We start from the raw sequence: 288,358 nt of genomic DNA, 5'->3' as shown, positions 1-288,358 counted from the left end.
AGTGGTCTCTTTTTACTTACAAATCTATACAGCACATCACAGCATCTTCTGACTCACTTTTCCAGATAGCAGATCTTTATCACCAAAGACATTCAAGATCTTCAAGACTGTCTGTATCTTCAAGTTTTTTTATTATGACCCTTAACGATGAATGCACAGATGACAATTCTAAATATTTGCAGGTGAAATAGATAAATGATGGTATTATTCACTAAAACAGCTGAAGAGCCCTCCATAACCAAATTGAACCTTAGAAACTAAATTTTGAATTTATGATCTCTGTCTAAAATGCTTACCTAATGTTCTCTTCCGGTATTTTAAAATTAAATTTCTATTGATTCAAGCTCAATTATTATTTACTTGCACAATAAACATGTCACTTTACAAATAATACATACAAAAACTTTCTAGTCAGCAGACACTTTTGTCATCCCACAAGCTCATGAGCTGGTAGAGTCGGCTCTTTGTTCGGAAAAAATAGAGACCCGGGAGTTTAAACTGATCGATTAACCTCCCTGGTTTCCTCAATCCATAAAATGGGTACATTAATATCTGCCTGCTGGCAAGGGCAGTGATAGCTCCTACAGGCTTAGGGTTTGGAGTACTACAAACCAGAGGCAAATCTATAGTCTGTGTTCTTAGGTAATGATGTTCTCTCTGCCTTGGTTTCTTTAAACGTAAAATGGGTTTAACGCTAGAAATCTACCCAGTGTAAGACCTCTATGATGTTATATACAGTTGCTAGCAAGTACCAAGAGCTTAATGAAGGCAGGTCCTCTCAATACAAAGAAATGAATGAGACATTGTAATTAGAAAAGCACTTTGGACCAGAATATTTCCTAGGGATGACCCATTTCGTGATTATTGTAAAGTTAAATGCTAACAGTATGAATGACCTTTTATGACCCATTTAAACAAAATCCTTCCTTCTCTATCTTGCAGCCACAGAGTCAGCACTGGGTTTTTATGGATTGAGAATAAAATTGGGCCAGGACATGCATTATACTTCAAAGTGTATAAACCTGTAATTGTCCCCATAGCTCTCTGAATTTTTAGGACACTTTTTCGTTCAATCTGGTGATTCTGTGTGGAATATCCAAATCTGTTCTGAGTTAGCTGGAACTTTTACTGTACCAAAACCGAGGCAAGCTAGAACTGTAGGTTCAAAATAAAGTCAAGCAGAAATGCGGCTCTTCAGCTATCCAGTTCAGTGACCATCCTACCCCATAACGGCAGGACCCTTTTGCAGTCCCCACACTGCATTGTGAGAATTGTTCTCTGCACTCATCAGCTCTCTTGAGGCTGAACGAAATACAACTAAATTCACAGTTTTGATGGCATTTTTCTCAAAAAGAAAAAAAAAGTGAGGAGCTATTTTGACCAATTCAGATCCAAGACCTTTATTTAACATGTATATTCTATTCATCCAACAAATACTTACTTTCAACTGAAATATCAAATAAATGTCTCAAATTTCCCTCTCACTTTGGGCTCTGAGTGCCTGGATCTGGCATGACCTTGAGCAAGATTTTACTCTCAGATTTTCCATCAATAAAGCAGAGATAATGACAGTATTTGCCCACTGCATGGGGGAATTGTAAAACTTAATTAATTGAAATCTTGGATGGAATGTGCTAGCAACACCAACATTCTGCATTACTTCCTGACCTGTATATGAATGAGCGTTAATTTGAAAAAGACAAATTCTCCAATTTATACCATGATTGTAGAGTGGAATTTTACATACATACATACACACACACACACACACACACACGCACACACACAAACACGTGCTCATCCATATACATATGTATATGCATATGTATAGCTTGGCATTTATACGAATGTGTGATTTCAGCAGCAAATCAGCCAAAGGAAAAATTAGCTACAGTTTTTTCCAAGGGAAATAATTTTCTGTTCATGTTCTGTTATTTTCAAAAGACTCTAATGCTGTTATTTCAAAACTAAATGTCCTCAAACAAGGCAAAGACAATTCTTCGTTGAATTATGCTTACAGATGCCAAATTTTCAGTGTTGTGTTAAAGTCCTACAGGAATAACCCAAAATTTTTAAGAATGTATATGGAAACAGTCTTTCAAAGTGAATTAAAAATATTCTACCCTTTTAGGATCAGATAACCTTAAAAACATAAATAAACATTCAATGAGAGAGGGAAGGAAGGAGAGAAGATAGAAAAGAAGGGTGTATTTAAGGAACTCGCTGTCATCAGCCTCCTCCTCAATAAAAAATTAAAAATCATCCATAAAATTTATTCTGCATTCTTGCTTGACTTAAATCGGGCAGAGTCATTTTGCAAGAAAATAATAGAAAGGGAGAGCGCTGATGTAATTTAGTAGCAGTGTTAAGAAACTGTGTTTTCCTCTTTGCGCAGGTCTCCGGTTATCATGTACATAAAGTCCTGCCTGCCTTTTTTTCTGGGACACAAACAGATAAGGTATTTTTTACAGATCGATGTTTTCTCTGGATGAGACTACTTCTCATCTAAATGCTGTAACGGTCTAGTTTGTTTCTATAGATAAGGCTTTTATTTAATTTAGCACCTGTTCACTTTGGCCTCAAAATATGGCCTCCTGTCATGGGAAAAGTATATGCAACGGGTAAGGATTGAACCCCACCTAATACTCACAGTGGGAGGCATATATAGATAGGGCTGTTTATCTCCTAACATGAATGAACATCTTTTGTTAATTCAAATAACTTATCTTAACACCTAATAAGTGTTGATGTGAGACAGAAACATTTCTATAGATATACTATGAATTTTAATATTCCTAACTCTATTTTATTCCATCACTTCCTACCTAGAGAGTATATTTCCATTAACATGCTAGATGAAGGAAGAAAGAGACCATATGTAAAACACCAAAAGGGCCTTGAAAAGAGGAAAAGAGGGGAAAACTCTCTCTAAGTCAACATATTCAAAAAGAAAACAAGCATAGAAAATATGAAAGTTATCATTATTGTTGATGAACAGATACAGACTTTAAGAAGCTTTTCATGGTTGAAATCCAGTTTTTCTCTGTCTTCCTCATTAATTTAAGGCAGAGATTTTTGTCTGTTTTGTTTCCTACCAGATCTTCACAGTCTAGAACAGTGCCTGACACATAACAGGCACTCAATAAACCTTTGTTGAATAAGAAAACAAAGGAAGAGAACTTCGCAAGGCAGGTTATAAAAGTAAAGACTGGTAAAAAACAAAAGAAATTCCAAAGAGGAGCACCTGGGTGGCTCAGTGGGTTAAGCCTCTGCCTTCGGCTCAGGTCATGATCTCAGGGTCCTGGGATGGCGTCCGGCATCTGGCTCTCTGCTCAGCAGGGAGCCTGCCTCCTCTCTCAGTGCCTGCCTCTCTGCCTACTTGTGATCTCTGTCTGTCAAATAAATAAATAAAATCCTTAAAAATAAAAGAAAAAGAAAAAGAAATTCCAAGGAGCCCTTCATTTGTCACCTTGAGATTTGCTTAAGAAGTAGAAGAGGAAAGAAAATGACGGAACAAAACTAGTCAATCAATGGTTCTCTGGTCAGCCCATATAGAACCTGAGAGTAAGAACACAGAAACTGCCCAAAGGATCATTGGATTATTACTCTCCTTTTTCACAAGAGTAAGACCTCACCTTTAGCAAGAAAGAAGTGGAGTTGAAGGAGTCAAAAGTAAGACCAAAAAAATTTGCCACAGAGTAAAGAGCTCAGTGAATGTCTCTGAATAAATGAAAAGCTGTCTATGCACCAGGCATGGGCCCGGCCCTGGGATGGCAAACCACAACTGTCCTCAAAGAGTTCACAGTCCAGACAGGGAAGACTAAACGGGAGACTATCCACTCTCGTGTCCTGAAAGAAAAGAGAGGAAAAATAGGTAAGAAGGGTGACAAATTAAAAGGGAAATAAATCTCTCTTTTTTCCAACATGTGGCACGTTTGAAATTGGTGCAAAATCCTACATGTTTTTAAAAAAGGCACAATGGATCAGAAGAGAGAAGTCTCTGAAAAGCAAGTTGATAAATTTGAGAACTGTTACATGAAGAGAGAAAAATGAAGAACTAAAAATCTTCTGGAAGGATGAAAGCTCAAGGGGATGTGATTGGAGGCTTAAAAATTTACAAATAGCGTCTGCCTTCGGCTCAGGTCATGATCCCAAAGTCCTAGGATGGAGCCCTACAGCGGGCTCCCTGCTCAGTGGGGAATCCGCCTCTTCTCCCTCTCCCTCTGCCCTTCTGCACCATTTGTGCGTGCTCTCTCAAATAAATAAATAAATAAAATATTTCAAAAAAATGTACAAATAAGTGGGAATGAACAGGCACTTGTTCAAAGAAGTTTAAGAACTCTGGAATGAGGGACAGCTCACATACCATTAGTATGTTTGTGACAGAGTTTCAGAAAATGCTCTAACCAAACATAGTACAAAGTGAAAACATACAGAGATTGGGACATGTACAGAAACATCTCTAGCAGGTCAACTTCTGAGGTCAAATCTGGCCTAGGTCCATTTTTTAAATTTTTTTTTAACTCTTTATTGTGGGAACTTCAAGCATACATAAATTTTAATATACAGCCCTAATAATTATCAACTCATGGTCAATGTTGCTTTATTTACAACCTTTGTTTCATTTATTTCCACTTCCCCACTTTAATCCCTGGAACTTTTCCTTTCTTTAAAGATTTTATTTATTTATTTATTTATTTATTTATTTATCTATCTAGTTTGTTAGTTATTTAGTTATTTGAGAGAGCACGCCAGAGAGAGAGCGAGAAAGAGAGCACGAGCTGGGGGAGGGTACAAGGCAGAGTCAGACTCCCCACTGAGTGGGGAGCCCACTGCAGGACTCCACCCCAGGACCTCAGGACAATGGCCTGAGTCAACCTGAGCCAAAGGCAGACGCTTCACCAACTAAACCACCCAGGCTACCCTTCCTGGACCATTTTGAAGCAGATCTTATACAAAGCATCATTCACTTAGAAGGACATTTTTTAAAAACATACTGTAATACCAATATCAAATTAAGCAAAAATGGAAATAATAATTTCTTAATACCATCAAATATCCAGTCAAATCTAAAAATTCCTTGACAGCTATGCAACAGAATTTTTCAAAATTAGGAACTTATTGTCACACTTGGAAATAGAGATATTTCTTTTTTTTTTTTAAGATTTTATTTATTTATTTGACAGAGAGGGACAGCAAGAGAGGGAACACAAGCAGGGGGAGTGGGAGAGGAAGAAACAGTCTTCCCACTGAACAGAGAGCCTGACGCAGGGTTCAATCCCAGAACCCTGGGATCATGACGTAAACTGAAGGCACACACTTAACAGACTGAGCCACCCAGGCACCCCTGGAAGTAGAGGTACTTCAACCCAAAGTCTAGATTTCTGACTTTTCTCTTAATGAAAATATCTAGCCACTCAGGGTACACATTCTAGAATAACAACACTGAGCAGGACCCGAGCAGCCACTCCCCCTTTTATACAGGTCTCACAACTCCAGATACAGTCCTATTGTCCTGCCCACCGCTCATTCCATATGTCTACACTATCTACCTGGTTCCTGGACACAACAGAGTCTGCAATCCTAAATCTAAGCTGACAGAATTATGGGTGATTGCAACCAATCCTTTAGTTTTGGGGGTTACCGATGACATAAGTGATGACCACAGCCAAGCTGTACAGTAAGGTGCAGATCGAACAGAAAATCACGACCCTGAAGACAAATGGTCAGATCTGAAGGTCAACCCAAGGGCAGAACAAGAGAAGATGTAAAGTCAACAGACAAGGAAGCCAAGAGGGGGATGGAGGAGTTACGAAGCACAGATTGATTTGATTAGTTCAAGAATTATTTGGAGAACCAAATTATGTGCTGGGCTCTCTTCTTTGCAATGCATTCCAAGATCCAGAGATGGGTAATGTTGCTTTTAAAGGAGTTATGCCAAGTCCAACACTACATAAAGCTTTCCCCTCCTCCCCACTCATTTGTCAGTTTTGAAATGTGAGAATGCAGCCACAGTGGGTTAAATTAAAAGTACAGTCACTGGGGTGAGGTATTAATTCTCTTAAAATTGAAACTAAAATTAAAATCTGAAATGAGATTCCTTACACTCACCTCTATCTGTATGTTGACTCCTTTTCAGATATGCTGGAATGCTCAACACTCAGTGTAAGAAAATAAAATGGTGTGCGTTTGACAACCAGATGCTATTCAAAATTAAAAGAGCTTAATTTTAAGACCAGCAGAAGAGAAGACATGCAATTTGCTTGCGATGCACACAGTAAATTAAAAACTAAAAAAAGGCAATGAGTGTGAAATATTAAATATTTACTTCTCAGGGTATTTTTGTGCACTCTGATATTAATGGGTAATAATAATTACTGTGCCTTATCCAAGACACACCTAGACTGAGAAATTAAATTCCCAGCATATGGGGGTGGGTACCGGTCAATACCTGTGCTTAATTCCCATTATATTAATAGAAACAGAGGAAATGTACCAATGAAAAAGAGAGAGGGAGAACCCCAGAAACTTAATATAAAGGGAACTCTGGAAGGGTTTGTTTCCTTTGGAAGTAGGTGAATTAATTATATTAAAATTTCTCAAAATAAATATGCATCCAGGACAGAGAAGCAGAGCGCATAAAGGATTTCATAGAAAAGAACTTACAAAACTGACATTTGTCAGTCTCCTTGTGTGCTAAAAACCTCAAAGTGGCTTGGGACTCTGTGGGAGTTCAGTGCAGGAAATCAGCCTCCTTGTGAGAACCCCTCTCTGCCCAGTGGTCATATCTTTAATGAGGAGATGCCTGGCCTTTCTGCTCTACTCTCTACTTGCCAATTCCAATCCCCCCATCAAATCGTCCACACAACCACAGTGCATTGTACACCAGTCCCTGGGGCAAACACAACTCAGAGCCATACCTACATGTCACACATAGAAAGGCTATGTGACCCCAGCCAATGATTAATGTAATTAAGGAATCCAGAGCTGTGGTCCAACTTCTGTTATTTAAGCGCTTAGATAGCCTAAACGTAGACTTCAGCATTTGTATTTGTAAAGAAGGAAAGTATAATCTCTTTTTACTTCCTTCATAAAATCAAAGGACTCGAAAACATGGCATGTCTGTGAACGTAGGGAAAAGCTCTCTACAAGACCAAGGACCATAAGAACCTAATACTATACATTCTCCTTTACAGAGCTTTGACTCACTTTTTTTTTTTTTTTTTTTTGGTCTTTTGACCTTTTTTCTAAAATTAGAGCCATACGCATCAATGTATAAAAATTAAATAAGATAAGCAGACAGAAGGGGGGATGGCATTCATGTTCTCACCACCCCAAAATAACACCCACGAACACAATGCATATAGATCAGTCTAAGCCAGTGCTTCTCCAACAAGGGGTAGGGGAGCCAATTTTACCCTCCACTCCCAGGGGGAGGACATTTGGCAATTTCTGGAGAAGTTTTTGAGTGTCAGAAATTCAAGAGGGGAGGGATGAGGCATCTAGTGAGTAGAAGCCAGAGAGGCTGTTGAATATCCCACAGGGCACAAGAATGCCCTCTACAATAAAGAATGATTCAACCCAAAATATTAGTAGTGCCAAGAATGAGAAATCCCAACCCACAATACATGTGTATGTAACCTCACAGGTAATGTTAATGCCAGAACCATTCTAAAAGGTCTTCCACCAAATTATGCTAAGTGGAATGGCATTCCCAGATTCCCAGAATTTACCCGATATTGGTACTATTATAACAACAGAAAAACAATGTAATTAAATTTGTTATTGAAATTATAAAATGAGGGGCACCTGGGTGGCTCATTTGGTTGAGTGTCTGCCTTTGGCTCAGGTCATGATCTCAGGGTCCTGGGATTGAGCCTGTGTTGAGGAGTCTGCTTCTCCCTCGGTCCCTCCCCAGCCCTGCTTGTGCTCTCTTTCACATATAAATAAATACAATCATAAAAAGAAAGAAATTATAAAATGTTTCTTCATACACAATTAACGAAGGAGGGATTTGTGATAATATACACCATTTATTATTTACTCTCCCAATTTATTCTATAACTGCAGGAAGCTGGTGAGGTAACAAGGGAGAGAGGGATGAGATGGGTTTTACTCAAGCAAATTTAGGGGTGCCTCTTTGTCAGTTATTCCTACAAAATATTATTTCTTGGCCCTGTGATGGAGTCACTCCGACATTAGATTGGCCATCAAGAAAACATAAGAGACTCAAATTATTACGGGGGACATGTGAAAGTAAAAATATTCTTTTTTTTTTTTTTTTTAAATATTTTATTTATTTATTTGAGAGAGAGACAGTGAGAGAGAGCATGAGCGAGGAGAAGGTCAGAGAGAGAAGCAGACTCCCCATGGAGCTGGGAGCCTGATGCGGGACTCGATCCCAGGACTCCAGGATCATGACCTGAGCCGAAGGCAGTCGTCCAACCAACTGAGCCATCCAGGCGTCCCAGAAAGTAAAAATATTCTTATGGGTAACAATCTTCTTGCTTTTCTTATAAATAACTAGTTATAGAGTTAAGAAAATAAATAGACTATATATTTTTAACTCTAATAAAAGGAAATATTACTTTTTACAGAGCTAAGAAATCAAACATTAAAACTCCACCAAAACTTATGTTGTTATTATGTAATAATTAAGTTAATAGAAATGAAAGGAGGTCAAATAGGAGAAACATCCCACAATTTTTTTGATCTAAAGAATATTGTAGGGGCGCCTGGGTGGCTCAGTGGGATAAGCCTCTGTCTTTGGCTTAGGTCATGATCTCAGGGTCCTGGGATTGAACCCCGCATTGGGCTCTATGCTCGGCTGGAAACCTGCTTCCCCCTCTCTCTCTGCCTGCTGCTGTGCCTACTTGTGATCTCTCTCTCTCTCTTTCTCTCTCTGTCTCTCAGAGACAGAGAATAATAAATAAGCAAATAAATAAACAAAATCTTTAAAAAAATTTTTTTCATTAAAAAAGAATATTGTATAAAAATGATACCAATTAAATGGAATCATTACTATAATCAAAATCAGATCTACTGCCTTATTTTTCATTTAGTAATGTATAGATCTTTTATATGTCCACATATATAACTCTGAACAACTCCTTTAACAGCCCTAGAATGCATGATTGTAAAGTGTTTATAATCTACTTAATCACCTGCTGTAATATTTATATTATTTTCAGTTAATTAAAGTAAACAATGCTACTCTGAACATCTTCATTGTTAAATCTTTATTTTGATAATTCAAATCTATCAAAAATACATTTTGAATTATGTTGTTAACTTCATAGAAGTTGAGTAAAAGTCAAAGTATAGGATCCAGACAGTCAAATTGTCCTCCAAAAGATTTTATTCGAAGGTAAAATTTAAGTTCACCTTTATATTTGCTGTTTTCCCTTCTCTAACAAATTTACTCTATTCTCGAAAGTAGTGTCCACTGCCTTTCCAGACGAGCATGAGTATTCTCAGTGATGTGCTCTACTCTATGGGACAAGAGAAGCCACAGCCTATCCAAACTACCTAAGTTGACCTGACTTCCAGGTTTTGGTTCAACCAAATTTGATTACTGATCATTGAATTACTTAGGTAAAATTTCACAGACACAGACCCATAGCAAATCTGATTCATCCATGAGGGGAATCCTAATTAGCAGTTTATCCTTCCTTCAAACCAACCTTCTATCTAACCTCATCCAATGGTCAATGTGTCAATTCAGTTTACATATGTAATTAATTTTTAAATGTTGTTTCCAAGGACCCCCTATAGACTTCCTCTTTTTTCTTTCTTTCTTTTTTCCCTTCTTTCTTTATTTCTTTCTTTAGGATTTTATTTATTTATTTGATAGAGATCACAAGTAGGCAGAGGCAGGCAAAGAGAGAGGAGGAAGCAGGCTCCCTACTGAGCAGAGAGCCTGATGTGGGGCTCGATGCCAAGACCCTGAGATCATGATCTGAGTCGAAGACAGAGGCTTTAACCCACTGAGCCACCCAGGTGCCCCATATTTTTTTTTAAGATTTTATTTATTTATTTAACAGAGAGAGAGAGAGAACACAAGCAGGGGGAGTGGGAAAGGGAGAAGCCGGCCTCTGGCCCAGCGGGGGAGCTCCACATGGGGCTCCATGTGGGGCTGGATTCCAGGATCCCAGGATAATGACCTCAGCTGAAGTCAGATGCTTAATGACTATGCCACCCAGGAGCCCCTAGGTTTCCTCTTTCTGATAGGTTCTCAGCAAACACTCATGAAGACACACATTATTTGAAATTTTAGGCTTTCCTTTTGTTGATTTTACTCTCAAGAATTTGGTCTTCACTTTTCTTCAGAGACCTGCTCTGCCAAACTGGAAGACATAGGAAGTTGCTGGCCAACTCAATGCCAAGGTCTTGGGGGATTCAAATGTAACTACCCTGTGCTTTTTAGAAGTCATTACAGAAGACTACATTTGTGCCTGGGCAGTGTGCCATCTACATGAAATACTTGCAATCAGGTGGAAATGATTCCCCAAACATGAAGAGGTTTCCTCGTTTCGAAATTACAGACCATGATGCCATGCTGCTGCAGTTCTTCCCTCTGGCCACTAGGGTGCCGTTTTCTGCTCCATAAAGGAATTGGCAAGAAGGGGCCTCTAGCCTATAATACCAACTTCCAAGTGTGAATTTATTCTTTCCTGCCTTGCTAGCAATTTTTACTTTTCCAGCTTGGCACATAGAATCTTGCAAGTCTCCCTGGAAGGTGACTCATATTTAAATATGAATAGGGCAGCTGGCTTCTGTTATCTTAAAGGGTTACATTATGTCATTGCACATTTTCAACTGGGGTAAAAACAAACTGTGCTCTTTGCACACATCAATTCCAGTAATATATATTTATATAAGATCACAGGGACTTATAAACTGTCTGAAATTTTTCCAGCCTTAAAAATTAAGACCAATGTTTCTTAATAATTCGGCAGCAACCAACCCAAATAATCCCTTTGTTACCTGGTGTGTTATTTCATAGTTCCTAAAAAATGATGATGATGATGACGCTGATGATGATGACAATGACAAGAGCAGTGATAACAAATGCTCACTTGTGTTGCCATTTACCATATACCAGGCACCATACCAACAGCTTATATGGAGTCTTCACCGCAATTTGAGGAAGAAGATGTACATTTATTGTTCCCATTTTTCAGATGAAACTCTAAGGGCTTCGTGAGGAAAAGGTCTAAACATGAGAAAAAGGCAGAGACAGGGTTTAAAAGTAAGCAGGGTTTTTTTGATTGCTTGTTTAGGATTTATTTATTTATTTATTTATTTATCTGAGAGAGTATGTGCAAACGGGGTGGGGGGGCAGAGGGAGAGGGACAAACAGACTCCATGCTGAGCATGGAGCCCAATGGGGGCTTGACCCCACAACCATGAGATCATGACTGAGCCAAAATCAAGAGTCAGAAGCTTTATTGACTAAGCCACCCAGGCACCCTGAATGTAGGCAGTTTTAACTCCAGAGCCTAAATTTTTAACTAATATGATATACGTTCACCTGCGTATCTCAGTAGATAATTTTCTGAGGCTCTACTGAGCAAGTCTTTAATTTTCCTCGGGACTTATCTCCTCTGGGAGACCTCTCCTGGCCACCCGAGGCTAGATGAGATGTCCTGAACCTTCCTGAGTACCGCATGCACAAACCTCCGTTAGACCATGAAGCACACTCTATTTATGGGTCCCTACTCACCGCCTGCCCCCACCGAGGACCAAGCACTCCCTAAGCACCCAGGACTAGGTAGGCATTTAGAGTCTGATCGAGTAAGGAACATTTGAGCAAATGAATCCTGTTTTGTCTTAAAACAGCAGTATAAAATCTGAGAGCTATATTCTTCTTCCACTTCCATATTACCCCCACCATGAAGTCTACCTCACTAAAAAGTTCTCTGAAATCCTGCCTCTTTCTGAGGTGTGACAAATCCAGGGTCATAGCACCTGGGTTAGAGTTCTGGCCTGTCACCCCCTTGACAGAGACCTAGGGCTTCACCCTCTGGCCTCCATTCCCTCAGCAGTGAAATGGGTTCTGTAACAGCACCTAGTCCACACTATAGGCTGTGATGTGGGTTAAATAGTATAAGGTGATTGAGCAAAACCTTAGTAAAAGGTAAGTATTAGTAGGAAGAGCAATCGTATGAACAGATGTCGGTATAGGAACAAGGGTACTAGAAGCAGTAATAGTCCCTGAAATGCTGAACATGAGCAATCAGGAAGGGAAGTTGAGGACACAGCCTCACTTTTTTTTTTTTTTTTTTTTAACGTTTATCAGCTCTTCAGTGCTTTCCCTTTAAAGGGTATAACTTCCTCGTCAAAAATAGTACCACGTCTTCTTTAGATACTAAATAATCATTTTAAGAATTACAAAAGGGAGGCACTTGGGGGGCTAGTCAGTTAAGCATCCAACTCTTGATTTCAACTCAGGTCATGGTCTCAGGGTCATGGGATAGAGCCCCAACATGGGCTCCATGCAGGGCGTGGAGCCTACTTAAGATTCTCTCTCTTGGGCGCCTGGGTGGCTCAATGGGTTAAGCCTCTGCCTTCAGCTCAGGTCATGATCTCAGGATCCTGGGATGGAGTCCCGCATCGGGCTCTCTGCTCAGCAGGGAGTCTGCTTCCTCCTCTCTCTCTCTCTGCCTGCTCTCTACCTACTTGTGATCTCTGTCTGTCAAATAAAGAAATAAAAATCTTTAAAAAAAAAAAATTATCTCTCTCCTTCTCTCTCTCTCTCTGCTCCTTGCCGCCTGCTCCCATTCTCTGTCTCTCTGAAAATAAAATTAATAAATGAAAATTTAATAAGAAAAAATTTTTTTTCAATTACAAAAGAATAATTCTCATGTGCCAAGAACTATGTAAACAGTTATGTGCATTATGTAATTTAATCTTTCAAGCGAAATCCTATTAACCTCAGGCACGGATGAGGGAACAGAGATTCAGAGAGGTTCAGTATCTGCCCAGGACCACACAGCAGACAAGTTACAGCACCAGGATATGAATTTTAATCTATTTACTTAATGGCCTCTCCCTCCCACTAGACTGAAAGTACCATGAGGCAAGAGACAACATCTGTTCTCTTCAATATTGCATTCACAGCCCATCACGTAGTGAGTCATCAGTAACAGAAAACTTTGGAATGTGTGGAAAAATGAATGAGTAAATGGATGAATAAATCCAGAACCTAAACTCTTAACCAATTAAGCCTCTTAATTATCTGAGATGAATGATATTTTTGAATAACACATCACAGGCAAAATTAGAAGCTGACTGAGCAATTTTATACTAACACTAACCAAAAAAATCTGCTATTTATTGAGTGCCTCCTATGTTGTTCCTGTCCTTAAAAAGCCTCATAAAGATATATTTAATCCTTTCTCCGATCCATAAGGTAGATAGTATTATCATAATTTACAAATACATTGTGTCGCCCAGTTGTGCAAGATTTGAATGCAGGTCGCGCCTGGGTGGCTCAGTGGGTTAAGATTTGAATGCAGGTCTTATGGTCCCAAACCCAACAATTTTCTACATCGGATTTCCATCTCAAAGGCAGCTGTGTGCTCTACTTACCCTCAGAGAAACACGAGGTTCATGCCAACCAATCTTCAGGAGTTACAAGAAGCTTCACAACTCTGTTGACTGTGGTCAAGAAGAATCATCCAGGAGACCAGATTACATTTGGTACCCTGTGTGTGCAGAGCTTGTCCCCTCCCTGTATTTTCAACAGGGTTGAAGGAATCTTCAGAGTCATGTACCTTCTGCTGACTATTTCCTTCAGGGAACAAGCATCCAGGTTTGTCCTCGGAACTTTGAGTGTGAACAGTGACTCTGCTCCAACACGTGACATTCAGTTTTAAGTTAGTATACCCCCATGGCTCTGAAAAAACTGGGCACCAAGCTCTGGATTTGCTTACGCCAATAGTAAGCTCCTGTACAAACTCCCCATTTCTCTGCTAGTGACCAATCCTAAAGAGCCCTTCCACTTCTGCTAAATGCTCCAGATGATGCCGTCTGATGAAAAGAGATGAACGTCAACCAACCTTTCATTTACTTACTCAACAAATACTTGTTGAGTGCCTACTGTGTATCATACAGGGTCATTTTTGTAAAGGGCACAAAAGAGACACCAGATAAAATAAATGGCAGCCGCTGCTCTTGCTGTTGATTTTCCTCCACTTTCTGCTCCTGGAGGCAGAATAATCATCCCCCAAAGATGCCTGCATCTTTGTTACTCTACCTTGCAAAAGGGGCTTGGCTGATGGGAAGGATGTTGAGATGGGGGACGAGCCTGGGTTAGCCGTCTGGGCCCAGTCTCAGTATGTGAATCCTTACCCAGAGCCTTTTCCTGCTCCTGGGAGAGGCAGAGAGAGATGTGACCATGGAGGAAAGAAGGGTCCCAGGGCTGTAACATGAATGGCTTTGATGACAGGGGAAAGGGCCACAAGCCACTGAACGTGGTCAGCTTCTAGAAGCAGAAAAAGACAAAAAAATAAACAACCTCCTAGAGCCTCCAGAAAAGACACCGTCCTGCCAACACCTTGATTCTGGCTCAGTGAGAACTAGAATGGTAGGATAATTAATTTACACTGTTTGTCTGTGGTCCTTTGTTAGAACAGCCATAGGAAACCAACACACACTGCAACCGAAAGGAGCAGTTCTCTGAGATTTCTAAGTGGTAGGAAAACTGATTTTTTTTTCCAAGTGTTTCAAGGGTATATATCAAATTTTACGCCTAAAAATTGAAAAGTACAAGAATGTAATGAATAATTAAGTAAATATTAGTGTTGGATACAGTTAGTACCAGCTGCAAAAATACCTATCCCACATATCACATTGCAAATCTTCCAGAATTAATATGCAACATTAGTGGATTAAAACGAGCTCCCTCACAAGTTGAGGTAGATGGCCATTCCGCATAGCCAGTCAGCAGAACTCCACAATGTTCACCAAGAAGAGCCACCTCAATCACTTGATTTTTATTGTTTCACTTCAAGTATTTTCATTGGTCACAGTCACCTGTAAATTTGCTCATCAAAATGTGTTTTCCATTCGGATCACTTCATCCACTGGGAGGGGAAAGAAAAAAAAAAAAGATTGGCGCTATGCCAAAGAAGGAAAAAAAATTAATTTTCTTGCGGCGGAGGATCTTGTTAAAATGAAACATCTTTCCCATGAAATGGATGCTAACACAACACAACGGAATACTAATAAAGTCCTTTCATAATATTTTTCCTAAAGATTACTTGCATTTTAAGAATTGCCTTTTATATCGCCCCCAAGTGATGCTTAACAAGATAAATCGCTTCAGAACAAGAGTTACTTTTTCCTTGCATTTCTGGGTAACTAACGGATGCTTTTGTGAAGTTATCTTGAGCCACGGAAACTTACCAAAAGATAGGATCGTTTATAGTTAAAAGGAATAATTTGTGTGATTTAAAGAAGAGCTAATAAAGCCCCCAATTTTCCTAAGATAGCACGAGTGCCTGGCAGGACCGTATTTGTGCTTAACAACTGGGAAGAAAGTACTCGTGTTTAATATTTCACAAACAATATATTCGTTTTATGCGCATTTAATACATGCAATTTTAAACCCAAGCTTTTAAATATTCACTAGTCATCTCATAATGAAAATTGAATGCATCATGCTTTTGGGCCTTGGGGGTGGAGGGGATGTGTAGATTTTTAAGAAACTGCACATTTCCCCTCTTCTCCCTCAAGAAAAGCCGGGGGGGTGGTGGGAGATGAAGAAAATGTTGATGGTGTCGGGATATTGGACCGTTGGTGAGCAGGTGTGTGCTATTGAATGGGCCTCTGGTGAATTGGAGGCTTTTAAAAGAGATTGATTCTCTTAACTAATTATTTCAAACATGCTTTTAAAGGTATTAATTACTTGTGGAAAAGATTCTCCATTTGCTTCTAAATTGTTTCTTTGGGTGATTCTTTGCCTGCAAAAATGTCTGGGGTAAAAGGGAACGTTCTGTCACCGTAATTTTAAATAACATATTTAAACGATACATTTAAATGTGATCTTTGAAATTATATAAGCTGTATTCCAATGTCATTAGAATTCTTAAGACACGTTTAAAACGATATGAAATAATTTAAATTCTGTTTTTTATGTAAAAGTAATTTATTCATGTGTAAAATCATTACATGTATTTATATATGATCTACATACATAAATATATATAAAACCATTTGTATACATAGATGTGTCTGTAAATATATTTATATCCATATATAAATGTATATAAGTGCTAGATTGAACATCTCCTAAAAGACCTTCGGTTTTGTTTTATTTGTGCATGTGTGTGTATGTCACATAATTCTATGAAAAATCCTACTTAGTTTATTTTGCAGAATTGTGTAAAAGATACTTAGACACTAACCAGCTCCTTCTTTACCTTCAATCCCCGTCTTTAGTGCTACAGAGTTGTTTATTCAATGACTTTTCAGTTTAATCGGCTGAAGGCATTTCAATCTGCATCAGAAAAAGCATCTTTGGTTGGCCTTGATCGGAAACATTTTAAATGCATCAAATCTAGTATCACAGGGGTAGACATCCCTGTAATCAAGTCATTGGAATATTACACACGATTCCATCCTGCCTTGGGACTTAATTGTTAGAGTGTTAGGAGCCTGGGGCATTCAGGTTCACATGAAAAAAAAATTTGCAACCCCTCAGGCACAGAATATTTTCACCGTGCGGAAGGAACAGTTTCCAGTGACAAGAGGCCATTTTGCCAACTTGCTGTCCAGAACTCAGATTCATGAGTTACAGAAAACAGAAGAAAGAAACTTAACACTCTTGGCAGTAGGGTAGGGATTGGTCATTTTAAATGCTCCTTAGTAATGCCATAAAGTAACAAAATAACACTTAAAAAAAAAAAAAAAAAAGCTCACAGGCACCTGGATGTTTGAGCAACTACTTTATTCTAACCCAGCATCTGCCAAAATGTGTAGGAATATCTTCCCTATGCCAAGATTTCTCTATCTTTTTCCACATAAACATTTGAAACAAACAAAAAATACGTTAAAAAACTAACTGTATCAATTCGATTCGCTTCTGTTAGATTTTTAATAATACTACCTCTATTCACCGTCACCCATACAGAGTTGTAAAAGCTTTATCGCTAATGTGAAACATATAGATAAGAGAAACACAGAAAGTAAAAAATCGACATCAAAAATCATCTTTGGTTCCCCCCAAATACATTGTAAGCCATTGAATGAATACCTAATTGTTAAAACCAACACAAAGGACTGAAACCTTTCTCTCGACGTTCCCAACAGGATAATATAGTGTAACAGTTTATAAACACAAGCCAGGAATTAAAATTAAAAACTACCCCAGGTCAGAAATGAGACCACTTTATAATTAGAGAAAAAACTACCAGTCCCCAGTGGAGATTAAGAAGGGGATGGTTTCTGAAAATGTACATAAGAGGGACAAAAATAAACAACTTCCACAGTCTGGTGGCACAATTCTGTTCCCTTGTGATGGAAACACAAAAAGGAGTCTCTAACAAGCTCCAAAAATATGTGTATGTGTATTTTAAGTCAAATTTAGCTTTCCAGACAACTACGTTTTTCTGCTGGAAATAATGAACTAACATAAAAATGATATAAGGATGTGTGTAAAAAGGACATTTAAGAGAAACAGGTTGAAGAGCTTCATAAATTTACCAAAGATTAAATTAAAGCTGGATGTGTAAGATGTAGTGATAAAACAATCAGGGGCTGTTCCTTCTTTTAAGCAAGGATGGTTTGGGCTTTATCGGAAAGCAGGCTTGCATAACTAATCAGAGGCATGGCCAGCCCAGGCTCTGAAAGGGGGAGTCCCAGGCAGCCCCTTGCGGTGCATATATGCTCAAAACTCATTACGTTTGATATGCCTTGTTCTTGACCTAAATGCAATAGAAATTCTTCCTTGGGGTGCATGATATACATGAAAAAGTACAACTTCTTTTTTAAAATGCCATTAGAATATTTTATTGTGTGTGGACATACACTCTTGTTACTCCTAAATGCTATTCTATTGAGTACAGTTTATATTCACTGGCAAAGCGAAATCTCCGGGGAAGCCAGAGAGGGAATGCAATTTCTGGTAATAACAGCTCACAACAGTGAATACTATCCACTTATCCCCACAATTTCCAGCTATTTTGGACTCCTTTCTGAATTAACCTTTCATATCAAAAGGAGCAATTGTGCACACTAGAGACTCCAGCACAATTTCATGCATAATTTATTCACTCAGTTCAACATTAAACGCACAGTCCTTGACTTTGTCAAGGTGGATTCTGTTGGCAGACTTCACAAGCAGCAAAACAGGAGAAATGAGATCTACAGCTCAACCTCTTCACCTATTCTGTCTGGCAAAAGACGGTGAGTGGGGGCGGAGGGAAGGGAAAAAGAAGACAAGACTGGAGCCCAGCATGTTGTCATCTATAGAACCCCTAGCAAGCGCATGGTATTTTCACATCAGTAGTCCCTGAAAGGTTGTTTTTTGTTGTTTTGTTGGTTTTTTTTTTTTTTTTAAGTTCAAAACAATTGAAATAAACTTGAATTCTGCTTCACCAACAAAAATGTAAGGTACTTTGTTACCTTCCTGACAATTCTGCCATCCCCAGGAAAAACAATACTTATATCTTGGGTTGCTTAGGAGGCATGATTGGAAGAAATGACTTGAGGCTCTTATTAAAATACACCCACACATTAGCTTGAGGTCATATTAGAAGGGCTCATTTCAGAAATTTCAATAATGCAGACTTGCCAGTGAGATCCCAAACCCCAGCTTTGCCCTCCCAAATTGGCCTTCAAGAACATAGACTTCCATTTTCTCTCCTAAACTACCCCTCTGAACCCTCAAATGAGCGATGTGTGCAACGAGTTGTAAAAACGGAACCCGGATACCCCAGGAAACTCTTCTGCCTTTTTGGAGTCGGTCGAAGCTCAGAGTAGATAGGAAATCCATTTACTTTCCTTTAAAGGCCGTACTCAGGGACACCTGCGTGGCTCACTTGGCTAAGCGGCTGCCTTCGGCTCAGGTCATGATCCCAGGGTCCTGGGATTAAGTCCTGCATCAGGCTCCTTGCTTAGCAGGGAGCCTGCTTCTTTCTCTGCCTCTGCCTGCTGCTCTACCTGCTTGTGTTCTCTCTCTCTTTCTCTCTCTCTCTCGCTGAAAAATAAATCAATAAATAAAATCTTTAAAAAATAAAATAAAATAAAGGCCATACTCAGAGCCACTCAATCCCATACCTGAGCTCAACCACTGTCCACGTAGAAACTCTTTCTCAGTCCCCTGGATTACAAACGATTCTGCTCATACTGTTACGGGGGGATTTTTCCTGTTAATGATCACTCTATGAACACTTAATATCTGCCAGCAACTTCATTAAGGCTTCACAATCATTACGGGATTGATTCTGTCCAAGCACCCTGAGATAGTTACCAACATCTGAAGCTGAGACTCAGGGATCTTCATCGGCACGCGTACCCTTGCCAGCCTCACTCTCCCTTGAAAGACAAACCATGAAACTACAGCAAGAATTAAATTTTAATACCGAAACAGAGCGAAGCGATTTCCCTAAATACACTAGACGAAGTGAATTGGTCCCTCACTTTAGCACTTGCTCATTAAAATATTACCTTCCAGAAGCCAAGGCCCACTTTCCAAATCTGTGAATAATATGAGGCCCAGGAGTATGCAATGAGATGCCTTTTGGAAATACGACAAAACGCTGGAAATTTTCACGCAGGACACCTTGGCAAAAGTCTTTAAATCTAAACTTTCTTTACCGGCTGCCCCCACAGTCTAGTTAGAAGAAGCCCGAAACACATAAATTGGAGCCTTACCAAAACGGAGCCTCACTTTTATAATTTGCCTTTAAATTTACTGCAAGACCATGAAAATTAAATGCCTCTGGTACCGTCAAAGTAGCTCACTGAGAGTTCAGCCATCCCTCTCAGTTAACATTCAGCAGCCTTTTTATTGTCTCGAGACTCTGGATTTGGACCAAATCGTTGAAATCTGTGAAAACTTAGAGGTGAAGCAGGTTTTCCATTTATGAGTTTTCAACCCAGAAAGTCCCATCCTAATGATGACATAACAAAATGACCTACCAAACTGGAGTTTCGAGACGTCATTTTGCTCTCACGTCCATTGGCCTGCCCCCCTGCCACCGCTTGCTGCTCCCAGCCACCACCCCTCCATCCACCCCCCCCTCAAATCACTGCAAGTTGAGGTGATTGGCAGGCAGTGGGCACACACAAGGCATGTTGGCCACATTGGACTCAAAATGCCATGGCAGTGGCTGGAGTCCTTGACATGCCCACCCCTCCCCTTTCTTGCTACAACATTCGGGGGGCCATGAGCCCCATAGAAAGGACCTATAATTTCAGGTCCCTGGAGCAAGATCTCATGCTTCTGGAGTGACAGTCAAGTCACAACACTTCTAGAATTCTATGTGTCAGAGGCCAAATGCTGTGTCAGGGCTCTACATCCTGACAGACACTTGGAACAGTGTCAGTTCCTTGGCTTCCTAGCTCAGCAACCTTGGGCATGTGTCTTTTTTACAACTCAGTTTCCATGTTAGGGAACAAGATGAGTAATATCTACTTTAGGGGACAACTGTAAGAATATAACCTTGTAACATTTTGGGGTGGGGGGGCGGAGAGAGCAGGGAGGGACAGAGAGAGAGGGAGAGAGAGAATCTGAAGCAAATTCCACGACTTCTCCATGCCCAGCACAGAGCCCAATGGCAAGCTTGATCTCAGATGCTGAGATCATGACCTGAGCCAAAATCAGGAGTCAGATGCTTAACTGACTGAGCCACTCAGGTGCCTTTAACCTGGTAACATATTTAAGTTGTTTAACCTATTGCCTGGCACAGAGGAGCTCAGTATTCACAGGTGACATTTATTGGCTTTTCCCCATATGACATAAGCTTTCATTTTAATCTTCATAACACAGAGGTTATTTGTAATATTTGTCATACAGGTATGGAATCCAAACCCAGAAATTAAGTGACATAGGTAAATACTGCTCAGCAGATAAGCGAAGAGTTGGTATTTGAACTACTATCTCCGACTTCAAATCTCGAAAGTTGACGCCGCCATATTGTGCTTCCACATGAATAAATGTCACTAAAAGGAGCTCGGCAAGAATTCAGAGTATTGAGGAGGGATCTGTGAAGGCCTATAAGCCTAACTTGCAGCTAAATAAATTTAATTTGCTATTTATTCCCACATCATTCTCCAAGCTATTCCATAAAAGGGCCATCCAAATTGGTGCTCCATCAAGACCCCCTTTTCCCCATGGAGGCATCCAGCCACCAGCTGCTGCTTAGGCCTGTGACCTTTGCAGAGACCTTGCCCTTAGCAGATGGGAGCCACGTCCTCTAGGACAGAGACTTCCAGGAAGTGTGTTAGTCAACATTCTCCAGGGAAATAGAATACATAGAATGTGTATAGAGGAGCAATTAATTACAAGGCATTGGCTCACACAGTTAGGCTTACAAGTCTAAAACTGCAGTGTAGGCGTAGGATGGCTGAACGTGCGGTTTCAGCCTGAGGGCCGGCAGCAGAGAGAGAGACAATGGTGCAGAGGAAGCCCAGAGGCAATCTGAAAAAGAATTCCCTCTTATTTGGGAGACTGGATTTTTTGTTGTGGAGGTAATCAGTCCTTCAACTGATGGAGCACAGCCCATCCACATTATGAAGAGTCATCTACCTTGCTCAAAATTCATGGATTCTGATGTTAATCTCACCCAAAAACATTCTCCAAGTGGTCACATTAAAATTAGCCCTCACAAGAGGCTGCCCCCAGCCCTCCCCATCCAGATGGCCACTGACTGATTAATATAGGATTCAAAGGGCTCATGCAGAACGACTTTATGGACCAGAATGAAACTAGACGTCACATGAGATCATCTCCTCGCTTGGAGTCTCTCCTTCCCTCTTCAGCTTCCATCTCCCTCTCCCTCTCTCCCACCCCCCTTCCTTAGCAAATAGATTTAGTGCATTAAACTTTCTAAGTCCTTTTCGCTGACCCTTTTGCCTCATCTCCAAGAGCCCCCAAATGGAACATCAAGTTCATTTAACCAAATGCCTTAATGCGGCATTCAAACCCCTCCAACACTTTTGAACGCAACAACTTTGTTAAATTTACCCAACACCCCCTTCTCTTCACCCCAGGGAGGTATCTTAGTCCATTTGGGCTTCTATAACAAAAACAACATAGATTGTGTGGATTGCACAGCACTGTTGTCTCGCAGTGTGGGAGTTGGAGAAGACCGAGATCAAGGCACCAGCAAGACTAAGTGTCAGGGGCGAGCCCAATTTCTGGGTCATCCATGGCCATCTGCTCACTGCGTTCTTACAGGTGAATGGGTCAGGAGAGCTGTCTGGGAGCTCTTCTGTAAGGTCACTAGCTCCATTCACGAGGGCTCTACCCTCATGAGTTAATCACCTCCCAAAGTCCCCACTTCCTGACACTGTCACACTGGGACTAGGTCTCTACATATCGAGGCACCATCAACCACATGACCTGCCAAACTCAAACACCAGATGACAGCTTTGGCTTTGGTCTCCTTCAGCACTCCATGTCATCACCAAAGGTCTGCTGCTTCCACATCTCTCCAAGTTGTCCTGTCACCTCTTCCCCACTCACACCTGAAGCCCTCTCTGCTATCCTCACACCCCTGGACTGTTACAGTCCTCATTCCCTGCTTCCTGTCTCTCGCCTCTGAGCATGGCCTCCCCCACTGAGCATGTCATGCACCGTTACTGATGAGATGGTCCCAAATCTCATTAGCATGAGAAGGTCCCAAATCCTTCTCATGCCCAACAGACCTCTATGGCCTCTCTGCCTTCCCAGATAATTTAGCCCAGGATATTTTGACCTTCCCACTGCTCCCTGCACATCCTATCCTCTTACAACCCTCCCAGAACCACTCCCAGGCCTCGGTGGCTTGACAGCAGCTGCTCTATCTACATGGAAGGTACTTTGTCCCTTGGCCTACACACAACCCCAGCGAGCTCCTACCCACATCATTCGTCTCCCAACTCAACTGCCACATTCTGTCTGCTTGGGTTCTTCCAAAGGCAGAGCTTGAAGAAAGCACTTGAGCACAGATGGTTTGTTTGGGAAGTGATCACAGGAGGGCAAAGTGGGAAGATTGAGAAAGAGAAGGAACAGTGAGAAAAGCTCCAGTGTCAAGGTCATTGCTGTAGGCAACACCAGGATATCTGGAAACCACACAGAATTTTTCTTACAATTTGTTCCTTTGGAGGTGGAATGATGGGAATCTGTCTGTGGACTTTCATTTCCTCCATTGGGGGGGGTGGCCCCTGGGGACATCAACTACCTGCAACTACCTGGGCAGTTCCCCACTATACTTCCAGGTCCTGATGCATCAGAGAAAGCTCTCAGGGAGAAAAGCTGAGAGGCACCACTCACACCATCAGTGGGTCAAGAGCTAGCCCCTGCCTGGCAGCTAAATCAGAGATGGGCAAAGAGGAGGTGACCAATGTCCCCCCAGAAGCACCTGCTACTGGTTCTTTGCATAGCTTTCCCCTACCCCTCCAAAGAATGTTCTCCTGGAGCCCTCGGGGCTTAGTCATTCTGATAGCACTTAGCAGAGTGGATTGTGATCATCTCTTCGTTGCTCTCTCTCTTTCTCTCTGTCTCTCTAGACCCTGAGTTCTGAGAGCACATGTCCTGCTAGTTGGAGCTGTTGGTCTATACTTGAATTTCTTACCTGTTAAATGAATCAATCAAAAAAGTTTTCCTGAAGCCACTCCATCCTACTGAAAGTCTGATTCCACAGTTTGAACACAGATCAAAAGATAAAAGAACCAATTCGTTAACACGAAGCTTAAGATCTGTAGCCCTCCCTGTCAAATACACACCCACATAATTTAGACTGTTCAAAATGCTATCATAAAGTTCTTTGCTTCCTGTCCTTTATAATTTGAAAAGTAATAAATAACAGAGACAGAGGGAGCAAAATCCTCAAGGCTGAAAGAATGTAAAATGTATCCCTATGTATCGTTAAAGTCAATATTCAGTATATCTTTACTACATTTTTTTAAATAAATTTTTGTTACTGTAAACTCAATGGATAAAAAGGGAGCTTTAAAATAATTTAAGTGGCTATCTATCTTTTCCTATTCCAACCTTATTCAAATAATTTGAAGACTTTTTTTCTCTACCCTTCTTTTCCTGTTTGCTTCATGGGCCCTGACATAAATTCAATACAAAGACGGGTGGTTGTTCAGAGGGGCAGCCTGGAAACGTTAACTGGCTGATCACGGTAACAGTCTCATCCTAATTCCAGGCAGCAGCGCACCTCCCTAAAAGAATCATGTTCCCAAATTTCTATACATTTAAAATAGAATTCCAGTATCTTTGACTGAGTATACCCGTTTGCATCATTTTTCCATTTTAGAAAACATATGGCTGGGGGAAAAAATGTGCATTGCACACAAAAAGGTACACAACTCATGATACACAATTCATAAATAATCTTGAAAGTTAGAGCAAAATTGTTGTGTAGCTGTTGACTTTTGGAAAAGCGAGGCATGCCATTCAACAGGTATTCATTGAGCACATGCCACGGGCTGGCCTTGTGCTAGTGGACGTATTTCTTTTTAAGCGCGCAGAGCCTTTCTGCCATTTTGGACTCCCAAAGTCCATAGTGCTCCAATATGTTAACATCAGACTCTTGTGGAAAGTCAAAGCTAATGCTATCCCTCTAATTATGCCTACACCTGAAAATAAGTATTTTCTCCCTTCGAAGATGTTCACTATTTGTTAAAGGCGTTCGTCAGTGCAATTAATGTCTGTATTCAGATTTACATTTCAGTTGTTACCTGCTCTTTTTTCACCCAGCAGTATTTTACCCCCTTCTGTATATGTATTATGTATTACACATAAAATATATATTATATGTAAAATATATAAAACATGTATTATATATAATGCATATATAAATATATATATAAATATATTATAAATATATATTATAAATTATATATATAAATATATATAAATATGTGGCATATATAAAATATACATAAAAGATATATTATACATAAAATACACATAATACATTTATTTATGCATAAAATACACAAAATAATAAATTAACACTATAGATAAAATATACATAATATAAAACTAATAACTTTAACAATTTTGAGTGCACAAGTCAGTGACATTAAATACTTTCACAATGTATGACAGTCATCACCACCACTCGTGGTGGTGAGCTCTCTCATCATCCCAAACAGAAATTCTTTACCTATGAAAAAGCAACTCTCCGTTCTCCCTCCCCCTGATAACCTCTAGTCTGCTTTCTGTCTCTTTGAATTTGTCTCTTCTAGGTACCATATATGTAAGGACTCGTACAACATTTGTCCTTTTGTGTCTGACTTCTTTCACTTAGCGTGATGTTTTCAAGATTCATTCATCTTGTAGCATGGTCAGAATTCATTCTCTTCTGTGGTTGAATAATTTTTCATTGCAGGTAAATGTTATAGTTTGTTTATCCATTTACCTGTCCGTGAATAATGGGTTGTTTCCATCTTTTGGCTATGAGGACAAGATTGCTGTGAACACTGGTGTGTAGGTATCAGAGCTCCTGCTTTCAATTCTATTTTGAGCTAATTCTTGTACATGATTTAAAGTAAGTCCAACCTCACTCTTCTGCATGCACATACCCTTCACCGTAGGTTGAAAAGACTGTCCTATCCCATTGAAGAGACTTGCATCTTTGTTGAAAATCAACCGGCTGTATATTTAAGGATTTCTCTTACATGTTTGCATTTAGTCGCAGTGGGCCAGTTGTAAAAATTAAGCACTGGAAAACCATTTGATAAATCTCCCACACTCTGCAAAGAGAAACAATCTTTGACATGGCAAAAAACATGGGACTTTTAGCATGGTATTTGCCAATGTTGTTTAGATACCTGATTTTGAAAAATTCACATATTAAAAATACTATCTCTTTGACCTTTTTTTTAGAGAGAAAGAGAGAGAACGCGTGTGTGAGTGGGAGCAGGAGGTGGAAGGAGAAAGGCAGAGGGAGAGAGAGAATCTCAAGCAGGCTCCACGTCCAGCTCAGAGCCCAACACAGAGCTTGATCTCTCAACTCTGAGATCATGACCTGAGCCCAAAATCAAGAGTTGGACGCTTAAATGACTGAGCCACCGAGGTGCCCCTAAAAATCCTATTTTTATTTAGCTCCACATCTAAACATGTCATGCTACATGTGAGCTAGAGCAGAAGTATTGCCTCACCTTGTCACTTCAAGGTAAAGGTCAATTTCTTTGGATCTACCTGCTGTAGCACTCTTGAGCTCAGGTGAGCTCAGGAATGATTCTATTAGCTGTGACTTTTAACCATACTAGATAATTTCACAATGAACAAAACATGTTCTAGAATTCTGAGGCTACAAGTTACAAATGGTGGGATCTTTCAGAGTAATAGGTCCCAACTTCCACATTTAGCTGACTCTACAGTCCAGTTGGATTCAATCCATTATCAGTTATTAGCTAAGGGATCCTGCAGACATTATTACATTAAGATTAAGTTATACAGTCCCTGGACCCAGAAGATGTAATGGAAACAGCTACCTCAAACTTCATCTTGAGTGTGGCATTTCCCTTTGAAAACTTCCCTAGGCAAAACAGAACCAAACAAAACAGAAAACCATAAAAATAAAAGTTGTTATAAAATTTAAAAAAAAATTGAGGCAATTCATGGGTAGACCTTCCATAAAGGAAGACATTATAAAGCCTGTGGCTCAAACGGGTACATGAAAAGATGCTCAACATCACTCCTCATCAGGGAAATGCAGATCAAAACCAAAATCAGATATCACCTCCCACCTATTAGAACAGCTGGTATCCAAAAGCCAAGAGATAACAAATATTGGCAAAGACGGAGAGAAAAGGGCTTGTGGACGGTTGGTGGGAATGTGGTACGGACACTGTGGAAAACAGTATAGAGGTTCCTCAAAAATTTAATACAGAACTACCGTATGATCAGCAAGCCCACTTCTGAGTTTATATCTGAAGGACATGAAATTACTATCTTTTTTTAAAAAAGATTTTGTTTATTTATTTGACAGAGATCATAAGTTAACAGAGAGAGGCAGGCAGAGAGAGAGAGAGGGAGAAGCAGGCTCCCCGCTGAGCAGAGAGCCTGGGCGGAGCTCGATCCCAGGACCCTGGGATCATGACCTGAGCCGAAGGCAGAGTTTTCAACCCACTGAGCCACTCGAGCGCCCCTGAAATTACTATCTTGAAGAGATATCTGCATCCCCATGTTCACTGCAGCATTACTGAACAGTCAAGTCGTGGAAACAACGTCAGTATCCATTAGCCGATGAGTGGATAAAGAAAACACAATGTATATATAAACTATGGAATATTATTCAGCCATAAAAAAGAAGGAAATCCTGCCATTTGCAACCACATGGATGGACCTCGAGAGCATTAGGCTAAGTAAAATAAATCAGACAGAGAAAAACAGATACCATATGATCTCACTTATACGTGATATCTGAAAAAACTGAACTCATAGAAACAGGGAGTAGAATGGTTTTTGCCAGGGGCTGGGGTTTGGGGAAAATAAGAAGATATTGGTCGAAGGATATAAACTTCCAGTTGTAATATGATTAAGTTGTGGTGATGTAATACTGTACACCTGATGACTATAGCTAAAGATGCTGCATTATATACTTGAAAATACCTAGTAGAGTAGATTCGAATGTTTTCATCATACACATAAAAACAGTAATTATGCTAGGGGATGGAGATGCTCACTAACTTCATTGTGCTAATCATTTTGCAATATATAACTCCATCAAATCATTGTACTGTACAGCTTAAACTTATAGAAGATACTATGTCAATTTTATCTTGATAATACTGGGGGGGGGCGGGTAAGAGAGAGCGGCATGGGAGAAGAAAGCAGCTCTTAATGATGCTTTTTGATTTGCTTGGGGAAGAGACAGCAGGAGGTCAGGTGTAGGTGGTAGGGGTAGAAAGCAAGAAGGAACAGACTTAATCGCTGCTTTATACAATTCTTTGCATTACCCATATAAGACAAACATCAAAACATTTTAAAATTTGTGACTTTAACATATTAATGACTGAGAACATTTTTGTTAAAACATTTAAAATGTTTATTAACAAAATGTTTAAATATGATAAATGAGGAGCACCTGGGTGGCTCAGTCAGTTAAGCCTCTGCCTTTGGCTGCTGTCATGATCTCGGGGTCCTGGGATCAAGCCCCGAGTCCAGCTCCCTGCTCTGCTGCATCTCCCTCTGCCCCTCCTCGCTGCCTGTGCTCGCTCTCTCTTTATTTCTTCTCAAATAAATAAAATTTAAAAAAATAAAATGTAATACAACATTTATCTTAAAACACATGCATTGCAAAACAAAACAAGAAGTGACAAGTTTGTGCCATTATTTTTAGTTGAAGTTTCTGAGACCTATCCAGAAAGTTGGTAATATATTTAAAGGTGATGAGCCAACTTAAAGGATGAAATATTTCATCCTTAGTTTCTTTATTTGTAAAATGAGGTTATTAATAACAGCTTCAAGGTATGGCTGTAAGAAAAAAATGAGATAATAAGCATAGAATCACTTAGTACGATGCATAGCAGATGGTCAGGACTCAACAAACGTAGTTCTATTCTGAATATGTTAGTTGTCTTTTCTTAGGGAAATGGTGAGGTACATTTATATCTTCTCTGGTTATCTTTGTGGAAAGTGAAGCAAGATAGTCACCCATCGCTTTTCGCTTGATACAGTCTATGAAGGTAGCCTGTGTTATCTTTCCTTCTTAAAGAAAATTGATAAAGGATAAAGCTAAAGTTATAGACTGGTTCATCTCTCACTCACTTAAACTCCAGAGAGGAAAATCTAGTTAAGAAAATAAACAATTTGTTGGGGCGCCTGGGTGGCTCAGTGGGTTAAGCCGCTGCCTTCGGCTTGGGTCATGATCTCAGGGTCCTGGGATCGAGCCCCACATCAGGCTCTCTGCTCAGCAGGGAGCTTGCTTCCTGCTCTCTCTCTCCCTGCCTCTCTGCCTGCTTGTGATCTCTCTCTGTAAAATAAGTAAATAAAATCTTTAAAAAAAAAAAAAAAAGAAAAGAAACAATTTGTTAAACTTTATAAAAGGTTTTATAAAACACGTGACTTGGTATATAAAACTAAGCACTTACAACTGATTAACTGTATAACTATATTGTATCATTAATTTTTCCCATCACATCTCTTCAAATTTATTGGCAAAATGTCAAGTAAGGGGCGCCTGGGTGGCTCAGTGGGTTAAAGCCTCTGCCTTGGGCTCAGGTCATGATCTCTGCTCAGCAGGGATCCTGCTTCCTCCCCTCTCTCTCTCTCTTTCTCTCTCTCTGCCTACTTTGATCTCTATTTGTCAAATAAATAAATAAAATCTTTTTTAAAAAGTCAAGTAAAACTATATTGTCATCCTATTTCCCTCTTATTGGCACTCAGACAAGAGAAATATTCCATAGAGTGTGAACCAAAATTAAGCTCATTCAAAAAGATCATTACAATCAGCTTCTTTCCTTACAACTAAGGGAGCCGGAATAAATATGAATTTAAGAAAACAATTTTAGAAGTGGAAACTGTCAGTAATGAGTACATTAAAAAATAACTTCTAATGTAATCCACAGAAAAGAGTGAAGAGCCAAAATTTCAACCAAATATTATTAGGTGAAATTAAAATCACTACTCCAAAGGACCCAACTCAATACATACCCCATTTTCATCAATCAATTAAGGTATAACTAGTAAAAATATAATGCTGCCTTCTGGAAGAATGGGAAGTTTAGAGCCAGCAGTCTCACTCTTAACTGAGAGGAGAGAACTTTGAAGGTACATTAGACAAAGAAAAGATCTCACATTGGCCTTATCCAGCATTTAAAGGCTAAGAATAAAGACATTTTTAAAAGACCCTCTAAGTTTGATATGATACCTAGCCAAAAAGGGTAGAGTTGAGCCTCCTTGTGTGTATATTTGGCTGGGAAAATGGATGAAGTAAATGTATTACCATCTGGTAAAAGTCAATAAATTGAGCAAAGAAATTATTATTATCAGAATCAGTCTATGGCTTGATGACTACACTCTCACGTTGTGATAGGGAGGGAGACATAGTGTTTATTTTAAAACACCTGAACCTGCAATATAGTTTAATAGTTTAGATCATGTCATCAGGAGTCAGATGGTCCAAACACCAGATCTACGGAGCAAGCGACTTATCTTCTCCAAGCCTGAACTGCTCCTCTGTAAAATGGACCTAAAACTTGTGCCTGCCCCAGTTCGGTGGAACAGAAGACAGAAGGCCCCAGAGAAGTGGCCAACCGTACTCCAGACATTTCAGTGATGATTTCTATCATTATTTCAAGGGAGAAGCTCTGTTGTATGGATATTTGGATTTAACGTTTCTTTCCTTGGAAAAACACAAGACGCGTCTTTTTTTTGGCTACGCCCAGCGAATGGGAATGATGCTCTGTGGAGAGGCTTCACCCCCAGGTACTAAGAAATGATTCGGTCGCAGTTTTTGTTTTCTTTAGCACAGAGAGAAAACACCACCCTTACCAAAGGAATGACTTCCACCAAAACATCCCCTTGAGTGTTTCATTTTGCTTCTCAGTGTCTGGATTTTGGCGTTTGAGAACTAAGGAATGACCACACAATTTCTGGGCACGGATGTGACCCAACTCTGTGGCACATACAGGAATCCACTGCCCACCCACATGCCTTTGCCAGGACTAGCGTCTCCAGCCACAAATTCTGCCATGGCTGCAACCATAAGAACAACAGTCTTGCTCAAAGTAAGGAGTTCAGAGTAAACGCTGCATATTCAAGGAGCACGAGGCGCGTGATATCCACACAGAGAAACAACTTCAGGTGAGAGATGTGTAAAACGAAAAGAAAACCCCAAAACCAAAAAAAAACAAACCAACCAAAAAAGAAAAAAAAATAACTACCTTAACTCCCATGAGGGAAAGCATTAAATCAGTTTTCACTGAAAAATGCAAGGCCATTTACATTTTCCTTAATACCGCCTAAGTGCCTGTTACAAAGGCATTGAAATACTGTCTATTTCGGAATCACCCCCAAGTGAAAATGGTTTTGAGATGTCTTCTGTATTCTTTGCTGGGGCCTGAAAAGAAATCACTGCATTACCTTGCATTTGCTCTTACACTCATTAGCCTTCGACAGCACCATCGTTTAAGAAATTTATCATCCCTGCTGTCCTTCGCACAATGTATTAGTGCAATACATTATAAGAACACCTCACTCTGATGATGTATTGCTCCAACGATGGCAACATCTGGGGACAAATGGGTCTAAGAATAGATCTGGTGTAAGAGAATAAATGTAGAGCTCCAGCTTGGTAGTGTTACTCCCAAATAAACCAGTATTTGCTATTTTCAACCAATCCCTTATAACAATCTTTACAATTTCCCTGATTAAAAAAAAAAAAAAATTAGTCATGACGTTAAACTGATTTTTCATGACAAATAAAGAAGGTTTCTAAAATTAGTGGGTTGGTACATTGAGGGATAACCTCGCACGAGCTTGATGATAAATTTCGATCGTGGCTTCCAAGAAAACTCTAATAGAGTCCACCTCTCGCTCACTTAAATTTTTCACTAGATTCTCCAAAGGAGAGAGAAGATATTAATGTCTGGGGTCTTCAAGGGTATTAGAACCAAAATTGAGTCACAATTAATTAGTCTATACCAAAGTCTAGCTTTCTACGTGGCTGATGATACATTTTTTCCAAAGCTCAATTCTCCCATTTTCATTCTTCAAGTTCAGGGTACTGTTCTCTCCATTACTTTGCCTAAACAGGACGCAAATATTTTAACTAACTACTGAAATAAATCATGATGAACATTCAACCTCCAAGAATATATGGCAAATAAAAACGCTTCAATGGCCCGATTCATGCATGCTAGAGGAATCTTCAGGGTCACAGACGTCTTTCTTAAAATGGGTACAGAGTGGGGCCGCTGGGTGGCTCAATTGGTCAAGCGGCTGCCTTTGGCTCAGGTCAAGATCTCAGGGTCCTGGGATCGAACCCCACGTCAGTCTCCCTGCTCTGTGGGGAGTCTGCTTCTCTCCCTTTCTCTGACCCTCCTCTTGCTCATGCTCTCTGTCTCTGTCTCTGTCTCTCTCTCTCAAATAAATAAATAAATAAATCTTTTTTAAAAAATGGGTAAAAAGTGCCTTTTTTACAAACGTCCCAGCACAGTCTGAGCACTGGCCCCATTTCCCCATTTTAAGCACTGTGCCTCTGAGAGTGAGTGCCCAGGGATGCCATGGTACAACTTTCTATCCTATTCCATCAGCCCATAATGTTTCCTTAACTGGAGTTTTTCAACATTCCTCATGCTAAGAGAAGAAGATTGGGAGACTAACATGCCAGGCATGCACACCTCACAACTGTGTCCAATTAGTCTATTTCCTGTAACTGCGTTAACATACCAATCAGCTCGGAGTCCGAGTGTGGTGAACTCAGAAGACCCCACCAGCTCCTTTTACTCCATGCCCACCAACATGAATCTTGGAAGAGACTTGGGGCACTCTGGTCTCTCAGCCTGCTGTAAGATCATCATATTATCTGACCTTAACAAGCCAACTACTTTCCTCCCACAGGATGTTGTGGAGGGAGGAAAAAAAAAAAACAAAACAAAACAAAACCCTGCTCTGTCTAGACCACTTGTCTGTGGTAATCAGGGATGCCTCTGTGCTCTGTCATCTTTTCGTCTCTGCCGGGGCACTTCCCCATGTTATCTGGTACAGATTTACTAAACTACCAGGAAATCTTAGTTTGGGTGGAAGAGAAACATAGAGGTAGAAAGAAATGCAGACAAGTCAGAGAGACTGAGAAACAGAGAGGGACAGAAGGGAGGAAGGAATAAAAAAGACATGGGTAAGACAAATAAACTGCTGAGCTTCAAATTGTTTTATATTTAATGAGCTAACAACTATCTTAAATCAGAAATCTCATCCTCAGAAGTTGAGAGAAAATATGTTCAATGCCAGCCGAGCAGTGCGGAATATCATCTTCCAATGACATTATTTCCTTTCAAGAAATACAGAACCTTGGCAAAATATTTAATTAACGAACATATCATTGTGTCATTGAGTGATATTTCCTCCTTTTTCACTGTTAGGAGTTATGAAACCTTTGCTGCTCACCACTTCCATGGTCCTGGCTTGTTCTTCCTTTTTTTCTCTCTTCTCTTCCAAGTTCTTTCTGAGAACAGGATTTCTGATTTAAGGAGTTGTGAGCAAATTAAATAAAGCAATGGGATGCCCAGTATTAACATACAACCACTGTATTTATTCCAAGATACCTTTTCCTCCAGAATCTTTTAGGCAAATGTGCCTCAAAATGTTACTTCACCCAGCAATGCTCAAATGTCCCGGGGTTTGGCCGATTTTATTTTATTTTATTTTATTTTTTAAAGATTTTTATTTATTTGACAGATGGAGATCACAAGTAGGCAGAGAGGCAGGCAGAGAGAGAGGATGAAGCACGCTTCCCACCGAGCAGAGAGCCTGATGTGGGGCTCAATCCCAGGACCCTAGGATCACAATCTGAGCTGAAGGCAGAGGCTTTAACCCACTGAGCCACCCAGGCACCCCTAGACAATTTCATTTTAAACAACATGCCCTCTGCACTTAACTGGAAATTAGCCCGTGGTAGTCTCTGTGGGAACCTCATAGCCTCTTCCAGCCCCTTCACCCCTGTCACTAGGAATGGAAGAAGCATAGGACCACAACAGACACAAGTCATCTTTCTCTCACCTCCTCCCACCAACTCCTCTGCAGACCCCAAAAGTCAAGTGTTCTCATATTATCTGCTCCTCTCTCTCCTTTTCCTCAGTATCTCTCTTTCTTTGCCATCAATGCTAAGACTCCAGATTTGCATGGGTAGGAAATAGTCAGATGGAGCCTCTCATTTCTGGAAGACGAACCAGACTTCTATTGGGATCGACCTAAATGGTAGAATTGTACACTGAGGTTTGAAGTAAAAGTTAGAGCCAACAAAAGAGCATTCTGATGATTTCCTTTGCCTCTTCTCCAGTCGACCCTGCAGCGAAGGATAGAAATTGGAACAAAGCAAAATTCAGCAGGGAGACAGCAGAGCGTGATGGTTGAGTGGACCTGGGACATCAGAGGCTGAGCTGCTTTCTCCAACTTCCATTTCATTTGATTGCATAGGGTAACTTGTTAATAAATAGCACCTAATTTACTATTATTCTTGGGCTGCTTGCCTAATACCATCTCCTAGCCTCTATTTCAATGAGAAAGGATAGGTCTGGCCAGTTTTTTAATCTAGGGCAAATAGAAAAGGTGACTTTGAAAAACAAAGAGACTAAGACATGAAAAAACATAGTAAACTATTGTTTTATAACATGGCCTATCAATGACCAGGTGCAATGATTCCATTGATCGGATACTCATTTAATATTAAGTACCCACTATATGTCTAGACCTGGGCCAGGCACTGCAGAAATACAGAAGAGATATGGGACACAGTTCTTTGAATCAAAGAGCTCCCAATCTAGGGGCCAAAACAAGATGGACCCTGAAGACTGGGATTGGGACCTGTTAATGATTGAGGAAGATCTGGAACAAGGGAACGCTGTGAGTGACAACAGTTGGGAAGAGGCTAAGAGGGAGGAGCTTGAACCAAAGCTGGATGGGAAATTTAGGTGAGACTGGCAGAAGAGAAAAGTGTGGGCATCCTGGGAGGAAGCCTCCATGTGAGTGGAGGCACAGAGACAGAAAGGAGCATGGACAGAGCTGAAGATGGAGAGCAAGCTCGCTACAGAAGACAAGCCGATGTAGCTCGGTTCACAACGGTGGGCAACTGTAAGACACTGACAGTGACTGAGTTCAGAAGAAGCACGAGGAGAGGGTGTAGCAGAGTTGGGATTCATATTTTTATGTACTATCAACACCGCCTTCCAGATGTGAGTTGTCATTGGTGCCTGTGATGACAAGCGGTGACCCGAGAAGAGAGCCGTGACTACGAGGAATAAAGAAAAAGAAAAAGTTATTGGAAGATTCCTAGCCTCGGAGACTGGAAATTATTTTGGTAGTTTCCACTCTAATGAATAACGTTTATGGAGGAAACTTCAGGAGAGAGATTATGAAATTAGTTAAGGTTTTGCAATTCTGATGTCCTAACAAGATGTTTTAGAATCTAGGGCAACATCACATTAGAGGGAGTTTGGATTCAATTCTTCTAACCATTTTCTTTTGTTTTTGTTTTGTTTGCTTTGTTTTGTTTTTCCTCTAACCATTTTCTTAATTTGGGGCAATCATGTGAAGATAGTGACCCCATCCAGCTTTTTTTTTTTTTTTAAGATTTATTTATTTTCTTGATAGAGAGAGAGAGTGTGTGTGTGCCCTTGTGCCCATGATCAAATTGGGGGGAGGAGTAGGAAGCAGAAGGAGAGAGAGAATCCATCAGACTTCTCCCTACTGAGCACGGAGCCTGATGCAGGTCTTTATCCCAGAACTCTGAGATCATGACCTGAGCCAAAATCAAGACTTGGACACTTAACTCAGACACTTAACTCGGACACCCAGATACCCCCACTCCGCTTTTTCTTATGAGAAATGTATCCATGCAATGATTCCTCCATCTCCAGACTAAAAATAAGTAAAAAATTCTTTAGAGTGACAGAAGCTCTTGCATTTGAAAATGATGGCAGCTACCATTTTGTTGTGCACCCAATTTAGTTAGAATCATTGAATTCTTTAATGATATTCTGGAGAAACCTCCTGGGAAGGCAAAGTGAAATGGTGAGATGCTTAAGTCCAAAGGGACCTCATCTGGCCCATTAGAATTGCCTTTGTAATACATGATGCAAGCCAGAGTACCATATAAATTTTGCTCTGAGAAATGAAATTAGTCCCACAAATGTTCCCAATTGAAAGACCAAAAGAACAACAACCATAACAAACAACAAACAACAAAAAACAGCAACAAAGAAACCCACCATGAGGGACTATTAGAAATAATCCATTGTCTCCCTTCTGTACTGGTTGTCATACCATGCACTTACTTAATGAAATCAAATAATGTACATTTAGGGGCCGTAATATCATTTGAATTCTCTGAGTCTCCATAGAGAATCAGTGTGTAGAAAATCACTGTATATTCCAGCCTCAACTCAAGGACAACAGATTACTGGAGAAAGAAAATATTTAGGTTGGCAAAATAAAAGACGTTTCTTGTTAATGCATTGCCTTCCGCAAAAACTACCTCTCAGCAGGTGACACAAGACTCTGTCACCTACCAGGGTGGTTAACACAGGTTTAGATCTCAAAGTCTTTCTTCTCCTTGATAGGGACAACTTCTTTAAAAGTGTTGACGAAGATTTCACAGGTTTCTTTGAAAATAATTATTAAAAAAGAAATGGCTCCCAGGCTTTAGTCACGCATAGCAATAAGCCTCCACAGCTGTGAGCAAGTTTTTTAAGTCAAGATTTTTGCTTCCAAAAAATAGATTTGTAGAAGTGCATTTAAAAACCTTATTAATTGGAACAGGCTACAGGCCAATTACTCCAGTGGCTTGAAAACAATCCCGAAATAATAAAATATATAATATGCTGACTTTTTCTCTTGTTAATATCATCGCAATCTGAGAAATCCTTTGAGGCGTTGCACTAAAAAATGATTTGGATCCTTAATGACAATTAATTACAGAAAATCAAAGGCAAGTTTTGAAAAGTAAAAAATTATAATCAGGTAGAGTAGACATCCATTTGGCAACATTTAAACAAGCTATATTTTTCTGACTGCTCTTTTAGCATTTTGCCATTTCTTTACTTTTGCCACAGATGTTTTATTTTATAAGTTGGTATACCTCGTCATCTTTGTAGACTAAAATTTGTAAAAACAGGGTGAACGATTATGAAAACAGCCAAAGGTTACCAAGGCTGAAAGGCCAGATGCCAGCTTCTTTCATGAAAAGGAAACAGGTCGACCAAAAATAAAAGAAAATCCAATACAAAAAATTATGTACATTTTTGACTGAAAATGAAAACTCATTATACTAATTAGAATAGTAGGCAAGGTGTTTTTGTAGCCTTGTACATGCGTCTCCTGAGGTCCTCTCTTCCCTTCCTGGCCCTACACACACACACACACACACACACACACACACACAAGCAATTCTTTCCTTGCACAGACAATGTGGTGAGAAGAGAAAGAACTCTGAAGTCATTTCCCTCGAAACATAAAATTCCCACTTTTAGCGCCCTCCTCCAAGGGAGGGCATCATCATCTCCAGAAAGCAAATTCTTACAGGCAAATATCCCAACTAGGAGGGAAAAACATTTCCCCGGCTACCACCAACACTTTCAAAACTTGGTTCTGTCATTATCTCCCTCCATGGAACACAGCAACGGGCTTCAACCTTAGAGTCTCAATCCTTTCACTGGTGAGTAACCGTATGTTTCTATAACAACACGCTTCCTAAGGCTGGGGAGGGCTTCCTCTGCAGCGTGCCTCGTGAATTGGAGAAGGAGCTCTATCAACAGTAGCGGGGAGGGGGATGATGGTGATGATTTATTATCATCACTATTCTGATTAGCCAGTGGGGAAGGGATAGAGAAGCACCCAGCAGAGGCTGCAGAACCTGCTGGATCCCCCACGGCAGGGGTGGGGGGGGGGAGAGAAATACCCCTCCTTGACAAGTTTGCCTGTGGCCAGGCCTCATTTGCTGCTGCCAGAGACGCCATGGTTTGGGGCTGCCGTAACCAAACAGGCTGGCTTCTAACCAAAATTGATCTCTCACGTCCTGGAGGCTGGAAAGTCCAAGATCAAGGTGGGGGAAGATATGGTGTCTGGTGAGAGCTCACTTCCTGGTTCACTGCCTTCCAGCGGCATCTTCCAATGGTAGAAGCAACAGGGAGCTTCTAGGTAAAGGTATTAAGCTCATTAATGAGGGCTCTACCCTCATAAACCCAAGTCTTTCCCAAAGTGCCCCCCTACCCCCGCAATACTATCACCTTGAAAGTTTGGTTTAAACATTAATTTGGGAGGACATAACATTAAAAGAAAGGATAAAAAAATAACTTGTATATATATATGCTCAGTGTTCATTTCTCCAAGATTCACCCAGGGATTTGTCTAATCACATAACTACTCACAACCGGTGCTCAGCTCAGGGTCCTGACCCGGTAGAAATGCCAGCTTTGGCATGGCTGTGATGCACACAGGATACCAAGGCTCCGCATACTCCTTGCCTGTGACTGAGAAGCCCAGCGAGAAATTCCAGAGCCTCCAGTTCCTGGACATGAGGCAGCATTTTCTCACCAAGTGTTCTAAATTTGAATAATTGTTATGCAAGGTGTTAATCGTCGTGAGAAAGACTAATCAGACACACCACCGGGCCCTCTTATTGCAAGACTTCTCAGAGCCTTTAATGTGCTCGTATAGAATATAAGCTCTCCAGAGAGAAACTTCCTTGACCATCTAACACCCTTTCCACAGAGCATTTCGGAGGATTAGTGGTCTCCTAAACACTTAGGAAAATGCTCCGGCAAGTCCCAAGATGGTTTTCATCTTGATTTGCTTCTTTTGTCTTAACTTGCATAGATTCAGGAACCCTGATCTGCATTATCTAATTAAGGGAGGAATTTGGAAACTTGTAATCATTCTCAGTAATGTAGGAATAATGTTTAAGGACACAGAACTCTGAATCTTCAACTGAAGCTACAAGTCCTCGGCAGATGCAGAGAAATGGACAACTCACACAAAATCACACACTTGACTTCTATGAAGAACTTTTTCCCTCAAACTCCCACATAGATTCTTGAGGATCAAGGCCAAAAGTTACATTGGGGGTCGGAGGAGAGTCAGGACGATTGGTGCTGTTCCCAAGCATACTCTCCATGAGTGGCCCCTTTTCAGGCTCGATGGAGAAGGTAGTCAGAGTCTGTGTGCTCATTCCCCTCTCTACCCCACAGAGCAGAACCAGGGCATTTGGATTTGGCTGGAACGTGTAGGCTCAAAGAAAGACAGTCTTTTTGCCTAGACATCAGGCAAATGTGTCCCAGCACAGAATATATTTATATCCCAAGGAAATAGGGATCGTGGTCTTTAGAAGCAAGCAATCTCTCAGAAGTCTCCTTGTGGTAGCTGAGGGTTGATTGCGCTTTTAATTCTTTCTGCCTTCTTCAGTGACCAGGGTGTGTTTTATTTTCTTTGTAGACACGTCCACATCCTGGGCTGAGCCGTGGGGGAAATGTCAGGATAACGGCCCAGGTATTCTACCCTCACTGGAAAACAGGTTACTTTAGCCAATTAGATTTCCTCTGTCCTGTGGATAAAACCTGGAGAAAAACAGACTTGGAAGATGGGTAAGTAAAGATTCCTGATGACAGTGTTGGAGCCCTGGGGCCCAGGCATACCCTGAAATGGAGCCCAATCCAAAGTCTCAGGAATGTCTTTTCTGCCTAAGCCAGTTTGAGTTGGGTTTCTAAAGCTTCAATAAGAAAGTGGCTAAATAATCCACTCCTGTTCTTAAAAATTCATGCAAAATTTGCATTCTCCTTCATAATACATCCATGTTTGTTTTAAAAGAAAAATATGTTAAATTATTTACCTTTCGGTAAAGTTGACTTTCCAGGAAGATGTACCATGTTTATCTAGTGCCTTCTCACCCACCTGACTCATTGCTAAGGACCCCAGTTTTGAGGTGCATGGTTGTGGAATAAGAATGTAAGAGTACCTTTCTTAGTCCTTTTAATCTTACTATCCTGAAAGTTAGGGAAGGAAAAAGCCAAATAAAGGAAGATGAAGAATTGTATCATAGGGAGACTGACTCGTGGCCTCCTTTGCTTGGATCGCCTCTGACTACAATGGGTCTCAAGTTTACTGAGCAGCTACTATGTGCCCCATGCTTTGTATGTGTGATCTTAATTCTCATAACATTTGATGTGGTTACTATTATTATCTCTAGTTTATAGATGAAAACATTCAAGATTCGCTTCGAGGAAAAAACATTGTGCAAGATTACAAACTTAATAAGAGAGCCAGAATCAAAACCTAGACAGCTAACCATCATCCTTATCTTTATCATCACATGTACCATGCTCTAGGTACCTTCGAAGTTTTTACATAAATAATTCATCAGATGGATACTATTATTCTTAATAAAAAATGGAGAGACCGAGGTGAACTTACTTGTATAAAATCTCAGTATCTTTCACCACCAGATGGTCTTGCTCCAGAGTGTGCAAACTTGGCCAATCTACCCTCTTCTTTCCTTGGCCTTTTAAGGTAGATAAAAAGACATAACAGTGCTTCCTTCCAAAATAGAAGAGGCCCAAGGATCCTTATGCCATCCCACCCACATAAGAAACCAGAGCTTCTAAAAAAAACAGATAAATCCCAATTTTTCATTGAAATCTGAAGAAGCAGAAAATTTGCCACACAAAACCCCACTTTTCTATCACACACAAAATTGCACCTTTTAAACTGTAATCTGATGCATGTCTTCTGATTTGCCTGAAGCATACCAAGACTCCTGTAGTTAGAGAGGAAAGAGGCAAGTGAGTGTATTAGTTTCCTATTATTGCTTTAACAAATTACCATGAACTGAGTGGCTTAAAGTGGCACAAGTGCATTATCTTACAGTCTGGAGGTCACACATCTAAAATGGGTCAGGAGGGCTGTGTTCCTTCTGGAGGCTCCAGGGGAGATCTGTTTTCTTGCCTTTTCTCCCTGCTATAGGCTTCTGTCTTCCTTGGTTCATGGCCGCTTCCTCCATCTCCAAAGCCAGGGGTGTAGATCTTCAAATCTCTCTTGGACTTTGGCTCTTGGCCTCTCTTCTTCACTTATAAGGACACCTGAGATGACACTGGGACCACCTAGACATCCAATGTACCACTGTACGTTCCTTAACTTAATCACATCTTCAAAGTCACTTTTACCATGTAGGGTAACACACCCCCAGGTTCCAAAGATTAGAACGAGTACATCTTTGAGGAGATGTTATTTTAGCCACCACAGAAGGCAAAGGAAGTTTCAGCTTCCCCAGAGGCCTCCAGACACTGCTTCTAGAAAATAATTCCAAGCCTCAGGCTTTCAGTAAAATAGCAACTATTTACTCCAGCCCAGGATCTTGGGAAGGAAGCAGCAGGCCCTGGGGCTGTCTGGGAGGGATCTTGGGCAAAGGGGTGGAGATAATTGGCCCTGGCTCTTCTGGGCCAAAGGTCATATTGCCTTTTAACTTAGACCCTGCTGTGGTTGGTCAGGTGTGGGCCCTGTAGCCACTAATTTCATCTGCTACTTCCAGAGTCAGTTTCTGGAGAGCTCTCTTTAATAATTGTGTTTTAAAACACAATATGAATAATGATTATTTCCTTGTTTAGGTCTGAGATCCCTGAGCTTTCCATGCCTTCTAATAGCAAGTGATTTATTTGTTTTATAGCTAGCTTTCTTGGATCCCCGCCCAGGTCTTGTTTGAATGGGCGTTATCAGATTCTTCCAATCTTTGTTTTCTTGGCAATTAGGGAAATGGAACTGAAATACCCACAGTTTTCTTTTCAGCCACTTCTTAACCAATGGACTTCACTTCTATAATAAATAAAAAAAATTAAATCTATGTTCATTTCAGTCTCCCATGCAATTCTGAGATATCTTCACTCCCTTGAATTTCAGATTAAATGAAAACAGTTATGGGCCAAATTAGACTTTTCTGAAGATTGCAGACAAGTTATATACATCTTGAATAAATAATAATAATAAAAAACTCTCCCCAACTACATACTGGGGCTAAATGTAAGAATGTCAATGGGGAGGCCTTAACTGAAGGTACTTCCAAAGCTTTGGCCAAATCCTTAGGCATTCACAGAAGGTCCGGAATGGAGTTTAGAAGACAAGCAAGGAAGAAGTGGATTGCTCTGCATAAGAAAATAGGAGACTTTTTGTTTTTCCTTTTTATCTCCTTAGAAAGCAGTCATAGATGATATGTAAATAATTGAAAATAAAAGTGTTCCAATAAACTTAGCAAAAACAGGTAATGGACCGATTTGGCCCCTGGGCCATAGTGGGCTAATGGCTCCTCTAGTTCTTTACACCAATAAGCTCATTTTCACTTATGGCATGTTTTCCCTTTATGTTTGAGCTAAATTAAGTGCCGGTACTGAATTAAACCATATCTCAATAAAATGGGCTTCCTTTGTGTTTTCTTATATACTTTAATTTAGAAGCACAAGAAGCATTCAGAAGCATGAATCTCAGGAATCTTCACCACAGCGTCAAAGAAGCCAAAGCACAAAAAAGAAAAGAGCCATCAAGTAACACCAAGTAACACTTTTACCCAAAGTGTAAAAGCCAGTGTTCTATATTACGTATATTTCTCAGAAACAAATTATTCCTACGAGATTACATAGGATGAAATTATAAATAGGTTATTGAAAAGGAGTCCCGGAGGTTTAGCAGAAACCCTAAGACATGATAATGACATCAGTGTAAGCAGCATCCATCCCTGTTCCATTGTCTGTCGAGAGCACCAACAGAGAATAGAAGAGACTGGCCCCAGGATGACCCCAGTCATATGTCCCAAGTACAACTGTGCACCCTTTGAGAGGCAGCATGGGAACAGGAAACCACAGGGACTTTGGGAAGCATCAAGTCCTGGGTTTGAATCCCACTTCCATCTCTCAGAAGCTGTACATCCTTGAACTACTTGCTTCATCTCTGTGAATCTCAGTTTCCATCTGCCTCAACTTCAGAGGACTCCTAAGACTTACAAAAGAGTGGACACGGGGAGGGAAGGGCAGGCACTCAATCGATATGCTCTTGCTCTTCCGTTCGCTATGGTTATCGGTTTCCCTTGGATGACTATTTAACCCAAGAGGCTGAAGCACTGCACAAATGTGTATGAGCGCAGCTGCTCATTTAGCATTTCAGGTTTTTATTAAGCAAACTGATAAGACTTATATTCTGTAATTGGTACGTGTTCTTTTTTTGCCTAATGACACTAATCTGTTTTTATCTTAGTCATTTAACTGAGTTTCGTGATTAGCACAGGCAAGGTTTTAGGGATTTAAATCATTTGTTTGATGTTTTTGCTTTTAGGCATGTTTGATTATTTATTAAAATCGATAAAATCAGCTGTGTCAACTAGTTATTAAAACTATAATTCTTTTATTGGCTAATACCAGGAGGGCTGAAGCAAATGAAAAACTGAAACATTACATGAATTCTTGATTATAAAGCAAGCTTCTATAGGGGTGGCCTACATACTTTGCATTAACTGCAGCCTGTTTAGAAAAAGTCTGTTCTATCTTTAGTCAATAAGGAGAGGACCAAGTGGGTAAGCATATGCGCGACTCATGTTCTAATTTATGCTTTAAAATAAATACAAGTTTGAAAGAAGCAATGTGTTCTGGTCTTCAGAAAAGAAATATGAAATACGTGCTAACAGAGAGTAGTGAATAGTATCCAAAGATGGCTTCCATCAATTTCTTCCATTCCTGGGTGCACATGCCACACCAATGACCAAGAGGTAGATTCAATTTCCCCTCCCCTGAATCTGGGCCTGTACTGTGATCTGCTATGACAAATGATAATGGTAGAAGTGATATTCTGTCAGCTCTGTTCAAGGTCTTCAAAGGACCTCTTAAGGGCCTCACTTTCAGTGTAGGAAGCCAGATGTCAAGCTCTAAAGAAGTTTAGGCCAGAATAGTAAATGAGAAGACACACACAGAGAAAGAAAGGACACATGGAAAAGTACTGAACTGGAATGCGAGACAAGCAGTCACATCTTCTACATTCCAGCCCAGCCCAGCTCAGCCCAGCCCACCCATATGGAACAGAAGAACTGCCCAGATGAGCTCTACCAGAATTCCTGATGCAAATTTTGGGAAGGGTAATACTTCATAATTGTTTCAAGCCACTAGTTTGAGGGTGCTCTCTTACTCAAAAATATATTACTTAAATGGAGGCACGATGGATCAGGGAATGAAGACAACTCTTCATGCAAGTGCTCAAAGTCAAATGCCTGGTTGAATGGTGAGCCTTTATTGACCTAAGATTATTTCTTCCCTCCAAAACAACCTCAGAAGAAAGAGTACCTCTTCTGAAACATTGTAGGGGAAGAGAGAGAAATGCCCAAGGTGTCACACAGTTGTGGAAAAGTTGGTCCAGGAGTTGGCCATGTGAAATAAGAGTGACTGTCAGGAATGGTTTAAAAGCCTTGATGTCATTAATAACATACTTGTCCATATGAAGAGTTAATTTTTTAGCCAGAAACAGCCCTTAGATCCTGTGTCTTTGTGTGTGCAGGGACACACCTGCAAAATAAGCAGATCCATTACTAAAAACATAGAACCTACTACCTTCATCTCAATTATGTGAGTATTTTAGCCTCTCCTCGTCTCCTGAAAAAAAAAAAATTGCTTTTAACTTTATAAAGAAATTAAATACCTAAGAGAAGAAAGAGAATAGGTAGTAAATACATAAAATATATGCAAATTAAAGCAGTATGATACCATTATCACTTGTCAAACTGGCAAATTAAAAAAATTAATTCCCAATGAAGGCAAAATAAAGACATTTTCATTCTAAAAGACTAAAAGAATTTGTCACCAGCAGATGCTCACTAAAGAATATATTAAAGAGGGTCCTTTAAATGGAAGAAAGATTACCCCAGATGAAAGAACAGAGATGCAGAAAAGACTGAAAAGCAGCAAAAATGGAAAATAGGTGGATATGTCAAAATGGATAGTAAATATACAAAACAACAACTCGAATGTTTAATTTGCTTTTCTCATGCATAAGATTAAAGTGCACAATGTCATATTAATTCATAGGGGATAAATAGCATTAAAGTGGCTAGCATTAAAGTCCTCAGATTATCCATAAGCAAGTTAAAAATACTAATAATTTACTTTGTTAAGTCAAGAATAGATGTAATAACCATATAAATAACAGAAGAATGTCAATAAAACTTTCAAACTCCTTGAGAAAAATATGAGATGATTCAGAGCTCTCTAACCCAAAATGATATTATAAAAAAAGTAAAAGAAAAGAAAAACAGGCTAGACAAATAACATTCTGTAATATATCAATAATTACATTAACTATAAATGTACTAAATGCTCTATTTAAATGACAAAGGCTATTCGACTAGGTTAAAAAACAAAACAAAACAAATTCACTACAAGCTATTTACAAGGGATAGGCTAAAAGCAAAATTTTTAAGAGAAGAAAATTTTATGCCATATAAACTAACAAAAGGAAAGTTGTGAAATAACAAAAAATACACTTAAGTCAAAAATACAACTAGAGTTGAGGAGGAACCATTTTAATAATCAATATGCAACCCACCAGGAAAATACAACTATTCTAAATTTATATGTACCTAACAACTGAGCCTCAGACCATGTGAAGCAAAAACTGTCAGAATTAGAAGGAGAAACAGACAAATCCAAATCATAGTAGGGAATTTTAACATACCTTTCTCTGTTACTGACAAAGAAAATCAATAAGGTTGCATATTTGAATGGCACAATGAGCAAACCCAATTTGAACCAAGTACAAAGAATGCTGCTCAAAAGTAGAAACCATACTCTTCAAAGACACAGAGAAATGCAATGAGAACTGAACATACAGGGGTCCATGAAGCAAGTCCCAGCAAACTGGAAAACCCTATAACCATACAGACTAGGTTCTCTTACCACTAGCAATTAAACTGGAAATAAAAAATGTAAGTAGAAAATCCCACATATTCAGAATTCAAAACATGCATTGAATGGCCTCTACTTCTAGCTATGATGGTATTGCTTATGGATACTAATCGTTTTTACAAACATTTGCAAGAACTGGACAAAAATGTAACGACAATGGGCAGATACAATTCTACCACTGTGGGTAAGATAATCATAAGCCACTTGGTGGTTGGCTTTTTTGTGTGTTTACATTTATCTTCCCAGTTTTCTAAGTTCAGCAAGACTTCCATTTTCATTTGACAACCATAAAGAGTTGTCACAAATAAAGCATCATTAAAACTTTTTCATTAGTTATCTTCTTGATTGATAGTTACAATAACACAATCATCCTCACGTGAAGGCCTTTGGCAATGTTTGATGTTATTAAAAATGTATAAAAATATCCTTTGACCCAGAGGTTTGACTTCTGGAAATTTATCCCTCAAAACATATTCATGTATCTGTCCAAAGACTATACAAGAGTATATTGTGTGTGTAGATATATATTCTGAAGTAGCTGTGGATGGAATACCAGAAACATCTTAAATGTCCAGTAGTAAGTGACAGCTCAAGAAACTACGATCCAGGCATTCTCACTTTCTGAAACTTTGCTTTATGCCCCTTCGCGTTTATGAATGACCTACGTTAGTACTTCTTTTTGCAAATCAAATGAGATCTGAAGAGGATTTTCACTTTTGCTAGAAAAGTTGAAAAGAGAAAATCATGTTGTGTGTTTTGCAGGGAGCCCTTACAGAGGCAGCACGGGGAGAGAGACCCCACCAGCCCAGCTCCTTCCCCGGGAAACACACTCAGCATCTCAGCATTCAGCCGCCATCGCTTTGAACTGTGTTGGCAAGCATTTGTGCTTTATCTCCATTTATTTTGTTCATCTGTTAGAAAGATGTGTCCTCAGGTATTGGAAAAGCCTAAGAAGTTATCTTCAGGGTCTAAGGAACACTCGAGATTTTTCTGTATAAATTATATGGTAATTGCTTCTTCATTTTACACCATTTTGAAAGCTTACAAAATGTTTCATAGGATGCTCTGCGTCAGATAGTGGAGGCAGCAAGTACACGGATAGACCCGGATGTCTTTCAGATACTAACAAAGAATGAGATGGGTGTATGTATGCTGATAGACTGTATGTCTTGGGCTAAACATCTTGGTTAACAAGCAGAAGAGATCAATTCTGGAGAGCTTGAGGGAAAACAAAAGAAATTGGAGCATCATAAGTCACAGAATGGCCAGGAGGTTGGAGAGAAGATGACAAATTAGTAACTCCAGACCACTCAACATCAGCTTTCACTCCATCACGTTGTCTGGATATCATTGTTTCAATCCTCAGTCCTTTGGGTTGAAATTCACTGTGAAGAGAGAGTGAGCTTTGGTCCGGGGTCTCGGGCCCAACCCTTGATTACCAGATGATTTGCATTCCCGCAAGGAACATGCAAAGTGAGAAAGTGATTCCCCAAGATAAAATCAGGGTGTTATTTGAAAGGGAAAAGAGAATGTTGTACAGAAAAAACAAAAACAAAAACAAAAACAAAACAAAACATCCTCCACGTACTGTTACAGGAATAAAACAAAACACAAGAGTGTCTGTAGAGTAAATCACCACTTGTGTGTTTAGAAATGGGAGAATATATATCACGTATCCATATTCACACAGGAGCTCTCTTAAAAAAAAAATTAGAAACAACTTAACATCTGTATCCCCCATGAGGGATAGGACCGTGTCTATTTCCAATGACTAACACACATGAGACTCAGAATAACTAGATGCAGAATGAATAAAAGAACATAATTCGAAGGGGGAGAGCAGGGAGAGATAGAGAAACTTCCCTTTCATACATACATGTATTTTTTGTTTGTTTATTTGTTTTTGGTCTGGTGCCTGGAGTTCTTTCGCCACTATGAAAGGAGGTACAGAGAATTGGTAAATAAAACAATGCATATATGTCTGGATTTGAAAATTCCTTACTCTAGGAAGTCTGGGAACTGTTGTTATCAATGACCTGCCTGTCCCCTCCCCCCCAACGGCTGCGTTGTGTACGTGCCCAGAGAGAGGCTCACAGAAAGGCTTCATTGTCCAGTGGAACAAACCAGTTTCAGCGGGGGAAGCTCTCCACACACCCCCCACCAGCCACACACACTGCAACTCAGCTACTCGGGGGCGGGAAATAATGCCTGTGGAAAGATAAACAGTCAAGGGTGATTTGGTCATCACACTGGGGCTCCAACTCTTTAGAAGTCTGCACTGATAGCAAAAACATTGCTGAGTGTCTAAATAATTTGAATGATATTAGTAGGGAGACCCTGGGTGGAGGAAAACAACAATGGCTTGCTGACAGCAACTGACAATGGAACAGAATTTTGTGGGCTGAGATGATTGTAAAAGCAAACAATGGTGATATTGTCCTTCTGGTGTTATTGTGTAACGCTCTAATTTATGGATGAAGTGGAATTTCAAACAAAATAAACAGACTTGAATTTGTTAACTAATACAGTAAGCAGAGAACATTCTGTTATGTGAGAAGAGAAATGGGAATGTTTTCTCTGCCCCTGCTATTTGCTAAACAGAAATATGTTTATATTTGGCATAAAGTCTTGCTTTCCATTGTTTTCGCTAGTTTTTTGAGAATATCCTTTTTCATTTCGTCTTGAAAACAGATAAAACGTGGGTGAGGGAGGAATATTGTCGATATAGATCACCATACAATTATGTTATAGTTTCAGGAGTTAAAAAATAAAAGATGGTATATATCACCAGCCGGAGAAAACTTCCCTGCATGTGTCAACTAATTGCCTCTTTCCCTTGAAAATGCAATGCGTGTCTTGTCACAGATGCGGGGTGATGGGACAGCTCTTTTTCTATCACAGACCGTTTATGGTGTCATGTAGGACAATTTGCTTTCCCTTACACTTATAAAGGAGGAACCGCTTCTCTCTACGCTAAAAACGTCAGGCTTGTGTCTCAGGAAGCATTAATAGTAAGTTATTACTTACAATATCATTGCTAATGATGAGTTATTATTTATGAAGCTGTTTATTATATCCTAGGATTATTATTTATGAAAATTAGGATGCTGCTCAGAGGGCAAATCACATCTCTTGCGTGTCAGTGCTGGAAACAGCATCGGGCATGTGGTAGGTAACCAACAGATATTTGTTGAATGAGTAAATATTTGATTCTTCTATGGGCAAGGTGTTGTTCCCAGTTGGGGATACATCTGTCAAAGACAAACCTAAGTATGAGACAAAATGAACAAACACTATTTATTCATAAACTTGCAAAAGAACCCATCAGCTGTCACTTTTCTTTCAGTAGAGATTCAAGGGTGTTAGAAGGGAGAGTGAGCTTTAGAGAGTCAAACAGGGAAGGCTAAGACAACCTCTGACTGGTCAGGGTTCTGTGAAGGTGGGATTTTTGGAAGCCAGAATGATTTTCTATAGGTATGCATGGTGGTTCTAGGTTGGCTACTAATGTGGGGACATTGTTGAAGTGAATGCTAGGGGCGGAGAGTTTCTTGTGCTCAGTCACTTCCTGGAACACTGTGGTATTCAATGGAGTGCATTTTTCATGGTCAAAGTCTCGTGATGTTCCTTCAGGGGAAGTTGCCTGTGACCTGCGTTCTCCCTACCCCTACCTCTCTTTCAAAAAACCCCCCAAAACCAAAAACCAAAGAAATGCACAAAACCCAAACAAAACCAAACAAATTCTGTCTCTAAATTGGCAAAAAGCCTCCTAGAAAACCCAAAAGTTAAAAAATAAATAAATAAATAAACCCCAAGATTTATATATTCAGAATAAAAAAATGACAAAATGCAACAAAAATGAATGAATGATATAAATACAACTATTCATGAGAATTCATCAGATGTAAGTGAACGTGCATTTTTATATTCAAGCCTTATTTAATCATAGATGTGATTTCAAGGCAAAGACAAAGTTCAATATTTTATTGGAATTTAGGTAAGATCAGTAAAAAATGTACCAAAGAATCAAGAGCATGCTTTCCATAGGTGTCACTATGCTTACTGAGCAAAATAGCCATGGTAAAACAAAACAAGACAAAACAAAAACAAAAAATAAAAACAAAAGCAATTTCCAAATGTTATTTGATGTTAATTGCAAGGATTCACAACCTTTCTGATGGCTCTGACTTTATTTATAAATTTATGAAACTGCCGTCAGGGAGACAGTATTAGTGACCATGGGAAATTTTGAGAAATTAAATAGACCCTTGGCCTCGTGCCCAGAAAAAAAATGTCAGCCCTACACAGAAAACCAGGCAAAAGATAAAAAAGATTCCATTATATCTATAACACAATCTTCTTATGGCTTTAGTACAAGTTTCTTCTCTGCTAACAGAAGTCCCTGCAGAAGGTTTAAACAATCTCAACAATTTCATTATGTGAGCGTAGCTAAATCCAATAATGTAAAAGGGTTTAGAGAGCCTTCCCATATGCTCAATTCCATACCCTTTCCTTCTAGGGGAAGTCAAAGAACTTGGCTCTCTGGAAACTGATTCTACTCCGATGGCCCAGAGCACAAATCTTGCTTTGTTGACATCAACGTAAGCTCTCCTGAGGACACACAAAGAAGAGAAGAAGCCATTAGAATTTCTCGTGACCCTGCTCCGGGCCAAATCCAGCTTCGCTTAAATGAATGAAAATGCTTGTTACATGGCCCAAGAAGCCACTTTGTCCATTTGAAAATTAATTAGACCATAGCTGGATGAACAACAGTAAGATGTTTTCACAATGTTCTTAGATGGGTGACCCTGGCGACGGGCCCAATTTTAACAAGTTTACCCTAACACTAAAACATGGCCTTTTGGCTCGGCTAGTGCCTACAATTATAACGTTTTCCTGAATGGTAGCCAACAACTAGGCACGATCCCAAAAAGAAAGGAAGCAAGGAAGAGAGTAGCTACAACTTTTCCAAGCAATCGTAATAGAGGTTGTTCTTGAACGAAATTTTTTGTCTCAAGGAGCCAATTTAGTTACCCATTGCACAGCTGGGTTTGGAGAAAATGGTAAAATCTTCTATCTCATGATCCACTGTAGATTACGTCTTCTTAAGAGCAGAGACTCTGTTGTTCCCTGTAGTACTTTAAGTACAGTGGGACCACATAGAACTAGAAGCATAAAACACAGGCCTGTGTGTAAGTCTGTTTTCCGAAATGTCAGGAAGAGAGTGCCCATGGCAGGCTGTGGTTAAGAGAAAAACGTTGAGTGTATAAGACTCGGAGCCGCTCCACTCCCAAAGAGCCTAAGGGCTATTTTTAAAAGTAATCAGTATGTCGCTACAGTTAAGAAGGTTGTTAATAAATATCAGACATGACAATATGACTGATGCTAATTATCTGTAATGTGTGGCTAACGGCTGAGATAATAGGAGTTGGACCCCTTGTGTGGAAAATAACATCATCACAAGAGAGGAGCAAAAATAGATTTTGGAAAGCTTGCCCAATCCGCAAGTTCTTTATCGATAAGAACTGGTCTCAAAAGTTGATTCTGTCCTCCTGAGAGCTGACTAGGGCCAGGGATAGACATCCAACTGCAATGGGGCTGGTACATTGCTTTTCTGTCTCCACGGGGCTCCTTCAATCTCTTCTCCACATGCTCTCTCTTTCTGCGGCAGACGATGGAGGGTCCTTAGGCATGACCAAGATGACTAAGAAGGGACGCCATTCGGCTGATGAGGGGAATAGTTCAAGGGTGGAGAGAAGGACAAAGAAAAGAAGTCATGTCAGTTTTAGTTGCTTAGTACGTAGGAAGATTATAAAAGCTGAAGAAAAATAATGGAACAGATTATCAGGAATCCTCGAGAATTCCTTCCTCTTGTTTACCTCTGACTGGGAATTTATACAATTCAAGTGCTGAAGCACCAATACTTAAATATACTTTTTCAGTTTTCCTAATGTAGCTCATTGTTTTCGGACAGCTCTTCCTGCCCTCCTGAACTCCAGACCTTCTGGACATACTTGTACGGCCTTCATAGTTACCAACCATCATCCCTCCCAATGCTCCCTCCAAAACAAAGTAATTAGGTCTGGGCTCTGGAACATCTAACGTGGTCAGAAATCTTTTGGTGAGGTGGTTGTATGGGTGTCAGAGAACAGGTGACTCAGGAAAAGAAGGACATTTCATAGCCCTCCTACTGCTTCCATGGAGAGAAAGGACTGATGTTGATTTACATAAATTTGGTTCAACAGGTGATTCCTTGAATTGAGTACAGAAATCACATTGTGGGGCGCCTGGGTGGCTCAGTTGGTTAGCCAACTGCCTTCAGCTCAGGTCATGATCCTGGAGTCCTGGGATCGAGTCCCACATCGGGCTCCCAGCTCCAAGGGGAGTCTGCTTCCCCCTCTCGTGCTCTCTCTATCTCTCTCTCAAAGAAATAAATCAAATCTAAAAAAAAAAAAAGAGAAAGAAAGAAAAAGAAAGAGATCACATTGTGTCCTCCTACGGAGTCACTGGACTTCACCAGATGAAACCTGTCCTAAGTTACATGATAGAATTGGCCAGTTTTCTCTAGAACCTTCAGGAGGTCACGCCTGCGAGCAGGGAGAATAACCTGATTTCCTGAGGGCAAGCTGGCTATTGTGGGTTTGCCGAGCTGTCGCTCTGTCCTTTCAAGGAAGCCTCCCTTAGAAGTTAGGCTCCCTGTAAGGCAGATTCTGTTCCCATACTTTCGGCCAATAGTTGGAGTGTTTTCACCCACCGCCCAAACGAAAACTTTCACAGAACATCCAACAGGTATGCAAAACATTAGATGGTGTCAAGTTCCTATCTGCTGTATGTTCTCTTCCAGCTAGAGGAGAACTGACAGAACGGGCCATTTTGACAGAGTGGACTGACCAGCAAAGGATCATGAGGAGGCAAAACGGAGACTGCCAGGCTGGCTAAAAGGTCATATAATAAACAAGAAAGGGACACCTGGGTGGCTCAGTCAGTTAAGCATCTGCCTTCAGCTCAGGTCATGATCCCAAGGTCCTGGGATGGAGTCCCAAGTCAGGCTCCCTGCTCAGGGGACAGTTTGCTTCTTCCTCGCCTTCTGCCCCTCCCCCTTTCCCCGTGGCTTTCCCCTCCCTTTCCCCCTCCCCCTGCTTGTGCTCTGTCCCCCCATCCCTCTCAAACAGATAAAATCTTTAAAAAAATTTTTTTTTAAATGAACAGGAAAGATTAAAGAAAAAGTCTTATCTGACAAATACACAAATGGGATTCATCACAGGCAAACTAAAGTGTTGAATGTAAAAACAAATCAATAATAATAATAATAGCAATTTGTATTTTTCGCAATGCTTTACAGTTTTCAAAGAACTTTCAAGTATGTTCTCACAGTGGAATCTCACGACACACAGCAAGGAAGGGGGTTGGTATTATCACGCCCAGACTGCAAATGCAGAAGCGGATTCTCCAAGGAGCCGGGAAATTCTGCCAGAAGAACCAAGCAGAACTGTGGTAAGGGCACACAAGATAAGGCGAGAGGACATAGGTTGGAATTTTGGCTCCCACTTTTTCTTTTCCAAATGGACTGGAGCAAATTGTCGAATCAGTCTGCTTCACTCACTTTATTTATCTCTAAAACTGGCCAATGTACAACAGCCAAGCACTGTTCCAAAATACATTAATTATTCTCCCAACAGCCCCATAACATAGAGTCCCCATTTTTCAGATAAGAACGTTGAGGCAAGTAAAGATTTACTCGCTGAAGATGACACAGCTTGTAAGTGACATCGGTGGGAATCAGACTCAGGCGGGTAGCTCATGCCCACTCACCCCCCGCCGTGCTCTTGTTGGCTGGTGAACCGTAAATCACATCATGAGACTCTGTTGTGTTTGACATAGTGAGAGCTCAACATAAGGTAAGTACTCCTTCCTTGTAAAAAAAGCTTTTTGTATTTATTAGCTGTCTTTCTTATGCAACGGGTTTCCACAAGGGGACAGGGGTCGGTTTTACCCACCATTATAGTCCTAATGCATAGAACAGTGCCCAATCCAAAACAGGGGCTCAGAAGTTATTTGTTGGTGAATGAATGAGTGAGCAAAAGAGTAAATGAAGAAGGTTCAAACTTAGAAGTCTTCTTTGAGGGAGGTGGGGGCCAGAACAGAGCAAGAGCTATTCCCTCTGAACACATTGTTCAAGACTGGTGCATCTCACAATTCCATAGAAATACCACTCATATAAAAGTTAAGAGTCTGATGAAAAGGGGTCTTTGGAAGCAGAGTGAAATACGTGGTTGAGACTTCAGAGGTCAGTCCCTGAGTCAGGCAGAAAGGTGGCAGAGGGCAGTTTTGGGTATGTACACACCTGTTCACCTGCCACTGCTTTCCTCCCCTGCCTTCAGCCTCGCATGTACCCCCACCGCAGCCTCCCTTCCCTCGAGTTTAGAATCTGGCTGTTCCCCTGCACACACCTGGAACCCAAACCTCCTGACTCCTATCTCAGTTTCCTATCATGCCCTGTGACCTTAAATGCCCCCAGAAGGATCCCATAAACGGACTGGGATCCAAATGAAACAACTCGATTGAACTTAGGCAGAGAACTGAGAGTGTCCTTTAAATGCCAATAGGCATTGCCTTTGGCATAACAAAGGAGTTAAAACATAATTAAGATCTGAAGACTGATTACAGGAATGGGTATGATTATTTTTATTATTTTTCCTCTTTCTATCTCTGTGATAGCATGTGATCAACCTCTGCCATGCTCCGTTGCTTAGTAGCAGACAGTCGGAGTTTTAATTATATACTAAAATAAGCTAAAGAACAGAAAACTGCTTTATGTCTAATACGTATATATCAAGAAAGGCATGTGACAGCATCTAAATTGCCTTAGTCCCTGATAAAGAGTGCCTCCGGTAGGGTTGTCATGAAAAGATCACGAATGGAGTAGGAAAGCATTATTAATAAAGCTGCTACTCTATTTATATGTCCTCCATTGTTTGTGATTCCTTGTTAGAAGCGAGAAATGAATTTTTATCTACCACTAATTTCATCAGGTTTTTTTTTTCCCCAAGTCAGAAGGAAAAAAAAAAAAAAAAAAAAAAAACTTTTGTCAATTGCACTGCCAACCCTGGTCCTCCAAATAGAATTCTTTTCACTCCTCCAGATCTGCAATTCCCAAAATATTGTATCTCGCAATAAAAAATTAAAGAATTGGTTCATTCATTCTTTCCCACATTCCACGAAGTTGTGTTCTGGCAGCAAACCCCAGCGGCATTCTCTGCCCTCACAGAGATTAGATTGGGGACGGAAGGGGGAAATAATCAATCAGTAAAACAATGAAAAGATCATCACAGACTATAACAAGGGCTAAAAAGAAGGAGAGTGTATGACTTCAGATTAGGTTTAGCTGCAAGAGACGGAGGATTCACAATCATTTTGCTTAGACCAAGGCTGTGGTTCAGCCACAGCAACTTCTTGACATTGGTACCCCTTCCCCTTGATCCGCGCCTCGTCTCTTTGCTTGGTTCAGGTTACTATGCTGGACCCGTTGCTCTGTGTGTTGAATAATGATTGTGGTCTCAAAAGCTTATTTCTCCTTTTACATTAAAGAAGGCTCTTCAAGGGACGCCTGGGTGGCTCAGTTGGTTGGGCGACTGCTTCCGGCTCAGGTCATGATCTTGGAGTCCCGGGATCGAGTCCCGCATCGGGCTTCCTGCTCAGCAGGAAGTCTGCTTCTCCCTCTGTCCCTCCCACTTCTCATACTCTCCCTCTCTCATTCTCTCTCTCTCTCTCTCAAATAAATAAATAAAATCTTAAAGAAGGCTCTTCAAAATGGATAAGGCACATGGGATGCCTCGGAGGCTCAGTCGGTGAAGCCGTTGGGCTCTTGATTTGGGCTCAGGTCATGATCTCGGGATTGTGAGATCAAGCCCCACGTCCTGCTCTGTGCTGGGCATGGAGCCTGCTTAAGATTCTCTCTTTTCCTACCTCCACCCCCCAGCTGCTTGTCTCCCTCTTTTTCTGTAAAAAAAAGAAATAGAGAGAGAATGGGTAAAGCAGCTTCATGAATTCATCAAGGACCTAGATTTGTTGTTCATCATTCTAAACACATGGCTTCTACTTCACAGTTCAGGATGATGGTGGCCTGGGTTTCAGCCATTGCAACTATAAGAAGGACAAAGCCAAGAAGAGGACCATAATTCTCCCCAACACTTAAAAGATGTTGTGGTGTTTTTCCCAATAGCCAGATGCAGCAAGAGAAGCTGGAATATGTAGCTTTCATTCTAAGTGATCATTGGCCCGCCTGGAAATTGAGCAGTATTTATTACCAGGGAAAAAGGGAGAGCAGATAGACGGTACCAGATATTGCCACGCAGGGTGATGTGAGGGGCAGTCAGTGATACAGGATGTGTTAACTAGGATAGTCTTAGAAAGGAGTTAACAATCAAGGTGAAACCCAAAGGATGCAAGTGAGCTCCCCATATGTACAGCAGGGAGAGGACACCCAGCAGAAAGAATGTCTTATTTCAAAAGAGATTGACTTAGGCTTACAGAATAACCTTGACCTTATTTTACAAATAATATTATGCAACTAGTAAGTTTTTCTGGGCTGGATGATAGTCTCTTTTTTTCTATAATTCTTAGTTCTCCAGATTTCAAAGCATGTTACATGATGGGAATTTTCGAGTTACTGAAACAGCCAACTACTGGCACCCAGTAATTTTGAACCAGGTAGGAAGAGAGTTGAGAATGCATTTAGTAACAGACTATTTGATGTATTATTTAGGGGTGTGTCTCTTGGGGGAGGGGAGGCAGCCAAGCCAGAAAAAGTGTGCATCTAGTATGTCTTAGAAACCACCGTGCGTGGTGTAAATAATGCTAGATTCAGACAAAACTACCTACAAATTAGGGTATTAAATCACAACTCACATTACAATAACATGATTTGGTTTGGTGTTCACTGGAATAGAACTGATCGTATGGAACTAATGTGATGTTTTGTGTGAATGTCACATTAGTTATGCATTTGTTACATGAGATCGTGGGTGCCAGAATGTAATTCATTGGAATAAACAGAAGAGCCTAGTGGCATTAAAGCCTAAAGCTATAAAGGGGAATTTGCCTTCATTAAGCCTTCTCATACTATAATTAAGGTGACATTACATCCAGCGCATTTTCTTAATAAATATCTCACACTGACATCAAACAAAGGAAGAAATCAGTAATACTATTTATTTCTGCAGATTTCATGCGAACAAAGATCATTATATAGTAAGTGGTTTTTGTCTAAATATATCATGCAATGACAACACATCCTAGCACTGAATAGAGAGATGGTGGGTTCAGCTGCATGGTTGCGTATGTGTGTTTCAAGCCTTTCTCTTGACTCTGTTGACCAAACCATGGAAGAGGGGAACTGTGGCGATTCTTATTATGCTTTCGGAGCAAGAAGCTCTGAGGATGTGTGTGTCTTTTTAATAGATCAGATTCCCTTCATCTATATGTGGCTAGCTGTAAACCTAAGACCTAGCTATGAGACCAAAAAACTCATGTCTGTTCTAGAGCTGTTACAATGTGAGCTTTATTGTCATGGGCAAAGACGATGGCCTTATTACGTCTGTTAACTCCACTTAAAACAAGGTTTGACATAGAGTAGTGGCTCAGAAAGGTTTAAATGAATGAATGGTAACTTTCACTCACAGTTTCCACTTACTCAACAGCTAAGTCTCTATCAATGTATTTGATGGAAATGCAAAATATAATAAAACTCCAACAGAAATAAGAATTGATTATTAAAAAAATGCCATAGAGAATTTTTATTGCATATATCCACTTCTCCCCATAGACTTCCGTACGAAACCTGGAATAGATCTAGTGAACACGGATCGTGGTACACATCTTGAGGTGTGCAAAAAAGGGAGAACTGGTTTCATTTTTCTAAAACTAGATTTAATTTCTCCTTTGAATCTATCACCTCCTATTAAGGAAGTGGAAGATTAATCTTTGTCATTGGTGAGTTCCTTTCCTTTTCCCATGGGGTTTTTGTCAGAGTTTCCTGCGAATATAGAAAAGAGGCTTTGGACAAAGCAAAGCACTGTGTCTCCGTGGCACTCTCTCTCGTCCTGGGTGATGGCTCCATGTGGGTGAATGATGAGTCTTTTTTCATCCTCCTCTGCAAGGTCCTTCCCTAATTGGTTATTTCCTTCTTCGGTTCCAGGTCTTTCGAGTGGGTGATGCTGTCGAAAGCCTGATCCCACCTCAATCCTGCAGTCATCATGTTTTCCTCTAGAACACTGCTTCTTCTCCAGGAACTCACCTGGGAAGAGTTTCATGTCCTCTCAGCTCTCAGATCCCATAAAACTACTTTTGGTTTTTTGCTGTCGCCCCAGCCTTTAACCAAAATAACAGTGCACAAGACCTGTCTTTCTGTCTCTACTCTCATTACTCTCCCTCGGACCCCCTAACCAGAGAGTCTTTGTATCCAAATATTTATCCTAGGCAGTGATAGTCTTTTCTATTTTCCTATGAAGACCCTCCACGGCTTTTCCATTTCTGAAGAAACATTCCTGTTCTGTGTCCATAAGCTCAGGACCGTTGAGCTTCAACGAGTGTGGGTAGACCAAAGAGAAAGTTACAGTATTGAGGGAAAGTCTGGCTAGCATTACAAAAATATTATTCCTCTCAGTGAGTGTTCTGTAGGCAGATGAGTGGGACTGAACAAAGGAGGAGGGAGGCAGGGCTGGGGAGTGGGCAGAAACCGGGAACGCTGTTGGGCTGTGGAGGGACCAAGTTGAAGGTTTCCAGAGGCATGTTCTAGAGTTCAAATCTTAGAGGTTGGGATTAGTCAAGAGGACACAGCAGCCAGGGAAGACTGGGACCACTCGCCAGAATTTGAGTAACAAGTTCCAAACAGAGCCAGATTTATAGGAGGAAAGTTTTACGAAAAAAACAAAAAACAAAAAAACAAAAACAAAAACAACAACAACAAAAACAACAACAAAATGAGACCTCAGATCCTTGCCACTTGCATCCAGAGTGGCATCCATGTTTCCCTGCTCTGGAATCAGAGAAAACCTGGGATCGCTAGATGAGCTAGCTGAGTACCAGAAATAACACTTTCAAAAAAAAAAAAAAAAAAAAAGAAAAAGAAAGAAAGAAAAAGAAAAAAAAAGAAATAACACTTTCTGATTTCCAAGGCCAGGTCACAAAGAGCCATGCTGTTTGTATCTGGGTTTTTGTTTCTTTCTTTTTTTTCTTTTTTCCTTCTTTCTCTTCTTTCTTCCTTTCTTTCTTTTTTTTTTTTTTGAAACATTTGCTCTGGGGTTTCTCCTTCTCAGAAACGAGCCACCATGCTGGGAGAAACCCAAGCCACGTGGAAAGGCCACGTGTGGGCACTTCGGTCAACGGTCCCAGCTGAGCCAAGCCTTTTGAGTCAGGCAGGCCAGGCGCCAGACTTGTGAGTGAAGGAGCCTCCAAGTGATCCTAGCCCTTGGCCATTGAGTCACCACCGGTCCCTGGACTCTTCCCAGCTGAGGCCCCAGACAACACGGAGCAGAGAAAACACAAGCCACCCCAGCTACGTCCTGTCCAGATTCCTGACCTGCAGAGTCTGTGAGCCCAATAAAATGGTTTTTGTTGTCTGCCATGATTTGGGGCTGTTTTTTGCCTTTTTTTTTTTTTTAAAATGCAGTAATAGATACATGGAACAGACTGGAACCAAGAAGAGAAACAGCGGAAAAGTAGCAGGCTGGCTGGAGATGCCCATTGCTTTAATAGAAGGCCAACCCAAGGAAAAAAAAATCAACCTCCATGGCACAGAAGAGCTAACATTTATAGACTGTCAGTCTGTGACAGGCACAGACCCTTTGAAATGTACTGATTCAGTGAGTCCTACGCTGTGCAATGTAAGAAGTATTACTTACTGACATTTTATACAAGAGGAAAAAGAGGCAAACAGAGGTTCGGTATCTTGCCCCAAGTGACTCCTCAAAGTGGAGGGCAGTGAATCCAAACCCAGTCTGCCTCCAGCACCCATGTTCTTAACCACATTAGAGAGCCTGGTATATGGGCCAGAATCTGTGTGGGTCCCGCAGAAAAATCTGCAAACCTAGAGAAGGTTCTATTAGCACTTTTGATTTATAAGAAAAAACAACTACTGGCCTTTTCCCTCAAGAAACTCTATTTAAAGGATAGGAAAAACCACTTTTGACATTCTCATACCGTTTCAAATGCTATGACCAAAAGCAGGTTGGGCTTTACGGCCGCTAGGATATGCGGGCTAGTAAGAGTTGCTTTTTTATGGAGAAAAGACAACTCTGGATTCAAAGAGAACACTGGGGTATAGACACAACTGGAGAGAAAATCACAACAACCGTCAAGTATGAAAAGATGTATTTTGCATTTTCTCTCATGAGACTTCACCTCAGCCTCTGCAATGGGCCCTGTTACTCCCATCACCAGGACAAGGAAACTGAGACTCAGAAAGCTGAAGGTATTTGTCCAAGAACGTATCACATACCCCATAGCCTTATATAAGGATAACAACAACAACAAAAATGCCTTTCTAGACCTCTTTTCCTACAGCGAATCACAACCCACAGACAATGAGTTTGAACAAGTTTTCAACGTCTCCTGTATGATTTTCAGTTTTGTGCAGTGTATGTTGTGTGTATATGTGTGTGCGCGCATGCACGTCTAACACTCTATGCTCAGCAGTTCCTCATCTCAACCTGGATGTGATTAAAGTTCCGCTGACAACCAAAGAGATAATCAAGGCTATTATCCAGCCTTTTATAATAATCCCCATAAACAGAAAAAAACCTGCCTGCAGGTCTCGCTAACCGAGGTGAGATTACATTTGCCAAGCTGTTTTGCTTCTTGCTGTTACAAAAGGGCAAGACTGTCTCGTGAGCTCCATTGTGGATATCCACAAAATCCTTATCCAGCTTTTCAATTCTATTCTGCGATGCTCATATAAGCCACAAAGGGGGATGTGATTTGCTGTTGCTTAAGCAGGGAAAAAAAAAAAAGAAAGAAAGAAAAACTCACTGATTTAGATGACTTGAGTAGAAAGGCCAGTAGGAAAGGGTGAAAATCCTGAAGTAATGTCATTGAAGAAAAGGATGAGGAAGAAGAGAAGGAAAAGCAGGAGGACATGGAAGAGGAGAGAACATTTCTTCCTTTGAACCGTAGACTACAGAGCATATAGTATCTGTGAGTATAACTAAATTGAAAGATCTCAAAATAGAGACTTGAAATAAGTCTCTATCTGGTCCACACAGCTGTCCAGGGCCTGGTGGGAAAGCTCTACTATTGTCATCAGGGTATCTACTCCTTCCAAGGAATGGAGGGCTGCTCACATCTTGCTATCCGGAATGGAATAAACTGGTCACACTGAGTCACAAGGAAGGCTGGAAAGAAAGCAAGCCAGCAGTGTGGCTAGGATCTGAGTGAAAACTCAAAGCATTATATCACTAAAAGGAAGAAGAGACAACAGATATTGGGGAACAATTATCAATTTATGCCACGGTCCAGGGATTGGGAAACCATAGTCCAAATCGGGCCCACTACCTGTTTCCGAATAGCCTGGGAGTTAATATGGCTTTTACAGATGAATATTTACAGTCAATTATATGCTAAAGGACACTAACTTTGAACCCCAATTGAGCAAAACATTACTCCCTCCCAAAAAGGGATTTTATTCTTTTCATGAGTAAAACTGTGTTGCAAAAATTATACTAGATTATCATTATTTATACTTTGAAACTCATTCATACAAAATCCATGGAAATTTGTTTTCTCCTTCTCATTCACATTCCAGGATCCTACCCTTGATTTTTCCTGTTGGCCCAGAAAGCCTACAGTATTTTCTACCTGGTTCCTTAGCGAAGAATTCGCTGACCACTGTCCTTGTCTGGACTGGATTAATTTAGTGACATTTCTGCAACGCGTGGAGGGAAGAATGGCCTGTGGGTGGTATAGGAACCCAGGAGCCTATGATCCCAAGGAGTCTGGCCAGGGTTTCTAATTGTAGTAAAATGTCCTTAACAAAGTCACAAATCTAGCAACTTCTGTTAGCTCAAGCCCTGTGGGAAATAGGAATGTAAGAGAAAATAGTCTCTGCACAGCCACAGTCAAAGCCTGAAAGCTGTTCTCTGATAGTCCTCCACGGTGCATTGCCCTCATACAAGACACAATTCCCTTAACTGTCAATGACTTGACTGGGTTAGCCCATCTCCCAAACCCATGGCAGGGCTGCAGCAGTACACGGGAAGGGGTTAGGGAGGAAAGAGGACTGGGTAACAGCACTGTCTCTAGGGCCATTAATACCAGGGACCACAACCTCCATTCCAGCTCTGAAGTCCCCAAGGACACTACTGTCTTACAGTTCGGTAAAACAAGGATTTTACAGATGACCCTGGGCCATCAAGCTCAGGTAGAATTATAGTCATTATATTCTGTATCAAAAGGCAGGCAATAACACACTTGAGAAAGCCTGTCATCAAAATAGCAAAGAGACAATTTGGACCATTTAAAGACTAGTTAGATTATTTAATTCGTATAGAACTCGTACTCTCCCAAGAACTCATGGGAATAGGATGTGATGATGTCCTTGTAAATATATATATATATTTTTTAAAGATTTTATTTATTTATTTGGCAGAGAGAGACACAATGAGAGAGGGACCACAGGCAAGAGGAATGGGAGAGGAAGAAGCAGGCTTCCTGTGAAGCAGGGAGCCTGATGTGGGGCTTGATCCCAGTATCCCGGGATCATGACCTGAGCCAAAGGCAGATACTTAATGACTGAGCCACCCAGATACCCTGTAAACATATTTCTACAGTCTCAGCAAACAAATGATATTTTTTTCCAATCTAATATTTTTTCCAATCTTATTTAGATTGTGTTATTTAAAAAAGACTGCATACTTATTGATAATATTATGGCAAAAATTGCCAGTACTTTTCCACTGATTGAAAATATGATTATTTTATATATAAGTGACTGGAAATCAGCCCATTGGTTTAAAGAAAGGAGGAGGAGGCAGAGAAGGAGGTGGGATAAGGTGGAACAGGAGGGGGAGGAAGATAAAATCAAATGGGCTGTGAAGGAAATAAACAAGATGGTGTATTAGAAAAGAACAAACAAAACTTCCTTTCTGAAAGGTGGTCAGTGCCCTCTGAGGAGGTAAAAGTTAACCTGGTCCTAAACGATAAAGAGTCCAGGGGTGGAAGAGCTAGAAGTAGGCACCCACACATGAAAAGGAGAAGTGAACAAGGGCCATTGGAGGACCACCTTCCCAGTTTTCAGGGCTGCCCCTCTCCCTTTCAGAAGGACAGAGACCACCTGACTCAATGGATGGAAACATGATGAGGCATGACCTATCAGTCTGTCCCATGCCCCTGGCAACAGTGATGGGTCCTGGGATAAGCACACTGGCCAATCTGGGCCAAGGAGACTCTAGGAGGAGAGCAACACCTCTTCCAGGCTGGTTGATAAACTGCAGGGGTGTGTTTGGGGCCATGACTCATCCTGCTGCCTCACCGGGAGAGCCTGCATGAGAAGGAAGCCAACAGAGAAGACAGCCGAAGTGAGTAGGAGACACCAAACCATTCATGATATTGTCATTTGAAGATCTGAGGTCACCATGCCAAGTTTCATCCATGGAGTTTTTTTGTTATGTGACCAGCAAATCTCCCTTTCCAGTTTGAGCCAGATGGGAGTTTGGTTTCTGTCACCTGCAAGAGAAAACACCCTGACAGCCCGGGGGGCTTTGGAAATAATGGAAGTAAGAGTCCTTGTGTATTGAGAGGCACTTGTGCTTCGAGAGTCCTCTCAACATCTTGTTGAAGAACTTCGGTCTTAGGATCTCCATGTGGGGGAGGGGTGTGAGCTAGAGAAATGTTTGTGGAAAACTAGCCATGAATGATGAGGAGGGAGATACAGCTCTAGGGAGTGAACACCTTCTTTCCCTCCCTTTCCACCGTCCTGCCATTAAAGTAAAGAAAAATCAAATCAATGCACATGGGAGGAGTAAGAGACTGGCAGAGGGAGAGCTTGCCCAAACCTCTTGAGATCTACATGCTTGAGTACTCGTAGTTTTGTCTGTGCACAATCTCTTTCCCATTTTAGGCTCAGCATCACTCCTGGCAATCTGGGTAAATTAACCCCACCTTCCTTTCCTATAGTTCACACAGTTTAGGGCTGCTGAGGGAATCTAGAGGAGTGGACCATGTGACCCAGACCTGGCCAATTGGCATGTTCCATCTTCCCGCCATGGTCCTCTTAGTGGGCCTGACCAGAACTGATCCAGGGACCTGACCATGGACACTGGGAAGAAAGTGCTGGCTTTCAGCTGGACTGTGGGGGTCCACAGGGAGAAGATTCACCCGCAAAGAGGAGCAGAGAATCAAGAAAATGAGAGACAGGCTGACTGAATGCCTTTAAGCCCTTAAATTCAGACACACGTGAAGTGACATTTACCATTTCAACTTTGCGGTCCTATAAGCCAACGAATTCCTCTGTCCCTCCAGAGCCAAGTTTCTCTTTTCACCATTTATTTCCAGGCAAAGCGTGGAGGCTGAAAAAAACAAATCATAAAAAAGGTGTTGAATGAAAGAAATCTCTGATCTCTTTTGTAAGGGATAGGAAGATGTGTTAATGTATTTTCCCTCAGACTTTGTAATATGGCTATTTAAATTCTATAACATTCTTAATACTATAATATACCAGATCCATGACAATTAATGTGGCTTTTGTGGGTTGGCCTACAACCAATTAACTGAACTTTTGAGATATAACCTATCTGTTAGGATTTGCCTGCATTCAAAAAAAAGAAATCATTGAGGATCGCCTGGCTAGCGCAGTTGGTGAAGCCCGTGGTTCTTGATCTCAGGGTTGTGAGTTCAAGTCCCACTTTGGGTGTGGAGATTACTTAAAAATAAAATCTTAAGAAGGGAAAGAAAGGACAGGAAAGGAAAGGAAAAAGAAAAGAAAAGAAATGAAATGAAATCACGGAGAAGACTCTGTAAACTCTGACTACCACGTGGTTCTTAACTCCCTTCCACCAATAATCAGTGAGCAGGACCCAAAGTTATAAACCCCTTGTACTGTAACCACGATCTGCCCCCTTCTTCCCACACATCAGGTATTTGTATTTAAAGGGGTGGGATACATGCAATACGAGGGACTACTTTTTACCAGTCATAGAAAATATTACACACTGAGGGCACCTGGGTGGCTCAGTGGGTTAAGCCTCTGCCTTCGGCTCAGGTCATGATCTCAGGGTCCTGGGATCGAGCCCCACATCAGGCTCTCTGCTCAGCGGGAAGCCTGCCCTCCCCTCTCTCTCTGCCTGCTTCTCTGCCTACATGTGATCTCTGTCTGTCAAATAAGTAAGATCTTTAAAAAAAAAAAAAAGAAAAAGAAAAAAATGAAAAGATACACTGAATGTGAGCATAAGAAAATTTGTATTTCCATTATAAATGATGGCATAAATTACTTTTTAAATTCAGGAATAATAATATTTTAATGGCAATAGTTCCCTTAACCAGAATGTTATATTTTACAGTAGAAATCCAAACCTCAGCTAATCTGCTTATTCAGGAAGAATTCTTTGGTGACAATGGTTTCTCCCCACAGAATAGTAAATAAATGTAAGCATACTTAGGAATAAAAGAAGTTATCTTTTATCAGCTCTATATAATTTCCGTAAGATCTCTGGAATTTCCCAAACTATGTTCTTTGGAACCATGAACTAGTGTTTTACACACACACATACACACAAAATCCTGTGGTCAAATAAGATTGTGAAACATTCAATACTACTGTCAATCCTGAAAACTCTCAGGGCATACTAGCACATTGGAAAATGTGAGAAGTCTCGCAGTACAGATACCTGTCCAAATGTGTTTCACACAGCATTTCCCAACATTAAGTTCCTAAAAATGAAATACGGTGTTTTGCTTCCTATCCCAACCTCCAAACCCCAATTCCCCAAAGCAACTTTTGGAACAGCTTGTGGAACTAGTTCCATAAAGCAAAGTTTGGGAAACACTAGTTGAGTGGTTTCTATCTACACAGATTTTGCTGTCTGAATAATATGGAAGACATTTTGAGTGACAATTACACCCATTTGGATTTAACTTCAACTGACTCCATAATTAGAAATTTAAAATGCAAATTTTTCAAAAGCAAACTGCCTTTACCATTTAGAAATGTTGCTGAGACTTACTTGGATTTGCGTACAGTTATATTACTTTCCAGTATATCTGGTATAGGTAATAGGCTCCAAAGACCTATAAATATTGAACACAAATAAGATTAGCCTTGTCTAAATTTTATCTATAAACAAGGGCTTGACAATTTTAATATGACAAATGTGCTCTAGTTCATTATTCTTTCTTTCTTTTTTCTTTCTTTCTTTCTCTCTCTCTCTTTTTTTTTCTTTTTGTACATGCCTCTTGGGAAAACTGGGAATGGAATGGAAGCTTTTTCATTTACATTCTGCACAAGATGTATATTACGGATTCATGTTAGTATGGGTGAGGACATGAAGCCATTGCTATTGAGCCTCAGATGTGGCAGCAAAGAATTAAGAGATCATCACCATCTCTCACTAAATATAATGAAAATCTAACTTTACAACACTCCTCTTAAACGAGCTTGCCTCATGCTACTTGGCTATGCATTAAATCTTGGCATACACAAAAAATAAAAACAGGGTAGTTCTAAAGGTTCATTTCTGTTGGCTGGATTATGAAGATTAACTCCTCAGATGGTGTTCCAAGAAAGTCATCAAATGTAAGTATAATTGAAAATAAAAACCTAAAAACCATTTAAATATTGATAGGAAAGTGAACAGACAGGATATAGTCAAGACATCGCTCTTTAGATACATAACATCAGTGTCTATCATAAAGGATTAAAAAGTTTAATTCTCTAGGGACTATAATGGAGATTTCAACTTCAGTAAAGCGCATTTCCTGAGAATAATATAGCATAATTATTCTCATAGCAGAGGCACCCGTGCAGATTATACACATTTAATACAATTTAAATTTTAGGTCATTTGTGCTGATGGTGTTTTTAAAAGGTGATAAATTGGGTTTATTATTCTGTAAAATATTCTAACCCCGGGTCCTAGATACAGGGCAGTCCTCTTCTCGAAAGCACCCTGTGGCTTCTGTCACCTTGCCGGTTCACACGAATATTAGCTCTGTGCTAAAATGCAGCGTTTCTCACAACATATGCCACCATTGATACACACGATGACTGCGTGAGGTCCAGGGAGTGGGCGCCATTTTCTTAATGGAGGGTATTATGATCATACAGTCACAGCTACCATTTACTGAGCATTTACTATGCGCAGCCAAGCAAAAATTCTCTTCTGTCTGTTTGAATGGACTTCATAAGACCACCACGTGGTCGCCGCTGTTAGGTCACCGAAGAACAGAAAGGAAATTGAAGCATTGAGAGGCTAAGTAACTCACTCAAAACCACAGAGCTGGAAATCAGCAGAGGCAAGACCGAAATTCAGATCTAGCTGCCAGTCCATGTTTTGTCACTTCGTGGATAGATTTATCGGTTAAGTGGGTTCATTTAATAGAAAATTTAATAAATCTAAATCTGTGAATATGAAATAAAGACACACAAGCTGTAGGCAAATGTGTGATGTTCAGGTAACAAGGCTTTAACATATAGGATGTGGGTTTTTTGTTTTTTTTCCTTTTGGCAGGGGTTAGCTGAAGATTAAGGATCCTTAGAGCTTGTGAGGTGATCGTGAAGAGGCAAATGCCAGGACAGGGTTACAGTTCTGCTGCAGACCTCCTGACATGAAGAGCTCCAGCCTTCAGCTTACCTGCTTTCAAGGTTGCCCAGAAAACTTCTTCTTGACATAGGAAATCTTCCTACTTTTACACGTTTTTAAGGCATCACATAATCACTTTTCTATGGGAAATATAAATAATTCAAATAATTCTGAAAAAGAAAGGGCTTGATTATTGTATATTACAATTTAAGAAAAAAAAATCTAATTTAACAAAAAGCTGACAATCAGGTCAGAAGCATTACGGGAAGTTTCTTGCTCGTTTTCTCCAGAGGTTAAACCAGAATATTTTTTAAAGAGGGCAGAAGTTTAAGGTCTAGCTAGGGAATAAAGACATGTTTTGTCTGACACTTCCCAAGTCAAATCCAACATTTATCAAATGATTCTTAAGTGCTGTATTTAAAAAAAATACAGCCAGGAGCTGGCAACCTGGGTATATTAAGCTTTCATTATTGTAAATTTGTATTTTAAAAACCCAATGTCTTTTTCGTAAATATGCAAGGGCTTCTCTGACAATTTCTCTTCTTATAAAGCCACCTCTCACTAAAACATGTTAAATAAAACTCCTGTATCTAAAATGAATTCTTGGCATCTGGGAGTTTAAAATCTCCCCCAAATTCAGAGGTAGCTGGGGGGAAGCTGTATAATTATAGTTCATCTGAGTGCAAGTCATAATCAAAAATGTTGAAAACTGAGAAGTAGTGTATTAGAATGGCATTTCAAACAAAAAAAGTACTTACTGGCAATTTAAAAATTTTCCTGCAATTCGTTATTCATTCCATCGGAAGAAAATGTGCACTACCATTTTGGATAAGGCAAACAATACTCAAAATTGTCATTAACTAAAAACAACTGGCCACCACTATGTGAAAAACCAAATGCTTTAATGAGGCTATCAAGAACAACAGTTCAATTGTTTCATTGGATACATTAATATCGATCCATAATATACAGTGCTATGGACCATACAGAAATGATTGCTGCGTCCAACAGCAGGGGACTATATTATTAACATTACAGTACCAAGCGTCCGCAAGAGACAGTCATTTGTCTTTTTTTTTTTTTTCCAAGAAATAGGGTCTTTTAATATACTGCTATCAACACTAACTTTTCCCCAGTGCATTTTTAAAAAATATTAATAAGTGCATTCCTTTGTGCTTTATTTTATATCTCTTAACTTCCTATGTATTTTATTTGTTCTTATTGCTTTATTATTTAAAAACAACCAGAAAGAACTTTGTCATCCTGTGTATGTCCAGGTTGGTTGTAAGGGTTTTTGGCAAAGTCAAAGGGTTTGGTATTTCCATGGCCTTATCCGGAGGCAGGTGGACAAGTTTGGCATTTTGGTCACTCCATAGGGAGGCCCGACCCCGAGTCACAAGTGTGCTCTCAGGGATGAGGGGAGTGGTGTGGATCATTCTCTCGCGGTCACAAACGACGACCCCAAACCACCGCTTCTTGGCTTAACTAGTCCCTAAGACAAATCCACACTCGATTTGGCAAAAAAGAAATAAATAAAACCACCCCCCGAGGCTGCAGCATTCTCCTGGGCTTCCTCACCCGCCACTCCGAGAAATTGTCTCTTAAGAAGAAGGGGATGGGGAAGCAGGTGGCAGTGAGCTCAGGAGTTGCAAAAGTCAGGACAGTGGTACGAGATGCCATGCTTCCTCTAACAGAGCTTTGTGTAAGGTCACTTAGCCCTGGCCATATTCCCTGGGCCAGGGGCTCGTCAACCTTGCTCCGTTTTCAAGAACCCTCACCATCAGCTAAAGAAAACAAACATCATACCGTAGCGATCTTGGACTTCTGCACCCAGCTCCCCTCCTCCCATATAAATATGAAGAGAAAAATAGACAATGCTATGATTGTATCAGTGAACACTATGGTACAGTTAGCTGTTCATGCAGATTTGCATCACTATTCTAGGAAAAGAGCTATACAATTAAGGGGATTGAAAGAATGGGAATTAATTTTCCCTACCCCCTTCGGTAATAAAGCTATAAAACTGATCGCATCATCAATGTTTCCAAGGATTCTCATTGCCCGAAGTGCATGGGAACTGTGCAGTTGATTATTTTCATGGAAGCCATCCATTCATTCACCTGACAATCACACCTTCTCTTTGAACCCTCCAATACCCATCCGCCAATTCGTATTTGACATTTAAACTCATTTTCTTAAAAAAAAAAAAATTCCTCCTGAATAAGATTTCCTGATGAAAAAAGTTGGCACTCTGTCACTAAAATATATTTAATATGAAAAATACCATCTTGAAACTGTCTCCTATATTACGGTTCAGTCAGTGCTAGTCCAAAAAAGACTACTGCTATATTTAAGGCACTTCATTCTGAATGGATATGCTTTATGCCACTTGCTATTCAATTGTAGGCTGCTACTGAGAAATTCCATTCAACAGCCTGGCTCTTAACACCATATGTCAGCTGTATAAAACACGTAGGCCAGATAGATTACATGTAACACTACTGTTATTGCAAAGGACCACACAAGTAGATAATGCACTGAAACTAACTTACAACTTTGCTGCTTGTTGAAACACTGTTATCCAGTAACAGTAATTTGCCAATACAGTTATTTCTCCTTCCAAAAATTCAGCAGCTGTTTGCTGAAATAAACCCCAATTTAAATGACCATTATGGGCGTATCAATGCTATGGTGATCATTCTCCAAGAATATTGCTACTTTTATATCACTAAAAATAAATATGTAAGTTTATTTTCTCTAGAAAGCCAGTTTTTGCCTATTAATACTACACCTTAAACGTGTGGAAAAAAACAGTTCCAAGTGAGACGGTAATATACAAAATATTTGCAAAGCTCTCTTTAAACACAAGACCTTGCATAAAAGTTTTCTTTCACGTGGGTACAAAGAATGCGGAAAACCACCAGTGAGTTGTAAAAATATTGAAAACTTGCCATTTTAAGATGCATATTCTTACAAATTAATACAAACATACTGAAAAGAACAATGATAATAAAGAATCTGTACAAATCAAATGAACAGTAAAACATAATTTAAAAATAAAAATAGGAAAGCCAATTAGAAATGTGCCCAGTTTGGTTTTCTTTATCAAAAGTGAAATGGGAGAGAGAGAGGAAAAAAAATTTTAAAAAGGACAACTTTCAGTGCTCCTCAATATTTTGAGAGGACATTCATTTCCTTTTGAAATAAAATATATCTTATGGAAAACTGAATCACACTAACTGATGAGGAAAACTGTAACAGAGCACAGAGTGAAGAACAGCAAGATTAGGGCCCATGTGTCAGGGCCTCGCTCTCTAACCCTTCAATTTCACTTGCACCTAAGTAAGGGATCAGTTACATTTTCTAACCAGACAATCCTCATGAAATTGGATGCACTTTTTTTTTTTTTTTTTTTAACAGAATATTGTATTGCCTTAAATAGCTTGCAGTAGAAAGACTAAATGTTGTTAAAACGGTACTGGATCTTTAAGGCAGTACCAATGAATCAATACATTTACAAAGTAAAAAATGGTTAGTTTGGATTTCTTCCTTTCTTTCCTCAATCTCTTACTCTCTGCCTTTTTTTTTTTTTAAATTTTTGGTTGCTTTACATTCTTTCAATTAAACTTTACATTTAATTTCCAAAGATGTCACAGGCATTAAAAAAAAAAAATCTCAAACCAAGTTTCCCCTGAATAAAAATGGACAGAAATTTCTCTGATGCAAAATCCTCTTGCTCAGAAAGCTAAAGTCCGGGGCGAATTCAGTTCGCAGATAGTGTACACTCATTGTACAATACTTTGGAGGCATCTGTAGTTGTAAAATAGAATATACAAGTCTGTTTCACAAAATTCTAAAAATAAAATATATCCTGGGCTATTGATAAAGCATGAAAAAAACTTCCATATTAAAGGAAAAATTATCAAGAAACCCCCTTCGGGGAAATTAGGAAACCTACGAATCGAGAAAGGAAGCAGTTTCGGAAAGCGCAGGGCAGGCCGGCCCGCTAACAAGCGTGCTCGGCTTCTTCCATGCTCATGCTGCTCCTTCGGCTGCTTGTTTTGGAAGCTCCGGGGGACACTGACGAGAGCAGCGGGTCAGTTATGCCAACGGGAGAAAGGGTGTCATCCATCAGGATGTCTTCCAGTTTGGATCCCATTTTCGTGGGGACGCTATAGGCTTGGTTCCCTTCGGTCCCCGCGCCAAGGTTGTTGTTGAAGGTGATGGTGCCGTCTGTGAGATCAAGCGTTGTTGTGCAAGGTAGGTCTGCGTGGTGCTGAAGGAGGTCTTGGTTGCAGTTCTCGAGAGTGGGTTCTTGCTTAATGATCCGATTCACCAGGTCGGGGGAGCAGAGGCCCGTGGATGGAATAAGCGAAAGTCCGTGAGCTCGAGCCTGCATTTCAAGTTCCTAAAATGAAAGCGAAATGTTTCAAGAGGTGGAGGATTTTAGGGCAATCCAAGGACTGTCTGTGGTACTGTAAGGGGGTGTATGTGTCGTTATATACCTGTTCAGACTCACAGGCTGTACGACACCAACAGTGAACTCTAAGGTCAAACAGGGACTTTGGGTGATGGTGTCGTGCAGTGTAGGTCCACCAGTTGTAGCAAATGTACCACTGTGGTGGGGGGCGTGGCTGGGGGGAGGTGGAGTACCTGTGGGAGAGCAAGGAGCCTACAGGGAGTCTCTTTACCTTCTCCTCAATTGTGCTGTGAACCTAAAACTTCTCTAAAAGTAAAGTAATAGGGGCATCTGGATGGCTCAGTGGATTAAGCATCTGCTTTTGGCTCAGGTCATGATCTCAGGGTCCTGGGATCGAGTCCTGTGTAGAGTTCTCTGCTCAGTGGGGGTCTGCTTCTCCCTCTCCCTCTGTGCTATCTCTCGCTCTCAAAGAAATAAAATCTTTTTTAAAAAAAGTCTTAAAAAAATCTGACAGAGGAAAAAACAACTACAAAAATAATTTTTTTGCTCTTTTCAATTAATAAATGTTATTTCTTCCAGTAGAGCATTTTAAATGCTACACAGATTTCATTAGGTATTAAATACAAAGACTGTCTCTCCCAGATGTTCATATTCCTTAAGATAAATTTTAAAAACACAGAAATAAAAATAAATATAAAAATAAAATTTCAAAATGTGAGCTGACTGAAAGAAAATGTTTGGTAAATAATACAGTCCTGGGGTCCCTAAACTCTGAACACATATCCAGGGGTGCTGCAGTGAACTCGTAGGGCACTGTGACATTTTCAGATAACTGGAGAAATAGCACACTACTCCAAGAACTACCAAACTCAAGAAGCCTCATGGTCTCAGCAGTAAACTGTGCGACATGCTTCTCCATAGCATATCATTGTAAAGCCAGGTCTTTGGTGGTCACTGTGATAAAAAGTAAGAACTGCATAAAAAGCAACACAGGATGAGAAATGAGGACGGCACTGTCCAACTGGATTCCGCAGCTGGAGAGGTTGTGCAGTGTGCAACAGACACACACAGCCCATTAGCAAGTAACACAGTTATTAGAAAATCAAATAAAAATACTGTTTTTTGGGGTGCCTGGGTGGCTCAGTGGTTAAAGCCTCTGCCTTCAGCTCAGGTCATAATCCCAGGGTCCTGGAATTGAGCCCCGCATCGGGCTCTCTGCTCTGCAGGGAGCCTGCTTCCTCCTCTCTCTCTGCCTGCCTCTCTGCCTACTTGTGATCTCTGTCTGTCAAATAAATAAAATCTTAAAAAAAAAATGCTGTTTTTCTTTCGGTTTTTCTGTTTTGTATTTTCAAATAGCCAACTGAGTTGTTAGGACCTAAACATTCATTAAGTTGGTTGGAACTAACAAAGAAATGGTAGCTATTCCTTTGGCCTAGGGCACAGCTAAACAGTTACTAAGATACGAAGGGTATCATGACCTAGTAAAGGGAGTGGGAATGGCAAAACTTGTGGAAGTTGTATACAGGGAACTTAACTTTGAGAAGTGTTGCCTAACTCATCTTACCAGGCCCAAGGGAAGTGTTGTGCTTGGCTGGTTTTTTTTTTTTTTTTTTTAAATTCCAAAAGAAAGTTTTTATAAGGAGGATGAATAATTTCTCTATATACTTTCTCCACATCCTTCCTGTTACGGGCTGAACTGAAAAATTTGTTATGTTCCAGGGTGAGGGTATCAAGCCCCGCGTCAGGCTCCCAGCTCAATGCCCAGTCTCCTCGAGAGGCTGTCCCTCTGCCTCCCCCCTCCACTGTGCTCGCCCTCTTGGTTGCTCTCTCTCCCCCTCTTTTCTCTTTCTCAATCTTTAAAAAAAAAAGAAAAGAAAAGAAAAATGCATATGTTCAAGTCCTAACCCCCAGCACCTCAGAATGTGTGTTTTGAGATGCTGTTTTTTAAAGAGGCAATTAAATTCAATGAGGTCATTTGGGTGGGCCCTAATCCAAACTCCAATAGGACAGATGTCCTTAGAAGAAGAGATTAACAGATGATCTCACCCATAGGTGGAATTTAAGAAACAAGGCAGAGGATCATAGGGGAAAAGAGGGAAAAAAATGAAACAAGACGAAACCCGAGAAGGAGACAAACGGAAACAAAGTGAGGGTTGCTGGAGGGGTGAGGGGTAGAGGGATGGGGTAACTGGGTGAGGGACTTTGGGGAGGGCATGTGATGTAATCAGCACTGGGTGTTAGGTAAGATGGATGAATCACTGACCTCTACCACTGAAACCAATCAGACATTATATGTTAATTAATTTAATTTAAATTTTAAAAAAAGAAGAAGAGATTAGGACACACAGACACACCTAGGTTAAGACCCTGGAAAGCCTTTCCTGCAAAACCAAAAGGCATCCTCCCAGAGAAGTATAGAAAAACTAATTCTGCCCACACCTTGACCTTGGGCTTCAAGGCCTTCAGAACTGTGAGGAGGAGATGCGTGTCCCCACCTGACCTGTGGTATTTGTTAGAGCGGCCTGAGCGGACTAATGCACTTTCCAACTGTCACAGCCTCTCCAGGTTCCTCTCTGCAAAATGCCTTCCAAGCAAGCTCTTTGCACTCTCCCTGAGTATCCCTGGACCCTCCTAAAATGAACCCAAACGACTCTCTATGAGTGTTCTTTCTATGCTTGTCGTACCCTAATATAACAGCGACAGAATATAAATGTGAAGTCACCTTGCCACACGAAGGAGGGACAAGCAGCCTCCAGTGTGATCCAGCTACTCAACCTTTGCCCACAAGCCTAGAAATGCACTTTCCTGAAAAGTCATGTCCAGTGTGCAGTCCAGATTGTTCTCTGGATGCCGGACACATAAAAGACGGGAGCCTGAGATGTCACAAAAGTATGTTCATGTTCCTTTACTCGATCTCCAGAAACACAAGTCTCTTTGGGCGTCATTTTAAAGCCTTGGGCTGTTTAATAAAATTATGGTTCCAAAGATATTAAGGCTTCATGCTCTTTCTTCTGTGAAAATTTCTGCATGCATCACTTGGAGTGAAAATGAAAGGGAGCCCTTAGGCCCAAGCTTAAAACATGCACTATTGTAAATCTACACCAACATGCTAATATGAACAGCTCCCCCACACGTGTAGTTTGTTTCAAAAAGAAAAAAAAGAAGTTGGATGAAAAGAGGCAAACATCTCACCCTGATCTCTTGTTTAATTAAAAATGTTTATCAGCTGATTAAAGCATTACTTAGATTTCTAAACAATGTGGTAAGTCTCATCTGGAGAACTCAGGCTCATTGCATGGCACGGCCTCCCTAACTAATAATCTTTTCCGTGATATGCTTTAAGTTCTACAGGCTGTCCCATGCTATCACCGGAAGAAACCTATGATGCTGTCACCATGGCATTTCCAATCCACATTTTTCACAATATTCGTATTCCACACAAAGAGATGAGTTTGGATGCTGAAAACAAAACCTAGTCTTTCAAAACAGTTCCTATGTTTTAACATTTGTATAAGGAAATAACACATCAGTATACGCTACTTTTATAAAAGGGTATGCTAAGTTCAAGAGAAAAGGACCTATGGCTACTTATGATCATACGAACATAAAACAAATGACAAAAACTCAAAAAAAAAAAAAAAAAAAAAGGATTTTCAAATGACATGCTACCTCTGCTTCACTGCGGACATTCTAAGATGCACCCCCTAGAGGAGAATGGTCTTCTGCCACCGTGCTGAAGATCACAGTCATGCCATGAGAGAAGTGATATTGGGAAATGTCAACCATGTTCTGGGGCATTCAAAAGGTCGGAGACTATTATCATAAACAAATTACTCTGTTAGAGAGGTTGGGTGTCCAGGATTCACACCATCAGGTGGAACACACTGCTATCTGAAGGGTCAGGCTTTGATGGCCACAAACAGTTGCACTGGAAACCTGAAAATATGGTAAAAGGCGGGTCCATCTACTCAAGAAGAAGGTACTCTGTTGTCTCTTACCAGTGGACTGTGCTCTAGGTCAACAAGTAAATGAAAATTACTCTTGCCAACTCCTTTGTTCATGAGCAGGGAGTCCATTTTTCTTAGCCTTCTTCAGGACAGTTTCGGAGGAAGTTATGATTATGCCCTTACCCTCAGCATGAGAGCCCGAGTGCCTAAGAGGAGTACCATGAGCTCATACTACAGAAGGACTGCCCCATTTCACACTTAATAGTACCATGTTTACCCAGTACACAGAATGACAGATGAATTCCACATAACAAAATTAGTATTTCTCACTCCAAAAATAAGTAGCGTGAGTTCAAGATACTATAATTTCACTGTCTGCAATGACTTCTAAAATTTTTATCTTGGTAAGATCTTCTGGATGTCTCCAAGTTCCTTATAAACATAGGCTTTGACCATTGGCTACATACCCCCACCGAATACTGAGGCATCTTGGTATTTAACAACTTCAATTCTTATTCTTTGAAATAATTTTTGCTATTGACTGAATGTTTGTGTCTCACCCCACCCCAAAATTCCTATGTTGGAATCTAATCCCCAAGGTGATGAATTTGGAGGTAGGACTTTGGGCAGTAATTAAGGTGTGAGAGTAGAGTCCTCATGAATGGAATTCATGCCCTTATTAAAAAAAACACCAGAGAGCGCTTTCCCCCTGTTATCATGTGAAGACCCAGGGATGCCACCTCTGTCTATGAAACAGGAAGCAGGCTCTTACCAAACACCGAATCTACCTGCACCCTGATCTTGGACTTCCTAGGCTAAGGAACCCTGAGAAATAATGTTTGTTGTGTAAGCCACCCAGTCTGTGGTCTTTTGTTACTGCAGTCCAAATGCACTAAGCCACTGAGGTTCTATAAAGTGGCTCTGAACCTTGAATTAGTATGTACCAAACGATCGCTTCTAAAAGAAATATGGAGTTAGGTTTCTATGAGTATCTTAGTCACATTTTCATTAACGAGTCAACATGTAACCTTGTTTTATGTTTAAAGACACCTTAATACACAATGTTGATTTATTAATATGGAAATCACAGCCAAGAGCACTGGAACTTACCTACAAAGGAAACTTATCTCCAGAAGACCCCTCCCAGCCTTTTCATGCTTAGGAATACCAGACAACTTCAGTAATACTCTTAGGAGCCATTTTAAACAGCAAAATTCACCCATAAAACCCACAGAAATGTGAAAAGCCTGGGACTAAGGACCATGAAAAGGATGCTTACGGTGTGAGCTAAAACAAGACAGCAGGTTATTGTCTTGTTCAACCTTAACTCAGATTAGCCACTCTGCCCATGTCCACGAAGGGCCATGAGAGCACCATGAATGTTGATCTTGGGCTTACGGTAAATTTTTATGAGCGGCAAATTCACAAAGAGGCAATCCATAAATAACAAGTAGCTACTGTATTAGGATCATGTAAATCAAGTCCCCCATGGCTCATTATATCCCCTTTCCTCCCACCTCCAAGTCAGGGACGTATCGCAAACCCCTCACAACACGTGCCCCCTACCTGTATTCTGAGCAACAAGTGCCGGTTGGCGTGCTCCAGCTTCTTCTGTCGGTTTTCAAGTTCTTTTGCGCGCTGCTGTTCTCGCTGTAACTTTCGGATATAGTCCACAGATGCTTTTAAGATGGTTCCCTTGTTCCAGCGCATGTCTCTATAACGAAGAGGAAGAAAACAACCTTTTTTGGGATTCAAGGCACAATGAAAATTCATCATTCAGGGCATTTGATGTCTAAAGATATCTTAACGATGACACGAGATGACAGGTACCATTCACGGAGTGCTTATCCTGTGCCGGACACTGTCTGCCCACCTCTTAGACATTATCCTACTTAACCCAGACGAGCACGTTGGAAGGGAGGGGCGTGGTGCACGGGTTGAAACATACACTGTTTGGAGGAGTATGCCCTTGTTATAGAGCCACGACAAGGTGGGGTCAGGACTTAAATTTAGTTCTGTTGATTACAAAATCGATATTCTTAAAAACCATATTAAAGAGTTACAGGTTTCTAGGACTATCAAAGTTAACTCATTCAGGCAGGCAGAATAAGCTACAGTTAAAAAAAAAAAAAAAAATTCCGTGAGATCCTACTACTTGACCATGTGAAGCATAAAAGTGGTATCTTTGGATTTTCTCATGAATATCCCGGCCAAGTTCTCAAAGCTCTCCCCATCTCCTCATCTATAAAATGGTAATACTACACATGTATGAACAGCCTTGCATGTACATTACTGAACTCCAAGGAGGCCTCTTAGATGAATGTGCTATGAAAAGTCTAGAAGGCAATTCAAGTAACAGCAGACACTGTGTTAAAGTTTCAACTGAATAATTACAATAGCTATCTTTAAACAACATTTACTATGTGCCAGGTATCTTTTAAGGTTTTTCAGAGCTCATTTGATCCTATCATAACCACCTCAGTGTCTAGGCACTAATATTGTCCCCATTTTGTAGGGTAGGAAACAAAGGCACAGAGAGGTGAAGTAATTTGCCCACAGCTAGGAAGTGGTAGAGCCAGGAAGCCTAGAGGATCTGGCTCCAGACTCCAGGCACTGAACCATTCTGTCATTCTTCTTATGTGACTGAGTCCTCAAAAGAACCAGACTAGGAAGAATATTCTGAACACCCTTGCCTTTTTTTAAACAGATGAGGAAAATAACTGTCTTCCCCAAGATCACACATCTAGAAAGGGACTCTTCTGGATTTCAAATCCAGGCAGCCTGAGCTTGGTGCCTTTCAGTTTTTTATGACTGTAACTGTAATGTACTCATGTATATGAGGAAATTAAGAACACCATTAAAATGTAGGTAAAAGTGAGCTGAAAAATGTAGAGCACTCCAGAAAAATAATTAAGAATGAAATTATAATTACCTATGTAATATTTCTGGGGCACCTTAAATTAATCTGAGCTCTTTCATCGACAGTGTTCATGATGACAATGACAAGGACAATGAAAAAATAAACAAAAACCACTTCACGGATGAAAACTCTTCTACCCCACAACCTACGGCTGCTGGAGGAATATTGGAAGTATCAGCAGGGATGTGTGAATGGAGCATCATTAAAACAAGTCACCAAGTAATTGATCCTCCTATGGATTAGATGAAGAACAAAACAGAAGTCCTCCTCTGAGAGGCAGAGAATTCCCGGGGGATGATCCCTGGGGTCTGAGCACTGAAGATGGCTACCCAGGGAGGTGTCCTGAGATACGGGGAACATGGAGCTGACTTGTTTAATGTTCAGGGCTGAGATCAGAGTAACAGACCCTTTAGCAGCCAGAGAGAAATGTAACCATAATGAAAGATGCCTTAACTAGGCCAGTGAAGTTGAAAAACCTGTACTGACCCATGACACATGTAAGCAGTTACTCAGTTTCTAAGAAGTGACTGTTCTAACCAATTATCTTATTAGGTTTTGCCTCCTGTAAGACCCAATCAATCGATTATGCTTTTAGGCTTAAAGGAAGGGTATTCAAACTTTTTTTCCCCTCGTAATTAGAGAACCACACTTTTTTCACACATAAGTATTAAAAGATCCCCAATATAGAAATCAACAATAGGGATCTGCTATGGGGGAGGAGAGCATATGGGGCAAGAACCTGGTCAGCCGGACTATGTTCCTAAAGCAGCTGCAGAGCCTGTTCCAGAAACTGGTATGGAAAACCCCCATTAGAGATTATAGTCCATTTATCTTAAAACAATGCCTACAATTAAAGATCATTATCAGTTCAGATTATAAACACGTAAGTATTCTAATACAATAGAGAAAGAAGATATGCAAATAGAGGCTTTCACTGCAGCCCCATAATTTCATAATACGTTGCTAAAGAGATTCACATGCTACAGTTTAAAAGAATATGCTAAAAAGTGAAAGCTGATAAAGAACAGGAAAATGGGAATTCAATTTCAACTATCATGCAAGACTGACTATAGGAAATGAAGGTCACAGCCCCTTAGTAGGATAAATTTGTGCTGCAGAACTGAGAATCTGAATGTTTTGAGTTTCAAAATGGCTTTCCTTGAAACCTGGGAAAGCAAAATCTTGATGATGGAAATTCTGCTTGAACATCCATCAAGACCACCTTACAATGGGCAATGATTTTATTTTATTTTGTCACAAATTCCCCGACAATAATGTGAATAGCAAATTTAATAAGCCTTGCATGAATAATGCTTGATTTCATCTTTACATTTTATTAGGTAGCTAAAAGGTCATATTCAAAGGCTAATTTCATCGGATGCCTGTGGGAGCCATTAAAATGTATACACTCTAGCCCTTTACTTCAAATGGGCCACTTTCTAATGGATAAAAATTGTATATTTGTTGTCCTACTTGCTGACGTTGCTGGTAGGGAAATTATCTTTACAACTGTTATCTGTCTGAACAGGGGTAGGAGGTGAGCAGAGACTGGAAGCTGAAACCCAAATTAGCTGACGTGTACTTAAAAGAGGATGAAAATTACTTTTTTCCAGGTTGGTAAAACACAGCGAGGGCATGCAAGTTTTCAAAAACGTTTTTTTGACCTATTTTTTTTTTTTAAGATTTTATTTATTTATTTGACAGACAGAGATTACATGTAGATAGAGAGGCAGACAGAGAAAGGAGGGAAGCAGGTTCCCCGCTGAGCAGAGAGCCTGATGTCAGCTGGATCCCAGGAACCTGGGATCATGACCTGAGCCGAAGGCAGAGGCTTTAACCCACTGAGCCACCCAGGTGCCCCAATTTTTGACCTTTTATCTGTTGACTATTGTTAAACTTGAAGTCTCTAATCCCAGCTCTCAGGGCCCATCGGTACTGTATGAGTTGCACACAAGTTGCCAGCAAATCCAGTCTAAACCACTACTGAAACCTCTGTCCCGCCTGAACGGTGAAGAGAATTTTTCTAGCAGCTTGGGGATCATTTGCCAAAAAGTCTCAGACTTCAGAAAGCCACCTCCTTATATCCCAAGCTCAGAGCTGATGTCCAGTAGCCCTTGAATGCAATTCAGTTGATTTCTCTCAAATTTTTAGTCTGATGAGACTAACCAAAAGAAAGGTATGGGAAATATACCAGCCATGGAACCAAAGGCAGAGGGGTATTTCTGGACTCTAGTTTCTGTAGCTGTGCACTTTTTGCAACATATGAATAAACATTAAGGTACCAAAAAAATATACGACACAGATTAACATGGAATTGTACTCACGGATCATTTGACTTGGGAATCAAAGTACCTAGTTCTTTAATGCGGTCATTTATGTTAAATCGTCTTCTTCGTTCAACTTCAAGAAAAGAGCACAGGAAGGGATGATTAGTAACAGGGCCACATACACATTTAGTAGATACTGCTAAAGCCATGTGTGCCTTAACTGTGCTGGCCCAAGGCCATATAACCCGAACTGGTATCTCCCCGTTGTTGTCATGTTTTCGGTACTGAGTTAAGTGGGAACAGCCAGGACTCAACCCTGAGTATTCAGATTAGGGGACAGCAAATTTTTACGGGGCCAGATAATGGGTTCCTTTTGGCATTGAGGGCCAATTGGCAAAATTGAGGATATTATGTAGATACCTAAAGAATGGAAGAGAAAATACATTTCCATAGATTTTTTTTTCTTTATTGACAAAATTCAAAATGTGGTAATATTAACTGGATACAATTTTTTTTTTTTTTTTTTTGGGCCATGCAAGTCTACCAACAAGAAGCCCAGGGGGCCAGAATTTAGATTTTATATAATTTCTACTTATCGCAGAATATTCTTCTCACGGCTTTTTTTTTTTTTAAGCTATTTAAAAATGTAGAAAACATTCTTAGCCTCTAGGCTGTACAAAATTCCCTGCTCTGGGCGCAGTGTTGCCCAACAGAAATACAATGCAAGTATTGTATTTCCGTAATTTTCAATTTTCTAGTAGTCACACTGAAAAAGTAAAAAGAAAGAGGTAAAATTAATTTGAGTATTTCTGTAAACCCAACATAGCCAGAATACCATCACTTCAACCTGTAATCTATGTAAATATTAATAAATTAAATACCGAACATTCTTTTCTTGGCACTAAATTTTTGAATCCAGTGTCTTTTTTATACTTCCCAGTGCATCACATTCAAACTGGCCACATTTCCTGTGCTCAACAGACAGCTGTGTTGAGCAGCGACAGGACTGAGTAACACAAGCTTAAGAGTCAAGGCAGCTTGTTTCACTATACTCTGCGTCCTGGTGGCATCCCAGTTCAGTTGCATCATTAGTTAAATTATCGTCTTCTTAGGGGAAGATGAAACAGTAAAGCATATGTGTTAATAAATGTCTCTAATTTATCTACTCTGGGAAATAAATTCCAAATAACTTAAGGTCTAACAAATTGGAATAAGTATGTTAATATTTCACTTTAAAACAGTATGTCCAGATACATATTTATATTTGACCAACTAGCATTCCATACACTTAGGTAAATAATATTACGTGTTACTTTCCCAACAAATACTGTATTTTTTCCCCTTAGCTGAGCCATCACTTCTAGGATTCAGTCAGTTACTTAAAGCCTTATCATTAAGCTTTTATAAAATAGAAATATTTTTTTGCTCATCTATTCTGTCTGTCCTTGACTCAAATGGAAGCTCATAAGAGTGACTCAAATGGAAGCTCATAAGAGTGGGAAGCCCGTCTGTCTGTTCACTTCCATAGAAAAATGCCTCGTACGATATGGGGAGCTCAATAAATAGTTACAAGTAAATAAACGAATATAGTATTGTGCACGTTTTGGCAGCTACTTTCACAAGGTTAGTTTCTAGGAGAGGAAAAGTTATGCCAATGGACAATCTAACCTTGAGTGTTCATTTCTAATGGTTAGATGAGATTTTAAAAGGTTTTTTATAGCCCTCAGAACGTGACCTGATCAGGTGTATACTTTACTGACAACCCTAAACGTGAGAGTTCAGGTGCCTAAACAAAGGTAATGTTTTTAACAAGATACAACTTAGTTTCCCATATTTCAGTCAGGAGAAGTTTTGGATAATGCTTAATGATCTTAATTCTAAGTTATCTGAAAAGAAGAAATACATTCATTCGAGTCCAATTTCTTGGAAGCTGGAGGAGACCTTAGAAATATTAGTGCAAATCTTTTGGTGGAAAGGAGCAAAGCTTCTTGTACCTGATATAGGAACTGAGAAAGGCAGAATCTATTAAAAGAAAGAACTCACCCCCCTCTGGGACCGAGCGATTCTGTTTCTCAGTACCTAACCTGGAGAAACAAACTCCCCTGTACACAGAGAGGCATTATGCAAATGTTCACTGTGGCTCTATTTGTAGCTGGGAGAAACTGGAAGCAATATCAACACTTGGTAGTAGTAGGATTATTGAATGTTACACAGTTATGCTGTGGAATAGTACGCAACAGTTGTTAAAAAGGACACAGATAGAGACTAATAACAGCAAAAGTTCTTCAGGATGGACTGCTGAGTAAGAAAGTCAACAGCAACAAATATGGCTAACATGACAGTGGTTGTGTTACAAAAAACACTATTTATTCGCTATGTGCATGTGTATGTGTGTGTCTTCTTAAACACAAGGGCAGAGGCTGGGAAGGCCAAGAGCAAACTGAAAACAACAACAATGGTAACAGCGAGGATGATGGCTCCAGGGGCCAGAGGAGAACTCTAGCTTTATTCTATCATTTTAAATTCTGGCTCATTCTATCGTTTTTATGAGGACAAAGTATTTATATGTAACCTACATTCTTAAAACTCAATTTAGGAAGAAGAGGACAGGAGGCCGTGAGAGGAAAAATTCACACACTCGCCAATGATTTCCCACCACAAAACCCAATCTTTTTTTTTTTTTTTTTTAAACTGTGTAGCCTCTTTTACTTTTGTTTATGAAAAAAATCTTAAGTTCTCACAGGAAAAAACTTAAGGATTTGATTGAGGAAATTAAAGACATAAAAAATAACTTTAAATGTTGGAAGATTTTCTTTAAGTCACAGTTTAAGTCCGAAATTGGGGAGGGTACCTCACTCACAGATTCCCTTCCATTTCATTTTTTTTTTCTTTCAAATCTCACTGGAGAAGGTGATCCCATAATCCCCTTTTGTTAATAAGTTCCAGTGTGAGCAACACTTATAATTGGGTAGTTGGGGATCAAGTGTCCCTCTCACCAACCACACACACCAAAACTATTACTATAAATAAGTAAATACTCTTCAGAATACTGGGGAGATTTTCAATTTGATGAGAGATAAATACAGGAAAACCTTAGTTTCTCTGAAAAACATTTTTTCTTCCATAAATGTACCTTTAACAGCTATGCATATCAATTTCCTCCCACAAGATTTCAAACAATTTTGATATAAGGGGGAACATCCACTCCAATTTCAAATATCATGAACATAAAACCAACTTACTCAAATTGTGATTGTCCTTTTTTTGCCTCTCTTTAGCCAACGCTCTTGCTTCAGATTCTGTGGGAAAAATACACGCTGTGCACGTGAATGAAGTAATTAGAAATGGGAACTGTTTAAGGCACGCAATGATGTACACTACAAAACATCTCATTTTCTAGTTAGATATGGAAACTTACCTGACCACATTCTAATAATAAAAAAAATAGGGTTTTTAAAATCATGATTCTTCAAAGGCTTGTATTTTTTCAAAAGCAATATATATCAAATAAATGCAAAGCCATGGCTTCTACAAAATTGTACAAGACCAGTAGCAAAGGTATCTAACATCAAACATACAAGAAGAAAAGTAACTAGAAAACTATGGAAATTTGCTATTGATATTCTGTTATTAAGAGTTGAACTTTCTTTTCTTTTTTTTTTTTTTAAGACTTATTTATTTATTTCAGAAAGAAAGAGAGAGAGAGAAAGAGAGAGCATGAGCGGGAGGGGCAGATGGTGAGGGAGAATCTCAAGCAGATTCCATGCTGAGTGCAGAACCCCATGTGGGGCTTGATCCCACAACCCTGAGATCATGACCTGAGTTGGAAGCTTAAGCGCCCTGAGCCACCCGATGCCCAGGGAGTCAAATTTTCTTTTCATGCAACAGAACTTTTTGTTATTTCTTCCATGCCTTTGTAACACACTGACATGAAAACCGAGGAGAGAAGCTATCATGTCAGATCTCTGACGGTAGAAATGGACTCTTTTTTGCTGGGGGGGGGGGGCTTGGAGCTAGGTTCCAACAGAACTTGCTAGAATGAAATGATGACCCTGAGGAACTCAGACCCTACTAGCCTGAGTTCCTATAAACAAAAATAGGGTACAGGGTACAGAGGTGTTTGGTGGCAACTCCATTTGAAAAGATACATTTGCAGTGCAAGTTCTGTGAGATCTCTGTGGGGGGATAGCTTTGCACCTTACAGAAGGCAAAACAAAACAAAAGGACAGTTGTTTGATTAATCCTGGCATTCTGCGACCTCTGTTACTTTCTTTTCACAAGTGACACCTGAAACATTACACTACCATCATTCAGAATTGTACCCAAAATTAGAAATCTTTTTAGCATAACTCATAGCCACTGAAGCTTATATATGTATATATATTTATTGTATGTGTATTATGTATACTTATATACACATAAATAATTCAGAGCCTGAATTATTTCAATTGGGATGATTAATCCAAACCATTTTCTAATTTTTTTTTCATCACATGAGCATTATAGTCAGCTTTTAATTATATACCCTCCCCTTCAGTATTTTAGGTTTTTTTTTTCCTCTTCTTTTCTTTTTATCTTCAGTTTTGCCAGCCCTACAACCATGGTTTTCTGCCCATCCATCTCAACCCACCAACTGTGGGCCAGCTTTGGTCAGGGCAATCCAGTGAACTTCTCTGCCGTCTTATAGCTTCACCCACATCCTCCCCAAGGTGGGTAGACTCTTGACCTTGGTGGGGGGTTGGTTCTTCCCAAGCTTAGAGAGCCCCTCTATAGCCTCAGGATATTCTATAGTATTCTTCCTCTCCTAGTAGCTAAACGCCCATACACGGTTAACAATCCTTCATATTAAACCTTTCCGGTTTAAATCACCATGTGGACTCTGCTTCCTGACTAGAACCTAATGCAGGTGGGAAAGAGAATTTTTTCCCCTTAGTCAGACCTGACTCCTAAGCCTTTTCTCTTTTGGCTACTTCACTCTGCCTTTCAAGCTAGCAGTGTTCAGAACCCCAATTCCTGTCCATTTATTCCTTTTCCTGGCATTTTACCCTTTTCCTGTCTGGATTGGTCATTTTCTAAGATAAAAAAGTGATTCTAGAAGTGTATAGTTGATCTGCTTCTTTTTAAAAAGAAAAATAAATTTATACCCCCTTACCCATTTCTCTCATTCCCACCCCTGGCCTTTGTTGTTTTGTTTTTGAACAAACAATCCAGAGTCTACTTTGGGGGCACCGGGGGACTTAGTCAGTCAAGCTTCCGACTCCGTCTCTTGGTTCCAATTCAGGTCATGATCTCAGGGTTGTGAGACTGAGCCGCACGCCAGGCTCCGTGCTCAGTTCGGACTCCACTTGAAATTCTCTCCCTCTTCCTTTCGCTCCTGCCCCTCTCTCCATTCACGCTCTCTTTCTCTAAAATAAATAAATTTCTTGTAAATCTAAAAAAAAAAGTTTACTTCACATGTAAGTTGTAAGAATTCTGTTCATGCCATATTAACCATATTTAATCATTATTATTATAGATCTCATATAGCATTATTTTCGGAGACTTCACGGTACTTTTCCTTTCTGGGAGGATACCCACTTTTTGTTGACTTTCAATGCGTTTTACACAGTAATTAACTTATTACCACTCTTAACCCCCCAAATTGTTTTTTTAAACTTTCTCCTGCCACAGTCTTCTGAAATATTTTCTTCAAAAAGACACCCTTGAACAAACAGGATTTTTTTTTTGCACCAAATATATAGTTCATATTCTCAGACCGTTCACCTAATCCTGCAAGATGCAAGGACCAAACATTAAAAAGGGGGATGAGGTGAGGGCCATAAAACTCATCATGGTAGAACACCAGTTCTAATGGAGTTTTGTCATGTTTTAATGGCCAAATGCCTTCCCTAAAGCATTGAGCAAAATGGTGAAATAGATAATTTCACACTTGCCTCAGGAACAAACAATACCCATTGCTCCATTTCATAATCTATTTTTTTCCTCTGTGTAATAAATCTTTTGCACATGATGTAGCAAAAATAACAGGAGGCATCTAAAGATGTAAGAAATTCATTCTTACCCTATCCTGACAAATGTGGGCTTGATGTGTGTAAAGGAAAATTCAGACCACGGTTCTCAAACTGGAATGCCTCTAGGGGCTTGGCAAGTAACACAAGCACCAGACGGGGTGGCGACATTTTATAATTAAAAGTGTTGCCTTCTGCCTCCCCACCCCAAAGGGGAGAGCAGCCACAGACACAACGATGGGTGTCATGGCATAACAGTGGTGCCTTGGAGTGACAGCAGCCCCAATTCCAGGACCTCAAGAAATACCGGAAACCAGGATTTCCAAGTATAAATCCTCCATCTTAAAAAATAGTTTCACCACTGTGCAGATCTAAGAAGAAAAGTATGTCTACAAACCGGGAAGAGTCTGGAGGTCACAATTCTGATAACTTTGCTTGCCAGAAAATTAACAGAAAATCCCCAGGAAGAGGCACACTTGCCAATATTTACCTGTGAGCTCCCTTTTTATGTTGGGAAGGTTGGCTGGACAGGAGTTGCTGATGGTGAGGCCTGGGGGTGGCAGGCCTTGGTTACCGTAGAGATCAATCAGATTTCCAGAGACAGGTAACTAGAGAGAGAAACAATAAGAGAATTGAACTGCTTGAACAATTCCTAGGTTATTCAGCTAGAGCCCAGATCTATTCCAGACTTGACTTAAAAGAAATGGTTTGAAGTTAAAAACAAAACAAAAAAAAAAATCATTTTTTAAAACAGGAAAGCATGACCTGTTTACCTTTCTACTCACTTAGATATGGGGACCTTTAGCTTATTCCTCTGAAATAAGAAAGGGCACAGAATCTCACCCCTGTAAGACGATTCTATGATCAGCTTATAGTTATATTTTGAGCATGGAGGCAATGGACACTGTGGCAACTCATTATCTAGCACATTCAGCAGCACAGAGTAGATGTTTAGGAAATGCTGGCTATTACTGTAAAGTGGGGTTCTATGTGGCCTGACTTCTTCACCAAATCAGGTTTTTCATTAAAGGCACCTTTTTTCCTTCCCTCTCTTGCCCTCTCCATTTTAAAAAAATCTCTCTTTATTTTATAAGGAAAACCAAGTGCAAAGTGTTCTCTACTGGAAAAGAAATGGTTTCCTTATTGCTGAAGAAAAGCTCTTTTCCTTGAAACTGAAATCTTTCGTAGAGCCACAAGAGGGAGCCCACTGACTTTAATAAAAATAAAAATTTACACTAAAAAAAAAAAAGTAAAGAAATATCTAGCCCTCTCAAGCTAGCTTAGGAGTGCTTTTTTCTCCATTCTGAACTAAATATTTTGAAGTGGTAAACTTTCTGCCCCGGATGCTGATTTCCTTTTTCCGTCTATGAATTTCCCTGCACCTCGTTCATTGAAGAAGCTTGAGGATACCCATGTTTGTGGACCTCAGAGGTCCCAGATATTTCGTCTTCTTACCCTCTGAAATAAAGTTCTGATTATTAACAAGAGGGACAGAGTTAAGTGACCTCACTACAGTCAGTGCAGAAGTTCCCTCTTCCCAGCTTAATTCAAACAATTCCTGTAACTATCATTACCAAGGAAGTCTTAGAGCATTTGGCCCATCCTTGATCAGACACTCTAAATTTTACTCTAATTTTGAGAAAAGTACCTTGAGATAGCATTCAAGCTGTTTCGTGACCAAGAGGTATCGAGAAGAGATTCTACTGCACATCTCGCCTTCCAATTTCTCCAATGGCCACTAACATACAGATAAAAATACCCGCAAAATACAGATACAAATGTGTTTCCTTTCACTATTTGCCTTGACCATCTATTCCCATTGCGGCTTCTAGAGAAGTAGTCCATGAAAGTACAGGGAGACGCCTGTACTTTCTGACAGGTAAACAGGACACTTGCTCTAATACGACTGGGTCTGAGAACAGGAAGGACAGACTGATCAGCGGAACGCGTCTCTCTCTTGTCAACTCCATCTTTTCTTCTTTTTGAAGGCAGGATTTATATTATGTATATAAAATGTAATACACCTATCCCACCTCACCGATGCATATAAACAATGCACTGTGAGCATTTAGAATGCCCTTGAAGCACAAGTCAAGCCCCTCTAGCTAAAAACCTGATGACCAGTGACTTTGATTCTTAGCTGTCCTTTTGCTAAGTGGTTTCATGTGAAGTAGGTCACCTTCCTGGGGTCAGTCTTGCTCTGTGAGTACTCAGTTCCATTCTTGTACAACTTAAGACAGCAAAGTGAAAGGTATACAAATGTCTTAATACAGCAGCGTAAAGAGAGCATCAAAACTCAAAGCTGCTGGGACATCTCGTAACCCGCTGAGGGACTCCCAAGATTTATCCTATAACTTATCCTTTTGGACTTTGAGATTCTGGAGGAACTACTGAGTGTTAATAAACCAAGAATGTGGCTTCAAAATTCAACGCAACAAGCTAAAAAGATATATCCATACCTCTAGAAATACGAATCATAGCTATCATCTTTTCAAACGCAAACTGTAAGCAAAACAAGGCAACTGTGTTATGATGATGATTTGTTAGGGAAAATGTAATAGGCAAGAGATACATACAGTAAACTTTAAAAAAACAGAACAAAACAAAGCCCCTCTAATGCATTAACACTGAATGGATAGATATCTAATTATAAGCTTCTCTGGGACAAGACCATGTTTTCTAAACACATTCTAAAGGAAATGAAGTGCATGTGTACTTAATAAATGCAGAACCACATGAAGGGAGGGAGGGAGGGGGACAGACAGAGGGCAAACGAAACACAAACTGGGAATGAGGCAGAGACAAAGACACGAGAGGAGGGGTGGAAACTGAAGAGAGAGACACATGTATACAGGAAGGGGAGAGAGGCGGACAGACGGATGGAGAGGCATTCAGGATGGGGGTGGGGAGGAAGAGCACAAGACTAGGGACACCCAGACACGAATGGGATGGGCAGACGCGACTGCTGTGACTGGCATGGACTGACAGCCCTGCGTGCCAAGAAGGGAGACGAATTGTAATCTCTGTAATGAGATGCCTTATCGGACACTCTACTGAGGCCAGATGTCATTACTTTCAGACCAAAAGGCAGCTTATAATCGTCCCCCAACTTCTCTAAAAGATTTCCCGCTTTGGCTGCTTTTCTGATACTTGCCGTTTAGGAATTGGCAGCATACATCCTGCCGGAATATTTTGCTGCGAAACATTTCTCTGTGGCCTCCTACTCTGGGTCAGGCACAAAACTAGAAAGGCACTTTGTGTATGCTGTCTTAATTGATTTTTACAAAAGAAAAACCATGGTTCTAGCTATGTCTGAATAGAGCTTTGTGGTAGGAGGTTTGTATACTATGTTAATAGCAATATTTGGGGGGCAGGGTCAACTGCTGATAAACCAATTCAAAGCTGCAATTTTCAATTAATCTCCAACTAATTCTAAGCAAATAAAAACCTAGCTGCTCATGAGCCAAGTATGGATACTCAAATTTACAAATTAATGGTGCAGGCTGGCTCAGGAGGCAGAGAGCTGCGTTAAAACCTGCCTGTGTTACTGACCTGCTGGGTGATACTAACCTCCCTGAGGCACGCCCCGCCACACACCTTTGCAAAGTGGCAATCCTATCGCCCACCTCTCAGGGTTTTGTACGAATCAGAGGTCAACTGGGTGAGACACTGTATTCAAGTGATCAGTACTGCCATGGTTAGTAATACAATTTTCTACAAAGTACTGTATTCCTAGTCTATTTTCAACAGTCAAGCTAATTTCCACTTTGATCGGCTGCACCATGTGCCATGTTAATTGCTAAGTTAATTGCTGTCAACCTTTGCACCAATTTTACCAGACTGCAAAGCAAATCCAAACACGGAACTACAGGGTTGGGGTAACCACCCAGGGTTCAAATCAGGGCTTCTCCATTATCAGTGGAGGGCATCTGTCAATTGGCTAGAGCCATTTCCAGGTGTCACAACTAGGGGGGAGGGTACCACTGACATCTAGGGGGTAAAGGCCAGGGATGCTGCTAAATGTCCAACAATGGGCAGGACAGCCTCACAAAAAAGAATTATCCATCTCAAATATTAATCATGCTGAAGGTAAGAGACTCTGCCTAGGAATGTGCCTTACGTTTTTTATACTAATGGCTGCCATTTGTTGAAGCTACTAAAAGGAAGGCTGGTGAAAAATGGCTTTCTAATTTAAAAATCAGTCACACATATTTAAGAAAGGATTTTGTGGTTTCTCTTCTGGGTTAGAAAAACTGCCCCATAAACACTATAACTGGGTCAAAATAATATCTTTGGAGCTAAGGAAGAGGAAGAGCCACCTTCTGCTTACATGGTGACGCTGTGTGTTTGCTAGGTTTTTATCCAGCACATTCACCTGATTGGCAAGACTTTACCTCCAGCAGACAAGCAGTACAGAGGACAGAAGCTGCAGCCTAAGAGGGACAAAGAAAGAGAAGGTGGACACATATCTGTGTCCCAAACTTGTTCTGAATTGAGTTCTTCAATGTGTTCCTCCACCAAAATGAATATTTTTCCAAGGAAATGATCATTGTAAAATGTTATTATTTTTTTCTTTCTGGATGTTCCCCTTCACTGAATATCAATTGAGCACTGTTAGCACAAGTAAACTGGGACTTTTATTCTTTGTTTGTAATGGTACAAGAGGGCCCTTGTGTTCTCAGAATAGTTATTTCTAGACTCCAATTCCCTTAGGATAGTTTCCTCTCTAAGTGCTCCCTCCACTTTAATTTTTTTTTAGGAAGTTAACTTGAAATAAAGCATATCAAAGAATCAGATAAAAGGGGAAAAACACCCAACATGAAGAACATTAAGTTTAAACTCTATTGAGGGGGAAGAAAATTAAAATGTTAGTGAGTTGTGGGTAGCTTTGTTATTTATTTTGACAATCCAAACCCAGATTTATCAAGAATAAGAGCTAATAATTAACTTTTAGTAAGAGCACATCAGAACCAAGATTCTTCTAAGTGCTTTTTGTAGATTAGTGCTTATCATTTTCATAGGCATCCTATAGTTTTAGATGCTATTATTATTCCCATTTACCAGACAAAGAAAGTGAGGCAAAGAGGTCAAACAGCTCACTCAACAGCAGGTACTGAATCCAGCTATGACTCTCAGTCTGTGATCCTGACCTCTGTTCTATACTGGGTCTTCTATAATAGCAAAATGCTAAAATGGCTTTGTCATGAGCTGACTTTGATGGGTCTACACTTAGACTTTTTCGGGTGGAAATATAAAAAAGTAATGAATGCCTGGACAATCAGTGGTATCTGAGGGTGGCTACGGGTTACTCCTCCCCAGCTGGCAATTAATTCAACTCTGCCCAGCAGATCTTTTCTACGTAAGAACACCCCTAAGATGGTCCTTCTGCCCCAGAATTATCCTCCTCCATTCAAGGTCTGACAGGGTCTCCCCTTCCCAGACTGGTAAGCCCCCTGAGAACAGGAAGCACACCCTACTCGTCTTCATCCACAGCACCTCGTCTAGGGCTGGGGACATATTAGGTCATTTAATAAATACTAATTAAATCTTTAATGTTAGCTTAGAGGCAGTCAGATTTCCATTCTAATGTAGAATGGCTGAGGAGGAGACATGGGTGTTTAGTCTAAAGGAGAGAAGCAAGTGGGGGTCTTGAGAAGTGTCCTCAGAAGGGTTATCATGAGGACAAGTTCTCCATGAGGGCAATCTGACCCATGTCTGGAATTCACAGAGAGACACACTGTAAGTAATATCTGGATTATTACGTATATTGTTACTCTGAAGTAGAGCTGGACACATTACAGATGCTCAGGACTATCACCTGAATAAAACACTGTCAAAACTATTTGCTGTTGTAAGGAATTATACTGAATGGAGATGTTGTTGAGTACAGCTTAAGTTTCAGATGCTCAAAGTTATAGTTTATGAGATGACCATGGGAGGTAGGTACAATTATCAGTCCAATTTCAGAGATGGAGAAATGCAGGACTTTAAGAAGCTAAGTAACATGCTAGACCACACGGGGAATGGCAGACTTTAGAGATGTACTGAGATACACTTACATCTCCAACTTCTAACCTCTGTGCTTTCCAGCCTGTCTTGCGAGTTAGTGCATATCCTCCGTTGGAGGCTTTCCAGAAGATGGATGTCTAGTTTTTCTGTGTATGTGGATGGTGCACAGAAGATATGCAAGAGGAGACTAAGGCACCGAGTACTTGATTGACTCAGATGACTTCCAAGGTCCTCACCATTGGAGAAAATTTTAAAGATCATTTATGAAAAAAATCATATTAACTCTATAGTCCTCCTAACGTACCTAGATACCACCCGACACGACTGGCAAAATGACCACCTTCATCCAGCAAAGTTCGTTTGGGATGACTGGGCCATTGCTAATGATTGCTGCTAGGGCACTGAAAACACCATAAATATACCCACGTTTCTGGGTATACTTACAAATTTCACAGCGCAAGCTCTCCCAAGTATCTTCCTCACACTGGTCCTAGGATTCTGACCGCTGACAAGTACAGCCTGCCTCACAAGAGGCCCAAAGTTGGAAGCAGGAGGGTTCTACAGAAGCAAACCAAGGGCTCAAAAGAGGGTGGGGAGAGTCTGACATGGAAACATCTGTCAAGATGGCAGAACATCCAGTTCTTTCAAAATCGGAGGGTAAGTTTAAATGGGCAGGAAGTCGACAGAAACTAAAGATCGTAGAAAAGACTTTGGAGTTTTAAGGGTCCTCCTTACCCTTCAGGTAAATGAACCGAAAGAACTGGACCAAGATGGAAAAAAAGAAAGTACTGCCTATCAGACTTAAGTTCACTAAGAATTTTGGTGTAAATAAGTAAGGGCTATCATATTCCCTGGCTGAGAGAGTTTGTCATCTGAATTTATTCTTTAACAAATTTTCTATTATGGTAAAAACACATATGACATAAAACTTAGCATCTTAATAATTTTGAACTGTATGGTTCAGTAGCATTAAGTTTATGCACACTGTTGTGAAACAAATCTCTAGAATTTTTTCATCTTGAAAATACCAAACTCTATACCCACTGAAGAACAACTCGCCTTCACCCCATCTCCCTTGTGGGAGTCAATCTTTGCAATACAGGTTATTAAAGGATATGATGGTCTCATGGCATAGCTCTCATAGAAGAGAGGAAAAGACTGGACAAGGTATTCAAAGCCTACTGAGAAGTCCTGACTCTGACACATCGAAGCTATGTAATCCTGTGCAAGACCAGCTAACCTTTCTTAATCCTAAAAATGAGGGCAATGATACCACTCCAACTTGACTCACAGAATTATTGCAAGGACTAGATTCGGAGACTTTATTACAAGGACTAAATAAGATCTACGATAAGACTTTGGTAAAATGGAAACATAAGACACCATTGAAAAAAAGAGAAAAACCCAGTAGGGGCAAGGTTCCTAATGACAGAGAGAAATAAGTTTAATAAACCACTGATTTATTAACCAAAATCAGAAAAATTTTGCTATTGAAGAAAGGGAAATCGAATATCAGTCACTCTATTACTTGTGAATAGTAAGATGCTGCCTTTTAAAAAACTGCACTCATTTTTCAGGCCAACTAGAATGCTAGTGTAAATAGTACTATCCATAGTATTTCCCTTGGGGGCAGTGTACTAAGTTGGGCATTAGATGTCAGGGGGAATTGGAAGGCCTAACGTCCTATTGAAAGTGGACTTGGACTCCAGGGAATGTAGAGCTTTATCATGGGGTTACCAATAAACCCATGAGAAATTCTTAATTTCTGACGTCAAAGTCACTTATTTGCAATCCTGACACAATTCTCTGTTATATTCTTAGTAAGTGTATCAATCAGTCACTTGAGGAAATAACCTAAGAGATCAGGAAATGGAAATATCTGGAAATATCTCAAGATTTTCTTAAGAAAAAAAAAAGTCAGCAATACCGTATTTGCCATTTGCAAAGCAGGATCCATCAATCCCAGGATTTCTTCATTATAACTTGATTCTAGGCTAATGATGTCATCGATTACATCATCCATCTGTAGGAAAAAGGGCAATGTAAGAGAGATCAACAAAAGCAAACACTGTGCAAAGCCACCCAAAGAGAGAGCCATGGTCTTTTCTTACCCTAAGCACTAATTCTCTTCAGTTAGATGCTAAGAAATTACCTCCCTCTTCTTCCCAAATATGAACATTACCGTTAGGTCACGGACACTAACAGAGGATAAGGACGCCATCTGCAACCAGCACTTAGTGAGGGATTACTAGGTGTCCAGCACTGGGTTTAGGGCTTTGGATGGGTTAAATTATTCTCCCCTAAGAATACCTCTATCAGTGCAGGTTAGTAAATCAATTTGCCAAGTGACATAAATGAGAAGCATCTTGCCCAAAGTCATACACGGAAGAGGGTTAGAGCCACAACTTGAACCCATGCTCTCAAATGCTATTCCCCAAACGGGAAAGGTGAACCAGGAAACCTTATCTTGAACAATGGCTGCCATTTCTCTTTTTTTTTCTCTCAAGACTACACCCCATAGCCTTTGTAGACCCTCCCTTCAGTAAGACAATCCAGATGGTAGTTTAGACCTTCACTCTCTTAGGCACATATGGGGCATTGCGGCTCTCGGGCTGCTGGCTAACCCTGCACTGATCCTGCAATGACTTGTAAAATAAGTTTCTCCTTGTACAGCTGCCAGTGTGCTCGGTACTCCCGGAGGAGTACAGCAGGACGAGGTTATCATTACAGTCATGGAGCTGACATTCCCACTAGATCAATTTTATTCCTGAAGTACCAAAACATCAGTTATGATAATAAACAACAGTGATTACATGTGCATTGCAGCAGTTGCAAAGACAAGGCTGTGAAAACATTTCTTTGTAAACACCTGATGTATTTGAGCTAGCTAGTGTGTGTGTGTGTGTGTGTGTGTGTGTGTACGCATGCATGCACAGATCTAAATAGTGCTTCACAAGTACACAATGAAATCTCAAAACTCAGAGGAATGCTCCTTTACATGTTTTTACCATTTTCAACTAAAGGGGACAGGCTCCAGTGCCACAGAGCTTGGAATCCTCCTTCTCCCACTTGGTCTATCAGGGGCAAAGCCCTCAATTTTAAAGAGCCTCAACGGGGCCAGTATGGAATATGGGGTTAATAATACTCATTGCCTTACTGGATTCTTGTGAGATTTCAGGATAAACCATATAAAGTGTTCAGAGGGCTATGGCTAAACACCCCAAAAAATGAGCGTCATTAAGTGACCCCCTAAGAAGAATAATTGCAGGTCAGTTTTGATTAACTGCCAGTGGTTTATTAAGTTTCATTTCTAGATACACCAGTTTTGTTTGTTTGCTTTCAAGAGATGATTTTCTAATTGAGTTGAACAGGCAAATGGGTCAGAGTACTTATGATCAAGTCCCCTTTCCTTGTAAATTTTTTTAGGGAAATAAATTTAGTGGGCTTGGTGTGTTTGTTTTTTAAAATAATTTCTTTTTCTTATAAAAAAAGAACCACTAATGCAAATTAATAACAGGAAATATAGAAAAGCAAAAAACAAAAAGAAAAAGAATTTTTTGGTGCTTCTTCTTCTTTTTCTTATACATCTAGACACTTATTTTAAAATACATAACTATGTTAATAAATGTAGCATTATTTATTTAAATCTATTTTATAGGCTGTCATAGAAGAATCTCTCATCACTTGGGAAAAAATCCATAAAGTATTACTAAATCAATAAAGTTTGAAATGCGTGTTTCCTGAGATTCCATTTCATAAAACAATATATAGAGCTCTCTCTTTCTCTCTCTCTCACACATACACACACACAATCATGTGCATATCGTGGTTTTACTAAGAGCCTTTTGAAGTTGCTACCCTGCAAATTTGTGTAACACACTGATGATATCGAAATGAAGTACAGCGTATTATATTTTATGTACCACAATTTATGTATTTCAAGTACTTTTAAATGACTTGAAGCAACTTAGGGAAAGTGCATTTTAAGTTTAATTTCCCTGAGTTATTTCATCAGGAGACACTATGAAGAAAATGGTCCTGTTCATAGCTTTATTTAAAAAAAAAAAAATCAATGAGGGGAACAAAACCCTTGAGTCATCAGAAGGCGTGATGAGCCACAAATATAGGTTCTCACTACAAAGTGTGACATCCTTGAGCTGCCGGGTCATTCGGTACCTGCATGCACGACGCTCGTGAATGCGTGTTCATAGTTGGGCATTCGCTTTCCGCCCTGTTTTGCTCTTCAAACTTATAAAATCCCTGCAAAAACACAAGCAAAATCAGCCCATGACTTGGATTGGCAAATGACTTTTCAATGACACGTTCACACGAGGCTGATGGCGCGGCAACAAGATGGACTAACAAGCTTTCAAACAAAGTGGAATCTGACCAAGAAATAAAATAGCGCAGAAAGAACTTCCACCAGATCAGCTTGAGAGATGACAATTATGGACAGAGAAAAATAAGACAGTTGGTTTGGGCACAGAGGAAAAGACTGAGTCCCTCTGGAAATTAAAACTCAGCAACTTCAGAAGAGTCACCTCTGAAATCCCATGAACATTTCAGAGTACGGTAAAACTCCATTAAAATGAGGCTTATCATCTCATAATTTGGAAATGACGGGCATTAAGTCACAACTCTCCCCTCAGGTATTTTTAGGCTTCGAATTTTGATGCAACAATTCACTTGAGGTGTGTTTGAATCTCGTCTCCAATCCGGCCTTTACAAAAGCGGGTTTCACGGCAGCGGCAATCTTATTACGAAACGGAATTTATCTAGCAATTAAAACCTGAGCTTTTCTGTTAAATTCTCATGCGCTACATTACTCAAATCCGTCCACGCACATGCTGTGCTTTTTTTTTTTTTTTTTTACTTCAAGTCAGAGAGAAATAAAAATAATATTCCAGACATTCACAACAAGCGGAATTTCTAAACCGCCTGTCCCACACCTTTTCTATTTTTGCTTTTCCTTCTCCACCTTGCCTTCTCCTCTCTCTGCGTTTTTCCGGCTTTGTAAATGGAAAGGCATTGAAGAGAAGAGAGCGCTCGGCTCACGGAGCGGAAACAGGGCTGGGGGCTGGGGGAGAAAGTGTCCTCCTCGCCTCCACGTCCCACTCTGGAGTGCCCAGGTGTCCCAACCTGAAGCACAACCCAACAGGACCCGGTGACGGCGTGAAGAGGCCGGAGCGCGGTAGCCACACGGCAGAATGTGGGACAAAGGCTGGCGCGTGTGGCCCCGCAGACAGACTAGAGTCCACAGTCAAGTGTGGGAATCATAGCCGACAGACATTCATTTAGTGGAAGAAGACAGGAGAGGGGAGGAGACATGAATTACCTCTTTTTCACAGTTGGAGTTAAGTGTGAGCATAGCCATGGGGCTGTTGGGTGCGCTGCTCCCCGGCACTGGTGGCATGACATGGTCGCCAGGCTGGTTTGGACATGGCAAGCTCAGGACTTGGTTGGCATGTTTATTTGCTAAAGTGGTAGAAAGGTACTGCTTTACCTGCTGCCTTTGGGCTTGCTGTATGTGGTACTTGGTGGGGTTTTCGAGGTGGGTCTGCACCTGAACATAGCCACGGAGGGAAGAGAAGACAGCGCCGTTATTTGTGAGTTTCGGTCGGCTCTTTTCTCACGCACAAACATGAGACTGGCCAAGTCCACCAACAGAATAAATTATTAAGCCCCTGTTATGTACCAGGCACTGTGCTAATGGATTTTGATATTACTGAAGTTTAAAGGCTAACACTCAGGATTTGGGGTAATACTTTGCCCTGTTTTAGTTCCACTGCTAATTAGCTGCACATCTCTTTGAAACCTTGTGCCCTTTTGCTCATGTCCAATAATTTAAAATTCACAACCATCTGGAGGGCAACACTTTCCCCAACACGACCGTCAGGGTTTACTGAGATCAGAAGGACAACCTAGAAGAAGGAGCCTAACAATTTATTTTACTTTCCTTGGCAAACAGAACAGCTTTCTGTTTAAAAACAACAACAACAAACCTCCTTAAGAGCCAGCTGTAAACGGTTGTAGAAAATAAACAGAAACATTCTGATGATTAAATCAACTAGTTGTAGATTAATTCCTCCCACTTTCATTTGGACATGATTATTCAACATTTTAATTAAGATCTTGAACTCAACATAAAAAGCAATTTACGGGAAGCAGTTTCTTTCAAAATACCTCACACTTACATGTATGTGTTTTTCAAGGCATGACTGTGAAGCCACCAGGTTCTTTTTTCTCCTTTCTTAGAAAAACTAATACAGAATTAAAAATACTTTTAAAAAAATAATCAATGATACTCAATTTAAAGTCACTTTTTCCTTGATAAACACAATTTAATCTTATGAGCTCTGAACAGGAGCTGATGGAGAGAGCACAGCCAGGCACTAGGGAAAAAAAAAAACCCTACTATATTTACTTTGTTCAAAACCACATTGAATTACCTCTTACGGTATCAAACAGTAAACAGCATTAAACTAGTAGACCTGCACTTATTGAAAAGAGTACAATAACATGAAAAGGCAAATTACTCAATTCACTGAATTACATTTCAGACACTGCATATGAATAAGAATAAAGCTCACCTGATAGTGATTGTATTCTAGCATTTCCAGCATAACAACGTTTTAGGTGGCCCCAGTCCAAAGAGAGAAACGGTAGACTATTCACTCCCTCTACTTTCTGTAATTCCAGTTCAAAGACTGACTGGCATAGAGAAGGCACTATAAACAAGGTATCCCGAGACACCACCGGAAACTTTATCACAGCAGCCCTGCTTATAATAACCTAAGCTAATTAGTTATGCATGTAAAAAAAACCCATTCGCACAAGGGGCTTTTTTTTTTTTTTTTTTTTTCTTTTGGAAGCCCTACGAGTTTGGTCTTCAATATTGGTATCAATTTTCCCCCCTGGCTTGACGTCATGCTTTTTTCATAAATATAAAAGAACCTTTTTAAGTGATGAGCTATCAAAGTCAAACTCACTGTCAGATCAAGGCCAATTCACTATTCATCTTTAGTTCCAGTAGTATTAATAGACAATGGTATTTCTCTTTCAGCAATAGGTTAAGAGCTAGATGCCCCCTTTGGAGAAGATACCGCCTAAAAGTTACTGTTAACACTTGAGACTTTTCTAATGGCCACATAACTCGGTAACTGCCAACTGCAGGAAGAGTGTCTGTGGAGGAGTCTCTGTGCTGCACTTTCAAGTTCAATGGCCTCATCCTGTACCTGGTTTCAGTGAGCATCTTATTCTTAGCTGCATGGAAATGTAACTTCCCTACTGACCTCACATCAGAAAGAAGGGAAAGTATTCTAAACAGAACAAGAAACACACACGTGCACATGTATAGGACTGGATGTGTATTTATGCGGAGAATAAGAAATAAACATCTCCCCAATTTAACCAAGATGGGAAGCATGAAAACTTTTACTAAAAATCGTTTATTATAAGAGTTCTCATATGCACAACTGATGTATATTTACTCATTCACTTGTTCATTATTTACTGTTACTATATGCTGAATGCCAAGCAAGACACGGAATAGACGTTGTGCACAAACAGACCTGACAGCTTTCTGAAATGTGCAGTCTGGTGTGAGACAAAAGAAGAAAAAGGCAAATGAGTATATATGTAAAAGTTAGGATAAATGGTCGATATTCACTGCTGAAATAGGGAGCTATCTTAAGGATAAAAATTTTGAAATTCAGTAATTTGGTCCGAATGCTCCGGAAAAATGAAGTCCTTTACGTTGCCAATCTCAACTTGTTTCAAATGACTGATCTAACATGCACACAGAGGTTCAGAGAGACATTTTAAGTGTACGAAAGGGTCCAGACACGATAATGATGAGGACAACAGACATTACTAAAATAAACCCAAAATGAGGGCAATGGGTGTAATGTGCTTATTTCACTATTACACTAAAAAAAGAAAGGGCTACACATTTAAAAATAAATGCTAATTCACTGGCAGATCCTTATTCTTTAATGAATTAAAATTTGATGCTTTAGTATGGAAGGAAGAACCTGCTCTGTGTTCAGCATTGACAGTGGGCTCTTTACTATATCTAGGTTGGGGTAATCAGAGTGGAATGTATTTTGTCCCTTTCTGCCAGTGTCTTTTTAGTTTTTAAATAAGCTAAGTACAGTTTGGCTACCAACACTATACAGGAGGTAGAACATCTCCAGCTGTTTCCAACCCAAACACTGAAAACAGGTAACAGCAAGGAGGAAGGCGAGCTCGAGGTAATAGGGGGTAGTGAGGTCTGTGGCAAACTAGGACACACATGTCTAAAAGAAAAGAGCTGACATAAGCTACAACCGATTGTGGCCATATGAGTATACCACCCCAGTCTAGACCTTCCAATTTCGAGATACAGATGGTAAAGTAAAATTTTTTCAGTTAAGTCTCCCAGATGAAAAAAACAAAACAAAACAAAAAAACTGATGCCCAACTGTTTGACTTCTCATCCTGCATGGGACAAGGCAAACACACCTGTGGGCTGGCCTCAGTCTGTAACCCAGAATGTGGTCTCAGCTTCACACCGTCCATGCAGATAATCCCCCATCGACATTCCCTGGGGCAGGATGAGGGGGCAGGTTCTAGGGAAAATTACTGCCTACATCCAGGCATTTCCTGGTGCCCCCTTGACAGTCAGCATGCCTGAGAGAACACTCAGCAGAAGACTTAAGGATTCAAAACCTGTGTTCGAATTAAAGGACTTTGCATCTTCACTGTTAAAGGGACCCTTTACAAGTCACTAACTCCTCCAGGCTTTCATCTCCTCCCATGCTCAAGAGGGATGGTAAGTGGGCCTGCATCATGGAGGTATTACAGTATTAAATGAAATCACACTTCTGACAGGCTTACCAATATATCTGAAAAACAGTAGTTCTCAAACTTTTTTTTCCTTTGTTTGGTTTTGGCTTTAAAACCATTTTCAGCCCTTCAAGTTCAGATTGTCTCTGTAAGTTATATCCATCAGTGGTTACTATTTTATGAACTAGAGCAGCAAGTTTAAAAAATGTACACAAGCATACATTCCACTGGCCATCAGAAGAATGACATTTTAACGCTCGTGAAGTCTTCGTAAAACTCCTCTGTAAAGTCACAAGATGAGCATGAAAGAAGGAAAAGATGCACTCTGTATTATTAAGAAAATAGTTTTGACCTGGCAGAAGCACTGCAAAGGGTCTTGGGAGACCCTCCGGGCTCTTTGAGAACAGCGGATCTAGAACCTTATCACCTCCCCATCCTAGCCATGCTAGTCACCACTGTGCAGCAGTGGGGTGTGACACAACCTGTGTGTCTTGCCTGCCTTGGCCGGAAGACACTCAACCCTCTACCTTCCTCACAGCAATATTAGGAGGCTCTAAAGTCCTAGGACAATTTTAAAAGCCATATAAATAAGATCTTCTGTTTTCAACCATCCTACACCACAGCTTTTTAGTTAGTGACTTCCCCTGTGTTAGTTTCTAAATAGCCAACCAAGCGAGCATACAAAGGAAAACATATATGTAACATTAAACACTGAATTATTTCCTGAGAATTTCGGCATGGGGTTGAGCTTCAAACTAACTACCTGACTTCATGAATTCGGAGAGCAAAGTTAGGTATTGCTGGGCCCTGGAAGCACAGTCAACAAAATAAAGCTAGAGCACTTCTGACTCCATCAAGAGATACTATTTTGTTGATAAAAGGGATATTTCGTATAAATCAAGTATGTTAGCTATCTCGTTGTAGTGCAAAACTCCAAAGGCTGTGAAACTCTTTGTCCTTGTTACTGCTACTATCTTTTCGTGCCTTTTCCTTTCTTCATTCAGATCCTGAACTGATACCCAGAGAAGTGGAATGGATCACCTTCTGTCACACTCGTTGTGCCACTTCCCGGGTGACAATGACAAGTTATTTTCCATCAGTTTCATTCGAAAGAGATCCGGGAGCACATCAGTGTGAGATGGTGCCTACAGATATTACCATCTTTTTTTCCGCAGCAGGAAAAAAAGTCCCATCTTAAGGTCCACGGTTCTTCTATTCCCTCTATTTGGAAACCAGAATGTAAATAAAACTGAGGGAAGATTCCCGTAGTTCTTTTAGCTCACAAATTTATTATTTTTTTAACACGTCAATGGAAAGTTCAGATTTCTCATTTAATGTTTAGGGAGATGATGTGTCCTGTTGCTCAATAAGGTTCAGGAATCTTAAAGGGATTATAATTCACTCAGTTGCTGTCCACTACTGACTGCCTCCCACTACCAGTCCTTGATATTGTTTTTTTAAAATGACGATTTATAGAGATGGTCAGTTATGCAATCACCATCCCTGAAAAACATGGTAAAACAGAGGAAGCTAGCTTTTAAAAATGACTCGGGCCAAGTCTTGTCCAGGGTCACATTTGACAGCTGCAGGGCTCTTTTCAGTCCCACAACTGTAATGTTACCACTACAGAAACCTCAAGCCCAAAACCCACGTTTTCAGACACTTAGTCATGTTTTTCTGTACAGACTATATAAAGGTATCCTTAATAGAAAGTAAGAATGAGGATATGAATCCTGACCTAAAAGGATTAAAAAAATCGGATGCAAACAAAAAGCAAAACTAAAGAAGACTCACATAAAGGAGAGGTACAGTGGATCAAGGCTGATGAGCCCAAGACCTTCTCCCTAGCATGGGGGGTCTGCACACCAGCCCAACTGGGCCCGCTCCTTATTTTCGTAAGGCCCATAAACTAAGGATACATTTTATATTTTTTAATGGTTGGAAAAGAATCAGAAGGAGAACAGTTCATGATACATGGGAATTATGGGAAATCCAAATTTCAGTGGCCATACATAAAGTTTTCTTGGCACACAGCCATGCCCATTCATTACATATGGCCCAGGGCTGCTTTCTCGCTGCAGGGCGGAGATGGGTACAGCCTGTCCAGCCTCCGGAGCCTTAAAACCTCCTACCTGGATTTTTTTTTTTTTTAAAGATTTTATTTATTTATTTGACAGACAGAGATCACAAGTAGGCAGAGAGGCAGGCAGAGAGAGAGAGAGGAGGAAGCAGGCTCCCCGCTGAGCAGAGAGCCCGATGTGGGGCTCGATCCCAGGACCCTGGGATCATGACCTGAGCTGAAGGCAGAGGCTTAACCCACTGAGCCACCCAGGCACCCCTCCTACCTGGATGTTTACAGAAAAGGCCAACCTCTGCTCTGTAAGGAAGTCTTACCTAACTGGAGTTAGGCTTTCTTATTAAATAGAAGTTTTAAGAAGGAAATGATGAGGTGCCTTTTCTAAGGAGAAATAATGTAAGGAAATACAATTTTGTAGTTGTTTCACCAAAAGTTGTCTAAAATGGACAAGCAGCCACATGTAGGAACCCAGGATATGCTTAAATTATCCTTGTTTTAAAGATACACAGAAACTCTGAAAAGAGAGTTCACAGACGTGCCAGGGTTGGAAATCAAACCAAGATCTTCATCATTCCATCCCGTGGCAAACTACAGCGTTGCCCTTGGTCACTGATGGATTTTGATCTAGGGCTTTAACTTAGTTAAGGGGGAAAGATAAAAGCATGTAAATCCAGAGGTATAGTCACATACTCCAGTGTGCACACACAAATATATATAAATTTGTATACCATTTCTTTGGTCTGTATCCTTTCACACAACTTCCTATCATATCACTTTGTAGGTTCATTAGGCTTCTGAATTCAGAGATATGAGTTATAAATGTGTACAGAAGGAGAGGATGGCAAATCCAGTTTTCTAAAATTATGATGTGTTAATAAAATAAACCAGACCAGCTTTACCAAAAATTCCTTACAGCTCTTTTATCCTTAGCTGATGACCTATAAAACAGTGTGCTTATTATAAATATAAAGCACAAGGTGGGCATGCTTTGGGTTCATGGCTAACAATATTTAGTAGCCTTAGGAAAAAGAGAGTATTATTGTAAGTAAATTTCTACCATATACATGATCTTTCCTCTCCCAGACTAAAATAAACCAAAGGTCTGAGTATAAAAAGAACATCAAGTGTTATCTCATCCAAATAGAAATATGAGATTTAAGAGTGGTAGCTGTCTGCCTGCAGAGTATTTATAATCCCAGAATAAAAAACACCACTTTCAGAATCAAACTCCTATGAGAGAAGCAGCAAAATCCAATAAATGTAATGCTTTACTCACTTTAATAGAAAACTACGCATTTATAGGTCCTGTACTCTGAAGGTTATATCAGTCATTATGCATGGATATGTCATATTAAACAGCAAACTTTTAAAACATATATTACAAAGAATTAGCACTCATTCACTCAAAATTCTCTACCCTGTACCAGACACTGTGCATTTTATATTCGCTCCAAGTTTAGGTCATTTAAAAACAAAACAAAGAAATCACTTGGATAACCACATAAGATTTCTTGAAAGCTTCTTCATGAAGTTGTTTTTTTTTTAATCATATGATAACTGATTGAATCAGAAGCAACTAAAAAGAGATCTCATTTTGATAGTTTGAAACTCTTTCTTTGAGTCACTGCTATCTGAGCCTATACCCAACTGCCTTCATACCATAGACATCAAGAACTAAATATAGGTTTGAGTGCAACCTTAATGTGTATATAAATCACCTGGGATCTTGTTAAATGCAGTGTGATTCTGTAGGTCTGGGGTGGGACCCAAGATCCTGAATTTATAATAAGTTCCCAGGGGATGCCCACCCTACTGGTCCATGGACCACACTATACCTTGAGTGCAGGGCTATAATACGTTCTCACCTGGACTTCTCCCCCAAAAGTGATATGTTCATGATGCATTCAATAAATATTGCCTAAGTGCCAACCATACACTAGACAACCGCCCTCATCTTACCCAGGCTTTTCCTCAGGGAAGGTCCTACAGAGAAGGGGACAGGTAAGCACAGGCCAGAAGGTGGGGAGGAGACGGGCCGGGCAGGTCAGTGGGAGGACCATCCCAGCAAACTGCAACAGTCCTCAGGTATGAACAAGGCTCACCTACTCCAGGAACAGCAAGAAGGCTCCTACTACACAGTCCTCTCCCGGCTTCCAATTTAACGCAAGCACCTCGTTCTCCTCTTACCTCTTTCATCACTCCTTCTCAGTCTCCTTGGCTAGTTCTCTCTTCTGCTCTTAAATCTCAGAGTGTCCCAAGGCTCAGAGCTTGATTTTCTCTTTGGACGCACACAGCCCCAGAGAGCTAATCTCAGGGATTTCAACACTCGGTTTGGGTATCTCCAAACTCCGGATTCACTTCTACCTGCCTAGACCACAGCACCATTTGGAGCACTGCAGGCATCCCGACCTTTACATGGTCATCATCCCCTCCAAACCAGCTCCTCCACCATCTTCCCCATCTCAGTAGACGGCAACTCCATCTACACAGGAAATCACCTTTTTAATTCTTGTAGGTCAAAAAAGTGGTCCTCATATGGTTGGACCTAGCTGCACATTCAAAAATTGGTCATCTTTGACTCTTTTTTTTCTTCATACCCTCTATCTACTGCATCAAAAAACTGTTGGCCCCTTCTTCAGAACATATCCAGAATTTAACAGATTTTCACCACCTCTATGTTACAATCTGATCCATGCCATCATCATTTCTCACGTGGATTACTGAAAGCCACTGGACTCTTCTACTGGCTTTTGTCTCTGCCCTCTTGCAGTCTATTTCAACACACCAATAGAGTGATCCTTGTAAAATATGTCAGATCATATCAGCACTCTGGGGGGGAAAAACCCTCTGTAATGGTTCCCTATTGATCTCTGAGGGAAAACTTAAAAAAAAAAAAAAAGTACTTACAATGGCTATTAAGTCCCTAAACCAGTGCCACCCCTCATACTTGTTAGAAACAGAGCCTCAGGCCTCAACCAAGACCTAAAGAATGAGACTCTTTGGGTGGGGACCAGAAATCCATGTTTTAACAAGTGATCTGGGTAGATTCCTCTGCACATCAAAGTCTGAAGACCCCTGCGCTCTTTGCCTACTTCTCCCTTCACCCTGGGATCATGACCTGTCTGATTTTATCTCCCACAACCATTCTAAGAGCTTATTCAAAATCCCAACCCATTCCCTGCCAGTGCTCCTGATCACCATATAACCTGCTCTCCTGTGTACAGAACATGGCTTGGCGCGTAGTAGGCACTCAGCAAGAGTTTGGTCCATCAGTGAGTGAATGGAGCGACTGTGGCTGAAGGGCATGAATGGGGGGGGAGAGAAGAAGCGACGGACAAGGAGTCAGATTGTGCAGGTTGAAGGCTAGGATTCTGAGAGCCTCTAGAAGTGTTCTGAGGAAATGGAGAAGTGACAAATGTCCTCTCTTCCTGACTAATTCAGGAAGCTCTGGAGGAACTAAGTACCCAGGCTAGGCAGTGATTCATAGCCAGCCTCCCTACTCAGAGAGCTAAAGGAGCCTTTTCTCTTTAGGGTCTTTCCAAAGACTGTCAATTCTTAGAGCTCTCATCTACAAGGCTTAGGGTCCTGAGGGTCTAGGACACATGGCCAGGAGCCTGGAGATTTGCCTCCATGTCGAAACCACGGCACACCATTAGTCACAGTTAAAGTAGAGGTCCCCAAGCACGTGGTCCATGGGCATAGTTCACAGGCGTGGCTTACAATTATCTCAGTATTTAAGTAAAAATTGGGAATTTTCACACCAAATTTTGGAATTCTGGTTTCTATGGATAAATCAGAAGATCTAGCAACACTAAAGCACATTCTAGTGGGCCACCAATGGATGGAGCGGAACAGCAGCTTCCCTCTTTGGATGGGCCACTTACTCTCCATTTTTTTCCTGCGTTGTACCACTCCCTGTGGCCACAGTAACAGTTGTGTCCTCCACTCACCAATCTCCCTGACTCCTGAAGGCAACTGAGCTGCAAACCCTGCTTATCCTTTAAACACTTCCCATTCCCAGGGTCATTCCAAGTCTGATTGAATGGGTAGCATACACATGCTTACAAAGCCACATTAAAGGAACAATCTTATGTGATAGAGGAGAGAATATAAGATAAATTGCTATAACCTGAATACCTAAAATAAACAGTTGTAAACTTCCTGAAGATACATGCACGCCCATTCAACAATTAAACAATCAAACACTTTTCTAAGGAAAAGATACAGGAAAAGGTTTAAGTATGAGGATGTCCATCAGAGCATTAACAGAATAGTCAAATTACTACCCTAAAGCCCATGGCTGGGTTCTGTAGTAGTTTATGAGGATACGGCCATGTCCATTTGTTTGCATGTAGTCTGTGATGGCTTTCAAGCTAGAACAGTCCTAGAGCAGAGTTGAGCAATAGACCTCATGTCCCCCCCTTTACAGAAAGTTTGCCAACCTTAAATCTTTAACAACAACAACAAAATGGAAACAAAAATCTAACAGCAGGCAATGGGTTAAATTAATTGCAAGATGGCCACACAAGTTCAGGGTTCCCCCAACCTTGGCCAGTTGGCCCTGGGGTCAGATACTTTCCTGTTATGGGGCCGTCCTACAAACCATAGGACAGTCAGCAGCATCCTTGGCCCCTCCCCAATAACATGCCAGTAGTGTCTCCCCTGCAACCCCCATTGTGACAACCAAAAATGCCTTCAGACATTCCAAACATCCTTGGGGGAGCAAAACTGCTCCCAGTCGAGAACCACTACATGTAGATGGATACAATACAGTCATTAAAAACCATATCTTAGAACATGATTTAATCAGAGGGAATGTTCAGAATGTACATAGAAATCCAAAGCAACTTAAAAACACTAGATACCCTGTGATCCTAAACTGGCTTTAAAATGTTACTTATATATAGCATAGGCAAAAAAAAAAGAGCAATTACCAATCAGTAAGCGATCTTAATCATGACTATTCTGGGATGATGCAATTATAGGGGGCTGTTAATTTATTGGGGTGTTTCCCCATCTTCTATAATCTACAGGGCATTAATTGTGTAATTTTTAAAAAATCTAGGGGTGCCTGGGTGGCTCGGTCATTAAGTGTCTGCCTTTGGCTCAGGTTATAATCCCAGGGTCCTGGGATCGAACTCCACATGGAGCTCTCTACTCGGTGGGAAGTCTGCTTCTCCCTCTCCCATTCCCCCTGCTTGTGTTCCCTCTCTCGCTGTGTCACTTTCAAATAAATAAATAAAATCTTTTTTTAAAAAATCCACAAATTGCACGAAAACTAAATTCTGCAGATCTGGATGAATAAAAATATATTCAGGCAGAATTCCTCTACTGAAAATTTTGCAAACGATACATTAATCCATGAAGTTGTTATATAATGATGAAATCTGTCTCATTTCCATTTTCCTGTTAAATACTTGATCAGATTAAGAGGACCCTGTTATTCATGAAATTTTTAGTCCAACATTCTAGCCCCAACAGTTTGAGTTTGCATAATATTTGACACATTTTTATGGTTTTGTAAAGGGCTGTGATTACGTGGTCCAGTGGTACCCTAATAATAACCCATTGTAAGGGCTCCTAACGGGAGCTGTGAGTGCAGCATTCCACGTGCTATAACTTTTCCATCTGCCCCAGTTTAGCAGGGCCTCAGAACTGCAGATGCCTTTTTTTGTCTTAGTATTCCCCCCCCCCAAAGGCCCCCATTGTTTGCAGTTTATCGGGTATTAGAGATCATTATGGCACAGGCAGTAAAACTCCTTTTCATAAGGGCCGGCACTCTTAAGAAACTGGCAGTGGTCAAGTTTGTCAAAGATGAAAACATTGCCCTGGGCTTAAGCAAAAGGTCAGTCAGAAATGAGAGCTGAAGGCTGCCAGTTTGAAGGTCAAGTCCACACTGGCTGCAAACTGGCAAAAAGCAGCCGCCTCCTAATAACACCGACTTCAGGGTCCGGATCATAAGACCGAGGGGTCTCCTGGTTTTTGAGGAACTGCATTGTCTTAAGAAATTCCTAAGACTCGTTGCCTAGATTATGGGAAGAGGAAAACCTGGTTTGGAATGAACCACCCCATGGGAGGGCTTTCGGGGCATGCTGGGCTCTGCACTGAGCCCTCAGAGGGAGACAGGCGGACTCTACCCTGCTTCCCTTCTCGGGCGCTCAGGCAACCAGCACACACACGGGCACTCAATGAACATATGGAGAAGAGCAACTGCAGCTGGGCTCCTGGCCCCACAACAAACCTCTTTCATTTGGGGAAGCAGAGACAAGTGCGACGGAAACAAGTCGACAAAGAATTTCACACAGTGACTCTTGCATTGCAGACAATAAAAGAAAGTTATTGGGAGAAGAGGCTGCTTGGTGGCGACGGCATTCCAGCTGAAGCCTGAATGATAGGAAGAAGCCAGGTTCGTGGAGAAGCCAAGGAGCTGAAATTCCAGGTGGGAAGCAGCCCCGCACATGGGAGAAACGAGGATGTCAAGGCAACCAGAGTCCAGCGGGGCTAGAACGGTGACCAGGTCGGCATGTGAACTGAGACAGCCAGTCGGGGCTCCCCGGATATAGGATTTTGTACACTCTGTGAGAAATCTGATTTTTCTTCTCTGCTACTTACAAGAAACCTTTCTTTCTTTGAAGGTTTTAAGCAGAGAAGTGACATGATCTGATGAACATCTGTAACACATCACTCTGGAGCTGAGGTGGGTGGGAGGAAAGAACGGACACAGGAGGAACAACTCAGAGCCTTCCACAGCCCCATATATGAGAAAGAGTAATGACCTCGACCTCCAATATTAAGATGCCATTGAGTATGAAATATATGTTACCAGGTCCTATGTCTGGCTTGCATCCAATTTCATTTAAGAAAAGCACGTACAAAGAACTAACAACAACAAAGAAGATCTTACACGATGCTCTGAAATGTCTCACACCACCATCAAGAAGTTAGGGTAAATGATGAATATAGTTATAAAATACCCCATATAGACCTGTTTGGGGTCCACAACCTAAGTGTATGGTCAGTTGTCAGAGTGCAGTGGAGAGAACTGATCTACTATGGTAAATATCTGGCTGAAACTTCAGATAGACCTGAGTTCAAATCCTAGCCAAGTTCTTAAATGCTTTGAATCTCAGTTTTCTATTTGCAAAAATGGGATCATGGATATGTACCTGGTAGTTGCTGAGCTTAATTACTGTAAGTGACAACATGCATGAGAAGTGCTGAGCATGAAATAAATGCTCAAGAAATAAAAACTGTTCACTACTATTGTGAGCCCCAGATTTTTTGTTTTCCCATTCAAGCAGACCGATATTGGGTCATTTAGCTCATCCATATCAGGGGAGGGGGCGGGGGGAGTCAATCCACCTTGAAGGAGAGGAGAGGGCAGAAGGGAATGGGGACCATGTTCAGTCTCTTCCAGGCAAGCTTTTATGACCTCCTTTTTAGCTGACTCAAGTACCACAGATGGATACTCAAGGTAAAGTAGATAAACAACAGTCTTAGTGCCTGGAACACTTGCTGGCAGGAATGTCTCATGGAAGGCTTTTGTGATATTATTTCTCTCCTCTACTTGCCAAATCGGCTAGCTCAGTCACTGCTTCTTAAACTAGGCTTCAGGGAACCTGGGAACTTCTGAAAATGACATGCAAACTTTTGAGGTGTATTTTTCCTAGGAAGAGGTCTAATAAAAGAAAACAGTCAAAGATGAACTTCTGTCTAGGATTTACAATGTAGAGGGAGGGAGGTACATGAAACCAGATGAGCCCTGAGTGGTCATTGTTGAAGCTGGGGATGAAGACGTGCAGGGTCCATACATTATTCTTTTTTTTTTTTTTAAGATTTTATTTATTTGACAGAGATCACAAGTAGGCGGAGAGGCAGGCAGGGGGTAGAGGGGAAAGCAGGCTCCCCACTAAGCAGACAGTCTGATGTGGGGCTTGATCCCAGGACCCTGGGATCATGACCCAAGCTGAAGGCAGAGGCTTAACCCACTGAGCCACCCAGGTGACACTACACTATTCTATTTTTATATGAGTTTGAAACAACCTATAAACATTCACATACAACATACATATTTATGTATAAGGTATTTTCATGGGTACTCATTTTTTAACTTCATTTCTTATAAAAAGGCAAGTCTTACAGTAACATATTTACTAAGCAAGCACTTAGTTAATCCATCAACATATCATAAGCATAAATGTCTGTTTTTTGTTTGGGTTTTTTTTTTTTCCTTGCTTTTCTGGACTTATGCCCAAACTTGCTTCTCAAAATGCTGATTTTATGTTCTATGAATTGATCGTGGATTCAGTATGGTCCCTGCCATTTCTCTGTGGTGGTGTCAGCTTAAGCAACTCTCAGAGAAACATCTTGTTTACAAAAGTAATTTGGATCTGTCCATCGAGTGTTCTCACTGATCAAAGCAGAAATGTGTATTTTAGCCACAAATAAGACATTTATTTGCACATAGGGTACAAAACTGAATTCAGACTGACCTTTGCAGATCAGGATCTGGACTATCTCTTTCAAACAAAATGCCCAGTGATGTATATTTATGTCAGATAAAAAGGACAAGCAACTGAAGCTTAAGTTTATAAAGGTATTTAGAAGGAGTTGTTTTTATTCATTAAAAAACATTTGCAAAAAATGATTTCATCACACTCTCAAAGCAAATTCTCAGAGGGACATATATATATATACATATATATGTGTGTATGTATATATATATATATATATATATATATATATATATATATGTAGGAGGCACTTATTATAAAACCAAAAAATGGGATAGTCCTGTTTGAGTTTTTGTGTTTGACAGAAACAATGAATAAAGGGACTGAAGGTAAAAAGGACAAAATACTTCTATGGGAAAGAAAGGTGAGAATTTTGTAAAGTATAAGAAAATGGGAATATACTGGGACTTCTCACAATGAAGATAAAGAAATAAAAAGTAACACCGAAATAATGATTAGCACTTACTAAGCACAGGGATTTTTTCTAAAAGCTTTCAATGGATGTGCTCATTTCATCTTCGCTCCAACCCTATGACATAGGTAGGAGCTGTCATTATTCCCATTTTAGGGAAGAGAAAACTGAGAATTCTTCCTAGCCACTGCCATGTTATGAGTTATCTACAGAATTCATTTTTCAATGTAGTATTTCTGGTTTTGATACTGTACAGCTTTTGTACTAACTACTTCTTTTGTATACATGCTTTCACGCTTTTGTTATAAACAAGGCTCTCTTTAATCTTTGATCTTCACCTAGGTGGACACGGGGCATTTAAACCAAAGTTCTACTCAATTCCTAAATGAACAGATGCAGGCGCTCAGGCCAGCAGTGGGTCAAAGAAGACAGGACTTTACAACAGAGAAGTTAAAGAGAACATTTGTTACGGGAAAACTGCCTCAGGACTCTGAGTAATTTAAGAGTTGATGCCTTTTCTTTCTTCTTCTTTTTTCTGGGGGGGGGGGGGGAGGGGTGAGGGGGCAACAGGCAAACAGAATCTTCCAGACTCAATAGGAATTTTGTTAAGCAAAAGCATCTAAGTATCATGCGGTTTCTAAAGGAAAGATTAAACTATTGTACAATATAGTAATTCTTTTATGAGAAAGAAAATAGGCCACTGTATTAGAGAAATGCCAATTGCCACACACCTAATTATAAACTGTTATCAAAATAGTTAGGGATGAAGAGAAATGTGCAGATTACCCTTTTGTAAAAAAAAAAAAAAAAAAAAAAAAAGACTCACTGGCTGTACTATATAGTTTGGATACAAACAACAAAAAGTGATGGCTTTATCGGTTCCCAAAAGTCCATATATTGCACACAGTAAATGGAAAGAAAGCCCTCAAAATGAAAGAAAATCCCTCATTCCTGTCCTCAAGGAGCTTACAGCTGTAGGGTTAGGGTGACAATGGGAGGAAAGGGACACACACACACAAATTTGTACTTAAGTTACCCCTACCCTTTAAAACAGCAGTTCTCAACCATGGGTGATTTTGCCCCATGAGGAACATCTTCTGGTTGTCATAGCTGGGGGTGTCAGGGGTTGGAGGAAGGCTGCAGTCCCCCAGTGGGTAGACAGGGGCGATGATGCCACACACAGTACCACAGTACGGTACCCACGTACCCTCCCTCATGGGAGGGAATTACCTAGCCCCAACATCGACGGTGAGAACCCACAACTAGGAGATGGGGGGTCACTTCCTAGCACCAACCCTCTCAGAGGTAGTTTCAGAAGAAGGCAGTGAAACCAGTCAAGACACAGGAAGGGCACAGATACCCCATGAACCACAGATGTGCTTCCTTTTGGTATCTGAGCTCTGCAGTGAGCCAACGGTCACTTCACACCCCGTCTTGACACGCAAAGGACAACTTTTTCGTTAATTGCAAGGAGGAGGAAATGTCATCACAGTGAATGGATTAATTCAAAATCCTTCATATTGGGCACCTGGGTGACTCAGTCGGTTGAGCGGCTGCCTTTGGCTCAGGTCATGATTGAGTCCCACATCATGGCTCAGGTCCTGGGATCGAGTCCCACATCAGGCTCCCTGCTCATCAGGGAGTCTGCTTTCTCCCTCTCTCTTTACCCTCCTCTGGCTTGTGCTCTCTCTCACTCACTCTCTCCCTCAAATATATAAATAAAATCTTTAAAAAAAAAAAAAAACCCTTCATATCAACTAGACAGTGATGTGGGAATGAAAAGTTATGTTAGAACACAGATCCATCAATTCAACACAATAATAAACTATCCCTAAAGCTATGCAGAATGAACACGGATGACTCCAATTATTCAAAAGACTGCTGGGAACCTGCTTTGGTGTTTCTGAACATGAACTGTCAATCCCATGGAGTGTCACTCACAAGTCCCTTCTGTCCGACAAAATATGGAGTAAAGGAACATGCCAGTCCTTGCAAACAAAATCATTTGCTAGGGCTTAGTTTTACAGGGCTTCCTGTAAGTCTTCTTTCTCATCCCAAACTGTCAATAGCAAAACAACCATAGTTCCTGGTCTATTCATTTTCTACAGTGTAAGGTGGAATTATCCTTTTCTTTTTTTCTATTTTTGGGGGAAGGGTGGGGTTCTTCAAAAATAGTTTTATTTGAATATAGTTAACACACAAGGTTACGTTCGTTTCAGGTGTACAACACAGTGGCCAAGTCTGTAGGTCATGCTACTGTCACCCCAAGTGTAGCTACCTTCTGTCACCACACGGTGCTATGACAGCATCATTGCCTATACTCCCCAAGTTGTGCCCTTTATTCCGTGACTTATTCATTCCATTACCTGAAGCCTGTATCTCCCTGTCTCTTTCACCGATTTTGCTCATTCCCCCACTCCCTCCTCTCTGGCAACCATCAGTTAGTCCTCCACTTACAGATCTGATTCTTTTAATTTACTCATCTGTTTTGTTTTTCAGATTCTACATATGATTGAAATCATATAATATTTGCCTTTCTCTCTCTGCCTTAATTCACTTGGCATTGTATCTTTCAGGTCCACCTGTGTTGTTGCAAATGGCAAGATCTCATCCTTTTCTGTGGCTGCATGATACCCACTATGCATCCTTTTCGATGTATTTTTGAGAACTTTTGATTCATTTATTATTTTGCATCTGACACACAGTCTTTATTTTCTAATTTCTTAGAAAAGTACAAATGGAAATGTAGTGATACAACTTTTAAAGATGAAGAATGGGAGAGAAAGAGTCACACCGGGCAATTCTTCCCACTTCCATACATATTAGAAATTTTCCAGTTATAAAAAAAAAAGTATAAATAGACACACACACATATACAAATGTGGCCATGTGTGTTTACATAAAATAATCTAATCCTGATGACTTCAGTGGCAAATTCTTTGTGGTCTCAAGGATTTTAGATCTAGCTTTATTTTTCTATCTGCCTCCCCATCATCTACATTTAAAAAAAAAATCTACAAAATGCTCAGGAAGGAAAAACAACTCCCTCAAGTTGTAGAAATAGCACTAATTAAACAATATGCTTCCCACATAGTTTGTCTCAAAGGATGTCTATAAGAGACAAAATCACCCCGAAGACCTTAAATGGACTTATCTTTTAGCTAAATGACAAGAGGTTTCAACTGGCAAACTGAAACTTCTTTGTATTATGTGTTTTATCTAATTAGCACTCTAGGAAATGCATTTGTGGCGACCAAATGTGAGCATTTCCCTTTCTTCCATCGGCCTTAAAATATGGAGGGATGCAGTTACACCTCTAATATAAAATAGTGTGTGTGCAAGAGAGAGTGCTCTCTTCAAACAAAAGAAATGATTAAGGAAAAGTACGTAATAAAAGGCCAGGTAATATGGTAATTTTGACTTGTTTTTCCTTTAGAAAGAGCATGATTATTTACTTAGCAAGAAGCCTTTTTCCATACTCAACATGGTCATTGGAGTGCATGAGAATGAGTTAATAGTACGATGTTCACCCTATCTGTTCAGGGAAAAATTATTAGGGAAGAAAATTAACTTCTGCTGAGCATTTCTTCCATGTGAGGCATAATACAGGCCTTCAAATACATCAATCTTGTTTGATGCACCCAAGGTAAGTGCTCTTGCTTATCTGCTCTTACAGACGGGGAAACAAGAGCAGAGAAGTTCAATAACCAGCCCTATCTTACCTGCTTATTCTCATACAGTGACAGACCTAAACCTAAACCTTAGTTTGTTGGGCTCCTAAACCAAGCGAAATACCCAGGATGCATTATGGCTTCACTTCTCAGGAGTGATCAGTATCCTGCCCAAGTAATATGGTAAATATGCTTATTTAAAGACCACCAAAATTGTTACTGCAAAAAGGAATGCACTAGAGAAAATTTGCCAAGGGAATTTTATTGAATTATTATCATCTTCAAGCCTAGGGACCAAACAAAAGTTTTATGACTTTTCTTACTAAAAATGTGGTTGAAGATAATTTAAGGAATAAAGGTGAGCAATGAAAAGGAAAAAAGTATATCACAGATAATCCCAAACTGAGAGATCAATCCTGAAAGCATGATGGTGTTTATCTTTCTATAGGTCAAAGTAGAACTGTGATGTGGTCACCAGGCAACGTTAGCAGGACTAGAGCAAAAGTTCTCGTGTTCAAAAAGAGCAAGGTTCCTGCCTTCCTTCCTCCATCTTTCCTAAAGGGGGATTTATACATAACCCTAAAACAGAAAACATACTTGCTAACCTACCCCACAGAGATCAGCTAAGATTACACTCAATACAATCTCTGAAAGTAGAATTCAGATTTGGATTATTAATTTAAATTACATTCTACTACTCCTGACTCTTTAACTGTATGTTGTAGGGCCCGCATTCTAGAGAATACTTGGGGCTGTAATGAGCCCTTTGCTAGGTATCCAGGAAGTAGAAGTAGAGCCATCGATGTGAGGAATACAAGGAGTGTGCTATAAGGAGAGACTTAGTGCTGAAAAATCCTGGGCTTTCCCCCAACCCTTCCACTTCTGCTACATTAATGTCAATGTCTTTTCTACATTGTGCCATAAGTGCAACTACCCTCACCCAAGAGAGCATTACAACCTAGACTGGTTCAAGGGCTAATCATGGCCAAAAAAAGGACAGGAACTGTATCAAGTCAAATATCCCCATATTTCAAAGGCAAGAATGCTGAGTAATACCTAAGCATTTTCCTGAGTCCTCTGAGATCTGAGTTCTCAAACTATGTACCCTAACTTAAATTCCAGTAACTTGAGTTTGCACAAATGAGATTCTTTTGGTCATTATTCCCAGCAATAGCCCATTGAGGTTTTTTGAAAGCATCCACACACATACATTTCTGTATTATAAAACCACCTCCTTGACAGAAGCCCCTTGACAGCAGAACAGACTTCCTTCTCATTCTTGTACTCTAGTACTCAGCACAGCGTCTGGCATGCATGAGACGGTTAATAAACACATCGCAAATTAACAAGTGGTGACAAGAGAAACTCATAGGAGAGAACAAGTCTCCTAAAGATTCAAATGGTAGACTGACAGATTGACCAAAGAGGCTGGCTAATAAACCATGGTATCATTTAATTCTAAAAGAACCCACTTGTAAATACTGTAATTGATTAATATCCACAAAGTAAATACAGTATCTTTTTTAAAAAAATTTTTAATTTTTTTAGTAAACACATAATGTATTATTAGCCCCAGGGGTACACGTCCGTGAATCGCCAGGTTTACACACTTCACAGCACTCACCATAGCATATATCCTCTCCAATGTCCATAACCCTACTACCCTCTTCCTCCCCCCCTCCCCCGGGCAACCCTCAGTTTGTTTTGTGACATTAAATAAGGACAGTATCTTTCTAATAAATGTAACCCTGATAAAAATGAACATGTTTTACTTTAAAAAATACTGAGGCAAGTGGTGATAGTCACAAGGCAGCCATAAGCTTCTTATCATGCACATCAAACTACCTCATCTAGATACAGGGTACTTATTATTAGGTCACGTATTTGTATTCCCAATATCAATTTTAAAAGCACTGCTATGTGGTAAATGTTTGACTAACAAACAAAGCTTGCCTATGCCTGGCTGGCTTGGTCAGAAGAGCATTTGACTCTTGATCTCATGGTACTGAGTTCGAGCCCCATGTTGGGTATAGAGATTCCTAAAAAAAAAAAAATCAACTTAAAATAAATAAAATGTTTTAGAAGTTCAAACAGCTTCAATTTTGCTCACTCAATTGTGAACCTATAAAATGTCACATCAAAAAGAGTCAGAAATGTGTCTACATTTAAATCAATTACAGAAAGGTATAAATTGAATATATTGATTTTTCTTATTAGAGAATGGAGAGGTAATAAGATACATCTCTGGGTTCTTAACCCCTAACATCCAGATGCCAGAACTTTAGATAGGAACATGTTCACCATCATTTTTCATAATGGTAAAAATGCATCAGCAAGTTCCAATGTTTAGAAGAAATGGCAAAGAATATCTCATTTGAATTGTTATCATGATGAAATTATTTCATTTAAATTATTATCATTATGAAATTATTAAAATGATACATATGGAGAGTATACTGTGTAAACACACTTTATATGAAATATAAAAACACATATGATATTGGAAAAAACACAGTAAAATTTAAAAAGCTATGATTCCAGTTTATTAGAAATAAACTGGAAGGTTAGAAAAGATTAAGAAAAGTGCTTTTGTTGGGGTTTTTTTTTTTTGCTTTTATTTATTTGACAGAGAGAGACATCACAAGTTGGCAGAGAGGCAGGCAGAGAGAGAGGAGGAAGCAGGCTCCCGCCGAGCAGAGAACCCAAAGCGGGGCTCGATCCCAGGACCCTGGGATCATGACCTGAGCTGAAGGCAGAGGCTTTAACCCACTGAGCCACCCAGGCACCCCTTAAGTTTTAATTTTAATTCTAATTAGTTACCATACAGTGTAATATTAGTTTCAAGAAAATTGCATTTTAAAAGAGCTTTGTACCTTTGATGACATTTTCACCTTTTCTAAGAACTTTCCAGCATTTGCAATATGACCATTATAATAACAATTTGCCAATCACTTTATTTTTTTTCCTTTTTTGTCTGTAGAGTCTGCCTCTTATCAAAGACAGTGGGGAAATGTAGGTATTTCTTCTCTGGCCTCCCTTGCCACTCAAAGTGAACACATGACTTAGGATTCACCCATCAAATGTGCCTGCAGTGGAATGGGGTACTAGAGAGAAGTAGCAGGTACAACCCTGGATGTTCATGTTGCAAGAAGATTCAGTTCCAACAGAAGCAATGGAGCAGGCTCTAGCAGTAGCTCTCCAGACCAGTTCTGTGGTCTATACAGTTGGAGGTTCTGTACCATGCCACATTGCTCCAAGCCTGGTTCTCCTACCTACTTCTGCAGATATCCCTACATCCTGTCTTTTTTCTTTTAAAATTAACCAGAGTTGCTTATTGCTGCTAGTTATTAAAAACTCTGACACAGGGCTAAGATTTTATTACTTTTACGGATACATATATCAGTGTGTTATAAATATGTATTTATTATAAAATATTACATATTTATTTATTTATTAAAGATTTTATTCATTTATTTGACAGAGAGCGATCACAAGCAGGCAGAGAGGCAGGCAGAAAGGCAGACAGAGAGAGAAGGGGAAGTAGGCTCCCCGCCGAGCAGAGAGCCCAATGCGGGGCTTGATGCGGGGCTCGATCCCAGGACCCCGAGACCATGACCCAAGCCGAAGGCAGAGGCCCAACCCACTGAGCCACCCAGGCGCCCCTAAAATACTACATATTTAAATGTACATGAATGTATGCATCTATACATACAAATATATTTACATAGATATAAGGAGGAATTATTATTCATTAATCTTTATGTAGTAGGAACTTTTTACCCAAACAAGAACTGTTTGGCATAATTCATTTTTATTATGTCTGATTATGACTGTTTGGGTTTAAGGAATACAAACTCAATTTTAGAAAAGAATCCTAACAATATGGGAAAACTGCAAATGAATAGGTTCTCTTAGATTTCTTCCCATTGGAAGCAACTGAAATTTGCTGTTAACATTTCTCGCTGGGTTATATGTTACAATTCAATGTTAATATGTGAAAGCAGGCAGTATCTCTGATTAACACTGGAGGAAAGGGTAACTGATCATGTTTAATATCCATGCACGGTGACCCACAGGACATGAGTTGTTTGTTACATAAACAAGCACACCCATTCAGGGTGTTTACCTTAGAACCTACTAAACTAGGATTTAGATCTCCTCCTACGCTTAAACATTACACACAGAAGGTGTTCAATAAATACCGGTTCAAATACTGAACTGATGTGAACTCTCCCGAACTTGCTCATTACCTTTGAAGCTTAAGTCCCCCAGAAGAAGTCAATCTCCAGGTTCCTCTTCCCAGTCTCCTATTCATCAACCGGCCAACTATTACAGCCCATCCCCGTGCAGACCAGCCAGCCCCTGCCAATCACCCTTTCCCACACACTTTCTCATCTGCCCCTGCACAATGATAACAAGGACCCAAAGCTCTAGCGGGGCAGGGAAGATGACTGCCTCCTCACAGGTGGGCAAAGCATCCCTTCGAGCCAGTAACAATGTGTCCAAAGACCCCAAATGCACAACAGGAAGGCCAAGTTCATCTACTAGGGAGTGTTCACTGCACAGCCCAATCTAAACAGCCTCTTCTAAAATCCACATTGTCTTTTAAAAGCAAAATTGTTCAATTCTACTAGCAAGTATTGATGAGTATGAATTATGTGCGGGTGTGTCTGTCTGTCTGTCCAATAAAGGGACAGGAGACAAGGGCAACCACAACAGAAAATACATGAAGAAGGCGAGGAAAACCATTTCTCCCAACAAGAAGCATTTTATTAATTCACATTTCAAAAAGAGAGAGCATTCCCTTTCTCATTTCAAGTGCGGTAACCCACAGTGTCATGGTTAATAAAAAGCACAATATCAAACCGATACGGCATTCGTGAAAGCCAGTTCCAGCTTTATATCGTCCCGAACAGGGAGAGGTTGAATAGGCACCACCACCAAAACAACTCAGGGCCCTTCGTTTTATCATGCTATTAACACGTCTGTTAGAATGCTATAAAATCACTGGCTTAGTTTACATGCTGATGACACCCACGGAGCTGCCCGGCTCTCCCCTCCTGTCCAGTGAACTGTGCTACTATTTATACCTGAAGAGAATGGACTGTATTATCATAAACGAGACGCAGCCCTTCACCGCGCACGATGATCGAGTATCTCAAGGGCTGAAATCTGAGTCACCTTCATGCAAACTCAGCTATCCACCATTGTCATGGCTCCATTACCTCTGCTTTTTCTCTGGAACCGTAGAAAAAGCTTACATTTCGAATGCAGGGCAAATGAGAGCTCTCAAGGAAGAATTCATCTACTAAAGAAAAATAAGGACCTATAACATGACACGTAACTGGTGACATGCTTCCTTCACATACTTAGACAGAAATGTCACCCAACCATTAGTAATATTGGTGGGTTGTTAACACTGATAAAATAAAAGCTCCTTAAAAAAATCTTAAAACAATGAAGACAAACATACATCTAGAACAAAAGCCTGTCCCACCTCCTCCTTCTCTTTTATTTCTAGTCTCTGAAAGTGATTAGTTTTAGAGTCCATGTGCATTTTCAATGGTTCTAGCCTAATTCAAAGAGAATTACATAAAAATGTACTCACATCTATAGGATACAGGCATTTAAAACAAACACCTGGTTGGGTGATGCCTATGTTCCTGCAGTTTGCTTTCTTAAAACAATAACAATATAGGCAGCTTTCCATGTCAACACACCTTGATATACCCCTCCCTTTTAAAGCAGCTACCTAGTGTTCCATTCTAGATTTCTAGACTTAAGGACATTAAGACGGTTCCAAATTTTCACTATTATAAGCAACGTGGAAAAAAAGGTAAGTAATGCAGATGTATATATCACTGCATTCATGAATATTTTATACCATTATATGAGCTTTTATCTTTAAGATAAAGGACAGGTGAACAAAGAGAATGCCCATTTTATACTTTAAGAGATGCTGCCCAAATTCCCCATGAAAAGGCTATTATACTTATATTCCTAACAGAGGATCCAAGTGCCCTGAATCCAAAAGGTTCAAGAAGCTTTCTAACAACTTTTGTGAGCAGCTTGAGAAATGAGTGTCACATTTTTCCTTAGGAAAATATATGAAATTTGACTTCAAAGAAATTGCAGGGAAAGCTCCTGCCCCAAAGATAATTACAGTATAAGGGAAAATTACAAAAAAGAAGGCAATTAAAAATGGCACTCAAGAGAGCTAGCTAAGCAAAGATAGTATGACAAGCTTCTGTGATAAATACTTTAGTGGTTTCTTTAGTTGAGATAAGCCTCAATGCATTTTTTTTCTCCTTAAAAGGTGTTTAAAAATTTAAACAATTTAAATTATTATTTTTAATGTTTTATTGAGATATTATTAACAAATACTCTTAGTTTCAGGTATATAGCATGATTCAGTAAACGTATATATTGTGAAATGATCACAGTAAGTCTAGATTACACCCATCACCCCATAGTTAAATTTTTTTTAAATTTGTACAGAATGATATAATAGCAATCTTTCCACTCCCAGAAAGAAAATATAATTAAAATATTCTGTTTGTTTTGGATTAAATATTAGAAATAACAGTAAGTCCCTCAGGTTCAGGTTTCCTTGTCCAGTCCCATTCCCTAGTCTTTCTCCCCAGATGCAACTGTTACCCAGAATTTGTTGTGTGTTCATTCAGTCTATGTCATAATACATATAAAACATAGCACCTATAAAATATGTTATTTGCCGTGATCTTCTTTAAAAAAATACATAAATGTTGACCATATGTATGATTGAGCCAATTTGCTTTTATTACTTAAGCATTACATTTCTGAGATCTGTCCAAGATGATATACACATATCTAATTTGTTTGTTTTTTCCACTTTATAATGTTCTGTGTAATCCATTCCTGTACTGATAGACATTTAGGTTAACTGCAATTTTTACAATCACAAAAAATACTGAGTGAGCATCCTTGTGCATGTCTCTTTTATGGTTTCTTTAGAGGAACTGCTACATAGTAGGTTCCATGCGTGCATTAAAAACTTCATTAAATGTTGCCAAATTTTTCCCAGGGTATTTGTAGAATCTGTGACCTTGCTAGCAACGTATGACGGCTGTGATTTCTCTGTTCTGTCCCAACATGGTATTATCAGGCTTTCTAATTTTTGCCAACCTGATTGTATGTGAAACAGTGTCTGGTTATTGCTTTAATTTGCAGCTCTCAGATTATGAATCATGTTGAGCTTTTGCGAATTGTCTATGTATATTATTTGACCTTTCTACACAAAGCTTTTCTCACTGATTTTCAGGAGTTCTTTATTTATTTCATGTGCTAATCCTATGCTTGTTATTTATGTTATCAACATTGTTTTCAGATGTATTGCTTGTCTTTTAACTTTGTGTTTCTATTTAACTACATCTACCCTCCTTGAAAAAAGGATCAGGAATAAAAACCCTTAGGAAGGGGCACTGGGGGTGGCTCAGTGGGTTGAGCCTCTGCCTTTGGCTCAGGTCATGATCTCAGCGTCCTGGGATTGAGTCCCGCATTAGGCTCTCTGTTCAACAGGGAGCCTGTTTCCCTCTCTCTCTCTGCCTGCTGCTCCGCCTACTTGTGATCTCTCTCTGTCAAATAAATAAATAAAATCTTAAAAAAAAAAAAAAACCCTTAGGAAGAGATCTTCCATTATCATTTATTACATTTGAACTGTGCGTTCATCAAGCTTCCAAAGTAAAATTTTAAAGAGTTTAAGAAAACAAAGAGGGGCGCCTGGCGGCTCAGTGGGTTAAAGCCTCTGCCTTTGGCTCAGGTCATGATCTCAGGGTTCTGGGATCGGACCCTGCATAGGGCTCTCTGCTCAGCAGGGAGCCTGCTTTCCTTGCCCCCTCTTATGCCTCTCTCTCTGCCTGCCTCTCTGCCTGCTTGTGATCTCTATCAAATAAATAAATAAAATCTTTAAAAACAAAACAACAACAAAGAAAGCATACCCTGATTTTAAATTATTTCCCCCAAAATATTTTTATAATCTTATTAGGGAACTAATCCATAAATATTATAATAAAGGTGTCGATCTATAAAATCTGGCTTCTTAACATTGGAAAATCAGCTTTTCATAAAAGATATTATTTATTTATTTGAGAGAGAGGGAGAGAGAACACGAACAGGGGAAGGGGCAGAGAGAATCTCAAGTCAACTCCTTACTGAGCACTAATCATGGACCTCCGTTCAGCGCTTGATCTCACCACCCTGAGATGGCGATTTGAGCTGAAACCAAGAGTTGGACGCTTAGCCAACTGCACCACCCAGGTGCCCCATCAGCATCTTTTTTTTTTTTAAACAAGAACTTCTGTATATAAAAAGATTCACTATTTAAACACAATCACTCAGAATGATAATCAAGCTTAATACAGAAGATTAAAACCTTATATGATAACTAAGAATCACCTCTGTGGCAACTCAATTTGCCTTTCAAGTTCAAAGTCACAGAATCATAGCATCAATGTCCCAACTTTTATAATACCGTCTCTTGAAAGTGTAACTAAAAACAGAATTTAGCAACCGGTAAAGGAAATCACCATACCCTATAATAATAAGCATCAAAGACATATTTTCTAGAGTCTAATTTCATATTAAACATATTTTATAACATAAATAATCTCAAGTTAAAAGCAGAATTGACACTACAAAGGAACTAACTCTGATACAATCTTCAGAAATTGTGTTTGCTCAAGTACAAACAAATACTCTCAGACTGTTCCTTATTCTTTTCTCCAGAAGGGAAAAATAAGCTCTACGTGGAATTACCAGATAAAAGGATAATGTAATACTGAAGCTTTTGATGCATTTTGCCAAATTTTCACCACAAAAATACCAATTTACATTGTTACTGGCAGTGTGTGAGTAGCCATTTCCCCACATCTGCATAAGAATTGAATTGCAGTGTCGTGAACAAACCAAAAACATACAGATAATAATGTGGCGAACAAAAATTGTACTCTTATTTTATTTTGATAATATTTAACATTGTTACTTTACCATAAGCTTTTTAAGAATAATGATTTGTAATGCTTGTTAAAGAGCAACCTTTTTTTTTTTCATTGTCAAATTCTTAAAAAACTCTACCACCCAGTATTTTTTTTTTTAATTGGGAAGGGACCAAGAAAAGGAAATATGAGTCAGTTTTTAAACTCATGCCAAATCAAGGAGTGATATAGCATGTAAAATAGTTTTAACTGGTTTTGTTTTTAAAATTCCATCAAGCAAAGCAAAAAAAATGGAAACCATTCTTCACCACTCAACTGCACTAGAGACAGGGAGAAGACAGAGCTATGCCCAAGGAGAGCAAGGCTCCCTCTAGAATGTTTTCTTGCTGTTTAAAATACTACGAAGTCGAGTCATGCCCCCAGAGTTAAGTGGGTGGCCTAACCAACCGCTCTGGACATTTCTCCATTATCTTTCCATCTCATGTATCCCTCCCACATGCCACAGCAAGACCGAAAGGCAAGAGGGAGAGACAGATGCAGCAGGACCTTCTGCAAAGAAGTATTAGAAGAAAAAAGAACTGGATATTTTGGGTTATTTTCCTCATTCCTGAAATAAAACCGTTAAGATGATACATAGATCATTTCCTTCTTCCTTTTAAAACTTGTTTTTAATATTTGTTTTTAAGCTTCTCCTGAAAGAATTTCTCTCCGAGAAATTCTGAGATGGCGACTTCAAGAAATTCTCTTTGAGTCCAGCAGAAACGTTTTCTCCTGTGTTCATACAGACATTATTTATTCTCAAGAACAATTACTCTGTTCAGGGGAGTTTGCTCTCAGACATTTAAAAGGCACATGCATGGAGAGATGAGTGGTCTTGAGGAAAACTCGATGCTAGGCAGTACAGCCAATGATCTAAGTAAAGCAGATAGTCTACTCAACTAAAAAGAGCACTCAAAACTGCCAGGGACAGACAAGCTGGGGTCTTCTGCCTGAAATCAAAGGTAATTCCAATTTCAAGTCGCTGTAAAGGCCATTAGCCAGGGATCGGAGGAGGGTACTACATCCAGCTCACAGCCTAAGCCAGCTGGATTACCTCAGAGTTGTCTATCATGTGTCCCTCCTCATCAGAATATAACCTTCATTGAAGAAGGACCCTCATGTTTGTTTATCTGACTGTTTCGCTGCTGTATACCCAGTATATATTTGTGCCCGGTGCATATACGCTGATTTGAGTTGAATTACTCAATGAATAGATGATCCGTTTATATTGACTCAAGCATCTGACCCACAGGGCCCCGTCTCTAAATACCATGAGACTTCTTCATTCAGTGGTTCAAAAGAGAACATTTTGGACATAGAAAGTAGGAATTCCAGAGATCAATGGCCTATTTAAGTTGCATTTCAAGTTTTGAATCCCTTTCATTCTTTCAGTGCAAAGGGTATTACAGCACAGTGGTTAGGAACAAAGAGTATTTGAGGAGGCAGGGGAAGGATCAGATACAGGACCCATCACTTCTAATTGTGTGGCCTCTGACAAGTTTCTTCACCTCTCTCCAAGCCAAACCGGTGGTGATGGCACGTACCTCACAGTGACAATCAAAGTATCAAGTATAACAATTTGAAAGAAGTCCTTAGCATGGTGACTAGCATATATTAAATAGCCAATAAATAAAAGCTGTCTCTTTTATTGTATACATGTGGTCAAAGAAGCAGAAAACGGAGTGCATTGACAGCTCTTATTATAAATCACACCCAACAGACTATAGGTTGCCAGTCTCCATTCTAGACTCTCTCCACTTGGGCATCTTATAAAACAAGCAAACAAAAATAAAACCATGGCCCTCCTGGTCGGTTTCTGCAATCCACTTCCAAAATTACCCAGAGTTTGATCAGTCTTGTGACAAGCTCTCTGAAGTTAATTCTTAAGTGTTAAGTAACTATATTGTTGTAGGCTTTGTAGAATAAGGCTTAGAGAAAATTAAAGATTAAACAAATGGACTTGTATATAACTCATTCCTCAGCTATTTGGGAAAACTCTGAAACATCTCAGAATAATAAGAAATAAATTATCTTAAGAGAAAGACACCTAGTAGAATGCCAAATCATGGCATTTATTAACCAGAGTGATAAAGCAAAGTTTCAATTTCACTTCTCTAAAGGCTGACATCATGTACACAACTATTAACCATTAAATTCCACTTATAAAGTAACAACAAAAGAATGAACTGAAGTGCCGACATTACCTGTTCAAGACTTACGGTAAGACAGTCTGTATCAGTGTCAAGACAAATCAGCAGAAAAAAACAAAGTACAGAAATAGGCCTACGCATTTATGACCAACTAATTTTTTGAGAAAGATACAAAGACAATGCCATAGAGAAAAAAAAATATTTTCAACAAATACTGAAAAAACTGGACATTCATCTGTAAAAAAAATATTTATTTTAACCCATATCTTATAACATAGATGCACACTAACTCAAAATGAATCATAACACTTCAAATTATGAAACTTCTAGAAGAAAATTGCTATGATCTTAGGTTAGGCTGAGAGTTCTTAGATATTGCACCAATACCACAATTAATAAAGGGATGGATTGATAAATTGGGCTTTGTTAAAGTAAAAACTTCTGTTCTTCAACAGACACCACTGCGAATGAAAAGATACACTAGAAACTGGGAGAAAATACTTGCAAAGCAGACATCTGATATAGGACGTCTTGATTCAGAACAAATAAGGAATTCTCAAAATGTGATAGAACAAAGAAGGTATATAAGAAATGAGCAAATGATCTACACTGACATTTCACTGAAAGAAGATCTATAAATAGCGAACAGATACATGAGAAGATGTTCCACATAATCAGTCACTCAGGAGATGTGAATAAAAACCACAAGGTGACAGCATTATACACCTATCGGTAAACACACCTCTCAGAAATTAAAAAGACTGACCATAGCAAGCCGCTGAAGAGGATATGAGGAAATAAAGCTCTCATACACTGCTGCTAAGAATACGAGTGGTACAACCACTTTGGAAGAAAGTTAGGCAGCTTCCTAAAAACGTTTAAAAAGTGAAACATATGCCTACTGTATGGTTCAGCTGGTCCCCTCCCCAGAGCTGACCCAAAAGAAAAGATAGAATGTATTCATGGAGAGACCTGTACACATGTTTAGGCAGCTTTATTTATAATATTCCAAAATGGAAAACAACCCCAAATGTCAAAAAATAAGTCAATTTTTTAAGCTATCATTTATGTTGTATCTCTTTTGTTCACCACCATATCCCCGGTGCTTAGTACTCTGCTAGGCACATAGTCAATACTAAATCAGTATTTGTGAGAGGAATAAAAATTCCAGAAAGGATGAAAGGAGACAGTAATTAATAAACAATTATAGGGAACACTGCCTTAAACCAATAATGATAAGTTGTCTCTAAAGTTTTAATTCAAAATTTGTAGTAATAGGGTTATAATACCAGCCATTAACAACGACTACACACTTACATTTTTACACAAAGAGGCATTATTTTATATCTCCAACAATGTTACATCATTATCCACAACAACCTTACAATCACTGTTTTTACAATGTGTTGTATTACAATAATGATAATTATTATTGCCTTTTAGCCAAAGGAAAAATAGAGGCTCTCAGAGGTTAAGTAGTTTGGCAGCCAAGATCAGATCCTTAGTATGTATATAGGAGAAGCAAGATTGGAACCCAGGTGATCTGATTCTAGCACCTCTTGACCAGACACTCCCAAAACATACCCAAAACGAAGGCAGAGTTAAAAGCTATGACTTCTAGAAGGGCACTGAGTTTCTGAATTCCAGCTTCAGTAGATACTGGAAAGGACCACTGAATCTTGCCTAGTAGCAACTCAACAACATCCTTCTGCTAACCACTGATTAAAATAATAATAATAATAAAGAAGCCCCCAGTGATAAGGCTGCTGCTTGGCATAGTTAACAAAAGGAGCTGCCTTTAGAGAAGATGACCCCGGTCACCCCCATCATCCAAGAGTTGGTCAGGGTCAGAAGCAGGTCTCAGGTCACAGAACAGAGCATAATCAATAGGCCAACAGACAAATCATGCCGATGACTTTGAACTCATTGATCCAGTGTTCTAAATCAGACTTTGCTTATCATCAGAAACCACAAGGGAGTTGCTGTTTTGTTTTGTTTTAAATAAAGATTGAAAGAGTACTTCCACATCCTATATCTGGGCCCAGCTATCTTTACTTTTAAGAGCTCTCCAGGGTATCCCAATGATTTGGTAGTTTGGAAATGACGGTCCTCAACCACATACCAGACCACATCCTAGGGAAAAGAACTGATACACATTGAATCTTCATCTCTATGGTCTCATAAAAATTGAAACTAAGACCCATAAAAATGTAGTCAACTTAAAAGAGCAATCTAATTCCTAAACTCTTTGAAGACTCGGAGACCACAGCTTGTAAACTCCGCCAACAAAATGGGAAATGATGAAACATGATAAAAAAATATCTTTATTGCATTATTTTCACTATTATATATTTTTGTAAAACAAAAACAAAACAAAGTAACTTACATTAAAACTCAAAAACAAACTCATTTGGATTTTTGTTTTGTTTTGTTTTTCATCTTTAAAAAAAAAGTATATGTTAAAATGTTCTGTCCAGAGGAAATTCCAATTAAATATCATGGACTGCCAATGACCAAGTCAAAAAACAATATCTCTAAAGACAAAGAACTGAATGTGTTACCATCTCAGGGTTCCAGAGGCTATGAGTATAACTAAAGCAACTATAAGTAGTATTTTTGTCAGAAGATCAAACTAGCGTCATATACTTTAAAAAAAAAAAAAGGCCTTAGGCTGGTTTTCAAAGGAGTCTATTTTATACCAGAATAACCTATGAGCTATCTGTTTAACTTTTCCTTTGGAGGAAAACATAAATCACCCATACAAGCCCACTGGACAACTAGGTCACTCAAACATAAAATCGTGGGATGAAAAGTAAGCCATGAATTCAACTGTAATTCCACTCCGAAAACACTTATTGAGCCTGTAGTAATGCCTCAGAACTCTCTAGGCAGTGAGGCCCCAGCCATAAGCTAAGCAGACAAGATCCATGTTATCATGAAATTAAAACCAAGCTTCAAGTATAAACCTATTTAGTATAGAATAGTTATGAATTTATATGCATGGAAGAAAAGATGAAGCACAGCGATCCATCATTAGAGATGCAAAAGAAAAAACTGAGGAAAGTAACCATCACACAACATGAATGTATTTCTCTGTGGTAGATCTTATGATTCCAATGTCAAAGGTCTCAATTCCACTGATCTTAATTTTCGCCAAACCATGAGGGACACAATCTAGAAGGCACGTCTGTCTCCCTCTCCACTGCCCACTGTATTAGGGCCACATCTCAATTTCCAATGCAAAGCAAATGGAACTACCATCATTTGCTCCCACCTTGCCAGACTGGGCCAGGCTTCCATCTGCCTCTATTATCCCCATGTGCTCATGGAACGGACGGCTCCCGGCGAGAGCCTGCGAGGCTGACACATTCTGGGATAAACAGGTCAATTAATTGCCATACCATGAGCAATTAATGACTTGGGGATGGGAAGCTACACTCAACATATGGCACATCTTGGAGGCTCAAAGTACTACAGATAGGTGGTGACATGTTAAAGGCCTAGATTCAGAATTTACTATGATATTAATTAGTTTCTTCATCTAGCTGCAATTTATGCAGACGTGTAGGGCTATTCACAGGATAGGACCAGCTGCCTTGTCTCAAAATGACCATGGGCCATGGGGAGAAAAACAATTAAGCAATCACTAATCTCCATGGTCACTATTCATTCCGAGTAGTCTCTGATGAAGATCATCTTAAAGAAATACAAACTATGGTGGGTGGGAGAGGGACGGAGGAGCGGAAGAGCAGCCAGTGGCACAATGGCCCAAAACTTGGGTTTCTAAATTGAAAAGACTGTGCTCACACCCATAAAATTGATCTAAACCTTGGCAAAATGGTGATGGCAAAAACTGTTATTAAAAAAGACTAATAAAGCTTGCATTATTAATAACACACTGTTCATCTTTAGAAAAATAGGCTCTGAATGAAGCAAAATACTACTGATTTTAACACATAGGCAAAGACTTACTTCACATATATCAAATTTTTAAACATCACGTCAACTCACATGATTGCTAATTTAATTAATAAGCAATTCCTTTTATCTAGCAGGTCTAGGAGTATGCTGCTTGAAATTACAACCCAAACCCAAGTAACAGATAGATAAATAAAAGTTACACTGTGGCAGCTTTCATCCAAAGAGCTCAAGGTACTTCACAAATATCTCACTCCATCCTTACAAGTTTTTTTTTTTTTCTTTTTAATTGAAACATCTTTTCTGGGGAGACTTTAAAAGGGGCAGGGGTTTCTGGTGTTTACAATACTTTAAATCCACTTTTCCTCTGTTAAGTATTGCTTTTCCAGGAAAATTCTTCTCATTTTAATAGGTAACAAATTCAGGACTTTCACTTTTATTAAATCTAAAATAGACACTAGACAGTCATTTTTCACTTATCCATCGACCATATTTGCCCTTAGTGAGTGCACGCCCCCACATCCTTTGTTTGCCTTAATTATGTTACTTTTGTCCTTGAACAAATCATCTAGTGAAATACTCAAAACACAATTTCCTCTTAATATATTCACCTAAGTTCCTTCCTCTTTACTAAAGAAAGGGCTGGCTATAGGTTTCTATCTACCCTTGCTTCTCTTTTATCAGCTTTTGTCAACTTCAGCTCAAAAAGAAGGTCACTGTCTTGCCAAACGTCAGCCAGTGTCACCTTCTGAGTCAATCAGGATGAGCATTAAGAACAAAGATGTGGGAGGTGTTTGGTTAACCAGAGCCAAGAAGCATGAGAAGAAATTCAGGTAATCGCACCACGCATTTTTTTGCAAAACTAATTAAGAAGACACTGTTGGAAAAAAAGGGAGAAAGGGTTTGGGAACAGGAGAATATAGGCACGAACAAGACAGGGAGATATTAAGATTTTTTAATTCTGTGGAAAAAGATTATCAATGACATAAAAATACACCAGTTGCAATGGGCCAGTTGAGGTGAGCCTTGACAGAGAAAAGATCACCCACCCACCCACTGTGATCAGAAGTACACCATGAGAGACTATGGACTCCGAAAAACAATCTGAGGGTTTTGAAGGGACAGGGGGTGGGAGGTTAGGGGAACCAGGTGGTGGGTATTAGAGAGGGCACGGATTGCATGGAGCACTGGGTGTGGTACAAAAACAATGAATACTGTTATGCTGAAAATAAATTTTAAAAAAATCTAAAAAAATAAATAAATAAAAAATAAAAAGAAGTACAGCAGAGGAAGCCTCCCTACAGCGTCAGTTCTCATTCTCCATCTAGGCCAATGGTGATCACATTCTCCAAACACACAAAGATTTCTTGGCGGACATCATGTAAGTGAGATACTCTTTGTGGTTTTCTTGATTCATCAAATCTAAGAACAGGAGTGCCAGAAGTAGGGAGGGGTATAAATGCCTTTTTAAGAGAGAGGTCTTTGCTATAGAAAGAACCTAGATGTCCATAAACAGATGAATGGATAAAGAAGATGTGAGACACACACACACACACACACACCACACACACACACACAGGAATACTATGCAGCCATCAAAAGAAACAAAATCTTGCCATTTATGATGGAACTATAGGGTATTAGGCTGAGCAAAATAAGTCAATCAGAGAAAGACAATTATCATATGATCTCTCTGATATGAGGAATTTGAGAGGCAGGGTGGGGAAGTCATGGGGGAAGGGAGGTAAAAAGGAAACAGGATGGGATCAGGAGGGAGACAAACCATAAGAAACTCTTAATCTCCTGAAACAAACTGAGGGTTGCTGCAGGGTGGAGAGGTAGGGATGGGGTGGCTGAGTCATGGACATTGGGAAGGTATGTGCTATGGTGAGTGCTATGAAATGTGTAAGCCTGATGATTCACAGACCTGTATCCCTGAAACAAATAATACATAATATGTTAATTAAGAGAGAGAGAGAGAGAGAGAGAGATCTTCGGAAACCCTTCTCTGTTCTGCACTCATGTACTAGGACAGAAACCCACCAGTAGTAAGTGGGTCTCCCTTTTCCTTTGCTTCCTATTCTCACAGAACCCTTTTCTTCCCTTCATAGCACTTTCCTTAATTCACTTTTTTGGGTGGTACTGGGAAGATTATTTGATTAAGCACCCATCCCCCTCCACCATCACCCCCACTTAACAGTAGGCCCCAGAACAAAGACCCTGTCTGGTTTTGCTCAACACCAGATCCCTAATCCATAGATGTTCAATAACTACTTGCTGAATAAGTAAATGAATATATACTTATTTCTGTTTCCTCTCTGCTCACTCATTTGACAAATTGACAGCTCTACCCTTCCCCCTCCACTACCCAAAATCTACTCTTTCAAAGTCACAGCGATCTCCCAATGGAATAATCCAATGCACACTTTTCAATCCTTAATTTCTTGGACATACATGCCGTATCTGCAACTGACAAGCTGTTCTTTCACCTCAAAACTTCTCTGCCATATGGATTCTCCAGATTCCATTCCTAGTTTTTGTATCTCTCCATTTCTCCATACTCTGTTTTTCCCTCTACTGGTGTGTTCCAGAGTTCTTCCCAAGACCTAGATCCTCTCTCACAACAATCTATCTGGTAAACCCACTCTCTGGATTAAAATACTTACTCATGAGTCTTAAACTTGTAGCTCAAGTTCAGACTCAGCTCAGGAAGCACAAGGACTCCTGATCCTGATCACAAGAGCCCTGCCCATCTCTCCAGTCTCACTCCCAGCATAGCCAGCTTTCTCTGTGTCCTTGGCCTGCTTTTACCTGCCACAGGGCCTTTGCACATGGATCTCCTTGAAATACTCTTTCCACATCCCAACACCAAATTAAAATCTACTCACTCTTCAGACTGCAGGTCAGGTATAACTAGGAAACTCCTCTCTGGTTTTTTATACTGAATCTTCCATCTCTAGGTCCCCTAGCACTGTGCCCCTCTCTTTTTGGCTACTCCATCAACAGAGCAATTATGTATCCATTTCTGTGATTATGTGATGAACATTTGCCTTCTATTAGCAGTGAGCATCATGAGGGCATATAAAAATCCTCAAACCAAGAGCAACACCCTAAACGTTGGTGTCACTTAATAAATACTCATTTTATATATTAACTGCTGCTCGATAGCTTTATAAAAATGAGAACAGAAATTAAAGGCTGTAAATAGGTAGATTTAGCTTTGCTACTTTGCTCGTTCATTCAGTATTCACATTCACTATTCATTAATCCAGTAAGAGTTTATTTATGAGGCCTTCCCATATATTGGACACAGAGTAAAATGCTCATGATCAGAGGTAAACAAATGAGATGTCATCTCAACTCTCAAAGACTGGAAGCCTATGTCCACAGACCAGAGGTCAACAAACATATTTTCTATAAAGATCCAGAAAGTAATTGTTTTCAGCTTCGTGGGCCTTGAGTTCTCTGTTGCACACTCATCCCTCCACTATAAGGCGAAAGCAGCCAGAGACCGTTTGAAAATGAATGAGCACGCCTGTATTCTAACAAAACCTCACAGAAATAGGCAGAGGGCAGAAAATGGCTTGTGAACATTGTTTGCCAAGCCCTGGTATAGACCAATGTCTTCATCTCTACTACGTTCGGTTCTCCTCTATGTCAAAGGCACACAGTATATTACCCTACCTTCCTTCTCCTTTCTATCTAACAAGGTTCGGCTCACTTTACCCCTTAAGGTTTTAACCACTGCTTTCTACTTACGTCTTCTAAGACTTCTGGAGTCAACGCTTTCATAATTTATTCCCCAAATTATTTTGATAGCCTCCCCACCTCCCACTGTATTCCTCTAAAACTCAACCTCCCACCTCCACCAGCTCCCAGAAGCATCTCTTGAACATCCCTCTTTTTCTCTAAAATGAAAATATAGGAACCAACCCAGAGAAACAAATAGAAATATGTGCCATCAGGGGCTCCCCAGCATGCACACCATCAGAGCCGAGCTCGGCAGGGTCACAGGGACAGGCCCTGCTCGCCTGTCCCGCCTTCACCGCCCGACTCCCTCTCGGCCCCATCTTCTATCATCTCACATTTCACTGCTCCACACCAAGAACCAGAGCAGGTATGGTTGCCTCGTTCCTCTCCTCATGCCACCCTCCCTGATCCTTCTAGCGTGGCCTCCTTGTTCCTCAGGGCTCCACTCAACATTAACCACCTCACCTTGGGGGGCGGAACCGCAGTCCGTCTGCAGGCTCAGGGTGCTTCGACACCAGGCAGACCGACTGCCCTCCCAGCGCTGGGAAAGTGAAGGCTTCAACGTTAGAAGGCTTTCCTAGTGCTGGCTAATATTTATTGAGTCCCTTCTACTTGTCCTTCAGGCCTCCACTCAAAGGCAACCACCTCAGGAGCTGTGCTATGTACTTTACATACATTAATTCCCTGAAGGGCCACAGCTGGGGGGTTGATGGAGGTGTTTCTGCTCTAACTTCATCTATACAGTCCTGAAAAATGTCACGTTTTGCAAAATCACACACTGTAAACAGGGCGGCATATAGGAAAAGAGGTTCGAGGCAGACCTCTCCAAACTTCTGGACCTTTGTAACCAGAGCACGAATAACAACAATCAGTAAACCCTAATTCAACACGAGCTGGTTAAATTTCTACCGGCATTCGCGGCCAGCTTCACAGACGGTTTTTAAACCCTGAGACTCCTGCTTCCACCCCTCAAAAGGTAGAGTACGGAGGGTAAGTGCTTCTGATGGAGATCATTTCTTTAAAAATTACAACCCGGGGTGCCTGGGTGGCTCAGTGGGTTAAGTCTCTGCCTTCTGCTCTGGTCATGATCCCAGCGTCATGGGATCGAGCCCCGCGTCGGACTCTCTGCTCAGCGAGGAGCCTGCTTCCCCCCGCTCTCTCTCTGCCTACTTGTGATCTCTGTCAAATAAAGAAATAAAATCTATTAAAAAAAAAATCACAGGGGGCGCCTGAGTGGCTCAGTGGGTTAAGCCGCTGCCTTCGGCTAAGGTCATGATCCCAGGGTCCTGGGATCGAGTCCCACATCGGGCTCTCTGCTGGGCAGGGAGCCTGCTTCTTCCTCTCTCTCTTTCAGCCTGCCTCTCTGCCTACTTGTGATCTCTGTCTGTCAAATAAATAAATAAAATCTTTAAAAAAAAAAAATCACAACCTCATCCTGAATATGGCCTTTTTTTTGTGAGTGATTGCATCACTGTAAAGAGAAATATCTTAGCAGCTGCCTCCTCTGCACGCTCGCCTTCTCCAGAGAGTGGAGCCTGGTGGGAAAGACAAGCAGTTCCAGGAGCCTGGATTTCACGAAACCTCCAGGAGGGGCGGACACTTGGTAGACAATCTGCCTATTTTAAAGTCTTCTTCTATGGCTAAGGCTTTCTCTATGATAAAGCTTGCCCTTAGCTGCTTCCAGCATTTACATGCTGTGGAGGATGAATTCCAAAGGAATTCCGTGTTACACCAGCACAAGTTCTTCATTTACCAAGAACACTGGAGGTACGCACGTTAAAGAAACATACTGCAACAGGATGGGTGGGGTGTACTGATACTGTGCCCATTTTACAGATAAGGAAGCTGAGGGTTAGACTAGAGATTAGATCACCAGACCAAGATTACTAAAGACAGAGCTGGGATTCAAAGACAAGCTGCATAATTCTAGATCTGTGCATTTAAGGAAGAAGAGAAGGAAGGAGGAATTGCCGTATCACTGAAAAAGTAAAGCCTTTGATAGAAAACTGGAAAAAATACACATTCTTTCTCTCTCAAGAGAATTCAAATCAGTATTAATATATAAACTAAAGTAAAATTAATAAATCTATAGAAGTGAATCACACACTCCGTAAACAAACATCCTTAGCCTCCACTCATTTTCTGCTTAGTATAGGGAAGAAAATAAAAGCGAGCTATTGAACATTCTGCGACTGCAAATTATGTCAGACAGGCACCCGGGTGGCTCAGTGGGTTAAGCATCTGCCTTCAGCTCAGGTCATGATCCCAGCGTCCTAGAATCGAGTCCCACATCCGGCCCCCTGCTTGGCAGGGAGCCCGCTCGCTCCTCCCTCTCCCACGTCCCGGGGGCGGCTTGCGCTCTCCCTCACTCTCCTTTTCTCTTTCTCTCTCTGTCAAATAAATAAATAAAATAAAATATTTTAAATAATTATGTCAGAAATGAGTTTTCACATTAGAGATTCAGTAATCCTGAGATTTAAAGATTTAAAATGGATTTCAAGCCGTTTGTGCAAAGAAACTCGTGGCAGTTCTGGGTTCACGCTCATCGTCTGGTCCTATCACACCTGTGCTCAGTCTCCACTCAGAAGCCCTCGGGAACATCTCTAAGACACGGTGAGTGATTCGTCAGTAGTGACACTGTTTTTATTATTATAGGAAGTAAAGCACACATAGGCAAAATAATAGAACATCTAAATGATAATACAATAGAACATCTAAAGGTTTTCCAACTCACCTTTCTCCACCCTCAAGGAGAAACTGGTCACTTTAACTACAGTGGAACTGTAAGCCTTATATACACTGAGGTCTTTGTCACGGTAGCTGTTCGGTGTATATCATGCTAAAAACAAACCTAATGTTTCTTTCAAGGGCTTTCAAAGTCCTTTGTCCTATTCATCTCACCATGAATTAAATTCCAGCGATGTGTAGGTGGGCCCTTCTCAAGCAAAAAGAAACAGATCACTGAATGCCAGGGGTTAGGAGGCAAGTTTGAGTCAGATGTGGAGACTGAGGCCCAGGAAGGCAACTTCCCCAAGGTCATACTACAGGTTGATGTTTGATTTCATGGCTGTAGCTTTGATTGTAAAGTAGCAAATACTGTAAGTTCGGCTGAAGACAATGGCAATTGGTCTTATCTCAAGATAATACATATCATGGAAATAAGATAAATGGTGTAATAGCAAAAAATGAAGGTCAGTGAGTAAGCTAGTGTTGAGGGCAGAACACTCAAGGTGACACATGTTTCTAAAAGGAAAGAAAATAAAAAGGGAAGACTAAAATTTTATCTGAATTTTAAGAGATGTGGTTAGGACAGCAGGATCTTAGACAAGAAAAAATAGGTTGTATCATGTTAGGAAGAAGTCAGGTAAACCCAAGGCATGTGAGTCAAAAGACCTGTATACTAGAAAAAAAATAATTATGACATCTGATTAACACAGAAGCTGGTTTCCACCAGTTGACTGGCTCCATAAATCAGGTACTAGGGCTTATGGATGAGATGCGGTGATTAAATGTTTTGAACCTCTACTTACCTAAATATAGGAATGCCTTCAAAAGTGAACAGTTCATAAAATTATGGATGGTCACTTATATTTAACCAGAACCAAAACTGCTAAATCCTCAGCTTGTAAGTGAAAGTTTAAACTCAGAATCAAGGAGCAATTTTGATAGCCTGATACCTACTAATTTTATTTAAATCTAGCTCCCGTGTATACCAGTTTCCCCAGGATTTTCCAAAAGAAAAGATTTAATCTTTACTGTCAATCATCAAAACAGTTTCTAAGAATTTAAAGTAATGGGGGGGGGCACCTGGGTGGCTCAGTGGGTTAAGTATCTGCCTTCGGCTCAGGTCCTGGGATGGAGCCCCACATCGGGCTCCCTGCTCAGCAAGGAGCCTGCTTCTCCCTCTCTTCCTCACTTGTGTGCTCTCTCTCATTATCTCTGTCTCTCTCTCAAATAAATAAATAAATACTTTTAAAAAAAGTATTTAAAGTAATGGATGTAAATTAATTTGGGGGGAGGAGAGATTGAAAAACTGAGCCAAGCATCCCACGATCTTTCCCCTCCAAGAAAAAGTCACTGGGAAGCGAACCAGCATCACCAGATGATTTTCAATACTAAAAATTCCTTGCTGCAGAAACCTAATTGAGGAGTTACCAGTTATAAGGATCTTTATACATCTCATAGACCGCCGGAGAAATTAATTCCAATTTGTATGTAGAATCAACTTTCCTTGTCTTTTGCCAAAGCATTAACCTCTAATCATCTCTCAAGCACCTATTATGTGGCTGAGTCACTGTGGACATGGTGTGTGTCCCTGGGTGAAACGGAAACGACAGTGATCAGCAGTAACAAGTCCTGTGCCATGTACAAAGCTAAGTGCTTTGCAAGCATCATGTCACTGGCTTCTCACAGTAACCCTATGAACGAGGGACTTCTATTAACCTTGTCATAGAGACAAGGGAACTGTGGTTCAGAAAGGATCTGGACACTGCCGATCTGACTTGGGATCCCATGTCTTTCCAGGTGAGAAGGGGAACAGCACATAATCAAACACCTTTAGAAAGGAGTTCTTTGAGTGATTTTTAATTGAAAAATGGTAACTCCACTAGAAAAGCAAATTTTTGGTGCAGAAATTTTCCAGGGGCATTTTAGGGTTGTTTCTGATTTCCTCCTCTAGTAGGAGGAAGATAAGAACACAATCTTTATCTTCCGGTGGAAACAAAGGGCACCTGATGGCTCCTGTGTGAGCCAGGCCTCTCTGAAGGTGGACTTAGGTCCACACTCTGGTTCTACAAGTCAAGAACTCCAAGCATCAGAACAAGTTGGTCTTTCCTGTGGAGTTTCCAAAAATGAACCTTTGTTTTATTCCAACCAGAGGGCAAGTTGGCCACATGCACCGCCTATACTGCCTTCAGGCAGAAAACTAATACTGGAAAAGAAAAAAGAAAGAAAAACACTTTCTGTTGATGTCAATGCTCCAGTGTGAAAAGCAAAGCCAAGACCATGGTCACGTCAGTAAAGACCTTTGATGTCATGGTCTGACCCATCAAGGGCCTGCTTCTTGTGAAATTATAGATGCTAGGGTCCCTTGGACTCTGAAAGGCCATTCTGTGTTACCACTTAACTAAATCCAATTTGACAAAAGGAATGTAGTTTCCAAAAGCAGAATTTAAGTAACAGTTGATAGTTAATGTTTCTTAAAAAGAAACGACTCTTAACCTTTCTTAAAAGTCAAATACCTTAAGGCCCCCCATTTAATTAGAAACTGAGCTTTTCATTTTTGTTAAAAAAATGAATAGAAGTAAGGGAAAAATTAATTCCATGGTGCTTTTATCAATTTGGACTTGGTTCACACAGCAGCGTCAACATTTACTTGAAGGAGCGATGTACGGTATGTATGCAAGTGAGATATAAATTTAGTTGCCATGTACCTGTGGATGGGGGATTTTTTTTTTATTTCTTTTTTTTAAATTTTTTTATTTCTTTTTTTTAATTTCCATTCAGTGTACCATAATTCATTGTTTATGAATTTTTTTAAATTTCTTTTCAGTGCACCAGAATTCATTGTTTATGCACCACACCCAGTGCTCCATGCAACACATGCCCTCCATAATACCCACCACCAGGCTCACCCGACCTCCCACCCGCTGCCCCTTCAAAACCCTCAGATTGTTTTTCAGAGTCCATAGTCTCTCATGGTTCGTCTCCCCTTCCAATTTCCCCCTACTTCCTTCTCCTCTCCATCTCCTCATGTCCTCCGTGTTATTTCTTATGCTCCACAAGTAAGTGAAACCATATGATAATCAACTCTCTCTGCTTGACTGATTTCACTCAGCATAATCTCTTCCAGTCCCATCCATGTTGCTACAAAAGTTGGGTATTCATCCTTTCTGACGGAGGCATAATACTCCATAGTGTATATGGACCACAACTTCCTTATCCATTCGTCCGCTGAAGGGCATCTTGGTTCTTTCCACCGTTTGGCGACTGTGACCATTGCTGTTATGAACGTTGGGGTACAGATTGTGGACAGTGGATTTATTGACCCTTCAGAGCTCCTCCAAAAGCATAGTGGTTTCTGTAACTTAAAGTAGAAACCACTGTATAATTTTAGAATTTCATATTTCTCATATCTGAGGGATTTTACAGGATTAATCTATTTTTAACAACTTTGCACAAGTATATGCATATAAAGGGATTTACCCCACATACAGGTGGCTCTAAAGGGCCACTGGATCACTGGATATTTTGCAACTTCTCTCGCTCTCTCGCTCTATTTTTTTTTTTTTTTTTTGAGAGAGAGAGAGAGCATACATGCATGCGCAAGGGGTGGGGGGAGAGGGAGAGGGAGAAAAAGGATCTTAAGCAGGCTCCACATCCAGCACAGAGCCCGACAACAGGGCTCGATCTCAGGACCCTGAGATCATGACCTCAGCCAAAATCAAGAGTCAGACACTTAACCTACTAAGCCACCCAGGCGTCCCTATTTCACAACTTCTACTTATCTATTTTACCTGAAAGCAACATCTACTTTACTTGCCTTCCTCCTCCCCTCTTCTCAAGTAAGTGCCTACCTATTATACCACTCTTGGAAAGTTGCCACAACTCCTTACGTATTTACCATAGATCTAAGAAGCCCTACAGGAAAGAAACTTGGTTGACTTTATTTGTACTAGCATTTCCCAATTTTCCTCAGGTTTCTTACAAACTAACTTCCAGACTTCCACAACAGTGAATTTCAAACCTGAGCATGGCATTAGAACTTTCCAGAGGACTGGCTACAACAGAGATTAACGGCCCCACCCTCAGAACTTCTGGCTTGACAGGTTTGGAATGGACTCAAGGAATTTGTGTTTCTAAAGAGCTCCTGGGCATTGCAGGGCCTCTGCATTGCAGGTCCCCTGGCCACACATTGAGAGCCACCAAGTTACAGAATATTCTTCCAGAAACACCATTTAGGGTTAAGTTCTACACACATTAGCTTCACGTCAAACTGAATAAAATTTTTACGTCAAGATTAAATGTCCTTCCAGAATGTTATGGATTTTCTCCTGTCTATGAGATATTGGTAGTCTTAAGTGTCCATAAAAATGGTCACAATGACCCATACTCTTAAACCTAAATTATTAATTCTATAAAGATTATGCCAATTAATGAGTTGAAAAATTCTTGAGGTATATGATTTTAATATAAACCTGGAATGCTATTAGGAAAATTGAAAGCAACTTTATAATGGCTTATGTGTTTATTAACTTACATGAAGATGATAATAAAATAAGTAATAAACATTGAGAAAATATATAACTCCAAGCTAAGGCAATCATAAAATCTAACAACACAATGATTTTTCTTTCTGGAAGTCACAGCATAGTTAATATTTTTGCTCTCTTGACTTTCGTGCTTGTTGTAATTGAACAAGAATGTTACTTTGTAGGCTTTTAGTATTATATAAAGAACAAATTAAATCTCTCGAACACAGTTTAATTCCAGTATAATCAACTCATTGTTCCCATTAGGAATAACAAGGTATCTAATAAAAGATAAATTATCATTTTAGGTGTATTATTTCTGGTTTAACAAATGGTCAAAACTGGTATCAAAACAGAAAACTTGGGTTCCCAATGAATAAGAAAAGGAAGAAAAATGGTTTCATTGAATTATTAGCTGTGTTGAAAATGCCTAAAAATATACTGCAAGTTAATGGAGAAAAAGCTGCCTTAGCAACAGGAGCATGGACAGAAATCATGTAGAAAATCCCACCAAAAAAACTAGTTTTCAATAACCTACATGTCAATTTAGCTACTAACGAATATATAGTACATTAGTTAATCCTAGGATTAACCAAACTCCTTTTACTTCAAAGTCTTCTTCTGCATCAAGAACATTTTATCAATGTTAAAATGCTTAAATATTCCTGGGGTTTGAGACATCTTGAACATGCTAGACAGGCGCTAGGTAAGTGTGACACATGGAGGTTTGAAAAGAAATCAGGTTGAAAGCACAAATAAGACGTGTGACTCACAAGTCAAGATTTGTTACTGGGCTCAGGCCTGAATGGAAGGCTGTTGGCAGAGAAAGGTCCAAACGCCACGCCACCAACGGTGACTCTTCACTGTGCCTTACTGTGAGAGGCTGTTTTTGACATAAAATATCAACCATACATGAGGTATGTCAGCTAACCTGGCCTCCAAGGATTGCAAGAAGGAAAATAATGATTGAATTTTTTAGGGTCTCTTTGGTGGGGAGGGAGGGTGCGAGGAACCAATCTTACTGGGCAGGTGTCATGGCGGCATAGAAAGATGTCAATGTGGAGATGATATTAATTACTGTATTTTGGTAATTAGTAACTAGAAATTATTGTATCATTCATTGTCAACAAAAATAAGGCAGAATCTTTTACTGAGCACTTTCCACCTATCTGACGCTGTGTTAAATGCTTTGGGTCCGTGCTAACACAGAAGCCACACTGATAGTGCTGGAAATGTGGCCAGTGTGATGAAAAAATGAATTTTTTACTTTTATTTCACTTAAATCCAAATTTAAAGATGTATATGCAATTTAGTTATCAGAAATCTGTTAAATATGTTTATTTAACGTAAGAAAACTTGGGTATATGAATCTACTTTTTCAACCGTAAACCTCAGAGAAGTTAAACACAGACTGAGTAATTCTGATGGAAGTTTAGCCTCAAACTGAAATGTATTGACAGAGGGAAAATACACACTCAATTTGAAGACTTGGTATGAAAAAATCTAGTACGAACCTAGCATGAACTATGAAAAATAAAAAGAATGAAAAGATCTTGTTAACAATTTTTATATTGGTGATATCCTGAAATGATAATACCTGGGATATACTGGGTTAAATAAAATACATTATTAAATTGCTTTTCTCTATTTCTTTTCACTGTGTTTAATGTGACTACAAGGAAACTTAAATTGCCATACATGGCTCCCATTCTGTGTCTAGTGGGCAACACCAGTTTCAGTGTACGATCTCATTTAATTCTCACAAAAACTTCTCCAGAGGAGGTACTAAGATCTCCATTTCACAGATGAGGTCACTGAGGCCCAGAGAGAATAGTAAACTTGCCCAGTCACCCAGTTAAGTGTTGGAGCCAAGCTAATCCTAGGTTTTCAACAGGGAAGCTGATTATGATCGCATCCCAAAGCATGAAGGAGCAGAGCAGTCAGCACGAATGGAAACTTAGCTCCCAAATAGTAATTTACTACATTGTATGGATCCCAAGACTACAGGGCTGAAGTCACAAGGTGCTGTACTTCTCATAAATGCCATCTTTTCAGATTAACCTGCCTGTCATAAATATCACCAAACACTTAACAATGCAGGAGGAGCAAAGGCCATTACTACAGCCCATCTTACCAGACGAGGGATTCCAATTAAATTCCATCAAACCACACTGAGCCAATACACTTTGACAAGCACCTCACATCCAAGACCTCCAAGAGCCTGGAATTTTTTTTTTTTTTCCCTAATTTGCTCCCCCTTTCTCTTCACCAAGAGACAAAAGAAAACCCAGTAAAATGCTGAATGGGGCAAAAGCAAACACAACAAAGTTAACAGAGGCCTATAAATGGCCCTTCAGAATTTGTAAAAACACAAAAACAAGAGGGCGCATTTCCATCACTGCACAATATCACTTTTGTTTAAGAGCCAACTCTCAGGCTTGAAACGTGTTGGTAATAAATCAGCAGGCATTATTTTAAATCAACTGGTTTTATGAAATAAGCCAAGAGTTGAAAGACCAGGACTAATTACCAACATTCCTTGATGAATTACTTAGCGGCGTGTGCTAAGTCAATGTGCGTCTACGTCTTGATCCCCAGTTTTATCCCATACTTATTTCCCAGGAGGTAAAAAGAACATGTGGCTAATTAAGGCACCGATCTCCACAGCCAGAAGTACTCAAGGTAAGATTTCTTTCAAAAAAAAAAAAGAAAGAAAGAAAAGGTTCTTTGCCTGGTACTTATTAATCTAATTTTTACTACTTCACTAGAAAAACAGAGCTAATCTTGTCACCTTTAGGCAGTCTGAACTACCATGCAGTGCTCAGAAAAAAATGTTACATATTTGTAATTTAGCCAATAAGAATTTCTTAAGCCCTTCCTAACCAGCAGGAATGTCTCTGGTTTGTCGCTTCTAATTAAGTCTCAACAAAATTTCTAGCTCCTAAATTTTAATTATACAAAACTCAGGGCCAACAGGGGAGATTACAACAAAGCTATGCCTGGTGATAAGGTAGCAGAAATCTGAATTTCACTTTTCATGTTGGGCCTCTTAACTACTTTTGAAAATTATTCACAACCTGGTGATTCAAATCCTTTTCTTCATGTTTAATTTCCAGGACCTGTACACCTTGCGATCTCTCCTGCGGGAAAGGCCATGAGAGGTGTGCGATGTGTGGAAGTCTAGCCAACTCACTTGACAGACCAACTCTACTGCTCGGAAAGCTGTGGGCGAAGAGAACTTTGTCAAGAATCCTGAATAAAAGGCACTGGAGATACTCACTTTACATTAAGAATATATGCACACATTCTTCTAATAAAAAAAAAATAGAGCCTCTCACCACCACCACCTCCAATCCCAAAACCTGTTCCAGAGGTGTACGCTTGTACATTTGTACATCTGTACATCTGTACATCTGGTACAGATTCATCCAGACCCTTTACTAAAACATTAGTTTTTAAAAGAATGGTTAAAATGATTCTTTTTCACAAAATAAATCTCTGGCAGCCTCCAACTTCATCTGCTTTATATGCTCCAGTTTTGAGTCATCTCATTTGTGCAAAATTATAAATTAATATGCAAAACATCCAACTTCATAAACAAGGTCTGAAAGACTAGGATATTGTCAGGAACTACAGTGTCCTTAAAGTTCAAGGTGATATCCAAAGAACTCAATAAAAAGAGACATATTCAGGACAAGAGCTAATATTCTAGTCCTGATTGCAGTTATACCCTTGCATAAAGCCACAGTGCTGATTTACATAATTTTAAACACAGGTCCCACCCACTTATTTTAGTAGGGCAATAGTAAAATTAGATTGTGCTTACTCGTGTCCACAATCTCTGTTGTTCAAGGGCATATTTATAGAAGGTGGTCTTTCAAATCGAAGCCCTTCCCCTCATTGTTGGGAATGAGTAGGAAACATTCATGAAGAGGACTTGTGACCTTTCTGTAGAGTGATGTAAGAATTATTACAGCTGACACTATTCACTTAAAATCTGCTTGAAAGCCAACAGAAAAGCAATCAGAATTGAAGCTCCAGTTTTAGGTGCTAAAATATAGCAAAAGCTATTAATACTGCAGGGGGGCAGGGTAAGAAAACAATAATGCAACCATAATTGTAGGAAAAGATTCCTATTTTATTTTTATTTTTTATTAACATATAATGTATTATTAGCCACAGGGGTACAGGTCTGTGAATTGCCAGGTTTACACACTTCACAGCACTCACCACAGCACATACCCTCCCCAATGTCCATCACCCAGCCACCCTCTCCCTATCCCACTCCCCCAGGCAACCCTCAGTTTGTTTTGTGAGATTAAAAGTCTCTTATGGTTTGTCTCCCTCCTGATCCCATCTTGTTTTATTAGGAAAAGATTCCTATTAAAAGATGTGTGTGAGTGCATTGAAATCAGTGTTTCAAAAGCAATTTGCTGCAAAACAAATACATTACTAAAATGTACACAGCTATAAAGGACATGAATTGGGACAGCCTGAGCCAACAGGATCCTTAGAACATAAGCGATCCTGAGTTACGATTTCTGGATGCTGTCACAGAAACTTTCACTGTAGTGCTACATTAATCAATAATGATACTATAACTAAACCAAAAATTGCCACTGTGGTCACTGTGGCCAGGTGGTCTTTTATGAAGTAAGAACATATTCCGATCTTTTATCTGGCAAATCATGGAGACTCATGGATCCACTCTAATTATTCAATATAGATGGCCCCATAAACCTAAATGCTTCAGATCATGTATCCTTCCATTAAACCTATAAAATTCCTCTATAGTTTCTCTCTAACCTCCCACTTTGTGCTAACACACTCTGTTACTGGGGATTCCTTAGAAATATTTACAGTATGTCCTTGAACTCTGTAGAAAACCACAGGGGATATGGTTATAAGTAACAGGGTAGGGTGTGGAGCCTGCATGACAAGAGTGCCTCAGTTTCCTCATCTGGAAGACAGGGCTTACCCCATCAAGCCCGTAGGGTTGCTAGAGGAATAAATCAGATATAGAATAGGACGTATTTAGCCTACCAGCCAATAATCGATGTCTGCATAGTCACTGTCTTTCCTCCTCCAAGTTACTTTAGCTAGTACTGCATTTACACCAGTCATTCTTTTTTATTTACTTATTTATTTATTTTATTAAGTAAACTCTACCCTCAGTGTGAGGCTCGAACTCACGAACCCAAGAGATCAAGAGATGCATGCTCTACCAACGCTGTACTGGCTGGTACCCCTACTGGCCGGGCACCCCTCCACCAATAATTCTTATTAAAATTTTAATCTGTGGCCTGAAGCTGTGCAACAAACATCTGCTGCAGGCCTTAGGCTACGATGTCACTCTAGAGAGTAACAATACTACTTCTCCCTCCTGAAGCTTCCCAGGCCATTTACTCTAAGAGAGGTACTACCACTAGTGGTTAAACAACCTGAGCCATGGAGTGCTAACTGAGCAGGTTCGTTTCCTGACTGTACCACCTGCTTCCTCGACTTTGGATGAGCTGCTTACCCTTTGCCTCAGTTCCCACATCTGTGACATGGGGATGCGAATGCTAACTGCCCGGAGCTGGACATGCCAACCATGACCAACACCCTAACTGCCCTCCTAGGGAGACACAGACTGGCTGGAATGTCGGAGTCCCACCGACAAGAGCCTTGCTAAGTGTTCTCTAAACAAAGAGAGGAATTGAGGAAAGTGCTGAGCACTCTATGGGCATATTTCTCAAGACTTTTTTTCATCATCACCACCACCACCTCCACAGCAAGGAGACTTTTTTTTTTTTTTTTTTTAAAGATTTCATTTATTTATTTGACAGAGAGAAATTACAAGTACACTGAGAGGCAGGCAGAGAGAGAGAGAGAGAGAGAAGGAAGCAGGCTCCCTGCTGAGCAGAGAGCCCGATGCGGGACTCGATCCCAGGACCCTGAGATCATGACCTGAGCCGAAGGCAGCGGCTTTAACCCACTGAGCCACCCAGGCGCCCCACAAGGAGACTTTTTAGGCATTTTTTTTTCCCCCAAATTGCCTCTCCTAAATCCCACACCCATGAAATTTTAAGAGGCACCTAAACTTGGTATACGAAGGCTCCTTAGAAGCCCAAACCACTGTAACATCTATGATTTTTTGCCTTCCAAAGACCAAAATTGGTCCCTTGTCCAACTGGGGACAATATCATTCTTGTTGGCAGCACACACTCTACAGAGCCAAATTTTAAAAGCCTACTTCAATATTCAGACCCCACTCCTAGACCCCTACATCACTATTCTCCATAAGATGCTACCCTAGCCTCCACTAGTCCTGAATGAGGAGAACTGTGTCAATGAACAGACACACACCTGTCAGCATGGCTTCTTACAACAGCAGAAAGAGAAGGAGCTGAGCAGGCACCTGTGCACACAAACCTACAAGAGGACTTTGGTAGCTCAAGATGACAAAGATCTTTGTGCCTAAAGAGAAGGTGTCCCTCCCAAACCTGCATGGTCCAGGTGTCCACTGAGTGTATCTGACCCATCTACAACTTAAGGAAATCAAATCACCCAGATTCTACTGTTTCCTCAGTCACATAAAAAGGGCCTTGTGGTCACAGGAAGAGAAACTACTTACATTCTGTGCTAATATTACCAAGTGAACAGGTGATTAGAGCTGATGTTTCAATGTTTTCAGAAAAGTGGAATTAATTCATACACTCAGCTGTGTAAAGACTAAATATTTTGTTTTAGGTAGTGGCTCCCCATGGGCCCGCCCATTTAAGCGGACGAAGCCTACAAAGCTGAGCAGAGATGACGCTCTTCAGTCAGCATATCATCACTGGTTCCTAGTCACTGAAAGCAGTGCAGACAGAAAACAGTATCTAAAATCAATCAATGTACATTTATAGGTATTCTTACACTACTTACCGTGTTAAGTTTGATTTTACCAATCTAAGAGAAGCCAATGGAGCCGCTCCCTGCGCCAGTCCCGAGATGACTAAATTCTTACCCACAGGGGTTTGTAAGGCAGCATGGGAGGCAAACAGTCTGTCAGTCAGTGCCCATGGAAGCTAGCACACACCTGCGTCCCCGGAACCAATCTAACTGCTTCCCAGCACAGAGGAAGAAGTCCCCACTCTGCTTTAGGAAGAAAAGTTTGAAGCAAGAGTCTCAAAGTAGAGAGAATCCCAGAAGAAACTCTGTTTCTTTTGTTCTGTTTATAAATGTGAACAAAGAGAAAGGCAGGATTTACAACTACAGATCAAAACTGCCTAATATATTTCTTCAGCCCTCGCTCCCACGAAAGGCAACTGTGGGCTGGGAAAACAGCAGTGGTCAGGGAGGTCGTACCCTAAACTGCTAAGAGCAGCTCCTTCCAGGGAGCTTGAGGGATGCAAGCGATGAGAGGGAGGAAAGAAGGGAGAGTTTCCAGCTGGATTTTTCTTCCCCGCTGTTAAAATTGGTTCCATGTTAACAAACGTGGTCTATGATTTTTAAAAATCAATAAAAATGAGTTTTGAAGAGAAAAAAATTTACCTTATGTGTCACGATGAGCATATCAAAATGATACAAACAGAAGACTCAAAGACCCCATAGGGAAATGAGGTCTCTGGGAGGATGAGAACTTGTTGGAACCTGGAATCTGCTTGTCCCCCCAACAAAGAAGGATACCAAGTCTGATCCAAAAATGAAAGGACTCCAAAGTTTATAAACAGTTCTGAAATCGGGCTCACAGAATGTCTATGGCACACCATCTAGTGACAAAAATACATGATGGACCACAGATGAACAAGAATAAATATGTGATGGCCCAGACTATGGTAACAGAATTCTCAGATGTCCTTTCTTTTGGGGAAAGCACCTGTAGCAACAGATTTCGTAACTAAGAGGAACAATGTGAGCCTATCTGAGACCCCCGCACCTGTTCCTGCTTCTTGTAGCCACCATCATGCTCATAAGGTTCTGTATTCCCGGCTCAATAAATCAGGAACAAAATTTACATGCATAGTGGAGTATGGAAATAGTCCCTTTTGCTAATCTGTAACCCACCAACCCCCAGGAACTCTACATATCCTTTTTCATGTTTCTGTATTCACCTAAAGGAGAAGCAACGCCTTAAAAATGCTACATCAGGTCTTCTTCGTAAGTTATGGACAAAAGGCCAGCAGATAAGTCACACACCTTTCCCTGACTAGTGAAATCTCATGGAATCTCGGTGTAGAGCAAGGTGACAAGGAAGCAGACTTCCATCCTGACCTACCAGACTAACTATCGAAACAGGATGCCACATTATTACACAACCAAATAAATGCCAAAGTAAATTGAGTTGACAATGTAGCAGCCCCTGGTAAACTGCTTGTACGTTTCACGGGACACCAAGCACCATTTCAAATTTTGCAGCAATCTGCTCAACTTCTTGGATTATCTGAGAGTTTAAAAAGGGAAAAAAATTTTAAAAATATAGGCTTGCAAATGACTTAAAATATCCTAAATCTTTGAATTTTTAAATTCCAAGGTGAAGAGAAGAAAGGGATAGAGGAAGGAAGGGAAAACCTTGGTGATTCCCTACACAATTCTGAACAGAGAAATGTCTTCAAACTATAATGTTTTCAAGGTATGAGCTGTCAGAGCCCTTCTTGTGGGAGGGAATGAAGAGAAAATTTCTGATGAACTTGCCAATCCAAGGTCAGGGCAACCAGGCGCTCCTCCAATCAGTCCGTGTTACAGATGGGACAGTGAGAACACATGCCTGGTGTGTGCAGATCTTAACACAGTGCGTGGTACTATGATGCCTCTTTAACTATGAGACCTGACATGCGTCTGCAGAGTCCACCCCTGGTTCCTCTGCTTTTGTTTGAAAGAAGCCAGATCAAATTGCAAAACTAAGATATGCATGACTCCCATGTCAACAAAACCCACCTGTGGAAGAAACTGCTTCCACTAATGGTCCTTAATGATTTTTTTTTGTCAATTCATAATTTGAAATATGAGGTGTGTTCGCTGTGATGAACAACGCATTATGTACACTAAGTGTTCGTTAATTTATGATAAAAAGCATCCTTAATTATAATACCCAATTGAGTCAGGTTGTTTTTAAGAAACCCAGACGATATAGCTAATATTTAAATACACAGCAGTAAGACTGATCAGTCCATATTACCCACCATGAGAGTCAGTAAGAAGTAATTAAATAAATATAGAAACAAGAAGCTAATCCTACAAAGCTTTGTGAATTTACAGACTAAATGGTGAAAATGTGAGGAATAAGTAGTAATGCGTATTTCCAACCTCTAATCTGAATTCCAAAGACTGGACCTAAGTTTATAGGAAGCTGTCAACAATTTTTAAACATGCTTTATAAAGCTCCATTTTTTTTTAAGCCTAACTCTGCCAAAAAAAGGAATTAATCTGAAAACATGAAGTTAGCTTTTCAAAAATCATTCAACCCACTGATAGTAAAGTGTTGGTAATGAGTTTGTGTGTGTGATCTTCCATCAAGTTCTCGAAAACCAGTAGGAGATGGGGAGATTTAACCAGGATTCTCTAGCACTTGTAACCACAGCTGAGTATACACATCGACCTCCACTGAGAAGCAGGTATGTTCTGTTTTGACAATTTAAATCTTAAAAGTTTAATGAAGAATTTATTGAGGCTACACTATGAAAAAATATTTGTTCAACATAATCTGTACGATAATGCACTCAATTACTAGACTTGCTATTACTCATTCCTTAAAAATGTATATTTGTAGAAAGAGTCCAAGTCTGAAAAAATTAACTGTTTTTAGTTAAGTTAACCATTTAACTTTACAAAACTATGCTTATGATTTTAAAAACCATACGAGAGAAAAGAAAAAAAAACATTTCTCTCACTTACCTTTCTATAGTAAATCTTTCATAATAATATTTTCATATATAAAAGTTTTGAAAATACGTAAACTATTTTTAAGTAACAAATCCTCAAGTATCTGGGGCCATCCCTTACATACTACCATCCTCAAAAATATTTTTTGAATTTCTTAGAATGTCATTTCATAGGCAATTACATATTTTACTTGGTCTTTTATCAAAGGGCACTACAATTTGTCTAAATAACTATCAAACCCATCCGCAGTGCTAACCCAACTTTTTAAAATATGGTATCACTACTTTATACTACACACTGAAATATAAAAATGTACAAGTCAAAGAAACTATATCCAACCTGAAACACAGTTATACCAATTGCTCATTTTTAGTTACATTGGGACTTCTACTTGTAATAACTTTATTTGTGCTTCAACTTTGGCATTTTTCTGTGATACCTAACTTGAAGGTTGTAGCTCCAGTCACCGTTACCAGTCACCGTTACCAGGACACAGCAACATATAAGGAAAAATGGGTGTATTATACAAACCACATAGTATAGGTTTTCATTCTAAGCATTTTCAAAACAACATTTTAAGTAATAGAAACATTTAGGAATGATGTTCATTTTTAAGAAGATACAAAAACGGTATTTCAATGTATTTGCATATGGGTGATTTCCGCACCATCACATGTAATTGCCTGAATAGAAATACTGTTTGCAAGTAATATACTTTAATACAATACGAAACATTACCTTTGAATTGGACACAAACCACTACTAGCACAAATCCATGTCATCTCTTCTACTATGTATCCTTCAGATTTAAAAAGTAGACTATTACGGTGAATAAAACAGACATATTTCTCCACATTTGATTATAATTTAATTCATATAACTTTAAATTCATCTAACTTTAAAAGACATAGACAAAACAATTGTGATTCCTGTGAACACCAGACAACGTAAATCTTAATAATGAAACCTTAGTTTTTGTCAATTTTCACCCAAGCAGAACGGAAAGATTTAATGTATAGTCTAGTCCCAAAAGAAAATTTGTCTTTATGGGGGCAGCAGGGAGGGGAACAAAATAGCCATTAATTGCGGCAATATCTAGAACTTCAACTACATCAGAGTAATATTTTATGCTCAACTGTTTGGATCTCTTTTGCCCTCACCAAATTTCTGCTTGTTTTCTTCATGAAAGAGCTTCATTATTTCATCACTACATCTTAATAGGGTCTTTGCAAATAAAAAACAATTGACTTTAAATTTGTTTTTCAAGAATCTTTGCTACTTCCTGGGAAGAATGATATATTGCTTCCAGTTATAACACATCACCCCTCTATTTACTTTCATTGTAAACGTTAAATAGTGGGAGATGTTTTTTATCTGAGCACACGAATGAGTGCGAAGACCAACAATGAATCACCAGAGTGCAAAGTTCACATTGTTTAATGAACACTAACACTTGGGACTCTTTCGAATGAATCAATTGGGTGAATGGGTTTAACAAATGTTCTTTTAAGTAAGGAAGTTCCCTTACTAGTTCCCTTTTAGCTTTCCTTGCCTCATATTTAAGAGTTGGAATGTTTATCTTTAAACAAGGAGCGTGGCCAACGTGAGGTGGAGGGCATGTGTGAGATGGAATTCTATTCTTAGACTTGTTACAGTTTTCCCCAGTAATTAGGAAGCTATATGTCCCTGATAGAATGATGTTAACAAGCTCCTGCAGTTTCTACTCTAGCAGGAAATCAAAGAGGCCCCAAACAGACCACTTCAGTTAAAGGATTATGCATTCTGGTTATTAAAGTGAAGAAAGCGCTCCTACAGTTTTATCCCAGAAGAGACTTTCTAAACCAGTCAGATTCTACAGCCAAGCTCACTTACTAAATAAAGAAGAAAATTAAAAGGCTCGCCATGGAATGTATGGAGGGGGGAAAAATACATTATTAGATGAGATTCATTTCAGGTAACATGTACATTTTGAAATTCTCCCAACGAAAAAATGGAAAGGTATCATTACAACCGATGCCTATTCCTACCTGCTGTTTCTCATGCAACATCGACTCCCCCCCCCCCCCCCCCCCGCTTAGTGAGGGCTACTACTCCATTCGCATTTACTCTGCGCCCTTCCTCGAACATGCAAAGCCAGGTAGCGTCAGTAGAGTTGGCATTGACAAGACAAACAGGATTCAGATGGGTTAATCTGACCAAAAACACACTCAGATAAATAAAACACCTAGGAAATGGACAATGTTGGTCTGGAAGAGGGGTTGGCCCAACCGACAAGAGTGACGCTCACGTACCTTGAGGACTTCCATCGGCACCTGGGTGGCGGAGGGAAGGGTGGTGGGCACGCTGACGTTTATGGCTGGGGTCTGACTCACAGGCACTCTCTGTTGCATGAACTGGGCCGCCTGCAGCTTCTGCTGCTGCTCCCTGCGCTCCTGCTCCTGCATTTGCTCACGCATGAGTTGCTGGCGTAGCAAGATGCGTGATGTCATACTGGAGGAGCTTATCGGAGGCTTGGAGGCCCCAGGATGCTCCTCGGAACTGCTGTGGGAAAACCAAAAAAAACAAAAAGCACAACATTTAGTTTCCTAATGAGACCTTTCATCGGCATTTTAGGGGGGATCCTAAATTGCACCAAACTATGAAATGATCCTGTGTGAATATAATCAAGTCGCAGAATGGTACTCCACATAATTGAAAATCAAGAGGTGACAGGATTTAAGTCATTAGGAGTTGAATTAAAATAAGGCAGCTTGATTGCATCTAGGCATTTTTATCATGCAGCTTAATTTTTTTTTAACATTTTATACCACATACTACTCATCACCACCAAATATAGCGCCGCCATATGAAGTGCCAAGAAGCAGTGCGTCTTAATGGCACCCAGATTTCCACATTTAAAAATAAATTGCTTGATTTGCTTTTTCGTAACTGACTCTAACCAAATAACTACTCCTACACATTATCTAAATTCCTTGAAGATGTCGAAGATGTTTACTAACGTGGAATAATTTCAAGAAAAGGTGAACTTTGTCATGGGGAGATTCTGTGAGGAAATGGGAAGTAAAAACCATTCACAAAGGAATCATTTGGACCAGGAAGGTTAACCCTGGGCTCACTTCAGGCTTCGGGGAGGGGGCAGAGGACAGGCTGGTTTGACAACACAGTTCTCCGGCTGGTGTTCTTTGTACGGTCTTTTCTCCTGATTCATCTTGGCAAGCTCTCCCCTACACATGTCTGTGAGATCCCCATGCGGCCTACTTCTGATGGTTTTGGTGCTCACTCTCTCCAAAATTACAGAAAAAGCTTAAACACTAGTCTTAAGTTAGGAAGAAAAGAGCTCCTAATTTTCCTAAATATGGGTTGCGACTGCTTATCTTGCCAGCTTTACAGCATCAACAAGTTTATTCAACCTCCCTCTGCCTTAGTTACCTTATCTGGAAAAGAGGGATAATAATAGTTTTTTCACACATTTATTCATTTATCAGAGAGAGAGAGGGGGTTTTAAAAACTTCGGTTACATTCCTTGTATTTTATGTCCTACCTCTTCAGGATTTGGAGACAATTCAGTAAAATAATGCACAATGAGGGCCATGTAGTACTACTTCAATAAAGGTTTGTCCTTGCTATTATTACTAGATAGAATTTTTTCATTGATTATTTATTTCCAGCAATTTGGTTTTCTTTAAAAAAAAAAAAATCTCTGCTTAGGGCAAACAGTGCAAAACCTTGATACCTAGAATCGGAAAAACAGTAACATTTGAGAAAATATTCACTCTCAAGGAAGTCGCTCATCAAGGGAAATATGAAAGGCTTTAGCTTCCTTCCTTGAGTATAAAGCTCAGTATGGTCTTTACCCTCCAACAAAAGACAAAATAAAGCCTTTAAGCCATTGGCCGTCCTCACGAACTCCTTAAAGACAAGAACCTTCAAATTCTGCAGGTAGCAAAACATGCTAACAGATGAGATGTTTGTGTTTCTCTCTCACACGGTTCCAGAAAACTACATGGTAAAAATTATACTAGCAGTTAACTTACTACTCACCATAGGAAATCAATTCAGGGAATTATGATAGTATCAAATAAGGTAGTACTATCCAACCATTCAAAATGCTGAAGAAATAATATGTTTACAGTTATAATTAAATCTACGCAATATAATGAACTTAGAAAAGTCAGCTGCAAAAAAAAATATTCACGGTATGACCCAATTTAAAAAAAAAAAAAAATGTTCACTACCAGAGTAAGTATACCAATAATGCTAGTCTGAGCCATTGCTGGCACAATCCTTTAAGGCATATTAAGAAAAGCAAAAGAAAAACAACTTTATCAAAAAGCGTTAATATTGTTCAGACAATCTAACTCAGAAATTTCATTGATGGACAGTTTTCCTAAGAACATAATTCAAAATGTGGAAAACTTGACATTGCAAAGCTATTTACACATTGCAAAATATTCTGAACCTTGGGGCACCTGGGTGGCTCAGTGGGTTAAAACCTCTGCCTCCGACTCAGGTCATGATCCCAGGGTCCTGGGATTGAGCCCAACACTGAGATCTCTGCCCGGCAGGGAGCCTGATTCCTCCTCTCTCTCTGCCTGCCTCTCTGCCTACTTATAATTTCTGTCAAATAAACACATAAAATCTTAAAAAAAAAATTCTGAGCCTCCTAAATCTTCCCCCTCATATGAGAATGACTACATAAATTATTAGGGGAGAGCCTGGTCAAAAGGCACAAACTTTTAGTTATGAGGTCAGGTTCTAGGGATCCAATGTTCATCAAGGCAACTACAGTAACAATACTTACTGCACACTTGAAATTCGCTATAGGAGTGGCCTTACTCATAGCAAAAAAAAAAGAAAAAAGAAAAAGAAAAGAAATAGTAACTACATGATGGATGTATTAATTAGCTTGACTGTAATCATATCACAGTGTATACACATGTATCCAGTCATCACGTTATACACCTTAAATATATATATATAGCTTTTGTCAATTATACCTCAATAAAACTGGGGAAAAAATAAAGCTATTTATGAGATTTCAGCATAAACCTGGTTTTAAAAAACTAAGTTGTTAATACATGAATTTGATATCATACTATTTTAAAAAAATGCACAACTACAGAGCAAAGTAAGAAAAGTAGGTAATAAGGATAAAATAAAAAGTAGCAATCAAAAGAGTATTTATGTTTTAATTTAAAATAAGTAAAGTGTGTGTATGTATGTACACAAATAGACATGCCTAGTAGGGACTGTATCAGGGTGATCTTAGCTGTCAGATGGAAAGTAAAACTAGAGGTTAATTTCTTTCTTTTCTTTCTTATTTTCTTTCTTTCTTTTTCTTTTCTATTCTTTTTTTTTTTCTGCTTTCTTTCTCTTTCTACTCCCCCCTAAATTATAAAAAAGCCGAAATATTTTTCTCAATGGCAGAATATATGTCTCTAATTTAAAAACGCGAGGAACATGAACTAAATTACGAACATGAAGGAATGACTTGATAATCAAAGTCACCCGTTGCCTGAAGGAAAAGAGACAGGGTCCATCACAGACTGTATTTTGACAGTAGGAAGAGAAAGTGCTGAGAGTATCAGTGGCTTGGTTCTCCTGGAGATCTTCAGCATTCCAGAAGACTTAAATCCTCTGTCCTTTACAGTTTCCTATAGACGCGCACAGATTAAACAATGTGAATACCCCACTTATTTTAATATCATGTACTCATCCACACAGTAGGAACACCTAGACGTTACTCAAAATAATCTATTCACCAGGTAAGGCTCTATTTAGAAGAGCATAAAAAGCAAAGGTATTTTCACATTTTTTAGTGTGTGTTCAAAGCTCAAATGCAGCTTCTTGAACGAGAAAAGGAAGGTGGTGGGGGAAGAAGGGAGAACAGCTCTTAAAAAATAAATAAATAAATAACAGCCTTACTATTCAAAGCCTGTCAGGTTAAAACATTCCCAGAGAGACTGATCCTTTTGATAAAAACAGGAGCAAACCTTTGTGCTGTAGCAAATGCAGCTGTGGAATAATCGCACTAATTAGCTGCTCAAGACAAGCCATTGGCTGTGATACTGGGGGAAAAAATCCTTTCAATTAACAGTAAAGCATTCTTGAGACATCTTAAATTAAAATTACCAGTTATCAACCACAGTAAGGCTTCAGACTTTACGTTCCCAACAATATCATTTAAAGCATTTGCTGAGATACCCTATCAGAAAAAAAAAATGCATATTTATACAGTATACCCCTATAAATAAATTGAAAGTCCAATAAGGAAAATGTAGCAGAGCTTGGCTAATTGAAATTATTTTAATAAATTTTCTAAAAAAAAAAAAAATGCAAAAGGAAGACTGTAGTCACTTCACTGCACACACTCCCTGCAGGGTCTTTCCCTGCAGGGTCTTTCTAGATTGTTAAAGATGACTCCAGATCCTCAGCTTTATTTGACATTTTTTAAAGACCTTTGTCTCTTAGAATTAATTAAATCAGCAATCATAGACAAAAATGAAGATATCTACCCCTCAAAGTGGGAGCAAGACAAAGGAGCATCAGGTTTTAAACTCAAAGTCGCGGCTTATGTGAGAACATCACACGTGGCTACAAAAGCTTATGTTTAAAATGAGGACCTGATGCTTTCGTCATTAAAGATAAGCAAGGAGAGTCGTCCAGATGAATTTAAAAGCTAACTGCACTCATCTGGGGCTCAATCTGCATTGGTAATCCTAATTCAGTGAGTCTGATGCCTTTTAATCAGATTATGTAAAGGTCATTTATTCAACAACTACTCAGGGAGTGTTCCCTCTGTGCCAGGGGAACAGAGCACTCTATGCTGGGGATACCTGGTTTCTAACCTCACACTGTTTAAAGCCACGGTCACAAACATTTTTCTGAGATGCCCTAAAATTAAATCAGTTATCCAGATTGTCTGACTCTTAAATAGTTCCACCTGGGAAGGTGGATCACTCTAAGAAATCACCCTTTCACAGCCAAGGGAAAGAGAGGCAAACGCCGTTACTAGCATTTCCCTGAAGCAGTGAAGCCTGACACACAACTTCCCAAGAGCTGCGAATTTCTCAACGGGATTCAAGGAGGAGGACTATCAACTGGACCCAAGTTCTAGCTCAGTCACTGCAGAGCAGCCGGATGGTCCCTGAGCCATTCCACTGCTCTGACCCTCTCCAAGCCCCCCTCCCTAATGCACGGCTATGACTGAGTGTGCCAATGTCACCAACGTTAAAGTCCACAAGACAGCATCCATCCACACACGTGACCTGAGTTCCCACTTCTATGGCTGAATTTGTATTTAAACCTTCAAAGCTCCCCCCTTCTCTGGGATGGTGTAGACATTGGATATGTGGTCCAAAATGTTTTGTAAATTCCTTAATTCATACAGTCAATTCCATGGCTTTCATTAAATTCTTAAATATACCAGAAATTCCATGAGAGGGCACCTGGATGGCTCAGTGGGTTAAAGCCTTTGCCTTCAGCTCAGGTCATGATCTCAGGGTCCTGGGATGGAGTCCTGCATTAGGCTCTCTGCTCAGCAGGGAGCCTGCTTCCCTCTCTCTCTCTGCCTGCCTCTCTGCCTACTTGTGATCTTTCTCCCTCTCTCTGTCAAATAAATAAATAAAATATTAAAAGAAAAAAAAAGAAATTCCTTGAGATCCAAATGACATTGACCCAGCCACGCTTCATCTTTGACAGTGATGCCAATATCCCTTTAATAGGCCTTATGGTTCAGCTTGGTCTCCATAACATGGTTTATTATCCAAGGTAGGAAACCAGATGTCAGTTGCAATGTAGTCTCTGGGCTGAAGGAGACGACATACTTTTTCCTGTGTTTCCTCTCTTCAATTCCTCAGGCAGAGTCCAGCTCTGCCACTTATGAATCTGTGACCATGGCCAACTCGGTCAATCCCTTTGAGCTTCAGTTTTCCTTATTTATGAAGACTGTTTAATACACCTGCCTATCAGCGTTGTGATGAGGATTAAAATCTATGACAGATGTAAACAAAATTAGCATGACTGGAACAGAGTCCATTAAACTGGAACAGAGTTAAAAAATTAATAGTAGAAGAAATAGCAAACCATGAACTTGCTACTTCTTTTTTGATGCAAAGAAACAATTTTGTGGGACGCCTGGGTAGCTCAGTTGGTTGAACAACTGCCTTTGGCTTCGGTCATGATCCTGGAGTCCCAGGATGAAGACCCGCCTCGGGCTCCCTGCTCAGCAGGGAGTATTCTTCTCCCTCTGACCTTCCTCCTCTCATGCGTTCTCTCTCTCATTCCCTCTCTCTCTCAAATAAATAAATAAAAATAAAATCTTTTTTTAAAAGCAATTTTGTATAAGCCTATATTCAAGTTCGGATGACAGCAGATTTCCCTCTTAAGATTTAGGGAATCCCTATTTAATTCAGAGAACAGGACAAAGTTTTTCAGGGGTGGAGGGAGATTATTTATCCTGCAATTCTCCCCTGAGATATAAAGTAAAAATTCTAGCGTTTTCCTCCAGGGAAAATTAATCTTCAGTATAATCATTAAGTTAACAGAGCTCAAAGCCTAGCATTTGCCTGTACACTTGGAGTATAATGTAACGATGTTCAGGAAGGCACAATGGCTGAGGTTCAAATACACAGTGGAGACACAAGAAGGCACACAAGTGAGAATGCCAGGTCAAAATCAGGTTAAGGCACCAGAGTTTCCATGTAAGAGTGGCTGCCAAAAAAATCAGCTGAGAATGCCATTCCAGTCTCCATCTCTAGAAATTCTGATTTCAGGTAAGATGAGGCTCAGGGATCAATATGTCTATAAAAATTTTGCAGCTGACTCTGATGCCTGACCATGTTCAGAAACTAAGAGTAAATTAATACCTAAGGAGTTCAGTAGGCCCTGAAGCTCACACCTTGTATTCTTAGATGAAAACACTTTCTTCCACATCTGAGGAAATTCATGCCATCCCCTACCTCCAGCAAGCCTGCCAAGAACTCTGAAGTCTTTATTACCCTGATTCCAACACGAGGAATGGAAGGAAATGGGGGCTACTCTCTCCTGCCAAATGGGCTATAAAACCAAACAAATAAAAACATCCATCCAAAAAGTGCCAGTGGATCTTTATGGTTACAACACAACTATGTTATCCTAAGAAAAAGGAACCAAAAGGCTGAATTTACAGAAAGTGCCCCCCCAAATCAGTTGGTTCTGTCAGCAAAAAGAAATGATTAAGAATCTTGTGTGAGTGCCTCCAAGTGCAGAAACCACTGAAGCAAGAGTTGGTCAGTGGATTTATCTTTTTAAGTGGCAGTCTAGGTATTCGATACTTCCAAATGATCAGCCTTCCCATTATCTGAACCTTCCCATTCCTTCTCAAGTAATCGCACTGTGAATATAAGGATGACCTTTTCACCACTCATGGTAGAACCAAGTGCCCGTAAGGAAAGATTTTGTACCTTGTACATGTCAGAGTACTAGATTTCATAGTTCGGCTTCAAATACGGGGATCTTCTGGACTTCTGTCATCATCAACTCTGGGTTTTAATGGTCAAGGAAAAAAAAAAATGAAAACCTGCCAAAATGTTTCTGGTAACATTACCAGCTCAGATAATACATACTACCAAGAACTCTGGCACAGAGTTTCTGGCACAGAGAAAAGAAAAAGGACTGCAAAGTACAGCTTGTCTTTCTCCTCTCCTTTCCTTCACCAAATACTTGGATGCTTCCCAAAGGTCAGGTTCTGCTAGACAGGAGGGAGATGATGGTGTCCTAAGTGGACAGCACTCCTATGCTTTGAAGCTCTGCACCTTTCATTGTACGAAAGGAAGAGAACATCCTAAAAGAATCACCACTAATCCCATGTAAGTTAAAATCTGAAATCTTGGGGTGCCTGGGTGGCTCAGTGGGTTAAAGCCTCTGCCTTCGGCTCAGGTCATGATCCCAGGGTCCTGGGATCGAGCCCCCCATCGGGCTCTCTGCTCAGCGGGGAGCCTGCTTCCTCCTCTTTCTCTGCCTGCCTCTCTGCCTACTTGTGATCTCTCTGTCAAATAAATAAATAAAATCTTTAAAAAAAAAAGTCTGAAATCTTGACTTTTCCAAACCTAAGCCCTAATTCGTTGGTTAAAAACTGGAGACTCTCTGCATCTATTCAGAATTAATATTCTTAAAGCTGGACCTCCAGTATCAGGAAAGATAATCTCCGTAATTGATTAGGTCAAAATGAAAGAGAACCCTAAGAAGACTCCCAGTATATCAATATTCTTCAAAAGAAGGTTCAAAAAATGGTATTCTGGGGCTCAGAAAGAAAATATTAGAACATTTCTTTACATATATTTTAACCTTCATTTTTATTTTCTACTTTTGTACATATCATATAATGTAATTATAATATAATGTAACATAAAGTAATGTGTATAATATATAAACATTATAAACATGTTTATAATTTATAAATAAAATAAAAGTATGTTGAGAGTTCACTTGAAAAATTTTAACTAGGAAGGATGACCAAAAATGTTCAAGAGACTTCTGTAACATACGACCAATGTTCTTATAGGCAATTTTCATCATCAGACTTTTTTTTAAGTTGATTATTTTCCCCACTCCCAGAGTTTCTCAGTTCTATACACTCTAACTAAAAGATGACATTGAATGATACAAGCATGCCATTTCCTCATTTTATGACCACAAATGTTCTCTGTTTTCCACAGATGCCACTATGGGCTGGCATAATCTTCACACTCAGTTCCCTTCAGGAATTGCCTCTGAGAGCCAGGCCATCAAAAGGTTTTAAAGCCAGTAAAGTTAAGATGCCCCACACTCGAGCTTGCTTTCTTTCACATCAAGCTTCCTTCCACTAGACCACATTCTAGAATTCTCACTTACTCTGTCCAACTATGGAAGCCCATTCACACACAGCTGCCATGTTTTAAAATGCTCTGAAAAACTCATCCCCTCTAAGGTGTAAGTAATTTGTATGACATGACAGGATAATGTACCTACAATGTTTCAAAATGAAGAACTCTCTTGATGCATGTTTGGACGTAGCTACTACCAAGATGCAAAGGTCACAAAACGGTGTGGAAATCAAAACAAAGTACAAATAATGGCCTCAGGAGCAGCCTAGCATCCTGCCCCACTTCTTTGGTAAAGCACCTTGATTTCACCTTGAAGGACCAGGCTCCTCACTTTCAGCTCATGAGGTTATGATGTGCTACTAACCCCAGACCAGACATAGAAACACAACCCAAGATTAGCCAATGAGCATATCCACCGAATGGGCTTGTGCTCCAAGATGGTCAAGTAGGAGGCAGCCCTACACCTTTGACTACAGTTACTGGGGTAAAAGAACTCTCCTTATACAAAGATTTGGAGGGCGGGGGCTTGGCTGCATTGCACCCCTGTCCACACTGAGCCTCGAGGAAGCCTGCGAGCCACTGGTCAGGGTCCATGGGGTTCTGTAGCTGCCTTGGCTTTGTATGATTTTGTTATTAGAGGAATAAATGTACAAAACCTGGAAAAAAAAAAAAAAAAAACAAAGATTTGGAAAGATGGTGGGATATTAAGTCTGCAATTTCCTGGGCCAACTGAAAAGAAAGCCAGACTAGGTGAAACAGTAATGTAAACTGAAAGAAGCAGCAGAGGACGGAGAACAAGAAGGATGACATTGAGCATCTGAATGAAATGGTCCTTGAAGCCCTGAAAACCCTGAACACTGGACACTGACTTGCAAAGACTAGTCAATCTCCATTTTTATTAAACCAGTTTGATGTGCCCTGGATACCACAGTTGGTTTTTGTGACACTTTGGAAAAATATCAGTCATTCTGAAAAAGATAAAATTTCAGCCTAAAATCTACAACTCAAACAACCCAATATTCATTTTCCTATTTTCTTTTCATTTTAGCTAGTACGCTGCTATTCATGACATTCCCCAGATTTTCAGGAGCTTGATTAGCTTCATGCCTAAGTTCTACCATCATATCTCCTGGACTTCAGCTGTAATGACTAGAGTCCAGCAGCCACTCTGGACTGTAAGGATGAGGCCCAGACTTAAGAATGGAGCTTAAATGTGCATCGTCCTTCATGACCTGGTCTCCATAAGGACAGGATTTTTTTTATATTTCATTCACATATACCTTCCCCAGCACCCAGAGGACTACTTGGCACCCAGTAGGCTCAAATAAATATCTGTTCAATGAATAAATGCAGTGTTTCTATCCTAATAAATACCCCACCTCTATTAAAATCAGATATTAGAATCTTAGTGTTGGAAGACCTTTCATCAAACCATTTTGCTTGAATCACCCAGTGACAGAGAAACATTCTTCCAAAGAGCTCTGGGCTCTAGGGAGCTACTATATTTCCTAAATTCTAAGACAAACTTTCCCTCTATATTTTAAGATTTCTCAATTTAGGATGGATTTCATAATCAATGTATATATTTAGTAGATCTTTTCCCCAAATAGATGCCTTCTAATTATAATCAATAGTGAATTGGATATAAGGAAATATATCTGATAGACAAATACTGTAGCAGTGGAGGAACTGTGCCCTCCCAAAGCTCAAATGAGTAACCGTTGGAATAATTCAGGAATGTGTGCATTGGAGAGGCCCACTCAATAAAAAGGCAGAGAAACAAACATCATGCATTCAGGATCTTAAATGAAAATCCACAGAGCATCATAACAGAGACAAGCATAAGTCCTGGAGTCAGAACACCGAAGGTTGAAAAGCTGGCTCTATTATTTCTCAGGTATATGACTTGGGTAGGATTTTTTATCTGACCAAACCTCAATTTTCTCATCTGCAAAATGGAAGTAGAAAAAAGCACCTTTGTCACAGAGCAAATATAAAAATTAAATGCTTTAGTACAGGTAAGATACTTAGAATGGTGGCCGGCACACCATGGACAAGAAGTAGACATTATATGACACTATGTTCTAATTCTTCATTTAGGATCCTCTGAGCATCTTCTTAACATCTCAACACTAGTGAAAACTAACAAGTTATTTTCTAGGAAGCCAGAACTCTTAGAATGTTGCCTTCTGCTATAGTGCTCCTCTGCTTTCCTAGAGGAAAGTACAAAGGAAACAATTAATTCACAGGGAGTGCCCTTCCTAAAAGAACAGGAACAAAGAAGTTAACAGGCAACAGCTCAGTGAAGAGTTCTGTCAAAGACGTGTGCTAAGAACTTCCTTCTGGGAATTTAGAAGGGAAGCCTGCTCCTATGAAGAGTATTTCCTTTAACCAAAGAAAGAAATTCAGAATCAATTAAGCAAAAGAAGTTCAAATTAAGAATTAACTGGTGTAATTTCAAGGGTGACATCATTACTGTCCTTAGGCTGCATCAGAACGGCATGTTTTATCCATTCATGCCATCCATTAATTTGCATAAAATTAATATTTAAAACATTAGTAAGTTACAGATACATTCTTGGGTATGAATCAAACAGAGCAGCCATCATCTCCTTAACTATTATCTGGTTTGCGAAGCAGAAACTTATAACCTTTCTAGGATAATGGCATTTTGAATACATAATTAAAATACACAAACTGTGTTCGTAAAATGCTCTATCATTTTAGAGAGGTAAGTATTTAAACTGTTTCAATGACCTATAGAATGAAAACAGTATCAATGAAAACAAACTCAGTACAGCCAAAATAGCATAAGAAATTAGAAATCATTTAAAAAGCTACTCTGAGAACTTCTAAAGATCTACGTACTGAACATTAGGAACTTCAACGGCGCTTGAATTTGTGGGAATTCATTTTTTAAGAATCAAATTCTAAAAATAGTTCTGCTACATTTAGTATTTTTCCATGATTCTTGCCGTCTTTAAACACACCTTCACAAGCTGCTGAACATAATGCTTTTCTGACTTAATCAGAACCTCTCTCATGACCCAGGAACGTTCAGTAAATAATTATTAAGCTCCAGAGGTGGCTTTTGCATAAGTTGATTTGCTTGAATGCCTATTCACTGAGGGACACAGCTTTTAGTATTGTTTCCAAATCTTATCACCTAACACTGAAAGTAAATGTTAAGGTGGGGGGGGCAGCTATCATCTATTTAGTCTTTCTCTTTTTAAGTATTTCTTTGAAACTGCCCATCGCAAACTTGTTCTACATTGATATGCCAGGCAGATGATTCTGATGTTTGGATGTTTTGTTTTTCTCTCAAAGAGGAAAAAAAAAAATCAATATACAGAAATGCAAACAAGATTATTTATAAATGCAACTGCTATTATTCCACAGTTAGGTAAAAAAACGAGAAAGAGAGAGAAAGCAAAAAATCCGAAGTGTTTGCAATAGGACAATTCTGACAAATGTTATTGCTAAGCACACTCGTTTTCCTGAAGAGAACCCTTTTTTATTCATGACGAAGCTGAGCTGTAATCTACCCCATAATCATAAATCAAGCTCTGTTCTCAGATTTTTCAAGCGGTCATTTTTTTGGCATTATTAATTTAAGATCAACATTCAATTTTAAACAAGAAGACAAAGCTAAGAGGCCAGCATTTTGATCCGCCACCCCCACCCCCTTGGACAAATTAGTTGTTATCCTTGTCATAGCCACATACTAGAGGCTACAGCTGAAGCTGATTAAAGCCACAGTCACAAAGTAACAGTTCCAGTATTTTTAACTCCCAATAAAACCTTTCCGTTCTCTATCCTCCCCCTTAAAAAAAAAAAAAAAAAAAAAAAAAAATCGCTCCTGTTAAGTGGTCCCGGGATTATTTCCAGAATAAAACTTCACTTACAGATATAAGCTTTCAAAGGAGCAAGGCATGAACATCTGAACTCTAAGCGCCTCCATCTTTTTTCCTTTAAGGTGTTCTGCAAGCCCTTGGCGAGGAGTGAAAGTCAAAGTTAGTTCTGGCACCGGCTGTGTCACTAGGGGTGGCTCCTGATAAGGCCCTGGAAACTCCAATCCAAACACAGCTCGTGCTAGAACGGTGCCTGGTCTCTGTCTGCAAGAGCAGACCTGTTTAATCCAGTACCTACTGTACCTGCAGGACAAAACTGCTGCTTCACCCCTGCACGGGGGGCGATGCAGGGACCCAGGAGGCCTGCAATTCACCCCAGCAGTCAGGCGAGCACCTCAGGATGCTCACTTAGCCCTCCCCAGCACAGGTGCTGGTGGAGGCTTGCAGCGGCTGTGCCTTAGTAGAGAACTTGAAAGGGAGGTAATTTCACATCCCGGTGAATTTTTAACACTTAATACAGTCCCAGAATCTAGGAGGGCTGTGAGATCGCTTGTGTCCCTTTTCAGTCTGGGCGATCTGAGACATTTTTGGAACTGCAGCTGGTAATTGGCCATGCTCTCCTGCTGGCAGACTAGAGATCCAGTCAGCATTCCTCACTCTTGGACCCCAAGAATATGAGGGGGGTCCCTGCCCTGTCCTACTAGGAACCAAATGCAGGCTGCTTCTAACTGTGGGCACTGTCTTCTAGGATGGACACATCTTTAGGCCGTATATCTGTGTGCTCTTAGATTGTCACCCAATTAATTCTGGACACACCGGTGTACAAGAAGAAAAAAAATAACAACACATGTTCTCCGACAACACTTTAAAAATTCCAACATGACAACATCAATATTATCAAATATTGATGGAGCTCCTACAGACTCAGCACACCAAAGATGTCCTGTAGAGTTATGAAAATATGTATGTTTCTCTTGACACATCATTCAAAGGTCAGAACAAAGATATGTGACATGAGCTAGCTGTGTGCCCAGGACAAGTGACTTCACCTCTCTGTGTCTAAGAGCTTATCTCCAAAGTAAATGATTAGAAAACAATGCAATCTCGACAAGCCATAATCAAACTGAATTCCATAATGTAATGAAATTACCTTTGTCTTAACTTCCCTTTAATAATAGGAAATCTCTAGCCAGGAGTCTCAAGCAAGCTATTTAGACTCTTTAGTCTGCTCATTTGTTCATTCATTCATTCTTTTGTTTAATAAATATTTATGGGACACCTACTATGTCCCAGGCTTTGGTAAACTCTTGGAGTTTATGGATTAGTGGGACACATATTAAGTAATCATGCAAACAGATAAAGATACAAGTAGTAAATGCTACAGAGATCTAGAAAGGCTTAAAATCCAAGGGTCAGAAAAGACTTCTCTTGGGCAGGGACCTCTGCAATGAAATCTGAGTGGGGGCACCAGCCGGGGGAAGGAGGACATGGAAGAAGAGTCTTCTGAGCGGTAGTAACAATAAATACATGCAAGAATCCTGAGGTGGGAATTAGGAGAATGATCCATTATGGCTGGAGGACAGAGAAGAAGGGAAAAGGGTGGTGTCCATGAGACTAATGCCGTGACCAGAGCCAGACCATCACAGGATCTGGTAGGCCAGGGAGAAGGAGGTGATTTTGATTTAAGGTGAACAGAAAACCACTGAGAGGCTGTATGAAGGAGAACAAAGGGCCCAGAGATGAGTTTTTAGAAAGTTCCCTCTAGCTGCTATTTTGAGACTCAACTAAAGGAGGGCCAAGATTGGCTACTGCAATAGTCCTGGTAGGAGGTAATGATAGTTCATGGGAGGTGGGGAGCCCTGAGGGTACAAAGGGTGAAGAGAAGTACAGAAAAGTGAACAAAGTACTGGCAAAACTAAAGACCAATAAATAGAAAGACAAGGGGGTAGGGTAGGGCATACAGGTTCCTAATGCAATAACTGTATTCATTAACGAGAGTTACTGAGCACTTCCTACACACCAGGTATTGTGCTGGGTATGGGAGCAAAGAGATGACTAAGAGGCTACACTATTCCCCTTACTAACCTACCTGACCTCCCTTCTCCTAAGTCACAAATGGCATAAAAATAAAGGACCCAGGTTCTGCTGTCAACTTATGCAGGCTGAAATTCTACCACTTAGTAACTCTGTGGCCTTGTGCAAATTTACCAAACTTCCTGTACCCCAGATTCTTCACCTGAGGAAGGGGAATGGAAAGTGCCTATCTTAAATGTTACTGTTAGAACTGGAGAAGATAATATAGTGATGTGTTTGGCATAGTCTTTGGCATATAGTAAGCTCTCAATTAAAAAAAAGAAAAAAGCTCTTAGGGTTATGACTGTGGTTAGGGCTGTTATCCTTGATTCACACTGACTGATCTAGAGAACTACCGGAAATAGGACAGAGTGGGGGGGGGGGGGGACAGAGAAAATAAAGAGGAAGGGGTAAGAAACAACTATATCGGGACCTTTAAGAGATTATCTTTTAAAAGTCTGAATTGGACTCTCTCTCACTTTGGGCACTATTTGAAATTGCATTAAGTTACAAGGTACCGGGTAGCTTTTAGAACTGAAACCCTGATTTATTACATGCTTACACACAGGGAAAATCTGTACCCTCCATGGGCTCTCAAGTGTTGACCATGAAACCAATGGTATCAATTCCAGCCATTCCAGCAGGGACACCAAGTGGTGCGCCAAAAGCTCCCCTGGCACGTTCAGCCAATGACATCAACTTATCTTTCATCCCAGATAATTCACCACCCCAAGAAGGCTGTCCATTGACTGTTTATATAAGTATTTAAATAAAATTACTTTTAAGAGGCATGTGTTCCACTATTCATGGTACTTTAGAAAGATCTATATTATACTAGAGTTCTTGGAAAATCCTTTTGGCTGCAGCAATGAAATACCCACCAGCCAATGGAATATAAAGCTTGACTGAAACATGCATATATGCCACCATCTACAAAATTCACAAAACCTTACATACATTACCCTAATACTAAAATACTGGTCTGCTAAACACCAAAAATAAATAAAAATCTGATTTAAAAATGGGCAAAGAATCCAAACATTTTTCCAAAGAAGATATACATATAGCCAACGGACACGTGAAAAGAGGCTCAACATGGCTCACCATCAGGGAAATGCAAATGAAAACCACAATGAGATATCATGCCTACCTGTCAGAATGGCTAGTATTGATAAGATAAGAAATGACAAATACTGGGAAGGATGTGGGGGTGGGATGGGGAAGGCACCATTGGTGGAAATGTAAATCACCGTAGCCACTATGAGAAACAGTATGGAGGTTCCTCAAAAACTTAAAAACAGAACAACCATATGATCCAGTAATTACACTTCTGGTATCTACCTGAAGAAAACAAAAACACTACTCAAGAAGATATATGTATCCCTATGTTTACTGAAGCATTATTTAGAATAGGTAAGATATGAAACCCTAAGTGTCCAATGAAAGATGAATGGATAAAGAAGATGTGTGTGTGTGTGTGTGTGTGTGTGTGTGATGGAATATTACTTAGGCATCAAAAATAATGAAATCTTGCCATTTGTGATGATATGGATAGAACTACAGGGTATTATTCTAAGTGAAATAAGTCAGAAAAAGACAAATAACATATAATTTCACCTATATGTGAGATCTAAAAAACAAATGAACAAACACAAAGAAACTGACTCATAAATACAAGAAAAGAAAACAAACTGGTGGTTGCCAGAGGGCGGTATGGGTGGGAAGATAGGCAAAACAGATGAAGGGTATTAAACTTCCAGTTATCAAATAAATAAGGCATGGTTCAGAAAGTGCAGCATGGAGAACAGAGTCGGTAATATTATAATAACTTTGTGCAGTGGCAGATCGTGACTATACTTACCATGGTGAACACTCTGTGATATATTTGTCAATTCATTATGTTGTACACCTGAAACTAATATAATATTGTATGTCAACTATACTTCAACTAAAAATTTAAAAATAAAATAAAATACCAATCCTCAAGCAGCCACCCAATTATTCAACAAATGTCTCGGAGCAGCGGGAACCATGTCCGCTTGGTTCACCACTGTGTCCCTAGAACCTAGTGGAATAAACTGTCAGTAGTTGATGTTCAGTAAACATCTTTAAAATGAATTAATCTACAACATGAAAGTAACTCTCTTGTACACACCTATATTAACCAGATGAGTATCCTAAGTGCATATGCATATGTATACATATGTATATATGTGTGTATCGATATATATAGATGGAGATAGATAGATAGATAGATAGATATACATATATGCCCTAAATTTAAACATGAACTTTCAAATGCCAGTGAAGGAAAAGGAAAAATAATATTTAAAAAATAAAACACCAAATGTGGACTAAAAATATTACCTGTATTCTAATGCATTAAAATCTTAATTATTATTCCTTGCCCCAAATCCCAGCAAACCAACAAGGGTCATCAGAATTCTTACTGACCTCTCCAAGGATGACCTTAACTAAAATGGAACTATCAACTATCCAAGTGACAGCCAGCTTTTTCTTTGGATGCTAAATTTGGGCCTTGGAATCTTTTTGGAAGGAAAAATTCAATCACTACGTTGAATGAGTGAGAGAAGAGATAAGAGGTTTTACTTGTTACTTGTCCAAAACTTGGCTGAAGAAATGTAGAACCATTACCACGGTCAGATTTCTCATTTTATTTGGATATCAAATGTTTTATTGCCCCCCAAAGTGCACCATTTTCTTCCACCTTTTCTTTTGATAGTCATTGCTTTTTTCTGTAAAATTGAACTTCTGCTCACTGGCCTAATGACAGTCCACGGTTGAGGGCTTATGATGTGCCCAGCACTGTACTGATGCAAGAACCACCTCCCACAGGCAATTTAGGACACATCTAACCACTCTTCAAATGTTTCATTATGATCGCAGCCAACAGTTCCCAAGCCTGTCTTCCTATCAGAAGCACCTGGGGATTCCTCTCCCCACACTACTCCGTTGGAGTCAACTCCGGAGCATCCAATGTCGAGGATCTTGTCCCAAACAAATGACTGAATGAGACTCCCCAGGTGTAAAGTTTGGAATTCTGTGTTTTTTTAAAAGATTCTCATAAAAGTCAAATGTAAAGTCAGGCCCAGGAACCCCTAATATATAATGTATTATAACACATACAATTAAATACAATCTATTCTATGTAAATCATCTAAAAGAGGCAGGAAATAACTCCAGAAGGTAAGTGCTCTTTACTTGTTGCATAAAGAAGTTTCTACTTGTAGAGTTTAATCCTTTAAAGCATCCAGCTGGAATTACTGTGAGTATGCTTTGAATGTTCAGTGACAGCCTTACTATGAGGTAATTCAAGAGTACCATGAACATGACTATGAAACTCAAGAAATACTCTCAAGGTAACAAAGACAGCCCCTCTTCTCCCCACATATCATCATGCTCCACTCTGGGAAAAGTCAAACGCACTGTAAGGCCCTGCGACACAAACACTGACTGACTGGCCCAGCACATTTGAGAGGCCCCTTCCGGCGCTGTGTGCAAGACAAAAGTGAAGAAGCATGGGGCTCTGGTTTTCAGGGGCTCCCGCCAAAGAAACCCAGACTCCCATACACTTGCCTATCCGAAGACTGGGCAGAGAGGACATCACCAGGGGCCCTGCTCTCCCTCCTCCAATGACTCTCCCATGGCTGGCTGCCCCTCATCTCTCAAAGGAGGGCTTTACAGGTTTGACATTTTTCCCTCAGAGAGATCTTTCCTACCCTCCCTACCGCAAGCAAAACAACCCACTTCTGGTTGTCTGCTCTCCAAGCAAAAATTTGTTTCTTTCTTTCATAGTATTTAATCCCACTAATAGTCATTTTATTTGTTTGTCTTTTGTCCTTGATGAAGGCAGGTTCCTTTGTATTTACTTTATTCTCAGTGCCTGACATATAGCAAATGCTCAATAAATATATGCTGGATGGATGGATGGATGGACAGAAGGAAGAATGGATAGAGGAGTGACAAAATGAGGGGAAAAAAGATCAATAAGAAAGGCCCTCCAAAGTACAGCCTGATGGCATTTAACTAATTAGGAAGAAGGAGTCAACAGGCATTAATGGGACAATTACATACTCTGGAAGCTTTTGGTTGCTGAGCACAACAGATCTTCATAAGTAAGTACTGTGATACAAAGTTACAAGAAAGGGGTCCAGCAGTTCTCAATTGAAACCCTCACAGCCTGACTGGAGACGATTTTTAATGACTACCTATCTGGAGAAATACCCAGTCAGTACCATTCAATCACGATTATCTCTTTCATCCTGTTTCTATTTCCTTCTACCAAGAACAGATCTCCCTGTAAAAATGATGGCACAGCATCTTCTGAAAGACTACTCATTGTACCTAGCACACAAAGAAGTCTTTTCAGGTTGATAAGGAAAAGCAGACGAGACCAAGATGACCCCAGGTAAACTTGATTTAGGCTCACTGTGACCTTAGTAAAGAACTATTTAGATGCTTATGCAAACATCCAGAGAGAAAAACTAATGCTTTTCAAGACTGTTTAGAAAAATATGTCCTGAGAATAAAAATATAATTGACAAAGAGTCATCTCAAATGTTTTCTGAAGTCAATTTTTAAGCAATTAGTGAAGGGAGAATCCATGAAATAATTGTTTAGCCTTTCATTTAATATAATAATCAATACAACAGATTAATTTCCTCTCTTGAGCCTTCTGATATTCTCTCTCTTGGGGTTCACTTCAAAAGAAATATTTGTTCCTGAATAAAAGGAGATTAAGAGGCTGTTTCTTTGTTATCTGGGGTATTTTGCAATAAGCAGACCACAATCTACAACACGGCCAAGTTCCTGAGACAACACAAAGCTGGGGAGGCAAACACAGACGAGATTATGTCACTTTGACTGGCATTTCTTCAAATGAGAAATTTAGTAAAACTGCAATTTACTTTCTTTTATCTAGGTAAATAAACAGGAGAAGATAAGGCTGTCGCCATTGTGGGGGCCCAAAGTTACTTACAATGTGACATCAGGATAAATAAAATCTTCCACTTCAGGAGTTTAAAATCGTGGTGTCTTTCTCTCACTTTAGGGGCTAACTCCAGACTCATTAAAAAAAAAAAAAAAAATTTGGCTTTCCTTTTATTGTAGTCACTATATATATATATATGTATATATATATATATTTTTTTTTTTAAGTAATTAAAGACTGAAGAATGAACAGGCATGCAGGATGTCTTTGCCATCCTCTTAAGGGTGCTGAGGACTGATGCAGGAGTGTGTACCAATCACCACTATCTAAGGCTCCAGCTTCTTTCTTCTTCAAAGCAAGAGTTAAGATATTAAAATATTTTTAAAATATTTTATTTATTTATTTGACAGAGATCACAAGTGGGCAGAGAGGCAGGCAGAGAGAGAGGAAGGGAAGCAGGCTCCCCGCTGAGCAGAGAGCCCTATGCGGGGCTCGATCCCAGGACCCTGAGATCATGACCTGAGCCGAAGGCAGAGACTTAACCCACTGAGCCACCCAGGCGCCCCGAGATATTGAAATATTTTTAAAGTAACATCATATTTGGCCATTCAAAATGGCTTCCTCAGACCACCTGAGATGCTAAGGAAGGTGAATCCATCCTTCCCAAGGTTCCCTCTCTGAAAGAGTTATCAGGGCATCAACAACTGGAAGAACCACCTAAATCCTTTCCAGTCCACAGAGAAGCTAGGAAAGGAGACAAAGATAAGATGAAAGGGATGGATATTTTGTCAGCTAAACCTTCTAATCTATTCATGTAAATTTAATACTTGTATTCCAAAAACTGAGCTGAAGGTAGGGATAGACTGCTTCTGTGGACAATCAGGCTATGGTAGAAGGTGGTATGGAAGTCCACAGAGTGAAGTATGGTTTGTACAAGATGAGCTAGAGCCCCAGAAAAGTGGTTTCTATATAAATGAATGAATAGTTGCTATATCTCTCCTACAAATACAAACAGAACCATTTTTCATTCAGAGACAACACAGTGTGGTGGTACGGTATAGAGAACACACACACACACACACTGTGTTGATCTCATAGTTTTACCTAGGGCAAGTCATTTAATTTCTGAGTCTCAAAATTTGCATCTGTAAAATGGGGGCATGAATATTACCTGTTTGATAATTAATGTAATGATGAAATGAGGTAATGTACAAAAAATACTTAGCGGAGTGCCTAAAAACAATCACACTCAACCAAAATTCTGCAAGGAACAGAGATTTGATTTCAGAACACTGTAAGGAATGAGAAGTCAGCCTTTGGAGCCTCAAAAACTTCTAAAAGTTATTATTTAGAGGCAACAGTGAAGGTGCTTTTGAAAATTGATTTTTTTTAATTAATCTTTTTTTTAAAAGATTTTATTTATTTATTTGACAGAGAGAGAGATCACAAGTAGGCAGAGAGGCAGGCAGAGAGAGGGGAAGGGAAGCAGGCTCCTTGCTGAACAGAGAGCCCGATGTGGGGCTCGATCCCAGGACCCTGGGATCATGACCTGGGCTGAAGGCAGAGGCTTTAACCCACTGAGCCACCCAGGTGCCCCTGAAAATTGATATTTGAAGAGGTTATACAGACTAAATATTCATAAGCTCAGGAAATATTTATGAATAATATATTTGTGATTTTTGTAAATAGTATATTCATAATGAATAACCAAAAACTAAGATGTTAATAATCTGTAACTTTTGATAGTGGACAACTTACTGCCTTTACAAATGGTTGTCTTAGCTATAGGGAAATATTCTAGCCCAAGGAATGCTCTGCTTTGATTCAGTATGTCAATTATGTTTTTAACTTGTATTTTTACTATATAAATATGCCCAGAAGTTAAGCAGGAAATCATGTATTTAAATAAGCAAAACTCTAACTAATAGAACCTCTTTGTGTTCAACAAATCACCTTATGATAAATTTGTTTTACTAGTCAAATTTCCTAAAGTTCTAAAACATCTCAGTACTGACTCTTATTCTAATGACATCCTGTTTTGGTTATGCTGAGCAAACAGGATTTAAAATGAGAAAAATAATATTTGCACATAAATCCTTCCTGTCTGTTGATTAAATCCAATCAATCATAATAAACTCAATACATATTAGTGTTCTGTACCTAATTTACACCCTAGGTAGTCTTTCCTATAATCAAAGTGTATATTTATGTGGATAGTAAAATGCTAAAATAACCAATATTTTAAATTAATGGCCTGTGTAATTTCAAGTAATACTGCCATAAACTAATAAAAAGGAAAAAAATTTAATCTTTGCTTTAAAACATTAAGTCATGTGTCCTTAAAAAATAAAAAGAAGAAGAAAGAAAGAAAGAAAAAGAAATAGTGCCAACAAAGCTACCTAATTTTAACATCTAGTAAGTATTAATTACCTGCCAGATATTACAGGCAAGGATGGCAAAGCAGATGTAGAGAATAATAACCATTCCTATTCAGGATTTTCTAGCCTCTACTATCAAACAACATTGTTTCATTTTTAAGAGATGTGGATGAAATCATGAAAGGAAAAAAAAAAAAAAAGGAAAACTCAAAATACTCTCATTAAAACTCATTCCTTCTAGCAGTTAGGGGCCATGGGAATAAGCCCCAAGTGAAAAACATTATGCATCTGGGACACTTACTGTGGGCATCAGGGTGAAAATACTTCTCTCACCAAACAAAACCTGGATATGGCCAAGGATACGGCCCCATACACAAGCCAGACAACACTGAGGATCCCAGCCCCAAAAAGCACCAATGAGCTGCCTGAGTTACCGCCAATATCGACCTTCCCACCAATCAGGAGGAGGCACTTTTTTTTTTTTTTTTAATGCCTCTACCTTATTAGCATAGTGGACCAGACCCAAGCGGGAACCTACCGGAGAGAGAACTTTCTATATAGCAGCAGGGCCTCCCCTGTGTTCTGGGAGGCTGCCCTGATCATTCTGGCTGATGCTGTTTCCCTTCCACTTGAGCTATAGCCCCACTAAAGCTTTGCTTGTGCCTTTGACTTTTGGATCTGGTCTCCTTTCCATGGATGGGAGGTCCAGGAACTCAACTCCGTTAACAATTCAACAAATACTTTCTGAGCACCTACTATGTCCCAGACACTGTTTGATATACTTGATATAAATCAGTACTACCAGGGACCTTAGAACCTGGACAGAGAAATGCTCAAATCATTTATTAATTTACATAGACAATTTGAAAATTGTGTGGCTTTGCAATCTTTAAGCACTATCCACAGTGATACTCCCATTAACAAGGATGTTTGCTTTCTAATACTGGATCAAAGATCAATGTATTTTCATTGACAAGTGTGGCAGGCAGGGAATTTGAATATTTGGGGAAAATGACATCCTGTCTCTCTCTATCTCACTTTTTAAAAAGTTGGGGGGTTGGTGGACAGAATACAGAATTCATCATATTGTCACAATGATAACTGCACCTTGTATTTGCATATCACACCTTATGTTTATCTAATCTTTTTTTTTTTTAAATTTAAATAAAGACACTGAGGGACACTTAGTGAGGTGAGTAGCTTGCCCAAAGTCAAGATGTTAATAAGTGGTAGATCTGAGGTTTGAAACTCCAGAGCCCACATGCCTTTTTTTATGCTTCTGTGTTCCAAATTTACCTGAGGCACCCAACAATCACAGAAGCAAACTAAGTCTATAATTAGCACTGTGCACTACAGACATCTCTTTCGTAGTCTATGCCCCACATCCCACACTAGATTCTGAATTCCATGAAGGCATAAACCATGTGTTTAGTTCACCTCTTCTCTCTTGAACCAGGCACCTTTCCAGATCCAGAGAAGGAGCCCAATAACTATTTGTCAATGGGCTAAGTGATTAATTAATTGACCATGGTGCTTTTTCTGACCACTTCTGACTATGATTTACCTTAAAAAAAAAGGAATGACGCGTGCTTCCCTGCTTATTTATGCCAAGCATGAATTAAATTAATGGCATTTGCAAGAAGGAAACATAAACACACAATTTTTGTCCTCAAGTTACTTTATCTAGTTGGAAAAGAGAGTGAGAAAATGTGGGATATCAGCACAATTTATACTTGTTAATGGAGGAAGAAGTAAGGAAGTGCTTGGAAAAGTATTATTTGAAAAGGCTTTTTAGGGGAAACAAGGCCTTTTGGAAATGAGGAAAATGATGAAGTTCCGTTGGCAAAGATGGTAAATCTTAAGCCGTCTGCCAGTGTGGGACACAGATGATCTTAAATCCAGACGCACAGACTCCACAATAAATAACCCTGGAATTACACAGTGAGAAGGCCATTCAAATTTCTTTCATCCCAGGAAAAGTCTCTGTTTGATGCTAAAATATGTCTTCCATCTCTCAACACTTGCCCTTTGTAACCAAAAAAGCTCGGACCTCAGGCTCAGGCACTTCCAGAAAACACACCTTATAAGAATCTGACAGTTTTCTTCTAGTTTCGTTTCATTTATTTTACGTGTACTTCCACTTGTGATTTCCATTATATCCTTTCTTGAAAATACAGTCCTAATTTTTTAAGCCCCCACAGAGTCAAGGGGGGTAAAAGTCATGAAGTTTGCTTGAGAATGGCTGAAATTTAGGAAATGCTGGTCGAAAGAAATGAAGACTGTGCCAGGATCCTTCCGAGGAAACAAGATTAAACACAACCAAGAGATAGGGGCCTACTCCGTGGCAGTAGGAAGCTCCCAGCTACAAAGAGTTGTAGTGTGATCAAGAAAATCATCCAGGGTTCAGAAAACAGAGTAAGGGGGCCTAGCCCTCATCGCTCACCTAACTGTGGAAAATGAGCATGACTCTCAGATATGATTCCATACTGGAAGAGTGGGGATCTGGCCAGGCAGGATGGAGAATATCACACTGCCAGGCATGGCAAGTGACATGCCATGTTTGTTGACTGTGCCTGTAAACGAGCCCTCCATCCAGGAGTGGGGAAAGGCAAGGCTGTTAGAGCACAATGTCAGGCATGCTTGATGTTGATGTTTCAATGTATAACGACTTCTCCTCTCTCCTCTCTCGCTGTGAAGGTCATTTCTACCTGTGTTACCTCCTAGGGCACAAATATAACTTGTAGTCTACTTTTATTTTGGTCTGTTTTTGTTTTTTTTCTCCTAATTTCATAATGAAGTACCAAGAGATTTTTAGTACAGCTTTCCCCCCCCTAGCTGTATAATACTTTCACACACTAGATGGAGCCAACTTTATAATGCTTTGGGATTCATGGACAGGTTTGTATTGCACTTGAAAAAAAAATCCATGCACAAAGTTATGGGAGAGCTGTGTACACCGAAATATATTTTAATTTCAATTTTTCAGATTTTAATTTAGAAAAATGAAAGGTTCCATCATCTTTACCAATGTGAATATTTTTCACCACTCCTAGGCCCAAATCAGTATCAAACTATCAATAATGCTATAAAATGTATACTTAAAATATGTGCATCTTACAGTTTATTGGCACTTTTAACTCTGATTTTTTAACATGTACTTAATATATATTTTTTTAATGACAGTAAATCTCAAGAATTACATGCTTACATGCTTTTTTGTTTGCTTGGGGAGAAATGGAATCAATTCGTAAATGCAGTAAGCGTGATTTGCTCATCAGGCCCATAAAAACTACCTTGAAGGGGGGAGGGATTAGGGCAAAGAGAGATGCAGCTAGACAGAAAGTAGACTTATGGTCCATGAGAATACAGAAAATAGTCATCAGCACTTATAAGAGGAAAAGGCCCATCTCCAGGACCCGGAAAGGTCCGCTACCAAAAGACAAGAACATACCACTGTCCACAGCCACCTGGGGCTGGTGTGGGGCAGCAGGGAAGGAAGGAAAGTTACACAATGGCTCTCTCCTGTCAGTCACAGAAACTCAATGCCTCTTCACTGAATCCTAACACTTCAGAGCAGTGGTTCTCAACTGGGGGTGATTTTGTCTCCAGGGAACACTTGACAATGTCTGGAGACACCTTCAGCTGTTACAGATGGAGAGGCAGGTCCTACTGGCATCAAGTAAGCAGAGGTCAGAGATGCTACTAAATATCAGATAAAAGACAGTTAAAGTATGATGAAAAGCAAGAATGTGATTAGCCTGAAATTCAGGGTGGCAGTTAGCTGAGTAGGAGTTAAAGGGAAGGATGTGACCAAAGATGAGACTTTTAAATATTCTGCGTCTGTAGATACAGTGGGTACATGTTTGTTCATTTTATTGTTCTTTATAAGCCAATAGGTTTTAGACATATTTAACAACTTTAAAAAAATTACAGAGTCTGAAGTGTAAGGGAAGGGAAGAAAGAGGGACAGCAAGCATAGGTCACTCATTAAGGGTAACAGTGAACTTTGACATGACTGGCTAACATACCACCAGGTCAGAGATGTCTTTTACTCTTTGCCCCCTTAACCTTCGACTGTCCGGTTACTTATCACATCTTTCCCATCAACCACCAAATTGCATCTTCTCTGCCCTCAAGGTTATTCCTCCATGATTCAGCTCTGGCCTGGACTGCTAACCTGTTCACTCTAACTGCCCTCAATATATTCTATGCTACTACTATTGAGAGTGCTTCCTAAAGCATGGCTTGCTGTTTTCATACAGCTATTTTAATGAAATTGATGTGTCGTCAACACAGAATAAGTGAATTTCAGGTTTCTTTTTGAGACTGACAATCAAGGCCCGCTTACCTCTCCAGTCTCAACTATTGTAAGTATTCCAAGCACTACAAACAACATATTCACTCCCTCATCCTAGCTACATGCTCTTGCTTGGGTTGTTCCTCTTGCCTAGAGCACCCTTCATGTGCCCGTAATCTCTTTCTATGAAAAATCATATACAGTCCTCAATAAAATGAAATAGAGATGCATTACCAAACACTGGCAAGAAATGGAGCAAGGAGAACATCCGGATGTTGTTGCTGAGGGCATAAACTGGTACAAAGACTTTAGACAATTTTTTATATGCACCTCTATGTGTACTTCAGCATTACTCACAATAGCCAAAATATGGAAGCAACCTAAATGTCCACTAAATGAATAAAGAAGGATGAGAACACACACACACACACACACACACACACACACACATTTATACAAACACACATGCACAACAGAGTATTACTCAGCCATAAGAAATGGATGAGATCCTGAGGGTTGTTGGGAGTAGGGGGAATAGGGATAGGGTCGTTGGGTTATGGACACTGGGGAAGGTATGTGCTATGGTGAGTGCTGTGAAATGTGTAAGCCTGATGATTCACAGACCCATACCTTGGAGCAAACAATACATTATATGTTAATAAAAATAATTTAAAAAAAAGAAATGGATAAGATCATACCATTTGCACATATACGGATGGACCTAGAAGGTATTATCCTAAGTGAAGTAAGTCAGTTGAGGGACACATGGGTGGCTCAGCTGGTTAAGCATCTGCCTTTGGCTCAGGGTCCTGGGATGGAGCAGCACCTGGGGCTCCCTGCTCAGGGAGGAGTCTGCTTCTCCCTCTCCCTCTGCCACACCCCCTGCTTGTGCATGCTCTCCCCCAGACCCATGAAATAAATAAAATCTCTTAAAAAAGGAGAAGTCAACTGAGAAAAACAAATAACACATTTCACTCATATGTGGAATCTAAAAAATAATAATAATAATAATAAAGAAAAAAAAGCAGAATCAAAAAATACAAATACAAAAAATATAAATGACCATTTCCAATGGGGATAGCAGTGGGGAGGGTACACAAATGAGTGAAGGGGGGTGGGAGATACAGGATTCGTACCTGTACTGAATACCAGTTATGAATAAATCACAGAACTAAAAGGCACAGCACAGGGAATATAGTCACTGGCATGGTGATAGCATTGTATGGTTGGATGGTGGCTACGCTGGTAGCAAGTATAGCAAAAGGTATAGAGAAGCTAAATCAGTAGGTCATACATCTGAAACTAACGTAATATTGTATGTCAAATATACTCAAAAAATTTGGAAAAGACAAGTGAACATATGCATACCTTACAACCTAATAATTCCAAAACCTTTGGGTACATATCAAACAGAAATGGGTGTGTGCATTCACCAAAACTATATGACAATAACGTGCATGACAGCACTGCTCATGATAATGCAAAACTGTAGGCAACTTAAACACCCATCAACAGAAGAGATAAATAGTGACGTATTTTTATAAGGGAATATTCCATGGGAATGAACTGCCACATACAAAAGAGATGACACTCACAAAAATGCTGAGCAAAAGTATACAGACATGAGAGTACACACTGTATGATTCCAATTGCATAAAGTTAAATGACACATAGACGTTATTAATCGATGGTGTTAGAAGTCAGGATAGTGATTATTTGGGGGGAAAGGCTGCCTACCAGAAGGTACAAGAGCGCTAATAATGGTCTCATAGACTGGGTATTGATGACTTGGTGGAAACTGATCAAGCAGTACACATATGACTTGTATACTTTATTGTAGAAATAGTATACTTCAATTAAAGGTTTGTTAAAAAAACATTTCAAAACTCTACCCATTTTTCAAGATTACTCCTTAAAAAACCTCCTAGACTTTTCAAAAAATAAGCATCCATGATCCCAATTAGATATACCTTCTACCTAAATTCCCATATGATAATTACAACCCTAAAGTCATCTTAGAGTTTTTTGCACCTGTTTATCAATGTCCAATTGTTACACTACCAGACAAGTATTCCCTTTATGGTTTCCCATAAAATATTGCATTACAGTAGCTCATCAATATTATTTATGAGATGTGAGTGACATGCATTACCCCTTTCAAAGCAAGTCCACACTTCTGAGTGTTGGGCAAATGCTGGCATTCCCTTTTTGAAATTATTTGGTTTGTATTTTCTTATACTAAAATTCATCTTTTTGGTGTACAGTTCTGCAAGGTCTGAAATTACAGATTACTATAACCACCACCACAACCAAGATACAGAACTTCTACTACCTCAAAACACTTCCCCGAGATGCCCTCTGGAGTCAAAATATCACGCACCCCCAACTCCCAGAAAGCACCTATTTTTGTTCCTACAATTTTGTCCTATCCAGAATGCCATATAAATGGGACCAAATGCCTGGCTTCTGAGTCCAGCTCCTTTCCCTTACGCAAGTACATTTGAGAGCTTCCGTGTTTTTGCAGGTGTCAGCAGCTCCTTCCTGTTCATTGCTACTTAGCATTCCACTGGATGGTAGACCCATGGCTTGTAATCCTTCCACCAGGAAAGGACATTTGGGCTGTGTCCAGTTTTTGGTGATTATAAAGAAAGCTGCGATCCACTTTAAGGATTTTATTTTTAGTAGCTACTTGGAAGCAACTCATTCAAGGTCACACTGTTACCAGTGATAAAGAGAAATAATATAAACTTTTTTTTAAGTGGGAAAAGTAGGAGTCGACAGTATTTTCCCTTATGGCAACTCATCCAGCTCACAATATATTTTCTGTAAAGAGATTTCGAGCTATCTTTTCTATATTTAGCCCACATTAATGGGCCAGAGTTTGTAAGTAACCCACTAAAGCACTTTTCTAAGGGCAGCTTCTTGCCAATGTGACCCGATGGCCGTACTATTAGAAATAACGTGTATGTCTTGATCTACGCGCAGCTATTCATCAGTGTTATGTAAATAAGCGAGTATGCCCTGCCGCCTTCTGTCTTTCATCTGACCTACTGGACTCTCCTGCGATGCACAGAGGGGACAGCAAGCGACAGCCTTGGTACTCCGGAGCTCCAAAAACATGTGAGCAAAAGGCCTACTTCGACGATTATGGAGAGGGGTGGCTACAACTGCATTTTTTTTCTGTTGATTTCAACACAAAAAGCATATGTCCAAATCCTCAGGGGCAGAGTGGCCACATCACAAAATTTCCATTAGCTGGCATTCTGAGGGAGGCTCCGTCGGAGAGGAGCCTAAGCCACTGCACAGCCAAGGTTGAGGCCGTGGGGAAAGGGTTATATCCAAGAACATTTCTGGGAGGTGTCTGAGCTGCAACTGCCACCGTGGCCAGAGGAGTCATCTTGGTTTGAGCCTTTAAAACTCAAAAGCAGCATGGGAACTCTTTTTGTAGTACCCCATGACGGTCACTAGGAGAATCATAAGAACCTTGTCCTTCAGCCCTTTTCCAGTGCTCTTAAGTCATAATAGCAGCTAATTATGGAAGGTATGCTATGTACTCTTACACTAAGCATTTCCACGCAGTACCTTATTTTAATCCCCAATGAAACCCTCTCGCTTAAACACTATTAGTATGTCCCTTTCACCAATGAGGAGAATAAGGCTCTGAAAGATATTAGCACTTGCTGAAGGAATTTCATTCACGGCAATCTGAATCTGATCACATGTTCTGAACCCAGATGTTCTAGCACCCCAGAGCCCGACCAGTAAATACATTCATTCATTCACAAACTCAAAACATCTATTATTATATCCATCCAAGGAAATAAATATGAGTAAGATATGCTTCTCCCCTCCAGTTGTTCATTACTTGGGAGAGGGTGCAGAAACCTATAAACAATAATACCTTAACCTTTTTGGTCAACTCCTTTTCTGAGACTCACATGAAAACCGCGGGCTCTCCAGAAAAAAAATCACACAGGCGGACAAAAGTCCACCAAATCCTTGAGCCACAACCTAAGATTCCCTGGAATACTTACATAGCAGATTGTTCACTGAAAAGGGTGTTGGTTAAGCTAGAAGCAAAATGTTATGTGAACTCAAAGGAGAAAGCCAGGGCACTGGAGTCCTGAAGACGGAGAGGAATTTACCAGACAAGAACGGAAGGGAGGAAGGGAGAAAAAGAAGGAGGGAGGGAGGAAAGAAGGGGGCTTCTGTGGAGAGGTCCTTGCTTCAGAAAGCCTAGGGCCAGGGAAAAGATCCAAAGACTCCTGAAAGAGGAGGGAAGCAGGGGAATGAGCAGCAGGATACTGAAACAATCCAGGCAAGTTTCCTCTTTCTAGAAACAGTGTGGTGAGAATAAGCTGTGAGCCCAGGCTCTGAGGTCAGGAAAAACTGGGGTCAGAAATGACTGGGTTCAAATCCAAGGTCATTCCTGTCTCACTTTAGTTGTGTACCCAGGGGAAAAGTATTATGACCCCCTCTGAGCTTCAGTTTTTCCTTTTCTGTAAAATGGGGATAAGGAGAGCCCCAACATCACAGGCTACTGTGAGATAACCCATGGAAAAAAGCATGACAGGCACTTGGCACAAAACCTGAAATGGTGCAAGCATTCAATACATTGTAGCAGCTATTATTACCAACCTTGTCATCACCGCGGGCCTGATGCTAACAGGGCCCCACAGAAGAAGCTCCTCCATAACAGCAACAGAGCTGAACTCCTCCTATGTGTTTGGGTCAGCCTACTACATTCTTACATACATGAGGTGCTACAGAAGGTCCTCTGCTCCCCAAAACTCTCAGTTCCAAAAGCCACCTCTCAAAATGCTCTCTTTACACACTCACACCTGATTTCTTACTCTTATTGATCACATCAAGACATGAGAGGCATATTCTAGAGAAGATGGTAAAAAACAAAACAAAACAAAACAAAACACAGAAATTATGATGACTGTTGGAATACCTCTGGTGGGCTTGTTTTATATTTGTCACATCATCTGTGTCTGCTCTTTTCTTAAGTGAGATTAGAGGTCATTATCAACAGCTAAAGAGATGTTCCATGCTGTTGTCATTACTACCGTGTCCATAACAAAAGTCTGAGAGCATATATTCTTGCAAAGTCCTTCTGCACCAGTTCATCTATGTCACTATTCCTGGCATGGCATTACTATGCAAAAAGAAGAAAATGGTACAAATAGTCTACTCAGTTCTTAGTCACCATGTGTTCAGTAATATTTTATCTTAAATTCTTCATGTGGTCTAGGAGCTAACATAAAAGTAATATACTGGAATCCGTCCATGAGTGCTCGAGGAAATGTGGAGACTATTTTGTTGTGATTCCTCAGCCATGGTAATAGACAGAACATTCATGAAACCCTTGCTCTTAAAAATGTTCCATGGCCAGCCAATATTTGCCATAGTGATACTGCCATATAGTCAGCACTGGAAAAATAAAGTCATGAGAAACACAACCATTCCCATCTTCCTCCCAGAAAGCTGGCCAGGATATCTGCTTCTCTCTCGGCCGTCTAGGCTGACAGCATCCACAAAAGTCAGAATGTTCTCTCACTTTAAAACACACAAATCAAAGGAAAACATAGGGATTCCAACGATCCTTCCAGAACCCAACAGACCATTACAAAGTCACCAAGCTTCCTTTCAGCTTTAAATCTGTTCTCCTGCAAAAGCACTAATGTACATGAGTTCATTCCATCAAAAACAGAAATAAGCACTAGAAAACCCAATTGTCCTAGAGCAAGCAGAAGAACGTGTTCATGAAGGGGACAGAAGGGAGGAATCAAGGCCGAAGAGAAGAGAGTATTTCTAGCACATCATTAAACAGAACGTGACAGGAAGAGCTTATAGGCTGCAAAGCTAGTGGAATGCGATTCTGACGAAAATACCCAGGTCTTACCAGCATCAAAAGAAGATTCACGTTATAAGGAAGGGGTTCCCAAACGGCTTCCAGAAAATCTGATAAGTTCTTAAGAAACTGAACCAAAGCACTGTTTGAAGCATGCACAAGAAAACGAGGGAAGTGTGGGTGATGAAAGAGTCCTTTCTCTCCATCCAAAACCTGTCAGATGTGAACAGAACTTTTACCACAGAGAACACCAGCAGTGACCAATGCCACCAGCACGGTCCACTTAGCCCCAGTGCATTCTCTTCATGCTTCTCTTGCCTACGTTGCTAGGTATACTTTCCTGTGAGCAGCACATTCTGGGGGTTAGAGACACAACCCCTGGACTCAAACTACCAGGCTGGACCACTTCCTGGCTCTCCGGTTCTATTCATCTACAAATGGACTAAGTAACTAAATGAGTTAAAGCAAGTAAGACATTAGCACTTGACACCGTTGTAGTCTTTCTGATCTTCTCTAGCTCCGGTATCTTTCTTGGGAAGCAAATAGAAGGTACAATATCCTTCCAATGTGACTCCCACTGGGTTATAAAAGAGTTGAAAATATATGCTGGCTTTAATTTTATTCACTCTTTAACAGATATTTATTAAGCTCCCACTATGAACCCACAGGTACTACGCTAGGAGTTGGGAGATAGCATGAACACCGGATACGAAAGCAAAGAGCCAGTCCCTGCCCTCTGTCTACCTCCCAGTGCATGCAGGGTCCAGGAGCAATTTTTAGTAGAATTTAAGGAACTGGCCCCTTATTGATTAGGCTTATGCCTTTCAAAGGAAAACATCAAAGAATCCCTGGTCCCTTTCCTGGGTCCTAATAGTCCCCAATTATACTCTGTAGATGTGCCTTGTTAAGCATAGAGAATACAGACTCACCATTTAAGAAAAATTCCTTGTACACATGCTTCCCAGCTGGTCGTGTCACTAATGTATGGGACTGTGAAATATATACTTAGCTAAGAGCCTGCTTTGGAAATGCTTTATATGCTCTTAAAACCATTTATGTGTCCATCTTTAATTGGACATATATTTACCAAGAGCCAAAGACCGGATGTGACCTTGGGTAGAGACTGGAGAGAAAGGCATGATCTTTCTCTACTGTAGCATCTTAGCATTGCAGAAATGAGCTCACAGACGTCCAGAGAGCAAAACAACTAACCCTAATTCCCACCATTAAAGAGACCCAGCCCTGAAATAAAAGTCATGTCTAATGCCAAATCCAAGCGTGTTCCCTTCTCAGGGATTCTGCTCTTGCTACTGTCCCCACAGCCCACGATGCTCTTCCCCAGACAGCTGTGTGGCTCGCTCGACTCACCTCTCAACTCACAAGGAACCTCAGAGGTGAGGTCCAACCTATCAGGCACAAATTAAATAGGAACCCCTTCCAGTGTTATTCTTCTTCACAGCGCTTACCACAGCTTAGCAGAAGGTCAAGTCCAATCGGGCACATATTTTTGTCTGTTTTATTCCTGTGCTCTTCGTCCACAGGAACAGCACCTGGCCCAGAGTCAATGCTCCATAAATACTGTGGTATGAATGAGCCCCGGGTGCTTTTATCTACAGCTCTATCTTTGTGATACTCCTGCTGAGGAAACTCACAACCCTGAGACGGGGGGAGGAAGGGCAGCAAGAATCCAACTCAGGAAATGTGAGTGCTATGCAAACAGCTGATGGCTGGGAAGCACGTGGCATGCGACGACAGCAGGGAGAAAATGTGCCAAAATATGAGATATACTTAAGCACCATAATGAGTTGGAGCGGTGCCTCAGTGGGCCACTAAATAACAACAGGTTTCAGATGAAGGAGTTGGAGAAATTCAGGGTGATGGCCTTCTGCCTTAATGTCGTCGAGGTGACAGAGGTGGACGGAGACAGTGAACAAGACACAAACCCATCCAAGGGCAAATGTTCGCTCATTCCTGTGGTCTTCAGACTTCTCAAAGGAATATGGGAATTGTGAATTATATGTGAAAATAAACGTTTCCACATTAATTCAGAGTTGTGTTCAACACTACTTGGGCCAGCCTAACATCTAGCATCAAGATTCAGACCAGTGGCACACCTACTGTGTACTCCAGCCACTTCCCCAGGACCCACAGTAGTGCCACATGTAGGACATGAAATGATGCCTTCTCATGGTCTTTGCAATTGGCCAAAAACCTCCAAGCAGGTTCGTGGCATCCTAATCCTCCTTCTTAGAACTGAATGAACAACTATTCTCACAGTTAGCTTTGCAGTTCTTAAATGCAAGATCATGGGAACTCAACCCATCTTTGGTACAAAACAATGTTTCTCGGGATCTCTCTGAAGATTCACAAGCAAACAAATGTCAAATAATTATGGAGCTTTGAAGGGTACTAGCACCAGGTAGGCACTAAAATAAGCCAGGGAAAGAACTGATAGCATTTTAAACTCCTGTTAGATAAAAAGTTAAAAATAGGAGAGTGGCTTTTCTCTCTTCCCATTATTTTATTTTTTATCTGTTTATTCCCAAAAGGACTTAGAACTTCTTATGTAAAAGCACACAATATGAAGACAAAACAACAACAGAAAATTAATGTGTGTGGGTGAAGGAAGGATAATTCAAGAGAAAAAATGTGATGAACTTAATAAGATTAGTATACAAAATACAAGTAAGAGTCGGCATGTTTTTTAGAGGTGGGTCACAAATCACTTTCTAAGCTGGGGACAGAGAGTCTAATGTCTACAGGGGCCAACCAGTTAGAATAAAAGAATAAAACAAACTGAGTGTCTGTTTTATTTTAAGGAAAACGGCATTATATTACTAGCTCCCAAGGTTGCCATGGAGACATGTGAGCCCAGTGTTACCAGATCTGATTTTTCAATAGATGCTGGAAATTCAAACATACTTGTGTGAAGTCTTCCCATTTTCCAATGTTGGTGAGCTAGTTTTTCTTTTGGCTAAAAAAAAATATGTGTGAGTTAAAGAAAACAGGCCTGTGACCATAAAGAGGAAGAAGACATGATCAGTTACATGACTAACTATATCCATAAACTAACCCAAAGCTGCAAAGAAGTACAGTCATTTGTGGTATCTAAACCAGAAAGACACTTCTCCCAAGAGTCTAAAGAGGACACCGTAACATCCACAAGATAAGCACCCCATACAATCAAGATGTATAGGGCTAAGAACCCTATCTCGTAACGATCTTCAACAGAGGCTAAGGGCATAATACTAAGTATAATTTAGTAGAATCAACTGCCAGGGTGGACAGGTGGCAAATTCTCAGGTATAGAGACTTCTACTGGTCTCACTTATTTCAAGTACAGATTTTATAGATTTCCCTTAACTGATTTTAACCAATTACCCTTTTTAACATTTGTAAAATTCTCACACCTTTCTTTACTATTATTTCACAAATCCAAGCAAAAACCGTCTTGGAAAACAATTTTTCAAACAGCATTCTCCTCTTCCCACAGTGGTTTAGAGTGTCCATAGAAAGGGAGGAAACCTTTTCAAACTGTAACCCCTAAATACTGTTTTTTCACAGCAGCTTTTGGTAAGTATTGAGTAATACCATGCTCAAGGTTAGAGTCCCTGACTAGGACTCAACGTGAGGTATTCTATGTGACCATTAGGTTCAAAGCCGTTCACTTTAATGGACAGTCCATCTGGCAGTGGGACTGGACTTTGTGAATTGCTGAAGGAGCTGGCACACCTCCAGCCACTGGCCAAGGAAGGATACGCACGTAGGACCAAATGTCTCCACAAACAAAGCATTGTTCTGTATCTGTCCCAGGTCACGAACAAAAAGGACAATCAAGTTCTATGCCACAGAGTGATGCTTCACAGAATCCCTGGGGTGGTATGGATAGGGAGGCTGCATTCCAACCTGGGCCCTTAACATACCTAGAACTAGTGCAGCTTTATTTCATCTCTCTCAGTTCTGCTAGAACGCTTCTTTCTAAAATGCAGATTTGTTCAGATGTGACGGTTATGTTAGAGAACAATTTGCCCATAACTCAAATGAATTTTGGTTTGCCGTGCATTGTTTTGTTTGCAAGAAACATGAGATGAACACAGAAAATGCACCCAGCAGAATCAAGCCATGTAGGCATACACAAAACGCATGCACTTCAAACATCTACCAGCTACCATAGTTCACCATGCACATGACGCACCACACTCATCCACTTCTAGAGGCACAATTTTCCATCAATTTCAGATAGGTTTCCTTCCACCTCTTCACGGTAATGTACAAGCTGCAACCCTTCTCACACCCAATGCCACAAGCAAACACCAGGTCTTTTCAAGGCAAACTACCAAGTTTATTGCTGTATTCATATACTGCTTACCCACTCAGCAAATGTACAAATGTCTGCTGTTTTTATTAGGTTCTTGTCCTTTCTTCTTCTAACATGTCACTGACATAGTTTCTAAGTATAAGACCCCTAATCCTCTTTTTCCTATAGATTCCGTGATTTTGCCAAGCCTGGTGATTTTTTAGAAGGGCCTATGTTGTGTTACAGCAGAAATGACCATATTAGAATGTATATAAAATATTTGAAAAAAGGAGTTTTGCTAGAATGTAAGTTCTACACGAAGCTAACATGCTCTGAACTCCAAGGGACACCACTTAGATGAAAGTGGTATTTTATGTGTATCTTCTTTATGATCGATTAATTAATCTGGCATTCAACAAATAATTACATGAAGCCTCATCTATGTCATGAAAGTACTACATTCCAAAGAACATACTTGCTCACTTTGGAAAATTCAAAGAAAACCAAAAAATGCATAAAACTAAAAATCATTCACCATCTTATAATGCAAACACTTTCATGTTTTTTTCAGTCGTTTTTCTTTACATATGTACTACTACCATCCCTACTATGTGTGCTATTTCATTTACCTATTATCTTGATTTGGCTTAAAAATTGACTTGCCAATTCTAACTCAAAGATGCTTATTTTTCCGGGTGGAAAAAAAAAGGCTTTGCCAAACTGAGTCAATCACTTAACATTAAATGAGCACACACCACCCGCTTAGCGCTATGCTCTGTGACATACAAATTAGAATAGTCAACAGACTGTGCTTAACAACCAAAAGAATTTCTTTAACTTTCCGAATTTGGCATAATTACAACATTTCCTGCCCTTAAGATTAATCATTATTTTCATTTGTGTTCTAAGATTTGTTAAAAATATAAATTATATAAATAGCACATTTAGAAAAGAAAATGGACTTGTATTATTGGTTTCCTGCAAATTACAGCTTCAAGAATTGTAATCTGCCCTTTGCTCTGTCACCTGTTTGAATGCCGTGCCACCAAAATTACCTACACAAAACAAGCTGCGTTTGAGTATTTCTAAGTAGTAAATACACACATTAAGGTCTCATGGAGACTGCCTACTAATTTTCCCTCTTTATTTTTTCCAGCAGAATTATTTTAAGATTTGATTTTTTTATAGATATAGATTATAAAAATTTAGTAAACTATGTGTAAAATATAGATATACACACATGTATATACATATGTATATATGTGTCTGTATCAAATACTGGGCTCAAATATATATATTTTTATATATATATATATACAACATGGAAGATTATACATATAAATATATGCAAGTATTACATGGAAGATGTAGGTATAGAAGCACAAGACACAGACAGATACAGATATAAATATACATGTATATGTATGTATGTATGTATCATTGAAAGATCAGGCTCAGATATATATATTCTTGAATTTTCTTTACTACAAAATGTGAAATATGTTTGCCACTGTATCTGTTTAAGCTAAATTCCCTAACTAGCAACAAGCAACTAAGAGTAAAAAGCTGTTTGGGATTTCATCCCCTCTTACTCTTTGACAAAATGCTCACAAACAGTAAGAAATGAGGGCAATAGAACAAAATCAAAAGAGGCTAAATACTCCATAACACACACAATAATTTTCTTGGAAATCACTGATAAATGATTTCACTCTTCACTTTAGAAAAAGGGGGCAGGGGGCTCTTGACTAAGTCACTGATCAAGTTGCAATCCAGGTATAGGGAGGGAGCATTGGAAAAAGTCACAAGGCTCTATCTTCGGGTGCCCATCTCCACCACATTTGACACTTCTCTCTCTTACTGAAAAAGACAACTGTCTTGTAACTATAACAATTTCAGGCGGAGGTAGTCAAACCTTTAGTCCCGATTCCTCCGTGTGTGTGCCACGTGATGGATTAAGGTTCCAGCTTCCACTGGGCTGTAACTTCCCTCAAACCTCACAACGATTCACCTTGTTTTATATATTCCTGGGGAGGCTGTGTTTGAGAAGGGCTGAAAGTGAACCCTGTAACCTTTCCACCAAAGCACACCTCACCACACAGGCGACACACCCTTGCCCGCAGGGCTGAGAGCAAGGCCTGGGAGTGGGGTCTGAATTCACCGTCAGTAAAGGAGATATCTATTTGCATCCTCACACTTTATCTCACAGACTAGTCCATGATATATTCTTGCTTTTACCAACAGGAAAAAAAAATCCTAAATAACTGACCAGCTGGATTACTGCAACTTTTGCTCCCCTTTCTCCAAATATTCAAGAACGACTCACGGTCCAGAGAGATGAGCCCTGTTTACTCCCTCCAACTTCATGAAGCCCTTAGCAGAAGTCTTCAGTCTTCAGACTCTGCGGGCTATAGATACTTCTAGGTGACACACACAGCACTTAGGACATGGGTGCTTTACTTTTTAAAGTCTATTTTATAGTCTCCTAATGTGAATGTTTTCCTTTTTTTAAAAAATCAGCTGATATACTCATTTTTATGTTCCCGTCTTTGCTGAGGTAGGACCACATTTAGAACGAGATCCATTTTCTGTTTCCTGTGTACTGAACATAAATGAACAGAAATCTTGAGGTAAAGGCTCTTCTGAGTCCACAGAGATGTCACTGTCACTCGGAAAAGCTAATCGGCCACCAGCGACGTGGCCCAGCCCTCACATCACAGTGACCTCCCGGCAGCCTGAAAGCAAAAGGGGGAGAGGGAAGGGCAGCACCTCCGAGCCCTGGCTGGCCAAGGATGCAACCAGGCTCTTCCACACCCTCCAGCCCAGGCTCCTCTGCAGGCTTTTCCATTTAGAGAGCTCGTCAGACCCCTCTGATTCATCAGAGTGGCCTAAAAAGATACAAGAAGATAAAGTCCTCGACTGTGCTAGGCACCGGAAGGAAAAAAGCAGCCACAAAATGAAAACTGCCTTTTAAAAGTAGCTATGGTTAAACATTAAAAAAAAAAAAAAATCACATGCTTTTGCCCCCATACTATAGCTAATGAAAAGGGGCATTTAACATCCAGTGGGAAAAGCAGTGTTTTTATAATTTCAACAGCAATTACTACAAAGCTCATTTGTAAGAGCTTGGCGAATCCTCACTTATTCTGACCTCAAGAACCCACATTCTCTGGGGTTAGAATCCAGAGACTTATTTTAATGTTCAATGTTCTCCCAAGTCCCTTTAAGAGGGGGGAAAAAAATGAACTTCACATCGAGTGATGCATGACATTGTTTTAATCCAAAAAAAAATTAAAAAGTGCAGGTTGAAACCATTATAACATGTCATAAAGCATCAGTAATGGCCACTCAGCAATAGCTAAACCATTTTTAAGGTCATAAACAAGCACATAAAGTGTGCTACACTAATTTATTGGAAACATCCTCTTTAAAAGAAAGGGTCACAAAGGGCTTTGGCTCCATCACATTGCTCTCTCACACCAGCCGCCAGCCGCAGAACTTACATATGACCTTTGCAATTCCCCTTGCAAATTCTTTCAGCACTTGGGCATTCCACTTTCAAACCTAGGGGGAGGTGAGGCAAAGCTATAAAAATCAGCCACGGGAACACTAGAATATGCTGGAATAGGATAAATGTCTTTCTCACAGGAGAAATGCAGGCACTATTAATTTACAGAATCCAGTGCAAAAAAAAAAAAAAAAAAAAAAGACAACTCGTCAGACCTCCTTCACCGCTTATATTTTAAACCCAGAAAAGCAAAATCAGACTTACCCTGGGAAGCCATCCTATAGGCTGACTCAGAAAAGGCGCCTGTTGACAAGCCAAAAACAGCTCCAGACCAATGCTCCAAAAACTCGCTGGGTTTAATCCTCTCTCATCCACCTACTAACCCCTGCTACTACGTATGCATCTGGCTTTTGTTAAAGAACTTCTGCAAACGTACAGCGGATGAGTAATCGTTCAGACTTCGTAAAATATGCCAAACCCATCGCTAATAACAGTAGTTTCATTTACTCATCACATTTTTGAGTGCCTTTATTTTATTTTTCTAAGCAAAATTAGTGTTTTTTGCTGATACAAATTCCCTACCGCTAGGGCATGCACACATCACCCAAAAAGCAGTAGGTTGCCTAGAGTGTACCTAACTTTCTGGTCCTTGTCAGCAGTCAGTAATGTTGAACTAAGACATAAAGGCACAGCCTGCTTGACAAACTATTTTTTAGAATTAATATTGCCACTATTTCCCCAAATAAAGAAAACCTCCAGCCAATTCTACTTTTTTTTCCCCCCCATGGAGAAAGACAACTGTTTTATCATCATCTTTATTAGAAAAACCGAACAATAGGAAGCATAAATTCATCCCCCAATGATTCCCCATCCAATCTCTGCTCTTAGAGGTAATCACTGTCAAAAGCTATTAATGTATCATCCCGCAAATTTCTACTTACATATTATACATGTGTATTCACATACACACTTCAAAGACACCCTTGGGGACTGAGAGCTCTTGGACATCAGAATTTTCCAGATTTTATAAAGGTAACAGAATATACACAGTAGAACATCCCCAGTGAGATGGGGCAACAGCTCATAATGAACCGCATTAATATTTCTGCTGGGAAACATATGAATATTCAACGTAGTAAGATAATAAAGACTTTAAATAGCCTCATGTCATTTCAGGTCAGGTAATTCTGCCAAATGAAGTAAAAAAAAAAAAAATCTTCAATATTCGGACTTCTGGATTTCAGAATTGTGGATAAGGGATTTTAAACTCATAGCTTTTCCCCCAGCTACTTACCAAATTTTCAAGGGTTTTTTTATTCCAAATGTTCATGATAGGAAATTTAAGAAAAACATACACGAGTAGAGTTAAAGTTACCTGTAAAATCCTACCATGCAGAGAATTGCAATTTTATTCACTAATCTATCAAGTGCCTCCAGGGAGTACAGACTCAGTATCCTATGGGCAGGTTAAAAAATCAAAGTAAAGGTATTTCCTGTTTTCATACCACGTCCAAAGTAATACCTGTTTTAAAAAATTAAAAGGCACTGTGCTACCAAAGTTCAAAGGAAGTGTTAGGTGGACATGTATTATTTTTCAGTCTACCTGGCTCCTTTTAAGACACTGCCTGTGTTTTGGAAAATTCCTTTTGTGGGTTTTTTTTTTTAAGGTTATTTTATTTTTATATTTTTTAAAGGTTTTATTTATTTTTTCAGTGTATATCAGAAATGACTTTTTATTTTTATATGAAAACAACTTAAATTTTGTTTAAAAATTTTGTCAGAGAGGGAGAGAGAGAAAGAGCACACGTAGGGGGAGCTGCAGGGGGAGGGAGAAGCAGGCTCCCCGCCAAGCAGGGAGCCTAATGCAGGACTCGATTCCAGAATCCTGGGATTATGACCCAAGCCCAAGGCAGGCATTTAACCAAATGAGCCACCCAGACATCCCAGATTTTTTTTTTTTTTTTTTTTTTTCCAGAGAGAAAGAGAGAAGGTGAGCAAGTTGGGAGGAGGGGCAGAGGGAGAGAATCTCAAGCAGACTCCTAGCAGAGCATGGAGTTGACATGGGCTCCATCTCATGACCCTGAGATCATGACTTGAGCCAAAATCAAGAGTCAGATGCTTGACCGACTGAGCCACCCAAGTGCCCCTGAAGAATTCCCCTTCCTATGAGTTCTGAGGGACACAGAAATAGCTGCCACAGTGGAAGCCAAGTACTCATTTTCCCAGACTCCCTTGCAGCTAGGATGAGACAGGGGCCTTCCGTTTCAGAAATCCGATGGACCTGGGTCAGAATTTGCAGAACTGTACTCCAGTGAGGAAAGAAGCAGCTACATCTGGAAGGTGTAGGGGAGTGGGGCTGGGCTGTGTGGTCTAATGGTCTGGAGTGGCTGGGAAAATGGTGCAAGCCACAATGTCTACACCCAGAAGCAGCTACATCAGTGTCCTCACTGGATTGGTTCTATGGTGTGCACTGGGGTATGGGTCCTCACTATTCAGCCCCCAGCCTGCTCCACTGGCCTCCCAGGGATCACAGGCTCCTGAATATTCTGTAATAAACTCTCTTTCTACTTCAACTATATAAAGTTTAGTTTGTTAAAAAAGTGAAGAAATGTGACTGCTACAAGGAGAAAATCTCTTTTAACAAGGCAAGGCAGCGCAATGTAGTGAAAAGAAAAGATAAATGAAAGCCAAAGATAGCAGCTTTCAAAATTTGACTCATATTTCTACCCTATGCCAAGTGTCTCTGGGAGCATGGGCAAGCTCATTAGTTTGGTCCAACAGCAATTTCCCTATCTGTAAAGTAATAACATTCACCTTGCAAAACCGCTCCTGAGAAAGAAATGAGCTCTTTCATTTATTCAATCATTCATTCAACCAAACCCTTTGTTGAGTTTCTATAATGCAAAAACACTGTGCTAAATATCAGGCACTAGGGTGGCCAGATGTAGCAAATAAAACTATCAGCCACCAAATTGCGTCTGAGTTTCAAATAAACTACCAATCATATCTACTATAAGCAAGTCCCACATTTGGGATATACTTATACTTTAAAATGTCCTATATAGGGAACACACATATATTAAAATACTGTTTGTTTTGCTCTGAAATTCAAATTTCTCTGAGGCCCTATATTTCATCTGTCCTATATTTCATCTCAGTAAAGAACAGTGCTCCAGAGAGGCAGTGTTCCTGTTGCCATGGACCCTCAGTCCGGTAGCACGGGGCGAGAGAAGGTAGGCAGACAAGTAACAAATGGGCAAACAACAACACGGTGCGAATAAAGAGCTGCAAAGGCAATGATTTGAGCAAGAAGATGGAAATAAAGAGGAAGGTATGTTTAATTAATAGGATTATTAAGGAAAAGCTTGTCTAGGAAGTTGAATCTGAAGGGAAGATCACACTGAAGGAAATAAAAAAAACTTCCTTAAGACCAGAAGACCCTGCACAAGGCCTAGCACACAGCAGATGCTCAATGTTCATTTCAGTCCTTAGCAGAACCCGGACTTCCAACTGTTTCTCACTCTACATCGGCCCCGGCCCTGTGGGGGTACAGAAAGAGGCTAAGAAAGGATAGAAATTGACCATCAAAGTCCTCCTGCTCCCTAGGGGATAGAAGCCACCTTCAATCCACAGCATCCTGAAAGACTCCAAGCCAGGCCTTTCCAGCCCAGTCCTCCTGAACGCATGACCCACAGAGACCACAACAGATAATGAAATGAAAGGGTTTTTTTCAGCCACTGTATTTTAACAGGATTTGTTATGTAGCGATAGTGAGCAAGCGTTGGCAAGAATGGGGAGCTTCCAGAACGCGCAGACACTGCTGGTTTGACTGGGATGACTGCTTTGGGAGACTGCTCGGTAGTGCTTAAGAAAGCTGAACGTACACCCACCCCATGTACCGCCTGGTTTCCATGGCCAACAGCACAGTTGCAATTCTGATTCTAATCAATTCCCATACGACACCCCCTCCCTCTCTTTTCTGCTGGATTTGCAACACCCCCTCCACCAATTATACACAGTCCCCAGGTTAAGCTTTCTAAAACTCAACCTTCACCACACCATTCTGCTTCTCAAAACGTCCTCCATATATATACTTAATAAGTCCTTGCTGATTGATTTTAAGATTCAAATCTGGGGAGTTTTACTAACCTGTCACTGAGGGGGAAAAGACAAAAAACAAATAACCCAGGCATTCAGAGATTTAGAGGGCAGCTCCTTGAAATGCCCTCCAAAAAATTAAGCCTTTGCCAGAAATTGTGATCACTGTGAACCATGTGCGGAAATACGTCTCAAGGAACCACGCTAGTTAACTACTGCGATCTATTCGAACAGAATGTTGCACAAAAGGCTGAGTGCTATACGGTGGTGACAGCCACCATCACAGTGCACAGCAAAGAATGAGTTTCAAACCTGAAAGGTCTTCCAGTGCACAGCAAGGGAGAAAACCAGTTGATTCCCAGCATGGAGAGGAAGAGGTGGAGGGAAAGGAAGGAATGGGAAGGGAAGACAACCTTAATCTCCTCTACTGTTTCCTCTGATGATGGTCTGCAACCGTGTCATGGGCGGTGGTGATAATGGGTGTGAAAAAGCATAACTGTCACAAGTGCCATTTGCTCTGTGTCTGACCAATGCTAGAAACCATAAGCTAGGGGATGGGGTGCACACAGGGAAATATGAGGACCCTCAGCTAAACTGGACAAATTTAAGCTCCATGCTGTGCGCTCTGAAAGGGAGAGTCCGATCCCATATTTATTCCTTTATTCATCAACTACAGAATGAACACCTACTGTGTGCCAGACATTGTTCAAGGTGCCCAGGATATAGCAGTGACCAAGAGGCAAAATCCCTGTAGAGCATCTGTGGATAATAAACTCCATAAATAACGAAGCCACAGAAGATGTTAAAGGTGTACAAGTAAAGCAGAGCAAGAAGCATCAAAAGGACCGAGATGTGGGCAGGAGACGGATGCGGTTTTAAATATGGTAGTCTGGGTAAGCCCAGAGGGTGACATCGGAACAAACGCCTAAAGGAGGTGAGGAGAGGAATTCTGGGGATGGTTGGAGACCAACCAGATGGGACCGTGCCAGGCACACTAGAGCTGCTGGGAGAAGACCAGTCTAGTAACTGCAGAAAAGCCCAAGGGGCAAAATAAGAGGAGATAAAATCAGATTAAATAATAGGGGCCAAACTAAAAAACAGCACTGTAGGCCCCTGTCCATCAATCAATGATTCCCCAGCCTTAGCAGTCACAGATCACTTGTAGAAGCTGACGGAAGTTGGGGCACTTACCCCAGAAAAGTGCACATATACAAAATGCTGCTCTACGTTCAGTGTTAATACCTCCCCGGTGCTTTAGCCTAGACTCCCAGGACCAGAACACGGTCCTGCAAAAGACCATTGTTCCTCCTGCTGGACCAAAGAAATGCACTCACTAAGAACCCTATTTAATGGCATCCCAAAAGGGGACAGTGATTCAGGACAGTAAACAAGCGCCTCCCATCTCTGAGGTTTTATGTGTTCCAGCATGCTCACCGGTCTGGGGAGGCCACACTCAAAAGCCTTGATGACCCTAAGGGAAGCCATCCACACCTGTCACCTAGGGACTCTTTGTCAGCCATAGCATTCAGACACGAAGCTACATCAAGAGTGATCCTAATATCCAAACAGAGGAAGGTATGCATCAGTAGCCCAAGTGGGACTGGATGATACTTGGAACCAAACAACCAACTCGCAGTTCGTGTACGTGTATACATATGTACGTGTGTGATTACAAACATATTCACATATTTTAATTCTTTTCATGTAAGTTAAGAGAGCAGGATTATACATCTGTTTTGTTATCTCTGAACCCCAAATGCACAAAGGAGATGCCCAGTAAATAATGGTTGAATGAATGCATAAACCCAAAGAATTACTTCTTTGCAAATCATTCCAGAAAATAAGCAGATCAAAATGTCACCATGAGATGGACAGAATAATTATGCTAGAAAAGTTAGGGAATATGGCTATATTAGGATTAAAAAAGCCCACGTCATAAGAGTCACTGTATTCCATGTCATAGAGCATGTCTATGGAATATGAGAAATTATACCACCTTTCTGCCACAGTGATAGAGCCTTCTTACTGATGTTTCTAAAACCAATTGGGTCACCAGTTTGTCTGTTTTCTCAAATACATCACAGACCGATACATTTGTAAGAAAACAAAATAAAAATGAATCCTCAAATAAAAAGAAAAACAAAATACACACACAAATATGCAAACCCAAGTTCATATCAGATTCAACAGACCCAAAATTACTCCTTTCAATTGCTATAGATATTTCTAAACATTCCCAATTTTTCTTCTTAACTTACTGCACACCAGCAACACACAGCTCATGAACCAGTGCAGCTCATGGGTCCCACTTAGAATAGCATGAGTCTTAGATCATACACACGTGTACACACGTGCATACACACACGTGTGCACATGCTAAGACCAGTATTCAATGCAGTTGCAAATATTTTTGCTCTCCAGCTGATAATAAAAAAAAAATTCTTCTACCCATTTAATTTCTGTCAAATATTTATTTCAACTGTCAAGTTTCATCATGTCAAGTTCATGATGCTCATAATATCAGAATCCAAGAATCTGTTAATATTCGGATTATGCCCTTCTTCAAATCAACCCAAAATTTAAACAAGAAAAATTAGGATCAGATTGTTCATTTTATAACAGATCCCACATTTATAGTAGTCATAAGATTGACTTTATATACTTAAATGCCATGGTGATTTTAAGCCATTTACAAAATGTAATCTTTATATATTTATCTTCCATATTTATGTATCTGCAGTTTTATAAAAACATTTATTGTGTAAACTAGCAATGATGGGGTTTTTTAAATGCTATTAAAATTAGGTTCACTTGGACAACAGTGTTTTCCTTTCCTTATTCTAGGTTAGTTAACATTCTCTACTTGAAAATTATCTATCCAATCTAAATAAAATTTGATGAAAAATAATTTATAAATCAAACTAACATATGACTTTCTAAGAAGCAGGTTACGCTTTTTGTTTTCATTAAAATAGCTCCAGATTAATGAGGGATGCTACCTAATCTTCTTAAATCATACTACATCTAAAAAAAAAAATACAACCTTTGAAACTGCACAAACATAATCCTGAAAGCTCTAGTCATTCACAAAGCTTTCTTAAGTCAGTATGAGTTCATGATTTTCCTCAAAGTCCAAGTTAAACATGCATTCCAGGGTCGCCTGGTAACTCAGTTATTAAGTGTCTGCCTTCAGCTCAGGTCATGATCCTGGGGTCCTGGGCTCGAACCCCACATGGAGCTCCCTGCTCAGCGAGAAGCCTGCTTCTCCCTCTCCCATTCCCCGCTTGTATTCCCTCTCCTGCTGTCTCTCTCTGTCATATAAATAAATAAAATCTTTAAAAAAAAAAAAAGTTGCATTCCAGAGAAAAGCATGCTTGAGGCCATGCAAGGAGTCAGTATGGATCGACTAACTTATTACCTAGTACTCAGGAAAGTAGTGTTAGTTTTAGGCCGATTGTAAATAAAAGTGAGGATATTCTTGATTATATTTATAGCATGAATTTTCTAGAAGGAGTATTCAAGACCATAGCCTTCAAGCTTTATAGAGCTTCTATCACATCATTTAGAGAAGGAATAAATATTTACTGAATAAGAGAATGAAATGGTGATTCCCCACTTCTTTCAGTCTACCAACGAATTGGGAATTATATGCCAGAACCTATCTACCAAGGCAATGACTCTTCTGCCCCTTCTCGCCAAGTCTCTTCCTACTGACTGCTCCTTCCAGGGAGATTATATTTCCCTCCCACTGATACCAGGCTTTGCCGTTGGCATCTTATGGCCAATGAAACATCTGTACAAGTGACATGTGCCACTTCCCTGGGGAAGTTCTAAGAGCCAGGGTGTGATTCCACCATTTCCCTTTTCCTTGTGTTTAAGGTAAATATGTCCCAAGTAGTTGCTGATCTTGAAGCATTAGCTTCAGAAGGAAAGAGGCCGAGAACATAGCCACTGCCAAGCTGAGATTTTTTTTTTAAGTACCTAAAACTTTGCAGGACTTTGTTAATGCGGCAAAATTGGCTGCTGACTAATACAGTGACCTTCTCTCAGTGTGTATCCACGTCTTTGGGAGAAAAGCCCATACATGGTGTTTGTTGAAGACCTAATGGTAAAGCAGAGTTTTCTTAAGCTCTTACTATAGGAATAGCTGACAGACACACGTGTGGAGAAGGACTACCCCATCATCCACAGGTAGCATAGATTATACTAGGGAAAAGCTGAAGCAGAGCAGTATTTTCCTTCAGAGGCTGTGAGAAGTGAGGAGAAAGCAAGCCATGACAGTGGTAATAAGGAAGGACATCAGCAAAATTTAAGGTATGCGGCTGTTTGTTCAATTGTCCTCCTCTACCCACAGACCAGGAATTCTAACAAGCAAGGCCCATGCTTGATGGAAAATTTCCAGAAGTGTAATATGCAGTGATGGCACATGAAATGTATTTGACAGCAAAGGACAAACACTTCAAATATTGCTACAAACTCCTTACTCCAAGGACTTTGTATCTTTTCACAAAGTAAAGTAAAAAAAAGTGAGCTGATTAAAAGCAAAATAAAAGAAAACATAAGTGAATAGCATTATAATGGTGAACCTCTACGGCAAAAACTGAGAAGATAACTTAGTAATGAGTAGTGTCTTAAAAAAACTCTGTTCTGCAATCTCTGCCAGTATACCTGGATTATAACAGGCAGGTAACAAGTGTGGCACGGAGGCAGGGAGAGGGAAGAGAAAGATTTTAACAAAGCCTGTGCAACCTCTAGGAAAAAAAAAAAGAAAGAAAGAAACACTGCATACAAGCAAGAGAATGCAAGGAGTAAATTATGTGACTGCTTTGTTAGAATTTACAAAAGTTTAATTTAAAAGCAACTTCCATTCTTTGAGTACTTATTCTATGTCAAGCACTATGCAAATCATTCATTATTTCATTCACATCTTTCCAAAGCCCTGCAAGACTGCAATTCGTATGTCCATTACAAACATGGAGACAGACTCAAGGATGTAAAACAAACAAACAAACAAACAAAAACTTGACCAAGATCACACACAGTTAATGGTTTGTCCAATACCAAGCTTATGCCCTTAACCTCACAGTTGGCAGTCTTCAAATGTCCAAACATCTAAAAAACAGCAACAACAATGACAAATGTTCATAGGTACACTATTTGTAAATACTCCAAACTAGAAAATGCCCATCAAAAGTAGAACAGATAAATAAATCCCAATAGGTTCATAGAATTAAATATTATATAGCAATGAAAATGAATGACTTACAGCCACAACCGCAGCAACACAGATGAATTTCACAAACATAATCATGATTAATGGAGACTAGGCACAGGTGAGTACCTATTATATGATGATATGATATTCCATTTCTAAAAGGTATAAAGCAGGCAAAATTAACCAAAGCTGTTAGGAGCCAGGATGGTGGCTATCTTTCGGAGACTTTGCAACCAAAGGGCACAAGAAGGCAGTTTTTGGTGTGTGGGTAACATTGTGTTAATTTGGCCTGAGTGCCAGTAAACATGGGGCCAACTTATAAAAAATTCATCATGCTATACACTTATAATAAGCAACCTTTCCTCCACATATGTTACACTTTATTGAAGTGTTTTTCAAAGTAAAAACATGAGCACCTACTTAAGGCATTTTCTGGTTTGTCCTTTTAATGTGTTTAGACTTAAATAATCTTTAATAAACCACATACTATATTTTCTTAAGCTCTATCAATTGTAAGTATGAAGGTAAAAAATAAACCACCAGATTTAAAAGTTAATAGGTGGGAGTTGGGAAAAAACGACTGGCTCGGAATCAAAAGATCTGTCTTAGTGTCTTCTTTTGTTCTCTAACTGGGTGCATACTCTAGAGCAAGGCACTTGACCTCACCTTAGTCAGTTTCCCCCTCAGAAAACTGAAGGGATCAGACCAGATAATTGTCAAGGCACCTCATTCTTCTGTCCTCCTTTTTTTTTTTTTTGAGTCCTACACTTGCCATTATCACATTGCTGCAGCAATCACACAGAAAAGGGGAACAGAAGAGCAACCAACCGCTTGCAACCCTATCACATGATTCTCGGATAGAAGGAAAGAAACTTGACATGTACAACTATCTAATCAACACTTGATTATCAATGTAGATCTGCACTGCTCTGCAGACGATTTCCAAAAACAGAACTACCACTCACCAACTGGGTCCCACAGCAGCTTTGCTCACATATTCTAAAGCTCACACACACACACACACACACACGAAGAAGAAGAAGAAGAAAAGAAAAACAGAATGGCCAATTTATCAGACAAAATCTTTTACGGATATTTTATTCTAGCACCGCGAGAACCACTAACCTCCTCCTTTACTACAGATAATTGCAAATTCCCAGAATTCCATAAGATTTTTTCATATGATCAGAAGAATGCAAAGAAATATAGAATAGCCTATGAACTCTTATTTCATGCTCCTTTGTACAAATCCATTAGACATTTCTCACCTACATGCTTTTTGCAATGCAAGCAAACAACCTAAATCCATTGGTGGTACCCAGTATTAGTCAGGGTCCAATCTGGAAAGAAACTACACAGTAATTTAAATACGGAAAGTTTAATATAAGGAATTCTTAACTATAACAGAATTAGCTAGTAAGACATCAACAGAAGGTGCACCTGGGTGGCTCAGTTAAGCATCTGCCTTTGGCTCAGGTCACGATCTCGGGGTCCTGGGATAGACCCCCGCATCGGGCTCCCTGTTGGGCGGGGAGTCGGTGCTTCTTTCGCCCTCTGTTCCTCCCCAATCCCTGCTCATGCTTCCTCGCTCTCTCTTTCAAATAAATAAAATCTTCGAAAGGAAAGAAGTAAATAGCATTCTAAAGAATGTAAGATTGGCAGATATATGGAGCAGCCATATCCTCGGTGCTGAGTCACGGTGCCCGAGGGAGAGCCTTCCTCCCCAGGGCTGAGATCAAGGTCCATTGTGCTCACGCATGGTGGGGAATTCACTGCGACATCACCTGTGTGAAATTTGCCAGAAATCCACCCTCTACGGTGCCAGGGAAAAAGCTGTTCACAGACAAGTGGTTCAACAGAGGCACACTGCTCCGAAACCACTTAAGTGGGGATGCCAGAGGAAGCGGCTGGCTATTGACCACGGTCCCGGCCACCATGCTCTGCGGGAGCCTGACGCCGCAGAAGCCCCCAAGCTGTAGGGGCCAGGGCATGGGAGAGGCATGGGTCCTGCAGGAAACGAGCACTGGCGGTGCCTCTCGTGCTCCAAGAGTCAGGCACTGGAGAAGCCAGGAAGGAGAATTCCTCCCTCCAGAGTGCTCTCCTGACAGTGCTTAACATCATGCCAGCTGCCAGAGGAAGAACATTCAGAGTCCCGATCCATTTTCACAGAGCAGGCGAGAGAGGGTGCACTCAGACCTGAAAGGCGATAAATTGATGGCCAGCTCAGACCCTACAGCAAGCAACTGCAGTATGTTCTAATAACCCAACACGCAGGCGTGCCACTGATATGAACTTGATCCCGTGAGTACTACCCTGCCTACAGATGACAAACCTGATTTAGAGGGAGGAAAACTCTCGGGTCAAGAGGCAAACAAGTCCGATAGTAAGCACAGAGAATAGCGCTATTTCTGGGTCAAATGCAGGGTTTTGTTTCCTGGAATACAGCTGAATTGTCTCCTTCTTGACTGTGTTCTGAGTTTGTACTAAATCACTTCATAGATGGTCCTTCGCCTGGCACAGACGTTGAGAATACCAGTCTTCTGACAAAAGATGACAGGCTTTGAATAACAAATCGCTCACTGAGCCATAAATAATGTTGCTCATATTTTGACCTTTGCTTAGCCATTTACATGAATGTGGCAACTGTTTTGTAACGAGATAATTTCAGGCCTGTGTATGTGTCAGCCGTGGCCTTTTGTCCAAGCTCCGGTCATTCTAACCAAAATGCAGGATAGAGGGCATATTTTAAACCAGAGAAGAAATCATACTCAACTACTCATATGCTTAGAAGACCAGCATTAATAATCATGTAGAGTCACAAAGGGTTCCCAAAATAGGAAAGACCCAAAATGAAGGGAACTTGCCAAAACTCACTTTGGTAAAGATCACAAAATGCAGGCTTTACAGAGAACCTGAGATGGGGAGAAAGATCCTGATGCTAAAATAAGTAAATAAATAAATAATCATAATCCATTATCGCTGGAAAGAGGGGGAGCGGGAGCATAAATTCTAATAACCCAATGCGCAGGTGCACCTAACTTCTAAACCCAACTATACGCTATTTGACTGAAGTTCTAAACCCAACAATATGCTACATTCAAACAGTGAACCTGAAGGAGAAAGACACAGAAAAGCTGACTGAAAAACAAAAGGATGGAAATAGACCTTGTGGGCACTCACCTGAAGGCCCCCCGGAAGCCAGGGCTGAATAGTGGATTTCAGTTGGGACCAAAAAACAACTTTGGGAATAAAGTAACAAAGAAATAAGGAAATCACAGGGGAAAGCAAACAAGTGTTTTTTTGTGTTTGTGTGTGGGCGTGTGCGGGGTGAATTCAAAATCTGGGAAATAACTTAGTCACCATTTCACAGCACAGTCCAAGGGAGGCTTAACAGCCGGTGAGATGCGCAGGAACTGCCTCTGGCATTATTCCCTATCTCACACTCCGCGGCTTTGATTTCCCAGCCCTTCAGTTTCCAGTTTCTTGTTTTCCCGTTTGATTTGGTCAGGCTTGGTCTTGAAGGTAGAGATGTGATTCTTTTTTTTTTTCCCCCAACTTGATTACCCCTAATATCTAGAACAATGCTAGGAACAAAATGAATACTCAAGAAATATTTGTTGAGTGAATCAAAAAAAAAAAAAAATCCAAGAAAGGTACTTTTCATTTGATCACCTAGTGAATATCAAGGGTCGCACAGCAAGCACATTCTAAACCAGGGGTCAGCAAACTATTCAGGTAAAAGGCCTGGTAATGCCTTTGGCTTGGTGGGCCACATATGGTATCTATTGCATGTTTCTTGTCTTGTTTAGCTTTAAATGGTTGAAAACAACTACGTTTTTTTCCTAAAGATTTTATAAAGAGAGACTGAGAGAAAGCATAAGTAGAGGGGGAGCTGCAGGCAGAGGGAGAAGGAGGCTCCCTGCTGAGCAGAGAGCCCAATGTGGGACTTGATCCCAGGGCCCTGGAACCATGACCTGAGCCGCAGGCGAGGCTGAACCAACTGAGCCACCCAGGTGCCCTGAGAACAACTATTCATTGTAAAACCATTTTTAGTTCTATGGCTGTACATAGAACAGGTGGTAAGCTGGATGCCAGTTATGGTTTCCTAACCCCTACTGTACCCTAGCATATATAAACTCAGAATATAAGGCCAACATATTTTCAAATACACACACACACACATACACACGCACATATATCAAGAAAAGCTGGCTTGTACTTTTGTTCTCATGGATATATTTTTTTTTCCTATTCTAAACGGGGAATTCAGGATCTCGAATTAGCCTCAATGACTATCTACTTAGGTTTTAATTTTTTTTTTTTAAATCCAAATCTAACTAGATGCTCTTGATGGAAAAAAATAAAGTCAAGGTCCTGAAACAGGAAAATGCAAAGTGCGCAGGTCGCTGCAGAGAAGCTCGCATCCACGCTTCTGTATGATCCGTGCCATCTCTCATTGTTTCCCTTACATCTTAGCAATTAGATTTTAAGTTTCAGCAGCCTCATTAGTTTTTCAGGCTTTATGACTCAAGCACAGGGGTGGGGGAGAGGGCAGCGACCCACAAAACAAAGACTTCAATGTCTCCAGAAGCTGAGAAAATTCCAGCATTGTCAGGGCAGACACTATTTATAACCCATATAATGTGTACGCTCCTGAATGCATTTTCTACGGAGAATATCCGACCTACACTTCTGAATTCCTGGCTTTAGCCAGGAATTCAGAAGAAGTCAAGCCGCTAAGAGTCTGACGACTGAGTGGGGATCGGGAGGTGGAGGTGCAGTAAAGAACTCCTTGCTATTAACTATTTTCTGAAATCCGGCATCATGTGACAGAATTAAAAGGTTCCTGTTTTTGACTCACCTTTGACAAGAAAGTACCTCAGTGCTACGAGTTTTGAGTTTAAGTTACTGGGAAAATGTGGGGTCAGAAAACATCCTACAACTAGGCTGAAAAAAAAAAAAAAAGTTGTGGAAAACCCATTTAACTTTTTTCTAGAAATACTCATACACACACACACACATACACAAGAATCAATGCCAAGTAATGTTACTGGTTGTGTGTCTATGTAGCCTGTAATTATGCACATAGTCTATGTGTACGTTTACCCTTTCCTCTTTTTACATGGTGGGGGTGTCTCTAGGAAGGTATCTTGACATGATGCTGCCCACAGTGGAGTGTGCTGGGCCGTCTAGCATCGCAGCAAAACCTCTGCAATGATTGATTACATGGACTCTTGCAAGCCTTGCTCATTACCTCCATTCCATTCATGGATCCCAACCAAATTAATTTTCTCCTGTGCCAATTCTATCACATCCCCAGGGTTTACAAAGAAGTTTTACCAGGCCATCAGAACCCAAAAGGGACTGAACATTTTTGTTCTGGCAGAAACTTAAAATAGAGCTTAAAAATAAAACAATGAGAATGAATTTTTAGCTCTGCAAAGCTCTTAGTTTCTAGAAATTTCTTCTACAATCAAAAAAAAAAAAAAAAACCCTACTCTACTCTTGCTTTTACTGCTACATTTAAACCACAAGCTATTACAAACAAACCTAGAAATTCTAAGATTTTAACTCTGTATTGGACCTAACATATTTCAGAAAAAATAGTCAAATCAAAGTATAAGCTGGACAAGGTTTACCAGGACATTCCTGGCAAAGATTACCCTGCGAACACCACTGTCTAGTAGAAATATAAAGCATGACATGCATATAAATTTACATTTTCTTGTAGCTGTTTTTTGAAGGAAAAGCAAAATAAAATAGGTCAAATTAATTTTATTTTATTTAACCTACTGTGTCCAAAATAATGTTTCAACATTAATCAATATGAAAAATTAGTAACCAGATATTTTACATCCTTCTTTACTACTGAGTCTATGAAATCTGATGTGCATGTTATACTCATAGCACATCTCAATTTGGATGAGTCGCATTTCAAGTGCGACAACAGCCACATGTGCCTAGTGCTACCATATTGGACGACAAAGCTCTTAAGGCTTCTTTCATGCTTCTTTGAGCTCACTCTTCCAACCCAGTTGCAGTGACGAGGCTATCATTGGGAGAAGATATTCTGAGAAGTGTTTCAACTTCTTGGACAAGTTCACACTCAGGCTTCACTCTCTGGCACGTCCACACTTGGGGCCATCTGTTACAATGGAACAATGCCCACCCGAAAGAAGTTACCAGCTTCCAGAACCAGACGTGCAACGACAGCAAGAAGATTCTCCTAGCTTAAGCAGTTTCAAATTCTGAACTTCTGAACCCCATTTTTCCCAGGTGCTGCATCTGGACATTTTAGCCCGGCTTAAATTAGTACCATTTTTGAGATACTGTCTTTGAAAGAGAAAAAGAAAAAAAAAAGTAAGGCTGAACCTTTTTTAGGATGGGCCTTTGAGAAAGAAGGTTACAGGAAACACAAGCTAACCCGGGAAGAGACACTGCACCCGTTATATGGCATTTTTAAAAAACAAATCGTGACTTTAAATAAGTCCCTTCGGTGTGAAGCTTTATGCCCATCCTCCCTTCAACTGAACGCTAGCAGCTTTTCTCAAGCCATTATAAGGTTCTAATCTATAAAAGTTTATTTTTTTCTTCTTGAAGGTGAATGAATCCTCTTATTGAAATTTCAGCCTATTAATCAGATAGGATTAAGGAAAAGTGGAGCTGACAAGGGCTGCTTTTTATTTTAAACATTCTCCTTTGATTTTTTTCCATACCATGTGCTACTAGTAAGAAATGTTTTAATTCATTTATTTCAAGAAAATTAGCCTATCAGAGCCTATGGATTCTAACAGTGCTTCCCTTGTGAGTAAACACTTTACTTCTCTGACTTTAAAATGCATCTCTGATCCCAAATCCGCTTTTATGTTTTATGAAAATATTCACAAAAATACTGCAAGTGTTTTACTTAAATAAAGTACCTTCCATTACTACTTTTAAATAGACAATGAAAGTATGTAAGCCAAAAGGCTATATTGTACTTCATTCATCACAGAGATCTTTGTTTACTGCCTAAGTTACAGCAGACACCATATAGGTGCTACAGAGGTACTGGGGCAATGGAAACAAAAAACTCAACTTATATATATACTTTTAATGCCATTCCGATCAAAATCACACCGGTATTCTTCAAAGAGCTGGAGTAAATAATCCAAAAATTTGTATGGAATCAGAAGAGACCCCGAATCATTAAGGAAATGTTGAAAAACAAAAAATAAAGCTGGGGGCATCACGTTACCTGATTTCAAGCTTTATTACAAAGCTGTGATCACCAAGACAGCATGGTACTGGCATAAAAACAGACACATAGACCAGTGGAACAGAACAGAGCCCAGATATGGACCCTCAACTCTACGGTCAATTAATCTTCGACAAAACAGGAAAAAATATACAGTGGAAAAAACACAGTCTCTTCAATAAATGGTGCTGGGAAAACTGGACAGCTATATGTAGAAGAATGAAACTCGACCATTCTCTTACACCGTACACAAAGATAAACTCAAAATGAATAAAAGATCTCAACATGAGACAGGAATCCATCAGAATCCTAGAGGAGAACATAGGCAGTAATCTCTTCGAGATCAGCCACAGCAACCTCTTTCAAGATATGTCTCCAAAGGCAAAGGAAACTAAAGCGAAAATAAACTTTTGGGACTTCATCAAAATCAAAAGCTTCTGCACAGCAAAGGAAACAGTCAAGAAAACAAAGAGGCAACCCACGGAATGGGAGAAGATATTTGCAAATGACAGTACAGACAAAAGATTGATATCCAGGATCTGTAATGAACTCCTCAAACTCAACACACACGAAACAGGCAAACATATAAAAAAAAATGGGAAGAAGATATGAACAGACACTTCTCCAATCAAGACATACAAATGGCTATCAGACACATGAAAAAATGTTCATCATCACTAGCCCTCAGGGAGATTCAAATTAAAACCACATTGAGATATCACCTTATACCAGTTAGAATGGCCAAAATTAACAAAACAGGAAACAACATATGTTGGAGAGGATGTGGAGAAAGGGGAACCCTCTTCCACTGTTGGTGGGAATGCAAGTTGGTGCAGTCTCTTTGGAGAACAGTGTGGAGATTCCTCAAGAAATTAAAAATAGAACTTCCCTATGACCCTGCATTTGCACTCCTGGTTATTTACCCCAAAGATACAGATGTTGTGAAAAGAAGGGCCATCCGTACCCCAATGTTTATAGCAGCAATGGCTATGGTCGCCAAACTATGCAAAGAACCAAGATGCCCTTCAACGGACGAATGGATAAGGAAGATGTGGTCCATATACACTATGGAGTATTATGCCTCCATCAGAAAGGATGAATACCCAACTTTTGTATCAACATGGACGGGACTGGAAGAAATTATGCTGAGTGAAATAAGTCAAGCAGAGAGAGTCAATTATCATATGGTTTCACTTATTTGTGGAGCATAACAAATATCATGGAGGACAAGGGGTGTCAGAGAGGAGAAAGGTGTTGGGGTAAATTGGAAGGGGAGGTGAATCATAAGAGACTATGGACTATGAAAAACAATCTGAGGGGTTTGAAGTGGCGGGGGTGTGGGAGGTTGGGGTACCAGGTGGTGGGTATTATAGAGGGCACAGATTGCATGGAGCACTGGGTGTGGTGAAAAAATAATGAATACTGTTTTTCTGAAAATAAATAAATTGAAAAAATTAAAAAAAAAAAAAAAACCTCAACTTAAAATCTAAACTGGAAAGATGACCAACTAAGTAACACCAGTAAGGATATGAACATTAATATGGCGGAACTGTACAATATAAAAGGATGAGTGGATAGATAGGGATATAGAAGCTAAGGCCTAACAGATGTACAGCTGGGAAGAAAGTGAGGGAAGGAACAAGAAACCTGAGAGGAAACAAAAGAAGAAAAGGGAAGTCAAGGATGGTTGGATAACAGAAAGAAAGAGGAGATGACGGTAGGAGGCAACAAGAAGGGGTGGGTGCTTGACAGCCACCCTTAAATTATAGCACTTTGTCCTCACACCGACAATCCATCCTGGGCTTTTAAGGTTTGAAAGGTTTGAGGGAGGGTGATTGAAGCTTGAAGCACAATACAGTCCAGGAAAAGTTTCCTGCAGTCTGGATCTCCAAAATCCCAACTTAGGTAGACCACATACCAAATTACAGAGCTACAAATACATATATGGGAGGAAAGGTGATCTTGATCTCTGGTTTAAGTTTGTACTATGGAGCTGTCCCAGGGTAAAACACAATGCAGATACTGTCATAACACCCCAAAAAGCCTTGATAAAACAAGGGGTGCCTGGGGTGGGGGGATGAGTTAGTTGAGCATTTGACTCTTAGTTTCAGCTCAGGTCATGATCTCTTGGGTCATGGGATTGAGCCCCACATCAAGCTCAGTGCTCAGGGTAGAGTCTGCTTAGGATTCTCTCTCCCTCTACCTCTGCCCCCCCCCCCCCTGCTGGTGCTCTCTCTCTTTCTAAAAAATAAATAAATTTAAAAAAAAAAAAAAAGCATGAACCAAGGCACCAAAGCAAAGATTTTTAGTTCCAACTTGAACATTAACAGTATTATATTTCTTTTCTTATATTTCTTTTTAATGTTTTGTGGTGTGTGTATGTATCTCAAGCATACAGAGAAGAATTTAACAAACATCCATTTAAGTACCATCCAGATCTTAAGATGTTACTCTGAATATCTGATTCCATTTTTTTCAGAAATAAAACATCATGAATTCAATTTAAGACCTTCTTGTATTCTTGCCTGCTTTTTCTCCCATTCATTTCTCTTCTCAGAAAGAAACTGCTTTCCTGAAGTTGATGTTTCTTTGCAAACAAAGTTTTTCATACACACACACACAGACACACACATTTTCATTAAGAGCATATGGTAAAGTTCTATATGTATTTTAAGGGCAACCTATCCTACCCATCATACTGCAGTTTCTATGTTTAATTCAATATTTTTTAAACATATACATCAGGACTATTTGAGGGGCAGAGACAGGCTTTTTTAAATGATGGAACATTTCAGGTGTCCTAAAAAAATGAAGTCAAATATAACAAGCATATCCACCACACAGTTTAAGAAATAAAACATTGATGATAAGCTCAGGCTGATTTTTAAGGGCATTCTGCACACAGTGTTCAGTTTTGTACCCTGAGAGGCTATAGAAGTAGCTTCAGAACAAGCATCAGCTCTTCTTACTATCATGCCTGGAAGTCATCAGTGAATTTTTGTGTAACTTCTCTGACAGTTCTGCAGGCAGGGAAAAGGAAAAGTGTCTGTTCTGTTTTACCCTATCCCACTTTGGGGAAAACTAACAGCCAAAGACTTGCGGCATCTTGACTTTCTAACATAACAATAGCTTGTTTTTTGGGGCTTTTTTGTTTACCATGTAGCATCCCCCTTTAATGGTGCAAGTAAAGCTGAATACCACCAAAGTAAATACCATCATCATCATCACCAAAAAAACGAGCTCCAGTATTTGTCAGGAGCTATACCAAGCATTTTCCTCGGGCTTTCACAAATAAAGCTCATAAAACCCTATGTAAGGTTTTTACAGATAAAGCAAGTCAGTCAGGGAGATGTTAAAATGCCAAAGATCAAGAGATGGTCATGCTGGAGACAATTCTGAACCACCTATGTCCGATTCTCAAGTGCTACACTTAATCAGGATATAAGAACTATGTTAGAAAAAAAAAAAATCCACTTCCAGCAACGCAGAGTAACTGGTACCAGGTTATCTCTCCCCCTGTAATTAACCGGAAAAAAATTACTCAGAGAAAATACATGAAACAACGGTTTTCAGTCATTAAACAAGAGGCATGTCGGGACAATGATCCCTGCAGGGAAATGAGATGAGCAGGATGACCAGCCGAGCTTTCTGCCTAGAAGTACTTCCCCGATGGTGAGGCAGAGGAGGTCACCTGGGCAGGGCAGAGCGTCTCAGTGCATTGCAAGCAAAAGGGCGGGAACGTGGGGAGAATGAGGTGGTTATAGATATGTACGCCAGAGCACAAGATAGGAAGGAACTAGGCAAAAAGGAAAAATAAAGCGGGGGGGGGGGGGCTGATTTCTAAAAATCTTCATAGGAATTTCCTTGAGTCTTTAGCTACACGGCAAGGTATGTATGCAGAGGGCGAGCCCCTACAAGGCTGAGCAAAGCAACGACCAGAGAAGGAAAGACGAGCAGTAAAAAGCATCTGCTGGGAAGCTATTAGCTGAACAACCCTCAGCGCCCACAGAGGGCTGGGTGGTCAGCATCCAACCGGCCAAAGTGCAGAACCTCCATTAAACACCTGCACACATTCGACAGTGACTCCTGAGAGTCGCTAAATTGGGAGAAAGGATAAACTAGGCCGACAAGAAGGCTACTCTGGTTTTAATCTCACGAAAATTAAAAACAACTTTAAAAAAAAAAATCAAACTTGATAGTTCTTTTAGAAAGACAACAAAATTCAGAGACACAACAGCAGGACGTTCACAATGGCTACCAATAAAGTACTGCTAAACCTGTGGGCAGGAAAGCCTCAACTCAGCAGGCCCAGATTGCTCAAACCCCGCACATTCCAAAGACAAGTCTGTCTTCAGGACTGGCTTTGGTGGCCTCTGAGGAGATAACCTCTGAGCCCTGGAACATTCTGCTTGATCAGAGTGTTTTTATGCCTAAGGCCTTGGGCCATGCTGTACCAGTTTACCAGTGGAGTTTCTTCTAGAAAAGTCTTCCTAACAAAGTGATTTAGGGTGAACATCTGTTTTTGCAGTATTCTAGCTACAATCCTTCAGTATTTTTGCATTTTGTTCGTTACATCGATCAAAAACAATGACAACAGCACAGCTACCAAAAAAACTCAAAAAACAGAGCCACCCTCTGTAAATTACTTGTTGTTCTCTGAACTTAATTCTATAAACTTTAATCAACTTGTCAGTAAGTTTTTTAAAAAAGAATGGTATGGCATACCCCATTCATTCCTGACTGGAAATAACAAGGTTCGCACCTTTTAAAGAAATCTTAAATATTCAACAGTCAGGTAAGTCCATAAAAGCTGCCAATAAAGAAACCTGTTTTTTGGGGTAGCTCAGTTGGTTAAGTGACTGCCTTCAGCTCAGGTCATGATCCCAGGGTTCTGGGATCGAGCCCTATGTCTAGCTCCCTACTCATAGGGGCACTGATTTCTGCCACTCTTTCTTGCTCTCTCTCTCTCTCTCTCTTCCTCAAATAAATAAAATATTAAAAAAAAAAAAAAAGAAAGAAAGAAAGAAAAGAAAAAGAAAAAGAAATCTGTGTTTCAATGTCAGATCTATGAACAGCATTTGATGACCTTCCTTTTCCACTAAAGCATAAGAAAACAAGTTGAAATGCAAGGAAAATGGCCTAGGTCTTTCCAGCAGTAAAATCTATCAAATCCTACACTTACGTCTCTTACATAAACCAAACGTGTCCATGACTCTGAGAAAGGGAATAATATTAATGCCCAAATATATTAGGAAATGTAACAGCATTTCCAAGACAGCAAATTATTCCACGTGGTGTCAATAAATACAAAAATGACTAGAAAGATTTTTGTACACATTGTGTCTACTGACTCATCCAATCTTCCTTTTATTTTACCTTATCTGTCTTAGTTACCTGACTTTGTCAATGAAAAGTTATCTTCAAGAGTACTGTGGAAGGATGAGAAAATCTTGTCTGAGTCAGGCTTAAGGGTATCCAAATGCTAAGCATATTCACTGCAGAGCCAATTCCCCTCAGTCCTGAACTCCTGATGCCCTTACTATTTCAATTATAAACCTTTCCCATTGTCTGCCCAATCCACTGAGTGGGAGACAACAAAACGAGCTTGCAATGTACCAACTGAGGACAAGAAGGAAACCGACCAACTAAATCATCTGCATACATGACCCAATTCTTGCTCTCCAATGAACCCAAAGAAAGAAAAACAACTTTTATCATTAACTCATAACACAAAAAACTCTGTGGCCCCTATCTACACTAAAACTTCATGAAAAAAAAAAAAATGAACTATATCTAGAAATATGTATTAGAAGAAATCCAGGAAGCAATTTGGGCAACAAATAAGTAGAATTTCGGAGAATGACATAATAACCACTGGAGAAAAAAAAAAAAAAATCAAGCTATGAAAATTAATGACAGAGTAAAGAAGTATACCATTTGCAGTTAAATCCACACTTAAAAATTTGGTCCTGTAAGCATATTTTATAACTCAGTTTCTCTTTACTCTGTCTCTGAGAACAAACACCTCAAAACTCACATTCTCCAAGTGTCTGTTAACAAGGCAGTCCCCTCATGGACATGCCCCTTTCCCTTTTCAAAGCATTTCTACAATGGTAATCTAATTTTTCACTACAGCATCCCTGTGAGGATTGCACCATTCCCATTTTAGACAAACCTGGTCATGTCAGCCACCTTGGATAAGGTCACTGAGCTATTCTGGGACAGAGCTAAGACTATAACTTACTATCCTCATTCTTTCCACAACCGTGCACAATTTTGCTTATTCTCCCTACCCCGTTTCTATTTTTATTATCGTCCCATTTGTTTCTCAAAAGGGTCTACTAACCTAACATCCTACCCCACGTATATGGGGTTGCAAAGGGCAGAAACCCACTGGAGGGAGTACGAGGAAGGAAAAATGATAAGGAGATGGCAGATGATAGCTGCCCAAGGACAAGAATTAAATACAGTCGGGGCCCTGGGGACTCGACCTGGGATGAAGTCAAAGACAAAGCTCTCCTTGCCATCACTCTCAGGGGTCATCGAGCGGCATTCTTACGAAATCTGTGTCCCTCTCCTCACCCCTTCTCTACGTAGTTGGCCTCGGTTCACACATGGTCCAAGACGATCATCTAGGTCTCCCAACCCTTCTGAAGCTTCTGTGCTTCACACACTATGATAACACTGTAGCTTTACTCAAACTCTCTCAAGAGTGAATTAGCTGTCTGTTGGCCCAGTGACAGTCTGGCAGGCTCTGGTTAGATGTCTACCACTGGTCTGGTTAGCTTTGGAGAAGGAGGGAACAAGGCAGCAGGCCAGGAAAGTCATTCTACTACACTATAGCACAGCAAGATACAAGCACTGCCAGACATGGGCCCTGTACTTAAACAAACCCCTCCCTCTCAAGAGGAGAATACTGATGTCTGAATGCTAAAAGGACTTACCTAACGTGACAGAAGCACTATGGCAGTCATGCCTACAGTCCACATATCCTGGTTCTCCGAAGCCACATATTTTATTCTGAAACCTATCATTGAAATTCTTCAATCCATAGCTAATAGTATAACTCCTCTCTCACATCCAGCTATCATCTTGATATACAAACAGTAAATCTATGATTACACATAATGTGTAAATACTCATAAGATATCGCTACCTGTAAAGCAATAAGTGTCTACCAGAGCAACCCATTAGAACCATCTTAGGAGCTTTTTAAAAAATACCACTGCCTGTGTCCCACCGTAGACCAATTGTATCAGAATCTCTGAGGACAGCCTTGTGACACTGGTATTTTAGTTTCTTAAAAGCCCCCCAGCTCATTCTAATGTGCAGTCAGAATAAAAAATCACTACTTTTAAAACCTTCAATACCCCGACTTTAATTCAAATTCAAACTAAGGAAAGTTCTTAAATAATTTAACAATGTATTTTAGACCATAATTTTAGAAAAATTTTCTATAGCGAGAGAGCTACCATTTGTTGATCACCCATAATGTGCTTTACAAATACTAAGCAGAATATAACCTCCATGAGGGTGAGGGTCTGGTTTGCTTCTATCATATTCCCATTGTCTACTATAGGGCCTTGCACAATGTAAATGCTTAAGAAAGACTTGTTGAAGGCACAAGTGAATGAATGGTCTTATTTACCTCTCACAGTGGCCCTGGAAGGTAGGTGTTATTATTTCCTAATCACTAATGAGGGTTTTTCAAGCTCAGATAGACTCTAATAAACTTATAGCAACACATGTGCTCTATTTACACACATAATGTTGAAATTACATGTGTTTTCATGGAGTTAATCAAAACTGATCTTTTGATCAAAGATCAAATCTGTCATGTGAAAAAAGTTATCTTGAATACTAGCTCTATTTTTTAATTTCAAAAGCTGAGCATACTGCCATCAAATAAATCTTTGGACAGTTCAGATTCATTGTGCATAATACTCAAGGAACAGAGTTTCAACTCAAGCCATATTTCTTTTTCTTTTTCTTTTTCTTTTTTTTTTTTTTTTTTTTTAGATTTTTTTAACCCACTGAGCCACCCAGGTGCCCCTCAAGCCATATTTCTAACTTAGTGTTTTAAGAGTTGAATGGAGGGGCACCTGGGTGGCTCAGTGGGCTAAAGCCTCTGCCTTCAGCTCAGGTCATGATCCCAGGGTCCTGGGATCAAGCCCCTCATTGGGCTCTCTGCTCAGCAGGGAACCTGCTTCCTCCTCTCTCTCTGCCTGCTTCTCTGCCTACTTGTGATCTCCGTCTGTCAAATAAATAAATAAAATCTTAAAAAAAAAAAAAAAGAGTTGAATGGAAAAACCTAACCGCATTTAATCTAAAATATGACTCAATGCTTAGTAAAGTAATGAGCTGGCGAGCAGGAATCAAAGCCACCTGAATGATCCCTGAACGCTGGCTTTGGTCATTCTCAGTGTTAAATCCTGCAATGAGATACCAAAATCATACTAATCTTTTGAAAAATAATATCCAATTCTTCTGGCTAGCAAATGTCAGGCTCGGGATAAAGGACCAAAGATAGATGAGCCTGTTTAAAATACTCAGTTTAAAGAAAACCAAAAAGGGAAGACACCAAAAATTAAAAGAAAATTAGAATTTTTAACAACATCCTTCCTCACCTCCAGTTACGCCAAACTGACTGCTAATGGAAACTGAATCCATCTCAACTGGGGTAGAAATTTCATAATTTGCCAAGACATAAGAGCTCAGCAAAAGAAGTGAAAAGAAACTTCTTCCTCTTATTTAATTGAAACAGTATTTAGAGAAGAACATCTAAGATACCATATTAGGAATTTTAGAATGCCCTAAAATGGATATTTAATATCTAAGGAGTAAAGAGAATTTTTCTTATGTGCATATAAATTTTGATGTTCCTAGCATAGTATCTGAACTAAGAGTGCAGGAAGGCCCCAGAGATAGACCTAAAAAGTGTGCTTACCATATCAGCAACAAAGGCAGAACGAATGAAAGAAGAATCCAGAATCTAGGAGAGAAGCAACCTACAATATGTCATCATTCAACAAATATCTAAACACTGATGTTAGCCTGATACTATGCCATTTGCAAAAGCAAAAGTCTTCTATCCATGACATGATGTCCTACAAAGAAAGATATACTTAGTTCACTGGTGTTAATACACACTCACGTGACCCTGTGGGTTTTTATTTTTAATTCATAAGCTCTATTACATCACACTTCAATAAGAGCAACAACCTTATAAAAGAACCATGTAATAAACCAGTTGGCCCAAGGTCTAAGATGCACCCTGGTCATGGATGAAGCATTTGGGAATCCTTCCCTTAACCCCTTCGATGCACTAAGGTATTATTTAGAAAATTACCATCCTGGCCTCCTAAATGATACTTTAGTCACGCTGCCCTACAGGCTAGTTGAGAAGAGATCAGGGTAAGAAATCAATGACACAGCAGTACTGGTTGGGGTCACACTACAGTTCAACTCTTGCATAAGAATGTTAAAAAAAGGAGGGTATGTGCTATGGTAAGTGCTGTGAAGTGTGTAAGCCTGACAATTCATGGACCTGTACCCCTGGGGCCAATAATATATTATACATTAATTTTTTTCTAGTGTAAAAAATAAATAAATAAATAAAAATAATTTGAGGGAAAAATAAAAAATTTAAAAATAAAAGAATGTTTAAAAAAAAATTATATTCTCCCCCAACACCCAACCCATTCCTTATGCTACTCCTCCTCCACATACCCCATGGCACCTTGGTGATCTTGAAAAGTTAAAATATCTCTGAGTCTCCAGAGCTGGGTGCAGGACCCCACAAAGGAGCATGGAAGACATTCCTTTCATGTAATGCCCCTGGCAGGCCCTGTGCTTTAACCTTATGCTAATATTCGCCTTAGCGATCACTGTCTGCTTCCCAACTTCAGTCCTCGGTGTTTCGATACAGATGTTTGTTCAGTGTGTGGAAAAAATGTTTACAGCGCATTGTAGAATTAAAAAGAAAAAGTGTGCTGAACCACAAAAGAGGTGGGGGAGGATATTTCTGAGTTTCAAACTTCTTAGAGATGATCTCCAGTCGCTCAGGGACTAATGGAGAAGTCAGTGAAGTCAGCTCTGTTCTGTGGTTTCTGCTCAGTGCTCCCATTTTTAATTTACAAATCAGGTTGACCGGACACACGTAAAACAATTTTAAACACCTTCGTTCCCCATGTCTCCAAGGGCTCTGCTTCCAAGCTCTTTGAGTTTTCCTCCTAAATCTCTCTCAAATCCATCCACTTGTTCCAACACCCTTGCTAGTTACCAACCCAAGGTAAAGTCGCCATAGTCTCTCAGCTGAACTGCAAGAGTTACCTCACCACCCTCCCCAGATTTACCCCTGCTCCCTGCCCTGCTTCAGTCCAGCCATCCTTACTCAATCTCTTCTTCACTCTGCAGTCCAAATGATCTTCTCAAAAACCGTATCTAACCATGTGATCTACCCATCTACCTATTATATACCACCACACCCACCTGTTAAATTCCATGATGGCTTCCCATTTCGGCGAGGGTAAAGATCTTGATGCTTCCAGGCAAGTCAAGGCGTGGTGTGGTGTGGGCTCTACCAAGCTTCCCAGCCTCAGCCCTCTCCGCGCTCCACACTGAGATCTGTGCTTCAGTCATTTCTGGTCTTCTTGTTTTTTTCCTGGACACACATATGCCTTCCCACCCCCAAAAATGTCTGCACACTGTTTTTTTCCTTCTGATGTATTTAATCTGTACCTTCTTCCAGATCTCAGCACATTAATTTAATTCCTTAGGGAGGTCTTCCCAACCCCACGACTAGGTCAAATTCCCTTGTATTACACAGTCTTGTATAATGTTTTTACAGCTGTAAATTAGTATTTATTATCTGATTATTGAATTAATCTTCACCTCCTCCACTGACTGCAGCTGCATGAGGACAGAGACCATGCCTGCTTTAACTAAGGTGACCATACATCCCAGTATTCCCAGAACAGTCCAGTTTACACCAGTTGTCCCAGAGTATTATTAAGAGTGCTACCATTGCCTCTGGCAGGTATTAACTGGACTGAAATGTAATCACTATCCTAATTTTAGTTCATCCTTAAATCAGCAACTATACAGTCAGAAAATAGCCACTGTATTATTAGTGAGTAAAAAAGTCTAATTTTATATAGCTATATATTCATATTTCAGAAAAAATATCTACCAAGTAGCTTTCCAACAAAGTTGCTAAACAGAGAGAACCATCAAATATATGGCCAACTCCTGGGGCACCTGGGTGGCTCAGTGGGTTAAGCCTCTGCCTTCCGCTCAGGTCATGATCCCAGGGTCCTGGGATCTGGCCCCGCATGGGGCTCTCTGCTCAGCAGGGAGCCTGCTTCCTCCTCTCTCTCTGCCTGCTTCTCTGCCTACTTGTGATCTCTGTCTGCCAAATAAATAAATAAAATCTTTTTTAAAAAAATATGGCCAACTCTTAAGTCGCTGGCATTCACAACAGCTAAGTTAGTTACTAAATACACAATACTTTAGATCAACTCTAGAGACGCACCTTTGTGTCCATATTACTCCAAAATAGGTCACTGGAAGATTAACTGCTTCGATGAGGTCAGTACCTCAAAGGCTGTATACAGAGCACTTTGACGCAAATAAAGGTATCAAAGTGGTTATCTACCACAGAAGGGCAATAAAATGTCTGGCTTTAATTACTGCACCAAGTAAACAAAGGTGTTGCCCGTATATATGTCATGGAGACTCACCAAATTCAGCTATAAGTGTAAAAGAAATTAGATTTCATTTCCATTTATTAATTGGTTTCATCAACATAAAAGGCCTTTGTTAAACAACTGTCTTAGAAGCAGGGCAATGCAAAAGTAGACCCAGTTCATGCATCTGCTTTGGGCACTAGCCAATCTCTGATCATTAATTCCATCAAAGCAATAATAGTTCAGGTGAACTATCTCCTAAAACAGTTCTGAATTCCCCATTAATCAGAATGAAGAAGTAAGAGATCCACAGACAGCCCAAGGCAAGAACATAACATCCAAGCATTCCTCGGGTCTGAGGTGGACTATGGCATCCCTAGCATGGCTCTATGAGCGCTATCATGCCCCACAGGAATTTTAAATAATAGACAAGTCAGACAATAAGACCACCAGCCCTCGTGCTGGGGGAAATCATGTAAGAGAGAATCTGGCCCAGGCAGAATTAATTTGGAGGGGGGGCTCCACCAAGAAAAAGCAGACCACTGTGTTTTCCTTTAGGTTGTAAATTCTGAACAATCTATGCAGCCAAGATAAGAATCTTAACAGAGAAGTACACAAGGATGAGTGTGTAAAACCCTCTTCAAAAGGAAGCTGAGCATCAGAATTTCCTTGCATTACTCATTTTACTGGCTTGTATTTTTTTCCTGTCTTAATTACACATGGAACCAATCTAACAATAATTGTGGTTTTGATTACAAGTTCATAAGCTCACAGAGTTTTAAGGAAAAGAGCTCCGTCTTTAAACTATCACAGTTTTGTTCTTATACAAAGCTTCAGAGGGAAGAGCCCAAATTCTTAACATGTGGGTTCAAGAATCCACATATAAAGGTCCATAAACTTTACTGTTCCATGTACACATGTACAATAGACTATTTTTCTAGGGAAAGAAGTCTTAGCTTCAAATTCTAAACTGGCTCTTGAGTTAAGAATCTTTTCATTGTTATAGGAATTCCTCACTTAAAAAAGAATCTCTGTTTAAAGAACAGTGAAATGAATCTCTCAATTAAGAAAATTGGGTACAGGTAGCCTGCATCCAAAATTTGCTTTGCAAAGCAGATTTTTACATAACTAGTATACATTAAATGGGATAAATTATAATAACTCTACATGCCATGCCTCTAAAAACACATTTCTTCACTCCATAAGTATTTTTTTAGTATCTATTAAGATCGTGCATATTTTAGGTACTGAGGAAGAATAAACAAAATTTTAACATTGTTCCTGTCCTTATAGCATGTATAGTGTAGTGGAAAATTGACAATAAACAAGCAAATAAATAAATGAATACAATACATAATAATTAATATTCTTAATCACTAGGAAAGAAACCAACCAGCAGCTGTGATTAACTATAACATCAAGTGGTCAGGGAAGTCCTCATTCTTTTTCCCTACAACCCAGAAAAGAAGAAATCTTCAAATAATTGGAACTAGAGAGGACCTTATAGAGATTCTTGGTTTTTTCCTCAGAGTACCTTTAAAATATCAAGTAACAAGAAGAAAAAAGTTTAAATTAAATTAAAAATAAGTAGATAAACAAAATATCAAGTAAACATTAAAATTTTAGCTAACTAGTTAATAGTTATTACAATATCCATTACTTTAAATTCTAGCTTCTAGCTAACGAAGAACAAAAATTACAAATAGGAAAAAATGGAGAGAAGGTGAAGAAACATGTGGCCATAGATGAATGTTTTTTTCTAATTTGAACTGATTAGCTAAGAAGGCAAAAGGAAATTGTATGGTCATAAGAAGCAGCAAGGCAAAATTACGTCATCTTAGAGACTCAGCTTCTTATGAGTTTAAATGGAACGTGGGTGAGAAGTCAGAGAAGGACTCCTATAGCCTCTGGTCTTACAATGCACCTAGAAATTGACAAGCTTTATTTGAAAATTAGATTTAGAATCACGAACACTACACGTGTACTAGAGATACGTGAGCTCTTTGCCTAACCCAACGTGGCTTCCTTGTTCTAATGAACAGCACCCGGTGGTTTCCCTGCTCTTTCAATTCACGGGACAAAATCCCACGCAGCAAAGTCTCAGGACTGCATCATGCTGGCCTTCCACAAGACAGCCAACAGTCCACACCTTCCTTGCACTCAGACCTCCCTTGCTGAAGACGGTCTCTGCTTCTCTGGGGCCCCTTTGAGAGTTCTCTGAGGCTCTTGAAAAAAGTAGAACCAAAAGAAGCATCAAGAATAAAGAATACACTTTAGGGCCAAATTAAAATCTGGTCATCATATATCACAAAAGCAAGTCACATTTTCTAACTATCCACTCTCAGTTGCACCTGTGTACCCCAACTTTCCAAAATTCTAGTAACAAAAATAAACATGAGAATAAGTGCTACCAATATACAATTTCTAAGAGATTGAACCATAAAAATTTAGTAAGCACCAGACATGGAAGAATCGTAGGAAAAAGAGAAAAGAGAAGTAGGTAGTAAAGAACAGGAAAAGGAAAGGAGAAACAGAATAAAAAGGAGGCCTCAGTCCTCAAGCGTGCAGAGTGCTCAAAAGAGATTAAGTGTTGACAGGAGGAGAGGGGAGATGAACCAAACCAGCAAAAATTGATCACGCACAAAACACTATACTAGCTGTTGTGACAAATAGTTATGCATTTTTAGAACTTCAGGAAGATCGTACAGTTGGCTGCTCCACAGTGAAAAAATTCAATTGTTCAGACAGCACAAGTGTATTCAAACTGTTCAAATGGCTCAGATTACGCAGGGATGACCAGTGAAACCGAGCTCCATGGTGCTCAGTTCTTCTCTATGTATACCACCAGGTACACCAAAGACACACATACACACATATACACTCACATACATACAAACACACATACACACACACACACACACACACACACACACAAACTCACACATACAATACCCTCATACATGTATATACATACACGAACACATATACACACCTACACTCACATATACAGACATACACACATACACACTCATGCATATACACATATACACACATATACACTCACAGAGATACACACACACACACACATACACTCACACACAAAAAATATACCTATAATACCCTAGCTCATCCGTGATGAACATATGCTTCTAAAAAAGGGACTTCCCAGCACTGGGGGAACTTTTTACCTCTTCCCCACTATGGGAAAATTTGTGGTTAATAAAAAAAATCTTTAAAAAAACACTGAGATATCGGGTCAATGGAGTGCATAATAATAGCAATAGTAGCTTTTCTTGCTTTTTCATGGGATAAAAGTATAATCTGCTGAGAATCAAGACCCTTTTGAGGTATGTGTGTACATATTTGCTTTCCATCACTAAGAAAATTTCTATCCAAACAGACATATTGTTAAAAAAACAGAATCACTTTGTCCCAATTCCATTCCTTTTTTTTTTTCTTTTGTAAGTGAAGCATTTACTTTTGTGAGGGGAAATTAGGTATTTAATGCTTCTGCCCACAAAACCCAGCAACATAGTGCATATTAAAAGTAAACCACGGGGCTCAGTAAGCATCCCAAGAGGAATCTTGCTTCCCCAAGAATTAACCTCAATTCCAGAAGTCATCCGAAATCCAGACCAAACATCTCCTATTTCTAAAAAGATTTTTACTGGTAATGAGAATGATAAAACTGCAAATTCTTTCTGAGGGCTACAGGAAGGCTTCTGGAAAGACAAACAGAAGGCAGATTTGCTGGAGTGTACAGTGTCAGGACCTAACACAGTGCCTAGCGAGAAGATGCCAGTGAATGGCCATGTGTAGCTGTCAATGAATAAACAACGATTAATGGGGGGAGGGATCCCCCAAGCAGACAACTTCAACAACTAGATTTTCATATATTGAATAATTTTTTTTTTCTCTTATGTTACATTTCGGAAATGTTCTCTCCCGTTTCAGGGTGATGTTTGGCTACTGGAAGGGAAGCTGCATGGGAACAGAGACCATCAACTAGCACAGAGCTGATACTCACTGAATACTCAGAGAATTAACGATCAACACATAAATCAAAAGAGGAATATCCAATCAGTACAGGAATGAAGGGTAGAAAAATAAATGAATAGCGTTTCCCTCCCATATCACCTTGGTTTCTCAGGACCTGGCCTGTCACCCTCCCCATAGAGGCATATTTTGAGTCTCAAGGCATGAGGCTATCTTAAAGGGACTTGTCAAAAACTTACTTCACTCCTTGGGTTCTCAAGAGGAAATGGAATGGTTTCAAGGGGAAAATATAAACATATGATTCAGAAAAGTTGGTTCAAATCCTACTCCTCTACCTAGAAGGTCCATGACTCTTCACCAGGGTTTCTCAATCTTGGCACTATTGACATTTTAGGCTGGATTATTCTTTTGTTTGGAGGCTGTGCTGTATACTGTGGAATGTTCAGCAGCATCCCTGGCCCCTAACTCACTATATAATATTATCACAGTGCACCCCGAGTATCACAACCAAAAGTTGTTTCTCTAGACATTATCAAATATTTCCAGGGAGGGGTGGTTCAAAATCATCCCCAGATGAGAACCACTCCTGTAGGCAAATCTCTTGATTATATATGCCTCATTTTCTCCCATAAAAAATGAGTGTAATACTACTTTCCTCGAGTAATGATGGAAATAATTAAAATATAAAATAACAGCAATTACAAACAATTCTGACCACAACAAGGTTAATATTTATTGGGTGCCTGTGGTACATCAGGCCCCAAGGAATTACCTACAGTGATCCCCTCCAAACCGCGCAACGACCATAAAGACTGCAGACACTCTCCTCTTCACCCTAATCACACAAATAGGAGCTATCCCAGCCAAGATCCAATTAGAAGCCATCCGACTCCAAGAGCCTTAGCTCTCACTTTCCATACTCTACAGTCAACCGGCAACACCACTTGGCACCCACAGGCCCTCAACATAAAGTTGTTGCCTTCCAACATTTTTCTTAATTTTCTCTTCCCAGAATAATCAGAGTTCAGTATGCTTCCTTACTGCAGGAAATCTGGGAGTGACGCCTTCATCTCCCGCATCAAACATATCATTGTTGCCTCTTCCATCCTTATCCTCACTGGCTTCCTCCTGCCTGGTATATGCTCCAAAACCTTCTCAGCCCTATATCCACAGGAATCAGTGCCATCTGGATTCAGCTAGAGGTTCCTAAAGACCAGAGACCAGTTTCTCCACACAACTGACATATTCATTACATGTTTATGGGTGATGGTGGTGATCCTACATAGTAACCAAAATACACAAGTGTTGATTTGACATTGTCTAGGTTTATGATGAAAAGGCCATATACAGAATTTTAGGAGGGGTTATGACAGCTGAACTTCAGTGGAAGGTGAGGAATTCTACTTTTAAAAAAAATACTTAACTACATCTAATGAACGTAAGCAAAAGAATCTGTAATTGTTTACACTCCCTGGAGCTGGGCCCTCAGCCATGATGTTTCATCCACTCAAAACAAGAGAATAAAAAATGAGGTGGTCTAATGTTAGCAGAGCCTTTTCTACAGGATTTAAAGGATCTTATAAGATTAGCCTACAAATGAATAATCATCGTGGTAACAGGATATGAAGATTAAGCATTTAAAGTTGGAAAAAAAAGTTAAACAAGGGGAAAAAAACCATAGAAAGACAAATCTTTATTACCCAACTTCTTTTTTGACTTTTTTCCCCCCTATAATGATAGGTTTCTGTAATTTACACATGAGAATATTTACTTGAGGCTTATTTTGGTGGAATAAATCCTAATTTGTAGGTCAAAACTACCATTTTCTGGTTTAGTTAGTTTCTCCAAGCACATCCTTTCCAATCCTAAAGTAGTACTTCAAACACTGTTCAAGATTCCCCCAGTCCTAGAAAAGGCCCATTTCGGAATCCAGGTCCAACAAAAATGACAAGAGTAATATCGTTTGTTCTCAATGAAAGTAGTGGGGGAGAGGGACTAATCACAGCCCACCAGAAACCACAATTTAAAGAGTAAGACACAATGGCCACTCCACACACACTATAACAGCAATGATCAAAAGACCGAAAACAGTGCTGGCAATATGGAGAAACTGGAACTGGAACCAGTACCCATCTGGTGGGAATGTAAAATGGCACAGCTGTTGTCAAAAATCAGTCCCAAAGTTCCTCAAAAGGCAGAACATAGAGTTTCCACAGGACACAACAATTTTATTCCCAGGTACATACTCAAGAAGACCAAACACAAGTCCACACAGAAGCTTGTACAAGAATATTGAGAGCAGCTTTATATGTAAAAGACAAAAAGCAGAAGTAACTCAAAGGTTCATCAATTAAGGAATGATAAACAAAATGTGGTATATCCCTATGATGGAACATTCCTTGGCCATAAAAAGGAATGCTACAGCAAGAAGGAACCTTGAAAATATTACATGCAGTAAGAGACGCCAGACATAAAAGGCCTCATGTTCTGTGACGTGATTTATACGAAATATCCAGTAAGCAAATCCATCAAGACAGAAAGTAGATCAGTTGGTGCCAGGGGATGGGGAAGAGGGAAACTGGGACCAACTGCTTAAAGCTTCAGGGCTTCTTCTTAGGGGCATAGGAACATTCTAGAATTTGATAGCTGTAATGATCGTACGAGACAGTGAGAAATACCAAAAACCAGGGGCGCCTGGGTGGCTCAGTGAGTTAGCCTCTGCCTTCGGCTCAGGTCATGATCCCAGGGTCCTGGGATCGATCCCCGCATCAGGCTCTCTGCTCAGCCGGGAGCCTGCTTCCTCCTCTCTCTCTCTCTCTGCTTGCCTCTCTGCCTACTTGTGACCTCTGTCTGTCAAATAAATAAATAACATCTTTAAAAAAAAGAAAGAAAGAAAGAAAGAAATACCAAAAACCACTAACATGAAAACAATAAATTGTTGAATTTTATGTGATGAGGATTATATCTTAATTTAACATAATGTTGAAAGGAAAGGTCAGAGACCATGAAAGAAAAACACTAAACTTCCAAATGTATAGTTGGTTCCTCCCCCTCAGCAACGACTCAGCCCCCCGCAGTGAGTGAGTGGTCTCTTCCCCAAAAATGAAAGTCTCCCTGTCCATTTAAGCGACGTGGACTGAGATAAGAAGCAAGTGCTAAAGCTTTAAACAATTAGAAATGGTAAGGAAAGCATGGTAGAGGGATTCGAATCTACTTCAGTGTAGAGAACATATATAAATTTACGCTTCTTTTTGTGTATTTTTGACAGAAGAAAAATAAGACCGTGAAAGCAAATGATAAGGCGGCAGGAGTATCCTAGCAAAGCAGGACAAAACAAAGTCTAAACTGCTATCGTTTCTTTGCTCGTTTTTGGTATTTAAGTTTGTCTGTGTAAGTAAGTAGACATGGCATCCTAGGGGAATATAGTAAACACTGTAAAAACAGACTTTAAAAAAAACAAACAAACAAAAAAAGCAAGGCTGACCAGTGTGTAAACCAGACAAATAAGAACTACAGCAGAGGAAACAAAAGCACAATTTCCTATCAGGTCACTTCTCAGTTATTTCCGCTTTCCAGCACTCCCCAACTATTTCCTGCCTGGCTCTTTCCTTCCTCCTGCATTCCTTCATTTCCATGTTTACCCTCTTGCATCAACACACTGCTCTTCTCCATGGAGGGCCGGACCTTTGGCTAATCTGTCTTCTCTGGATGTGTTCTCCTAGGATGAACTTCACACCCCACAACCTCCTCTCTCTCCTCGAAGGTCGCCCAGATATTTTCTCTTAACTGCATCAGTCGTCCAGTTGGTCACTCCCTCCCCTAGCAAAAGAGTGTGGTGGGGCACCAAATGAAGATAACAATGACAATCCAAATCTGACACCATCTCTGCTCTATCAGAACCTAGAGCCTAGGGTGGGACAAAGAATTCATTAAATGAGCACACATAAAAGGATAAAATGACAAGTGATTTAAATAATTAAGTACAAGGCAAAGTTAAGGTTAAGTACAAGGACCCGGGAGTGTATTTAAAGAAACGGGTGGGTAGGCAAGTGAAGAGGTAGAAGAGGAGGGGGAAAGAGAACAGAACTAGCCCGAGGAGATAGCATACTGGAAAGGCCCTGTGCAAGGAGAAGCATAACATACTTTAAGAAATAAATGAAGTCCCTGGTGGCTGAAGCACAAAAAGAACTGTAGGGGTACAATAGGGGAGCAGAGCAGGGAGGATAGGCAAAAAGACCAGTTGGGCAGGCTTTTTGTGCCAACAGAGGGACGAGGGTTAGAAAAGCTATTTCAACGATACAGGGAGAGAGGATAGTAGCTGGGCTACAAAAATGGCATATATACTTAAATAATAAAAACGATCACAACAATCATAATAACAGCTGCGGCTATTATTGTTGCCAAATGCTTATTATGTGCCCAGACCCATGCTGTTTGTTTTAAATATATTATCTTTTTCCCCCCCTCCCAACTCTAAACAATAAATATTGTGATTCCCAATCTGCAAGCAAGGAAACTGAGACCCAGTGACTTAAATCACCTGGCCAGGACCCCAAGCCGTTGGTATGTGATACACAAGGAACTGAATGAGTACTCTATCTGCCTGGTTTCTACTAACACAACATAAAAGGAATAAAAATACCAACCAATGTAGAGCCAAGAACTGTGCTGGGATGTTTAAAATCAGCTGGGCTTTCAACTGTCCCAACAACTGTGCCATATGGACAGCAGCAATCCCACTTTGAAGAAGGGGAAACTGAGGCAGAGCCAGGTCAGTGGTGGGGATATGCTGGATACTAATTGTTCCTAGGTCACAGAGTCACAAAATGGGGAACTGGACTTAAAATAAAATTCCAGAGGGTTTCTCCTTCTCAGTGAGGATGCTGATTAATTAAAAACTAAAGTTCTGAGGATTGCCTGGTTGGCTCAATTGGTTCAGGGTCCGACTCCTCCTTTCAGCTCAGGTCAGGATCTCTGGGTTGTAAGATTGAGCCCCGCGTAGGGCTCCATGCTGGGCATGGAGTCTGCATAAGATTCCCTCTCTCCCTCCTACTCTCCCCCCCACCCACCTTTCTGTCTCTCCCTCTCTAAAAAATAAAGAATTTTTAAAAAAGAAAGAACAAACGAATGAACAAACGAACCTAAAACTCTGGGATATCCCTTTATCTGTTGATAAAGGGTAAAAACCCTCTGTAAAATCTAAAGTGGTATTGCTTCTGAAATGAACATTCATATTTTTATTGTAATCTCTGACCCACAGCGTCGGAAGTTCCAGATTTATATCACTGCATGTGTCACCTCATCACTGACGGCTCATAAAGATAAAAATAATCTCAGTTACAGATGAAAAACATTGAGTATTTCCACCAAAATGGGCAGAAGAAATGACTCTGACAATCAAGTCAGCTATACGAAATCATATGATTTTCACAAAATGCACCATCAAAGTATCAACACTTCAAAATCAAGACCGAAAACAAATGTCGCTTACCACCAAAGAGGAAGATTTTAGACTGAGAATTCAAGAAAACAGAAAGGAGTGAAAGAGGCTCCCTGAATTCCTAATTCCCCCATCATAGCCTGCCCCCCTCAAAACTCTAAGGCTACACGTGGATTTATGTATCTGTGTCCCACTGAGTCCAACAAAACAGAAAATTCCTGCTCTTTGGTCAAAAGAATCCTTTTCTTCCCCCCTTTTAATCTGTTCACTCCCCAAAATATTTAATGAATGATCTCTAGTAAAATAATAGATACTGTAACAAATGTTCATTTATATGACTTGTACATATTGCCACTCAGGCAACAAATACCTCTGTGAATACTATTGTACAAAGTGAGAACAAAGGTTTAAAAAAAAAAAACTACTTAGACACAGAGATTGTGTTTTATGTTTCCATCAATCAGGCTAACCTTCAGCTAATGTGTCAAGTATAATCCAGTTAGTTTTCCATGTACATGTGGCATTAAACTGGTTTGATGAAAGCCAAATAATTATAAATGCACCTTTTGGATGAAAATACAGTGCAAATTACTGCATATTGTTATTTAAAAATAATCTGTAAACTTATGAGAGCAGCAGACTTTCCCTTTGCTACTGCATTTAGCTTACATGCGAGTCAGAATACTTAACAGTAAAAACCTTCTATTTAATGGGTATGGTTTCTGCAACCTTTATCATCTAAATGTGGTCTTGGTTCATCTGCTTGAACAATGTAACCCCTCGGCATTTTTGTTTGTGGCATTTGCCCAAGTATTTTGAAATGTTTAGTTTATTGCCAAGGCAACAGATGAGGACTAAGTAACAAGTCAGTCCCTCCCAGTTTTTGTTTCACAACTATCCTAAAGAGATGTGGCTTCTCAGCTTCGCGGACCACAGTGAATCCAAAAGGCAGTGGAGTTTACTACCTGGAAAACTATTTCAAAAGATTCCTCACAAGCACTGAAAGAAAAACTCCTGCCAGACCAGATCCTCTTTTTCCATCAAGAAGTAAAATTGCCATACTCCTCAAAGGAATAACAACTAAACCCAAGCCTCAAAAACGACAACAGAAAATTAATTTTTTTCATAACAAAAGATTTTACATAAGTTAGGATGTCAGGGACCAGTGTTCTATATAAACTGTCATGGCATGAACATGAACAAAGGTAAAGAGAAATCACAGATTGCCTTAAAATTTGTACTGTATACTTAATAATTTTAAAATGTGTGAACATAAAATATGTAAGACTGATTTACTAGCTATGTATAAACATTTGAATTTTATAAATGCATTGATATTAATTGATGTATGAAAATTATCTTTTTTAAACCAAAGGTGATCTTATTTTTTTATGTTAGTCACTGTACAGCACATCATTATTTTTTGATGTAGTGTTCCATGATTATCTTTTTATCATATGAAGAGTGATTACATAATTATTTTTTTAATAGGAATTGTTCTATACCAGGCTTTCTTTAAAAGAGGCAAAAGATCAAATACTGGTTGATTACACTAAGATCAAGAATAGGTTAAACTAAGTCACAGGTCAGACAGGTTCAGACAAGTGGTTACTGGCTGAGAAAGATACCTGAGAACCTTCTACAGTGCTGTAAACAGTCTAATTCTTAATCTGGGTAGTAGCTACATGGGTATGGGGAACAGGGGCTGGGGCATAAATAAATAAATCACAAACACAAAGCAGTTTTAATGACATTCCATTTCTTAAGTGCCTATAGACTGTAATGTTTGCATATTACCTTGAAAACCAAACACATGACAACTGTGTCTCCATCATCTTAAACTCTCAATTAAGGCCAAAGAAGGGACATGCACATGGCTTATTCCCCAGCCCATAGAAATATGTGGAATCTTTACCATGACCTATTTTTTTTTTAAGATTTATTTATTTATTCTACAGGAAGAGAGAGCACGGGCAGGAGGGGCAAAGGGAGAGGGATAGAGAATCTCAAGTTGACTCTGTGCTGAGCACGGAGCCCGAGGCAAGGCTCAGTCTCATATCCTGACATGATGACCTGAGCCAAGACCAAAAGTGGGACACTTAACCTGCTGCGCCACCCAGGAGGCCCTATCGTCACCTATTTTAAAAAGGCATTAAGTCAAACCAACACAAGGCCATGTGACTTTCTGTAATAAACAAACAAACAATGCTTTGATCAGGGGGTCACACTTCGGATTAAGGGCCTGATGCCCAGTTTTGTTCAGATATGACAACATACACCCTAATAATTTAACAAATCACCCATAAAATGTCATTTGTAAGATATAAAGTGACTTAAATCATACACAATGCATCTCTTTCCAGAAACAAATCATACATGGAAGGTAGGCAGCCCCTCAATGATATGCCCAAGTGGGGCTATTCTGCCCAATGCTAGAAGCTGAAGAGATTTGGTAGGAGAGAGATGGGGGGGGGGGGGCAGGTGACTGGCTACTTGGGTCCCACTGTCTCCTACATACTTGAACTATCTGGAGTGCCAAGAGCAGAACTACATGCACCACCAGAAAGGCCTGAACCCCAGTAGAATGAAATCATGCACAACTCACCTGTCATTTCCATCTCCTTCCCATGGTTCTCTAATTTGAGCAAGTGTTGCCCTAAATACAGCCAAGAAATACTCAAACTGATAAATAGAGCACAGATTATAAGGACTCTGTTATATACATTATACATCATAGCAGTGGTTCTCAAACCAGGGGGGAGGGGAATTTGCACCCCTTTACCCCCAAGAACACTGGCAGTGTCTGGTGACATTTTGGTCATTACAACTTGACATGGGGGTGGGCACAGTACTAGAATCTAGTGAGTAGAGACCAGGGATGCTGTTAAATATCCTGCAGCGTACAGGACAGCTACCACAACAACGAACTATCTGGCCCCAAATGACAAGAGTGCCAAGGCTGAGAAACTCTGCACTGAAGCCTAGATAAGCCAGCATGCAAAGATTCCAAAAGGCAAATTAGCAAATTAGAAAAGCTAGAGATTTAAGCTCATGAAACCAGATGAAAGTATAAATAAATAAAAGTAAAATAAAAAATAAGCCTGCCAACTTTCCTCTTCAAGTATCACACAGGGTCAAGGCTTTTCAAAAAACCTATGAAAAATAAGCAGCCCTGTTCGGTGTTTTGGGGGGGGGGGCAGGGAGGGGACCTGTAAACAATCTGAATCAATAAACAGGGGATTATGTAAATAAATGATGATAAAATCATACCATGAAATACTCCAATGCCATTAAAAATAATGGTTTTTGCTAAATGTACTAATTTGGAGAGATGCCCATGAAACAGTATCAGGAAAATAAAGAAAATTACAGAACACTGTAGACAGCAGGAGTCTCCTTTTGTAAAAAATTAAACAACCATATATAGATATAGATATAGAATATAGATATAGATATATAGATATAGATACATACATGCACACATAGTTTTGCATGAGCAGGGGAAGGACTGCTGATACAAACCAAACCATTACATCTAAAGACCTAATGAGGTCTTTAAAAGGATAGGATTGGAGATGGTAAAAAGGAAAATTAATAACTTTTTCTTCAGATGATACTATTCTTCTGCAGTTCAAAAAGCCTTATCAAGGGCACTTGGGTGGCTCAGTGGGTTAAGCCTCCACCTTTGGCGCAGGTCATGATCTCAGGGTCCTGGGATACAGCCCTACATCCGGCTCTCTGCTCAGCAGGGAGCCTGCTTCTCCCTCTCTCTCTGCCTGCCTCTCTGCCTACTTGTGATCTCTCTCTCTCTGTCAAATAAATAAATAAAATCTTAAAAAAAAAAAAAAAAGCCTTATCAAGTCAACTGAGCTTAGGAAAGGAGGGGAGGAGCAAATAAAGGAACAAGCAGAGGAGAAAGGAAAAGAGAGCCTCATGCTAAGAGTTCATTGGGAAATCTGAGTCTGTTGTTCCTGTTTTTACCAGTGAGTGCTGCTGTTGACTAATTTAATAGATACAAGCAGTGAAATAAAAATGGGGAAAGCAACTCCAAACATCTGTCCCTTTGTTCACCGTCAGGCCCCTTCAGCCAGCAGTGCATGATTTCGTTCAGCTGGCATGTTTGGTCTGGTTTCTCTGACCCACTGCTCATCTTCAAAACTTCTGTACCGCATAGTGATGGAATCAACTCTGGTCATATCTCTTCTCAAAAACAGAGACACCGACTGTGCTAGATGACAGCCTCACTTCTGGCGAGAGGAGATAAGGATTCGGCACATCAGTTTTCTTGGAGGAGCAACTCAGGGCACAAGAACGTAATTACCCAAGTCTCATTACCAGAAAATTCTTTGAATACCTCTCGGCCACCAACACTCGAAACTAAGGGCTCCTCTACTGTTGGTCACTATTAGTCAAAGCATCAAACTGTATTTTCCCAGTTCTACTGCACAAATGAATTAGACCCAGCATGCACCACAGCGGCACTCCTAGTAATGCCTCACACACACGTACTTACACGCACCCATGAATGTCAAGCAATGTGTAACCTTGAAAAATGTCTGGCCAACACTTTTCTAGTATTTTGTTCCCACTTGCAATGGACACCAATAGCCCTATCTTGAAAGACAACATAATAAGATTTAAAAGATACAAGATAAAAAGTTGGGCCAGTTTAAACTTTTTATATTTTGCACAAGTAACCATTCTTAACTTCCCATAACAAGTAGGCCCTTGGGTCTGTGTATTTCTTTCTTTCTTTTTTTTTTTTTTAAGAGTTTGTTTGTTCGTTTGTTTGTTTATTTGACAGACAAAGATCACAAGCGGAGAGCCAGATGCCGGCCTCGATCCCAGGACCCTGGGATCATGACCTCAGCCGAAGGCAGAGACTTTAACCCACTGAGCCACCCAGGCGCCCCTGTATTTCTTTCTACTTGCAGACAGCACAGAGAGAATAAGAAAACACGATTTGTTTTTGCTTGTAGAAATGATTTATTACTATGCTATTAATCCAGTACTAGTAAAATGAGCTAAGGAACATGTATTTATCTTTTCTGAGTTACGACAGTCAAAGAACCACCACCACGCTGTTAAGAAGAAAAACAACTTGGAAACCTCTTGAGCGGTCGCTGAGCTTTCTTTCAACCCCAGAGCTGAATCACAGTTGCGGCCGGATTTCACAATCCCCCCAGGGTCTGTGAAGACACTGGCGCCAATCATAGCATTTCCCCTGATTAGCAAACTGGCTTCAGACCCATCAAAAACTTTCACATTTGAAATTTAACACATCTATATTTAGAACATGAGTTGTAGGGCAACATTTGCTGCAAGCAAAACAGCAAAGGAGGAAAAAAAATAAAAGCACTGAGGCTGTATTTGTTCCTATGGAAAGACGGGTCATAACTCTCGAACCTAAATACAGAATGGGCCACTTAGAGATTAGGCACCGGAAAATGAAGTAGTTAGTGTAGGACCAGTGAGTGTCCCTGGTGTATTCTTAGGAGAGGCACCTGGAATTAAGGAGTTTACTATGTTAAACCTACCAGTACCATGGCCAGCAAATTAGGATAAATCTATGAGGAGTTGGGTCTGGTATAAGAAACTAGGGAATGAGAAAAAGGTAATCTGAATTTCATGCCCAGTCTAAAAAGAGGCTGACTATGCCTCAGCTCCAGCCACTTGGTGATTAGACAGAAATGTGGATCCAGACTTTCCAGATTTTCCAGTTTTCCAAGGGAAGCTATTTTTATGTGAAATTTCCTAATTTTTTTTAAATGTTAACCACTAATTCATATTTTGTCAAAAACAGATTTATGGCTCCATCCGAATGTGTCTGTGGGCCATGGTCAGTCTGTAGGCTTGGGGTTTGCAACTTTGACTAGAATGTTCGAGTAACTCCATCAAGCAGTTAAATCAGCAGCAGTTTCTAATTTTGTTTTTTTGGTTTTTTTTAATTCTGCATTTTTAATTCTGGTTAAACACACACACACACACACACAATTTACCATCTTCTAAGTGTCCAGTTCCATCCCCAAAACTTTAACATCTTGCACAACAGAAACTATACTCATTTTAAAAATCCCCTTTTCCCCTTCCCCAAACCCCTAGCAACAACCTTTCTATTTCTGTTCCTGCTAATTTGACTAGTTTAGGTACCTGTATAAATGGAAACATACTGTACTTGTCTTTGGGGGACTGGCTTATTTCACACACAATAATGTCCTCAAGTTTCATCCGTGTTGGAGCATGTCACAGACTTCCTTCCTTTTTAAGGCTAAATAATAGTCCATGGACAACTGGGTTGTGCCACCTCTTGGCTACTGGAAATACTGCTGTTAGGAACAAAAGTATAAAAATATCTCTTTGAGACCCTGCTTTCAATTCTTTTGGATATATGCCCAGAAGGAGAATTGCCAGATCACATGTTCATTCTATTTTTAATTTTTTGAGGAACCACCACAAGTTTTCCATAGCATGGGCACCATCTCACAATGCCTTTAACAGTACAAGTTTCTGATTTCTCCATGTCCTTGCCAATACTTGACATTTTCTGTTATTTTAAGAACAGCCATTCTAATAGGCGTGAGGTGATACCTCATGGTGGTTTTCATTTGCATTTCTTATGACTTGTGATGTTGAGCACCTTGTTCACATCCCTGTTGGTCATCTGTATGTCATCTTCAGAGGACTGTCCTTTGCCCATTTTTAAACCGAGTTATTCAACTTTTTGTTGTTGAGCTATAGAAGTTCCCTATATACTCTGATATTAACCCTTTATGAGATATAGGATTTGTAAGTATCTTCCATCATGACATAGGTTGCCTCTGCATTCTGTTGATTGTGTCCCTCGAGGCACAAAAGTTCTTTTAAGTTTAATGTAGTCTCACTGGTATATCATTCCCTTTATTGTTGTCTGTGCTTTGGTTGTCATATCGAAGAAATCATCCTTAGCTAAGTCCAATGTCATAAAACTTTTCCCCCATGTTTTCCCTTAAGAGTTTTACAGTTTTTGATCTTATGTTTGATCTTTAATCCATTTTGAGTTAATTTTTTATATAGTGTAATACAAAGGTACAACTTCATTTTTTTGGTATGTGAATATCCAGTTTTCCCAACCCCACTGATTGAAGAGACAGTCCTTTCCCCATTCTGTGGTTTTGCACCTCTATCAAAGATCCTGTGGCCATATATGTGTCAGTTTATTTCTAAGCTCTTTATATTCTATTCTATTGGTCTTTTCGTGGGTCTTTATGTCAGTATCACAACATTTTGTATACCGTGGCTTTGTAATATACTTTGAAATCAGGAAGTGTGATGGGGCTCCTCGGTGGCTCAGTTGGTTAAGCATCTGACTCTTGATTTTGACTCAGGTCATGATCTCAGGGTCTTGAGACTGAGCCCCGCATTGGGCTCCACACTCAGCACTGTTTGCCTGGGTTTCTCTCCTTCTCCTTTTGCCCTTCCCCCATACTTGTGCATTCTCTCTCTCTCTCTCTGTGTCTCTCTATATATATCAGATAAATAAACAATAAGATCTGAAATCAGGAAGTGTGAGCCCTTCGACCTTGTTCTTCTTTTTCGAAATTCTTTGGACTCTTGGGGTAGATGCAAATTTTTCATGGAAGACTCCCGGCTCGGGTTTTTCCAAGGATCATGCTAGTAAAAGCTCTTTCAATCCTCTACCACTACTAATATATACAGAAGCATAGAACTTCAGAAGGACATAAAGACATAATAAAACTTCCCAGGAATTCCAAACTTATCAAAAGATGGAGCACTCTGGAAGCATCCTGGCTTTGCTGGTGGAAGGAAAAGTGGTCAAGAGACAAAAAGTGGTCAAGGATCAAAAAGATCTGTGTTGTGGCTCCACCAGTTCCTGTCCACGTTACCTTGTGCATATTGTTTAATCTCAGTTTCCTCATCTGTAAAATGGAAGTAATGAGAGCACCACCTTCCCAGGGTTACTGTGATGAACAAACAGAACAATTCAGATAAAGTACTTAGAGCACAGTGCTTTCCAGGCACACAGTGAACATTCATTCCACTAATGGCTACTATCAGCACTCCTGGAATTTATGACTCTCGATATTAAGCATTCTATTTTTATCAGTGGTATAAATTTTATAGAATAAAATACAATGTCTGGCACCTACAAGACCCATATGGAAATACAACTTTTTATTTACTAAAGCAAAAAGTTCACTGTCAGAAGCAAGGAGATCAATACAAAGAAAAGACAAAGTTAGGGTAATTTTTACTACTTTAATGAAACTCAGATTCATTCATCCAAAAGGCTTTTGGCACAGAGAACCACTGGGCAGATATACTTTACAAATCAATACCAAACACCAGGAATTTCCAACAACCTAAAAAGAAGAGAATCCTCAGTTTGGTCTGGTGTAGCCCATACTACTAAGAACTTGAAACTAAATCCTTAAAAAGTTAAATCTCAATCTAGGTCTTTTATTCATTAAAAGGGCAGTTTCACAAGTAACTGTTAACATGAGTGCACAAGAGAAAACTATCAGATTGTATCCTGAGTCCCAAATGTTTATATCTACACCCATTCCTGATTTTCCTACAGGATCCAGAGATCCTTTGAAAAAGCTCACTTCACCTTGGAATTTACATGTGGAATAGAGCAACACTGCATTTTCCAGTCAGTCTCAACTCATTCCCACATCAAAGGCATCAGCTGATGAACAGGAACATGAGTTGAGAATGCCCAATAAGAAAGGCTTGATTTCTTCCTTGCTATTCTAAAAGAGCTTCCCAGAAACATGTCTGTCTGTCTGTTCTCTCTCATTTGCATACTCTTTCTTTCTCTGGATATGGAAGAGGGAGTAAGCAGCCCCAAGAGTATTTGGTACTCTCCTGACATTAAGTAAGACCAACGATACAATAAAGGTGACACTAAAGTGGACAGGATCAGAAATGAGACCCATGACAGTAATGCTAGGCCTCTTAGTAAAACCAACCATGAAGTTCAAACCAACTCTGAAAGGACCTGGACTCCTCCTCTAAATCAAATAAGAAATCTTTTTTCCTTGAGTTGGATTTTATGCCATTTACAACTACACGAATTTTTACCTATACACTGATAAAACTCTAATTCTGAAACAAAACTTTAAAATAACACACACTTCCAAGAATATATGCCCAGATATATATTTAGGTCTCTGGCCTCAAATATTTAAACATCAAAAGGATAAGACCATATAAACAAACATATGGCTCTCACGGTCTTATGGGAAACTCAGTATCCATGTTACACAAATGACTGTCACCCATCATCTGAATGCCACCCTTAAGCACTTGAAGATTTAACTCAAGGAGGCTATAAATATTTTGCAGATATATTCCCTTTGCTCCTCTGAGTAATCTAAGGCTACTGAATCTGTCCTGCTAGGATATACATTCATTTTTCAATGTTAAACAAAATGAAGGAACTCTGGATATGCGATATGACATTAGGAAGACCTTAGACATCAGCAGCTTCTTTCGTCTAAGGAGCCCAAAGAGCTTTATGCTCATTTACTGTCAACATTCCTATAAAGTAGATAGAAACAGGTATTCATGCCCCTGGAGGCAGCAAGATGAATCTCTGATGAAGGTCATTGGGCACTGGGCAGTTACAAAACAAAGCTAGACACTCAGGGAGTCCTTACTCTATCTTGAAAATAAATCATGTCTTAAATCTGTGTTTGAGGGCTCAGAATAAAATGATTCTCTTGTTTGGGATTTCCCAAAGTACACACTGGCAGATATTCTCCCTCCAACTCTCCTCCCCCAATAACAACAACAACAAAAAAGGCAGGAGAATTCTGGAGTCAAGTAAGTCTGAGAAACACAGGGCAAAGACACCAGTTTGTTCATTACTGCCCATTGCAGAACCTTTAATATGTTGATGTACATTATGATACTTGAGAAGGTTAAGTGAGTAAACATAAATATATGTAAGAACTCAGAAAAAGCCTGACACATCTATATGCGCTCAACAGATGTCACCAGAAGAGGCAACAATAGAAAGAATCCAGTATCTAGACCCAGACTGCCTTGGTTAGGCTCCCAGCTCTACTACACAAAAGCAGAATGACCTTCCTTCCCTTGTGAAACTGGAATTAAAATACGGTTGATCCTAAAAAAACATGGGTTTGGACTGTGCTGGTGCACTTAACATGTGGATATTTTACAGTACTGTGCTGTAAATGCACTTTCTCTTCTTTATGATTTTCTGGATAATTCTCTCCTACAGCTAACATTATTGTAAGAATTCAGTATATAATACAAATAACATACAAAACGTGTGTTAACCAATTATTTATGTTATTGGTAAGGCTCCCATTCAACAGGAGGTTATTAGTAGTTAGGTTTGGGGGGAATCAAAATTACACATGGATTTTCAGTTGTGCAGGGGGTGGATGCCCCTAACCCGTGTCATTCAAGGGTCAAGTGCAATGCCTACTCCACAGGGGTGGTACATACAAAGGGCTTACAAGGCACAGAAAGCAGTAAATTTTAGGTGCTGTGGGTCCTTTATTGTTGTTGTTCCTTAAATGGGTATTAGAATATATAGTTCCCCAAATTTACTTAAGCACAGTACCTTTTGTTTTGTTTTGTTTTTCATATGGCATGGATGATTATCTGGCTGACCTTTTAACTCTAGTTCTTAAATTCTATTTACTAGCCCTCCTTCTTCTCCCTGAAGGTAGATATCACCCTGGATATGTCCACCTGCCAATCCCCTTCTCTATTACCCAACCCTCCTCAACCTTTCACCCCAGAGGATTCCTTTTTTCTACTGACCATTCAGGAAATGGACATGGTTCCAGGCAGAAGGTCATTCTCAGTCTCCCAAGGCTGAACTTTATGCAGTCCTATTCCTTCTCACTCAAAACCTGAACTCGTGAAAAACAAGAAGAGAGACTTTCCAGGTCCCTGGATCTAATGACTTAATAGTCAAAACTGCCAAGTAAACACTGATGACGATGATGTGATTTAAGAAGAGGCAGGGAACCTGGTGACATGGTACGCTTTGGTCAAAGAGAGTGTAGTGCAGCTTTGAAAGGTATGAGTTGGGGGATCCAAAAGATCAGGGTTCAAGTCCCACTTCCACTCCTTGCTAGTACCATGACTTTGAGCTTCTGCCCTGTGACATGGAGATGATATGGTACTCGGCTCATGGGATTGTTGCTGATTTAAATGAGATCATGTGTGTGGGGCACTTAGCAGAGTACCTGGCACGTTGCAAGCCTCAATAAATGCTAGGCTGGCGACTGCTATTAAATTGCCACCACTGCTGTTGTTATTTCAGGACACAACTGCCCCAGCACGCCGTGACTCACTGCTCTACTCAGCCTGCCCTGCCTCAGCCCTTATGAGGCATTTTTGAGCCCCTCACAGGATGACCCGAATTACAGTCCTCACCACGACGGTCACGGTCAGCCCAGCTCCATAGCCAAGAGCTCTCTGCCAGTACACAGCTTTCATGAAGAGACACAACAGGAAGAGAATAGATTTGTACCATTTAAAAAAAAAAAAAAAAAAATCCAACCACAGCACTTTGACAAAGATAACAGGCTCTCACTTGTATTAACCAGCCCGAACAAACAAAACCCAAACAGTTAGCTGCTGGAGCCCACAATCCAGGCCAATCTTTCCAGATTGGGATACAGAGGGTCCTTGAGATTTACCTGGGGGGTGGGGGTGGGGGGTCTCCAACGGAAAACATACCTTGGATTTGACACTTCAGAAAAAATCACCACAAAAGTTTCTTAACTTTACAACACTTAAATTATGATTGCCCTGTGTTGTCAAGTCTTTTACAAAGAACGACCTGCCTCTAAAATCATCTACATTAATACACCTGAGTATCCATTTAAATCACCTGAAAAATGCCTAACCTCTAGCAATCCAACTACTGATTTGCCATGGATGAAAATAGAGAAGAGTTTGCTAGTCCAGCTTCTCAACAAAGCAACTACTCTAATATGGGGGAGTGAGGGGAGGATATTCATTTGTCTGAAATACTTTTAGTGAAAAACTTCATATTTTAAAAATTCACTCAAGACTCCAGTTTCGTAACTATTTCCAGTACTTAGAAATCTTAAAATCCTTAACACTAAACACTGAGGCTATCATCTATCACTACCTATTCTGAGATACCAGAAAATCCTTCAAAATGATTTCTCAGAGAATTCTGATTGCCTTCTCTCACCCTCAAAAGAAGCTTCTGTAAACCAGAATGTCTGTACTAAATTCTGGGATTTATAAAAAAAAGGAATCACAAATTGCTGGAAAGCACTGATCATAACACCCACTAGCAAGGAAAACCATGGTTCATCCTAAGAAAAGAACAAAAGGCATGTTGTTCCTTCCTGGAGATCTGCTATAAAGAATAGCTAGTATTTAAAACAAAACAAACAAAACAAAACAACAACAACAAAAACTCTTCCCCAATGGCTCCTTTTATATAGACCACAAAGGAAAAGATGGAATTGTGATATTGCTAAAATTAGCAAAAGCCTTTCATGAACAATAAAAAACATAAATCATCAGAATAACTCTTAAAATAGTTTTCTTTAATATATTGGAGGGAACGGGAAGAGGAAGAGAAACAGGCAAGAAGAAAGTAAAGCAAAAAAGATAAAATTAAATTAAATCTTTATCCTCAGGCTGATACATTTCAGACCACGGCTCTCCATTTGCAGTGGGGCAAAGACTCACAAAAGAGCTGAGCAAAATACAGTGGTCCCCAAACCCTCCAATCATAGCACTAGAGTTCCAGGACCCAGGAATTCATATTTTTAATGCATTCCCAGATGACTTTAATACAGGTGACCTTCAAACTACATTTTGTGAAACAATGCTTTTAGACACACAGGGAAAAATATATATTCTGGGTAGTTTATAACATCTTTTATCAGAACCTTGCAAATAAGTAAAGGATCCCATAAGCCCTAGCAAATAGATCAGTTAGAATTGGGAAGTCCTTGGTCAATATTTGAGGTACTGAAAGCAACATATCTGACCTGGCATTTTAACAGAGGCTATACCTATACACACACACACATATATACACAAAGGTACATGTATACATAAGTATGTATCTGTCTGTGTATGTACCTACTTGACTAAGTCTACTGTAGTCAAACAAAGCACTTGTCTTTCTTTTCTACTTGTTCAACATAGACTGTTAGTCAAAAACAATCAGAACTTTGAGAAAGATGACTCTATCATATTGTGTGCAACTTAATACAGTACAGATGGGCAGGTGAGGCAAGAAGCATCCAAGCAAAACATAATTTCTGGTATCTGAACTTCGCCATAATCCGTCAGAGGATACCCTGGTCTCTGCTTCCAAACCAGCATTGTTCTCACACCTGGAAAAGAGCCTGTCTTTTTATACGCATAAACTTAACTGACAATCACTCTGATAGAGAATCGTAACTGCTTCCTGGGAAAAAAAGAAACAGAGCATAAAGGTGTTTATCAAGAGAAAGGTCTAACCCTCTCATCACAGAGCGCGTTATACCGAAAGCAGTATAAATTAGATGAGACTAATTTTCTTTATCACTGGTTGGAAATTCTCTGGTGATGTGTAGGGCTCTCTTCTCATCTGTGTCAAGCAAATGAGTTAATTTTTCTGTTCTCTTAAGGATCTGTAAAACACACAGCTTGAACATAATCACTCAGCATTTGCCATTTATAATTTCAATTAATTCAGATTGCACATTCCTAGATTTACTTAAATAGATACCAATAAAACTAAGGGAAGGCCTGGTGGTTACTTTGAAAAGAGGTAAGAATCCTGAGAGAAATAAACACAGGTGGAAAATATTTAATCAGGGAATGATCTAGAAGAAAGAAAAGGCCTCTGACAGACTAGGCTTTGAATGGTGAAGTGTGCTATGTAAGCATTCCTCTAAAAGTATAGTGCACACCCTATGAAATGGTGCTTTGGTTTGGAAATCAAACAGACATGGGATCAAATCACAGCTTGTCACTTAATTAGCTACGTGACTATGGGCAAGTCACACAACCACCCTTAACCTCAGTGCCCTCATCTGTTAAATGGAAGAATAACAGTAACTATCTAATAGAGTTGTTGTGAAGATAAAATTAGATAATGCATGCAGAGTTCTTAGCACATAATAAGCATTCAATAAATGTTAACTTATTATTATTCTATTATAAGGATCAGGTGTGTGGGTGTACAGGTAATTTGACCTTGGCTTCCACTGATTGGCAGGGAAGATTAAAAATTAAAACAAACAAAAAAACATACAAGCTTATGATGCTACAAATCAGGGACCCAAACAAGTAAATCCAAGTGGCTCACGTACATAAAAACTCAGCTGTACAAACACCTCTTCTTTAAAAGGTTAGAGCAGACTGAGGTTCTTACAGGACATGGCCACTTTGGTTGTACATAGCCCAATGCCAGGGGCTGCCATTCCCAGACCATCATCAGAAGATGCTCTTACTACGTGTTGAATTATGCGTCCCCAAAATTCGTATGATGAAGTCCCAATCACCAATACCTCCAAATGTGACCTTAAATGGAAACTGAGTCCCAACTGAATCCGACTGATGTTCTTATAAAATGGGGAAATCTGGACACAGACACATATGCAAAGAGAAGCCATCTGAAGACTTGGAGTTAGGGTACCACATGCTAAGAACCGCTGGAATTCACAAAGGAGGCCTAGAACCTATCTCTCCCTAGCACTGACAGAGGGAGCATGGCCTGGCTCCCACCCCATGCCTTGATCCTGGACTTGCAATCCAACCCATCCCACCCCACACCTTGATCTTGGACTCACAACCTCCAGAACCAGGAGACAAGAAACACAATGTGGCAGCCCTGTCTACAGTCCACACCTAGCTTCCAGAGACGTAGACCCCCGAACCTCCAGATCTTTAACATAACAGACCATGCTAGTGTCTGTTCCAAATGTGCTGATGTGCCCACAGATGAGACAGGCAATCCATTCTGCATGCTTCAGAAGCGGAGCTCTGTGAAAAGAGAGAAAGGACACGCAGGAGATAACCTGTCAAACACTAAACAACATGTACTGTCCCTGCTTCACTGGTGCCACTGGAATCCAGAAAGACTGACTGGCAGGAAGCTCCGACTAATGCCTGCCAGCACCAGTTGCTGTGGCCAGAAGGTGTACAGTCTGCCTGGGAGACAGAACCGTTCCACACAAAGCTTCTACCTTTTCTGATTTGTCTAAGCAGTGCTTCTGAAACTTTCTGGGGTGTCAGCATCAACTGAGATTTTGATTAGAGCCAACAGCCCTCTATTGGAAAGATATACTTGACCCCAATACTTGCACACAGGTTCAAGAGTCTGAGCAGAGCAGACCTGAGGGGCAGAGAGCTGGGTAACTGCACAGGGCCTGGATTTGGTTAAATACCCTGCTGTGACTGTCTTGAAATTGCTAATTTTTAAATAAGAGAGCCTACATTTCCATTTTGCACTGTGCCTCACAAATTATGTAGCTGGTTCTAGGTTTTAGGAATACAAAAGCACCAAGAGAATGGACCTTTTAGCTGTACCCATTAAGGGCTAGGAAAGATTTACAACTCCTATTCAACAGATTTTATTTGAGGGCTCCTTTTCTAGTTAGAGACACAACATTAACAAACTGGTTACATATGTGAAAAACACACTCTCACCAAAACCAGCGCAGACCTGTCTCATCACTTATTATTATTAGTTTTTTAAACGACTGGAACCCAGATGACTACAAATGATTTACATGTCCAAAGAAAGCCCTTATACTAAAAACCAAATTTCATTAGAATCACAGTTACCATAAAAAAAATTCTTTTAAATGATGTTTTCCCCAAAAACTTCAGAGGAACATGAGCTAGAGAATAGGATAATTTGCCCCGTCTTTCTGGCTTATCTCAATAAGTAATGTCACCACAATGTGGACATCTTGACTTCAGCTGTAGGTAGTCTCCAACAACAGCTGGAGGTTGTCTCCAAGGATGGCCTTCAATCAACAGAACCAGGCTACTCAGTGTTCATACCCTTGTGTAGTCCCCTCCCACAGTGATTCTGGCCTGGCCTCTTGACCTGTGTTAACCAAGAGAATGTGGCAAAGGTGATGCTCCTAGTCATAAAGGAGACCAGTAGTTTCCACTTACCTTTTCTTGGAACATTCATGGTAGAGAGGCCTGAGGCACCAAGCAAGGAATTCAGTGACCCTACTTGAGAGATCACACGGAGAGGCCACAAGAGACCATGAAACTATGTCAATTGTCTCAGCACTCAAGACAGATATTCAGATTTCTTCAACCCTGGCCATCACCTAACTATAACTATAGGAAGGACCCTAAGCAAGACCAGCAGAACTGCCCAGTTGAACTCAGTTAACCCTCAAAACGCTGAGGGATACTAAATCATTATTGTTTTGAGCCGCTTAGTTTGGGTTGTTTGTTACACAACAGCAGGCAACTGAAATAAGCTCAAAACATTTCTGAAATAAGCTCTAAATATTCCATCGAGAAAACAGAGGGTAGGAACTGGACATCCAATGGGTGAATCTAGCCCACAAATGAGTGCTAGTTCACGTGCATCCTTCTCTCTCTCTCTTTTTTTTAATCATATTGGGTAACATTTAAAATTGGGAGATCTGAGATAAAAATCTAGATTTCTGGTTTCTGAGAAATCAGAATAGCAGGCACCTTCGACCTACATTCCATCGCAGTAATAACCAACTGCAGAAGACTAGTACTTGCCCCTCTACAAAGGATTCATGATTTTGTTCAGTCTAAGTTTCCACCTGGCCTCATCTCTGTTAGATCATCTTTTCACCCCCACAGTACTTAATAGAGTGACTGGCACACTAGTTGGTCCACACTTGGTTGAGCAATTGCACAAAGTACCAACTGGCCTTATCATCCCACGTGATTGCCAAATCTTATTGTTCTTACCTCGGTTACCCCCTCCTTTCCAAACCCATCACCATTGTCATCATGCCCTCTCTTAGATCATTGCAAGAACATCCTATGGGTCTTCTAGCTCCATGTTGTACTTCCAATCTATTCCAGTCCATCCCCACTAGGACCACCCACTTAAAACATAGACTGAGCATATCACAGACTCTCCTTAGAAGTCTTCAGTTGGAGGGTACCTGGGGGGCTCAGTTGGTTCGGCAACTGCTTTCGGCTCAGGCCATGATCCTGGAGTCCCAGGATCGACTCCCGCATCAGGCTCCCAGCTCCACACAGAGTCTGCTTCTCCCTCTAATCTTCTCCCTTCTCATGCGCTCTCTCACTGTCTCTCTCTCAAATAAATAAAAAAAAATCTTAAAATTTTTTTTTAAAAAGTCTTCAGTTGGTTTCCTGGTTGTGATATTGTATGAGGTATCACCATTGTGGAAAACTAGGCAGGCACATGAGCTCCCTCAGGAGGATTTCTTAAAACCATGTATTTTACGAATCAGAGTCCACAATTACCTCAAAATGAAAAATTTAATTTTTAAATCTATGAAAATGTTCAAGGTACATATTCTTTGACCCATAAAGTCTACTTCCACCAAAATTCAATTTGTATATAATTTTTGAATGTCTTTGGTTGCTCCCCTACATCTATACCTATAGAACAAAGTCCAAACTCACTCAGCCAGACTTCTAAGGTTTTCCTCATTTTGTCCTTTACTGAAAACAATAAATCCCTGGAATCCTCAAATACATCCTACACGCTGTGCATTTGCCCAGCCTAGGACCATCTTCCATCATCCAGTAAACCCTCTGCTTTCTCCAACATGGGGTTCAAATTCCCTCTGCCACAGAGCCTTTTTTAAGTTTCCAAAAAGAAATTAATCTCTCCCTATCCTCCCCCAACACGTTTTGTTTGCACCAGAGTGTGTCCCAGCTACCCTTGTGCACAAGCTATTTCTGTATATATGCAGATGTATATCATCCCAATTCATAGAATAAACCAGTTCAGAGAGGTTAAGCAATATTCCCAAAATCACAAAGCAAAGTGGCAAGCTTGAGATGCCTCTTTCCAAAAATCTCTCCTCTTCTGCTATACCTCAAAACCTGGCAAGTAATTTCTCCTCAGCACTGCTGTTAGCTAAAACAGTCACTAACAGAATTCTGCTTATATTTGGTGAGAAGACTTTCTTGAATTAAACTAGAGTAGAAAACAAATATTTGCACCTTATGATACCCTGAATAATGTTACCTTCAAAAAAAGTAAACAAACATTTCTCCTCTCTAGTTTTAAACACAGAATAATTATATTCTTCAGAGATACAAAAGTCATAGTAAAGGGTATGACATTTTCCATCATTCATTCCCTGATTTTACTTGCACATAAGTAAGGAAACGCCAAATGGAACTCTCCTCATTTGCTCTAAACCCAAAGAGGTCCACTGAAAAATTAGGGATAAGATTTGGAATAAATTTGAGAAAAATGTCTTTTGTACGTTGAGAATTTTAATCAGACAGCAAACAAGATGAGTTTAATATATTTTAAAACAATTCAGAGTTATAGATGTTTGAATGTAGCTAACAATTATATAGTGGAACTTACAAATTTACATGTTAATGAGAAATTGCAGCTTGGGGCTGACTGCAGAGTTAAGAGAAAACATGCCCACTGACATTTCCCACCCATGTGATTAAACTCCTCCATGTCCTCAAACATTTCATACCCCTCCACCTCTTACCAGAAACCTTGGTGAGGCAAACCCAGCAACTATTTGCAGATATAAATTCCACTTCCTTTGTTTGCTACTAACAGAACTAGAACTTGTTCAGGGTGGCAAGTGCCCAGACACAAGATGCCATGTAACACAGTTTCAGCCACGGAGATACAAGGAGACATCTACAGCCAGGAAAGCCAGGTGGAGGAGGTGGAAGGGAAAAGCGGGGAGCTGCTGGTACCTGGGAAAGCCTGTGTTTTCTTCCTGGTAGAGATGTTACTCCTCTTCCTTTTGCCCTCTTCTAAGCAATGTGATTCCTGGAGGAGAGGCAGCCATTTTGCAACCATGAAGTAAAAAACATGAGGAAAAAGCCAAGACAAATGGCTGTGAGGATGGTTCTGACTCTGGGGAGCCACTAATGGCTGTGGTCACAGACCCTCTGGGCTTCTTGCAGGAGAGATGAATGAATCTCTATTTGTTTTCAGGCATGAAAATGTAAACCTGACTGAGAGCCATTCTTCTTTCCTCACTCTCTTCCCATCTAAGTCCAAACCAATCACCCAGGCCCATGCTTCTTCATGCCCCAGTATCTCTTAATTCCACCCCCTTCTCTCCATCTCTCCAACCACCAGGCAAGTCACAAATAGCACTATCTCCTGCCTCACTTCCCTGGTCTTCTTTGTCACTACCCTCTGCAACCCATTCTCTACGGCACTGCCACAGTGACCTTTTCAGAAACAAACAAAATCCCGTAGCTCCTACTTAAAATTTTTCCATGCCTCCCTACTGGCCTTGGAACAAAGCCCAGCCTCCTAATCATAGCTTAAAAGTTCTATGGCCCCTATGACACTGAACTTGAATTAATTTCTCCTCAAGGATCCAACCTTCAAACCATTCTCATACTCTCAGCAGATATTTGCACATGACTCCAAGAAAGCTCTCCCACATACTTTTGATTAAATAACTCTCCGCATCTTTCCAGAACACAATGTAGGAATTTCATTAGCACTTCCATGTTTGACTTGAGTATCTTACCACCTAGGACTGGTACAACCATTTGTGCTTCTTTGCATATCCAAGTGCACAGTGCCAGCTCCCACCTTCCATTAAAACATAGGGACTTCGGGTCAAATGCTTGTCAAAGTCCTGCTTTTCTCAAATGCCATTTATAGCTCTGTACTATAATCACTGCTTCTCCTTCCCTACCTTATTTTTTTTTTTTTAAAAAAAGGAAGTTGAACTGAAGATATATTGCAAAACAACACAAAAGTTTAAATACAGATACTGTAGAAACAGTGACCCAAATGACTAAACTGGAAAATGTTACCAACATTGGAATCAGTGTTTATCCATTTCCGGTGATGCACGGTTGCGATGCATGGTTATCAGTCATAAGTGAGATTTAACATCAGAAATTTAAACTATGTCAAAACTTTACTCTGTGAACACAATCCCAATGAAGATATGAAATAGAAACAGACTTGATTTAAACACGGTTAATGTAATGACTTTTTATTTCTTTATTTTGGAAATTTTAGTTCCTAATGTTTCCTAGGAGTCATTTTCCATGAATACTGTCCACGTAACATTGACCCTGACTGACTTCAATCTTTCTTTTGTGACCTATAAAATCATAAATGCATGATTGTAAGATGTTTACAGAGTATTTTCAAGTTCCTGAAACAGCTCCATTTATATAGATATACCAACAGTAACAAAAGACCTCAACATTATTTCCTACATATGAAACATGTTGATTTCCAGAGAGGGTCTGTGGAATCCATCTTACCATGTAAATTCTATATAAGCCAGAGATAAATTACCAGTGAAATTAAAAATAAAAGAAGCAGTGACAATTATAAGAAAAGTCTTCACTGTAGTTATGACTTAATTATTTTCCACGTGCCATTTCCTACTCTAAGCACTTTACACATGCATTATCTCATAGATTTCTCATAAAACTTGGCACTACAACTGGAATTATCCTCATTAAAAAAAAAAAAAAAGAAAAGAAAATTAGTCTCAAGGAAGTTGACAACTTCATGTTGGTAAATCGGGTCCATAACGGAACCTGACTTATGACCCTAAACCATCAATCTGCAGGCTTCTTCATCACACTGCAAACATTTACATAGCACTTCGCATGTACCAGAAGCAGATTTTATTTTCAGGACAACCCTATGTAGCAGGTATTATCACTATCCTCATTCTATACATGGAGAAACTCAAACATGGAAAGGTCAAGTTACGAGGTCAAGATGACCCAGCCAATAAGCTCCAGATCCAGGAGTCAAACCTAGACCAGGACCTCTGGAATTTATGCCCTTAACTACCACCCTATTCACCGCACTAGCCTCCAAGTAATAATTGTATCTCTAGGGCATTTATAATGTGCTGGGCATTTTGACCCTTTCCCTATATTATCTCATGGAATTCTCACAATTACCAATGTAGGTGGTATTTTTGTCTCCACTTGACCAATGGAGGTTCTGGGACTCAGAGAAGTTAATTCAGTTGCCCAGGGTCACATAACCAACAAGTGCTACACTGGGGAATGTAAAGTAGCGATGTTTGGGTTTCACTCCCCACCTCCCCAAATTTTTTCCTGAGGCATGTCTGTCTGGGAAACAGTAGGCATCAGATTTTCCACCTCTTTAAAACTGTTCAGTTCGTGTAATTTAGGGTGTGACTATTCATAGATACTGTTGAGCTCATCTTATGGGAGCCAGTGTAACCGCAATGCATCCTGCAGAACAATGCATGCTTTCTCTATAAATTACATATGCCAGTCTGGCTGAGGAAAAGCCCATCTTTGTGATATGAATGCAGAAGACAGTTCAGTTTTAGAAATAAAGAAGGTCCACTGTGGATGCTGTTTTTCTTTTATACACACAGTAGGAAACTTCGCTCTTTCTTCTAGAGAAAGTACTACTTAGTTTTCTATTCCTACCCTCTTAAATCTCCATTATGTAAGCCAAAATAAATCCCTCCAAAAAAGCATTATGAATCCTATTAAGAAAAAGCAATAGTTCTCTATTCATTTTCAACAAATAGAATGGAGGAGGATCTAAAGAGAATTAAATCTCATTTCTGGAAACAGAATTAAGGAATAAAAATGCAACTACAGCAAAATAAATTGATAAATCATAGCCCAACATGTCAAGCCTACACCAGTTAAAGAATGCTGAGTTGTATGTGTCATTGAGTTTTGGTTTTTGCAGAGACAACTTTAATAAAATTCTGCAAGGCCACAGACTTAAGCTGGAGACAAAAATCACATCTTCAGCATCCTCAATAAAATGCAGAGTCAATAACAGTTGTTACCCTTAACCAAGATAGGCAGAGACACTTAATATGAATAGACAAGATAAAATGTAGGGTCTGCCTTTTAATCATTTTATTCTTTTACTTAGGGACTCGCTTAATCAACAAATATTTATACAGTGCCCATGTGTGCAGGCCATGGGCTAACCTCTGGGGATACTAATAGTGAACAAAATCGCTGGGTTGCCTGGCCTCATGAAGTTGGGAGACATATACAGAACAAACAGACAAGTATAGGATAATTATGTATGTAATTAAGTATGTGAGAAGGTGGCATGAAGAAAAAAATCAAGAAACCATAAAGGAGGGGGCTTGGGTGGCTCAGTCAATTAAACATCAGACTCTTGATTTTGGCTCAGGTCATGATCTCAGGCTCGTGAGATTGAGCCCCATGTCAGGCTCTATACTGGGCATAGAGCCTACTTAAGATTCTCTCCCTCTCCTTGAGTCCCTCCCCACCCTCTCTCTCCAGAAGGAAGAAAGGAAGGAAGAAAGCAAGCAAGCAAGCATAAAGGAATAGCACAGCTACCTCAAGTAGGGGGCAAGGAAGTGGGTCAGGAGGCAAACTTTTTAAGCTGACACTGAAAGATGGAGTAGAAAGTAGAAAGGAGAGTGGTAGAAAAATTTCCAGATGGCAAGAGGAATGTGTGAAAAGGCCCAAGGTAGAAAAAATCAAAAGGAAGTAGTGTGACATCAGAGTCAAGAGTTCTTGGCTCTGATCCCAGCTTAGGTGCTAAAGGGTTAGCTAAAATCAGGATGTTCACAACCATGGTAGCTGTCCTCAACATCAAGGCCTCCAGTGCCCCAGAATATGCCAGGAGACAGCTGAAGGGCCAGTCTGGGCAAGTGGCAGCCCTCTTATCTCCTGGGGAGTTGTTTCCAGAATCCTCAACCTGGAAACTTACAACATTTTTTTTGGCTGCCCAAAATGAAGCCAGTTAACAGAATATGAGGAACAGATTGCCAGTGGGTGACACAACTGGGGCCCCACCTGACTTCTGACAGAGCACATACTGAAGACCTGAAGGTAAAGGCAAGGCAATGGCGATATTTTCCCACAAGGGAGGTGAATAAGCTGACCAGCCATTGTCTACCTAAAGCACCACTCTCTAAGGGCACTAAACTCTCACAGGAAGTGGAAAAAATATTCTGATGGAAGGGAAAGGATGGAGATGCCCAAATTCTTAAGTAACAAAAGATGGTCCCTAAACTGCCTTAGAGACAGTTAACTCTACAACTTTGATGTGCTAAACAGTGAGATGCAAGTTTGGGGCAGAGCCAAATTGCTCAAGGCTGTGGAAGAGAAGCGGCTGGGTCCCTGGCACTTCCTATCCCACGTGGTACTAGGTCTAACTGGCTTGGGGGTGGAACATACTGAAAAATACCAGTGTGACAGCGCATCTGAATATTAGTCTATATGGGACTCCCACAGGCCTCAAGCTTGCTATGCTTCCTGCCCTAAAACTGCTTTGTGGGTCGTCCCTTAGCCAAGACTCTCTCCTACTCAGCTCCCTGAGGGGGAGGGGCAGAAGCTGTGCTTTGTTTATCACTCTACCTCAATTGATAGCTCACGGTAACACTCGATAAATTAGATCTATTTCTGTAACAACAACAAAAACAACAACAATAGCATTAAGGCTATATGAGAAAGCATTTAATTTGTGTTTACCCACACCATTTAACCTTCAAGGAACTTTTAATGTCAATATATAAAATTACTTCATATTTGTAAGGCTTTCAATGTGAGATGTTTATGGAAATTTTCAAGAAATTAAATAAAGTACAGTAAGATATTTCACACACTGAGGTCCAGCTGTGCATACTCAAAAAGAAATATAATCAGCCACAAATATGAAAAGCTCACACACACTGAGATGGAGGTAGGAATCAATAAATGCAGACAGAGCATCAAAACCTGCAAGGTCAATAAAAATTATCTGGTCCATCAGCTTGCTTTATAAGGAGGAAGGGAAGAAAAAAAAAAAAAACAGAAGCTCAAAATGCTGAACAAATCTGCCTCTGCACAATGACAAAACTTCAAAGAACCTCCAAATTCTCAGACCCCACCATACTGAACTCTGCCCTGAATTAAGCAGGTCACCTTACTCCTCTAGCTGGAGACCTGCCATGGCTCCCCATTTTTAGTGAATAAAGAACAAGGTCTTTAAAACCCTTAGAGTGTCTGCCTCCATTTGGATCCCACTTCTTCCCTGACCTCACATCCTGCCTTTCCCATCACCCTTCTCTTTGCTCAGCCTGTCCCAGCCATTACAGACAGCATGTGGATCCTGAAGGAGGTACATTCCTATCCAGGGCCTATGTACTCATCCTCCCCTCTGTCTGCTGAGCTTCTCTTCCAAATGCGAGCATGACCCACTCTCTCTTTAACCTCCTCGAGATCTTTCCTCAAGTGTCATTTTCTTGGGAAGGCCTTCCTTGCCTACTCTATTTTAAAGTACAAGTCACCCCCAACCCATCGAGCTTTAACTCCTCCATAGGACTTATCACCCTTTATCATAGTATATATTTTACTATTTATGCATGTATTTATTTCTACAGTCCTCCCTTCCCCCACACATAAGCTCCATGAGTGTAAGGATTTTCGGTAGTTTGGTTCATGGCTCAACTCATAAAATATAGATGGGTGCCTGGCAAATACTGAAACCTCAGTAAATATTAGCTGAAAAACTGGTTATATGGATTTATGGATGGAGTTCAAAAGTGGCCCAAATCCAGAGAATTCAAGAGCTGTGAAATGTCTGATAATGTCTGGCAGTCCCTGGGAAGCAGCTTGTGGCCTGGGTGTCATCTACTGTCGCTATGTGCCCACTCTAGAATTGGCATTCACTGATACCCTGTAGGAAAGTCAGGAAACTAAGAGAGGAAGTGATATAAAGACTTGTCAAAGCAGTCCCTTTTGAGGCTGCATGACTCTGGGTTGAAGAGTGAACTAACAAGCCAATATTTTTTTCATCAGAAATAAGATGCTCTTCCATGTATAGACACATGTATAGATATAGAAATCTTTTCTGAATTGCTTCCCCATGGCCTTAAGCTTAAGAGTAAAAAGGGATGGTTTGCTTAGACTGGACATCCCAAAAAAGAGACCAGATTTCAAGAACTTTCTGGCATGAACCAACATTTGCTATTAAGCCTGAATGGCTGGCACAGCTAAACCTCCATGCATCATTCTAAATATAAAACACCAAGCTTCAATTATAACTTAATGACAGATATATAAAGGAAGATACTGAGAGGCCAAAAATAAGGCGGTAAGAACCAACAGTAGATACTGAAACTACATAATATTTGGCCCAGCCATGAAGGAAAAATAATAATAATAACAACATTCACACAGACTCAAACGGTCATAAGCAGGTGATGTTCTTTCATGGATAGGAACCCTGTAAGGGTTTACATCCAGGCTTCATCTTACCCCATCAGTACCTGAAATAGCAAAATACTCACAAAGCAGGACCTGTCAGAATTTGAAAGACAAGGTTAATCATAATTTACAAAAATAAAATACCAGGGGTCACTGCATGCCTTGCTAATTTCCAGTCTAATTCAGAGGCTTATGGCCCAACATACACATACTAACTGAAGACTGGACTTTTCAATCCCAAAGTCTCAGTAGTGTGTCTCGGGCACTAGGCAAACTGCCAATCCACTGCTCTTCAAAACGTAGCCTTTTTAATCGCTTTACAACATGAACACGCTATCAGATGTTAATTCATGTGCCAGAAAAGTTGGGTGGTCTGAACAAGTTTTGAATGCTGGGGCCATTTTTAAGTGGCATTCATTTCATATGTAATCATTTTAAACAACAACAACAAAAAGTACTAGGAAAGAACTGTTGAAAAATAGTTTAGTATTTCCTACAATAGCAACGCTTACTCTCCGGGAGTCCAAACGTCCATGGCTACATCTCAGTGGGGAACAGCTCTTCCCTGTCATCTACTACAGCTAAAGCCGGTATGTATGTGTTGCATACCATCTGCAGAGACCTTCCCATTGGCTAATGGTACACTACAGGAGAATCATTTGGGACCATTCAAAACCATTAGGGCTATTAACTCTGACTTGGGCCAAGTCTAATAAACCAGTGTCATCCCAACAGGAAATGAGTTAAGCTGGCCTTCAAAGTCATTTCAGCAAATACCTAAAGTCAGACTGCCTAGTAAGAAATCCTTCTGCTGTTTTTGCCCAGTTTAGAGCAGTGATCACTGGGAATGCATTTCAGGAAAAAAAAAATCATTTTGTTTAAAAATACTTAAATAAACTTTCAGTTGGTTTTAAGTGGCCAACTGAAAGAGTGTCTGAACTTGCTTAAGTCCTTCTGGCCACTGCCTACATAGCAACAGCAGGTGCACAATAAATATTTAAGAAACCAACAGGGAACAAATCCAGCTCCACCTACAGAAAGTCAAGTTCCTAATCCAGAAATTCTAGACCAGAAACAGTCACTCATGAGAGAAGAGGATGCAGCTACCTGCCATGCTGTACATTTCTTGGTTTTGTTAAGTCTAAATAATATATTCATTTCAAAATGTGTCCACCCCAGGTCTTTATTAATGCTAAGCCTATACCTAGTACAATTCATTTCCCAAATGAAATCATTCCCAGCTTTGAAAAGTTCTCTCTCATAGGAACCTCTAGAAAGCCATTCCTAATAGAGTATGTTCCTACTCCACTTGTTCTTTAGAATTAATCATTTCTTACATTCAACCATTTGGGACCTGGAATTACTTCCCTTAGACCCTGCCCTTACATATTCTTTTGTCGTAATTGTTTCTGGCCTTGCTGCTCCACTGAACACTACGATTTTTGAAGGCTGGGGCTGTCTTTGCAATTCCTCTCCACTCCTATGCAGTTGCTTTACACCCAGCAGATACTCCCTACATAGTGGCTGAACTGAAAGGACCTCAGTCTTGGATTTAATTCTCTCAAAGTCTCCAAACAGTCTAACAGCTTAAGGACCAAATCTACCTAAAAATTAACTTAAATTGCAAGAACAACAAAATTATTCTAAGTTATTAACCTAACCACTTGATATGCTTATTTTCTTACCTGGAAAATCAGGCCAGCCACAGGAAATGAGATTCCCTAGATCAGTGACTCAAAGAGTAATGAGGTAATTTCCTTCAAAGATGATTACGTTTTCAGGATTCTCTGGAATGCATACCTATCCCATTAATGTGTCATTATTAATACTTCCCTCTGGGTAGAACCAACACGAGAACATTTCAGAATTTTCAAGCAACTTTGTACTATATGCTCAGGTGTCAACATAACCTCAATTTGATAGTCCCACCGCTTCCATGAATTAGGAGACAGATTTACTTAGAGATACTAGGGGATATTCCATCAAATTTGGGTAACTATTTCTAGGCTCATGCTCTAAAGGTATCATTCATTGTGCTTGTCTAAGCACCCATATACATCTATCTCAGAAAAAAAAAAGAAGGATGAGAAAGTGAAGGGGTAAGTTTTACCCCAAAATTAAGAGTTGCCAGATCTAGCAAATAAAAATATAGGATATTCCATTACATTTGAATTTAGATAAACAAATAATAGTTTTTAGTGTAAGTATCTCGTGAAATATTTGGGGCTTCCTTATACTAAAAAACTATTCTTTGTTTATGTGAAATTGAAATTTACCTGGACATCCAGTATTTAACCTGGCAACCACACTCCAAACCTTGAAATTTTATTTTATTCATTTAAAAGATTATATTTATTTGAGAGAGAGAGCAAGAGAGAGAGAGAACACAAGCAAGTTAAGGGTAGAGGGAAAAGCAGGTTCCCTGCTGAGCAAGGAGCCCAACGTGGGGCTCCATCACGGGACTCCGGAATCATGACCTGGGCCAAAGGCAGACACTTAACTAAGTGACTGAGCCACTCAGGCACTCCAAGTCTTCACTTCTAAAAAAGGAAAAAGGAAAGCACATATGCAGCTTATAAAGTTTTAATTTTCAAAAAGAATAGAAGTCATCAAATAGCATTACAGAATATTTTAGAATGCTCAATATAATCATGGTAAGAAAACTAAGTAAGGTAACACTGGGTCCTAACCATGTACCAGATACCACACCAAATCTTTTGTGTACATTATCTCATTTAATTCTAACCACATCCTTATGAGGTAGGAATTACTACTATTACTACTACTACTACTACTACTACTACTACTTCACCGATAAGGGAAGCAAACTACAAAGAGAACAAGTTGCCCAATGTCATGGGATAGTAGAGCAGATACACAAACCCAGGCAGGTTTAACAAAAGGGCTTCCAAGCTTAACCGTGACCTCATTTTACAGATGAAGAAAAAAAAACTCAGTGATTTGCCCAATTCAGACAGCTGCTCATCAGTGTAGATGGAATTCAAGCCTAGGACAGTCTGACTCCAGAGTTTCAGCACCAAGAATACACCACCTATACAAGCCAGGCCAGGCAAAATGGGAAAAGTGCACTTTTCACCTAACCCAGCTGCAATTATCATTGTAGTAAGTCAGAGTGCTTCCTCTTCGAAGAACAGTGTTTGAACCTAGAACGGGGAAATTCCCCGGAATTTTTACCAGATTCCCCCAGCGAAATTTTGACTCCTTATAATCAAGAGATTATCCTGAGTTGGATGGAGAATGTGGAGATCTATGTGTGGGGGGAGACTTTGTTGTTACTGCCATTTCTGTACCAAAATGTGAACTTATTTTAAAGAGATATTTTGGCCCCTTTCGACTTTAAAATAAGTCACTTATCTAATGTCAACCAGTCTTGCTGCCCTGAGGCAAACTGTTGCTACTGCACATGAACCTCAAACATTGGAAGTGACCTGGAACACAAACATAAAGACCAACTTGAAGCAGCCACCAAAGTCAGCAAGGACCACAAGAGCCAACATGTCTCTTCTTGGATCTGGAACTCACAAGATCCAGATCCAAGAAGAGTTAAGTTGTAAAACATAAGAGTTCAGGAATGTCAGAAGATATACGGAGCTTTACCTGGAGCAGACTGACCTTTAGGAACCTTTATATGGCTTATTTTGGTGCTTGTCTACCTCTGGAGTAACCGCAGATATCTTTAATCGGGGCGTGTGTGTGTGGGTGCGGGTGGGTGTGTGCACATAAGCACGGGCAGTACAAGGCATATACAATACAGTGCTTATCTCAAATTATCCTCAAAACCCACTCTAGGGACCAGACAGCAGGGTGGTCAGGGCATGAGTTAGCTGAAGTAAAAGGGGGTGGACACTTAGAATTCTTCTCATGGAACATAGAAAGAATGCATACTAGTATGTCACTGTCTGTTTACTTGACCATGTCTCCATTAGAATACAGGCTCCCTCAGGGGAGGGACCATGTCTGTTTTATTGGCCATTGTGTTTCCCAGGTGTGTAGCACAGAAGAGGCCCGCAACTATGAATGACTAAATGAGTAGGCAATCCCTACTGTCACTAGTAAGCAGTACGCGCACAGTCTTGCCTCTGCCTTCACTGCCTATATAATCTGGAACCGACATTTGCATCCTCTTGCAATCACAACCACTCTTAGGGCTGAACAATGTGTGTGTATCATCATTTCTCACGGAGACTGCTACGCCGGAACCATCCTACCCGGCCTCTGTGACACCAGATCTGGCCATCCTCCAACCCATTCTTTACTTGGCAGTCAGAGTGCTATTCCTCTGCTTCCATCCATCCGTGCTCCCTGGTGTTCCAGTCATGCTCAAAAGCTTACACAGCCCCAAAGGCATCATACTGGGCTATACCTCTGTGTCTCCCATCTACCAGGAATGCCCTCCTCTCCTCGGCTCGGCAGTCAAATTTTGTTAATAAACTCAAATTTCATTCCTATAAGACTTCACTCTTCCCTCCTCCCCCCAGAGGAAGTGACCCCTCCATCTTCTGTCCCCAAAGGTACAATTACAAACATAGCATCATATTCATGTTGCTGTGAGTTATAAGGCAGAGCTCATGCCTTATAGGCCAGCCATTTTCCACTAGCATAATGTCTGGCATGCAGCAGGTGTTCAAAAATCACTCCCTAGATGGATAAGCAAGCTTTGGAGAGTAAAAGTGAAAACCCTTCTTAATTTAATCATTTCTTGATATCTTACTTGACTAGAGAAATATGGTCTGGAATCATTCATTAAGTTCTATCTGTAGCTGCCAGTTCTACCCGAGAAATTATTTCAAGGAGAGACGATGGTGTATGCTATTGTTATTCCATTGTTTAAGCAAACACCTGCTCACCACGGAACGTCATAGAATATTTCTGACCTGTAAGTGGGCTTAAGGTATCAAAAAGAAAATGATCCCAAACCAAGGAACCATAGTGAGGGACCTGAGAGAGAAGGCACTTCCGAGATAATGAATAAGTCCGCCGTCTAGTATCCACGACGGGTTGTGAAAGCCAGGTACACTGAAATCAGAAGGCTCCAAGGCACCTCCTGCGATCATGGGACAGAGCAAGGTGATCCCTTGCTTCCGGCAGCTACACCATGGCAACCTGTGCCATGGTGTAGCTGGGGGAAGGACCAGCAGAGTAACACATGGCCACCCTGCTCCAGTCCTTACCCTACAATGTACGTAAGAGGAGACACAGTCCTCGCAAGTGGTTAACGTATGGTCACGCGATCAGCTGCTGGCACAACTGGGCCTGAAACCAGGCTCCCGAAACATCCATTCATTAAACATATATTCAGTAGCTATTAGGTCTTGCGTGGTGCCACTTGCTGGGATGAAACGAACAGAAACCGTGACAGCCATCAACCTAGTAAAATGTGCTGTGTATATGATGCTTCAACCACAGTTCCTCTTACTACCTCATGGTATGTTTCCAGCTCCCACCTCCCCTCAACTATTCATCTCCCAAGTTCTTATAGGGAGTGAATTTCCTAGATAAATATAAAATCTATTTTTTGAAAAAATAATTCATGCCAACAATTAAGCTGATTCATAACTCTTCTTTCTTTCCCCACCTGTATTCTATTTATCCAAACTTAAATTCACATTTAAGCAAAACTCCATGGTAATATTCGAAATATTTTGCTGATACCTATACCATTCTCACCTCAATTCCAAGAATTTAACATCACAATGTTGGAAGGAAGTGCTGGGTAAGAACATACAGATGTGCAGTGCACATTTTCCAGAGACTGAACAACCAGAACTTATACTCAAGAAGTCAAACCAGACCTGAAGAGTTTCTACAGTAAAGAAATTCTATTTTTATTCCTAATCCAAAGCTAACCACTGAAAGCTCAACTAGATTCACTCTGTCCTCAAAGACAACAGAAAAGTTCAAGACACCATTTTGCATCTTATGTCAAATAGTGTAGAACATGTGATTCTGTCCTGTAATTCTTCTGTTTAATCTCACTTTCTCTTTCAAAATTAGAAAAATTAACAAGTGGGGAAGGTTCAACAGAAAAAGAGAGTGCTCTGAGATCTCAATTTAGTCAAAAAAATTTTTTTTCAAAGAAAGTGACCCAAAATGGAAATATGTAAGTATCTATAATTTCCACTGAGGAGTTTCCATTTTGACTCTGAAGTAAACATAATTTTTCAAATTCAGGTTGGTTTGCAAAATCCCAAGTCACCAAGTAGCACTTATTTCCATAAAGTAAAAAGACATCTTCTGGTCTTATTCTAAACAGGACACCAGAAAACAAAACTAATACTGTGAACAAACAAATCTTAGCTAAAACTCATTGAAATAATCCAAATGGTTTCCATTCCAGGGAAAATAGTAAGTCAGCAGATTGCATACGGCTGCCTTTTCCAAATACACAAAATAAGCAAAAACACCACCAGAGGAAAGTGCAAATGCTGAACCCGTTCTATTTCCGTTTCCACGGGACTGCAGTCTGATCGATACCACGGCGGTGCACTGCTCGGCCACCATTTACACATACTTCCAGGTGGCCTCTGATGCCCAGCCTAGAAGCCCAGAGAACTCCCAGGACAAGGTTCAGAAAGCCATCACTCAAACCACAAAGAGAAGGACTGGAAAGCCTGGGTCTCTGAGGCTCCAGCTGCTAGAACAAGGATTTGGAAAGTCAGAAAAACAAATGTTTGAGGGTGTCAAGCACACTGAATGCTCAAAAAGAACATATAGATTCTAAACAAGAAAACAATGGGGACAGATCTCAGCATTCCTTGGAAAACAAAAGGCTCTGGAAAAAAATTATAAATGAATCACAACCCTTCACCTAATACCAGTAACCGTCTGGAGTTGGCAAAAGACTGTTGAGTAAAAATATTCTATATAAGGAAACTTACTTACGGGAAGTATTCAAAACCCTTCACCCAGGATAGAAGACAACTCAATGTGCAAAATCAAGAGTGGGGCAAGTCTGCCAGGGTTATAAAAGGGCATCTGTAAGGAGCATCCTTAACCCAAAATCATTTTTTGAAAAACAACATTTAACAGAAGAAACAAAAAAAACAAAAACAAAAAAAAAAAGGAAAAGGAAAATTGCTGTCCTGACTTCAGGACAGGGAACTTACTTCCAAATCCCCATCCTCCTACAGGACTTGAAAGGACAATAATTAGTCAAGAAAAAAGCAAAATGAGGAAGTGGTATTCTTTTACAATTTCTGTTAATCCCCACCAGCTGTAATTTAAGAAATTCGGTGACATCAGCATTTATATTTGCTCCAGCAAGAACAAGAGCGACCGAACTACAACTGCAGAATCATATGAGAGGGGGAAAAGAAACTTGGGGGCAACTGGAAAACACATCTGAAGATGTGGAAAATTAATTCACTTTGCAGTGAATCACTTCAACAGCTTCAAACACCACCACTGCCAAAAATAACAAAAAAAAAAAAAAAAGTGGAAAAGGAAGCTTAAGCACTCCAAACCTAATCAAATGATCCAGTGGAACTTCTGAAAAAAAGGTCCACTCCAACAAGTGAACTGAACATTTCTGAAAACAAACAGCAAGCGATCTAAGCCACTGATGAATGGTAAGAAACCAAGACTCAGTATTATATAAAGATCACCAGCCTCTTAAAAAAAATCTGCTATACAAGAAACTGTCAACCGAGTGACTTTAGTTAGCGTCTGCATTACCTTCTTGAAGACAGGCATAGGATTGATTACATGCTCCCCTTCCCCCAGAGAGGGAAATCAGTTCGTGGGGAAACCACCACAGTGTTCTCGAGGTGCCCCATCTGAGCTCACAGACGGACCGGGAGTAGGTCTGAATTCCCAACGTAAATGCCAGCCATCAGCTTTTTACTCAGGTCAGAGTCAAAGGGAGAAGAAAACCACCCGAAACTTGACCTCCCAAACAACCTGTACAAGAGAGTTGAAAACACTCACCAGGGCCACCTCGGCCCTTTGGCTGAACATTGAGTCCGCTGAACTGTCTCAGAAAGGAGATTATTACAAAGAAGATGCGATGGCAGCCGCTCTGCCACACGCTTTACGTGCACCTTCTCTCAACACTAGAAAGGCTAAATTAGAGATAGAGTGATAATTAATAGGATCCTTGGCAGCAGGAGCCAGCTTCTTTAGCAAACCAGTAATTGCTGCCTACTTAAAATGACAGGGGATTGAGCCAGGAAAGGAGGGAGGCGCTAATGATGGGAATCATAAAAGGTAAAACAGACTTTACATCAACAGGTTACTTGGCTCCCATTCAAAACTACCTCTTTATCTATGGATTCAGTTGATAATGACAACAATCTATTCAAGATCAGACAAAGGAGGACTAGAGATCAATCACCCTTCCCAAAATATCATCACAAATGCAAGGAAATTGGGAGAAAACAGATCTCCCCTCCACACACTCCCCCACTCCAAAAATGACCTAACTTCCGAAGGTGATCGTGAAAATAATTAACCACTTGTAAAAGATACCATATAAGGGAAACAATTTTTTCCCTTAAGTGATATAGTTTGACTTGGACCTCCTTTGAAAACACCCAGTTTGGCGAGAAATTTTTAGTAGTGGCCATAGACAGAGTTTAGGCCCTCTATTTTGATATGAAAGTAATGTCCTAGTTGAGAGCTTCTCTAGGAAAGAAAAGGCATTGAGCTCCCAAATTGTTTACTGGAATGGCTGAAGAGGCCCAGCTGGAAAGGTAAAGGAGAGTCAGCACCCGGTGTCTCTGGTTAAAACCTCCAGCCCCAGGAAATAAGACAGCACATCAACCTGTTACACTGACGACCGACCACGCATGCAGGCGATGTTCCATCAGAGAAGGCCAGTACCTAACACACACTTCCCAGCAAGAAGCAAACCAATGTACCTCTAACATCTTTAGATGCCCAGAGAGACAGCGAGAGATGAGGATTCAATCTTCTGCCACAGGGAGATGTCTACAGATAAACCAGGGCAGCAAGGTACATAGTTTCACAATGACTCATGCTGACCAAAACTCTTCATAAAATCAGCTCCATGGGTAAAGAAACATCTCGTTTGCTCAGGATGTCCCTGGCTCTCTAATGGTATTGCAAAGATGCCCTGATGGCTCTCTTAAAAAAAAAAAAAAAAAAAAGAAAAGAAAAAGAAAAAGAAGAAATGATTACAAAGCGAAGGGCTTGCCAACAAGACGCAGCCCAGGAGCCCCTATTCTAAATATCTCATGGAAATCTCCAGCAATTGTGGTAGTTAGTGAAAGATGGATGTGAGAGCAGAAGCACTGGAAACTCAGATGGCTTACCTTTCTCTCAGTACGTATAAGAATCAAGTGCTTTTGTCCCCACCCCACCACCCCGGATTGGTCTTTTTCCCCTCCCACCAATAAGGAGTGAGAATATTTTTATCTTCATTCTATGAATGTCTAGCCCATTGCTGATGGAACCCACTAAATATATAGCTCACCATTAAAGCCACAAACTAGTATTTTTATAACTTCTTCCTCTCTATTAGATCATTATATCCTTTTATTGAAAATATTTAACTCAATACTTTGCAATGACTAATGCTCTTAACACCCACATGCCAAGGCAGAAGTTATGTTCATTACACAACATTATGATGTTTCAAGACCTTTGGCATTCAAAGATAAACAGTCCAGAATGGAATAAACTGGCTATAACTTTATGAAGACACACAGGAAAAGCAATTAACGAGTCAGGTTGAAGAGGGAGGGAGTGATAAGAAAAGAAAGATAAGTGAAAAACATCAAGATGTCGGGAGTTCTATATTCAGTGGCAGACCATAAGTACGGGTATGCAGATAAGACTTCTTGATGTCATCAGCAAGGAAAATCTGAAGATCTTTAATGAGGAATGAGAAACATCTAACAACTTACATACCATATATCCTTGTGAATAATTGAGCGTCCACCATTCCATCTTTTGCTACCTTTCTTGGAGCCTTCAGCACCAAACTCCTTCCTTTCTTTAGAAACAGCTTTGAAAACAAAGGACTACCTTTAACAGATAGACCTATTTTTCTTGGATTCAGATGTTCAACCACACCCAGAGTCTCCTATCTTTACTTCATCAGAAACCTAGTCCTCTTTCTATTCCAAAATCAACAGGACTTGTCACCCCTCATCACTTCCCAACCTGCCTCCCTCTCTGTACCCCAATATACACACCAACCACTGCAGTATGGCAGTTACGAAGGTGAGCTTTGAAGTCAGACAGTCCTCAGCTTACGTCATGGTTCCACCCTTATTGGAATGGCTTTAGGCAAGTGAGTGAAGATGGCCAAGCTTAGTATGTTCATCTATAAAATGGGATCTTACCTACTGCATATTAGAATTAAATTATACAAGGCATTCTAAGTGTTTAACACAGTACCTGGTAGATAGCAAGTGCCTTAATATGTTTGTCCTTGCACCAGATCTAAATTATTCATTCCTTCTGCTTTTTTACTTTTCTAACACAGGAAAAACCTAGGGAAAAAATTTACATAGGTACCTTCCTGATCCCAGGCCTAACACACACACACACACACACACACACACACAGATGTGCACACATGTGCACACACAAAGAGACAAACTGAACAAGCTATTCCTTTTATCCTACACATAAATACAGTATGAAGATCCAAAAGGCAGGCTACCTACAACAGGCAAAGCAACAGGCAACTTGAATGACTTTAACCCTACTGAGCTCATCTTTTCAAAGTTTAAGAGGTGAAGTATCAATGCAAGGCACAGCCCACAGTAAGGGCTTGAAAAATGCTAAGTGCTGCTGTTGCTATTGTTGCTGTTTGGGTTTCTTTGTTTTTATTAAATTATGTGATCTGCCTCCTAGGCAACCTAAAACCACTGGCCCCACTAAAAGTAAGTCTTCCCTTCTTTCCTTAAAAGAATTCCAAGAACAAGTACTCAGGTAATGTTTATAACAATGACATGGTTCCAATAACAATTGCTGATCCTTATAATATGCTAATTTGCAATACACTCAGAAGTAAGCTGAGCCCAGTTTCTTGAAAAACTGCCTACACCGTAATATCTACCTCATTCTACTGCTTTCTGCTGGGTTCTTCACCAGTGGCCACCATAATATCTCTGCTCTTTTTCCAGGGCCCCATTCCCACACTCTACTTCCTAAAGAACAGTTGGAATATATCAAAATAAAAAGTAACATATCTGAACAGTCCCATTCAACTTCAAAAATTTGGAAGTAAGGGACCGTTTTTATTGGCAAATAAATGTAAAAATGGGAGACTGGGTCCTTAGAACAGCTTCGTTAATGTGCCTTCACATATAATCCACAACAATGCGGGAGCAAACACTGTTTGAAGATATTTTCCCAAGTGAGCATGTTTTTAAGCTCAGAGAAAGAATTGCTAGAGGAACAAGACTGAAGAAAACAATTTTTTAATATAGCCAACCCCCGTTGCTTGTGGAACCCCCATTTGCAAATTCACTTACTTACTAAAATTTAATTGAAACCCCCAAATCAATATTTGCGGCATTTTGGCACTCATTTGTGGATACATGCCAAGAGGTGAAAAAGTTGAGTCATCCAATGCATGCATTCCCGACTGACATCAAACAAGGTGACACTCTACCTACTTGCTCCAGTTCTCATACAGTAGACAAATGTCCTTTCCAAGGTTTATTTAGTGCCATGCTTTTTGCATTTTTGTGTTTTTGTAAGTGACTTCATCATTTAAGACAGTCCCCGAGACTAGTGTTACTCTGCATGAGAAGGCTGTGATGTGCCTCACCCAGGAAACACAGGTGTTAGAGAAGGTTCAATCCAGTATGACTTACGGCACTGCTGGCCTTGAGTTCAATGTCAATGAATATATATTAAATAAAGTGTCCTTATATATATTTATATATAAATATATAAAACAAATTTAGGTATTAGTTAATTAACAAACATGTTGTGACCAGAGACTTCCAGGAACCAAACTGTGCCTTTCCTCTAGGAGCAAAGGTGTAGTGTCCTCTAACCAAATGTTCACGGTGGTTTAACAGAACATAACTACCACAAATAACAAAAATTGACTGCATATTTATTTCATCTCTGAGCACCCACAGGAGCAATAACATTGATGGCCCCTACTAGCTTATTGGAGCATTTACATATACTTGGCACGTTTCACATTACCTTCTACAACCTTCACAGGTATGTCAAGAAGGAACACTACTACCCCCATATTTTAGGTGAGAAAACTGAGCCTCAGAAAAACTTCAGGGCCCATCGCTAATAGGAAAAAAAGTCAAGATAATATTTTACACACTTTCCTGAAAGTGCTTTAACAGAGTTCCTGAAAGGTACTGATTCCTTCTTGTACATGAGAAACAGATCACCCATTTTGTACCTTTTTATTCGGCATTTGTTTTAAAGATTTTATTATTCATTTGAGAGAGAGAAGGAAAGCCAGAGGAAGAGAAAGGGTGAAGACCACTCCATGCTGAGCAGAGAGCCCAACGTGGGACTCAATCCCAGGACCCAGGGATCATGACCTAAGCTGAAGGCAGATGCTTAACTGACTGAGCCACCCAGGCTTTCTATTCAGTGATTATTTATCAGACACTAGCTATCCTGGATCCTGGAGATGCTCAGTGAAAGAATTCTCCATTCCCACTGGGAGTCTTTCAAGTAAGAACAGACAGACAATAAAATAAGTATCACCTATCAGCCTATTTATAGGTAGAAGATGCTTGATTTCCTAAAATAGGCATCATCTTTTAAAAACGAGCATCAAACGAAGTGACAACTAAAGACTGTCTTCAGAGAGTATCAGTTTAAAGTACATTTCTTGGGACACCTGGGCGGCTCAGTGGGTTAAGCCTCTGCCTTCGGCTCAGGTCATGATCCCAGGGGCCTGGGATCGAGTCCCGCATTGGGCTCTCTGCTCAGCAGGGAGCCTGCTTCTCCTCATCTCTCTCTGTCTGTCTCTCTGCCTATTTGTGATCTCTCTCTCTCTCTGTCAAATAAATAAATAAAATATTTTAAAAAAAAAATAAATAAAGTACATTTCTTTCACAGGGTAATTGATGTGACCAGCAGGTGGGTTCTTTCCCACTCCCGGAAAGAGTTCCCCTGGCCCCTGATGGCCTGATCTGGGTTCCACAACATCCCTTGGTGGCCACCCATTTGTCAAAAGTGACAAAGGTTCATGCTCAACATTATCTCCTGACTCCACAGTGGGCTCAATGAATATTTACTGAAAATCATTTTCACCTCCTAGGGCAAGGAACATTGGCCCAAGGACTTTGCCCATCATTCCCAAACCGTGACTCTGAAAAAACAAGGGTGTCAGATATCGTAATATCCCCCTATTTAGATGACCAAGAAACAAATCTACTCTGGAAACTTCCAAAACCGCCTTGTCCATCTCCAATGGCTGGCTCTTCCCCTACACATGGGTGTGTTAACTCTCAACTCCATCCTACACAGCTGATTCATCCGGCTCTCTCACAAAAAAGCAGAACTCAGAAGATCTTTCAACTATCCACATCTGCCCATCCTTCCCAGGCTTCATCTTCATTCTCCCCTGTGTTCATGACTTCTCAGAGCACACTGGTTCTTATCCTAAAGCATCTAACTCTATGGTCCTTTGTTTCCGTGTGTGTCTGTGTGTGTGTCTGTGTGTGTGTGTGTGTTTCAATCACACGGAAAAAGGAAAACTGTCATTTTCTCTGTTTCTTTATAAAATTCAGGACAGGAATTATTTAACCAAGAGTGAAGTTTTGATTAGTCATGATAACACCAGAGAAAAGATGCAAATACTCCGAAAAATGAGGCCTTGAGAATCCAGTATGTGTTGGTGTGAATGTGTGCGTGGATTCTTATAAAAGATGTCTCCCATTAATTGTTGATCAAATTAGTGCCATTCCTCTGCACACAACAGCTGAGAGTTGGGGAAAGTGGCCTGGCAGACTCGGCGAGAAAAATGAGTGCTGGCACATGTCCAAAAACTTGCTGCATATATTCCCAACTTTTGAGAACTGACTATATGATCAGGGGGTTTTAAGCTATGGGGAATTAAATTATTTATTTACTCCCCAGTGACAGACAACAGAGTCAATAGCTCTTGCACAGATTAACCACTTTTTTGCTTCTTAGGTAAATCTCTAAATTCTTTTTTTTTTTTTAAGATTTTATTTATTTATTTGACAGACAGAGATCGCAAGTAGGCAGACAGGCAGGCAGAGAGACGGTGGGGGGGAGCAGGCTCCCTGCTGAGCAGAGAGCCCGACGTGGGACTTGATCCCAGGACCCCACAATCATGACCCTAGCTGAAGGCAGAGCCTTTAACCCATTGAGCCACCCAGGCGCCCCAATCCCTAAATTCTAATGGCAGTGACGTGAGCACCAGCACATGGGTGCACTGGGGTCCGACACAGGCTTCATGGTCGTGCAGCAGGAATGGTAGGGCCATGGCTCACCAGCAGAGAGCCGGCATCTACAGCACCCTTCCTACAGGAAGTCCTCTCGGAACCTCACTGAATCTTCACAGAGATCTGATGAGGCAGGTAACCCGGTACCCAGCTAACACATCAAAACTGCAATGATGAAGGCATCTACTTATGTATGCCATGTCATGCATACTTGTCTCCTGAAACAGAAAGTTACTATTTGGGCTCATCCCCTTTCTGCTTTCTAGTGACCAGGTTAGCCACTGGTTTGGGGGAGAAACTTTCTGAGGCTCAAGAAAAGCAAGCTATTTGATTGTGGTATATGTTCATCAAAACATCTAGTTGTACACCTTAAAAGTATACGACTCTTATTTGTCAATTATACCTCAATAAAGGTAAGAAAAATAAAAGACAAGGAAACTATCATATTGAGGTGGATAAAAAACATTTCAGTTTTATCACAGGATCAGTTTAACCAATAGATGGAAACCCAAATAGATGGTTAACTGAAATGGCCCATACAGATACAAAGGACTAGAGGAATCAAGTTTTCAGAAAATTAGGCATAACGGGTAAAAAGCAAGCATGAAATGAACAATTCTTTTGAAAAAAAAAATTAAAACTTCGGCTCTAGTCTCAAAAATAGCCATACTTTGCTAGAAGGACGGAAAAATCCTGGAAGAGTAAAAGATATGAAGATTTTGAGGTTCAGGAACACAGAGCATCACGGCTTACTTTGGATAAGGACAGCTATATGAAGAGGCTGCCGAGTTAAATGTGAAGAGATAAGGCAGGCCCTCACTGGAGGCAAAGTTGAAAGCTGACAGTTAGGAATGGCAGATTCCCATGTGGAAACAGTGATACAGCTCGGCTGCTAGACTGCTCAGTGTTGTGAAATCTCCATCAGCGCATCTTATTATTTATTCTCCCACCTGCTATAGTCTATAATTATGATGAAAGGCAACATGTTGATAAAGGCAAAGATTGTTCTGGCAACAAAGGGAACGCCTTACCTGTAAATAGCAGGTGCCATCTTTAAAAAGCCTCCCTGCTAGGCTTCCCACAGTTCGCCACTACAAAGTTCGCTCTCAAAGATCCTTCTGCAGATTCTCCAGCTTTAGGATCATTTAAGGCCTCCCCCTTCTCATCTACGGCCCTCTCCTTTACCTCCTGGCTAAAAAGTCATTTCAAGTCAAAACCCTTATTGATGCTATGGATACAAAGGGAACCAGAATGCAAGGACCAAATACTCAGCAGCAAGAGCCAGGTTTTGGGGCTGAGCACTTCACCCACCTATTTCTTTTAATTCGCATGATTATTCCATAGCCTAGATCATATTAATAATGTCCATGAGCCCCATTTAGCCTGCCACTGACATAAAAACAAGAAAAACTTGCCATGATTTAAAAAAAAAAAAAAAAAAAAGCTAAAGGTAGTCAAATTGGAATTCAAGTTACAAATCTGTCTTATTCTAAAGGTTACACTCAGAACTTTAGACTTCAACTGGCGAGGGCTTTTAACCAGTTTACACGAAGAGATGCAGGCCTTTTCTTTGGAGAAGGTCAGCATACAGCAAAACAAAACAAAACAAACAAACAAAAAATGCTTGGGTCTAAGTAGATTAGGGGTAAAGGTTGAGTTTCCTGCTAAAGTAAGTAGTCTGGCAGTTCTCTATAGGCTCTTTTTGTCTGACACAACCTTGGCCTTGTCCTTCCCTGTCGCAGTCTATACCTCTCCATCAGATAAGTGAATGGCCCAGTGAGATTCAGAACAAGAGGAGTGACTCCATGAAGTCAGGACACCCTTTCTGTGACAAGACAGAGGCTGGCGGGTCCCAGTCATTCCATCCCCCTGTTTTGGAAGCTCCTACGCTCTGCACACTGTCTGGAATTCATTAAGACAAGAAAACAGGCTGAAAGCCGTATTTCAAATTTTATTCAGCAGAAGTTTTGTGAAAAACAATTTGGTCATGTGGGCACGTTCAAAATCATCACCCTATTTCTCAATCAAATCTTTCAGTCATGTGACCGCACACTCTTGGAGTCTGTATCACAACCCTGTCTTAAGGTACGGGCCAGGGCTCCTTAGGGTAGTGCAGCTAGGTTAACTCCAAGTCACCCAGAGATCACATTCAGAAGACCAAGAATCCTTACCTGGTTTCATTAGGGTAGATCTAAAAGTGAACTTTTTAGAAGGGAAAGTTGTTGGGTTTGGGTTTTTGGTTTTTAATCAGTGCGGAATGACTGCCAGGGAGCATCCCTAACCTGATCATAACAAGCAGCACCCCATTTTTTTTTTTAATTAAATGTATTCTAATCCCGGAAGTTGTTAATTCCAAAACAGCAATAAAGACACAACTCCATATGGAGACAGAGGATTTATGGTGAGAGCATTGGGGTAGTCTTTCTCAAACATGAGTGAGCACCACCAACTGTGGAGGGCTTATTAAGACACAGACTCCTGGGACTGCCCACCAGTGTCTGATTGAGTAGGACTGCGGTAGAGTCTGAGAATGTGTATTTATAATAAGCCTTAGGGCCACATGTTGAAAAGCCACTGCTCTCAGGTGGTGGTGGTGGTGGATGGGCTGCTGTTGCAGGGAACTGGGGTGGTGATTTTACTCCATGACGTAGAATAGGAAGCCCTGAAGAAAGGTGGGATTCAGACAACACAAAAGCTTGGAGAGTGGGATTCAGAAAACACAAAAGCTTGAACAGTCTCCACGCAGGTGGCAGAAAATCCAAACTAACCATGTATACTTAGAAGAGGAATTTATTGATTAAATAACAGAAAAGGCCAAAGATAAGCCTAACTAGGCCTACCAAGGAAAGCCACAACTTGATCCGGAGGTGAAACACTCCTAATAGGATCACAGCAAAGATGGCTGGCCATCCACCCAAAATGCACACTTTTCTAGCAGACAAACATCGCTGCCCAGCTGACATCTGCATTTTCCAGCTCCCACCCCTGCATCCAGACACAGATGGGAGTCTGGTCCTTGTCAATAGCATCTGAGCAAAAGTGAGGCCTATCACTTTTGGACCTTAGTTATGCCTTCTCCTCCTCTTCTTCCTTTCTACCACCAGACACGAAGGACTCCAGGGTCCTAGGCAAAGGGAGAACCAGAAGACAGAAGGAGTCTGAGTCCTTGATTTGCCAGGTGGAGGAAAGCTGCCTGCCAAGCAGGAACTATTTATACTTACGACCGTTGCATGTCATTTTGCTACACCAACTAACGTTAACCTAATTTAAGAACTTGCTTGTTCTCTGCCTACGAGGTATCTTTATGCTAAACCCCGACATCTCCCCCAAAGTTCAAGATCAATGGAAATAAAAGGAGAATCTTTCTGTTAGCACCCTAATAAAATCCTGGGATTCATTTTCACTAGTCAACATGTACCTCCCTAAAACCAATCTCCATGATAAAGAACCGTGGCAGGGCCTGGGTCAAATTCTCCACTCCTAGAACCGTGAAACTGAAGCAGATGGGCTGAGCATGTGGGAAGGGGTTGTTACTGGAATTTGGAAAAGAGACTATGAGCAGGCAAACTAAAGGTGTCCACAAGAGAAAACACATAAAGAAAGGGAAGTTGTCTGCCAGTGAAAAGTGAATAGAACGATGCCAAGTATATGAACCCAAGAATGAGAAAGAAGGGTAGAGCAGACCAGCAGAGTGACTGACTCAGTCAGTATCACTGACTCCAAAAACAAACCTCAATTAACTGTCCTTGTCATTCAGCCTCCTGCTGTTAAATCACGCCTTTCAGTGATTATGATGCTATGACCAAGCAAGTGCCATCAAAACTTCTGGTTCCTTTCTGAATCAACAAAGACTTCAAGCTTCCATATGCAATCAGTATCATTAAAACTGCATTCCGGGATACCATCATGTAGCATGTACATATACAGCATTTACTTAGATAAAACATCATTAGTGTTTACCTACTTAAAGAGAAGTGGACAAATGACTTGCTAAGGTGACGCAAGGTATGGTTCCAAAAAGTCTACACACCAATTGTCCAGCACGCAAGCCAGTGTCAATTTCTCACAAACAGTTACTCTCCAAACACGATTCCTTGCAGCAAATGGACAAACTTTTATTTGGAGTGTCAGGAATCATGCTAGTTGCCTATATTTTTAGGTACTGTTTCACTACGCTATTGCAAACTCTTCTTTTAAAACTAAATAAATGGAATTTTTAAGAATGCATGGCTGGTGTCATCCTCTTCCCTTGAAAGTAAATGACCCTAACTGGCCAACACTATTTTAATGTTTATTCATAGTTACTCTCTGCCAAAAGCATTATGAATTAGTTGCAAAGGGTTCTACCAGCCAAGGTGCCAATGTTCTAAATTTAAATGGTGCTGTTATGCAGGCTCAGTAATACAACAAAGCAACAGCACCTTTCCATCTTTTGCTGAAAAACTACAAAGGCTAAAAAACAAAACAAAAATGTACCCGATTCTTTTGATGGAGGAGGGATTGGTGCATTATCTGTGTTACTGTTCACTGACTCAATTTTAGAGTATTCTCTCCAGCTGCTTGGGAGAGATGCAAACAAGACAGTGTGGCCAGATCTCACTGAGATCCTCCAGTAGGCTCTACCGGACTGTGCTAGGTTCCAACCACTTTTCCTATTCTGCCTTTGATCACAGAAGAATACAGACATCAGGAAATCATCTTCAGGGTTTCTGCATGCTTTTCCTTTCATCAAGTTTCAAATCTCCAGTTACAAAACTGAAATGTATGTTCTGAAAAACATGTGTCTTTTTTTTTTTTTTAGGATTTTATTTATTTATTTGACAGAGATCACAAGTAGGCAGAGAGGCAGGCAGAGAGAGAGAGAGAGAGAGAGAGAGGAAGAGGAAGCAGGCTCCCCGCCGAGCAGAGAGCCCGATGTGGGGCTCGATCCCAGAACCCTGGGATCATGACCTGAGCTGAAGGCAGAGGCTTTAACCCACTGAGCCACCCAGGTGCCCCAAAATATGTGTCTTGAAACCCGTTTATATTTAGGAAGATTTTACAATAAAGGTACCAAAGGAAATGCAGCATTCCTATCTGTCAGTTTGTAATTTCATAGATAAACTCTGCCATCAGGCTAAATGAATCTTCCCAACTTCAAATCTTCTTCTCACCAAAACAAGTTAAGCTTCCTAGAAGGCAAACATTCTACAATGTAAGTTCTACATTCCCAACAGTGGAGACAACCACTTTTCCCATCCTGCCTTTGATCACAGAAGAACACAGACAAATGCGTGTGAATGATTCAGCAAGTTATCCTACTTTGGGGAAGGGGTGGGGGTGGCGAGGGTGAAGGCCACAGATGCCTTCCTGAAGTTGCTCAACAAACCACAATTTTCTTATAGAAGGACAGGATTCTACCCGTGCACTCCACAGACCTGTAACCCACTGCATTTGGATTTAAAATATTTGTTCTCACATGACCCAGGATTTTTCCTTTTGAAAGTCACCACTCCATGAGTACTTGAATCAAAGAACACAGTTACTGGAATTCGAAAGCTTTGAAGATTTTTGTTTTAAGTTGTTGAATTAAAAACGTGCTATTGCCTGTAGATGTCAACACTGATGAAAGCTTGAGGTGCTGTGTGGGAAGAGAGGCTTCTTGAATTTCCATTTCTGCACCAACACTGACATTTTCACATCAGTGTGAAGAGGAAGCGTGATCTAGGGGCTGAAACACAGGACTGCAAGTCAGGAGTTCCGTAAGAGCTGCTCATGGTGTACGTGTATATTGTGTTAAATGACTCTTAAGCTCAACGCTTTAATTCTAGAGCCCTTGGCCTTCTCCTTTATACCAAAACTTAATTCAAAATCCAACCAGAAACCATTCCTAGGCAAAGCCTGGTCAAACAGGAATGATCTCAATGCAGCAACAGTGAAAAGAGCAAGGGGACAACTCAAGTAAGATGATCCTGGAGGAAAGAAAGGATAATAAAAATAACAAGACCCATCTCCACTTTCAGTCCGAGCTTAGGTTTATAAAGACAAGCATAAATCTGTGACTCACTCAACATTAGGAAAACACTTAAATCCAAGTTATAAACAGTTACAGGGAAGATTAATGTCTGTATTTTTCTCCACTATTCATGTATGGCTTTAAACCAGTCCTGTGTGTCTCCTAACACCTATGAGGTGAAGCCTAATGTTAGAGGTTAGTGGCTTTATAGGCAATTCCTTTTAGCCACACAGCAACCCTACAAGGTAGCTACTGCCCCCATTTTACAAAGAAGGAACTGAGATTCAAAGAGGTTAGGGAACTGACATTTGAAGAGGTTGGGTAACTTGTCCAAAGTCACACAGCTAGTGAGTGGTAGCACCAAAATCTGCACACTTTTTTTCAGACACGCAGGTCTTGCCTCAAAATCACCTCCTCCGTGAGGTCATGGGATCTGATATCAGATCCAATCAAAAAATCCCCTTCTTTCCCAATCACACTGTATCAATTACACCCTATTGAGCAACAAAAATTATACTGTCCATTTATTTGGTACATTATTAACCACGTTCCCATCTCCAAAATGGAACGCCACGGTAGCTGGAACCTGACCTGTCTGGTTCTACATTTGATTCCCTCCAGCCAGCACAGAGCCTGACACACCATTGGCACTTAATAAATAACTTCTGTAAGGAGGGAGAAAAGGAAAAACAAATAAACTGAGGTCCTTCTGACCCAAAGTTAGACAGCCTCTGCTTAAAGTGACTGAGGGATGTTTTAAAAACACCTTGGGGAGGACACTAGGGTCCTCATGATTCTGAGCTTCCATTACTTCCCCGTGGGTTTTTCTCTCACCTTTGCCCCACTCTTCCCCCTGCCTCAACTTCTGACTCAGGTGGAAAGCAACCAATAGGTTATCATCTGCCACACACCTGGGGCAGCGCCTATTGTTTGAGAAGCCCACGGAAATTTTGAAACTCGTAGACAAGGACCTCATGGTTCTGAATCTCAGGACAGAGGTCTCGCAGCATGAACACCGCAAAGGTGTATCCCTTTGTTCTTTGTGGCCTGCGTGAAAGGCCAAAGGAGGGAAAGAAATAAGGAAGTCATGTTCAAGAATCAACCTAGAGAAAGGAGGAGCCTGGTCCTCGCCCCAAGACCTCAGGGACAGAGAACGGCAGGGAGGTGGGGCGGGAGGGGGGGGGGCAATCACAAAAGAGACCCAGACCTGCCTGCAGGTCTTTTTGCCCTCAGCCTACATCTGCCTCCATAAAGACAGACTTCATGACTCAGTGGAATCCCCGCCCTAGAAATGTTTGCTAGACTCACAAAAACCAGCTTACAACCCGCGACTTGTCTTTACACTATCAAAAGCCTGTAGTAATTCCATTTAATATCTCTGACCCATTTTCTTGATTATTTTCTCCAAATTATGCATATAACTGGAGTGGAGTCAAACATATTTTTATAATTTACTTTGGTGAGACAAACCTAACAGCAAAGTACATTTCATACTTAAAACACCCATGCAAACACATACACAAAACAAGTGAAACTCTTGCTTACTGTCCTTGAAAAATGCGCCCCCCACCGAAAAAAAATAGCTGAGTGGTTTTTTTTCCCCCTATTATTTATCCTAATACTGCCAGTTCTGAAACAAAGCAGTTGGAGGGAGAAATTTAGTAACTTTGATTTGTCCCAAGATACATTTTTTTACACTGAGGTCCTATTCCTGACAGTAAGCACATGTGACCTGTTCTAAAAAAAGGATATTTTCCACTTCTTGCACAACTGGAGCAGATATAAACATCAGCCTGTGCAAACTGCACTGCAGAACTCAAAGGCAATTAAAAACACACACACATACATACACTTAAATAAATTCCATAAATAGCCACACTCAGGAAAAGGAAATTTCTAATAACACACAGAACCAACACTTACAATCCACTTTAATCAAATTTCCCATCTAATCATACCACAAAACTCATTTGCATAATAAGACTTGAACACCTGCCAGTGTGAGGCACCTCGATCTTGCCTATTTGGCTTCAGATTCACAGATCTATATGTGTCTTAGTTATTGTCAGGAAGAAGAACAAAATGTCCACGTTAAAGTAGAAAAGAAAGAATTATATTACTAATATGTCTAGGCCCTCTGCAAAGCACTTTAACAGATTTTATTTCCACTTTAAAACTTATCCCAAAAGTAAGAGAATGGTTCTCTTGACCCCATTTTACCGTTAAAGAAACTGAGGCCCAGAAGCTAAGTGTCTTAAACACACATGCAGCAGTCACGTGGCAAAGCCTGCACAGAGCACTTCGTCATGGCTCCCTCTGAAGCCGTCCGTGTGCAGCTGGTCTCTGCCACCACCAGGTGCTCCCAGACCCTCAGGAAGGTTCGGGAGTCTGCTGGAACATTTAAAAGGCAACCAAACCCCCCAGAAGTCCATGGAACTGGACATGTTCTCCAAGAGGTCTAACATTTTATTGAATGTTGTAGAGAAATAATGCTTGAGTATTGCTTGACCTTCGAGGCCAAATGCAAATATCCCTACCTGTTCCCAAAACTGGCTTCCAATGTCCCTTCCTTTGGGAAAGGCCCATTGCTGATGCCCACCTCCCCATCAGCTCACGCTCTGCCTCGTATGTTTAGCTGGGGCCATGTGTTCTTTCCTTCCCCCGCTGGGAGCTTTGGAGAACATACAGAACTATGCAGTGCTGCATTTCTGCTGTTGTGCACGGTCCTCTTATGTGGCTAGTGCACAAGAGCTTGGGGCTAGAGCCAGGCAGTCTCAGGTTAAAACCAGGCCCATCCACTTACTATATCCCAGTTTCTTTCCCTGTAAAATAGGAATAATAGGGGGCACCCAGGTGGCTCAGTCAGTTAAGCGTCTTGCCTTCAGCTCAGGTCATGATATCTGGGTCCTGGGATCGAGTCCTGTATCGGGCTTCCTGCAGGGAGTCTGCTTTCCTCTCTCTATCTCTCTCTCTCTCAAATAAATAATATTTTTTAAAAATAGGAATAATAAAAATATATATACCCAAGGTTGAAGGGAAAACTAACTGAATTAATACAAGCAAAACATACAGTGCGGCTGGTACTAAGCACTGTAAGAATTACCAGTTTCAAAAATTATAATTAACATCCTAGTTGTTTTTATTCATTATTATCATCTCATGCAAGTTTTTGCAAAGACTAAGTCCACATACATAAAAACAGACATAAAAACCCTGGCACAGGGTATGTGCTCCATGAATGTTAACTATGTTTATTGGTGTTAATTTGCACATACCAGAGCTCAGTAGACACGTGCTGAATATGAGGTTTGAGGCCACAACTGCTTTTTTTCTTTTTTTTTAACTAGCACTAATAAATTTTTATGGGTTGGATCAAAAATATAAAATGTGAAAAAATGTCTCTGAATACCTCATTAAGTGGTGGTATTCATTAGGAGACTGGTGGTTGTTCACCAACAACCCTGGCCTTAGGAAAGAAAGCCAAAGAGAACCAAAGGCAAACACCTTCTGGAATGTCAGAACTCACTGCTAAGTAATAAAGAAGTAATAACTAATAACCAGAACACCATTTGCTAGCATTTTACTGAACCCTTACTTTGTGCCTGGCACCATGCTAATACTCTCCCACAGTCAATGTCACAGCTACTGTTTTTAAGACCCCTAGGATGCAGGCCTCCATTAGTCAGATGAATAAACTGAAGGCAGGAGTCACCCAGCCTTCCCAAGGTCACCCAGCTAGTTAGAGACAGTGATGTCAGAATAATGCTGGCAGTTCCCTGCAGATCGGACAGACAGAAAAATCAAGAAAACTCGCAGAAACCAGTAAGAGATTGACAGTTTTGTTTTGCCAAGAATGGATCACCATTTCAAAAAAGTGTATTTTTAAAAAATATTTTTTTAATATTTTAATATTTTATATTAAATATTATATTTAATAAAATATTTTAAAATATTTTAATCAGAGAGATTTCTCTTTCAAGTAGAAGTTCGAACTGATAGATCAGACGGAGAGCCAGCTGTGTTCCACAAGTTCATTCAGATGTCCGCGTTCCTTCAAATCTTGTCTTGTCAGTGTTCCCTAGGGTATTGCCCTTGGCTTTATGGTTAAGCAAAATAACTACCACCGTGTCTGGGTCCCAGCCTGCAATAAGAAGGAAAGACAGAGTAGAGAACACGCAGGTTCAGAAAGGGTATTTTTAATAGGAAGACAGGAGACAAAATCTCAGAATAAATCCAAGAAATAGCAAAGGCCTTATACTAAAACGTGTGAGTGTGCGTGTGACACAATAGTCTTTATCTTTCTCATTTCACCACGGACCTGTGAAAACTTCACACATCATGAATCAGCATTTGGGAACTACAGCTGTATCCTATCTTGCCATAATAAAACTAAGACTCACGCTCATTCCCATTTCTAATTTGCAGGAAGTTAGACAACAGTTACCTAAAATGCAATTAAATTTTGGAAAAGAGTAAACTGGAAATAGATTCGGTCAATTCTGAAGTCTGTCCAGGAAAGGGGCATTAGTGACTACAAAGCCACAGAATTTCACACCTAATAAAGTGAACAAGAGAACCTTAAACCTGAGAGATGTGACCATGTTTTAAAATGTTTTCAGATCCCAAAGCCCTGCAGAGAGTTCCTGCACTGCTAGGAATGCACTGACCAGCTCCACATGTGTTTCCCTGATGGGACTGTGCCGATGTGTGAATTCTGGGTTCACCCTTGATATCTGGCACTTTTCCCCTGCCACCCACCATTCAGAGCTCATTCCCAGGAGAACACACAAAGGCTTCAAAAACCTTGCTGGGTGATGCAGGGGTTGGTGCCTAGGTGACTCGGCTCAGGTCATGATCCCAGGGTCCTGGGATCAAGCCCCGAAGGGGGGCTCTCTGGTCAATGGACAGTCTGGTTCTCCCTCTCTCTCTCTCTCTGTGCTCTCTCTCTCAAATAAATAAAATTTAAAAACAAACAAACAAACAAAACCTTGCTAAGGAAACCAAACTGCAAGCAATTCTTCATTAGAACCTTCCCTCATAGCATGTGTCTTCCTCTAACACAGATTTGCCATTGAATATGACCAAAAGGGGGTTCACGCGATCTAAACCCAGAAGCTTCACACTCCTAAAGACCAGGAGGACTGGCTTAGGAATGAAACTGTCTTTCGTCATGAAACACCTGCACATCTGAGCTTAGCCCGAACAAAGAGTACATAAGCTCCTCTTTGGAGAGACCTTGGCGGTACCTATTTTAAAAGGCTGCAATTTTGTTTTGTTTTGTTTTGTTTTGATATTTTATTTATTTATTTGACAGACAGAGATCACAAGTAGGCAGAGAGGCAGGCAGAGGAAGCAGGCTCCCCGCTGAGCAGAGAGCCCCATGCAGGGCTCGATCCCAGGACCTTAAGATCATGACCTGAGCCAAAGGCAGAGGCTTAACCCACTGAGCCACCCAGGCGCCCCAAGGCTGCAATTTTGAATGCAAAATCAGAACCAAGCACCCCATCCTAAGTGGAGTCCTAAAGGAGAAAGTAACACCTGTTCAAACAATGAACATTACTGTGCCAGGCAAAGTTGTAGGCCAACTGGAAACAGGGGTGACTGTGCCCCTCATGGGCATCTGGCAGGGTCTGGACACATTTCCGGTGGTCACAACTGGGGGCAGAGGGTTACTGGCCTCGAGCAGGCAGAGGCCAAGGATGCTGCTGAACGTCGTGCAATACCCAGAACTGTTCCCACAACAAAGAATTAAACATCAACTGCACTGAGGTTGAGAAACTCTGCTCTAGATTCTAGGAACACAACAGTAAACAAGGAACAGACAGGAACCTGCTCCCTTGAAGCTGGCAGCCTACTGGGGAGAAACATAAACATAACATATTAAAAATGATAGAGTTAGTTGTAATATAAATATTATGGAACCAATAGAGCAGGGCAAGGAAGATGAGAGTCTGGAGGGAAAGCAATTGTACATAGTGGGATGGGCCTGCTAAGGATATTAAAAGTAAGATCTAAAGTTGGTGAGGAAGTGAGCACTATGGCTCTCTGGGCAAAGATGGTCCACACAGAGGCACCAGCAAGAACAACATACAAAGGCCTTATGATGAAGGGGTCTGGAGTGCTCCAGGAACAGCGACAAAACGAGCTGGACAACAGCGCATGAACTCGGAGCTGACAGGGAGCTTGACCATATAGGCTGCCTTTTGTCAATTAAAGGATTTCGAGTGTTACTGAAACTAGGAGCCACTGGAGAATTTTAAGCAGAGAATGGCATGATGTGGCACGTTTTAACTCACTGTCTCTCAGCACTGGCGATGACCATTGAGGGCCAGATAATTCTCTGTTGCCGGGGCTCTCTTGTGCATTACAGAATGGTTAGCAGCATCTCTGGCTTCCATTTACTGAAGACCAGTACCAACGCCCTTTCATTCGGACAACCAGAAATAACTCTGGACATTGTCAAATGACCCCTGGGGGGCAAAAATCTGCCCCCCTCGAGAACCAATTTTAACGGGAACATGTAGAAAATCCACCAGAAAGGTGGAGAAGGCAAGAGAGCAGTTAAGAGACTACAGCCATCACCCTGGCACAGGCTGGTGAGGACTTGCACCAAAGAGGGAGCAGAGGAGCTGCTGAGAGGTGGGCCGACTCTGAACACATTTTCAACTCCAAGACGCAATCCAGAGAATATAACTGATAGACGAAATGGCTACGGCAGTCTTAACCTTTCCATTTCTGCTTTTTCCAACCAACACTTACAAGAAGGGAGGTGCCCTGGCAAAGACTTCAGACAAAAAGCCATGAGGAGGCCCCCAACAACATGTAGCCCTTTTAAAGTCACACAACAGATGCCAATGACAATAAGTTAGACAACTGTGGAAAACAGTATAGGGAAATTTTGCCAACCCCATATATTTATTCACAGATTTTATTTAACTGGTTTATTTCAAAGAGCATGTGTCTGCTCCACAGACAAGTTTTACAACAACTTTTTTAATTTAGCATTCCTCTCCATACCGGTTCTGTCCCGCACCTGTTTCTAGCTTCAACGTGTGAAGCCATTGCTTCCCACGTACCCACATTTTTCCTTACACATGCTAGCTAGCTACCGAGGACGTTCACCCTTGCAAGTAATTTTTTGCCGACTCTGAAAAAGAACAGGCCCAAATCCTTCAACATGAGTTTCATGGCACTCATTTGGGTTTTTCCAGATGGTATTTTCCTCACTCTCTCAAACTCATTTAATGTTATGTATCAGCTCCCATCAAAAATGTTCCAAACAGTCCGGTTAATTCATTTCTTTCAGGACTACACACACACACACACACACACACACACTCAAACACTCACTCCCTCATTCTGGCCATGTAAGCATTTGCTTATAGAAGCAAAAGCAGAGACTGCTCGGTAAAACACTGGTCCCTTCAGCCGAATGTACATAAAGCCCCAGTGAGCATAACCAACAATACCCTTTACACAATATTACTCAAAACCCCCCAACCCCCAACACACACAATCTATGCTCACACACAAAACAGCCATTATGAAGAGAAACCATCAACTAAAGGCTGGTTTTAGGCATCTAGCTGCATTTCCTTCCAATCCCCTTCAAGCATCTGCAAAGAGACTGCTTTAGCAGCCCAGTCAGTGGGTATGTCGTTCCCAGATTTTCTTCCCAGACTTGGATTCAGAGTCTTGACACAGCCCTCAAGGAAACGAACCTGGTGCTGCTTGCCACCAGAGCAAATACCAGCCCCACGCGCCCCAGAAGCAAAGACTGTACTACTTCCCTCCTGATTCAGTTGCCCTTCTCTTCCTCCACCCTGATTTCTGGAACCTCTCGCCCTCTGCCAGCCAGGCCCCTTCACCCAGACTCTGCCCGCTGCGAGGGGTAGGCAGGAAGGTTTGAGATGGGTCCAGAAGCACTGCTGAACCTTCCCGGTAAAGCCTCATCTCCTTTCTCAACTGAAAGGGGTGGACATAAATCCTTTTCTACTATCACAACCTCAAAGGACCATCTCCCCCTTGGTAAACAGTGGAAATGCCCCGGGGGACCACAGGACAGAGAAAGGAAGATACCCAACCCATTCCGATGGACGAGTGGAAATGGAGGTAGCATAGGAAGTGGGCACTGGACGCGGTGGGGCGCCAGACCAGCGGGTGTCTTCGCTTCTCTCCAGAAAGTTTTGGAGCAGTCCCCAGCAAATAAAACACGTGTCGCGGCCAAGCAGGGGCCCTGCCAAGCAGGTGTGTCCCAATATCCTCCAGTTCCAAGGCTTCTTCCCCTCCAGGGGAGGCCTGGATTTGAATGGAACTCTGTTGCCTAGGGAGTTCGACCTGAACGAGAGACACGCCCACCCGCGGCCCCAAACCGGCCCGCGCGCGGGTGGCGAGGTCTGCAAGGTGAGAGGCGGGGCTCGGGAAGCATCACCTGGAGGCTGCCAGGGGCGGGCTTTCCCAGAGGAGCCCGACTCCTAGGAGGCGACAACAGACTAACTAATTGCTTCCCTCTCGCCTCAATCCACCCCAAGCACTCCCTCTCTGAGTCCTCAACCCGCTAGGATCTCCAGAAAAGGGGTTCACGAGAAACTCTTTTTTTTCCCTCTTTCCCACCCGGACAGCGTCCGAGACCCGCGCTCCTCCTCCCCAACCTGCGCGCCAGGTCCCTCCCCAGCCCCCACCCGATCTCAGCAGCTGGTATCCCCAGACGAGGGAACCCTCACCTGGGCGGGCTGTCCCGGGCTGCCCGCTGCGCCCCCGACGCGCTCTTGGGCGGAGCCCCCCAGGGGTGTACCCGCCCCGCAGGCGCGGCCCCCAACTGCGGGGGGCAGTTCGCCCTCTGCCCCCGGGCAAGGACACGGGGTCCTTGTCCCAGAGCCCGAGCGAGCGGCTTTCCCCGCCCCAGGGTGTGGGGCGCGGGGCCCCCCAGCCGCCAGCCGCGCCTCCCTCTAGCTGTCACCACTCACCTGCTCTTCAGAGGTTGACTTTTGAGTTCGTAATAGGTTTTGGGCTCTTCGTGAAACTCCTCCCCGACTTCGAAATCCGGCACGATCCCCGATTCCGACTGCATGGCTCCCGCTTCCCGTCCGTCCACTGCTCGAAAGTGAGACCAGAGCCCCGGGGCAAAGGGAAGGTGACGGGGCCTGGGTCCCCGGAGCGGTGCGCCCCCGCGCAGTGCCCAGCTCAGCCCGCTCGCCCGCTCGCTGCCGCCCGCCCCGGCGCGGCGAGTTTACACTCGCACCCGGGCGGGAGGGGCGGGCGGTCGCACGCTGCCTGGGATCTGTAGTTCGGCCCGGACGGGGTGTTCCCGGCTCGCCAGGGGAGCCGCTCCCGCGAAAACTACAACTCCCAGAAGGCCAGGCGGGGGCAGAGGCAACGTGGTGGACACCGCTATTGCAACTCCTGTTTGGATTCATTGTCAATGTCAGCAGCTCCTCTCGCTCTTTTCTCCCCACTTGCTTCAAGGGTACAGACTTGGCTATTTAATATTAATAAGAATGGACTCAGCCTTGCTCTCCTCCCGTCACCCCTACTCCCAGCTCAGACATTTGCGAGGGCACGCCAACTCCGTAATGAAATAAATAATTATTATTATTATTATAATTTTATATATATATATATATATATATATATATATATTTTTTTTTTCATCGTGAAGGGTTTGGGCACTGGAAAGTTTTAGCCTTCAAGCCTGCCTTAAAATAAAAAGACTTACTATCAGGCTGTATGCTTCCCAGCGCTTCTGCGACATACCAGCTTGTCCTCGGATTGGAATGGAGTGAAGGAATTTGCCTTCGTTTTATAATTAAAACATTATTGTAAAAAATTTTTCTTCTGCATTCCTTTTCTATAACTCAGTCTGGGCTTTTACAATACTATTCATCCTGCTGAGTGGCTCTTTTCCCTATATCCGGTTGGCCACTTTTAATCTAAAGCAGCACTTGAAAGTTTCTGTTAATTTTAAAAGGCACGAAGTTACGAAACAACGTCGTCACTGTCTGCCTCTAATTTCTCAGTTGGCTGGGACTTCAAACGAGATTTTCCTAACAATTCAAGAGTGAATTTGGGGGTGAATGAATTGTTCAGGTGTCTTCCTCCCGCCTGAGTTTTCTGGCACCCATTTAGGTAACAAAATAACAGACTTAAATATGGCTCATTTGTACCTCCAGACCTTCCCTCTGATTAGTTCCAAATGGATGTGTTCCTTCTTTTTTAAAAAAAATGTCTGGAGGCATCAGGGAGGCAGTAGAGTTAGAGGGTGGCATTTAAACTTA

General features: G+C 40.3%; 1 protein-coding gene and 1 long non-coding RNA gene across 7 annotated transcripts; both read right to left on the bottom strand.

Annotated features, from left to right (window-relative positions):
• Nucleotides 1-49,762: 49,762 nt before the first annotated feature.
• On the bottom strand, nucleotides 49,763-67,622 carry LOC131824122 (uncharacterized). The gene is made up of 3 exons (XR_009350756.1): nucleotides 66,021-67,622; nucleotides 64,271-64,367; nucleotides 49,763-51,532 (listed from the first exon to the last, which is right to left on the bottom strand). It is a non-coding gene; the product is annotated as an uncharacterized LOC131824122 (long non-coding RNA).
• An 858-nt stretch (nucleotides 67,623-68,480) lies between these two features.
• Nucleotides 68,481-287,331, bottom strand: MITF (melanocyte inducing transcription factor). 6 transcript variants are annotated; one of them, XM_059161483.1, is made up of 10 exons: nucleotides 287,051-287,331; nucleotides 154,882-155,128; nucleotides 98,502-98,729; nucleotides 97,343-97,426; nucleotides 95,094-95,189; nucleotides 87,648-87,765; nucleotides 84,392-84,466; nucleotides 81,207-81,282; nucleotides 77,529-77,676; nucleotides 68,481-72,003 (listed from the first exon to the last, which is right to left on the bottom strand). In XM_059161483.1, the coding sequence occupies exons 1-10, from the start codon at nucleotides 287,152-287,154 to the stop codon at nucleotides 71,602-71,604; spliced, it is 1,578 nt and encodes a 525-aa protein (XP_059017466.1). In that variant the 5' UTR covers nucleotides 287,155-287,331; the 3' UTR covers nucleotides 68,481-71,601. The 6 variants fall into 6 exon arrangements, with proteins under 6 accessions (XP_059017466.1, XP_059017465.1, XP_059017467.1 ...); XM_059161482.1 differs by having other exon boundaries at nucleotides 154,882-155,131; nucleotides 287,051-287,330; XM_059161484.1 differs by having other exon boundaries at nucleotides 84,392-84,448; nucleotides 154,882-155,131; nucleotides 287,051-287,330.
• Nucleotides 287,332-288,358: the final 1,027 nt, after the last annotated feature.

The sequence above is a fragment of the Mustela lutreola genome, chromosome 2 (assembly GCF_030435805.1).
Source record: "Mustela lutreola isolate mMusLut2 chromosome 2, mMusLut2.pri, whole genome shotgun sequence".
NCBI classification, from domain to species: domain Eukaryota; kingdom Metazoa; phylum Chordata; class Mammalia; order Carnivora; family Mustelidae; genus Mustela; species Mustela lutreola.
Note: the sequence above shows the minus strand (reverse complement) of the source record. Positions and strands in the feature narration are given on the sequence as shown.

Coding starts and splice junctions, on each gene's coding strand:
- MITF (XM_059161482.1), bottom strand. CDS start 287,154: ATGCAGTCGGAATCGGGGATCGTGCCGGATTTCGAAGTCGGGGAGGAG. Junction 98,730..154,881: donor TGCCGATGGAAGTCCTCAAG/GTACGTGAGCGT, acceptor GGCTATGTTCAG/GTGCAGACCCACCTCGAAAA. Junction 81,283..84,391: donor AAAGGACAATCACAATTTGA/GTAAGTTGGTTT, acceptor CTTTTCTTGAAG/TTGAACGAAGAAGACGATTT.